At 39.3% G+C, this 288,358-nt stretch overlaps 5 protein-coding genes across 5 annotated transcripts; 3 read left to right on the forward strand and 2 right to left on the reverse strand.

Annotated features, from left to right (window-relative positions):
* Positions 1–50,740: 50,740 nt before the first annotated feature.
* Positions 50,741–161,522, forward strand: PHACTR3 (phosphatase and actin regulator 3; the record flags this gene model as incomplete). Its single annotated transcript, XM_082325695.1, has 13 exons — positions 50,741–50,849; positions 108,546–108,707; positions 109,598–109,675; positions 113,843–114,025; positions 119,270–119,473; positions 123,416–123,680; positions 124,668–124,915; positions 132,184–132,337; positions 152,826–152,881; positions 157,163–157,224; positions 158,096–158,236; positions 160,006–160,082; positions 161,486–161,522. 13 exons carry the CDS (start codon positions 50,741–50,743, stop codon positions 161,520–161,522), a joined length of 1,776 nt encoding a protein of 591 aa, XP_082181821.1.
* Positions 161,523–167,678: 6,156 nt separating this feature from the next.
* Positions 167,679–196,768, reverse strand: SYCP2 (synaptonemal complex protein 2; the record flags this gene model as incomplete). The annotated part of the gene is made up of 44 exons (XM_082325696.1): positions 167,679–167,753; positions 168,118–168,174; positions 168,627–168,705; positions 169,045–169,103; positions 169,880–169,979; positions 170,061–170,143; positions 171,117–171,256; positions 171,581–171,742; positions 172,277–172,367; positions 173,119–173,289; positions 173,412–173,662; positions 174,109–174,295; positions 175,113–175,292; positions 176,985–177,052; positions 177,446–177,620; positions 177,742–177,790; positions 178,322–178,377; positions 179,081–179,138; positions 179,246–179,310; positions 179,927–179,957; positions 180,752–180,870; positions 181,397–181,494; positions 181,841–181,962; positions 182,705–182,762; positions 182,867–182,939; positions 183,070–183,165; positions 183,587–183,705; positions 184,935–185,034; positions 186,130–186,285; positions 186,777–186,851; positions 187,731–187,879; positions 188,435–188,495; positions 188,980–189,075; positions 189,331–189,376; positions 190,395–190,447; positions 190,526–190,668; positions 191,291–191,325; positions 191,892–191,980; positions 192,838–192,923; positions 193,869–193,893; positions 194,486–194,607; positions 195,547–195,679; positions 195,922–196,062; positions 196,745–196,768. 44 exons carry the CDS (start codon positions 196,766–196,768, stop codon positions 167,679–167,681), a joined length of 4,356 nt encoding a protein of 1,451 aa, XP_082181822.1.
* A 4,873-nt stretch (positions 196,769–201,641) lies between these two features.
* PPP1R3D (protein phosphatase 1 regulatory subunit 3D) lies at positions 201,642–207,093 on the reverse strand. Its single transcript, XM_082326235.1, has one exon. The coding sequence runs from the start codon at positions 206,379–206,381 to the stop codon at positions 205,458–205,460; it is 924 nt and encodes a 307-aa protein (XP_082182361.1). The 5' UTR covers positions 206,382–207,093; the 3' UTR covers positions 201,642–205,457.
* A 1,746-nt stretch (positions 207,094–208,839) lies between these two features.
* FAM217B (family with sequence similarity 217 member B) lies at positions 208,840–212,336 on the forward strand (the record flags this gene model as incomplete). The annotated part of the gene is made up of 4 exons (XM_082326337.1): positions 208,840–208,934; positions 210,122–210,233; positions 210,335–210,420; positions 210,817–212,336. The coding sequence occupies 4 exons, from the start codon at positions 208,840–208,842 to the stop codon at positions 212,006–212,008; spliced, it is 1,485 nt and encodes a 494-aa protein (XP_082182463.1). The 3' UTR covers positions 212,009–212,336.
* Positions 212,337–217,498: 5,162 nt separating this feature from the next.
* Positions 217,499–236,074, forward strand: CDH26 (cadherin 26; the record flags this gene model as incomplete). The annotated part of the gene is made up of 17 exons (XM_082325697.1): positions 217,499–218,004; positions 218,284–218,380; positions 223,718–223,795; positions 223,880–224,002; positions 224,476–224,637; positions 225,897–226,044; positions 227,300–227,466; positions 227,637–227,765; positions 229,647–229,832; positions 230,023–230,291; positions 230,906–231,048; positions 231,294–231,527; positions 232,063–232,290; positions 233,456–233,583; positions 233,987–234,061; positions 235,113–235,196; positions 235,865–236,074. 17 exons carry the CDS (start codon positions 217,499–217,501, stop codon positions 236,072–236,074), a joined length of 2,967 nt encoding a protein of 988 aa, XP_082181823.1.
* Between the last annotated feature and the right edge of the window lie 52,284 nt (positions 236,075–288,358).

Below are 288,358 nucleotides of genomic sequence, written 5' to 3' on the forward strand. Positions count from 1 at the left end.
CAAGACATGCTGAACATGAGTCAGCAGTGAGCCCTTGCAGTGGCAAAGGCTAATCACGTAAGTAAATGCATAGCCAGCAAATCAAGGGAAACGATTGTTCCCCTCTACTTGGCACACGTGAGGCTGCATCTGGTTCTGGAATATTGCGTCTAGTCTTAGAACACTCATTACAAGACAGAAATGAACACACCAGACAGTCTAGCAGAGGCCGCTAACGCAGCTAGGGGACTGGAGCACATGATGAACAAAGGCTGATGGAAGTGGCTTTGGTCAGCCTGGTAAACAGAAGGCTAAGGAGCAATCTGCAGTCTTCACTGCCTAAAGCAGGTGGGATACAGAGAAGCTGGAGCTAAACTCTTTTTTAGATGTGCATGGTGAAAGGACAAAACACAATGATCATAGGTTGCAGTAAGGGAAATTTTGATCGAGTATATTCAAAAAAATTCAGAATGAAACTGATTAAGCACTGGAACAAGCTGCTCTGAGAGACTGGAATTTCCATCCTCAGAGATTTTCAAAACATGACTGGACACGGTCCTGAATAACCTGATTTAACTTGCAAAATGGCCCTGCTTTGAGCAGGAAGCTCAAGGCCTGGATAAGCTCCACAAATCCCTTCCAGCCTAAATGTTTTTAGGGTTCTGTGATTTTGAAAGAGGGATTAGATTTAGATAAAAATATATATACAAGAGATCCTTGAAATGCAATCATAACATTGCTGCTTTTACATTTCAGAGAACTAATAAGAGCCAATTAAAACATATGGCCCTTCACTGTATGTGAACTTAGAATGACCAAGCATACTTCTTTATAGGTAAACAATCACTGAAATTGTTTCAGAACACAGTGTATTCAACTATTTTAAGAATAAGAAATGATAGAGGCGCCTTTCTTCTGAGCCTTTATTCTGTCTCCTTCTGGTAGAACATCCCAGCAGACCCCGCTGATAGCCTAAAATTTTCAACAGAAAAAAAAAAAACCAAACTTATGAGGACTAAATAAAGTATAACTAGAACAGAACACACTCAATACACAGAACTACATTCAGGTAAGAACTTGCTTGGCAATCTGGCTGCCTAGCTCCCTAGAACCGATGGAGTTCAGTGGGTCACCTTCAGCAGTGTTACACCACGACCAAAAGTAAACCTCAGCTGGGTGGAATGCTGCCTGGGAATTCCCCTATCACGAAACAGGGAGGGAATGCATCCCACATATGATTCAAAGGGACAGGAACTACTGTCCTCTTAACCTTTCCTTTACATACCTGATGCTAACTATTCTTTAAAAGCATTGGCTTAATGTCTTTTTAGAGAAGGAGGATGTTCTCGCAGTTCCACATGCAGCTAAGAACATCGTTTCAGCACAACAGATTCTGCCAGGATGGACAAACACAGAGGTTCTTGGCCATCTGCAAGCTATTTTATAATCTGGGCATGGAAACAATAGTATATTCCATTTCTTATAACCAGGATGACAGAGCTATTGCATACACCAGGGATGCAGATAGTATTGTGGATTCACTCTCCCACTTTTCTTTTGCACTAGCGATGGAAAAAATTTTATTGAAATTACCTATAGAAAACCTGCAGAGCATTTATTTCTGTTCTTTATCCTTTCCTACGAGTTTTCAGGGCAAAAGGGCACAACCTATGAGTAAAGTGCTACATGAAAACAGAAACCATCCGTGTGTTAGGTTTCTTCATTATTAAAAATTACTCAAGTTCACTTTCTGATAGCAAGTTTAGAGGATTTTGTTTTATTAACGTGCTAACGTGTTGCTGTTTTCTACATAACTTCTTACTTTGTCTAAAAGCCAAACTCTCTATCATCGGTCCATTTAAAGTGTTTACATTCATCAGGTCAATGACTTGCTGAGACTGATCTACAGAAAACTCATTAGTTTAATAGGTTTATTTTTATTACACTTTGGTTCCTAAACTAACATTGTTTTCTCTGCATGAAGTAAGTAGCTGCAGTTAGGTAACGGGAACTCAAAGGGTTATTGCTGGTAGGTAACACAGGAAATTGGATGGTTACTGTGCCAAAAATCACTGCCAATACAAATGTTTCTTCATTCTGGGACAGGAAAGTAAGACAGTAGTTTAACAGTATGGTGTAGCGCATACATATTATTGGAAACTTGCTGTATCATTTGTGATAACCAAAAGACCAAAGCAGAACAAAAACATGCATAAAGATCTTTTAGCTCAGCCTTCTAGATAAACGATTCCAGATTACTGTTCTACAGGATATATAAACACTTAGAGCTAAGTGTCCCATGCTTTGACAGAGTTACTTATGCCAGAAGTTAGTTGTTGCACAGACAGAAACAATGAACAGAATGTAAAGTAACAGTGAAATGTATTTCACAAAGCCACGGTCATCTCTCAGATGACTCATCAGTTAGCATAAGCCTCCTGGCAGGCCAAACAACTTGGGGATATTCCATTATGTGTTTATCTCCTTCTCAACTCACGTAACAATAGAGAACATAGCAGGGAATGTCAGAGCCAGAAGATGGAGTACTGGGAAGTCAAATGATGAAACATCATATTGTTAACTCAAAAAACCCACACCACTGGTAAGATTCTTTATTAAAGGGAACTCATTGCCAGCCACTGTTGTAAAGTCCAAATATAAAAGAATGAAATAAACTTGTGCTACTCTTCAACAGGCTCAGTTGAGTAAGATTTAAAAAAAAAAAAACAAAAACAAAACCAAAAACAAACCCAAACTATTTGGGTTTTAACACTGCAGTACTAACATATGACGGAAATTTCTAGCATTTGAACTGCAGGAAGAATACACACACTTTTAAGACAAAACTCTTAATATTTATTATTCTAAAATCTTGTAATTTTAAAGAAAATACTTTTTTTTAAGTCTTAAGGAGGAAATTGTGTTTTGTAAGGTATCTTCACATTTTTATATTTCCAATCTAAAAATAAAAAAGGAAAAAATAAAAGGTGTACCTAATCATGCTGTCCATATATATCACCCACAACCAACCTTTGATTTTTCTGGCCAGCTTAACCAAAATTAATAAAGTGGTAGAGTTGGTTTTTTTTTTTTTTTATTTTTTTTATTTTTTTTTTTTTTTTTTTTATTTTAATTGTTTCTAGAGCTTTGTGGAAACCAGTTTCTGGTCATAGGTGCCAGAAATTAGTGCTGTCTTTGTGTGAAGGGGAATGCTTAAGTATCTGTAGGTCAGTCAGAACATAGGCAGTGTGGAATGAACCACAGCAGTAAGTGCTTATTGCCCATCTGCTAGTTGGGAACTCAAGCGGGAGTTGTGGATAGAGCGGGGATATTTTGTGGGCGAGCAAAGAAAACAGGAGGGGCTTTGGTCACTGAAGTGAAAAGGATTTGATAATGAGAGGCCAGAGAGCTGGGTAATGCCATTAATACAGTTAGTATGGAAATGAATGGAGTAAAATTCTACAAGAAATAAGACTGTAGCAATTCCATTGTTTTCAGAGCAATTTGCTGCTTGTGTCCACCCTGTTGTGATTTGCACTGCAAATTGGATAACTGTCAACAGACCAAGGAAAATTAATTCTACAGGCAGGAGGTCTACTACACAGAACTGGAGATCTGCTAGAGAAATTAAGATCACTGACTGGTAAGAAGGCCTTCCAGATCTCCTTAGAATGCAACTTTAGCAAATAATAATTGAGTTTTACAAAGCAAGCTTACTACCTTTAACTGTTCTCCCTTTAATACACAGTTTACCCTGTGCACAGCCCAGTAAACTAAACCTTACCCTTGCAAATTTATAGAAGATATTACTCTCTTCCTGCATTTCATTACACAGTTTTGTAATCTGTGGTTTGTTTGGAGGTTTTTTTTTGGATGTTGTGTTTGTTCTTTTTTTTGTTGGTTGGTTGGTTTTGTGTGTTTGTTTTTTTTTCTTTTTTTTTTTCCCCCGGGTCTTTTTTTCTCTTTTTTTTTTTAACCACACAGTACAACCTGGCCTAGGCATCTCGACAACAGAGATGCAGGCAGTCCTGCATTTCATCATGTCAGTAAACAAATTTAACAAAAAAAAAAAAAAAAAAAAAAAGGTGCTGGTTGGCCAATTTAGACAATAAAAAGCCCAACACTGAGAACTGAGCAGAGTGCAATTTATATGCTGTCATATCATTCATCACAGGAACATTAACCTTTAAACTGTGGCTAAAGCAATTCCAATTTCATTGCTCCCTAGAGGATTCACTTTGGTAATACTCTGCAACCCCTCTGGGCTTTTCTGTGTAGATGTAGGGGGTCTTCCTTTGATCTTTGTCCTCAGTTTTAGAGGGAGGGCAATAGCCAACTCACATTTTATGACTGACTCACAGCATTAAGCCCAAGATAATTCTAGCAATATATTCCTCCTTGCATTATTGTTTTTAATCCTGTTTCTCATCTCTACCTCCTCTGATTCACTTCTATCGTTCATCTTTGTCTCCCCAAAGGAAACTGAATTGCATTTTATCAGTGAAAAAAATGGGCTTACTTAGAAATTCTTACATTACATTGATGGTAATGAGAACAACGGAATAAGATTCAACATAGAATGAAGCTGGTTAGTGGCTTCATTTCTCAGTGCATATAGAAAAAAAAAAAAAAAAATCACCTCACAAAGGAGGTAGGAGACTACAGCTGGCACGAGGGAGCTTCCTCACTTCCTCATGTGCAGCCTAAGCCAGCTTACCAAAGCTGGCATTTCATGTTTAGAAATAGGCAGCTGTCATCAAAAACTGTTTTGATGGCATCAAATGACCATAGGGACTCCTAGCACTGCCTCAAGGGTGGGTAAATTGGTCCTACACGTAATCTATCAAAATATTTTTGAACTGTTCAAGATATTAGTAGTTCTGGGAAATGACAAAACTGTTACAAGTAACTATTTTAAGACTCCATCATATTGTAACACTGTTTTTTATGTGATTGCGTATGACTGACCTTGTTTCTTCATTCATTGCAGTGGAAATCTTGATGATACTGACTCACTTAATTTCATAAATAAAGTACTGAAGTGGCAGTTTGCAGGTAAGAAACATTATTTACTGCCTTTTAGCCATATACAATACACTGAGACCATTTCTTCTATATTCCAACAGCTTTTCTGTGTAAAGAAAGCCAAACTTACGGGATTCATAATGCAATCTCTAGGACAATACGTCACCTCTTTTCCTCAAATTTGGGAAATAAAGCATACGGAGCATGTTCTCAGATGCATATCTTTGATAGTTCACCCAAATGTCTGCCTTGAAAATTACTATGCATGTTCTTCAAATATTTAATACGTTGACCTTGTTCAAGGAATACAGCAATTTAAGAGGTATTACACAAACTATTTTTGAAACTTTTTCCTTTAAAAGTTTCAGACTCCCCATAAGAGTCACTCACATTTGTCTTTTATGTACGGGCCAACTTATTTTTCTACTGTAAATTGTAAATTTTCAAGTAGGTTTTTTTTTTTTTTTAAGAAGATTTTCTTTTAAGGAGAGGTTTTTCTTTTGAGAACGTAAGAATGGTCATATTGGTTCAGACTGGACTAATTTCCAGCAGCGACCAGATATAGACACATATGGAAGAATAAGAACACTGATACCTGCTCTCCCAAGTCCAGCTCTCAATCACTTGCAACTTCGGGACTGATCCAGATGCTATTTCTGCATGTCAAAATCCTCAATATTCTTTTTCCAAGTTCTTATCCAGCATACCCAGAACTGCATGCACCAATATCTTCCTTAGCAGTAAACACAAGCATTTTATAAGCCCATACCAGGGAAGAACGACCATATCTTCTGGATACATAATAGATATTCCAACTGTACATCCATAGTTCACTTCTGTCTGACAGCTACGTCCCAGCAAACACCATATTTCTTCAGCAAAATTCTGTTTAATCCAAATTACAGAATTCTCTGGAATTCTGTTGGAATAAATCTGTAAAACGCTTAAAAGTGTTACAGTTACTAACACTGGACCTCCTTCTGATTTCATACTGATTTACAGCAATAAAGACCCCTTCAGATACTTCCTTTTTCTGTTTATTACAGATAGAAGAGATAATTCTCTTTAGTCAGTGCTGCAAGACTGTAAATATTCCTATGAATCCTTAATGTTGTAATGTACTTATAAATGTAGGAAAATGTACCTAAGAAATCAAGGTTTGGCTCTCAGCTCAGTAGCATTCTAGAAAACTTTGAGCAGTAAGATTTAAACTGAAGAAAAGATTAAGGTTCTGACAGTGTTGCAACCTTAACACCAACTCTCTTATATTTTGCTCCTAGTATCCTCGCTCCCTTTGGGGCCATAACCTGCATACACTTGTACATGCAAGCATCAGCTCCCAGAAGAAGGAATGAATCGAAGTGTTCACAGGACTGTACCCTTTGAACTACAAAATGTCTGGCTTGATGTAGTTTCCTACTCTACTTCAGGAGATATTAGTGACAAGGATTGTTTGAATGAGATTTTCTCAAGAGAATTCAAGTGACATGACATTGATAAATCAGGGTTAAACACCATACCAACTGATTCAGCCTCATAACAAATGTGCAAATAAAGAATCAGTGCACTGAACCTAGTATAACTACTCTGGATTTATCTCTGTATTTGTTCCCCTTCATTAAAACCTTTTATTGGTGAGAAACTTTCAGTTTATTTTAGCATAATTTTAAATAAATTTAAATAAACACCCTGATGTTGAAGTTATAATGAAGGTAGAAGCTGTCATATGTAATCATTCTATCTTGCAGTGTAATAAATGTCTAGTGGCTCGTAAGTATATGACTTAAATTTACACTTAATCTACCTTGCATTGATTGTCCCATTAATAGCTCATGTACATAAACTCTTAGGTTATAAATGCAACATCACTTTTCTAATAAAAATGTATTCAAATAAAATCAATCTAAAAATATCAATTAAAAAATAAAAATCAAAACTATCTCAAGCACCTACCTCCTATAAAAGGGAGAAGTGTCAAGAATATCTCAAGTCCCAGAAGGATATTGCTGTTGCTATCAAGTTTGGAAAGTTTAGCAAATTAAGGTGACTCTCCAGAAATCTTCCAATGCCGAAGAGGAAGCAGTAAAAATAAGGACTGCTGGAAAGCAACTCCTTTAAACGGGTGAAAGACATAATCTTTTTTTTTAATGGATACATGGCAAGTACATCCTATACTTAATGGTGCTAATGAGTAGGTGCAATCCCCCTTAGCTTCCCAGGATATGTTTTTTCTCATACAGATACCTCTGTGGTCTTCGTAACTGTATTCTCTGAGCACCTCTCGTAGCTATCAAAATATTTAGCCTCTGACCAGCTTGGAAGAGATTCATCATTGCAGCTATTCTGCAGATCAGGGACTGAGACACAAAGACTGTCTTTACTGTAATAGAAAGTGTAAACTCAAGAGCAGATTGATGCAACCCAGTCTTCTTGATCTTATGTGCTTTCAGAATGCATTACTGTTTGTAAGCTTGGCATAGAAAACACCTACATCAGTCATAGCAAAAAGTGAGCTTAGGATATTTGCTTGGAGACGGAATTTTTTTCCATGCCTGCTCTGCAGTCCTGCTTTAGTCCATTTGCCAATATAGGGCCAAAACTTCTGTTAAGGAAATGTAGATTGCAGGGAAAACTACGCCTTGGAGCAGTTAAATAGCAATACATTCAGAGATGCTTGAGCTAGGTGAGGAAAAGTAGCTTCATACCTGGCGTAGACACATTAGCAACGTGAACTCCCATGGTGCTAGCACAGCACTGCCCTGTCCAAGGTAATGCAAATTCAAGGCAATTTGCTGAAGTCACAAAGAAAGCCACCAGGTTTTGATTTCAGGACCTTCGAAGAATGACTATAAGCTCTTTGTTACACACATCTTGCTGGATTTATATGCCGAGTGTAGCATGGTGCAACCCACTCTGATGCTAACTGGTGTTTGCAGAAGAAAAAAAAAAAAAAAAAAAAACCAAAAATGCACTGCTGCAGGGGTTGCTTATATTTCTCTTTTTTGGCCTAATAGATAAAACCTCATTTGTGAATTTTAGTTTATTTCCAAAGGAGTGAAACGTTACTTGTGCACACCTGAGTTCCCAAGATCAGGTCTGAAGTTTAAGTTTTATAGTAGCCATGATTTCAGTATAATTAATATGTCAGAGAGAAGTTCCATTATTTACTGAGACTAAACATGCCAGATGCCTTCACTTAACTTCCATTCATGGAAATATTAAAACCAGTGAAAGGTTAAACAGGATATTAAAACTTTTCCTCTTCTCAAACACACAAGGAGTTCAGCCGTTTGGTTATGGTAATTAAAGTGACAAAGAACAGCTGAGCTCAACTGAACAAGTCCGGAGTATCCCACTAATGAGCAGACACAGAAAAAGGAACATCTCTTAGAGACCTAGAAGCGAAGCAATGCTTGCTTTCAGAGACAGCTTGTTCACTTTCTTCAGAGTTTAATACAGCCTCTCTTACACTTTGACACTGAAAATACAATCCCAATTAACTTTGCATCTGAATCAAGATTAGACTAAATATTTGAAGATTTGAGAATCAGCCATACTGCAAGATGCTTCCCAAATGCCACAAGCAGTTCTCATGCTATATCAGACAACCAGAAACCAGAAACAGAAACAGTTTTGGTTGTGGAGCTGCAAACCGTGAAGGTGAACGTCACAATCAACAAGCATTTTTGAATGAACTTCAGTTACTATGCTTCATAAATACAGCATTCCATGTCCGATTAGACTGAAGTTAAATGCTGAAGTATTTGATCCCAGATCTTAAAACTTAGGGTTGTCTTCTTTATAGGACTGAAAAACACAACTCCCTTTAGCTTTATCAGATAGTTCTATCCCAGAGTAGAGAGAGAGAATATGAATTTACCCTGTAAAGGTATCTATTGTACGTCCAAGCGCGTAGATGCTATTAGACTATTTTCTCCGCTTCCTGAGTGTGAAGTATCAATGATGGGCAGAAAGGAACACAAAAGGGCACAAGGAAAACCTGACGATGACGTGCTGGCAGAAAGAAAGTAAAATTACTTTTCCAGCCAACATCAGTTACATCCAAACTCAAGTTTTTTGAAATGAAAAAAAAAAATATGGCCTGAAGACACTCTTTCTTCTTACGCCTAAGCACAAATACATCTTAAATCTTAGAAATGAAAGTACTTTTCCCACTCTTCAAAAAAAAAAAAAAGTTAAGTGGCATAGGTCACATCTTGTCCACATTGAAATCGCCAGCAAAATTTCTTTGACTTAAGTGAATTTAGGAACTAGCTTTTAAAAAAAACACGGGGAGGAGGAAGAAAAAATAATCAGAAGGTATCTCTGTAAATCACAGGACTACGAGACTAAAACTGGCAGCAATCACTCTGAAAGCATCCTGCAGCAACATACAACAAAATGAAGCTGCTGATATGATGAAAAAAACCCCAAACTACAGAAGATGAAAGGGAACAAACTATTGAGGGACTGAACAGTAACACTTCACTCTAAAATGAAGCTGCAAGAGCCACTCTACAAGTGACAGAGAACGTTACTACCACTTCAGGTCTTCCATTGAAATTAATTATTGCTTTCATATATGTATAACAGGATAGTGAGGTCTTTGAAGGACTCTAGCTCATAACCTATGGAAAGGGAAAATACCATCTCATTTACAAGAGTCATGTGTCACAATCGCTAAGTTACATGTCTCTGATTTATTCTAAGTCCTGTCAACTGGATGGAAAAGCTTTGTAACGTTTCTGTACTTACTAGGGCAGCTCTTGTGCAGCACAGTTCAGCAAGATTTATAAAATACAGAAATTAATCTGATTTAGTTGAACCATGAGAAACTTGGACCAAATTTCACTTTCAGTTGTACCATTATACATCTATAATTTAATTGTATGAATTACAAGTTATACAGCATCAACCTCGTGAATTGGCAAGATCTTCAATGTCTGACTATTTTTAAGGTTAGGTTACAAATGAAAGAAAATTGGTAGATTTGTCCACAAAGACAGCCTCAAACTCTCATGTAGTCTAAGTTGCCCTCTACGTCAGACGAGAGAACAAACAAGATCGTCATCATAGCAAAAGTCACAAGCTGTATTGTACCTATTAACACCAAAGTTACTAAATATTAGCAACGTTGTTGTTGTGAAAGGAAAAACCGAACACCTGAGTGGCTACATAGGTTGGAAGGTTACACAACTGGAGCAGAAAACAAGAATTCAAACCAAAGAGAAATACAGGGCAAGAAAATTTCAAAAATTATAAACCATTTCGTTACCAGATTTGTAACTCATTATGTTTGAGGAAGCAGCAGAACTAATGTTATTTACGGGAAACATGCACAACATTTATCTTAGTTAGTAAGCATCTTGAAAGAACCTAGCAGAAATATGACTGTATTTCAGGTTGGAAAGTTATGCATTATTCTGAAAACTGCAATAACCACTAGTATCTCGAACAAAAGAAAAGTTAGTGTCTTCCAGGAAAGAAGTATGTGATGCTGAGCAGAAAACCAATGTAGTGAGTTTTGCTCACCTGTCTGAAGAAAAAGAGGTACAAGTTGTGGAAGAAACTTAAGTGTTCTGGCTAGACTGACCATGAGGAATTCGTGGCAAGCAAAGACCATTTTATTAATTATACTGACACTGAACAGGCTTCTGAATACTTTAGAAAGGTTCCTGAAAAAGTAGAAAATTACATAATTTTTAAAAAACCCTGAGATTAAGCATTTAATGGAAGCAAAAGGCACAACAAAATCCTATTCCATGCTTATAGTAAGGAACTCCTAAAACTTGTAATGTGGTAAATATACTGCTATGACAACAGATATACATGGAACTGACAGATTTTATAACTTTTCCTCCTCCATAATCCATCTGACGAAAGAGCAGAGATATTCTTGTGTCATGTTTTAGTTAAGCATGTATTAAAGAAAGTGCCATTACACAGGAAAAAGCATTCTTTTTCAACACTGATATTTTACCCAAACAAGAGGAAGAATATTTCAAAAGGAAAAAAAAAAAAAATCACTTTAAGGGGATAAAAAGTTTGAAAATTTCTACTTGCCGAAGTTTCTATGACTGAAATGTTACAAGTTTTCAACTAAAACAAGAAATGCTTTCACGAAAAAAAGAATAATATAATTGAAAACTTAACTGAGAGGGTAATAAACAGAATTCCAAGAGGCTGCATTGAAAAAATACAAGAAACAAACCCAGGACCCTTCCCTTTGCATCCACAGCCCAGTGTGCTATTTGGCATTCCAGAAGGGATCGTGCAATTCTGCTGCAGCAAAGCAGCCGATAGATTTTTCTCTCCGTTGGATTGAGACAAATCAGAAGTAGCGCCACCATCGATGCATTTATGCAAAACCAAAACACTTAAATGTGTTCGAATTCAAATGTGTTCAGATAACTTGTACAAATCAGGCCTTCGGCTGCTACACCGAGTAGCTTGCTTTCATAGCTGTTATAATTAGATAACTACAATTAGTGTATTTGCCATCCTTCACTTCCAGTTTCTATGACAACTGTAAAAGCGCTAAAAGGCAAAGTGATATTAAGGTAGAATCAAGAAGAATTCCTTTGCCATGAGTGATAACAGCAGGAAACACACAGAGAAAACTTTGATTTACAGGGAACGGACAAGTGGCCCCGGCCAGCCTGAACTGTTGAACATGTGTTAGGGAAAAGATACCAGGCAATTTCAATCCACTCTCTCCAACTGTGCTGCAACTCATTTGACAGGATAGTTGTTTGGCTGCCTGCAATGATTTGTGATCCTAATTCGTATTCATTATCAGAGCCATCAAAACATTCATCTAATTGTCTAAGATACATATTTGCTTAGGAACAAGCTGTCTAAATATTTTGTCAACTTGTACTGCAACTAGCATGAGGACAATTTGGCTTTTTGATTTCCTCCTGTCTTAGTCTTAAAAGAGAAGAGATTGAAGGGGTCAGCAGATGTTTGCATTTTTTTTCCTAGCAGCATTTCTGTATCAAATCACAATTACTTTATTGCACAATTGTATTTTATCCTTAACAACTACCACAAATGAAGCTTGGACTGTGGGAGGATGCCATAGCACAAAAAACCTTAATAAATACTGAATTACATATTATTGTACAGGAAAGAAAGAGTGAACCAACCAAATATAAAGCCAGCAACCTAGCCCAAAGTATAACACAGACTAATGTTCATTTAAAGAACCAGGAAAAAAAACCCACAACACATTACACCTACATAATTACTTTTGCATAGCAATTCACAAGGCAAAATACTTTTGTACTGTGATTTTTCCAGAGGTCATTGAATCAACAACCTATAATTCAGTTGTATACAACAACATAAATGGCAAACGGTTGCTCAATTTCATGATCTAAAGTTTGCCTTCCTGTATTTCAGTTCTGTGGGACTTGAACCCAGAAAACTCGTCTGTTTGCATATTTAGATCCCGTGACTGTTGCATGAAATCAATTAAGCCAAAATTATTTACCAAGATATCATTGTCCCCAGTAAAACATGCACTTACATTTTAAAATAACAAATGGAAAGTTCAAAAGGACTCCTGTGGATATACAAAATAAGTATAGGATTTATGAGAAACTGATGGGAGGAAGAGATGTTTATTTAAGTATCATAGGATGAGATATTAGCATGTCAGCTATGCATATAACACAACTAAATTTAATCAAAAGAATAGCTCATAGTGTTTTGTTACTTTATAAAAAGGGGCAGTTGTTGCAGATGACTGAAGAGATATTTTAAACAAGTCAAAAGCAGCAGCTGGAAAACAACATAATTAATAACATAGGTAAGAGCACACACTGTTCTTGTGAAGCATTAGTAATCACAACAAACAGTGTACTAGGTTACTACCATAACATAAACCAAAGCAAGTTCTACTAGGCTATACTAGCAATATTTTTGCACTTGTCCTTACATTATTACAGAATATCGATGTTTTGTCTCTTCTACTTTGTCTCGAGACTAAGAAGCACTAGAAGGCTGCAATGCTGCTTTGGTGCCTTGAGGAAATCCTTTCAGCTTTAGATGCACAATGCTATCTTAGTAGCCAGGAACGCTGGTTAAATTTGTAACTTCCATTACGAAGGAAATCTGCATCAGCAGCATAATCTCTCTCTGAGACAGAATAGGACACCCCCTCCCCCATTTTCACGTAAAAAATATCCAGCATAAGAAATACAGTTTCAAAAAAATCCAAATATTTTAAATAGCTTTTTCAAAATAAAACTAGACAGCCAGTTGCCCTAACTGCAAGCAACTATGTGTGCCAGTCCTAATTCTGAGAATAGCCTCAGCTGCTCCAGAAAAGATAAGGACATTCTGCAAAGTCCTCTTAAAGTTAGGGCAAGCACTAGCAGGGAGCATAAAATCCCAACATCCCCACTTCAACCCAAAGGTGCCAGGCCTATCAAACTTATCAGCCCTTGAAATGCATGGCAGAGAACCAGCAGGTCCCATGAGCCTTCACTTAAGATGGGGTTATTTGCACTTCTGTTCCAGCTTTGAAAACAGAATTATGGAATATTTACAGTATTCTGGCCAAGAAGCCACAAATACAGAAAATCTATGATTTTTAGCACCCTGCAAGATAACCAGGGAAGTTTCTGACAGATACGTGACTGACCGTTAGGGGAAGTGTGTTGAAATAGGTACATTTTTGTGCCACCAAGGCGGTATCTTTCAAATAAAACCCCACTGATTTGATTTAAAAATTTCCAAGCTACCTACTCAGAATACCATAATCACAATTTTGCTGTATCACAAGTCATCTTTGTTTCCAACTCCTCCACAGAAATAATTTTGCAGTTTCCCATCAGCTCTCACTAAACTAAGTTTCCAGTGAGAACTTGATTGGCCCAGGTGTTTTCCAAACAAACAGCACTGATAGATTCACACATTACAAATCTAAATCCAGATGTTTCTTACATGCAGAAAGTATTTTCGCCCCGTGTCACAACACAGATGACGGCAGCTTCTCACAAAAGAAAACAGCAATTCAGCAGAGGCTTAGAGGAGGTTCCCAGGGGTCACCTTGAACCTGTCTTCTAGTTTTGCACATTTAGAGTGCTATGCTCTGCCAGATGCTTGCTACCCCCCTCATCAGAGAGTCTTCACTTACATTTTAGAGACAACACCTTCCACCTGGAACAGAAATCCTCTGAAATTCCCAGCTGCCTTACTCTCCATATTCCAGTCCGTCCTAAGGGCGCTCTCATCTTCTCCTCTCCTAATCTTAACTCATCTCATGACAAAAGATACAAATACCTGGCATAACATGTAAATTCCCTTGCCAATTTCGAAGCAATCATTTTTACAATTTATCATCCTCTACCCAGCAGCCACTTAATTTTGAGATATTTTTGTTTCGGGGGTGTTTGTTTTTATTTTCCCACTCTCTAGCCAAATTAATAATAATTGAAAACTTGATTTAAAGGGTCATTCTGGAAGACTGTGTACAATAAAAATAAAATTAGTCTCTTTAAAGAGTAGAGTTCGGTCCTTCATATCTAGGACTCATTGTTGAGAAATTCTTAAGGCGAGTCCCTGATATCCAGTATAAATTTGAATGGTTAAGTGTTCAAATATTACCTTTGCCTGTCTCCTGTATCAAAAGTCCACACTCATGGCCCAGCATTCACACACACCCTCTTCATACAGGTTTGTGTTGCCACTGATTTTAAGATACGACACATTCTGATAAAGCTGGTCTCCATCCTCTTTGGGTTTTTAATCTTTTGAGTGGGTTGCCTGGCCTTCTAGAATAACTGGGTTTGGATATTCACTACACGAGGGGAATGTGTGTCAAACTATTTCTTATAAAACCAACATTCTTGCATAAGAATCTTCTGTAACTCCCGTGACCTAGCTACTATTGTATAAACAGTCTCTTAAAACATGAGGAAGAAACCTCCCCAGTTGTGGTTGAAGTATGTTGGTCACAGTTCACATTTTTATCACCTTTATACACACTTGGTTGTCAACAGGAAAAGTATCACATGAGGACTAGTTCTTAAGGCGCAAGAAGCAGCATGTTGGGCACAAAGACTTTTCTCAGCTAGTTAAGATGCCGCTGACACTGGTCTTTTATCCCCAGTTGCCTACGGGCTCCCTAATCAGACTCTCTTCCCCATCATTCACAGCACTAACTAGTCACACCAGTAACAGCATGTTTAAACTACTTTGCTGAGGTTTAATTATTGCATTTGATGACACCTGCATGATACAACTGCACACTTAGGAAATGTTAATTGCTTTCTGTACTATAGAATACAACACATATTCAAGAGTGGAAAAAATACCATTATTACTGTCTTTATAATGTCTTTTTTTTTTTGATCAAAGATTTTAGATTCTTTTCCACGCTATCCCTAAGCTAGCAAAACAAATAGCATCAGTTCTTTGCCACATTTTCTATGCTTTTCTTAGGCTGAAATTTGCTAACATACGCTTCAGCCAGCTATATAACCAGCAGATATCTAGTGTTCAGACCTTTATCTCCTGCTGAAAGTTCTTGATTCAGTTGGAAGGACTGGATGGCGGATAAGTCTTGGTTTTCTGAGATCAAATGAACACATCACCTCAGTTAACAACCTGCACGTACCTTGGCTGTACCTGGCTTGGAAACTACACTAACATGATAAAATACAATAAAATAAGCTTTTTTCCAAATAGATGGAAGTTAATCTCCTCTTCAAAAACTCAGGTAAGTCTATGCACATACATTGCCAAGTCACATGTTAAATAGCGGCTTATTATGATCAGTAGAAATGCCAGTGCTTGGTTTCCTAAGGAGTTGCCTTACTGGGGTGTACCAATGGGCAGCTTTGAAATTTCACAGAGGACTTCCCACTGCATCAATGCCAGCTCCCCTACCTGGTCTTCTACAGCTCTTGTCCTACCGCAGTTGCTTCAGCTTCTCACCACACCTCAGCAAGCAGCGCCAGGTAAGTAAAGAATTGGCTATGCTTCTGAACCATGGTTCAAACAGCAAAGAGTACAGCCCAATGGTGCAAAAATTGACGGAGGCAAAAGATTTAACCAAATTTACACAAATGCAGTGGTACAGTCCAGAAGAGGACCCAAACCTCCTGGCTCCCAGTCCAGCGCACAAACCGAACATTACATACTGCATGTTTACTTTGGTAAGAGATAATAATCTCCTGAACTCTCACCATTTAAACAAGAATATAAACAAGTGAATATTAAAGAAGTGACGTAGCTCTGTTACTGCTATATGTGTATTATAGCTTGTTTCAATATGTTAATATTACACAGAAGATACTAAAGATTACTGTCACTACCAAAGAGAATAATTAGGAGAATGAGTTTAAATAAATTATAAATAATATTAAAATTGTTTGTGAGCAGTTCAACAAGAAATGTATTTCTTCCCCACATACCAGGGTTACAAGAGTAAAGTATGTCAACATGCATCAAGCAATATTTCTTGGATGGCAACTGAAGGAACAAGAGACTGAAACCACAGGGCTCACCACCAACTCGGGAAGACACTGCCTAAATATGGAATTTCCATTGTGTTCTTGGGCTGCCTTTATATTACCTAGTAAATGTCCTTATCTGAAAACCATTGCATTTCTTTTTCATCCCTATGAAAGTGAAATCCTTCATATTTACAGTTCATTCTCAAAGGACCAACACCTAAAACAATGACACTGAAATAAAATGGTAAATTATATAATTTCATCCAGAGATTAAACACAACTTTAACTTCTTTCCACTTGACATTTTCCTAGACTTTCTCTGGAATACATATGGTAATGAAGATAAGGAAGAAGACAGTTTTGTCTAAAAAATTCTATACGTTTCTCCTGAAAAAACAGGCATGTTACTCAAAGCCCTCCTTACCTCTCGGACTAAAAAGAAGATCCATTATTACTAGAACCATACTCCATTTTCACCATCACCTGTCCTTTTGCCTTGAGTAGCAGAAGAACTATTACTATTTATCATGTCCCTCCATGTCTCACAAAGAGAAAAGTAATTTTTCTCTTAAAATATAAGCAGCAGTTATTTTTCTTTATCCCACATGCTGGTCATTCTCTTTAGAGTGATTGCAATCTTATGTCACTCCCCTTGAGAGCCGATAATGAAATGACAAGAAAGAAAGGTTTACTTTATGGAAGAGTATGTACAATAGTTTCCATTTTGTCAAAAAATAATTTAAAAGAAGAAAGAAAAGAAAGTCCATGGTCTTAAGAGGAGAATGTAATCTTCAAAAAATTTCAGACAGCACCACTCTTGGCAGGTATTTAAATGCTTAAGTATTACAAGAGATTTAATTATATGTATACAGCATGCACATTCAAGGCTAACTTTTAAGCTCAGCTGCTTAAATTTCCTAGATTAATTAGGGACAGTCAACACATCCAGGCTCAGCTACAAAGAAAGAATATTGCAGAACACGTACCAATATGTAACATGCAAGGTGTTCCCTTAAGACACCGTAAAATCCTTGCCATACTGAAATCAGGATGAACTTTAGGTATTGACTCCAGCAGCGCCAGGATTTCAGTGGTTTATTTTCAGCAGCTCAGTGTCTGCTTCCTTCTCATTTGTGTAGAGGAGATAATGGAAGTTTGATTTACTCCAGCATCATAACAAATTATGGGAATCTCTATACAGTTACCATAGGGAAGAAAACCCAAGGACTTGTGCATATAATATTCCCTCTCCCCCTGACTTGCCTGTTCAGTGGAAGTAATAACAAAGCACAAACGGTCTGAACACTTCTGCTCTCTGTGCAGAGTCTGCTGGGCAAGTCTTTGCAAAAATCTAGACCTCAGTGATTCATGGGAATAATTTCAAAAAGTAATTAAGACCAATCAATACAAAGTTACTGCAAATAAAGAGATTTCTATCTCTACTTAAAGGTGAAGAGGGAACATTCTTTTGGAAAAATGAAGTACTGGCATTATGAAAAAGAAATACCTGTCAGGGCACTAATACATATGCGCATTTAAATAAGAAGAATATGCATCAATTGCCCCCAAATAAAGCGAGTTTAATATTCCAAGATTGAAAGGGAAAGGGCAGATTTGTATAACACATTTGGAAACAGATCATTAGCCAATGCAGACTACTGTAGTTTCACAACTCAAGAATTATTTTGACGCATTTTCTATCATCCAAGGCATTTATTTCTAAGATAAAGCAGATGAACCAGTGACAGGCATACCTAGGAGGAAGTATCTGGAATATTTCCCTTCAGGGTTAAGATCCAATCTATAAGGTTTTCATAGCCAGAAGGAAAAAAAAAAAAGTGTTTCTCAACCAAATAGAAAAAAAAAAGCTAGAAATTTTAGTTATACTGGAACACATATCAAAAATTGTATGCTTTGAAAAAGATGCAATAAAGTAGGCTTAGACTGCGTTGGAAGGAAGTAGAATAACATTGCAAGTATATAACTGGATAATAAATGTAAAAAAGGGGTTAGGTAACCAGACTGAGGTTAAATAATCCACATGGATTCATTCCTTAGTACTTGCTGTAATTTTTCTAAATTTCAAGTACTAGACAAAATGTTACTGACTTTTCTCATCTCTCTTTTTCAAGTGTGGAAAAAATAATCCTATTGCTAATTCCAATGCTACACAAAAAAATCTTGTTTCGTTCAAACATAATTAAGAATTTCACTGTTAATCTTGATATGGATTTTTATCTGTAATTTTTTCCTACAAGAGTGACAAACAAGAATATTTTCTTTCAAGAAAAGAATTTAAATTTGGAAGGGATGGACTCATTTTGTAATAAATCCATTGAAAAGACTTAAAACCTTTGTAAAACGGAATTTCCATTCTCTTCCAAAGTGGCTTAGTAGTATCCTTGTAGACGTGTAAGAACTCCAGCCAGAGGCAAGCTGTGTTGGGACAGCGAGAACAGACATTTAAAAGGAATGCTGCCATCCCACTTCAAATAGAAAATTTTTCAGTGAGAATTTTGTTTTAAAAAGAACAGATACAGACAGACAGATGAGAACTGTGGACAACGAGACCATCAGTCAAAAGTAAGGAAATCTTACGGAACAAGCCAGAAGATGTGACTCAAGCAAAATATACAGAGAAGGAAAAATTCCACATGTATCAGAGGATAGAATCAAACAGTTACAGATACCAAGGGAAAGAAGAACACTGATAAACGTTTCTTCTAAAAATATTTCCACTTAAGGTTGGTAAACACATAACCTTGCCAACAGCAATTTACAAAATGCCAGTTTTGGTTTATGGTAAAATCAAATTCAAAAATTATGAACAGAAGCCTCCCACAATCAGTAATCTAAAAAGTTCGTGAAATAAACTGAAATGCCATGGCTATGCTGACTAGAACAATAATCTCTTGCTGGCTTATATCTCGGTTATATTTGAAACATTTTCAAAAACTTAACAAATCAGCATATTTCTTTCAAGCCTAATAATTACTTCTGATGCCTATGAACAGCACAGGCTACAATTTAATTCTCTGATAGCATACCAAAAAAGTGCTCTCCTCTTCCCCACCCCGCAAGCAGTGAAGCTGTCCACAAAGGAATCAAATAAGAAATTATGTTACTATCTCAGGATTTCTTTGAACATTTCTGAGTGGAATCCCTGCCCTTTGTAGTCAGGTCTAATTCAAACCTCTTGACTGTAAAGCAGAAGGAAACAAAAAATGTGAAATTCTGGATACCATTAGCTTAAAATGCTGAGGATATACTGGCATCATTGAGCATGCCTAAAGCAGGAACGCCAAGTTCTGAAAAACAATCAGCACAAAATAAAAACAAAACACACACCCCCCCCCCCCCAAACAACGAACACATGGACGTCAAGTCTCTGTAAGATGCTATTCTCATTTGCAAAACAATTAATAGCATTTGCTTTATATTCTGCAGAAAGAAACAACTTCTAGAAGTTAGCCTATAGTGAACAGCATGTAACATTCCTTACGCCACTGGATCCCTAAGCAATATCCAATTTCCAGAGTATTATGGTAATCTTTTAAATCCCTTTTTGATCTCGGCAATTGCTATGTGCAGCTGCCTACAAAACAAGTACTCAGGAAGCTCACATGAGTGTCAAGATACGTCAAAATAAAACCAGTTTTGATAAGGCTATGTGACAGGACAAGGCCCTGAGGTACCTAAGCTAAATCTGAAGTAGAATTTAACTTCCAAACAGCTTTGAGCAGGGGCTCAGACCAGATGACCTCCAGAAGTCCCTTCCAACCTAAATTATTCTAAGATTCCCTGTAAACTCAAAAATTATTCCCAGAAATTATTTTTAAAAGATTACATTTCTGTATGGTGTCTACAGTGTTCAGAGTATTTGTAAACTGGGCCACTTATTTAGTTGCCTAAAGATGGTCTCGGAAACATAGCTCCACACATAATTATTTTGAAATACTGAGATATAACATGTATTTTTTCTATTCTGCTTCTGCCAGCCGTTTACTAAGAACTGTCCCTTCACCAAAATAAACTCAGGCCTTAGGGAGTTCTTCCAATACAAACTACAAGGCATTATTTGGTCATCTTCATATAAAAGCCTCCAAATAAAAAAAACTCTGCAGGAACTATCACTGGATTTCAGAAACCTTCCCTAGTCAACAAGCAGCTAAGTAGAACATGGGCAACTTGTTTAATGCAGTTGAAGTAAATTCAATTTTCACTGCCATCAAGTAAACATTCAAATTCACTATTTCAAGTTGCAGTCCCTCTCACAACAAACAGTTCAAGACACTATACAGTTAAAAAAGAAAAAAAGAGAAATAGCTTAACCTTAGACACTAACAGACCATATTTTAAAATATTTATAAATGGGAAGACTATGTAAGAGTAGCAAATTTATTCTTGTAAGACTCCCAATCTGAAAAATATAATAAGGAAGACTAATGGTCAGTAGTTACTCAACTGCACAATCTTACTAGGCAAGACAATACACGCAAATACATCTGAAGCATGAATTCTGCAATGTGATGCAGTCATGGGCTTATCTCATGTCTCTAGGTACACAAAATCACAACTTTTTCTGAAATTCAAAAGATTCATCCTCCAATTCCTAGGTTAAACTCTCAGTTTTTCCTTATTTTAGTCCTAAAACTCTAGTATCTACCCTGTTTTCTAGTACCACTGAATCATCATCTTGATCCCAGGTACTGCCCCTTTCATAAGATCAGGGAGCAGGTTCACCTTGTGGCATGCTTACAGAAAGCAAGCAATCTTGCTGTGCATGGACCATGCAAATGACAATTTTTTCAGTCTCCCAGAAAAACAATAATAGTTCCGAAACAGTCACTTCCATGAGACTTCTCTTCAGAGGTGCCAAATATTAAAAAAAAAAAAAACAAACACCAAAACCAACCAACCAAAAAAACGTCATTCCTGTTCTTTAATATTTAGTAGGTAATATTCAAAATATCCCTTGAAAAACAGAAACATAATCCTACGATTTTACATAGCCTTTCATCTTACTCATAAGAAAGTCCAGCTAAACAGAATGACCTCTATTTTTGTGAAGATGAATCCCTGAAGAATCAAAACCAGAAGAGATTGATTTGAATAATTTTAAACTGACAACAGAGTTCAGTTGCAACCAGTCACTTTGCAAACACCCAGAAGGTTTAATTATTAGTTACCCTAGAAAAACAATCTAATTTAGGCATGATTTCTGCTGTCTTTACTCTTTCAGTCATAGCAACGAAGACTTGAAAATGTAGACAGGAACAAATATAAGAAGACTGGATTAAAACAAACTACACAGCTCATCCCATTTTTCTCTTAAAGTTAACAGAAATTACCACAGTTTCGCACTTCTACAAAGATACACCAAAAGACTCATTCTGCCAAATTGTGCTTCTGCATAGGTAGGTTCATTTCTGGGAAGTCAACTTTACCATATTAAAGCTTCCAGATTACGAGAAAGTGCTGAGAATCTATAATATGAAAATAAGGTTTCTTACAGGGCATAAAACACATAGAAACAAAAATAAATACCCTCCTTTTTTGGTTTTAAATCTTAATCAAGTTAGTTACAAGCATATAATTATTAATTTTCATTTAGTCCAAATAGAAACCAAACCCAAACAAACATAAAATAAACTTAAAATGGAGCAAAACCCCCACAAAGACAGCAAGCATTCAGACATTTAATCATGCAGATAATCAAAAGATGAGAGCAAAAACATCAACCACAATGAAGTCAAAACATATTAAAAAAAATTACCATACCTCAAATTCTTTTCCAGGCTTTGTGTGCAGCTCAGCTGGCCCTCACGTAAACTCACCCTAAAGCTCAGCTGTAAGGAAGAATACTTGATAGCTTGCACCAGACCATCCCAGGAAGAGCCCAACTCTATGCAGGCTGTTCTGTCAGCAGAGCCCTTACCCTTCTCAGTTAGCATGCTCGTCTTACACTTTTCCCTAGCTCTTTCCACAGTTCCTTTTAAACATATTTTCAAGCTTTGCAGAACACACTTCATTTCCTCCTCCTGTTTTTTCTTTACACGTGTATCATCAGCCCATGGGCATGGTATGAAGACTTAATTGCTGTACCCAGGTGCCACTTGAACCAAATCAGAGAGCTGATTACAGGCAGAAATACAGCTGGTCACATTCACAATGGAGGTAAAAACCAGTGGGATCCTCATTTAAAATCACATTGATAAATAATCCCAACCCTATCTTAAATTTAAGATTTCAAAATTTTTAGCATTTGGTGAAGCATTTAGATCAAGCGATGGCATTCATACTTCTGTTTTCACAAAAATTGCCCCAAACCTTTTATATTGTGAAAACAGTTTTCAGCTTGGTGTGGAATCACTGCTGTAAGACTGTATTATTAAGCACCTGCTTGTTCTCCCCCTCTCTGCCTTGAGAATTAGAAGCAGCCTTGCCATGGCAGGCTCAAGGAAAACCTCTCCCTGCCAGCTCGTTTTTCTGCCATAGGTTTGCCATCTCCTCACCATTTACAACGTACATATAATCCTCTTGCCAGGAACGGCTGTCAGTATAGGAACAACATCTTCTGCCTAAGACAGCAGACTGCTGACAACAAAACAGGCCTTGGAAGGGACTGTGTCCCTCTTCACTTGTATTAGAGTCCTGCAGAACCTGGATGACACCTTTTGTCACCGAGGAAGGGATCAGATCTTACGGGGTGGCAGTGACTCGGGATGGCAGGGAGGAAGAAAGAAAAGTAGCCTTCCCCTCCCCCCCCCCCCCCATTTTCTTTCGGCAGCACACAATTTACCCAAGCAAGCCCCACCCTCCAGGGGTAATTAGTTACGCCCTCAGGCTTTGGACTGCAAAATTCCCTTTTGCCTCCACAGCTGAAATTGTTTTATTGCTACTACACTAGAATGAGCACAAACAAAGGCACTGTTTATCCATAACACTCTTAAAGGATTTTACTAAATCTACTTGGTAAGTAGGATGTGGATGAAAAAACTAGGAGAGAAAAGAAACTTCAGGAACTAGGACTTCTGTAAGATCCCTGGGTAAGCTGCATCAGTCTACACCAGTGAAAATTTACATTTCTTTAAAAGCAAGCCAGGCCATCAAGGAAGATTTATGCTTTTAGCACTGTCTTAGAAGTTTCCACTGCCTGAGTTTCTGCTTTGTGGCTTCTCTCTTTTGCAAAAAATAACCCATTAAGATCAGTGCAGAACACTGGCCAGGCTCTTCCACTGGTCTCCTCAGGAGCATAACCCTCTTCTCCCGGGAAAATGTAGGGAAGAGGGAGAAAGCTGAAAAGGCTAAGACACATGATGCATGCCCCTTTGGCCAAGCAATCAGTGGTCAGGTGTAACCTGAAATCTGAGCTGGTTAACAGCTCTACCCCACTGAAAACATCTTTTCCTCCCTTACTATGCAGACTCTGAAAGGGTTAAAAAATAACGAGCTAGAAGCTTAAACACATTATTTCACCCAGGGAGGAGAAGGTAACATGCTTCTGGTGGGACTATGCAGCCCATAAATTTCAGTGGTATCCAAACATTACCAAGTTATTTTACTTTGCATTTTATCTTACATTTACATATATGCAAAATATGTACTCAGTGCAGAAGGCTATTTTAATGTAGCAGCAAAATTTGAAAGTACCAGGCATGGAATTTGTGCTCAAAAGACATACTCATTTCCACGGCTCAGGCGTGCGACTGGTCCTACTCTTAGTGACACTCAGACACGAAGGCTGTAGAGCTATGCCATGTTCAGGGCTAGTGACACTGAAGGGCAAGGAATCCTAGCTGTTCTTTCCCCTTGTTGTAAATGAGCATAACTTCCAATATTGTTCATTAAAATTTTCTCTAGCAATTCAACCAAATGGCAGCACGAAACCAACAAAGGCTCTCTGAGAACATAAATAAAGCAAATATCAATAAAGACACAGAAAGAGCTACCTACTTGGATGTATGTGGCTATACTAATTGCCTGCACCATGGTGTTTTGCATATAGAGTTTTGCAAGCCAGCCTGGCATTTTAGGAGTTGGAGAACTAGGCATCAAATTATATACAGAGCCTTTGATATTCAGCTTTCATACAGAATTAGAACCCCAAATGCTTAGGTCATTGTTTACATCTGTACTCACTTATTTGTAAATAGTGTCTATGCTTGGGTTAGAATGTGCAAAAAGTAATTAGTCTACAAATATGCTTCATAAAAGGAATCTCAGATTTTAAATAATGCATTTTTTTCTCTCAAATGGAGAAACTGCAGGTGCGGTTCCATGACACGGCTATGTCAACTAAACACCTTGTTTCAGCCCAAAGAACTAATCTTCACCTTCATGCCAGCTGCACTCTGGCCATTTCTCTTGTATGAGATATGACTCTTACTTATACTACAGCAAGACAGTGTAGGGAGCTAAACCTGAAAAATAATCCTGCAAAACCCCCTGCTTTCAGTTGAATTCCCCGAAATAAGCATACAAACAACTTCACTTGTACAAGGAAAAGGGCAAGAGCAGAATCGGGATCCCTTCGGTGGTTGCTGGTTATTAAAATGGCTTAACTTTATCATAAAAGCTGAAGTGCAACCATTTTGGGGGTGGAGTTTTTCATCCAAAACATTTTTTCTCACGCAGGGCACACACTCGCAAATGATATGAAGTAGAATAGAATGAAATAAAATAAAGTTATGTTCACTGACTTATTGAAGAATCTGCATTCATTTGAGGAAATTATGTAAGGGAAAAAATACTTTTTAAAGTGGTATTGAAATTATTTTTTTTTTAAATCAGCTTCAGAAGTTAATTAGCGTAGCGATTTATGGGAAAAAATATAAAGGCCTTTAATTTGAGCAAACTGGAAACAAGGTACTTTTACTTTCTAATCTTTCCATTCAACTGTTGAACCAGAAAAAAAAAAAAGTTATTCCCACAGCTTTAGTTACAACAAAACGAGACTAGAAACAAGCCAACGTAGTGTGCTGTTCTGATTCCCAATCCACTGTCATATCATTTATATCTTATATGTAAAAAAGGAATTATTATACTTATTCCACTTGTATCTGGAGATCTTATATTACTCTTAACAGAACTAGTAAAAACATTATTTCTACTTTACGCACACAAAGAAAGACGCAGAGGATAGGAATACACAAAGTTTCTGCAGGGCAAGCAAGGGTATAAACTTGAAGAACTCCAGTTATTCCATGAGAAACAGATACATGCATATCCTTATCTTAAAAAGTAATTATTTCAAAAGGGGATAAATTCTTGTCTTACCTCAAAAGGTAAATGGGATTTGGATTATCTTCTTGTCCTGAGGTAAGAATGTCTGTTTGGCAATACTGCCGAGAAGCTGATGAAATATTTCAAGTTCACACAGCAGTTTGCCCTGAACTAACTTGTTTATGTGTCCCTCATCAGGGAGACTTGCCCAAGCTCAGTGACAAAGCCAAGACAGAACGGTGCATGTGCCCCGTGCCCTGCAGCTAGCTGAATGATTCTTCTCCGCACTGGGCCAAATATTACAGTTTTAAAAGCATTTTACACAGTTCATCAGTATTACCCGACAACTTATTTTTTAACAGCTTTCCCAGAAAATAATGTAACTAACACCAGTTATTTTCAATTTGCTTTTAAGAAATTTTATAAACTCCATTCAGGACACTTCAAGAATCCTCATCATCACACTGGAGACCACTTTGCTATGGCATTATCTAGGGGTGTTTTTACAGCTCCATTAACAGATGTAGCTCTTACTTTATGCACACTGAAATGTTGCTGAGAGGCTGTAAAACTTCCATCACTTTAGTCTCAGTCAATATAGTTCATACACATATGACTGAGAATTTTTTTACAGAGATCAGAAATAATTATTTTTAGAAGATGCCTGATTATCCTTAATTGAAATTCCTAATTAATACATAGATTTTAAAATTATATTTTGCATATAAACCTACAAACTGAAATGCCAAAGCTACTTCATGGAACAAACCAGCAGCACCGATGTGTAGTTAATGTAGCAACTGCCTTACTTAACATTTGTTATGGATAGAAAATTTTTGTAGGCCTTCAGTTCGGTTGCTATCAGATGCTTCCCATCTCTATTATTTCCTTCCTGCCAAAAAAGATTTTTAAGTAGGGTTCTTATAAAAAGGAAATAACATAGATGATATAAAAACTTCTGCTCTTGAGGTATTTGATCTCTTTTCCAATAGTTTCAACAGTTGGACGGAAAAAAAGAACAAGGAAATATGGAAAATGAGGGTGATGAGTATTAAAGTAAACAATTTAGCTTTGCAAAAAGTAGGTTTAAATGAAATTGCTTCATCATCAAGTCTTAAAAAAGGCCAAGTGAGTAATCGTCTATATTAATGAATCCACTTATCATACAGCTAAGTACTATAGACTCTTTTGGCCCAAAGTCATGGTAAGTTGTCTCAGGTCATGAGAAAAGTGTGAACTTTAATATATTTCGCCTCACAATGCAAAAACTTCTGCTGCAGAATTTAGGCCCTGGCTACCATACTGGAAACAAAACTCAGTTCTGAAGTCACAGCTACCTGTTTGCTTGTTACGTTTTCTCACAAGCTGTTTAAACCTCCACGTTTTACATCTGACTCCAGAGAGGACTGGAAAAGACCTGGTCATAAAGTTTGTCACCTTTTACTGCAGCAACCACATCATATACTAGTATTAAAAAAGAAATAAAGTTTATGCTCAGTTTTGTGTTTAAACTTGATTTTTTCAGTGTCATTATAACGTCTCTTCTGTATGTGTCCCTTGTGTTTCCACAGACACCATCATATCCTCTGACAGCTTCGGTTCAGTACACTAAGCACAAGACAAGGCCCTTTAAACCCTTCCTGCAAAAATGCTCTTTGATTCCTTCCTCATTGCAGTAAAATCACTGTAAAACCTTGCCAGCTACAAACGTCACACAGTCCACACACTCTGTGTGCTAAAAACTGAACAAACCAACTCTCAAGCAGTAACTATATTAAATGCTTACAAATTACTTTAGCACATCCAAAGGGAAATCCAAGCAAATGTGAACTAATCTAGCTTATTCAAGCTGGGTATCCGGACTTTTCCCTTCTAAGGAAAGAAGGTGTGAGCACAGGTAGCACCAGCAGTTCACCCACAACCATAGCAATAATAGCACAATTTACACTGGATTATCCAAATATTTTCAAATTAATCAATTTGTGAATTAAAAAAATAAATCTTGAAGACTGCATCTTTTAACTTGAATCAGATGTGTGCTAAATGATGAGAAAGAATAAGAAACTCAGTATTCACAGCACCAAGATGGACATAAACCAGCCTTTCTCAAAACTAAAAAGAGAAGGAGAGGATCACGTATTTTTAATCCATGATAAACCAAGTGTTTCCTTACATCAGTCAACTAAATATTTCTCTGACACAAAAGTCATAATCCACTTTCCAAATCACACATTTCATATTTTGGGACAAGTTTTGGCATACTTACAGGAATTCTAGAGTTCTTTTCTAGAAGATGTTCTGTTTGGCTGCTGTACAGAAGAAATAATTGAAGATTCTATCAACAAGGTTTTTCACTACCATGTTGCACAGCTTTAAAAACGTAATTTCCCTCCTTTTTAATGAAACTATTTAATGAAAACTATTTTACAGATACAAAATTTGATATCATTTGAATTCTTAACTGTGCATAACCTTTTCTCATTTCTGACTAAACATTTTACTTGGTGTCATGAAGTCAAAGACTGATAAATACTCTTTCATCACCGGCTCCAGGCAATAACAGGCCTTTAGTCCAATACCAGCAGGCCTACAAGAATGGCATTCTGCAGTTTTCAGAGGCATTTTGAAGGAGCATGATGCAGTCAGATGCAGGCAGATGATGAGAATACACTCAAAAATTCTCTCTTCAGTGACAGACAGAAGAAACTAGTAGGTAGTTCTCAAGAGACTGGCCACAGTGCAGCTATGAAACTACTGAGCCACAAAGTTCTAAGCACATTTTTTATTCCTTCTGTGTCCATGACCACCTCACGCAGTTTCCTCTGCCTGACAGCATACAGAAGTCCAACTCACAGCACAAGGCCCCCTTATTCCAGGTACTGGGCAAATGTAAATTTAGCCATTCGTCACTCATAAGCGACAAGCTCCGTCCCAAAGAATATTTTCCCAAGTGCATTATGAAAATCATCTGTGTTAGCTTTGAAGATGAAAAGTGTTCAACACTTACAGGGAAAGTGATGTTACAACAGATACTACAGAGCTGAGTATAACAGCTGGACTGATCAGCAGCCTGGTAATTGCAATATGAAATTCCCAGCACCATTAGCGTTCAGTTAAAAATTCCACATCAAAAAGAGTAGAGGACTATCCAATTTTAATATTTCCCCCCTTTATAATCTGTGGGCAGATATCTTTCTGTATCCTTTCTTGTAGAGGTTCTGCTTGGCCTTTTAGTTTAACTTGTTTATTTCAGGACATGTCCAAACAGCTCATATAAAGCAATGAATGAGAGTTCTAGAATCTTAATTTCCAGTTTTCTGCTAGATATTGCCTAATTGCAGCAAGTAAAAGAGAAAACATGAGATGATAAAACAGGAAAAAAGAACTATTTTTTTTTTTATACTGTAAATTTTAGATCTTAACCTACCTAAATAAGTTCCAAAAAATTCAGTGAGATGAAGCACCTGTTTGAAACATCTACTTCAGCAAACATGTGCTTTTCGGGGGGGGAGGAGGGCGGAATATTAAATAAGGTATCTGAGCTAAGGGAAATGGATTGCTTTCACATGTCTTGTCTGAAGGTTTTTTTTTTTTCTGACAGTAAAGATGCTATCTTAAGGTTATAATTGGAGTTGGCTTGAAAGAAGCTGTGAAAAGAAACATGTTGGTAATTTGACCAAATGAACTACAGTTTTTATGAAAGCCAGCCAGTTTGAGTAACATCATTTACAAGCATTACAAAGCCAGTATCTTTTAGTTCTTAATTTTAAATCCTTCATGTTTCTGATTGTAGTCATCCCCTTGACGTAACACCCATTCAATGTAACATTATAATAAGAGGCACAGAAGAGTGGCTTTCTCTAACTTGACATGCCAGTTTTGCAGCCCAAGCTCTTCTCAAATGCTGCTTGTTGGCTACTAATACTGGGCAATGATCATGAAAGAGGCATTTTGTAGTTTCTAAAGGGTATGCTACACAGCCAGTTGACTCCCTCATTCCCACAGTGCCTCAGCAATTGTTTCTCATCCTACAGGGCTTCTAATATGTAATTTTATTATCAGAATTAACCAAGAGGAATGACTCATGCTTAGTGGGAAGTAAGGTAAGTCAGTTCAACACAACACTATGAACCAAAGATGCATGAGTCTTAAGTTGAACCTACAACATTATGAAGCTTTAACAACTGGCTCACGTAGACTGTTTTCTCTCCTATCACTTTCAAAAATACAGTTCTATTCCAAGAGTCACAAAATAACAAATGGTTCCACACGTGCTTAGTTTGAGTGATGGTATAGCAATGGGTGCTTTGGCTAGTCTTAAACTTATGTGAAATATAAAGTGATGTGAAAAGGAAGGAAGGAAATAGAGAAACAATACCTTTCTAATTTTGTTACTGAGTTCTGTATGTTCAAGCTACAAACCTACTAAAGTATCTAATTCTTCCTTTGTTGAGTATTTTTTATAGCATTTTATCTTGCCGTTCCATTTTAACTCTTTGTAGCGATTAATGCTAGTTACTTTACTGGCGATTATACAGCATGACGCGTCTCAATGTCAGGAAATTTCTTCCCGAGACTGAGTTAAACTGTGGCTTTGGGCAGTATCAGGTGTGTTGATCACGGCCAGCTGCTGTTAAAGTAGCACAAGCTGAGTTGTTTGACTACCAGAGTGCCTAAGACAGGCGATGCCATTATTCTGCTCAGCATGGTGTCCCCGTGTGGATCACTTCTTTCCTTCAAAGACTGGAAGGTGACATAAGTCAGGGGTAGCCTTTGGTACGTTCTGTGCAATAGGAGAAAAGGTATCTTATCTCAACTGATGATCATCCACTGATAATTTTACTGTTAGTAGGTACAAAGTGCATTTATTGAATGTTAAGCTAAAAGCCAACAGTCTCATTCCATTAGGTGTACGAGGCATTTAAATGCTCTAACATTTCTCAAGCAGCAATGGTATGGATGTGGGAGCCTGTATGATTATGGTCCACATAGTTTCAAATCCCGGTTTGTATGTTACTTGGGAGGTAGAGTTTTCCAGTTTTCCACTGAGCTGTAGGAAGGACACGTACGTAGTAATCCTGACTGGAAGGCAATTGTAGATCAAGGAGCTAGAGATCCACGTAACGGTTAGCCTCAGTAGGGCCAGGCTGGTGCTGCGCCATGCTGCACGTACAGCGTGGCTTTCAGGCATGTGCTGTGCTGCACAAAGTCCCTGGCTACAGGATAAACTCAGCCAGCTGATGGTAACAGCAGAGCCTGCAGGCAGCTCCCACTTAGCACCGATGACCACACCACCTGCATGGCCTTGCCTTTATCTAAAAGTGCAGCAGGAAGTTCTTATGCAAACATCCTTTCAGTTTGACAGTAGAAATTGTGAATAGAATTGTTTTCTTGTAAGAAAATTCTGTAATAGCTTGAATGACCAAAATGGGAGAGCTTCTTCTATGGATCAGTTCTGCACAGCATGCAGGTGCTACACCACTTGGGGTTCCTAACATCTAAAGGAACATAAGATTGTCTGTACTACTCTTTCCTTATAGTGTTAGCCCTAATGAGTACCATTTTAAGTGATACCTAGCGCAGCTGCGTGCCTTTCTTACCGGGATCACGAAGGACCAACACCTCCTGGTGCAAAACACATGTATCTGTAGATTACATCTTGCTTAGTAAGAGACCTGCGCAAAAGTATGCGCATATTTATGCATTACATGGACAAACTCATTTTGTCTTTTTTTTTTTTTTTTTTGTGCTAAAAGAAAGCTAGTAAGATTAGAAATTTTCAGGTAGCTCTGACATATCCCATTGATCAGACAACACCGTGCTGTCCCTATGTCCCCTATGTCTTGAGCATTGTTCTCCTTCTCAGAAAAATATAATCACTTCTGCAACAGAACATTCTGGGAAGACTGGACTTACTCTCAACATGAACTTAGACCACAAAAGTTAACTCAGTATTGAGGAGAACAGCCATATACCTTACACCAGTTTAAAACTCCAGTGCCCTAAAGGGAAATACATAAATGTATTTTTTAAGTCCAATTAAGGTTTTGGCTCCAAGTGTTTGGCAGAAGGACAAGAGTAAACATTTTATAACTTGCCTTTGCATGTATTATGTGATGTGAAGGAGTTCATATATTAACTAATGAGGTCTGTAGGAGTCATTTTTCTAGTCCATGCTGATACTTTCCTAATCCTGACACTTGATCTCAAAGGATGTATTACATGCTGTATTGTTATGCATTAACACTTAACAGTGTTATATTCTTCTTCCTGTCAGTTAACTTGAAATATCTGCTCCTCTTTTCTCAGTGGCAAAACTTTCTGTCACTGGCAGAAGGAGGACAGACTCGCAAGGTCCTAAAGTCGTTGTCTGTCATGTCACTGTATACAGTCTGACTGCCTGTGCTCCTCCTCAGAGGTGACAGCATTGCAGTAAGCGGAGCATTTATATTAGTGCATACAGTGCTAGCATTCACTAAAGTCAGTGGAAACTTGCAGTCCCTTATGTGATGTCTTTTCAGGCAGCTTTGTATTTCCTTGCATCAGTGATATCTCTGGAAATCTCTGTGTATCTAGATCACTCTGGACAGATTCAAGACCTGGGGCAGCCTAAATGAGCAGCAATGTTCATTTCTCAGAACTTCTGTGGTTCTCTGAACAACAGGAATGGCATCCTGCAATTATCTCCTACCTTTCTCTCCTCCTCTGCTCATGCCCCTTTTGAGAAACTTCCAGCCCTTCAGACTCTGGCCCAGAGGAAAACCCTGCCCTGCTGTACCCAACGAATAGGCACAACACATTTTCTGATGTCTCATGTCCCTCACGGATGGAAGGTGCTCTGTATTTATAGACATCCTTTATGCAGGAACGGCTAGTCCTTCAGTGGAGCGGGTGGCTCTTTGGTGGAAGAAGGAGGTGCTGCAGCGTTTCCAGTTAGGTAAATTGATGGCTTTTCCTCATCTAGTTGCTCTTCTTTGTGGTTCGAGCAGGCAAGGAAGGTGCCAGGAGAATGAAATGTTTTTCAGAGAATAGATTGATGTGCTCGTTTATGGAGCAGAGGGGAATGCTAACAGCATGCAGGTTTAAAGGGGTACCAGCTACAATCAGATGCTTTCCAAATTCTACTAAAAATGCTGCACTGAAGAGGTTGTGGGGAAGGCAGCTTTGTGAGAGGGATGCAAGAGCCAGAGAAAGGAAGGACTGCAGATTGCACTCAGGAAGCTGTTTTATTGTCACTCCTGGGAGCAATGTATAATGTAGTGAATTTTAAGAGAGAAAATCAAGCACTCTGAGCAGAGCAGGATTTTTTGCAGAATGCTTACAGCTACTCGATTATGCATACAACAGATGCTTATCTCCGATAGAAAAAAAATGGTAAAATCTATTTCTAGGCCTTGAAGCAAAATCAGGGCATATGGGACATGAGGAACTACTGCAGTTCCTGTAAGAATTTTTGCAGGCAATTCCTAGAAAGAGTCCAGATCCAAGATTTCCTAGAAAACCTGGGAAAATTCCTAGGAAGGTTCTAAACCTAGGAAGGGAAATTCCTAGAACAGTGCAGGAAGTACCTCAGGTTCTAGATCCAGGAATCCCCATAAAGAGTGAGAAAATGGTAAGAAAGGTTGTAGGTCCAGTAAACCCTAGAGAAGGTCTCAGTCCAGGAATTCCTAGAAAGGTTGTACATTCAGGAATTCCTACAAAGGCCAGGGCAACTCCTAGAAAAGATCTAGATCAATTAATTCCAAGCAAATTGAAATCTTCGCAGACTTATTAACTTCTGTGAGAGGTCATGGATTTTAATAAACTGTTCGCACTTCTTCTTTAGACTGTAACTTGAATGCTGTTTATTCTAAGTTGCTTAAACTAATTGAGTAATTTTTACACTTCATCACTTTATTCAAAGCCAGTAACACTTTCCATATGGCCAAATGACTTCTCACCTAAGCATTCTGGTACTGTAAAAGTAAATAGAAATGTAGTCTCTCTCATGAAGTTTCTTCATAACTGGTGAAGAACAACTACAAAAAAGAACAAACAAATATACAGGGACACCTCTGTTTTTTTTTTTTTTTTTTAATAGTTAGGTTCAACTGTCATAGAAGCAATGTGGGCTTTGTCACCATATACTTCAAACCAAACCTGCTAGGTACATTTTCAAGTTTAACACTGACATAAACAGGCTGACAAACTAAGTTGGGGATCTGCAATTCCAGGTAGGTTTTTTTTTTTTAGTCTGATCTATTTAGGTTCTTATGTGATGAATACCATTGTCATGGGTAGGGTCTTTCACATCACCACGTGTTCCATTTACACAGCTGGCCCTAACATTTAAACTCTTCAGAATCCAGCTTACTGCCCTACAGCTGCTCTGACTCGATAACGCTGCCAGAAGTAGTAAAATTTCCCTTCACTATAGTAAGTGGCTCTGCCTCTCGGCACCAATTTATTAAGTAAGGAAACCCCATTCTGCAACAATGCCTTTGCTGATCACAGCTGCTGATCACAGTCTGGAACCTGCACATACCACGCTCCAGCCAAAAACAAGTCAAAAAGTAACTGTTAAAATTGCTTACTTGCATTTTAATTTTGTGTAGGGATTCTTTAAAAAAAATGAATTCAGGTACATTTTCAAAACTGAATGGGCACGTATTTGTCTCTAAGAATTTCACGGTATTTTTCTTGAGTACAACAGGTCAGAATACCCTAAGTGAAGGGCAAATTCTGGGAGCATTCAAGTCAGCTATACTCTTCCTTAGTGCTGAAATATGAAGCATCCCAGACAACAACTAACCCACATTCCATTACAGTACCAAGTCAGAGTGGGAGTTTAGGGAAATGTACTCTGAAAAAAAAAAATACCCTGAATTAGTTTTAGAGTAGCGCAACACTAGAACACAAATGCACAGGACTTCTGCTGCTACCAGTCAATGTTGAACTTAACCTGTGACCAAGAAGAAAATAAAATCAAGGAGCACTCCAGTATGATTTCTTTCTAATACATAGAACCTTATTTTCTTAACCTTTCAGAAAGCTTTTCTCTACAGCTTTTTAAAAATATGTTTTATTTCTACTTTTCTACCCACACTGTAGGATTTGTAACATAATTAAAAGATGTGAAAAATCCAATATGACTAGATATTCTTTAAATATTTTAAGATTTAACGGAAAATTAGTTCTGGTTGTTGACATACAAGTGTCTGTAAGAATAAAAAATTTATCCAACAATCAGCTCTTAGAATAATAGCCCCACATCATCAGCCAGATGAGAAAAAAAAAAAATCTGAAATGGATCAATCCAATTAAGATGAATGATGTATTTTAAAAAATATAAACAGGAAGAAAAAATATAAATGGAAGAAAACCATAAGAAACCACTTTAGTGATTAAAGTATTAGTAAATGCAGATAAGATACTTGATTTGATATTATTTTCATGTTGATACTATTTAGAAAAACGGCTTTAGAGTATGCTCTGTTGTAATCTTTACATATTATATATGTTCAAAACAACACTGAACATCTGATTTCTATAGGACTAAAAGTTGCGGTTCTTCCTGTGATCTATAAAATTCCAAGACTGAAAAGGATGTGGACAGCTACACAAATGTTTCAAAGTTGCTAAGCAAGACAGAGGTGGGGGGGGAGAATCCACCAAAACCTACCTTTAAGCGAAACTGCACGCCACAGAGTTGTCTGTAATACGTTGGCAAGAATTGCATCCTTGGCTGGAACTGCACCAAAGGATCAGTCCTAAAGAAAAAAACCCCACAAATTCCAATATAGAACACAAGCTGCAGCGGGAAGAACTGTTCACATTATGTTAAGCACCGTATTTCTGTGGGATCAAGGCCTAAAAACTTAGTCTGATAACTGCTAGTGATCCAGAATTAAAACAAAAAAAAAATTAAAATCAAAAGACCTGGGTTCTTTTGTACTCCCTTAAAGAGTAAAATAAGCAACACTGGTTAATCTCTACCTTCCTTTGTTTCCTTTGCAGTAATAAGACACATGAACCACTGATACAGGCATGAAGATACCCCTCCTTAAAGTATAAGTTTATGGCAGCTGTTATTTAGTTTTTAGGAAAAGTGGGCAGGAATGTAATTATCTGTCTCACTGAAGGTACACAAGTCAACATGGGGACAGTAATTTAAGAGTGTATGTTCATTAAATAAAAGCAATGAGGTCAGAGTGGCATGAGTTGACCCTAGTAAAGGAATTAGTTCTGAAGCTGAATCTACACATGAACAGCACAAATTCCTGAAAAACAGGACACCAAAGCTCTCATAAACACAGTAAGAAGTTCATCAGTACAGTATGGATTTCAGTACAGATGGCATTGCTATGTATGGAAAAATTTGAGATTGCAATGTGCAGGATACACATTTAGCTTAGTTTCTGTACTTTCTTACTACATCTCTATCCTATACCTGCTACTTAAGTAAATCTGCGTGAACCAGAGCTCTCCAGCCTCTTCCAGGCATAGCGTTAACAGTTATCACCCCTTTTTCATTTTAGTCCCTTTTCCTTTTTCTTGGAAATGTTCAGTTCACTGGCCTCCCAGAGCCAAACCACCTGTACTGCTTCCAGTGTTTCAGACAAGCTTTTCCAACCTCACAGCAGGAAGCCACAAGATAAAAACTGAATCTGTAGTGCTTGGAGTATCCAAAAATCTATGAAACTGGGAGTCTTTAATATCTCACAAGACTGAGCCTGTAGTACAACTCTGTGTCTGATCTGTTCAGTTGGATAAGGACCAACTATGACTTACAAGAGTAGTTTAAAGCAGAAAGCTCCTTTATAATACTTTCAGACCTAGGTTTTCTTTTTAAGGTACTGATCAATGAAAGGAAAACACTGTACGAGAGCTGCAGAGAACACTGAACTAATAAACACACAACAAAGAAAGCCTTTCAATATATCCACAAAGCACATCATATAATTGCAAAGATACCTGTTTTCCTGGTAGTACTACTTCCTTTCTTGCTGTCACCTTCAATGCCTTTCACTTACTACTAAGTACTACTGATTACTCTCTCTAGCTTTCAACATCCTCCGAAGAACCAGAGTATTTGATTAAATCATTATTTTGTCTAGTAACAGCTGTGCAGCTGCCAGGTATCAAAAGGTAATAGATCAATTGCTATCAGTGGAACGGTAAGCAGGTGTTTAAGCGTTTTTGTTGAACACGGGAAATAATACCTCTTTCACAAGGGGCAATGGGAAGATGGGTACATCTCTGAGAAGAATTTTCTAGATTGATCCCAAGGAAATAGTAGTCTTAAAAGAAAAAACAAAAATCGTCCAATATCATCCTACAATATTGAAAGAAAATGAAAGGTTGTCTACAATATTTTATTCTACCCCTCATTTCTTATCATGCCTTTCTAGTTGATTCCTACGGAATTCAACCTTAATTTAGCATGAACATAGCAATTCACATTTAAACCTCGTTCTCAAGAAGGCAGGCCAGTGGTTATGGTATTAGCCTGAAAAGAGGGCTCAATCCCTTGCTCACATATTCCCCAATTGGGCACACATTCCTACAGGAGGGTGTAAGTAACTTCAAAATGATGAAATGGGATCTGTGTTGTCCCCATATGCTCATAAATAACCTGGTAAAGGGAGTGAACAAAGATGTGAGAGAATTTACTAATGATATACTAAATGACTCAGGATAACAAAACCAAGGACCAGTTATGAAAGGTTTCAGAGAAACCATATGAAATAGGTGACTGCACAATAACATAGCAGATGAAGTTCCATGAAGATAAATGTCAAGTGACATAGCTAGGAAAAAACCAATTCTAACTGATGGCACTGAGCAATCATTGCCACTATAGAAACATGTCTTGTGACTGATATGTAAATAGGAAAATGACAGCTCAGTGGTGAATAGTGGTTAAAAAAAACAAATCAGGAATTACTAACAAAGGAACAGACAACATTATATTGCTACTCCATATATTCATGATTCACCATCGCCCCAAATATTGTGTGCGGCCGGACCTGCTCCTCTCAAAATGGAATGGAAAAAAGTAGAAAAAAAAAAGATGCAAAAGAGTAACAAAGATGATCAAGAACAAAATATCTTCAAACAAAAGAAGTGTTAGAAGATAGTAAACAAAGCTAGCAAAAGCCAGGTTCAAAACAAACACAAGGTGGTGGTCCTTCACCTAACAGGTGGCAAACCTACAGAACTTCTCAAAGCATATTGTGGATGCAGGGAATTTAAAAGGATGTAGGGAGAGGCCAGGCAAGAATTTGGGACAGACATACACCGAGATGTACGCATCCAGCAGAGGAAGATGAGAACAGCTGGAGAAGCACTAGGTAGAAATATCATACATGCACAACCTTGATATCTGCGTAATTTGCTAGTGGCAGGACACTTAGGCCAGGCAGGTCTTTGTTCTAACTCAGCAGGGCTGGTCTTATCATAAACAGCCCAGTGTAAAAACAGGGGCTTCCACTCACTATTACACTACAGAGCAAGAAAAACGTCTTTGGAAATTTCTGTTGCACTTCACCGCAGTGTTCTTGCATAACCTGGGACAGGAGTAGAAGGTTTCAAGACTCATTTGAATGCCTACAGATGAAGACAGATTGCTATCTGGCTTATAAAAATTACTATTCTAATCCAAAACATATCTATGTAATTTGGGATATTCTGGTGGAGAAAACATCTATGTCTTTAGAATCCTAGATAAAGTACCAATTTGGTTAAGTCTGCCGGTACTTCTCAAACTCCATCATCACAATAATATAACCCCATAATAGTTTGGGAAATTCCTGGATACTGACGCAATGGAGAATTGCTTCTGTCATAGATGACTTCCGCAAGACCTCTGAAGTCCTGGTTTATAACAGTCTGACAGGAGACTATTATCCTCTGCCCATACTAACTGACACGTTTTTGTAACCATTGGCATGTTAACACTGTCGTTGTAAAATGCCTTACTAAAAATAGATAATACTTTGATATTTGTTACTTCAGATGCATAAGTAAAGGCTAGATGGCAAAAATTACCCTTTAAAATAATTATGTAATTCCTATGGGTCCCTGGTAGGCACACCAATAATTTCCTCCGTACAATAATGTTTCATCATTGTATTCTCTCAGCTCCATCAGATATTTGTTCAGCCAAATAAAGCACAAATCGCTGAGCATAAAACCACTACCGAGTGCTTGCAGTATCATCCATTAGCTCCATGATTTCCTTGACAGCACAAAGGATTGCAGACTGCCAATTATAATTAAATAGAGCTCCCTATGGTCTTAAGCAGAGCTCCTCATTGCACTGGATAGGAAAATGCAGGTTAAAACCCAAGAGTAATAATAAAATGGACACAAACCTGGTCCTAGTAACTGTGTTTTACAGAATTGTAAATATCTCTGTAAACAATGTTTACATGACATTTGCGTTGGGCAGAATACACAAGCTGTGACATTCTTACGTTGTCAGCTGGTCTTCTATTCAGGAAATCCAGTAGGAGGCCCACATGAAAATTTAAGAAGTACATATTGTATCATTCAGATGCACATATATAACATCTTTACAAATGGAGAAAAAGATTCATTTTGACAGCTTCGGTTCATAATGCATTAATAAACAGAAGTTTTGTAACAGCCACAAAGCCAAGGGAGAAAGAAGACAAAATGTTAAAATAATTCATGATTTCTGAATGATTTTTGAAGAAGCACCTGAGTATGAGAATTGGACAGTGGCTATGACTGGCATCTTCCCTGACTGATCTAATTAGACTTATTTTCACTTTATTCTTTCTGGAAGGGAAAAAAAAAAAAAAACCAACACCAGCACAAAAACCCCCTGTTTGCTAATTCCTAAGCAAGGGTATAATTACCTAATTATAAATACCATCGGTCATACAATCCTTAGCTGCATGGACATCTACCTCCAATACACATGCCTACAAATGACTAGCAAAATTTCTAAGGAGCCATTCATGTACATAATTATTTGCATATTTAGCAAAAATTTGTGTTCCAGGTCTCTGTATTTCACATTGGGTTAGAATAAAATGTTCTTAGTCTACATGTTAATAATAAAAAATCTAGTTCTGCAACTGGACCTTAAAACTTGAAGGACATGGCCTTGCAGAAGTAATTTGTAGGAGAGAGGCCTAAAATATCTATATGGTTCACAGACGATATTAAATTGATCTTGGGAATTCCTTTCCAATGCAGTGCTTTGTATCTAGCCCTAGAAATGGACATTTGTATAACAATGAGAGGCACACATTAGGGACAACCTCTAAGTGAAAACAATGGGATTCTTTCTATTGACTTCAAAGGAGTTTGGATCAAGCTCTAAAGCCCTTTCCATATTCCAGCTTGCCCATGTCTCTGTTTTTAGTACCATTCCTGGTGTTGTTTCCAGTATAAATTGGCATGCTTTCCCATTTACCTAACACTGCTGTACACTTGCACAGTACTCAAATGACTAAAACCTTCCAATGTTTACAAATACATGACTGCCAGACAAGTGTCTGATAGTATGTGGGTTTTCCACATTGCTCCGGCTTCACATTAGATTATGCTAATGGCTTTGAAACACTGGAAGCAGTTGGGGCTGTTGACCTTGCAGCGTACGAGCTCAGAGCCACATCCAGCGTCCTTCAAACACGTGCATACTACTTCCTTAAATTCACTCCTCACTACAGCATTTCAGAGCGTTTCCCAAACTCGTTGGCGAGTGATGAGACTGCTTTGTTAGAATGTCACTTTCGGTGTAATTCCACGGTAAGAGGGCTTTGCCAACAAAATCCCCATGCATCATTCTTGCATGACACACCCTCCTGAGCTCATAATTTGCAACCCTGTCAGTTGTGCTGATGCAACTCTTCATTTGACCATCCAGAAAATCTGATCACTGACATAAGCCAGGTTAGAAGCAGCACTAAGGGAAGGGAATTGGTTTTTAACCTTCATCTTTTCATTGATTCCGTTTATACCACAATCCCACAACTGTACTGGCACAACTGAAGGAGAGAGCAAACTACAACGCACAGAACAAGCAGGTCGAAGGAGAACTTCTGAAGCCAAATTACTGTTGAAGTTACCATGTCATCTAACTGTACTCTCAGCCTTGCATTTTAACAGATGCAGTAATCCTAGTGAAGAAAGACTCCTGTCTTTTAAGTACTAATTAACGAACTCTTACACGCTCATAAATTCTGGTTCTGAATTTGGCTCTTCAGTAAGTTTATCAGAAACACTGTTTGTAAAATCCTACTTGCACTTTTATTCCAATGCGGCACTTGGCCTAGAAAGGGGCTTTGTAACAACCATCTGAATTTTGACCTCACTGAAAGAGTATGACAGGCAAGATCTGCATTTTACTTGTTGGATAAAGATGTTAAAGGATTTGTTTCCAAAATACATGAGATCAAAGCTGCATAGTCCGAAGGTGTTCACCTGATGACAGTCTACTGCTCTTTGGAAGCAAGGCTGGCAAAGAGTGTATTTTACACTAGAACTGCAGTACAGAAATTTCCACGATTAAATTGTTCTGACTTTGCTTATGATAATGTCATAGTCTCCGGCTTTGAAGTCACGGAACAGAAGATCCGCCTAATTCTGTCTTGCGTTAACTTTTCAGGTTAAAAGTTTACTATTAGAACTGATCCGAGAAAAACAACCACTAGCCCTGTCCATCAAATAAGTTGCGTTTATATTGCTAAGCAGCCTGCCCTTCCAAAGCTTGCAGCAAGATGGCATCTGCATCATTAAGAAACAGCGTACTGAACTGCGATACAGGCGATGAGCAGGTTGTTTTAAGATTGCTTGCTGTCATGGCAACATATACAACTGTCAAAAAAAAAAAAAGATACTTTAAAAAAAGTGAGCTCAGTTTTTGCTGAAGAATGATTTCTCAGAAGACTTACTACATCTGCAAAAGAGCAGAAGCACAACCTCCACAGCAATCATCTTACTGCATGTCCGTATTTTGCCTAAATGAGGATGCAAAACACTACATAAATCCTTACTTCATCTCTTAGAAAGCGGTAACTTTGCTATGTAGGAATGGCATTCAGTCCTAGTTTTCCTTAAAATTAAACTAAAAATTCCTGGAATTTATTTGTAGCTGTTCTGCTTCCCTTCTCAAGTCGTGCTTCAGGAATCGGTGAGCAGGAAGTTGAATGGATGGACCCATCCCAAGGTGCACTCCATCCCAGACACATATAAAACTAGGTAACACACAGAAGCACTCGGAGAAGTAAGAACACGTACCATAGAGTGACCACCGCGCTCCTCCCTGGGGAAGCTCAAACAGCAAACTTAGTTCTCTTAAATCAGTTCTGCACTCTGCAGCTCCACTGACTCTTCTGTTACACTATGTAGCACCTGAGTATGAGAATTGGAACTGGTGGCTACAACTTCTGGGAAGTCATCCAATACACAACTTCAATCTCAAAACAGATATCAGCCTGCTAACTTGGACCTTGCTTATTTTGAGTTCTAATCAATTTGATCTTTCATTCTATTGTCTTCAGCTGCTGATCAACTCTAGACTTCCTATATTTCCTCCCATGAAGACAAGCCCAAGTTAGCTCCCAATTATATGAGGTTGCGTCTTCTGTGAAATGCTCATAAATCCTGATTATTATGGTCTTCACTAGATTTCAGGTCCCCAAGAACTGCAAACTGTGATCTACTGAAGGAAGCTCTGTCACCAGTTTCACGTATCACTGGCCCCCAAAGTGTTTTAACTCTCCAACTGCCAAATTTCATGTGTATCGTGGTTAGTGTGTGAAATACCAGCCAAAGTCCTGTGTTACACAAGAAATGAAACGGATATACATACGACATCAAAATGCCATTGAAGTAAATGTTGAAACTTATACTAACATGAGTGGAATCAGAATTTTGTCCTGCAACTCTATGTCAAAGATTCCTCAGCTCTCATCCAATTAGCACAGAAAACCAATTTTCCCTTTCCGCTTCTACTGACAACTGAATGATCGTTGCTATTTGAATTAATTTGAAAAAGTTATACATCAAAATTATTCCAGATTTGGTAACAGCAAGATGAGATCTGAATCAGAATGTACTGTCTGAATACAATCCATAATAAAAAGAAAGGACGTCTCTGATAAGGGTACAAGTTATCCAAACTTATCCCTGAAAAAATGAGCTGTGTTGCGTCAAAAATACAAACACTTCCAACAGCAAAGCATAAGCAAAACAAAGGTTTTTCTTTTTCATATCTATTTTATTTCCTAATGGAATTTAAGTGCTTAAAATAGTTATTAAAAAAGTCGACTTATTTTCTAAGCAATTTACCACTTGCAAGGAGAAAGCAAACATCACTACAATAATTACAACGTATTTGTCTCCTTGCACTGCGATCCCGTATCACTTACCCTCTGAGAGATGGAACCCAAGATCCAATGATGCGAGTGAGATATATGGAAAGCACAGGGAGCTGCAGCAACCTGCATACTCTATGTATTCTAGTAATAGCGCATATGTTGGTCTTATTGAAACATGCTGATATAAAAAAAATTGCATAAAAAAAGGACTAGATTGCAACTGTGGATAAACCTAAGTGATGTGTTAATTTCTAGCACTGATGTAAACACAGTTTCATGCTTTCTCTAATAGTATAGAGGATCACATTGCAGCTTAGAAGGAAGCCTTCCACATTCTTCCTTCCAAACCACAATTCCTTCCCAGGCATGCGCCCTCCCGTTCTTGGGACAAACTGATCAGGATTACTTAAATCAGACTTTAATAAGCAAGTGGCATGCAGTCATTTTTTTAAAATCCAAAAATCAATTACTAGCAGATGCTAAGTTTTAGCCATCTGTGAACTTCCCCCACTTAGTATATTAAGTTAAAAAACTTCCATAATTTCTTCTCTTCTTCAATACATTCAAGTGATTTTGAAATACAGATAATGGAAAGAAAATAATATATATAAGAAAAGCTGACAGACACGATTTCTCAATGAAAGGGTTGTGTTAGCGAAGAGCTCAGGTACTTCAGGCATGGCATGCAAGACGACAACTGGGGAACGAAAAAAAGCTTCTGCACATACTGCAAACCAGGCGGAATGAGGAAAGGAGTTAAACAGAACAGCCAGAGGGCAGCAAATCTGCTTCAGCACCTATTAATGCCCATAACAGTTTCAGGATCACAGCCCCAGGAGCATAAAATGGAGCACAGCAGTTTTCCTAATGAAGTCTCAATTGGATGCAAATTATTCCTCCCATATCTCCTCTTTGCTGGACACAAAGTGAGGAAGGTGACCAGCATGCTGTCCACAACGCCTTCCTGACACTCATTTCACTAATACTGCCAAGCCTGGACTTAAGAGTACTCAGGCAAGTTAAGACTGTTACAAACACTTCACTAGCATGTGTTGGCTATTTTTAGTGTGAAGAAGAGTCCTAGATTTTTTAAAAAATTCAGTTAAGACAGAAATAAAATATTCATCTGTGGATTGTTACCAAGCAAAGGGCTAAACATAAAATAAAACACGCTTTCCAGCAGGGAAAAGAAGTCTTTAAACAGCTGATATGATCAAACTATTAACTAACAATATTTATACAGTGTTATATGGGCTTAAATGTTTTCATAAAATGAGGTTCCAGATTTTACGGAGCTAAAGTTAAACTCCAGGGTCAAGTACCTGCCAAGTTGAGATAAATCCTGGTTAAACCTGTCAGGGTTTAAACACGGGGCAGGACCGGGATTCTCCCGCAGAGTCTTTCCTCAGCCTCCACCCAACGGGATGCAAGTGGCAAACCCCACAGAAAGCACCGGCCCTTGAGCAGGTCGTGTTAAACCCTGGTAAAAGCTTAAAGGGAAAGCAGGGAAGAAATCCCATCTGCAGGGCGCGTACCTCTGAAGGAGCTTCCTCTCAAAGCCAAACATCCCAAGCTCTAGGAAGGGCGCGAGGGAATCTCGCGCACCAACAGACGTGACGGGCTGTGACGGAACGTGACGGGCTGTGACATCTCCGCAGGTGCGGCACCACCCGCCGCTCGCGCCTGGTGCCGCGGGGCAGCGGTGCGGTACAGGTGCCATGGCGGGCTCTGCGGGGAACTGGGGTCGTTCCCCAGGCGAAAAGCATTTTCAAGGGGGAAACTGCCCGTGTACGGAAAAGGACCCCACGGGAAAAGGGACGCTGAGGGTAAAATGAAGTCAGTGGAAAATTTCCCTCTCAGGTGAGCCAAGGCCTCACCTGTGAGGAAACCTCTAGGCCTAGAGATTCAGGCCAGATTACACTGATAAAATGCACATCAGGCATGATCAAGTATTTTCTCACCCTTAAATATGTCAAAGGACAATTTAATGATTCAAAGTGGAATTTCCTAACTCCAATGGCAAACTTTTTCTGGGATCTTACACTGCATTTTTTATATTTACAACAAACACCAATTTCTTTAAGCTATTTCTATTATCCTGAAGTCTAAAGCCTCCATCACTTATGTTACAAATGTAACGAGAAATACTTCAGTGGGTTTTCCTGTATTAGTTAGTAGAGCTTTCAGGGTCTCAATTACACTGGACATGGCTTTCAGACCTCCCACGTCTGCAGTTTTTAATAGTTTTGGATATCTGAGACCATGGAATACTTCGAGGATGAAAGTGAGAATGATAAGGAACTTCCAGCCACATGCCTTCTTAAGAACACTGTGCCTGTAAAAAAGAGAGAGATCTGTATACAAGAATATTCATTCCCCAAAAGGCAACGTGGAAAGGAGGAAGATTTGGACCTGCTATGGAAGTTGTATATACGCCCCTTTTCCTCAGACATATTGAAGTCTAAGGGGAACAAAAAATGGAGAGGAAAATCAGATTCATCCCTTCAGAGTTCAAAACGTCACAAACAACACTTACATGGCACATCACCTCCAGCCTCGCTGGCTCTGACAGCACTGCAGGAGTCCTCCGCCGTCTTCCACACACAGCTGCCTTTTCCTTGCTTCTTGCACGCAACTGATATGCGCAGTAATCACACCCTGTAACTCTGCTAGCCTTGGCATGTCACAGATATGAGTTCCCTCCCCATAAATTGATACATTGCTGTTACTATTATAAGCTGCATAATTTGTAATAACTAATGTAAGAGCACATGTTTGCCTTCTCATTGTCATTGCACTGCTACCTAGAAGGACTTATGTGAGTAGAGCTGTTTCTCAAGAAGGCAGGCAGCTGAGATGACTGCCTTCCTTTCCATTTCTCCCTGCCTCTTCCTTTCCTGTTCCTTCACTTACAAAATGACAGAGCGAGCACTAGAGCTGTGAGAGAAAGCAAATAGGAAAATCAGATGGGTGATTCCTAGAATAGCTCTTGAGTATCAGAGATGTTAAATATGAATGTGTACGTGAAGCCACGACCAAACAAGTCCCTGATGCTTATTCATTTTTTATTTGCCTTCCATAGTAGCGACTACATCATCATGCTTTGGAGAAGACATCTTTCAAGTCTTTGTACTTACAAAGTCGTGACTGCTGGAGGATACTTATATCTCTTCTCAGTGACATGCGCTTATCTTCTTGACAAATAAAGGCTCAAAATAGGCCCTATGTCCTCTTTACTAAGAAAGCATCTGAGGGGGGAAAAAAACCACAAACACAAAGTAAATAAAGACAAGAGCCTTTTGAGCACTGGAATGCTCATCTTTATGGCTATTGTAAGCATACTGAACTACAACAAGCTGGCATAAAATCTAAAAAACTAGGTTAAGACTCACAAGCAACAGAACAAATGCTTTCTGTTGCTGCATTTAAGAAAACTGCTCTGAGCAAGGCTATTTGTCCCTTGGTCATCAAAACAATTTTAACATGAAAGCTGATATTGTCAATACAAATGTATCCCGAATTCATTTTTCTAAATAAGAGCCCAGAAAGATCTGAGTTATGCTCAGAGATCACATGTAGGCTTCAGAATAATGAAAATGAGGTTGTTTAATATTCTGCTGATTCGAGAAAAAACAACACTGACAGGACTCACCTCTTTTCTTTCTCCCTGGAGAATTATTCCTTTCTAACAGAAGTTAGGATTTCTCTTTATATAACTAGATCATGAAACAGGAGTTCAGTTATCTATCAAAAAGAAAGCAAATTAATCAAATCATGCATACCATTTATATAATTGCATTTTAAAAAATTTTATCAAGGGAAGGCATATCAAATGGACATGCCTTGGTTTGGTTGTGGAATACGCATCAAGCTAAATAAATCTTATTTTCTCTTTTGTGTTCCTTGTGTGGATATTTCATTTTAAGAAGTATTTTTCTGCAACTCAGTGGATTCCAATTGTAGAAATATCCGCCACTAAGCTAGGAAAACCTGATCATAACTTTTCACCATAAATATCAAAGGCTAGAAATCCTCTGAGAGAGAAATAAACATATCAGATCATTGTACTTTCTGGGAAAATGTTGCAAACTTGTTTACCACGAGACTGCTATAGTGAGAAAATAAACCAAATAAAAGGAGAATCAAGTTTCTACTAATAGTTATTCTGATCCTGCAAATAGTTTTGTTTGTGACATTTATAGAATTATATCAAGTAGTAAAAGGGAACTTTAGGGCAATTTTTCAAGTCCTTAGTATCCATAGCTAGAACGAGGTTTAGTTTCATTCCAGTTTCAGAGGGATTTACTAATCAATATACTTAAAATATATTGGTTGGTGCATGCCTCCATTAGCTTCTACTTACTTCCGTGAAAATGCTCCGTTCCTTTTGGCATTGGTCCTTCAACATGAAGGAATCACTTTGCCTCACATTTATTTTTCCTGTCAAAAGCTTTGCCCCCAGAAGGAATGCAGAGCCTGCTTTAAGGTAAGGAAATGAAAAGTGCAAGTAGATACATCATCATCATTATATAAGAAGCATGAAAGTAAAAGCCATGCAGATAATCATACTTTTTACACGAGAGACATTATTTAGCAACACAGGTTTAAAAAATTTAACACAATTATTTTTTTTCTTGTACTCCCTCCCCCAAACACGCTGATGGTTCATTCAGAAATAGCAAGGTGGCCTAGGGGCAGCTCGTCAGCTGGCATGCACAGCACCTAGGATTTATTCCCAGACTGAGTCTCTTGATGCTTGGGTTGGCAGGAATGAGAGAAAATGAAGTGTTTTACCTAAGTTAAAACAGCAAGGCAGATTCCAGCCTTATTTGACTGATTTCTATCAGACAATATTTTAGGATCCAAAGGAACTCCATAAAGTGTCCTCTATAGAGGCAATCCATATGTGAGTAGGTTAAAAATACATCAGTCTCATCTTGTGTGCTTTTATAGGGTACTAAAGCTGTCTCGGAGATATTCTTTCTTGGGTTGAAAATATTTTAATATATCGAATCTTGCATGAATGCTTAAATCTGATACGGAACTTTTCAACTATATATTTTATACAAGAAATGAGTATCGTTCTTCATTGCAGAAGGCAGGTATATCAATTAGTACAAACAGACTTCCGCAGAATTCTCTAGAAACCATCAGCATTTTCTAGCATGACCTGAAAGCTATCTAGAGAAAAAACATTTTAAACTTGCTACTTCCTCTTTTTTTAGATTTGGCTTATTATTACACTGTAAAGGGGAGATTTCTTACTTGAAAATTGGGCCCAGTACCTATGTCGGACTGTGCTATCTGTTTACACAGAAAAAACAAACCTATCATAAGTAATTTTTAGAATTCATGACTCCCTTTCAAAGTTGAGTCATGGCAACTCAAAAGCTTGGCTTGAGGGGGAAAGGAGTACAAAATACATCCTGATCTCTTTAAAGCATCCCTTAAACAAGTGTTTTGGATTTATTTGTTTGTTTGTTTCCTTGGGAATGTTTTATAGCATGATAAAAATGGTTCATTTAGCTGTCTTTTTGGAATTATGATGAGCTGTTTGACTAGCAAGGCTTAGACAAAATTACAAAAATTGACACTGAAAATGTGTCAAGATGGCAATGTTAAGCTCTCAAAAAAAACCCCAACTTACAGAATGTCCTTGCTACCTTAATTTATTCCATTGCATTATGATACAGCTTAGATTACACTACCACATGCTACTTTTTCCTTAGGATCTACCTCATACACAGCATGAAGGGATAGTACTCATTGAATGAGAAACTCTCTGATATTTTGCTTTAAACCTTTTGTCCAATTTCTGTTCTCATGACAATATTCAAACTCACTGTTAGATGCAGCAGCTTACCCAGCCATGGGCAGACATTACGGGAACAGCCACACTCAGGTCTTGTTCAGATGGGGTCTTTGAAGAATTTTCTTACCAAGCTCTACTTCGAATGCAGGCCCACAGTTGTCTTTTTATCAAAAGGTCGCTAAGTTGGCCAAACTTCAGGGAATACATAGCCCAAAGGTGACTCCCAAATGAGATGTGTGCAGGTGGTTAACTCCGAAACTCCTGCTTAAACAAAAAAGGCAAATACACTTCTCAGTGTGACAGATGTGATGAATTTTCGGTTAAAACCCCCCAAAATACAACAAAGACACAGCCCCACAGAACTGCTTCGTTTGCCCCTGCTTTCAGAAATGGGTAAAACACACTTGCTTTATATAAGGTACGCAAAATGTTTTCCATATATTTCTGTAAAAACAAATATGTGCATGAAGGAATGACTGCATTAATGGAAAATTTTCTGACACAAAGTTTCATCCCTAAAATTCGGCAAACTTATACCTGTCTTACGATAGGAACTCAGCTTCACGTATAGCCACTGCTCCTGAGTCAGCCTAAGAAATCTACTTGTAGGTATGCGTGTTCCTTAATGCTAGCTCCATACAAAGACAAAGGCAATGTTCAATGCACGTTCCTCAACACCACCCCTCTGTAATAAATGAGGAGAGAACCCGCGTGATCCTAACGAGTGCTGACGGAGCATCTATAGGACTTTACTAGGAGAGCAATTAAAAAGTGTCTCTGGTTTTTACAGGTCAAAACTCCAAGAAGATACCACCCGGAGCACCGAGTACGCACAAGCAGCCCCTCTTCCGTCACCCACCGCAAGACGGGGGGAGTCACCTTTCATTTAAGGAAACACTCCATAAAAACAGTTATTCCCTTTAAACAAATTCCCAGCCCAAACTATTCGGTCTGAGTCGAAACACCCCGTTTCCCCGGGGTCACCCTGCGACACCTCCTTTGCCACGAAACAGCCCCCAGCCCAAGGGGCGACACCGGGCGCGTCCCGCCGCAGCCCCGCGGGGACCCGCCGGCTCCGCGGAAGCCCCCGCCGAGCTGCGCGGCCGGGCGGGGGCCCCAGCGGGGCGCGGAGCGGAGAGCCGCGACCCCCGCCCGGGGGGGACGGGCGCCTCCTGATGCGAGGGGAAACAAACGGCCCCAGGCCACCCCCCTGCGGCCCCGGGCGGAGACGGGCGCCGGACGCCGAGCCCCGCGGTGGGCGAAGCGCCCCGAGGGACGGAGCGGTGCGGGGGGGGGGGGGGGGGCACCGGCGGGGTCCCGGTCCCGCATCCCGAGGGCGGGGCGGCCCCTCCCCACGCCCCAGTCACGTGCTGCCGCTCGGGGCGGCCGCCCCCAGGCCGCGCGCACCTGCGCCGGCCCCCGCCTTTGTGCAGTGCAGGTGCGGCGCCCGCCCCCCCCGCCGTGACGTCACGCGGCCGCTCGCGGGGCACGATGGGAGAATCCCAATGTTTTCCAACGGATGCGCTCAGCAGCGCGGCGGCTTGAGGCGACTCCGGGAGCGACGCTCGGGGGGGCGTCCCGGGAGGGGGCGTCCCGGGAGGGGGCGGCGGGGGGCCGGGCCGGCGGCCCGCGCCCCGGCTCTTCCCCACCCCGCCCGGCAGCATGGCCCACCCCCCTGAGGCGCCCGAAGCTGCCCCCTGAGCGCCCGGTGCCGGCGGAGCGCCCCGCCGCAGCCTGCCGACGGCGCCGGGGAAGATGCTGCCGCGGCTGGTCCTGCCCGGCTGACGCCCCGCCGCCGCCGCCGCCGCACCCCCGTCCCCATTGTCCCCCGGCCGCCTCCGGCTCCATGCGCGCCTCCTCCTCCCCCCGCCTCTGAGCTTCCCGCCCTCCACCTCATGGCTGCATCGGAAGAAGGGACCGGCTGCTTTCTCCCGAGAGGCAGGTCGCAGAGTGACCCCAGCATCCTCACCGACCCCGCGGGCCCCGGCGCCGGGGAGCACCCAGGTAACAACGGCCCCGCTCTCCCCGGCAGCGGGCGGGCGGGCGGGCAGGGGCGCGCCGGGATCATCCGCCAATTTGCAGCACGCCTGTCCGCGCCGGCCGGGCCGGCAATTGGGAACATATTTTCTGCAGTAAGTGCTGAAATGATGCAGCGGCTTAGCTCCAAATAGGATTACGGCGGAGCTCTTCCCGCGGCTTTGCAACCGCAGCCTTCGTCCGCGCCGGGAGCGTGCGGGGCGCGGCGGGCGCTGGGCGGCGAGCGCGGCCCCGGGGCCGCCCGCGGGCTCCCCGCCCCTGGGCGCAGCGCTCCGGCGCGGCAGCGGTTAAGGCTGCAACCGAGGGTTCACACAGAGCTGATTTATTACTTCGGTGGGGCGGGGGGAAATAAGGTCTCATAAAGCAGGCTGTTTGCATGGGGTCTCCATGGAGACACGGGGAAGCAGAGTCATAATTAAACGCTTTCTCCCCACAAGAAGGTAATTTTCACTTCATACGGTGAAGCGTAATCTTCTTATGAAGTGTAAGCACAGAGGGTGGTGCTGGGGGGACACAGCCCAATCGCTAGTATATAAATAGAATATGGTGATTAGATTTTTTTTTTTTTCTTTAACAATGGCTAATGAGGTTTTCAGCTTAACTTCACTTAGAGGAATAATTCTAAATGTCTGTTGGTGGTGACTCAGTAATTTCAGATTGTCAGAATCTAAGCAATGATGACCCCTTTAGAAAAAAAAAAAAGAAACAAATAACGACATCACTTTGATGTGATGTGATTGCACGGAAAGGCACAACAACAAGCTGGAAGCAAAGGCTAAGAGCCAGTTTACTCAGTTTATCTGAATAGATGGTCACACAAGAACTGGGAGGTTTCTTGATGAGAAAAGGAGTAATCAAAACAGTGTAAGACAATGAATGGGGTGGTGATCATCACTGCCCATGACACTGAATTCCAAACTTAGAAATGGGTTTGGGTTTTGGGTCAGGCACTATCAGCCTGGAAGAGACGGTCCCTGAATGCAATTTGGGATTGAACTTTAGTTCCGGCCTTTTTCAGATTACTGAGTGAATAAAATATTCCAGGCTCTTTTCATACACCTGCTATACTGCTTCCTTCTGAGCCAATGAGGATATTAATATTTGTAACTATTTTAAGTTCTTCTATTTATTTGTCTTATCAAACAATTCTGAGCACCTTGCTCTGGAGTGGAATACAAATTAAATTAAGGCACACAGTAGATGATTTGTCTCTGATGCCCAACTGTTCCTATACCCTAAGTGAAGGGAACAAAGGACTCTTCTAACGTGAACTGCTCGACTCGCTCCCAAAGGGGCAATCTTGACTGAAGGAGGAATGTATGTTTCTGCCATTTGATTTCTGGAAGCAGAAGTGACTAATGAAAGGAAGGCATATGCAATCTCGGTTTTAATTCCTCTACAGTATTTTCTGCTAATTAATTATTTTGACCTTTGTCAAATACACAACAAAGAAAGTACACAACATGTCTGACGTATAGACAAAGATATAAACATTATTAGGCTTTTTGTAAGGAGAAAGAACTATCAATACTAAGTAGCATTTTTTTTCCCCTAATACAGACTTCATCAGATAAGACAGTGTCCCATTGCATGGCAGAAGCTATACTAATATGCAAGAAAAGATGTCTGTTATGGTATTGTGTTATACATGCAATATATGGAGAGAAACAAAAGGTGATAAATACGTATGGTTTTTGTCCAGGTAGGTATAAATAGTTAGTAGTAGAGTTAGCACGTTTGGTAAGCTTTTCAGGTTTTACATTTGTTTATCAAATAGTACTGAACACTTGTATGCTTCAAAATGATAGTAAAATGAACATAAATGACTTAATTTAAATAATATTTTACCCTACAGTGTTGTAGGTAATCACTTACTATGAGCAATTTCATACTATCGGCTACTCAAAAAACTGAAATACAATTTAGACTACTGTAAGAATTATGTATGCTAGATGACGTAATTGTAATTTATCTTATTTTATTATTCTGGAAAATAATTTTATCATAATACTAACATAACCATCTTTGGACTCTAAGTCAAAAGAAACTCTTGGGAGTGCTAAATGACACATTCGAAGTTTGTGTTACATCCCAACCCTGCTCGCAGACAAACCACGTAGAGAAGTAAGTTTGAACATGTTAAGTCTTTGTTAATTTAAAAACTAGATTAATTTTCATTTAAGTCATGCATTTAAATTATACAGACAAATAAGCCAGTAACAAAGTATGGGTATAACTGAAGGATCACTACAAAAACATTCCTACTTACATATGGCATTTGAATGATGCTATATTCTTACTGGAGATGGACTCTTGTTTTGCAACATCTTCTTGAATGGATAATGTGGTCAAGGATTATTCTGCACCAATTCATTTGGCTATGTCTACCGTAGGAAAGTATATTGAGGTAGAAAATATGGTAATAGATGAATCCAGCCTATATTGTAAAGATGTTTTCTGGTATTCATGTGGGTTTGTTTAAAGACATAATTTATATTCCTTTTCTTGACCTATACAATTACAGTGGGGTTTTTTTAGCCCAGCTTATAAAGGAAATTTCAGTGACATAGCTGAGAATGTAGAGGTGGCAGCATATCGCTTTTCATGCCTTTACTAAGAAAATTTTCTGATGCCATGCTTTATTTTCCTTTCTCTCTTGAAGCGCCAGCTTAACAGTAGTATTGACAGTACTCAGCATGGGTACAAGAATTGCTGGCTGTCTTGCACAAGTTCAGAATCTTTTATCACTGGACCATATACTCTCTTTTTAGCTGATACTGAGTAATGTGAACATCAGATTCAAGGAACTCGGGATGAACAGACTTGGCAGATGCCAAGTGTTGGTTCACTTCCTATTGCTTTCATTTGCAATTTTTTTGATGAACTATTGCTTGAGGTCAAATCTCAAAGGGAGTTTCCCGTGTAAGAACAAAGCTGAAGTTTGTTTTTTGTTTGTTTGTTTGTTTGTGGTTTTGTTTTGTTTTTAAAGAGGACTCCCTCTTCTTCCAGCAAGAGCATGGAATAACTAAGTAACTGGCTGGTTCAAATAGCCTTAGATGTTGATTTTTGAGAAGTTCTGGACACTCGCAATCCTGACTGATGCCAGCAGAAGCTGCAATTACTCCAAGCCTTGAACAATCAGGGCTTCACAATAAAGCTTCTTATCTAGTGAGCTTTTCTTCACAAAGCATTCACTGTAGAAATGAAAAGCTATTTTATAACCTTGATTTACTAGAACAGATGTAATCTTTAGACTACAGTGAATTTTATCACACATAAAAAGCTTAAAAAATTACCACATGCCACTATGATCTTATTAAATGTTCCTGCAGTAAATAAGATAACAAGGTGTTCAGTAAGCTAGACTAGAGGTGGTTAATAGCTATTTATTCTAAAATAGGGATACAAATTCACTGATTTAGATCCTTCACGTACAACTTTAATTAAACAGCAGCTCCTCACAATGATCGATTAAGATGTCACAGTTGTGGTCTGAGAAGAAAATACGGACTTCAGTTCCCTGTGCAGGCTCTACTGACAAATAGATAATTTCCTCCAGCATTTAAATGGTGCATACAGTTGCTAGTGGTAGTGTAGAGAATACAGGAAATAGTATAAGAAAGATAAGAAGGAATGAATGTTTCTTTGTTTTAATTGAGTCAGTTATTTTCTCCTTGAAGACAAAATAATGCATTTCAGCCTGTGATTTAAGTGAACTATTTTAGGGCCACTGAGCAATATTTTATGAGAATTAGTATAGTACAGTGAACACTGGACTTCATATTTCAGTCTTTATTTAAGCACGCTGGCACACTGAGTGAGCAAGCCTTGAAGAGGAATATGTCCTGAATTTGAGAAACACCCATCAAAATACTTATGTCTTGCTTAACTACAGACTGTCTCTAGACTGTGCTGTTGTTAAGAAAGTGAATTTCATTTTTCTTATTGTGCCGTGACTTAATGCCAGATTCACAGGAGAATCACAATTAACACAACTTTAATTTGGAAATCCTCATAGGAGAGAGTTCTAAAACCAGTAGTATCCTTCCCTGCTTCCATTATGATGGCTGTTCAAAGTCCCATTGTTTTCACTGAGTTTGGGAGACGGCCAGAATATCCAATTGTATCAGATTTTGTGTATAAAGACACAACTTAATTGATTGTAGATCTGGGGTTAGCGCTGAGCTGAAAAACTACTCTAGAAAATATCACATCCTGCCATAACATCAAAGGGAATTTTTTGAGGCAGTTAAGAAAGTTTTAAAATGTTAAAACTCTAGTTAAGTTCTAATATAAAAAATTGAAAGGTGATGGAAGATGATTTAGATGGCAAAAGACAGCAATCACTTAAGAAAACATAATGCAAAGAGGGATTTAATTAGTTCCAGAGATCATAGTTTTTTCCTTTCCCCTTTCTCTTTCCCCTCCTCCATCTTTCCAGGTAAGGATCAAGAGAGAAAGGAGAGTCTAAACATGGCAGGGATCTGAAATTCAGAACAGATTTCAATATCACCATCTATTTGAGAGACAGTTGCAGGAAGCCAAAATATTGCTCTCATTATATCCTTCCAGCAGTCACAGGGCATAGAAAAGATTGACAATCTCATTTGATTTGTAGTCATAAAAGATAGGGCTCCACAGACTGAAGAAGACCCCACCATGTCAAAACTCCCTATCACTTGAGGAGATACAGACAACCATGACAATGTGTGAAAATGTCACCCCCCCCTTAATTTTGGGATAATCCATTTTAATTTGCATAAGTATACATTGGTGCCATCATGTTTGGCTCTCTGTGCTGCTACTTTTCCTCCCTGGCATCATGCAATTAATGAATGCTTTTTCAGGACTGGCACTACTGAGTTCTTCAGCGGGCCTTGCCAGTGGTCCACCGTGTCTTCCTTCTCCTCCAGTGTAGGATCTGTACCAAGGCAAGGAGCTGTTGTGGTGCAAGCAGTAGTGTTAGATATTCTTAACAGCTATATTAGCATAATTTCTTAGCATTCTTGTTGGAGAAGACTGACGAAGGGGCCTTCTCAGCTTCTATGCTCTTTGCTGTGGTGTGCTTCAAGATCTGACGAGTTAAAGCTACTTCAGAATAGTTGTGCCAGAGATGTACAACTATGTTGCTGCCAGACACTAATTCCCTTTTTATTTCTATTGATACCATGTATAACCAGCAGCACTGTGCACTGAATTAACTCAAGGAGAGAACAACTGCATAAAACTTAGAGCTCCTTCATCACTGTTTCTAGTTATCATAATTCAGAAGTTTTGTAGCAGGAAGCATTCTTGTAAGTATTCTTCAAGGATCTATGAAGAGAATTGAAGTGTTAGCTTCCTTTTACATTGTCTCTTTGGGCTGAAGGATGACCTGTAACCCAGCAGAGCCTCACAGGCAATAGAAGGGCATTAGCCATGTAAGTAATGCCTAGGGAAAGCCATAATGCAATAAAATACCGATTATAGGAATACTCTATACTAGGGCTTTTTTTTCCTCCTCCTCCTCCTTTTTTAAAGCCTAGGCTAGCCTGAATAGACTGTGCCACTCCCTTCATATGCCTACCATTGATATCTCATAACTGTTTAGGGTTGATTTATGCTGCTAAAGATTTTAATTAACACTTGTTGCTGACATATTTGTTCCTTCAACAAGTTTGCTCAGTTCAAGTCTTGTGCATTGTGTTAGGGAGCTCGTTAGCAAGCAGAAAGTTACGCTTTTCCTCCTTAGCTAGCAGGACACTACACTGGTAAACTGCATGATGTTGGAAGCTACTGGCAGGGGAGATGTGAAAACTCAAAAGCATATTAAAAGTAAAGTATAGTAGGTTTGGGCTGCAGATGCCTGTAAGGAACAAAGGGAAGGCAAAGAGAAAGAGGGGTACAATTGGAGTGCAGATAGATTGGTGCCAGCTTTCTGAATCTGCTCTAGTCATTTTTGCTGCAAATCCATTCTTTCCAGGCCTGTAATTCAGAAAATCTTGTAACCGTGTGCTTAACTTAAAACATGTGCTTAAGACACAAGGAAATTGATAGCAGAGGGAGCGCCAGGACAGAAAAAGATGCTCTTGATGCCCTGCCTGTCAGCTGGCTTGTGCTGTTGTCCTTTTGCAGTCATTTAGATCACTGCAACTTAAATCAGGGACTTGTAAGCTTCTCTCTGATGTCTTTAGTTGTTGCATAAATTTTCAAATTTGATACTAACACTTGAGTCAGGCCACCTATTAAATGTGGTTTTGTTTTTTTTTTCACCACAAAGATTTTGGTTTCCATTTCATTTTCCTGTATCAACAAGTCTGTTCTGTTAACAGTTTGTTTGCCCTGCATCGTATTTCTTCTGAAACAAGAAGTGTACCAGGCCTCCTACATCCTTTCCCAACACTATTAATTTATGAACAAAATTAAATAAGCTAGTAAGTGCTTTTGCTCCAGTTTATGACGTAACCCTATTTTTCATATATATGCAGCTTTGTGATATTTTAAGTTCTCTCGCTCAAAGTCAGAATGTTTCTGTTCTAATCTAACCGAAGGGCTCCCAGCAGAAACTTTTTGTTCCACATGTATTTAGTTCCTTGTGTGGTACCATGGGGAGTACATGCAGGAATACTCAGCAGAGATGAGAAACGTGCAGGATATTAATTTACATTCCAACTTAATATCCCATTTCCTCTTACACTGAAATCCAAATTTCAACCCTATAAGGCTCCACAAAACGTGTGTTATTTGTGGGAAGGTACAGCTAGAGTTTTTCATCGCATAGCACCAGAAAAATCATCACCGTATTACCAAGTACTGCAATGCTAGTTATCCTTTAACAAATGGGCCATTGTGCTTTTGGGAAGGTCTTTTTCTTTCTATCAAATCCCCAGTCCCTTGCTGGTCTGATCTAACTGGACCCCAAGTCCCTGTGATGGAGAGAAACTTCACTGGAAGCACTCAACTCCCCTTTTTTCCTCTGTCCTGCAGTAGAGAACCTCGTCCTAGCCCAGCAGCCCTCCTCCCCGGTGCATGACTCACCCCATGTGCACGACAGCTCTCCTCCAGCATTTTCCAGGAGGTGAGAGTAATCTCTCCATTTCTGGAGAGGAGAATGGGCACAGTGCACTTGGGCAAGCTGCATAGGTGGGACTTAGTAGATGTAGATTCTGGTGCTGTGAATGTGCAATTTTGGTGCTGCACATATTTAGATTTGCGACAATGGTGTGGTATCATTATGTTGCATATTACTCAACAAGATGCACACTTAATGCAAACTGCTTTATGCCAGTTGCCTGGGTATTTTACTTACTGAAACTACTTAGTTTCTTTTTTGGGATTCAAGAGAGAGCTTGGTGAAGTTATTTTTTAATGTTACTTTTGCAGCAGTTAAATGAGATCAGTTAATAAGTATGCTATTCATGTTGAGGGTTGTTTTTAGGCTTTTCTAAGGTTTGACTGTTCCCAGTGTTTGGAGACTTGTATTTAGCCTAATATTAGAGTTCTGTAAATGAAACAGAGACCTTTAATGGGGGGAAAAAAAAGTGTTCTACAGTTCTATTTTCTCCTAAATCCCAAGTTGGCAGGTAGTTTGAACATTGCTGAAAAGATACTTAAACCAATTAAACCTCTTTATCGAAGAACTGGAAATACTGATTATACACCATCATACCTAGACTGGATTTATGAGAGGGAGGTCACCATATCGGAAATACCTGGTGGTGTTTTATGAACTTTTTTTGCATCTATAAGTACTTCTGCATCCTTGAGTAATTGCTGAGGGTCCTATTTTCCTCCTAGCTTTACAATCATTTTCTTCTGAGCAGAAAGATTGCACAGAATCTCACTTTGAAATGCAGAAGCCTAAGGGACCATCACACAGTGCAAATGTGCACTCTGCTCCCACATTACAGAGCCCCGACGCACTGCTATTTTGATAGTCCAGATGCTTGTTGGTTCTCTCATTCTCACTGCTACTAGCAAAGCCCTTGGGACATGTAAAGGATTGGGTCTAAACTTGAATATCAGAGTTAGAGCAGGTAGTCTATCACATGTCAGTGAACGGTTTCTATTATCCCTTGTTGAATCAGAGTTAATTTATTAGTTCTAGAATGTCTTAAATATTATATTTCCCCAAGTTCCTGGGATTCCTCCGTCATGCACCAGAAAGAACCTAGTTACGTGCACACACGTTCTTTCTTCACATTTATGTTGGCTGCAGCAACTATACTCTGGCATTAAAAGCAGTAGGGATAACATTGCACACTGTGCAAACCATGCAGGATTGATTTTTTTATTTTTATATTGATATCTAAATAATGCATTTGCATCTTATTTAAGAAACTTTTAGGTCTTAAGTATACACTCATCAAAGCAAGCTGTATGAGTGAAAAAGGGCTTTTTCAGAGTTGCAGTATCTCATACATCCCACAGAGAAGTATTACAGGTCTCTTGTATACTCTCTACAAAGGGCATTTCTGTTTCCGTCCTTAACTCTTCAGATGTTTTCATGCATCACAAAAGAACTGTCACAGATTACAAAAAAGGTTCAGGCTCAGATTCTCCAAACACAGATGCCTAGTCTGAGAAATACCTATAGGCTATATCTGAAATAATGCATGATTGTGCCAGTTGCTGTGCAGCATATAAAGAGAAACTGTTCCCACTTTAAGCAGATTGCAATCTAATTTGAAAAAGACAGAAAACAGTGAAAAATTCCGAGTGTTTCTTATATTTTACATATGAGGAATTGAGCTGTAATTAATTGCCTTCTCTGAGTTTCTGTAGGAAGCCAGTGGCACTACTGGAAGTTGACTCTGGATTTTGTAAGGCTCAGTCCCATATCTTAGCCACAGACAGAGAAAAGTTAAATCAGAAAACACGTATTTGTCCACACCTTCCTGCCCAGCTTTAGGCAGGCATATGTACACCAGTTTCAGTAAGGACAGAATGTAAAGAAAAAAAGAAAAAAAAAGAAAAAAGAGATCAGTAGTTAGGCAGAATGGGCACTTGAACAGGATGGAAATGGTTCAGTCAGTCAGCCAGTCTATGGAGTACTGAAACCCTGTCTCATCTTTCTCTCTTTTATGTTACAGGCTTTATTTTAAAACAAAAGTAAACGCCAAATTTGATTGCATACATTAAATACAAGCACTCAGACTTAATTTGCACACATAATAATTTGTGCACACAATTAGTTGCTTCCCTGTACAAATAAGATAAATGTCTATGTCTGTCAAATAATAAAAAAACTTCACACTTTAGCTATGAATGAAGATGGTTTAAGATTCGTCAGTGAATTAATGTTTGCACCACACTGAAAATGTAATGAGTTACATAATGCTTGGAGTCATGGTTATCTGGAAACTTAACTGTTTATTTTAGTGAGTAGTTAAGTAACAGTATTAATCTTTCACAATCTTTAGTTTTGGAACTCTGTTTCAAGACTGCCCAGTTAGTGCTGTAGTGAATGGGCCACCCCATTTATTTATTTATTTATTTATAACATTATGGCATTTTTTAACCAAATTTGTGGCTTTGTATTTTTAAAATTTAATACATAGAGTTAATTACCCTGGCTTCTCTAAGCAGGTCACATCTATAAATACCAAAGAGTAAGTAAAGATAAATATGATACCTTCATTTTACTTCTAAATGTAGCTAGAGTTTGTGTGCTAATACAACAGATTCTTTGTGCCCATTAAATCCCATGCTTTTGTTTGAAATTCAAGTTGATTTGTGGCCTAATGTATACACAATTTATACATGCCCTAGACAGCACATCATATAACTACTTGATGCAGGTCAATAGCTTCATGCTCGAGTCTGCATAAATATTTCAGTAAGATGATCTTAATCAAAGGGTATCTTATCTTGCTCTCTGTAGTCCAGCAAGATCCTGTAATCACACACGGTTCCTGCATGCGGACCTGTGATTATAACTAACGAAAGGCATGTCCTTATGCATAAAGCACTTCATGATTGTTGCATATAATGAAGAGACAGTTCGTGTGTTAACTTCCTTATTCTAAATTTTTTTTTAACATCCTCAAACTTTTCTGTTGCTGCATAACCAGCAACTGGACATAGATCACTGCATGACATCAAACCAGTGAAGCCTTCAGCCTTTTCTGAGGGCTGCTACATCCCTCAGGCCACGCAGTCTTCCCTTTGTGTTGCCCGTATTGATCTACTGTGAATGTCTGTCACATCTCATACAGTTGCTCACAGAAGTCTGCATCTTACCTCTTAACTAAACAGCCTGCACCAAGACTTGTTTTTTCAACCTTATAAGAACATAAGAAATGCTCTCCTGGGTCAGAACTGTGGTCCATCCAGTCTAGTACAGTGTTCTTGACAGTGGCAGTAGAAGACGCTATTTAGGGAGAGCATACTTGCCTAAGCCCTGAAGCTTGAGACAGGCTGGAAGCAGAGCAAAGGGTGGCTGAATGAATACACATGAACACCAAATGAAATATTCAGGGTCAATCTTCTGTGTCTGAGTTCAAATAACATACACAGGTGTTGATGCTTTGGGCAAGTTTGCTCAGCATGTAGAACCAGCCCTGCTTGCTTGAGGGAACTCAGACAAAACATTAGTAGAAATCAGTGTCCAAGAGAGTTTCTTGGCTCCTGCAAGTACTTTTTAATTCTTTCATAATGAATGATATGAATCTGTGTGAAATATTCAGATAGAGAAAATAGTCTCAACAGAAAGGTTAGCTACAATTCTGCAGAAGAATTATACACGCTTCTCTATTTCCAGGTCTTGTCGTGTAAGAGATGCGATGAGATTGCTTTGCAAGAAGTCACTGTCTAAGCCAGAATACCTCAGCCTCCAGAGTTAAAATGCTTTCAGTTATGTATGACGGGCAGAGCTGGGGAAGATGACAGCAAGTTTAGGACTGGAGCCTTGTTCCCTGCGAACAATCGTTCCAACAACTTGTTCCCTGCATTTTGAATGAGCGTGGCAGAGTGAGGCAGGTGGATTAAGAACCTTGAATCTTGACCATCCCAAATTGTTTCAGTAGCAGAGAGAAAATGACAGTACAAGTGAAAAACACGCTCAGTCAACAGTGTGCCAGTCACCTCTAATGATGGCTCAGAGCAAGGGGGGATTTCATGAACTACTGCAGAAGAGGGGAGAAAAGTTGTACAGCCTTTCACTGGCAGGCCTTGGAAATCGCAGTTGTTGAGGTGGTTTGACAAATTTGGTTCTGTACGCTTGCCTTCTTTCCAGCTACCTAAATCCCCAGCCCCTTTTGGGTTGCTCACACTGCATGGTAGCGTAGGTAACGCTGACTTAATTGGGTTTCTCTGAAGTTTATGCTTTGCAGATGGGACTTCTATAATTTTGTAAGCTCTGCATATATGATAGAAGAAAAAAATTGGTTTTGTTTTTTTTTTTTTTTTTTTATTATAGCAGCTATGCAGACTGGGTAGCAGCTTTCTGGGATTGCAGAAGTTTCAAGGAGAAAAGCATCCTATTTTCAGATACAGCAGTTCAGCTTAACTTCAGCTAAAATGTTAAATGTTTACTTCCGTAACACTTGCTCATTTGACTTTGCTCTATGTTGCGATGCCTAGAAGCAGAGATTAAGTACTCATATTAGAATATTAACTATGCAGAGAAAGCTCTAGAAAAAAGAAAATGGAGCCTAGTCTTTCATTCATACAAATTCTCCACTTGTTCACCATGAGTTTTAAATACCTAGTTCCTTGTTTAACTCAAGAAAATTAATAGAAAAATCAGAACTGAGATAAAGTATGTATATCACTTCAGATTTCACATATGAGATACTTAACTCTAGAGAACCTAGCAACCTGTAACACTTCTTCCTGCAATCGAGGAACATAAGTGAACTTGCTGTCATCTAGGAATCCCCTACATTTAGGAACGTAACAGAGGTCCTGAAGAACATACTATTTTACTGTAAACTCCTGATACTAATTCAGAATTGAACGGTGTGATACAAAAAAACTACATCCTCACTAAAATCATGACTCTGCTAGATCAGTAATAGGAGCAAATATCACCCATTGCCTGAGGGTAGTTTACTTGAACCCTTGCAATAGCGGTTAACTTAACAGATTTCATGATCAGATGCGTATTTTCTTAAGGCAAACATAGGGTATGTGAACAACAGCTGTCAAGACAGATAGCAAATACACTTCTTAATGTTATGGTGTACATTTTCTGCTGTAATTCAACCAGAAGAATAAACTGAAAGGAAGACAAGTAAAAGAGATCATTTTAACAAGCAAAAGTACAAAGAAGCATCCTTCAAAAATCCGGAATATTGTGAATGAAAACATTTTAAGAAGGGGCCCCTAACTCATAACAGAAATGTATCCTGTATCTCTCTTCTTTAGTCCAAGAAAGGATCTTTGAAGACAATAGGCTGATCGGGAAAACTGGAATTCCTCCTGTCTCACTGGGTTGGTGCTTTCCTACATTCTCTTGTTCTCTTGTGAAAGAGTAGAGCTTGTTGCAACTTTTTTTTTTTTACTTTTCAAGTCTGTTTTCTCTACAGTTTTTTCACTTCTCTGCCATCTAGTCTGAGTTCACTCTGTTAGCTAGCACTTTTCTTCTGCCTTAGCAAATGCACGAGCCCCCTGCTCCAGATGCCTTTCTCCCGAATTATTCTTCTGGAAATAGAATGGGTGTTACTACTGTAACAACAGAGAAGCCAGCAAAGCCTGCCTTCCCATATTTTCAGCATTTTCAGTCCTCAATTTGATCTTAAACTGTCAAAAATCTCATTTATGACTTATGCCTTAAGATTGGATCCTCTCTTGTCTAATGAAATGTCAGTCTGACTGAAAGCTATTCCCTTAGGGCACTTACAGTGTCTCTCCTGTGTGGATGCTTCGGTGCGTAAGCAAAACTGACCTCACGCTGAGGCTCTTCCTACAGGTAATACTCAATAGGGTCACTAGTGTCTTTTTTCATGAACTATAGCCTTTGTTGAAAGTTGCCAGTAAGCTCCAAAGTTATTGTGGGCAACATGAGATGAAAAGTGATTAAATAACCCTTGTTTCTGAAAGAAGAACCTGGGAGCAAAAAATAGAAGAAGCAGTTTTCAGTAACTTGCTGTTCCATTTATATTTTTCTCACTCTTGCTCTCATAACACTACTTCTAGGATGTGTTTAGGCTTTATTCCAACATATCAAAGGTCTCTAGTTCTACCAGCCTCTTCAAAAAACCCTGCACTGTGACCTGGGGCATTACTCATCTATCTTATGTGGGAGATGATGTTTTATATAATCAGCTCTCTTGTGTCCTGCACCTGCAGAAAATTCACTCCACTTCCCATCCTGGAATTTATCTATTCCTCTATTTCTTTGCCTGTTGAGCATTTTAGACGTATTTTGCAGTAACTTGTTAAAAAAACCAACACCACACCCCTCCAGCAACACCCCCCTCTCCCCCAACCCAAACAAAAGCCACACTGCCAAGAGCTTATGCATTTTGAGATCATGGTTTGTTCGGCTCCTCTAATGAAGTGATTTTAAAGGAGTTAAGTTACTGAATATGCTCTTCGCAGCTTAGACATCATGAAAATATCAGCAGAGAAATACCCCCTAAATTTTTTAATAGGTATGTATGGGATGATGTTTTCACTCTATCCAAAAGGACAGATCTCTCAGAAGGAGAATACACCTTTTTATATATTTTTTTTCTTTTTTTTTCTCATTCTATTAAAAGAAATGGAAGGCTACTTCTGGTGGGTTTAATTAATTAGTTTTTAATTCAAATTCCCCTCCCACCCTCCCTCAAGAAATTCCCCTGCAATTTGCCATCACAGCATTGCAGAAATCTTTTTTAGATCTTGGTAGCTGATGTAAAGTTGGCTGAGAACAAAAACTACTTTTGAACAGATTAATCTAAATATACATATCCAAGTAAAAAAAAAAAAAAGTGCAAGTAGATACCCTAGATCTTCAAAATTGACATTCTTTTCAAGTAGTTTCTTGAAGAAAGGGGAGAACCTCAGGTATTACATCATGTCTTTTCAGAAATACTAATTTTTAAACACCAGAAAACTTTTTTTTCCTGCTTTATGTTAATGATCTGATTTTTAGCCTGATAGTGCCTGTTAAAATGAAATCATACAGGCTTAGAAATATCTTTTCTGACAGAAAGAGACAAGTCTAAGCATATCAGAGCCAACACGAATGCCTGCAGTTTAGGGATTTTGTTGTTGTTATAGATCATAATATTCTCATAATACAAGAGACATTACGGAAATATGGCATAGTCTTATTTTGCCTGACATTGTAAAGAAAGAAAGACTTAAAGGATTAGTCTTGGTAACTTAGCTGTTCCTTTGCAACGCATTGTGATATAATAGAAAATAATGCGGTGCATATCCTGAACATAAAAGAGAGCCTCTGGTCAAAATCTCGTTAATGCCAGAAATGATTTAAAGCTAGCTAACAGTCCCAGTTTGCTGTCCCAGAAATGACAACACAAGATGTCACACCTCTTATTCTAATGCTACAGAAGAGCATATCATGCATATGATTAAGATATCATTCAACACAACTAATTCCACAAGATTCACTTCTCTTCATTGTTAGAAACCTGAGGACAGCACAAGAAAGCAGGATTAGGTTTTAGATGGAAGCTGCTACTTTGACAGAGAATGAAACTATCTAACTACTTTCTTTTCCAATGTCTGTTGAGAGGGATGGGCTAAGGAGGCAAAGTGAACTGTTTTTCACTCAAGTAAGCTAAGCACCTAATTTACACATTCATTGGACACAAAGCTTCACTCACTGTGCTAACAAATCACCATAATGAAGCATTTGCACACCCACACACATTTATACACATGCTGTTGCTCAGCTTGCACCTGCAATGATGGTGAATAGATGTGTAATTGCATATATAAGTTGTTGAAAGAACAGCTACTAGGCAAGGTCTATATAGCTATAGTAAGTGGCTGCTTTTTTTCTCCACATTGCTGTGGTTAGCAACTTTTTGGAAGCTATTTTACCACATAAATCCTGCTCTTCCATTATACAACTCTCAAAGATTTTTCCAAGGAGCCTGCATCGGCTCTACAAGTGTTGGTATTGAGTCATGAAAACGTTGGGTAACTGCTCCATGGGCTTGGGGCTCTCGCAGAGTCAGAGAGCTGTGAGTCTCCCAGCTCCTGACTCTGATAAGCTCAGAGCACGGGCAAGTGCTAGAGGGCCAAAGTTCAAGCATGCTCAGATCTTACAGCTAAAGGAAGATGTGTAGAAGAGGTCAAAAACTGGTACTAGAAGATTCCCCTGAGAACAACAAATCCTACTTGCTGAAACCTGCAAAATTTGTCTTGTATGTGTTGCTAATGGCAGTACTGTATTTCCTGGCTTACAGCTTCCAAGTCAAATCTTATGTTCACTTGATACCACATACCAGTAATCCCATCTTCAGAGGAGCCACTAAAATGCTGAAGTCATACCACTTCATTAAACATCCAAGTCATGTTCCAAACTTTAAAATCATGACTGTTATTGTGGAATTTTTAATCATACCTTCTCAAAAGCAATATTTTTGTTCCCTCATTTCCCCTGTAACATACATCTGTGCACAAAACAAAATAATTCGGATGTTTTGTATCCTCCAGAAATAGCACTGAGATTCCTTTGTAGGCATTTTACCATTGCAACAAGCCTGACTGACCCAGTGCTCCTGCTCTCATCTTGTCATTTGGATAGCTTTCAGAAGGTATGACTTCAAAGCAACTGTTCCAAAACAGTATGTCTGGAGTGGTTTTAAGTAGCTGCTTTATTTCATTGTTCTGCCCGTAACACACTCTGCCTTCTGAGGTGTGAAGAAGGCTTCATCTATTCCACTCCCATCTAAGTCTACTTGAGGTGACAACCTTGTTATTTAGGATATTTTCTCATGACAGATGGGTTATTTACAGCAATTGTTTCCCAAAGATGTATGTAGCATCATTTTCATAAATTGTCAGCAGCTTTGGGATCACAGGTATCACAGTGTATTTGTTTAGTCTTATCCATTAATCTGCAAATCAGCGAATTCAAAGTGGCTCCAACATCAGATTCTAATAACAGTGATGTTTGTTTGAATAGTAATTATATTCTTCTTTTTAGAGTTTTTCTGAAATTTAACAGTTCTAACTATACATTTTTAATGGGCATTTCACGTCTGTGTTTGATACCGCTGCCCATCAGTTTGTTTGACTGAAGATAATGGAAACTCACAGTTGCGCATCTAAACCGGTGCATCACTGCAAAACTATTTGCACTATTTAAATGCATGGACACTAAACTGTGATTCTCTCTCAGGTCTTGTGCTATCATATAAACTATATCCATTGAAAATTGATTTGATATGCATAATCACTGTTTAATTGTGGTATCTCCTAAGAAGGCTATTTTATATAAGTGAAAATAATAGCGTCGGACAAGGATATCTAATCTCTAATAAGCAAGCTATTCTGATTACCCTGTCGTAATAGCATAATTGCATTCTGTATGGTCTCTCCTCAGCAATAACTCTGATAATTACAGTCTACATGTGGTCCAGGTCCTGATGGGAAAGGAAGGGGTTTGGGTTTGGGGTTTTGTTGTTACTGATGTTGTTGCGTGCATCTGAATTTTAAAAGTGTGTAGCTAGATTTTTCTGCACTGCAGCTATGGTCAAGCTCTAGGATAAGCTCTAGGATAAGGCAGGGTAGCCATCAGGTTTTATTAATTTGTCAGGTTTTACCACTGTTGCTGAAAAAATAGTAGTTGCAGCCTTTATTGGTGGAGGGAGGTGGGAAAAGGAGAGGTAAGGAGGGAATGGGAGCCGTCATCTGTTTACCTTTATATTTTGGTATGTTTTTCTGTCAACATATTAGGTGAAAAACACAACCCAAAGGGTAGTCTGGATTTCCCGCATTTCCTTTCTTCATGGCTCCTGTCACTATAAATCCATCAAGCCTGCAGTCACATCCTCAATCTAGCTGTGAGTGAGCTTAGGAGACGCCAGCTTAGATCACCAGCGTTGGCCCTAGTATCCATATATAAGAGGTTGCTCAAACTTCAGATATATTTAGGACTGAATTTCAGCCAATGAAGTACTACTATAAGAGCTGTTTCTCTAAAACAATTTAGAATGCAGAGCCAAGCATGAAACCATTTGGCCATCATAAGAGATGAGAACAAAGCTTTTAGATTCAAGAGGATTTAACTGTGGAACAGCCTTGTAGAAGCGCTTGGGCCAATCTAGTCTGATAGCCCTTAAGAAATATTACATAACCATCCTAATTTTCCAATTTTTTCAATGAAAAATTACATTTAAAGTTGTAGCACCCATTCTATTTCCAAAATATTCTTATCCTCCCCTCCCTGAAAAAGACTCCAGAAAACCCAACCCCAAACAAAATTTGGCCCCTCAAAATAGAGAAGAGCCAGGCAATTATGTCTGTAAGTAACTAAGTTATTGCTAACGGTTTTATGCAGAATGTGCTCAAATACTCAGATCACAGAAAGCATAAAAAACAGTATATAACAACCCTAACAGAACACCCAAGGTTTGAAGGGGCCCAAATAACCCATCCTGATGATGTGACTAAGCCCTGATGGGAAGGACTGGAAGGACAATTTCACTGCTATTGCATGTGGAATTCTTGTTCTGTAAACAACAGAACCTCAGTTCTTCTGGGAATACTGCAGTCACTTCAAGAAAAAATATGGTTTTCAATTCGTTAGTTCATGATACGCACTTTGCTTACTATACAATAAGAGATTTAATGAAATGGCTTGGGGTCTGAGACAGAATTTTTCAGCTATTCATAATTTTGTAGTTGATTTAACCATTCACCTAGAATTGTGATGCAGAGCAAGTAATTGCACATGTTAATGGCAATTACAATAACTAACAGGCATAATTAAGTGGTTTGCATATGCACTCATGGGATTTTTGTGCATACAAATGATTTGTATATTTTGGCATCAGATTTTACAAATTTTCTTCATTGTATGTAAAAGAACTCTCTTTTATATGTTGTTGCCATGCCTATTTCATTTTGCACAATGTATTATACTAAACATTCAAAGCATTTAAGCACACAATTACCACTGATACATACTTCAACTAAATTACTGTAATTGACTGACGGCTTAACCCCATTGGATGAATAATGCTTTTTTTTAATCAAAGACTCATTCTTATGTGTTTGTCTAGTTCTCTGGTAGATCAAGGACTGTCTTATTTACTAGAAATACACAAATTTTAGAAACATGGTTTTGTAACTGAACTTTGAAAAATCCCTTTATGTGTCATTGTGGCCTTTCTTGAGCATCTACCTGTGGAAGAAGCTACTGACTAAAGAGTTGATAGCACAGAAGCCAGAATTTGCCAGACTACTTTTCTTCCTTTGGTTTTGTTTCATTACTTCATTGTTCCTTTTTTATGTTAATATTTTTAAGACTGAATAAGTCATGCTACTAAATATTACCCCATCCTTGCTCTTTAAGTTCTGTTTTCAGTTTCTCAACGGTCACTTTATTTAAGCTTGTCACAATGGTTTTAAATACGGCAAACACACTGATTCTGCATTGGTAAAGACAGGTTATTGTGCGTTGGTTAAGACAGGGAGTGCTAATTCTGGAGCTGCATACCTCTAGGGTGTGATCATCTCCGTGGAAGCAGAAGAGAACAAAGTTTTCTCATTCCCATTTACAAAGGGCCAAATTTTAGTTTGAGTGGCATGCAGATTATCTGAATGAACCAGAAACACAGGAGGTGCCATTAAGCTTATCCACTTTCACTTACTCCTGGTTTCTCCACACCTAAGATGCACCAGCTCCTTTCCAGAGTAAGCTAGGTAGAGTCCTCCAAGAGACCATAGTTGATGTGACTTTTGTTTGGTAGGGTAAAGGTTTTTCTCTGTATATCTTCACTTTTGGAAAATTCTACTGAGATTAGCCTTGAGGTATCTGCATAACCCATTTCACCATGAAATGGAAAAAACAAACAAAAAAAAAAGCAAAGAACCCCTAAATTCAGAGAACCAGCTTACATAGGAGGACAATCCAGAAAGTTTTAGCTGTATCAGTTGTACGGTTTGGCAGTTTTATAATGCAGCTAGACTTTTTTCAGGGATCAGAATGACTCACTGCAGAATAGACAGAGCTAATGATGGTTGAAGAGTTCTAATGATGCCTTTTGTGTACAAACAAAGTACAAATCCATTATATTCTGCTTTCATTTTATTAATTAGTCATTCATTACCCAATGCACTATCAATTAAGCTTCTCTGAAGAAATTCTTAGTATCCTCCTGTTCCTTTTATTCATAATAAATATATCAGTCTCTGATTAAATGCCTGTTCGTTAGAACAGGTTCAGAGGATACAACATAGTTTACCTCTTTACAGTATGACCCAAGGCTCTGATGACATAATTAAAGCATACTTTAGTGGACAGACCAGCTACCCACAGTGTGCATCCTCAGTGGTCTCGTCCAAAGTCATAATGGTTATGGTTCAACCTAAAATCAGCCTCCAGGAGTGTCTCAATATGCATATGCCTCAGAACACACTGAGTCAGCCTGTGCTGGAATGAAGCATGTAGGAAAACCCAATAACAATCTATGTTTATTAAAATCACAAATTCTTATTTCAGAGCATTTGCAAATAGATAAAATATTTAAATTCTAACAAGCAAGGTACCAAATGGCCACGTTAGTCTGGGAACACACTCAAATGGTTCAATCTATTCTAATTTGGCTAATTTCTCCTAAAAGTTATAGTGGTCTCTCCCATTTAACAAAATTAGGCAACATCTGTACAAAATAAGGTTTGAATAACCAAGCATATGTTTTGCACACATGCAAATAAACTTAATTAAGAGTTGCACTCAGTCATAGAGTGAACTGACATAAGGTATTGGACTAGAACTGAGCAATGCCACTTGTATTTGGCTGCTGAACTCATACGATGCACATTTTGAACACTGCAGAAATAATCTAGCAAGTACAAGTTGATGATAGTGTCAGGAAAACTGTACTACAATCAAAGGGAATATGCAGATAGAAAATAAGAAGGTGCAACTATATTACTCATCAGGATTTATTTGCTTAGCTATAATGGATATCATTGCATCTAACTAAAACAGTAAGGGCTGTAAAAACAAATTTGGGTCACTCTATAACCTTAATTAGTAACTACTAATCTTCCTAAACTTATTGCCTTCTCAACCAGTCAAAAACCCCCAGACTTTTGCCTCCAGTTCCCCAGATGACCTGTAATAACTTTGCATTTTATTTAACTGATGCTGACTTGAAACATGGACAAGTTCTATCCTTCTCAAAAAATACAGAAATAGCTAAAAATAAGAATTAGAAAGTCCTCCTTACTTCTTTTTATAGTCACAGTTTGAATTTCATGCATGGCAGTAGCTCTAAGGCATTGAAGCTATTAGATCATTTTTAGGTCTACCTATTATGTGAGCTGTTTTAGAAGAGAGAAAAACCTACTCAAATATATTTAAAGATAAAAGCAAAACATGAAACACAGCATTTTGAATGTATGCCAGCGTCTGCATCAATGACATTCATGAGCCAACTGCATTCTAAAACAATCGCACAGAGCCTGAATTCACAGCCTGAACCATTACAGCCAAAACTGCCAGATTTAATGTATGCAGTTATTTAATCTCCATTGTAGCGTTCAAAGATGGCAATCATACATCCCGGCCACAGTGCTTCATTTTGTCATTAGTTTACACCGGTTTTTACCAGTCACAACAGTCTAGTGCAAAGGGTGGCTTTATACTCAAATGGGGGGAAAGTTGTTGTAAGGGGAAGCCACTTAGTTACATGCAGTATGACTGGTACCAAAATTTGGCCACCTGCAATTTCTAATGGGCTAGATTTTCAGCTGGTGAAAAATGGCTGTCCTCAATGGAATCGGGATAGTTAACTCAAGCTGAGGAACTGGTGTGTTCTCTTTTCTTATCTTTCACTTTCTCCCACATACACCCCCATTATCTTTAAAATGTTTTAACTGCTTTTACTGGGCAGAGGAGGAGAAGAGAGGCAAGGTAGCTTCTTGTCAGAGTAATTGCGTTACCCTCTGTTTTAATTGAGATGATAGGCCTATGTACCCTCACATGTAGGAAAGCAATCTTGAATTGCTGTTGAAGAACCAGTCTGGAAAAGTCATCCAAATATGTATAGTGAAACATAAATTGAATGAGGTGCATAAAAACCTCTAGTCTATTGCCTTTGCAGAGGGTCATTAATTCTTAGAACGCCGTTATGAGTATTGTGGCCACACCTGAGTTTGCAAGCATGGCAATGCCTGCTGCACTTTCTGTGGAGGTCTGGGGTAATAGGACACCCTCCTGCAAATAATGCTTGTTAGTACTAGCTCCTGGGCAGTGGGGAATACCCACATCAAATGACAAACTTGTCTAGCTGCTTACTTTCTTCCCATATACTAGAGGCAAATGTTTACCTAACGAAGAGGTAAAGAGACAGCCTGCTTTTTTTTTCCCCCTGAAGTCTCTAACAGTATTTGAGCTAGTTGTGCACCTTTTTCTATAATATTTGTGTTTCCATTTATTTCAAAGGGATCTGGGGGTGTTTAGTGCTTCACAATGTTTCGAACACAGTGTATGAGAAGAATGTGGAATTCAGACTTTGGAAATCACTCCCGCACAAAGTCCTGTGAAACTCAACAGGAGATTGTCTTAGAAATAACCACTGCGTATTAACATTCTACTAGAAGGACTGCTTGTGATCCAATAGGGTAGTTAATTTTTTCTTATGCTTTCATAACCTGTGGGTATATGGGTTGTACATATTTTATATACACTAACTACTGTTTTTAGCCAAAGGTATTTTTGCTTCAAGAAGCTCCCATAGCATTCTGATTGGCCTTTTCCTCTGACCTGTTACAACCTCTGGGTTGACTTAGTGCACTAATGATGTCTTCCTGAGATACTTCGTTTACCTAAGTCACACATTTGTGAATCAAGAAATTGAAATGTACAGGGACTCTAGTGAAGACCAAAAGAATCCATGTCTTAAATTTCATCTTTCATTACTGCTATGCAAGTGAGAATAGAAAAATATTTTTGCCTGTCCTCTGCATCACGTGATTTTAGACACAAAGAACTGTAGATGTAGTAGAAAGATGCTAATAAGATTTCTTGTTAAAAACTACCATTCACTCTATTTTTCTAATACAGGAACATCTGTGTTTTCATCAACAGAAGTCACGTGTTTCTAAAGTAAAACCTGAAAAGATCTTTTAGTTTCCATTGAAGAAAACAGTTGAACTTCTATCTACTTCAGAGAATCTCTATATGTACTCCTGGCCATTTTAATGGTTGTCTCTAGTAAATCTGAAGGCTAGAAGATCAGTTGTCATGGGAACTGGCAACAGATGACTCAAGAAAACAAAATTAAATGTTGGCTTGATGTCAACAGCTAATCTAGTGCCCTGCCAGCTGAAATCACAGTTAACACGAACCATGCCTAACAAGCTGTGATTTGAACAGAGCTGCAGCCAAAGATAGAGTTTCTCACCCCATGAACAGGAGAACATTTTAAAAATTGAAACTAATGAGGGGACCCAACAAGTCTGGGAACAGGGAAACTTAAAAAAACATTGTTTATAATTGTTGAGTTAGAGCCTCAACAGCTAGAAATCAGAGCTTCTTCTTTGACATCAACATCATGATATCAAATTAATTACCATTTCAAGATCTGTCTTAGCATTTTCAGAATCCATAAGATTGATTTGTGCTGGGACACAGTCCAAAAATTGTTTCAGATTGTGGTTTTAGCGCATCTGTTATCTAGAAAATCCAATTCTTATGCTATAAGCTATTTTGCAAAGGAACATCTTTAAGCATATAATTTTTAGACTTGAAATTTAAATACTCTGTTTTCTAAAGAATCATATCTAGCTTCTTTTGTTCATCATCAGTAGACCTTAAGGCCTAAAGGGCTACATTAAGGACTGTAATTCAGAGAATATACAAAAAATTGTCTTTTATATGCAGTGATGGAAAATACAGTCTCAGTTAAGAACAATCCACTAATACTTGGCTCCTCCTAGTGACTGTTAAATTAGCCCATATGGAGTGTAATAGAAAACAGAACAGTCTTGAAATAACATTAAGAGTGTGTTTAGAGCTTGTTTACATAAACACGGACTATGAAAATCCATGCAGTTTAACTTATGAAAGTACAGTGGATTAATTAACTATTAAAATCTATGTGGACACTCATGTCGAGAATTAAAGTGAGCTCAATTTAATTTAGCTTTATTCTTTTACAAAGTAAATGAACCTAAATTGAATTAAGATTACTTTAATTCTAAGAGAGAGTGTTCATGCAAATTTAGTGTGGTTTAATTAAGCTACTCCAAGCAAACACAGTTAGATAATTTGGATTAGATTTTGTAAGCATTGCCATCTAAAAAAGCCCTTAGATTCACGTAAATGATAGATTTTAGGCTGAAATGTCTTTGTGTGCCATACTGTATCAGTCTGGTTAAAGTATATGTACAGTGATTGACTTTTCTCTTTGTTTTGGGATTTCCCATATGCATTATTGCCATGTTCCCTCTAGCGATACTACATATTCCAGGCTACTGCATTGGGAACATTTCTAACCTTACTGCAGTTTTGGTTTTTTGGATTATGTACCAGAATTGTCTACTACCACAACACAATAATCTGCACAACGACTTTGAAGTTTTAGAAGTTTTATACTGTCAGTGTAGCTTTGTTGTCACTGGTGGATTGCCTAAGTCTTGTTCAGAACCTATGACAATTCGTTCTTTAAAAATTAAAGCACTCTTTGGATTGATACATCATAAATCCAGTAGGACCTCATTTGCCTTTTTACATGTATAAAATATATAGCGGCCTTCTGAGTTAGCATTTCACATGCATCTAGATCAATTTAAGGTCAGGAATAGATTCATCTCAATCTACCCAATGCATCTCCATGTTTCAAGTCCACACTTAAAGGAAATATAAGTCAGCTAAACCTACACAAAAAGAGTCTCTAGGTTTGTGAAAGACTACATACATCTGTTTAAGGGAGTGAAAATGTATGTCTGTCTCAGTCTGCATCTGAGGGGGCATACATGCAATCTGTTACCTATGACATCTTTCTTCTCTGGAAGATGAGGTTGAGGAGTAGAAAAGGAGAAGTGGAAAGAGAAAGAGACTTTTGTTGTAACAAGACAATGCCCCGCTTAGTGAGTGCGTCTGAGACATTACAGACATGCTGTAGACTGCTTCTGAAAAAGTTAATTTGTGGCTGGCCTATCATGATGCAAAGAGGGAGTTGTGCTACAATATCACGTCTTCTGAGATTGTGCAATTTATGATCTTTGTTCAAGACTGTGCCTAAAGGCACGATTTAGCCCATATTTTGTACAGGCAATTCAAAGAAAAATAGATGCAAGTGCGGTGCACAGTTCATCTGGCTTTTCTTCCACCACACATACAGGTAGCTGCATTGTGCATTACTAAGAGTAAATACCGTTACAAACTGTACCTCACATCTAACCATTTGCATTATATTCCACATAGAATGTTCTACAAAAAATATAATTAATGGATAAAGTTTAAAGTTTAGATTTTTTTATAAAATCTTCTCTATCAGGATTGCTTATTTCCAACAAGTGTTTTATTAGTTCAAGATTGCTGTGTATTTTTCATGGGAGTTTTGACTTTTTAATGAATCCAGGTCCTTTTCTATGGGTTGTGTGTAGTCCTGAGCTGACCTTGGTGCTGAATATTGGAGTGGTCTTCCCTGGTACCCGTTACTTTATCACCGGTACTCCCAGTGCTAGAGGTAAATGTATGTTTATGAGGATATATATCATGTTGGTATATCTTATTCTTATTAACTGATTAATGTAGAGCCAGTCTCAAATTCCTATAGCAATTTCTGAGGGAGGCTGATGAAGAGAGGCCCAAAACAGCAGTCCATGAAAGCATTATTAGACAAAAATGCAACAATTCATGACAGGCTGATTTGGATCTATGTATATGCATAAAAATATTAGCCAGTTTTAGTCCTCAGAGCAATGAAAATAGGGTTTCAAGGCTATGGCCTGTGCAACATACAACATGCTTATATTCAGTTGTTTAATGACTTATCCAGTATAGGGAGGACAGAAGTCCATGTTTTCAGAACTGACTGCAAACAAAATACGTACTTTTACACAATGTGCAAATTACCTTCTCATTGATTATTCTCTTGAAAGATCACCATGATTTCAAATGAAAAGGCAAGAGAGATTGTGAGGTAAGGCTCATATAATCCGAGAAGAGATAGGAGAAAATCTTAAAGGGAATTAGAGTTCAGTATTACTGCTTTTTGACATTGCTCTTTTCCCTTTCTTTTATGTTGGCTGGTGAAAAAATAGTCATGTTTCAAGTGATATGCTCTGTGGTGATGACTGTTAGAAGTTAAAAGGATCTTATTTTAACAGGTGAGAAGAGAAATACATATTGTATGTGATATTAGGTAATATCTGTAAAGCTTCCCTCAAAAATGTATTTGGAACTCAAACGAGTTCAATTGCAAATACAAAAATTCATCCCAAGAAGTTAAACAATACCAGCTGTTGGTTATCAACAACTGTTCCACTTCTGCTGGTTCTATTTTTTTGTACTGAGCCAAAATGAACCTGACTTACTATTTCTTGTTTTACAGAAGTTACTCTAGCAGTCTGGAATAGTGGATAATTTGTAGGCTTCCAAGCTTTTCCTACTTTGGTCAAGTGGAATTTTCTGTAGTGCTTCAGTGTTTCTGCCTGAAGGTTAAAAAACATATATTTGGGACATCTGTAAAAATATAGGTAAATAATTGATGGATGTGGACATGGATTTTATTTGTAAGAGTTACATAAACAGATCATAGAGTGAGTCAGGTTGGAAGGGATTGCGTAAGATCAGCTAGTCCAGTACAAGGGTTCTGTGCAAGGAAGAGTTTCTGGTTTCTCAGAGGATGCTATGGTTAGAAAATAAACTGAATTGTGAAGTTATATCTTGTGATTGCAGAAACAAGTGTATAGCATGATTACATTTCTTTATTCTGTCATATACCTTAAGATGAGCTCTTATTCCTGTGGAAATCGGTGCCAGTGAAATAAAAAATGCAATGTTAGGTCTTTCACTTCTTTTGGAGTAGTACTTATGTATAATCAGTTTAGAGTCAAATTATCCAGCTTTCATTCATAGAGTAATGCTTTGCTGTGTAGATGATCACAACAATGGTCAACAGAAATATGTATGATTTAGTGACGTGAGTGAGTAACACTGGCAGAATCTGCCTTTTGCATTAATTGCACCCTGATCCTCACGCTCAGAATAGCTGTATATACTGGCACAGCAGCTAATAAGCTGTATCAGTGACAGCTTTACCAATTGATACTGTTTCCCATCCGCTGTATTCATTTACAAGATTATAATGAGTATTAATAGAAAGCCTAAATTTCAAGTACTTAGAAGCTTAGCAAACATGGTTTTAAAACTCAAAGAAGCATGTTTGCACATAAGGCATCTGACTGATGAATCCTATTAACCTTGTTAAAACTACGAATTTAAATTTAAGCACGTTTGGGAACTTGCTGGGTCAGAGTCTTTTAATTTTTAATAGAGATTTTGCTTAATACTTTTTATTTACACTTGAAAGTTCGGCCTTTGGTTGTCATAGCTTTTTTCAGAACTTCGGCAATTAGAAGGGATGAATTCTGTACACAGAATGATGAGATAGTCATTGTCTTTTTTTTTTTTTTTTTTTTTTTTTTAATTAACTAAGGACTTTAATGCAAGCAAGGAAGCATGCTTTTAGATACGAGGATGTTTGTCCTTTTCCTTGTTTGACTTTATCTTACACTTTTCCCTGCTTTACCCAGCTGTCCAGTATTCTGATCAGAGCCTTATTTACCTGCCCAATTTTAGCATTCCTCCATTCAGGAATCATTCAGAAAAGGCTAGTCTTGCCAGCAATGAGGTGGAGAGACTTACAAGATGACTCGACATCCTCCTTTCTCTTATGATACAACACAGGAAGATCATTAGACTGTGCAGCACATGCCTGAGAGATTGTAATAGGAAGAACTTACTGAATAATAGTCAGATTAATGGCCAGATACTAATTGATGGGCCAGGATAATGCTCACTAACAAACTTCTACTGAATAGTAAAAGAAAAAGTAGGAATTTTTTTTTTCTACTTGTCATTGCATTTAATTCTCTAAGATATTTAATCTCTTGTCACATTACAGATGTAATTACATAAAAACAAGCAGGAAACACAGATTTATCAAAAAGCAAAGTTCCCAAATTTCTGGGCTGTCTCCCTCTCTAGAGAGAATCAGATACTTCTGAAATGCAGAAATTATACTCAGAAAATGTAAGGAAGTCCTTAGCTAGAACACACACACACACACACACATATATATGTATAAAAAATATACATATGTCTACAAAATTTTTTGACCTAAGTTATGCCATTGACATTAATTAAAAGACTCCCAATGATGTTAATAGTCATTGAAACAGTACTTCATTCAACTTGTTCCTTAAAGTATCCCTCAGGGAACAAGTAACAGGCTGTCCATTGAAGTCTTGTTTATGACCGAAAGTCTATGTCTCTGGTTTACATATGTTCCTTGAATTCAGATAAATCAATCTTATATTATCCATATGATTAGTGCACTTGTTTCAGAACAAGCAATTTACCTGAGTTGCAATGGATCATTCAGTCACTGACTAAACTATTCTGGAAAATAAATGTGGGTGGTTGTAGAAGATGCATAAGAAGACTCAATAAGAGAAAAAACTGTTAATATGTATTTCGCAGGGCAAAAAAGACTGTGATTTAGTTTAAATTAATAAGATTTTTTTAAAAAATTGTTTAGATTTTCTCCCTGAATTTTGGAAGTCCACTAGCCATTTTAAGAGCAAGAGGTATGCTCAGTGCTCCGAAGTGGAATTGTTTGCCTGAACACTATTTCAAGAATTGCATGGCCTAATATCTACAGAAGCAGACACTGCTCAGTTTATTTTAAAAAATATTTTCCTTTAGAACTGAAAAATTATACCTTTGGAACATGGGCTTAATGTCCAACATTTCAATCTGCTAACAGATGTAAAATAATCCTGCTCGATAGTAGGGACAAGATATTTCTGAGCAGTCAACAAAGAGCTGAAGCAGCTGCACAATGAGATTTCAACAAAGAACTATGAAATAGTGATTATATTTGAAAGTATACAAGAATTCCTGTACCTGTGTTTTTGGCCAGTTCTGTACAGACACCTTGCAAGCAAAGATCTTCTCAGACAAGAACTGTTTTTCATTTTGATCTCACTTTCTGCATCATCGACATAGAATACTTGAACCGAACAGTCATTGTGGTTTTAAGTCTGCTTTTGCCTTCATGCAAGAAAGCCAGTGTTTTTAAATTTAGATGATAATAATATGTTTCCAGTGACAAAATAATGTACAAAAGCATTCTGAGATATGGCTCGCTTGAAGCTGAGAGCAATGCAGCTGTTCACTGAGAGTCCTCTCTTGTTTCTTTTAAATCTAGAGCATCTGCCTTTCCAAAACACTTCAATGTTAAGTCTCCCTAATGAAGGCATTTAGGATTGCAGGAAGGAAAGACTGTTTTCCTGCATTCTGGGGAGTATGGTTAAGACTGGGTGGGGAATAATATGAAATCTAAATATTCTAGAAAAAATAGTAAGGGAAAAGCCCCAAACAGGCTTTCACTACTGTAATTTAAGCTGGAATCTTTTCAAATAGTACCGAAGCCGTTTGCTGACAGTGCTGTAAGACAAAATTGCCTTGGGAGAAAGGAGTCACAGGTTTGATGTGGTAGCTGACCGAAAGTTACAGTGGGTTTAGAAGCACTTTAATGACCAAAACATCTCCAATGTGTTTGTGTCTGGTGTTAAACCAAGTCTAGAAGTCTCCTCCAGCATTTCCAATGAAAAATCCATACTGGTTAAACAGTGTCTTCCAGCTTCTACAGGAGAGAAAAAGAGAAACTTTTGCAACAGAGAGAAGTTGATTTGCAGATTTTCATCTGGTTCTTCATTTAGAAAACTGAGCTCAATTCTGAGCATTACGTGGGTTTTCACAGTTGCATACAGTATACTATTAATGATCCAGGCACCTGTCAGTGAAGACATGATTTTCATGGTTAAAATAGGAAATGCATTCATCTGTTTTACATAATATAAACAGACCTGGATAGAGCCCAAAGGGTCCATCCTTGTATTCCTGTGCAACTTGAAGAGAAAAAAGTGAAGGAGTTTCAAGGGAGAACAGTAACAGAGGGTGAAAGGAAATAACCATTTTCTTCCTCGGACTGAGCTGCTGCATTCTGTGTGCTCCAAGCAACAGCAGCACTCAGAGGTAAGTAGCAAGGAATAGAAGAAATGAAAAGAAAAATGGATAAATAACTTACTTCCTGCTAGTGATGCCTTATTTTGTTAAACTGATCTATCATATTTACTTGGAGTTTTAACTGAGGTGAGTGGATATTATGTACCCTAAAGCTTTGGGCATTTTTTTAATATTTCTGAGATTCTATATTGAGGGTAAGCAGCTAGCTTTTAACATTAAGTAATTAGGACTCCTATGATATTTTGCTTGTGATACAATGTGCAAGAATGTGTTATCTCTGTGATCATTAGGAATATAGAAAAAAAAATCCATTGGCTATCTTTTAGCTGAAAAAGTAGGACTGTTCTTTCATACTTCGTGCTCCGAAAATCATACATTTCATAACCATGAACGTAATCTTCCAAAACTAGGAATCAGTGATAGCGCTGGCAGATTAATTGCATAACTGTCTATTACACGTGCTTCATTTCAATATTTTGAAATGGGAGAGGGATTTATGTCTACAGTTATGTTGCAGAGAAGCTGGGGGGGGACAGGGAATGGGGAATTTTTCCCACTGCGAGTGTCACAATGCTTTTTAGTTTAGATGTGTATTGGATGATACTCCTGGCACTGATGAGAAAAAGAGTTTCTCCAAAAAAATCTGACAGTGTAAGGAAGTTCATTTCTATGAAACCTTTAAATCTGGTCAGGTAATCTAACAGTTGTCCAGCATGCCTATGATTGCATTTTGCTGTATAGTTTGAAGATGCAGAATGTTTTTATGCTACCTAGTACTTAAGACATTGATGTATATTCATTTTCAACCTACAACTGAAAAAAAGCAGTTGAAAAGAAATGTATTGTTTTGTAAAACATGAACTTTTTCAATAATGTGTAAAACAACATATTGAAGCATTCAGAAGGAGATCCTTTTTTATATAAATTTGGATGTGCATTATGCTTGAAATACAGTGCCTGGTGAAATTAAATTCACATACTTAAAAAAAAAGTCATCAATTCCCTTCCTTTCTCACTCTTCCTACACATTATTCATCTGGTATGTGAAAAGCTGTTCTGTGGGTTCCACACAAAAGCAATGCGAAAAGAAAGCCAAAGATGTTTTAGTTAAATAATGATTATTCTTCGGGATCCTTTTAAAGCACAAAACAAAATGTTCTCCAGATACTGAGAAAACATCACATACGTAGTTTCAGATAATTACATGTTACATACCGGAAAGCCAGTATATTAAGAGCACATTATTAAGATTTTAGAGGCAAGCACTAAAAACTTAGGAAATGGCAGAATTATGGTTGCCTATGCAACCTTCATTTGGTTCCTTGTGCATATGCATTATGATGCAGCCTTTAAGTGCATGATCACACACATTTTTCTCCAGTAATCTATGAAGGCAGAAGTACTCATATATTCAGAAGCTCTTTTGCAGTGCCTGTCACTACAGTACCTGCTCCACAAAAGCCTGAAGTAGTGTGGGCCTGGTGTGTCCACCTTACCTAGTTGAGGAGTGTGCAGAGCATCAGAGATTTAAAAATACTGATTTTGACTGCCTCACTTGAGATGTCTATACTATGATTTTCCAGAACCATTAGATAAGGCAGCATTTTATATGCTTAGAGAATATTGTCTACTAAATTCTCTTGTGGATTCTTACCTACCTGAAGATTGGCACGTCAACCGTAGTTTCAAGATGAGCACCCTGTTTAAATGACTTATTCCTTTCCCCCACAAGCAGTCTGGCAGGGGTAGGAGAGAGAACCCAGTTCTCCAAGGCCATCTACCTTTTCTCACAGTTCCCTGACCCATTGATAACTTTTGCAGCAAAGCCATCATACAATTTCTCAGTGAATGACTATGGAATAATGCATTAAGATATTGTTGCCAACAGTATGCATGTGCGAGTTCTAGTAAAGACTTCGGAATACAAATTAAAACAGCCCCAGACCTTCTGCCACGCAGATCAGCATCACTGTTTCATCAGCAGTATTTCAGCCAGTAGATCTACTGCAGAGAATAGCAGCGTAGCTGAACTGAGCCAGCAGACAGGAGTGAAGATGAAACCTTTACCAGCACCCATCAGGTATTTTCCAATAGAGAAACAGTGGTCCAAAATCTTGGATTCCATTTGAGGCTCTGGACAACAGTGTGCTTTGAGTTTAACTTTTTTCTTTCCATTTAAATCTCTCCAGCTGAGTTTTGTCTCTATTGAAATTTTGGCTCTAGATCTTTCTCGCTTTCATATTTCCAATCCTGCACTGCACTATTCTCAGGCACAATTTTTCTTCTCTTAAATCTAAGCCTGGGACAGAGTTTTAGGACATATGCTTTGAAGGCAAAGCCAATTAAGAAGTTGTTCTGCCTTTAGCTGTTTGCTTCCTTTCCCACATATAGTTCATCATCCTGCACTCAGCTGCTTGTCCTTCATTTTTTCCCACTGAATGGTTTCTGAGGCAATGTTGTGAAGTGTAGCACTGAAATAACCCAGGTTAAGAGCACCCTTTAAAAAAGAAGATAAATATACACATTAAAGGGTTAAGGAGACTTCCAATGGCTCTTGGGGGTAACATCTTTTTTAAGTAAACCTAGGTAAAATATTTTAATTTCCCTTTAAATGAACAATATGGTTTTTGTCATTGGATTTATAATGTTAGTCAATAGATTGAATCTATAAAGTGTAATTCCAAATCCAAACTGTAGCACCAGTCCTCATACCTGTAGTAATCTATAGTGGCTATGTTGTAAGCATTAAATGTTATACACAAGAGCATGCTATGAATGCTGTATTATTATTGATATTACGAGTTGATTAATTATACTTGATTAATTTATGGATCTCCAATGTGTGGAAATATTTTGTCCACCAGCAACCCCTTGTTTCTGCTGGAAATTTGGCACTATTTTGCAATTATAAAGCAACCCTGAGTTAATAGAATGTGATTTATGTAGTTTTTGGAGGGTTGAAAAGGAGTTGATTCATAGTAGACCTCATACGGGTAGCATCATGGTATTTACTTCAGCATGGTCTTGTCACAGTGACAGTTACCCAATACAACTTCAGACTTGTGTGACTGGAACAGTTTTCCTCACTGTCCTTGTGGTGTTAGAGCTGAACAAATCTCAACTGAGAGTAGGTAAGAATTTCCAATTTTGCTTTAGTATTTTCCTGTTCTGTGGTTTTGACCTACACACTTGACAGGCTCTTGTGGTAAAGAGAGAGCGTGGAGTACAAAGCTGTTTGGAGGAAGAAATCTACTAACCTGGGGAAATAGAAATGTTTTTCTTAATGAATGGACATCATCTGAAATCTGATTAAGCACATAAGGTATGAAAATCCCAAAGGCCCATGTGGTGAGCTGAATTAGATTGCGGTTTGATTTGTAGCCGTCGCTTCACCTTATTGCAGTTTGCTTTTTCTATTTCTAATCTCAGAAAGTAATGTCTACGAGAGGTAACTTGGCAATGGTATGACATTTTCCATCCTTTTTTGCACTTCAGAATAAATACTCACTTTTCACTAAGGCAGTTGGTAAGGAACCTAATAGTGAAAATGCTTTAACTGAATTAGGTGACTGACTGATCTGATTTAGACAACACTTCCTACTGTGACCTGGGAAAATTTTCTCATTGTTTCCAAGAACTAAAAAAAAGGTTCTGTTTTAACATAAAAATTTTGAAAATTATGGAATTTTGCATGGCACAGGAAATCCTGTTACTATCTATTTCTAATGTTTATGAAAGCATTTTCATTTGATGTATATTTTTTTACTTACTTATTTTTTACTGGAGAGTCCTGTGGCAGATCCTCAGTTGATATAATCAATAATAGATCAACTGATTTCATAAGAGCTGTAACAATTTATAACACTGATTGTGAATCTGCCCTTTAAAAATTATTTTTGAAAGTGCTTAGTTGTCTGTGGTATGAAAAAGTTTTGTGGTTAGAATATTGGACTAAGGAAAGGATCTGTTCTGTACGCAGTTCTTCAAAACTTTGGAAAAATCATTCAAATCTGTGCCTCAGTCTGTCTTGTAAAGTTTGACTAACCGTTTTTTTGAATATTTAAATTGCAATTTCTTCAGAAAGACACTCGTATTTATCAATTATTTTCTCGGTTGTTTTTACAGCTTATATCTTGGAGTTGTTATATGACTCCAAAAAAACCCCTGCCCTGTGACTTTTACAACAATCATTTTTGAATTCTAAGAGGCAAGTTGCAAAAAAAACCCCAAACCTCCTTATTTGGCATGACTGTAGAGCCCGTCTCTGTAGATAAGCAAATAGGGGCTGGTTTGCTGTGAGTAGTGGTCATACAATAATCATGTTATGACAGAGATCTAAAACGAGAATGAAGATGTCAGAGCTACCTAACAGCAAATGTAAATTTATTCTTAAGATAAAAGCATATCAAATATACCCAAGCGGCTTATTGCTAGAGATGCTAATTAGAAAAAACTGCATTATGCACACAGCCATTTGTTCCAAATGGCTCTTCAGGGACCAGGTTAAGGAGGCGTTTCTCCTGTGTGGTTTGTTCTTGTTTACAGAGAGGTTGTTAATACTTGCATAACCATCTCAGTGAAAAAATATGTCGAGCGAATAAAATAGACTTAAATGTGACTCTGGAAATTTCAGTTTTCAATGAAAAAAACTTGCAAGACTTCAGGAGCTGAAATTTTAAGGAAAAGCTGTAAATTACAGACAAGTATCAATAGCAGAAGATTTCAACTCTCCTCCTGCAGCCTGGATCACTGCCTCTTCAGGACAAGACGTAGGCATAAATAATTTTGGACACTGGAAATAACTGCTTCATCAAACAGCTAATCTTGGAAGCCACAACAAAAGATACCATTCTGAATTTCATCTTGAGTGCTGCCCAAGACTCAGATCAAAAGGGTTTAAGTGGGTAACAGCCTAAATACAATTGTGGAGGGCTAGGAGGCCCAGTGCATTCACCGTACAGGTACTTAATTTCTAGAAAAGGGACTACATAAAAATGAGGTGATTAGGTAAAAAAGGAAACCCTAAAATAGACAGTCCAAAAAGCAAGATGCCTACAAGATGCTTTTAAGTTGATAAAAAGTTACTATGTTTAAAATCCAGGTGAAATACATGCCCATAACTCAGGATAAAGCTGTCCTAAAATACCACAAATGGCAATAGGAAAGTTAAGGAGATACTGTAGCGAAAAGGTTGGCATTCAAAAATCAAAGTTTGCCCAAATGAGGAGAACAGGATCACCTTAGAAACTCTGTGCATCTTTCTCATTTTCTGCTCACTAGCACTACATGACTCTAAAGCCATCAGATTTCTCTTTGCCTACAATGGCGTGAATAGCTCCTGTCACAGGGAAGGCATCCTCCTGCCAAGCAACTGCCAGGAATGTCCTCTCTATTAAACAAACATCTATCCATTATATTAAGAATCCAATGGACATTGCAAATGATAGTCATACCTTTCACAGTAAATCAATTTACTTGTAGTCCTTTGACTCAAAGAGGATAAATGAAGCCCGGAGGGAGCAAACAGGTTGGTCAAGGCCACCAGACAAGTCAGTGGCAGGACTGCACTAAAAAATAAAATTAACAGGTTGGGGATATATTGGGCCATGCACACAGACAGGCTTTATGAAAAGTGAGGCAAGAAATGTAAATAGTGTCCAATTTATGGATAATTGTCTGAAAAAAACCCAGACTGAAGTGCAATACCATAAAACTTGGGGTACCATCCTGAGCTGGGAACACTGTGTGTGTTAGAAGAATAATTAATCTTTCCTGATAAGGATTTACTGAAAAACAAGTGAGCTGCCCCTTAGCAACATTTTTTCCTGATATATCCACCAAAGCTAGTTCTGTGATGGACCACTCTCGGTCATAGCAACGCCATAATTATTTTGCCAAGCATTTAGCAACTGTGTTGCCGTATGTCATTACAAATAAATAACGCATCTTCGAAGTGACAAGTAAGGAAAGTGTGAATGGGGAGTTGTTAGAATCATTTCACCTGGTCGGCAGATGACCTAGCCTGGGCGAGGGTGCGGCAAGCTGTCTTTGGGGACTGTCATAAACGGAGCAGCTTCCAGCCCAGAATGTGCTGGAAAGGAGAGAAACTTTGTCAGAGAGCTTTTGCTTATCAAAAGCCAAAGGAACAACACAAACCTGATAGTATAACAGCGTCCAGCAAAGAAAAAACTGTTAATTCCCTAATAAAATCATGAACCATGAATGTTAGTAGGCTGAAAGCCCAAGGGGAGGCTCTGCACATCAGCTGAGAACAACCCGACATTACCCAGCAGAACGAGTGGGCAGGGCGGTACAGTCTACGCAGGTCCCTGCTGCGCGCTTATGATTTCAGCTGTCTGCATTACAGATTTGTTGTCCCACAGGATCTCTCTGGCTTGCAACACCACCCATTGGATAGCCGTGCTGCTTGGGGAAGCACACTGCTTGTGAAGACTGCACCGTAGCCGCTCCCCACCCTAACCAGCTAGTCACCGCTAAGCCAGGCAGGTCAGGGGAGCTATACTGCTGGCAGCTCCTAGGATGAGAAGTTGCTGAAAGGTCAGGGGCAGTTTTACCACATCCTTTCTGCCTCTTACACAGTGCAAAAACCACTAAGCTCTGAGAAAGGGGATCCATGTACCTTCAGCCACAGCAGCTCCTAGAAGCACCTCTGCTTTTGCCCTGGGCTGTCACTCACGTTCTCCTACTCGGCATCGCTCAGCTCCTAATGGGGCCAGAGCAGAGGAATTCTTTCTCTCCATTCTGCAATGTAGGTGCACGTGATGCTTTATTATACCTATCAAGGCTGGCTGTAACATACTTGCTCTTACATATCCAGCTCCAGATTTACAGAGAAGCTGTGCAAGCAGATGCCTCAGTCCAGTTTATATATACAGCTGTGAATGTACCCCATGGGCACAGTTATGACAATTATGCATGCAAGCTGGATAATGAAAAAACAAAAATATCTAATTAAACATGAATTTGCTATTATACAGCAAGTAGAACTGCATGAGTTTATAAATAGTGTACATAGATCTCCCTTGTTGGATGACACAGGATTACTGCTGTGAAATTTTTGCAAACCTCTGAAACCTTTGCAAAATTAGGCATCATCAGGCAAAGAGAGGAGAGGCCTGAGTAGAGGCAGTTGCGATAGAAATATGAGACTGGCCTTATTAACAGCTGAATTTTAACCTGCAAATACAGAAGAACTGCAAACATGATCTGCCATTATTTAAATACATTGTATCACAATCCCTTCTTCAGCCACCTTACCTTCAAAGATGTTTCAGTTTTAACAGATTATCTGACATTTAAAAATACAAGTGTGCAGAGAGTTGCTAATGTATTTAGACTGAGGAGCTTCATTTTGGTCATCTCTGCCTCTAGCTTCCTCTTAAAACATTTAATAGCAGCTTCGTTCCTCTTGGCTTCTATGAAGCGGGGATTTTAATTTATTTATGCTGATGAGGAACTTTTCAATATCCTCCTTCCTTCTTGTCGCCATTATAGAGAAGAGGGCAATGATTTTTAAAGGAAACTGTTTTTTTATCTAAAACATGCAAAATTAAAAAGATACTGGAAAATGCAGTGTAATTCAGGCTCACAGAACTCCAGAGACCTAGTTAAAGGATACCTGTTAATGGAATTAATTTTTCGTGCTCCACATACACAGAGGAATGTATTTCAGGGAATATATAGGCCTACGATCTAAAATCAGAGTCAATTTCAAAAGTAATGTAATGAAATGGTAGAAACTTGACCCGATGATTTGTTTAAATACCCTGTGACTTGTTAATTGTACAAATGCTCAGCTTCACCTGTTGCACAGTGGTTGAAGAGGAAAATGCCGCATGTGACTAATCTGACAGTTACTTGTAATATTCAATGCAGCCAGCCCCCCCTCAACCTTCTGCTTCTGCTTCATCTATTTATTTATAACTTTGCTACCAAATATTACTTTAAAACAAAGGACAGAATTCAAATATGAAGCATGGGTCATTGCCATCCCATCTTCCCTTGAGACTGCTTATGCTGGCTTTCTCCAGATTTTGTGCACCAAAGTCCTTCAGATTCACTTCCCCAGTTCTTCCCTGTTCTTTAATTCTTTCTACAGAAAGTTCACCTCCCTCCCCAGAAAATCTTGAGATTTTCTTAGAAGTCATGTAACTTAAATTAAACCATGGGGTTTTGAGCCTTTATGACTCACTTTACCAAGCTCTTCTGAATAACTATGTGGGCCAGAAAATTAATTAATTTCTATTGTCTATTTCCAAAATGTATTAATATCAATGTTCTTCAAGAAGAAATAAGCTCTGTTGCTCACGGAAAACTGAACTACGAGACCCTAATGTTATTTTTGCAGCACTAAATTTTTTCTGTAAAAGTAGATCTCAGTCTGTTGCAAGATTATCCAGGCATGATCACCAAGCACCATACCACCTGGGCAGCACTTTGGAAGATGAACAAATATATTCAACTATTGGAAACTTGAAGAACACAAATTTCTGATTTTCACTTTTGGAGAACAAACCTTGAAAATGCGATCCACATGCACCCTAATGGTTCAAAACCCAGACAGCCAAGGAGATCCCAGGATTTCCTCCCTTTCCCGTGCCCCTCTCCCACTTAAAAAAAAAAGGGGGGGGGGGGCAAGGATGCAATTTTCAAGACAACGTTGCAATTCAGACACCTAGCAATAGTAATACAGGCAAAGGACTCTTTCTCTCCCTATGTCAGCAAGCCAAAAGTCTTCTCCCTCACTAAAAACTGCTAGAGAAATAGGACTGGGCCTATTTGTGCGGCACAGTGCCCTTTGTAGACCCTAACTGGCGTGTTACACCTGCGCTGCCGCTGGAAGTCGGTTATGAACAGCTGCACAAATTAGAGAAAAACAGCAGGATCCTCTCAGCTCTCCCACTACCCCAGATAACGACAACTTTTCCCAGTTTTTCTTCTTCCTCTCAGGAAGATGGAAGACAGGTGATAATTCCCTTTCAATACAGCATTTAACAATCATCTGGAAGGCAATAAATGCTATACTCCAGAGAGATTAGCACAGTGAAACCCAATTATAATGAACAAAATAAAAGAGCAACTGCAACAATCTGCAAATCCAGAGGTCCTTGGAGCTGTGTGAATAACTGATATTTTACTATGCTGGCAGTTCTGAAAAGCTATTTTAAAAAATTCTATTTGAAGGAAATGTTCGCATTTCATACTTTGATAAATTGAAGGAAGTTGAAACAAATTTTCATAACAAAAACATTAATCAGAGTTTTTTTGGTGGTGGAGGGTAAGGATACTCTTCATCTCAAAGGTGTCACTAAAAATTTTATCCAGCATATTTTCTCCAGCTGTCTCCAGTGAACTGATGGCATAGGTAAAAAGCCTTTAGATCTGCAGAGCTGTCAACTAGTATAATTTTATAGCGAGTATCACATTTGGAATTTGGGATTATAAAACTCTGGAATCAGGAAGTTGCAAAGATTCTTCAGTTTTCATGTAAAAAGCTTAATATTTTTTTAATCTTCCTGGCTGCAGACAAGAAATGAGGAGGCAGCCATTAGGCTAGAGAGTCCTTGAAGGCAAAATAAAATCCAAAGTCAATCCATCAGTCAATCAGTCTTGTGATTCTGGATCTCTGACTCATGATTTTAAACAGTTTGAGGTGAAGAAACTGGGTTTGGCTTTCCTCAGTGCAGATGTTTACTGTGGATATGCACTTCTGTGATTATTCAGAAGGCAATTTATGCCAAAAGACACACCATATTCTTCCAAGCATACAATAGCATGGCACTTCACCAAATGCCATTATGAATGCCAGTCGCTGTTATTTGCACATGTATGAAGACGCAAACACGTATCTGTCATTCCATAACTACTAAAACACAGTTTGATGCTTTTCCTACCGGGCTACTTTTTTTTGGAGTAGTTCATTATTCAGAATTCATAATAGAAGGCAACAAATCCTGGAATAACATTTAGATTTTAGGGACCATCTGTAAATGAGGGGCTACTATATAAATTACCCACAGTGTAACTGTATTCTAGTCTACCTAGCTCTCACTTTTCTCTCAATTGGGAATGGAGCCAGATTCATAAGCAAACCAAAAAACAGCCCTTCCCCCTGCCCTGAAAGACAGAGCCCTGTCTGAGGGGAGAAAATCCCAGGAAATTTGCATTGCCTATCAGTGCACAAACGAACATTGCTGAAGCTTCAAAATAGCATTTGGAAGATGCTTGGGAAGTTCTTTCAATGAAATATTGAACAGGGGTCCAAAAATGAACTTTGGTTATTCAAAGTAAACAGTGTAGAAAGAAAATTAGTATTATTGTAGAGGAGAAATGAACTGTTTACTTTTTATGTTTCTGCTCATTAAAAGTGTGATTAAATGGAAGCAGGCGAGATGAGATAGACCATGTGTCATGTATTTCCACTGAAGAGAGCCAGGCAGCATCATATTTGACTTCAAAATAAATTTCCCTGTAGCTGTGCATGCTAGTAGGGCTTGATTTTATTAAATGTCATGCTAGAAACTATTACTTTGCTGTGTTTGTATGAAGTAACTACTGGTGCCATCCCATCTGTGCCTCAACCCTCATTAGCCTCTGCTCTCATTTTCTACAAAGATTAATCTATTTTGAGAAAAATCATGGCAAGAAATTATGCTTGTATAACAAGGTCTCGTTCTGCAAATTGTGAGAACTGTGAAGTTGTCCTTCTGTTTGCACTGAATCTAAGGCCACGATGTCAAAGAAAGATGATTAAATGAGTCTGCAAAAAGGCATATATTGGCAATCCTTGGTTTTGCTTGTGTAACTGAGTGGTTACATGTACGTAGTCAGAACTGGCCAAGAATATAGCCATTATATGATTCATACATACAGCTGTGGCAACTATATATCAAATTAGGTCTAAATATGCACATACTTCATGTACAGCTGCTCACTACAATCATTGAAAATATTTTTCTGCAACTGTCAGTGCAGCCATTCTACACACCATTCAGGTCTGTTTAAAAAAACAGGTACAGTATCCGTTTGTGTACCTTCAGCTTGCACTCACTCCAGATAGTACTGACCTCACAGCTTCTGAATTCTTTCATGTTTGTAGCAAGCTAAGATATATCATGCCACTGGGCAACTCTGTGGAACTTCCTCCACCTGTGACTGCAGTCAGAATTTGCTGGGCTGCAGAATTTCACTAAAGAAGCTAAAAGGCAGAGTGCTGGACCAATATTCAGAGGTGAAGGTCCTAATTCCAGCGCTGGTTCAACCTGAGACATGTCACACTACACGTTGTGCTTTAGCTTTCCTCCTTTGTAAAGCACTTGGGTATATATTTACAAAAAAGTACTATGTAAGACTTGGCTGTTATATTAACATAACAGTTGGAAAACATGATACTAATGCATGATACTAAGCTATTTCATGTGGGTTTTTTATCACTTTTAATGACCATAGAGTATCCAGGTTAGTTTGCAGAACAGACCACTTTACTGAAGAGTTTGTATGTCTCAAGTGGCTTTACAGTTGCCATGGTAAAATTTATTTGCTGAGTGCCAAGGTGCATCGTGGAGGAAGAGAGCTGTTTTCCTTCTTAAACGGTCAAAACATAAGTTAAACCTGCCTTTAGGCAGGCTCAGCGTACCCTGCAGCCACCCTGGAACATTTTCAACAAATAAGAAAAGTTTGCAATTTGAAACAGGAACATTTGTTGGTTTTTTTCAGCTGGCTTTGCCAGTTTTGGCTTGGGAGATGCTTAACTGTCAAAGCTTTTAACTTTTAATGTTGACTAAATCCCAAGTAGCACTGCCATTCTCCCCTTGCCCTTCTGCCAACTCCAGGGGTGGGGGGGTGGGGGCGAGAGGAGGAGAAAACACAAAAATCAGAGGAAACAAATCAAGGAAAAAAATACCAGGAGAGGTGAGGAGAGCTAAAGAACCCTTTAATGGGAACTGCAGTTCAACTCTGTTCTCAATCCCTTCACTGTGCATTTAGGCACTCAAGTGTTATAAATATGAACATTCAAGACAGCACTGTAATAGATACCAAAATTTAACTTCTAACTTGTGCCTTATCTTGTTTTATTTGAAAGTCATCATACATGCTACTAGGATGAATTAGGTGCATTACTGAGAATGGGTTAGAAACAGTGTGGCTGAGCTAGTCAGACTTTGCACTGGGTTCTGCTAGGGCACATCTGCTAAGTAGCTTAGTTGCATTTAGATCTCTGATGCTGACTATGCCACCCTAAAATCAAGCTCCCAAACCCTCTCTCGCTCTGACCTACACGTGAAGTAGCTATTTTATAATCAAATCCATATTGCCAGCAAACTTCTTGATGTTTTTGGTAGATTTTTTATATGTAATTAAGTAATATAATGTATAACATTGCATGCATACATACATACTCTATAGACATACTGTGTAGATACAGACACACTATAGAATATCTACCAAATTTGGGGAGGGTGGAGCATGCATGCATTTGTAGTGCATAAGCAAAGAGCCCAAAGCCAAAACCAAAGAAAAGCAAACATGAGGAAAAGGGTGGTCTATTTTGCTCTGAAAATGGAGCTGTTCTGCATCACCCTGCTGCCTTGCTGGATGTGGCTGCACAGCATAGGCTCATGCCCTGCGAAAATGCTCTGCTTGCTGTTCGTGGAGCATGTAGGCTGCTGTTGAAAGTTGTGGTCGCTGAGCAGAAGTGATCTGTACAGGGGCTACAGCCACCATGTGATGTGTCATTTTGCTTCTTGCCACCCAGACCTCTGCGCTGGGGCGGCAGGCAGAGACGTTCCATTAGTTTCACATCACCTTCTGGCACCAAGAGGCTCTGCTGTCCTACGAGAGGCTGACGTTAACACCAGATCTGTGCACAATTGTTTTTAACAGCAGTAGAGGTTTCATCCACATCAGGCATGGGCAAATGATCATATTTCTGTCAAATCAGCCAGAGCTGTGATACAGAGTTTATGCCAGCTCTGTGCTTTTATGCCAGATTGATGCCAGCTGCGGGAAGACAGACAATGCTTGATACGGCATAAAGTGCAAGTGGCGTAGACAAATGATACCTGATCCAGCAGAAAGCTTGCAGGAACAAAGTTAACCGATCAACATTTTTTGAACACATTTGAGAGGGCAGAATTAATTTCTACTGGATCTGCACTTTGTATCATTGGGACCATGACAGTTTTGATCTCGTACTAAATGCCCTAAAACTAGATTTATTGGATACCAGCCCAAGACTTTGTAAACCAAGGCCTACTTGTTCGTGTCTGTATCTTCTAAGGGTTTATCTACCGTGTGGAAGGGAAGCTGTGTTACGGAATCTGAGCTGCTGTATCTAATTCAATGCCATGCATAGATCGTGGAAATATATAACTCCTTCCATCCAGCACCCTGCTAACACCCAGTGCTGCTTAGCTCTCCGTTTTAGAGCTCGTAGCTATACAAATGCTGCAGTGATATTTAAGCACCCTGGCTTGTTTTGGTTACTCAGATATCTCTAGCACAATGCTCCACTGTACATTTTACAAATATCTCATTTCCATTTCCTTATTAAACAAAAGAAGGAACAAAATCATAAGATGTGTTTTATTTTCAGCTTTAAGCATTCTGTTCTGGTTTTGATGGTTTTATTGTGAATCACATGTTTTGGGTAACATACCCATGTGTTTTTGCAAATATGGTCTCTGAGTGATCCCACCAGGAATGCTCAAGACATGTAATTCTCGTAACTTTGGGGTGAATCACTAGAATGGCACCTGGGCTGTGCGGTCAGCATGTGAACAAAATCACCGAGCGCCAGCGCGTGTCAAAGAAGTAAAGCCTAATGGATCAGGTGCCTGGAAGCAGGATATGAGCTATTCAGTATAAAATGTCCTCTTTAAACTCCTGGGGAGGTATTCTGTTTGCTGATTTATTGTGACAGGAATTCTTAGTCCTGTGCCCACACAAAATGTCATCACAGCTAGTATCAATTTCATACCTCTGCAGGAAGATCATGGGGACAGACTAACACCTGCTCTGCTAATCATGGGCCATTTAGGTCAGGGTCAGGCTTCGCTGATCAGCAGCATGAGGAAGTTATGCTGCTTTATGAGCTGAGCCTATTTCTGTGCATGAAGAAAAATCCATGTTTTTCAGTGCTGTCAATCCAATACCCTCAAATTTGCTTCCCTCAGCACTAAGTGACAAGCTGGGTGGGCTTCTAGCAAGTATGCAGCCACTGCATGCAACTGTGGGGAGAAAGGATGTCTTGTCGATCATTCTGCCTTACTTCCAAATAAACGTATTTATTTTAGAGCCACTATCTGAACTCATCATCCAAAGGCTATACCGATAGCCAGATGTCAGAATCATAATTTTTTGTTCTTTCAAGCTTTTCCCCAGTAGCTTTAAATAGAAGAATAAATTTTCCACAGAGAAAGAATCTTCTATTAATAGCATTAGATCATTTCAGCACTTGAAAGGAAGAAATTAGTTGAGTCTTTTATGGTTTTTTTTTAATACTTTTTAAAATATTGTAAGTTCTTTTATAATGCAGGCAAGAGTGTCTGCCTTCAGAGTTTTAACTACTGGAGAAAAAAAAATTTCTCTCTCTCTGAGTTCAAAAAAACAAAAATAGTGAATGAGACTATATAAAATGGCTTAAAATAAACATCTTCAAACAATCTGGTCCTATGTGTCAGTTCCTTCTCATGCTTTGGTAATCTCATCTCAGTTGTTGAAACAGACTTACACAGATTGCATAGGAGGCTTGAAGATGATTGAAAGGACTTCTGCTTATCCAGTGCGGTGATTGCCAATAAGAGGTGATGTTCTGAAGGGCAGTCTCAACAGATTTCCTCACTGTTTTTTCTCATAATGGAGAAAATTTGGCCAGTTACACTTCTGCGATCTCACATTCTAAGATCTCTCCTCATTCATTTAAGAAAATGAGAGGAAAACAAGCTGTAGGCTTCTCTGCATTTTCCAAATAAACTTTGTTATCCTCTTATGTAAAACACTAAGAGGATATTCCAAGTGGCAAAGAGCTTTATACACAGCTTCACTTAAAAGCAAAAACATAAAACGTGTTTTGTTCTGCAGTCACAGAAATTTCAGTCATTTATTGTAATGAATGGGCAATGTCAAAGGAACATATGGTATTTTTAGCTCTGCTTCATTACCCAATGTGGTAAACCAATCCTGAATACTTGTAATGTCTAAAAGCTTTCTCTGAGAAGAAAGGCTTTTCCTGCAGAGTCTTGATTAAAGTCAGACTGTTATTGTCCAGAGGATCAGTGAACTGTCCTGAGCAGGAAGAGAAGGCTGCCTGCAGGATAAGTAGTCAGGCCTGAACAAATGGTGAAATGATAGCAAAAAAGAGAGTTGGGTGTAAAAGCAGAATGCGTATAGAGAAGAGGAAGGGTAGCCTAGTGAGAAAGGGCATAGTCCCTGATGGGGAGATGTAATTTCAGTGTGACAAACTCCTTGTCTGACCTTATGTTCAGGAATTTAGGGATGAAGCTCTATGACAGAGGCAGATAAGCTCAAGTTAATGTGACTGAAACAGGGCAGTATAAGGCATAATAATACGTGCCTATAAATGCAATAGAGCTGACAGGCACATTCGATACCGATATCCTCTGTTAATGTGTTTCACAACATTTTTTTACTGTTACGTTTGCTGTATGAATCCATTTGACCTGCCAGTAAATTGAGCTTATGCTTGAGTACGTTGACCTTTCTTTCTTTCTTTTTCCTCTCTTACTGCACAAGATCCTTGCCCTGGTTTGATATGCTCTGCTCAGTCTAGACATGAGCCAAAGTATGAGGGATCTGGCTTATTCTAAACAAAGTTATGGGATTTCAGAATGAAGAATAGTTTTCTGCCACGAGCTTCCCCTATTGTTTCTAAATATAATATTATAGGTAGCTTCAAACAGAGATTTAGTTTGGATATACCTTACACTGTATAGGAAGGAGCATGCAATGATGAACATGTTAGCTTGGAATAGTATGGCTCAGCCTAGCAAGCACTGAACACCCGTCCAGTTCTTATAAAAGCCTGTGGATTTTAGAGTTTCTTGGAACATCACAGGATCAAATCCAAATTATGCCTAGACCAGTGAAATTCAATACCATCATTACACAAAACAATCACAAAGTCAACAGTAGTCTGAAATCTCTGCAAATGCTGAAGAACAATAGCATAAGTTTCAAGACAGAGTGATATGGAAATCTTTAAATATCTTAGTTTTCATTACACTCATAAGTAATCTGTTTTTGCAGCTAAGATACTTCTTCTATTATCTCCCATGTAGGTTTCTGGCACAAAGAAGCTTTCAGGAGATTTTTGTGGCTTTTTAGTGGTATACCCCAAAACACACATAGGCCCTCTCATGAGGAAGCAGTTATTATAATATTGTGGGGGGGTCTTGTTTCCAGCTCTCCATGACTCATGCAAGCAGCTGAGAATACAGTTAAAATATGAAAGCTGAAAAGAACCTGAGAAGAGGGAGTAGTTATTCCACTTCTCTTTCTCTTGGAAGAACTAAAAAATACATAAATTTAGGTCAGACAGGGTAAAAATATTCCATGCTGTTTTTCCTTCCATGTTATTTGGGCTTTGTGAGACTTATAAAAACAGGCCCAGGGTATGGTTGAAATGAACAAAACTATTGTTTAATAAAACCCTCATGCACTGAAACAGAAACTCAGTTCATATTCTATGGTGGTTTGAAAATGAAAGTTTTGTCACAGATCTGGTTATCCATTTTGCACAAAAAACAATAAAATAAAAATCTAAAAAAAAAAAAAAAGAGAGAAGGAAACGAGGAAAAAGTCCAAATATTCTTGCTGATGAAAGGCAAATGTTAGAAAAACATTCATTAGATGATTCCTTCTCAAAAACATTACCCAAGTGAAAATCAAAGCTGGAGACCAAAGAACTATCTGGGATTGACAGTCCATAAAATCCATGTGAACTTAAAACCTGTTCCAAGTAAAATTAACAAAACTTGTCTCTACAAAGACAGAGCCTCCTGACATGCTTTGAATTTTGCAAATGGTAGTTATTTTTTGTTCTTTTGTTCACTGACCCGCAGAATAGAAGTGTAATCATGTGCTCCCTAGACACTTCTCGATACTGTATAATCTCATAATTTTTTTTTTTTTTATACACCACTACATTATAAATTAAGTCTGTAAATGTAGAACTGGGGCAATCTTACCTGTTCAGACAAAATGTGCAGAACAGGACTTTGATCAGCAACTTCCGTATATATGTGAAACGGTACAGAGAGGGTTTGTTATACCAAGGCAGATTTAAGCTGCTCCACATCCACCATGATGGCCCCGACCACTAAGTTGGCTTGACAAAGCCATGGGAAAATTTGTTAGTAGGAAAATCTTGTGCAACTCAAGAGTTGCTACAGCTTCTCCTGTTTCATCTGCAGGCTGATCTAGGGTGGGCACGCTATGCCTGACGCATTAACCACATGGTGACACTTATGCAAACCTTCCAGGCACTTAAAGGCAGATGTGGGGAACGTTTACCAATGCTGCTATAGACTTTTAAATGCAAATGCTGCTAGTAGAATTTTAAAATATCAAAAAAGCCATTTCTCAGCAGTTATAATTTACGTTTTAGTTTAGCTCACAGCATTCTTTGTATCTGCTTTGAATATGTTTTATGCTAACTCCTTCCTCCTCTGTTTATTTCAGTTTAAGGTAGTTCTTTCCAAGATGGTGTAACCACTGTTGTCATTAAACATCATGCTTGTACATACTATTGCCTAATATTCCTAAGAGATAGTAACCATCTGCAAACGTATTGTTGAAATTTATTATGTGACCTTTGCAGTTGTTGTAAGCAGTACAACCTAATTAGCCCACAAAGTTTCTCCCTGAAAAGAATATGAATATTAGAATGGTGTTTAAGACATTTCTCTCCCCTTCTTTCAAATGTAACCATTTCAAGAAATTATTATGATGCATTTGCTGACTTGTTTTTAGCAACAATTGTCTAGTTTGTGTGGAAAGAATGTTTTATGAAGTAAAAAATTAATACAAAACTCAGTTCTTGCACTGAACTGCATAAAGACTCACTCCAATTAAAGAAATCAGTAGAACTCTGGTTAAATGCAAAGCCCTTTCTCCACTAAATTCAGTGCACTATAAACCTTAGAAAAGAACAAGCTAAAAGAAACTCATCCATCTGTGCATTAGAGTAAATTTGCTTTTTCTGTCACAACCATAGCATCATTCTAGCAAGTTTGAAAATGTCATTATATCTGTTTTGTTAATTTATGCATAGCAATTTCATTGATGCTAAAATGTCTTGCTGAAGGGCTATAGGGAGTTACATGCTCTTCTGGACGTAAGGATATGTAACAGATGAGTGTAGTAATGGACATTTCAGATAAGCTGTAATATGGGCTAAAGCCCAATACAAGGGAATTTTTACTTTACCAAAAATTTAAGAGCCAAAGTCTTGATGACAGTGAGTACTTTCACTACCAACAACTCATAGAATTTGCATGTGTGTTTAGGGGCTTTTGAATTTTGTAATTTAGTAAGAGAAATAATGATCTTTATCCTTCCTCTGGAAAGAAAATACAGGAATTCTTAGTTCATTTTTGGAAAGATGGTTGTTTAGTTTGGTTGGCGTTTTTGTTTTAAAGAAGAATCTTGTTTTCTTTGCACTTTGTATGGGAAGAGCTCATTCTCCGTCAAGTTAGAGTCACAAGATCACACTATCTAACAAATGCACCTCAGAAGATGTTGAGTCCTCAACACCAGCTGTTCACAGACCCACTTCTAATGGGCTGCATTACTTGCTAATGCAGACACAGCCAATATATCACATTAGCAAAAGGAATAGCATTTACTTTCATAGTTCTTCTTCCTGCTTGGCTGCTGGGTGACACAGAGTTAATGGACAGAGATTGCTGTTCTCCTGCCCAGTTCTCATTTTGTTGTTGACATGTGGGATATTGTCTCTCTATTCTATTTCTTACACAGAGCAAGGATTACAACTCAGCAGTTTATTTGTCCTAGCTCCCATAATACCAGAAGGAAACAACCTGGAATGGAGTCATTCCAAGAGCTGCAGAGGAGACAGCTTTATATATTTTAAGTAATTTCCATGCTCATTCCTTGCCCTGAAGATCCTGCCATTCCCATTAGGAATAGATTGCGGTCTTGTTTCAGACAAACAATGATAATCACTACAGTAAATGTGATAAGCAATTATTTCTCTTGGCCCTCAATCCGTAAAGAATTTAATTTTAGAAGGCATACGGCTCTATTAGCACTTTAAAGATTGTTACCCAGAGCCCGTCTATTTGGAAACAGAATCTCGATTTTTAGAGCATGGACCTCCCAGGAACTCATTAATTTTTAAAGATACTCAGATCTCTACAGTTAAGCTGTTGCAGTGCTTTAAAGCCCTTATCTGAGCCTTGAGATAAGATAATGCCATGGTAAGGAGCAGGTAATGTTAACTTTACCACAAGATTTAACAGGTGAGAAGTGCCATTGCCCACAGAGACTTTGTACTGCCTGACTTTCTACTCTGCATGTAGGCATATATGTGTCTGTCTTTTCAAGTATGCTGAGGACAACAGAAGGTTTGTGGTACCTTGCGGTCTTTTGAAGACTGCTGAGTATTTAGTATAATTGCCCCTTTGGAAAATACCAGCAGACAGTGGGACAAATAGATCTTTTAAAACAATGCCTCCCTCAAAGTATTTCCTACATGTGTCTCATATTTACAGAATGTTATGTGCAGCAAACCTAGCCTTCTCTAGAAAGTATTTAACCATTCATTCCGGTGATATAACCTCCTAAGAAGGGTTTAATCAGAATTTACATGCAAACCAAATGTAGAAATCACTGGCAGCTTTATAACAGTTTTACAAGAAGCCAAATTGGATGCATAACCTTTAGACAGAAGTTGAATTCAGTCACTGTGCCTGTTTTCTATCTACCTTTCTCTGTAGCTGTTCTGGTTTATGTCATATTTTTGTTATCTAAGTATTTTTTCTTCCAAATCTCTGTCCTATTCTGTATAGCAGGCCTGGAGTATGCACGAGAGACTGTCGACTAATGTGTATTTGTTGCCAACAGCTGTAAGGAAAGTGAAAGTGCAAAGCAGCAGGAGTAATAAAGGAAAAAAAAAAAGGCAGATGATCTTGCATTTCACAAAGGAGAAAGAACGTTTTCTATCTGCAGCAGTGGCCTTGAACAGTGACAGAGCACAAACAGAGAGTCGTGGTGCATTCAAGGGAAGAAGGAAATTATGCATTAAATTACAAGGGCATAAAAGTGCATAGGACATGAGGATTTGGTTATTTCTCTAATATATAAGTTTGGGATGGATACAAAGCGAGACCTGATTGTATCTGACAGACATAGACTAACATAAACAGAAGAGACTCTAAACAGGTCAATTCTGGGGCATGAATCCCAGACAAAAGCAATGCATAGTTCCCTGTTAGCAAGCACGGTGCTCTTACACCAACGACTTCCCTGGGTGTTACACGTCCCTCTAAATGTAACTGCTATTGGGGATAAGCTGCAGTGAAATGGATTTGAAGGTGCCTCTTGGAGACAGCACAGGGTGTGCTTCAGTCTGCAGACTCCCTGAGGAAGCTATAAAAAACATCCTTTCAACAGGTTTGCAGCAAGGCTACAGCTAATTAAACAACTGCAGGTGATGAAACGGTGGTCCTGCAGTGCAGACAACAGCTTTACTACTACGAGTGCATGGGCATGGAAAGCCTAATTCAAGCTATCCCTGTACCTCCTGGACTTGGCCTCCCTTTGTTCCACAGAGCAGCATCTCTCCAAGAGGCCTGGGGAAACTGCCCAGTCCTGGGAATTTGTAACACCTGTGTGGTACAAAACCCTTTGCAGATGCAGGATGGACAAGGCTTGCTGCACAGTCTGGCTCTTGGCCCTCTGCAGAGGCACTGCTCATTTGACTTCATTTGAATAGATTTTTTTGTGAATCTCAGGAGATGCTGCTCTGTCTGGTGCCTGAGCAAGCTCTCACTGGGTGAAAAGCATGCAAATGTCAAGATTCCCCTCTTGAAAGAAGATACTGTACAGGCTCGGGTAGCTGAATTGTGATTATACAGCAATCCTTCATTAGTCTCATTTTCTTACTGTTATTTAGTTCTTCCTTATCCAAGGCAAAGCTTGTTGTGGGTTCCTTTACACAAACACTGAAAAACTTATTTTGTTAATGAATTGCTAATGTCACACTGTGCATTGTAAATCAGAGGAAGTGCTATTGGGACTTGACACAATGATCCACAAGCATGAGAAGTTCCCGATTAATTTCTTTGCACCTTGGCTCATATAGTGGTAATGCCGTTAGGTGATATGTCAACTTCATGAAGGAACATTTTCTGGAAGAAATCACAAATCTCAAGCATATAAAGCGTATTTTTATCTAAGAGATTTAGCTGGAGTTACCACTTCCCTGCTCTCTTTCCTTTGATAAGTATAATCTGTTTCCCCGTTCACTTCAGCTAAAGCTTGTTTTAAAATCCAAATACTTTGAAGGGAAGCTCAGCATGACAGAATAGAAATAAACTTCCTTGGCAAGCACAGCCCCCTTCTACCACCCACAAATTATGTTTTGGGGTTTTTTTTTTTCCTCCTTCAATTAAAGAAAAATGTTAAATCATAATTTAACATGCTAAAAAGCAGTAGAAATTATAGAACAAGGATATATGGCAAACATTTGAGTATGAAGTGAAAATGGAAGCTCAGACTCTGGAGAACACACGAATGGTAGAAAGGAAAGCACAGTAACTTGCATTTTCATGCAGGGAAGTATAAAAACCTAATCAGGATTCATACCACCCAGCTAAAAGAAAGGTGATACAGCCCAAGAACAGCCTGTACTCAGTGGAAGCTGAATCCGGAGCTGTTTTGGATATGGGGCTCGTAAAGGACTCTATTCCCCTTCGTCATTCTGCCATTTATCTTAGTATTTTTACCCTGCCTTCATGTATCTCCATGAGTCTGAAGTCTGCACGAATTTACTGTGCCAGATTTTCTCCCCAAGGTAACTCAATGAACGACGTATTTATCACGTGGATGAGCCTGGTCCACTGTCCATCTGTTTCCTTATGGGATTAAGTATTGGATGAGATCAAATCCAAGGTGGGAAATAATGAACATAAAGGATTACAATTTTGAGAACAGACAGATAAGAATTCAAGCCATTTTTACCTATGCTGTTGACCATAGAAAACCTAAACATTTCGATAGCTAAATGCCTCAATTTGCACCTCAATCCTGTAATTTTCCCTACTTTGTTTCAATATTTTTCTGGTGTAGCAAATATTATGTGTCAGAGCAACTATCTTTGTCATGTCAGCAGCTGTGCATCCAAAATTAGCTTATGATTACATTCAGTAATGTACTACAGGTACCTTGCCTTTTCTAAATAACTAAACTGTTAGGAATTAGGTTTTCTGTTTTACAAAGGATTCTGTGTAAATTTTTCCAAACCAACCCAAAATAATACTGAAACATTCACAGCTTCAAATACAAAGTCCTTCAGAAAATAAATAAATCTCAGGTTTATCAAAAGCTTTTTTCTCATTTCTAATTTTAATTTCTGATTTCTAACAGTCATTCAAAATTGGAAAAATCAGAATACTATGTGTTCAAAAAACTGAAATGGAGACTTCAAACTGGAACATTCCACTGCAGTTTTCTTTCAAAGAGGGTCAAGAAAGAGAGCATGTCTGCAGAAATGCAGGTGACAAAACATTTTGAGAACAAGGAAGAGCTCCATTGCAGGAAACATCTAACTAGTGCAATAAAAAAGCTCTTCAGTATGAATTCTGCTTCTCAAAAACATAACAGAAGTGTTCAAAGGCTCCTAGAAACAATTAATTTGCCCCTATCCTGCAGATTGAATTATTGTGATCAGTTCTTCCTCTGTTGGGATGTTAAACTAAGGAAAAAGGCGTTTGTTCCTGCTGCTAATTCTCTTTCCCAAAGCTCAGAATAGTCCTTACTCTAAACCCAAGGCAACCTTTCTGCCCTCTTTCCCCTGCAGGTTTCTCTCACTAGATAAAAAATACCCTCTGTATAGAGAGAAGTGCTGTTTCTCAGCTAACCCCACAGATGTCTGGCTTGCATGATGCAGGACTGACCAGCAGTAGACATGAACCCTTTAAAAGCTCAGGTTTCCCTGTGATATCCTCCTTAACATCCTTTTTAGAGGTAGACACTAAGTCTAGGCAGCACTGAAAGTTAGTGATGGTAAAGGCACCTCTATCCTAAAAGCCAAAATGGTAATTTTGATTCCACTCGCTGTCTCTACCCTCTGGAATGGACCAAAGGGAACCTTTTTTTTTTTTTCCCCCTTTTTTAACTCTGAGTTGCAAAGACAGATGCAATGACAACAAACAGGAGAACATGCAGAGCTGCATTACAAACCAATTCATCAGGACACACAGCACTCCTGCCTTACAAATTTGCCTGCAGCTCTTGTCTGCTGTGTTATTTTTAAACTACCTGCAGGTTGCAGATTTTTCAGTGGTCCTCCTAACAGTATACGCAGAGAATTTAGCAAGGCACAACTTCAATTACCATGAATTCAAGTTACCAAAATTCCCAGCACGTTAAAATTCAGCATCCTTCATCTTCCCATAAACTTCTGCTGCAATTTACATATTCACAAGAGGGCATCCCAAGTCTCTTACAGCCTTTCTCCGTGGCAAGGTCACTATAACTTGGCTCTGCATCCCTGATGTTCCCAACCTCCATACATCAGCCTGCAGAGTGCAGCCTGCAGTTGCTATCATCAGCAACCTAGGCATCAAGACTTTTTGGCTCATGATGGAAAACCCAAGAAGATAGACCCAACTGACCGAACCCAGTGCTCAGTTTCACAACACTCATCACCAGACGTGATTATCTCAGCACCAAAACCATCTGCTGTACAAACGAAGGCTATGTGCAGGCATAGGGCACTCTTCCATCACACATCCAGGACTCAAACTTCACACTACTCCCAGCAAACCTGCCCCACTTCTGTGGGAGGCTGGATGGGATAGAGTCAGGGCTTGACATCTGTAAATGGGAGAGCTTCTATGTGCAGAAAAACTGCATGATCCATGCACAATTCCTACAGAGAAGGGACTAACAGGAAGAGTATTCTATCTATGCCACCACAATATTTTAAAGAAGAAAGCGATGGAGCATTTTTCAGAAACACAGATCACCACAACTGCTGCTGATGTAAACAGAAGCCGCAGATGCTCAGGCTTTCCGAGGGGTCAGACCCTGCAGCCAAATGTAATGAATATTATGGTTTGTTTCCTTCTTCTCTGTTGCCTGGTTTATTCTGCAGCCAAGAGCAATACTGCAGAGCAATACCCATCAGGTCAGAACCCCTCCTCTCATCTGATTTGGGATGTCTCGGACATCGTGCCATTCATGCTCTTGACCACTGTTAGGATCTCTAGAAATTACCCCAGCTAGCACTGCAAGAAGCACTTGCCCAGCCTCATCAGCAGGGGCACAGCCACGTTCGCTTCCACCCCTTTGACACACACAGAGCAGATTACAACTGGGTGATATATGAGGGGTTTCGTTTGGATCTGGAGCTCCAGCACAGAAGCCTTTGCCCTCAAGAGGGTACAGCACGGTCTAGAAAGTAATTTCTGTATAAACAGTCAACAAGCTTCAGTCAGAGCAAATGCTCTGGCCCCACAGGGCTGACAACTGTCTCCCTGGGGGACAGCGTGGGACCAATTGGTCTGTCTCAGCAGCGATGGCCAAGCAGAGCCTGGCCTCCCTGCGTTGGGTAGGGTTCGCTTGCTGTGGGTTAAGCTTGTGCTTGCTTGACCCTGTATAACGACTGTCCCTCAGCCTTCTATATTACACAGCTAGTTAAGCTGTTGCTCATTTCTCCCTGCTGACATGGGGAGTTTCAATTTGGCTCTCGGCTGTGTATATTCTGCAGACATCCTCTGTGTAATTGCATGGCCTGGCCCCAGGCTATCGGGCTCTGGGAGAAATAACTGCATTATTCCACAGAACAGTTAGCATAATTAAAATATTGACTGCAGATTAAAAAATGTGCTGAATATTTCCACAGAGTGGTTGGAGAGTTGGCAAGTCTTGGCAGCTTGTTGGCTGCAGGAACTGGCTGATATTTAGGTGCGCCTTCTCCTTCAGTATTCATTGCTGTACGTGGGAACTGCTTTTTGTGCTGTCAACTTCTTATCTCCCAAGCAGCCAACCCACAACCAAGAAAAAAAAAAATGAACTGACTGGAAATGAGGAGCTCCAAGGGCTTTCTTGTAATTCTTATTGCCAGTAAGACCACTTCCTTGTTATTTATGACTTCAGGACATCTGTCTTACTGTGTCTCTATCTATTTTTATTTGTGTCCATCTCTCCAAATGCAGAGTGTAGGAACTGCATGTGGTGAGAATGTACCAGGTGATAAAACCATTTGCTTAAGAACTGCCTGTACCATATGAGAGGCATTAATAAAGTTAAAAAGCCCACGAAAACTTCCACTGAAACTTTTGTTCATTCCTTCTTTGACATTGGATTTCTATCTGTATTTAATCTGTAACCGAAGTCTAAAATCCTTACACTTCCACAACCTAGAGGGCAGAAGGGAATGGAAGAAACCCAGCTGATAGGGCTGGTAGAAACTGCAGAAGCACTGATCACTACAGGGCACTTAAGGAATCCTTAGTGCCTTTGCAATATCTCCCCGTTCTCTTTCTTAGGGGAATATCTGGGATAATAAACATTGCTAGAGACACACAGGCTGGGGTTTGAATGACTTCCTGGTTCTGTCCACACCCCCTGCTATCTGGCAAGAAAGGTAAAATGATCTCATGCTACCAGCGTTAAACAAACATGTGGATGATGCCTAAACCACTTTGCAGACACCTACATCCTGAATGAAATGCAGTAGGATCAGTAACTTGCCAAGGTACTGCTTTAAATCAGCTTCTTATTTAATCTTCACTTACATGCTTGAGAAATTCCTGGGATGGTAGGAAGTGTTTGAGCACCAGTGCAGTCTCCACTGGTCTCCAGGGATGGCTAACCTGAAGCTGTCCTACTCCACTGTAGCTTCCAGGGACAAGGGTCTGATTTACAGTCTGATCTACAGCTCTTTTGAGATGAACTAGTGTTGTGAACATTTCCATTCCCACCCAAGGGATGTCACAAGAAATGGCTAAATGCTATTTCCTGAGGCTTCTATTACAGCTTTAAAGTAATCATAACAGCAAATTAATAGCAGATCTACTCTGCCATTTTCCATTCTCATTGCCATCTCTGTAATCAAGAGCAGCTCTACTTCTTCAAAGCTTATTTCTGCGATACTTCTTAGTTTTGAATACACAGTTAGGAAAGGAGCATGATATCTTGGCACTCCAGCTGTGGTCTGTAGGCTACTGCCCTCCTTCTGTGCTAGGTTCATTGCTAGTTTCTGCTCTCAACTTAATATTGACCTCCAAACTGTAAATCATAAATACCACCTTGGGTAGACACCATTCTTTCAAAGGCAAAAATATATTTTTATTTACATTTTAAATATCTTCTAAATTAAACCCCAAGATAAACTCTGTGGAATGAGACAAAAGATGCTCTAAATTCAGTACACAGAAAGAGAAATTCACTGCGCACGCACGGTGTGGGGGGCAAGAATTGTTACAGCCTTTTCTCTGCTCTGATAGTTCCCGTGGCCAAGTTTTTAGTTTGTCTCCACTGAATGATTCATCTCTATTACCAGTATTTTCAAAATTAAATGGAAGAGGAGGAATGTGTTGATTCCCCTGCTGTGTTTAATAATCTTCCAAAAATTGTTTCCTGTTTACTTGGAAATCCACACCTCCATGCTGTGATTTAAGCATTTTCACCCTGTTAACTTAAAAACAAAGCCTAGAAGATGCTGTATAGTTTTTATCTTGCAGTCATAAAGCAATTTATGATAAATGTTGTTGTTCCAGAGAGAAATTACTTGGAAATGTGCATATGTTCATAGCTCCACATTGCTCATTTAAATCATAACTGATTGTTGAAAAAAACCCACAAACTGTCATTCAGTTTTTATTCATGTAACATGTCTGAGGACTGATGGCAGCTTCTCTTTTAACAATCACTGTATTGGTGCTCAAATACAAAGCTCAGTAAAGCCATCAATAACCCCATTTATGGAACTGTGCTACTTTCTTTCATGGTACTGGCTGGCACACAACTCTGAATAGTCAGTATGCATTGTTTCGTGCAAGAGTTGTCTATGAGCAAAACTTACGGTGTATTTTCAAGACAAAATACTAAAAATACCTAAATTGCTTTTCCAGCTGAAGCATTATCTCTGAACTCCTGTGGCTTGGCTGGACAAAAGGGAAAGAATTTTCCCTTTAGCTTCCTCAAGGAATAAACTTCCACAACAGTTCTGGGATTTTACTTACGTAGCACATATCAAACAAACTATTCTTACATAAAAGATTTGCATTAGCTCACACAAGTCAGTGTGTTCTGTGTTAGCTTATGTGAAAAGAGTTCATTTAAAAGGCATCAGTATCCTGCGGCCTGAGAACAGAACTGGAAGCTGGGAATTCAGAAGGGACCTGAGCTTTCTCACACTTCCTCTCAGCTTTTCATACAGGTCTAAATTTCTCTAAATGAACATTACATTTATGTGATTAACTGAAGGCCGCATGGGCCTGGTTTACAGATGTGTTAAATTTCTACTGCTCCTATTAAAGCCATTGGGAGCTCTCCATTCTCCACGTTTCAGAAGGCTGTAATGCAGTTACACGCAGCCCTTGGGAGGGAGAGTAACACCATTACCTTGGTGAGTACCAGACATGGTCAAAGGTAGGAAAGTGATGGAATAAAGCATAGGGTGTACAAATTCAGCATGTCCCTCTCTCTATGGGCCTAATATCCCTGATTAATCCATGAGGGATGGCAGCAGTGGAGATATTGAAATATTTGGCATCCAGACAGGTACTGTGTAAGACCATAGGCAAGAGAGCAGCTGGTAGGAAGCACCGGGCTGGCACAGTGAGGTTGAACGCCTCTCTGGCTGGCGTCCCTCAGCCTGGCTGCCAGCTCCAGCAGTGCAGAGACTTTCTTTCAAAGTCCTGCACTACTTATCTCGGCGACTAGACTGAATGCTTGTTAGCTGGTGAGCCTCATTTGCCTCCCCTTTTTAAGTCTATGCAGCAGCTTTTTGTCTAACAGCTGGCTTTCCTCTCTTCTCCTCTCAGATGAGATGGAGCAGTCCCCTGCAATGCATTCTGACTACTTGGTCTCAGGGATTCGAACTCCGCCAGTGAGGAGGAACAGCAAACTGGCAACACTGGGCAGGATCTTCAAACCATGGAAGTGGCGGAAAAAGAAAAACGAGAAGCTAAAGCAGACATCTGCAGGTAGGATGAGAACAAGAGAGTGATGCTGCACAGAGCAAAGCTTAGTTTGGGCAAAATTTGCTGACATAGGAAATGTTAATAGTGACCTGATCTAAAGCTAATTCAGAGATTTCAGCATGTTACAGGTTAATAATATTTAAGGCTAGATAGAGCCCATATAGACTGACTTCCTATATAATACAATACAGTACGTTTAGAAGAAAAGGTCAAAATATGAGAGTGAAGCACAAGCCTCAACACAGACTGCTTTTCATGGGCTGTCCCTTCTCCAAAATAGGCTACATTTATGGCCCCAAGTATCATCACCCCTTTTATTTGGGGTGAAGATTATATAGGTCACAGTAACATTATGAAAAGTGACAGGAGGGAGCTACAGCATGTAAAATGCCTTCCCTCAAGCAGCTGTCTCTGCGGTGAAGGAGCCCAGCACACAGCACTGCCTCCTCTCGCTAGTCTCCAAGGATGCCCCAGGAGATCAGTAAGGAGACAGACTCACTTTCCTAAGATAGGATGGTGCAATTCCCTGCACTTGCCCTGATATCCTGTGGAGCATCACAGTAAAGGATGCCGCTTCCTGAGGCAGCTCCAACATGCAGTATTAAACAGCATGAAGGCTCTAATATCCCAGTTACTCTGCGCTCAGTGTGATCAGACAGTAGGTTAGATCATAAATCTCAGCTCTACATGAGGGTGATTTTACAGATATTTTAACAAAGGAAAAGGTACAAGCAGGCTGACCAGTCCATGCTCCCCAAAACAAAATCCTTGTGGTTCTTTCCAAGCACATAGTAGTTGAGACTAGAGGGAATTTCCACATTGCATCTTTCTCACTCCATTATATGAATACTCTGTTGTTAACTGGTGCTGTGTTATGCTACTACTTCATGCAGTGCTGGAGAAGAAGATGACAGCACGACAAGGTCGGGATGAACTCATTAAGAAAGGCCTTCTGGAGATGATGGAACAAGGTAAGTAAAAATTCTTCATCTTTTTTATCAAAGTCTTTTTCAGGACAACAGGAAACACATAATTGCAAAAGAAGAAACCTAACAAACAAATGAATAAAAAGGAAAACCTTCAATCCAAACAGAGAAGAAAATTCAGTATCTGAATTAAGCACATCTTTCTTCAAATTCCTCCCTGCTGCAATCAATCCATGCAGTTTAATTTTTGATGTTTTACCATCTTGAATGCAACTCCATCTTCGCTTGATTTATACATGGTGCAGATCTGAGCTGGTATGTACGTTTTATGCAATTGCTCTAAACCTAGCTAAATCCTACTGCCAAGAAAGTCAGCTAAAGCTGGTATAAATATAAACTTAAACATACAGATGCATTCAGCCAACACGTACAATCCATGAATTCAAATCTCATAAAACGATACTAATCTGATGTTTTCAGCTGTCTTTCTGGTAAACCAAGTTTGTGACAAAACGTATTACCGTTCTGCCTGGTTTTCATTCACACGGAAAAGTGAAGCATTTGGTAGTGTCATTTTAAAGCTTTCCTGACTACAAACCAGGTTCAGCAGAAGTCATTGCATGAAAGATGATAAAATGTCAGAAACATGCACAAAGGACTGTGGTTCTGTATATCCCTGCTCCAAAGCCCTGATAGGTCCTCAAGGGAGACAGAGATCTGGGTGACTATTCTGCGAGATCAAGCGAGCTCCCAAGGTTAGGACAACATCCCAATTGCCTTTTCCACCTAAACAGAGATAAAAAAATAAATCCATCTTTACTTTGAAAACTTTATAGCAGAAAGGACTGTCATGAAGAAAGATTGGCCTTTTGAGTTTGACCAATCTGATAGACAGAAATTATGTTCTTTGAAACTAATAATTGAGTTTCTTTGTATAAAACAAATGCCATGCCTATAAATAGCCTGTGGGACAATACTCAGTGATGCTATTCTGGAGTGTAACCGAGCAACTGAAGAGTCAGAAAAAGAGCATTTTAAACAGATTTTTTTTTTTTCATTGCAATAAAGCAATTTTCATATTATTTTATCGGATATATTTTAATATAAATTTCATGTTCAAATTAAAAAAAAAATCTATCAAACCATTAGTTTATTCTAAAATGGAAGGTTTTAGAAAGCTCATTTTTAATTCTGTCCATTGAACTATGTATGTCTCTCATAATTCTAGATAATTAGTTGCCCTATTAGCATATTAGCCCTATGGGATAGAAAAATACACCCTGTTTCTGCTAGGATTATGGAAGTTCCCCATAATCCATGAATTTGAAGACATGGCTATTCTAGAGCTTTGTCAAAGCATAGTAAAATAAAATGTCTGTAGAGCACATTAAAAGGTAATAATAATAATAATGAATCAATAAACCTCTTGCATGCATAAAGAACTGGCTGGGAGGAAAACAGATGATGCTAAGTTGCAAGGTCATTTTAACAAAATTAAAATAGTTTAGATAAATACATATAGTGCAGTGAGAAGTGATGACAAGCTGTGCTTTCAAAAAGGCATCTGCAAACAGACTGCTTACCTGTCTGCAATAAAGTTGAATAGAGCTCCTATAAACATCAAACACATTTTCAGTACCACCCTGCTGCCCAGAAAGGAAAGAATGGCTAACAGTCAGTTGAAGGACATTGCAGCCGCCTGCAAGTTATTTTTCTTTACAGAGTGTTGTGAATCTCCAGGGTTATTTTATTATATTATTAGTAGAAGCAGCTTATTAACTGGAATCAAAAATTGACCCAAATAATTCTCAGTGAATTGTTAGTGCCCTACTTGGACTGAGCTGAAGCGGCAGCAGTTTCAAGGCTAAGTCCTCGTTTATGCAGTAAGTTGCAATTGTCAAAGCAGCAATACTATGCTAAAAGACTACAGTAAATCCTAAAATCCCTCTGTTTCATCAGGCTCTACTCCACTTCCAGAGACCTGATTCCTGCGCACTTTCATAAACAGCCCAAACAGGGATGAAGCTGTGGTCTGAGAAATCTCCAGATCTGCTTCATGCATTTACAATAGCTGTGTCACACTCCAGTTTCGTAGCACAAGGTCTGTCAAGCAGCATTTTGAACTGGACTGTTTGGCTCAGAGCAAAGCTAGCGCGGAAGCTGCATCAATCTGTGAGCAGCCCAGGGTGAAAATGCACCGTCCTTGCTTTGGTGATGAGTCATCCTCACAGGTTATGTCACCCTTTCTCCTCACACAACCCCAAAGCCCAGCTGCCCAGACACACTGCGCAGATGAAGGTGCACGGCCTGGGCCCCTTCTGTCTTCTCCTCTCTAGCTCTGCTCACGCAGGGCAAATACAGCTTTGCTGTAGGGAACCAACTTATCCGGCATACAGCGGGATTCCTTCCCAACTAAATTACAGCCCTACTTCTTCTGATTACTTTGCAAAACTCAAGACTCTCTGCTGCTTTCCTTACCAGTGGATCTAAGGTCTGTGATTTCTCCTGTCCCCAGACTATCTCTAAAATATCATGTTGGGACCCACTGCCGGTCAAAGCAGCACATCCACTTTGATCGAAGCACGAGCTGATCATTTCTGACCAGGAACATCACTGTTGTGAGTCTCAGATGCTCCTCAACAGAAATTCTTCAACAGGGCTGTCTTCTGCTTGTCATTACTTCATTAGTCATTACACTTCCCATCGGCTGGGATCTGAAGGAACTCATGTCTGTGACTGCAGTTTCATTGTGGCACAGCTGTCAGCAGCTTGCCTTTCCAAAGGATGTGAGGAACAAGCAAAGCAGAGTTACCTTGAAAACATTTAGGGAGCTTCCCCCGATATTTCTCCCCATTGTGAGCACAAAACTCATCAGATGTAGATGTACTTAAAGCACTGAGAGATAAGGGCTCCCTATCAAATAATGCAGCTGTTAATACACCGATGATTATGTATAGGCTGCCTTCACAATGAGCTGAAATGTAGGCAATGAACTTTTTCCTCCCTCCCCTTCCTTGTATCATAGCAACTGTGCTACTGCAGGGGCTATTTTAAGAACAGTAACTTTTCACCAAACGTGATTATGAGGCAGACTGAGTGAGCTCAGCATACAAAAATACTGCATCGCTTCCGCAGCATCTCTGAGCCAAAATCTGACACCCTTACCCAAAAGGGCAATAAATTACTGTGCAGATTGTCCAAATAGTATTAAAAAGGAGTAGCTGTGAATGTTCGCTATTTTAAATGAATGTTCAAGAAACTTGTCATGATATCGTTGCAAGAAAACATAGCCCTGTCAGGAGCTTCCAGAAAGGAGTGTCTAGGGCTGAGAAATACAAGTTAGGAGGTCAGGGGTGGGGAGCAGACATGTCCATCAGCATGGAGCTCTGGCTAGAGCGGGAAGTAATTGCTTTGGTTTGCAACAGTGATGTAGATCTTGTAAATTCTGAGAGAGTCATGAAGTACAAGGATAGTTTGTATTCTGAGGACTCTTGCCTGAATAGGAGAATACTAGAAAAGCTTCAGTCATCAAGATGCGTACAGCTGCAGGGATCACTGGCACAAAAATCTTTCAGGGTAAGCAAAGGGAGCAGTTTCTAGGTCTGCATGAAGAGGGATTTGAATTTCTGATCACCTCAATCACACAGGACACGCTTTTCAGAGCTGAGTAACTAAAACTATGCTCAAAACCTAGAGTTTGGTAGGGAATATTAGCAGCCTTGCCTTCAGTAAGGCTCCAGCGTTATTGCTGGGGCAGCTGGATGGCAGCGTGTCGTGCACAGAGCCTGACACAACTCCGACGCGTCAGACCAACCCGTGCAGGTGCTGCAGCACGAGCTCTGCTCGTGCAATGAAGTGCCTTCTCCCAGAGACCTCTGATTTCCCATGCCCGTACTCACCTCCCACACAGCAGGTGCTTACAGAGTATCGTGGCCTTCCTGTACATGCACAACGGCCATTTGCCCAGGCTGTTAGATGCCCACAGAAAAAGGTGCCCTGCTGAGAAAACTGGGTGGATATTAGTGGTGTCCAGATGGGCTGGTGTCCACAAGCTTTGCGTTACAGATGCTCAGCACTGTTAGAAATCAGGTGCTGTTCTAAAACAAATCTCAGTCCCCTGAGCGCTAGCAGCACTCTTCTCAAGAGGGTAGCGGGGAGTTTCAGCTTTCACTGCTCATGGTTTAGTTAAGATTAAATGATTTGGTGTTTTAGATACCGAAGGCAAAGCCTGCACTGGTGACGATGCCGCGAGAGCAACGCAGAGTGACCCTCCAGCTCCTGTGTCCCAGGCACTTGCCTCAGAAGAGGTGCAGCAAGAGAGTACAATAGCAGCCACACCGAATGTGACCTCGCTTGGTGAGGAGCTGCATTTGGATGAGCTGAAAGAAGATGCAGGTATTGGATATAAAATGTTTTCAAAAACCTATAAAACGTTACAAAAATATTTCTGCTGACCTGCTTTATGAAAAGTGAAATATGTCAGTGCATTAAAGGGTCAGAGCACCTTGTTCAGCTCAGCTCATACTCGGTTAGCAATCAGTACGTAAAAACAGTGATTTTTGAGACTGCTGGGACCACGCAAAGCTTGGCATAATGGGATTAGTTGGATTATGAGACGATCCAGTCTTGGCATGGTGCCCCTTTGGTATTAGCAGTGACTGCTGTGAAGATGAAACACGCTTCTCTTAAAAACATTTCTTAAACTTCTGTGCCAACCCTGAAATTGCTTGTCCTGGCTCGGGAGAACAATGCCAATACACAGCCCACACCGCCCATATCATCACCCTGTCTACAACATGCTGCAAATACAAGTGAAGTTCAATACTGGGAGCACAGATAAGCTATGCCAAGCTCCTTTCATGCAACTGTGCTCCGGCACAGCTCATCCATGACAGCAGTTCCTTGGGACCAGAGCAGCCAGGCACAACCCAGCAGCTGGAGGGTTTCCATTCACTTCCTGACAACCAAGAAATGCAAAGCTGCAGAGATAATGCTTTATCCTAGTTTGTGAGGAGTGCTGTGTAGTGATTACTGATCTTCCTGCCCATTCCCTCTGGTCAATCTTTACACCTTCCCCATCTGTTCTGGTTGCCTTTTGTTCTCCATCCCACCCCCTCATGCCCTGCTTTCCCTGGGGTCCCAGCCCCCAGCCACTTTCACCAAGCCCACCCCTACCTGCTGGGGTTTGCTGAACAATGCTGCCTGCTTATGCCCTCACCCTGCTTCAGCAGCTCAGAATGGAAATCATTCTCTGAAGTTTTCCATTTCTTTGCTTTATCCTTTCCCACTCCCTTTTCCTCCTGTCCTTTCCATCCCTGTGACTCATGCAGTTTTGTTCCTTTTTTGTTTTGCCTTTATATAATATTGCTCTCCTGGCCCATTTCTAGCTCCACTCCACTCTTAATTGACAACAGAAACTCTTCTGTATCCCAAAAAGTCTCTCTCCTCATGTTTGCTCATCACAAGGAGTTTTTGGTAAGCTTAACAACACCTTTCCATCACCCATCACCTTCTTCATTTCAACTACATGTGTTATTTCATCAAGAAATATCCCAAAGCACTGTATGTGGGCTTCTAAAGATTTATCCTCTCTCTTTTTTGTCTCTTAAAATAGAGACAAAATAGAGAATTGGACATAGACAGCTTCTATTAATACATGCCCTTAATTCTGTTTTCCTTTGTCTTCAAACTCTATCCTTATGGCTGTGTTTAGTTTTGTATCAACCTAGAAATTAATTGAGGCAAAACCCATTCATCTCCCTCTTGTTACAAGAGCCAGATCAAGACCTTGACCAGAATCCTTGAGGCACTACTATTATTAGCAACAGTACTCTTTTCTAGAGCGTTTCATTCCATATCACTGAGGATATTTCTCTCTGAACTTCTAATTCTTATCATTGGGACAGGCTATCCTGGAAAAATGGTGCTAGTAACGTATCATGTATTTAACCTTATGGTTCTGCAAAACCTAGTACTATGATTTAAAATTTGCCTTTCACTGCATTCAAAATTGTGTATTGAGGCTTTCAAAAGCATCCCGATTTCTTACGTCTCTTTCTCTAATCCTAGTTCCTTTTTTTGTCTCCCTGGCACAACCTTTCCTCTCTTCTGTATTTCTTTTCCTCCATTTTTTGAGGTGTCATTTTTCCAGGTTCCAAAAAATAACAGTGGGATTACCTTCTCCTGTCTCCCTGGTCTGCAAGACTCCACTCATATTTGTTGGAAATCTTCCTACCTCTTTCATTGGTGGCCTCTGGCTTTTAAAATAATTATTGTCGATCTAATTTTTTATGTGCTAATTTATCCCTGTCTGTGCATTCTAGCATTCCTGTCTCTAGTGAGTCCACCTTAAGGAATTCATTGGGTGGGAAAGCTCTTCAAAATTGTCAGTGTATTGCTAAGTTTATTATAATGTTGAGTTTATTGTAACGTTTGTCCTTGGGCTCAACCCAGGCCCAGTGCAGTAGGTGTCACACAAATTCATATGAATATTTGACCACCTAGAAAGAAACAGCATATATTTGCTTTATACCCAATATGTTGTATTTCATCCTGAGGATGTGAGGTGAAGGCCAGGGAGGGGAAGAGGAGGGAAGAAAACGAAATATTTGTAGACTTCGTGTTTGGTTAATACACAGAAAAAGAACAGCCTAGGCAGAAAGAAGGCTGTTTTTCCCACCTAACCTAGCCAATGGGCTTGGGGGCAGTCCCAAGGGGAGGATTTCTACCTAGTAGTGAGATGGCATTTTGACAAGTGGCACTCCATGAATAATTAGCTATTCTGGCAGAGTCTAGTGCTGAGCACTTGGAGTATTTTCAGCAGGATAACATTCACTCTGCAGTATGAAATCTGTTAATAGGTTTGTGTACTCAAGACTCAGGTCTGCCTTCAGACTGAGTCAAACGTGTACTGTTGTTACCAGAAACAACCACAGAAAAAAACAGACGCAAACCATTCTTTGCAGGGAATGTAAAATGGACATTCTTTAGACAACAGTGCACAATGCCAGCTTGTTTTCAGGATACCACTCTCAGAACAGGATGGAGTTCAGAAACAAAAAGATGTTTGACTGAGGCTGAGTGTGTTTCGGACCCACCTTCTCTGTAGGAAAGGTCCCACTATGGCTGCTCCTCTGCATCTGTGCCAAACAGCACTTAATGTCACAGGGAGGTCTACTAATTTCGGTGAAGTTACTGCCAGAAGAAAGTATCACTCCACTCAGGGGAATGCACTCAAATCTGACTAATTTTCCTGTCAAGGTACTAACAATCTACTGGAGCGCTTGATCTTTCTGTAATGTAACCCAGTAGTGACTTAATTTTTCTCTTCCTCTATTCCATATTTTGTCTTCTATGCAGTAGACACAAAACTACAAAGTGACGTCTGCCTGGAACAAAGCATTTCCCTACAAGTAGATTTAAAAGAAAATTATTTCCTTCTATAATTCAGGCAACTATCACATACCACAGCTTTCAAGCCGAATTTCACAAGAATTCCTGTTAATGACACATATTTTTTCTATTTTCCTGTCTTTTTTGAATGATAAATACTCATTCCTCCTCTTCTAGGAATGCTCATTAATCTGTTTGTCAACAAATGAAATGCTATTATCTTGCCAATGCTATTGTTTCCAACTGCCTAAGTGCTGTGGTGCCTCCCCATGCACTCTGAACACAAGGATGCTGAATGCTCATTAATACAGAGAGTTTGTATTCCAAACAAGACATAAAACTGAGCCAAGAAAAGATTTGTGACGTGGCAGCTGTGGGTGCCCACTGCTGTGAGTTTTTAGGAGATGCCCTAGAATGGTTTGGAGGGAAAGGCACTTTGTTTAGACAATCCAGAATGCTAAAAGGAGTGGGATTTGCCAGTTATCCAGCCCAAGCAGTCTGGACCTCTCTCATGCTCTGCTCTGGTGAGACCCCACCTGGAGTACTGTGTCCAGCTCTGGAGTCCTCAGCACAGGAAAGACATGGACCTGTTGGAGTGGGTCCAGAGGAGGGCCACAAAAATGATCAGAGGGCTGGAGCACCTCTCCTATGAAGAAAGGCAGAGAGTGTTGGGTTTTTTCAGCATGGAGAAGAGAAGGCTCCGAGGAGACCTTATTGCGGCCTTTCAGTACTTAAAGGAGGCTTATAAGAAAGATGGGGACAGACTTTTTAATAAGGCCTGTTGCAATAGGACAAGGGGTAATGGTTTTAAACTAAAAGAGGGTAGATTTAGACTCAGTATAAGGAAGACTTTTTTGTGGTAAGTGTGAAGCACTGGCACAGGTTGCCCAGAGAGGTGGTAGATGCCCCATCCCTGGAAACATTCAAGGTCAGGTTGGACGGGGCTCTGAGCAACCTGATCTAGTTGGAGATGTCCCTGCTCATTGAAGGGGAGGTTGGGCTAGATGACCTTTAAAGGTCCCTTCCAACCCAAACTATTCCATGATTCTATGCTGAGGAGAGACTTAAACACTGATCTCCCCATTTGGATGAGTGCTTCACCTGCTAGGGTAGGAAAAATAACCCTCATGGCTACTACTGAGCCCACAATGGCTGGAAATGGAGAGAGCCTGGCCGTGGCTGGAGTCCTGGATCAGAGTCAGCCTCAAGCCTCTCTGTGGGTCCCCAGGTATGCCAAGGCAGAGGTCAGGACACATAACAGAGCGTGAAAGCCAAACAGTGAAGCATTGTGCAAGTTTAAGCACTGCCAGAGTCTGCTGGTATCTGAGCAGGATTCAAGGATGTTAATTTTGGACTTCATTACTGAAATTCCACCTGTGTCCTGCTTGAGCTTCATGCCTTTCTGGATCTAACCCCCTGTGCCCTCATCACAGCCAGGTCAACTTGATGAACTGCTCACTGATTCAACCTGCACTAACTTTAAGAGCTAAGTGCTTTTGCCACCTTTCAGGAGACAATCCTGAAATGAGCACTGCTTCAACACCTCAAATTAAGGCTCTGGGGATTGAAGTTTTCTTAAGTACTTCACCGATTCTCTGTTCCACACTAGCTGCTGAGATCCAATGGCAAATCATTTTTATGGCAGGCTTTTCTTGGTTATCAGCTTTAACCTCAGGAAAGACTCAACAGTTCCAGAGTCAGGTACAGTAAGAGAAGACTTGGGATGCAAGTTGAAGTCATGTATTAAATAAGATAAAAATTAAATTGTGCAAATAAAGGCATACAACAAGCAATTGGAAAGTCAGCTTTCGTGTAATATTACCAGTTTGATGCTTTTTGCCCTTTAGCTGTGTGTTCCTAGCTCAGAAGAGTACTCAATCAGTAACTGTGCCACTGCAGCTACATGCTGTAAAAAAATTCATTGCAGTTCTCAAAAGTTGCTTTGCCTTGCTGTCTTCATTATTAAAAAAAAAAGGAAAGGGAAAAAGGCCTTAGGGAAGTAAGGGAAGGTCAGCAGTTTTCTCAGGAACATCAAAACTAACATTTCTTCAATATCCTCAAACATTTTATTCTTTACCTGCCTTGGCTGGTTGGCTATTTCACGCAATAATTATTTTCACTATGGAAAAGAAGTGCTTCTAGCTGTGTGCCATGTGTTCTGTTTTTCTGAATGTTCCTGGCATTGTCCCCTGGCCTATCATTATTATTAACTTCATGTTCCATTAATTTTACTCATCTTCCTACTAGCCAAGAAACCTTCAGCACCCACGGAAGAATTAGAAGATGTCAGCCTGCCAGCAACTGAAGACAGTCCACAAGCCTTACTTGTAGCTGAATCCACAGATTCCCCCCAGAAACAGACAGAAAGAAACCCAGCACAGCTTCCCAGCCCTCCGTTGCTCCCAGCTCCACCACCTAAGGCAATCTCCAAAATCACAAAGAGCGTAACAGGTCAGTCATTACTGGTCACTAAAGTCTTTCCCATCCCTTATGTGTTGTTCACCTACACAGCACAATTTTTTTCTTACATCCTTTTTTAAGCCTATTGCTGCAAATTGCTGTGAATCAGGCTAGTTATATTGAGTGAACAGAATGCTAATCACTTCCATGAACTGAGTGGTCTGGTTGCCCAATAACAACGCACTGATCTTTGTACTTCGCATATTTGTCTGAATCTCTCAGGGGATTATTTGTTGCAAGTCTATCACACTAAACACATGCAAAACAAATCAAACCAACTGCAAACATCTGCTGAATCAGATGCTCATATTGATATGCCGTAAAACACAAGGAAGATTTAAATGTTTTCATTACCTAGACTCCTGCTGGATAACAGTACAACAGCCAAAACCAAGTTCAAGTCAATAGGTTCAGCAGAGGTTTCTGTCTAAAGGTTTGCTCTCTAGGGTAGGTCTAAACTAGAGCTATGAAATCTGGTCTAGTTACACAGAACACACATTAAGTGATACACCTGGCTCCCACAAAGCAATCCCCCGTGCCAGACTTCAGTGAATGTTTCAAGAGCAATTCCTCTGGGCCTGATTTTCTAATGTATTGCCAATGTTGTTACATTTTCCAACATGCTGGCACTGCAGAAAGGGTGTTAAAATGAATATGATTTTAGTTTGGTCCAATTTTAGGGCCCCTACATATGGTAAAAGCAGTTAAAAGGGCCTTATTGCAAATTAGAATCGAGTCCTGACATCTAAATGTCAGACCTGTTGGATATTTAGACTTTTAAATGACAGCCATTACCTCAGCCGTGATTTGCATCCACACTTATCTACTGGCACAAACAACAGGGCTTGCAAAGTCACCAGGAAAAAAAATATCAGAGGGGCATTGAGATCTGACCAATGGGATTCATAGAAAATATTGAGTTTTCAGTCTTTTTGCAGAAAATGACAAGTATTTGTTTCCCATGGAAAATATCCATATTTTGTCCATGCTTAAAAGCTGTAAGAATTTAAGTGGGAGTTGGATTCAAAATGGTATCATAATGCTCCTTGGGAGCTGCTGTTCAGATGCGTTCAACATTCTGTGCTATCTGTCAGGCTCTAGCCTGCCCCTTCCAGCTTGCAACATGAACTGGCACAACCCGGACACCCTTTTGACTTCGCTTAACTGATGAGAAGTCCATGCTCTGCATGAGATGTAGGCTATTTGGAAAACCTGACCCATAGCAGGTAACGAGATTACAGCTCCACCAGGCACTTCACAGCATTTTGAGTCTAGATATTTTGCTGCTTAACCAAAGTATTTCCTGTAACATCTAAGATACACTGAGTTTTGGTATTTCATTCTCACCTAAATTTTCCACAAAGAACAACTCTTAGTTTTCGTAGTGACTCCAGTAACTATAGACCCTTTTTCAATAGTGATTGTACATTTGTTTATTTTTGCGTGGATGTGGAGGCAGTGGTAAGTTAAGACTAAACAAATACTGCCAATGAGTGAAAGGGAATACAAATGTATGGGGAGAGAGAAAGAGTGATTATGAAAGACAAGGAAGATGGAGATGTTGAAAAGCTCTTTTGTATTTAGTTTTTTCCACCCTTAACAATGTGAGAGATGCTGTTAGCAGAGGAGTGAGGAATAAGCCAAGCACCAATTAATCACAGAGAGAGGGGGAACAGGGCAAGGTGCCAAGATATCACTTTGCAAGATTATTCACTGAACAGCTGTCATTAGGACAAATAAGGTGTGATCTAAGGAAAATCTCAACTCTCAATATTGGCCCAAGCTGCAATGAGGACAAAATTGTCCCTTGACCTGTTCCAGGAACAAGCAGGTATAAAGATAAAGTCTCCTCCTTCCTGCTTTAGGGTTGAGCTGAACCTGGGGTTCTTGCTCTGAGAAAACACGGACACCCTCTCTCACTATGCAGCAGTATGAAGTGACTTAAGAGGTGGTTTTTTCATCCCCTCAGGCCATGATTCAATGGTCAGTGATTGATCATATATGTCCTCTGTCCATCTCCACAGTAGCACATAATCAAAATCCCCTCGAGTGCTGAAAAAACATCCTTGCTTAGCAGAGGCTGGCTGTCTCCTGGCTGCAGCAACCATCCTGATCAGTACAGGAGGAGCTCCAGGGTGGGAAGGTGTCTCATTGCGAAGACATTGCACATTGGGCATCTAGACACTTGAAGAAATGCCCTTGTGCTTTCAGACATTTCAGATTTTAAATAGGATAACTTTTGGACTAGCTTGACCCCATCTTCTGGATGCATAGAGAGATGAATGAAGCTCTGGCCATTGGTTAGGGTTCTGGGCTGGAGGGAGAGAAATGTGCAAAAATGCCTTCCAAAAATGAAAAAAATAACGTTAGACCTTTCGTAGAATGAGAGAGAAGATTTTATTGTGGATGCAGCTCTCCTCATTGAAGGATGCTCTCCTCCTCATAGCACAAATGTGAAAAAGAGACCAGGCATAGTGTTGTCGCTCTCAAATTTTTGATGTTTGATTTTGCTTATGGCTACAAGAGCCCTTCTTCCTACTTGTGCTTTTGCTGTTGTCCTCAGTAATTCTGCTCTCCAGTCTCCAGATGCCCAGCTCTGTTCACAGCATTACCCTTATGGAGCTGTACCAGATTTCCAGCAGTGAACTTAAGAAAAGGCATGTAGCTGGTAACCATTATGCAGGATGCTGGGTCTGAGAGAAAATATTTAATAACTGAAGTTAACATTCAAACCTACTTTTGTCCTCTCCAATTTTCTAGCAAGTTACCCTGCTAATAGCAACCAAGTCTTTTTTACATGGGTATTTCAGGATAATCCTGGTCTGAGCAGAAGTTTTTCTCTGCTATGAACTGCAGGATTTATCTCAAAAGCAAGTGAAAGAAGTAAAAATGATCTGTGAAAACAAGTTTGTACAAAAGCTGCACAAGCTGTGTCGGTTTAAATTCCTGTTTAAAACACTAGGTGGCAACAAGAGAAAAGAAATACTCTCTTGTATGAAGAACTTGCATTGCCTTTCTACACCCAGACTGAGCTATTGGTGTAAACAACGCCATATGCCAGAGGCTTGGGATTAAGATATAAGGGAAAGTGGAAGAGAACTGCAGAACAGAAAAACTAATCAGCATCTTTTTCAGGCCAATGTTCAGTTATCTTAAGAGTGTGAAACTACCAAATTTACAACCAGAGACACGTCTACTGCGTTACAGACTCGGGTGCTAGAGAAATGTATATATCAAAGTCTAATTTCCAACAAAGTGCTTACATTGCATAAAAAATATCTGAACCTGGGGGTAAAAAAAAGATCAGATTGCCCCACCCTTCTTTTTTCTTCTTAGTGCTCAATACCACATCTCTCATTTGGATTTCATTTGGCAAGTTTCGTTATGCGAACATTATCCTTATATTACAGTGATTTTGGCATTTCCTCAACTGGCATATGAAAGACAGAGGTCTAAGCTCTGCAGCAATCACAGAGGAGCAGATAATAGACATTGGTACATTTTGTCCTGACTGAGAACCACAGTGCATAAATTTTAACATAGTCTGCCAGAGTCCAACAGAGAAAGTGCTAGATTGGAAAGCCTGCACAGTACAAGCCATTGGTGGTTAGGAGGAACAATCAAGAATGCATTGGTGGGCTGGGGAAAAGGAGAATCTAATCCTGTGGGAAAGAGAGGAAATTGGGGAGGCATCTATTTTGCTAGATCAAAGATCTGGATCTGTGTAGTACAAGCCTTTTGAATTCAGATAGTTACTGAGCTTAACCAGTTACCTCCTAGCAAGAACAAAACATCACCATTTTCCTCTGTTCAACACAACAAAGTAATTTCAGTGCAGACTCTGTGTGAGAAAGAAGAAAGAAAGGAGAAAAAAAAAAACAAAAAAAAACCAACCAGCATTGCACAACCTCTTACCCACTTGTGTTTTGACAGCAGGAAGTGAAATAGATGACCCAGCCATGAAATCTCCTCCTTCCACCATCCTGAAGAATTATGTCATTGTTGGTTCCTCCCAAATCTCAGGACAAGCTGCCCTCTTCCATCCCTCTGGCCAGAAAAGTTCAGAACCCCATGTCAGAGGACAGGTAACAACGCCAACCGGTTCCCCTCACCTGGCTGCCGTCCACCTGCCTTTACCTCCTAGCAGAGTCATTGAAGAACTCCACAGGGCTCTGGCCACCAAACACCGGCAGGACAGGTACCTACAGCCTCTTGGCTATATGGGTGCATGAGGAGAGTCATTCCACTAAATCATTTTTCTTGGTAAATGTTCCTGCCCTGTTATTAGCATTTTATTTACCCCTACAGCTTGGGTTTGCCTTCCTCTTGATGTCACAACTTTGAACATCCATCCCTGGTTAAAGTACTTAATTTGGCAGTTACTTCAAAGTATATTCTTCCTTTACAAGGAGGCTACTGTGACATGGAAGTAGGTTTTCAAACGCGTAGAATAATTTGATAATCCTTGCAAAATCCTATTGCAAAAGAAAATCTCACCACAAAATACCAAGTTAGAGTAGCTAAGGCATATCCTGTTCTAAATATCAGTACTCTACATACAAGAAATGCTACTATTTCCGTATACGTCTCTTGGCTTATACATGAGCATATACGGTATCCATTTTTAATACAGATGCTTGTGTGGGAGTACATTGGGTACTTTGTCTGGTTTTCATTATGAGCCCTCCTGTGTATTAGAGGAGGACAGAGATAACCTTTTCCATCAAAGAGCTTTGGAGTTAAGTTAGTAACATTTCTCAATTCCATAACAGCTATTGTCATGGGGAATAGATTCATACAATATTATTTCCAGGCCCTGTTAAACCTTTGTCATGATCATAAAATATCAGAATGGTAATATTTCATGCCATGTATGTTTTACATTAGAAGGACGTGCTGTGTGTTTTATTTTAATCAGTACAGTGTAGCATGTGTCTATATAAGAAATACATTAGTCACTACCCTTCTGTATCTTATTTTTATGACAGAGATAGGAAAGTAGATCTGCATTAGCCATTCTCAACACAGTCCTGAGAATGCCATCCCATGTTGTCCCATGTTGAACTCTCTGCCCTGGCCTTTACAAGCTACAAGACATTCTGCTCATTCTCATATAACGATAATTCCTACTGTGGCAATAAAACAGTCTTTTGTAAAAACTGAGCTGTGCACCTTCCACCCACAGCTTCCATGGAAGAGAAAGCAAAGGCTCTCCAAAAAAAAGAGTGGATGTCCGTCCATCCAGAACATCCAGCATTGAGCGCAACAAAGAAAAGGAGAACTCACTGAGTTACAGCAGTGATTCAGAAAATAAGCGGAACTCAGTTAAAGAGTCGGATGAGAACAAAGAAAACATGATCATGAACTCGGAGCTCAAGGAAGACTCTGTTTTTTATCAGGATGAGGAAGTTTTGAATGACTCCGTTATTTCTGGTAAGGAAAGTCACTTATTATATTATAAAGATATACTATCGTAGCCTAATGGAATACTCCAAACAAGGCAGCATGCAACAGAAAATATTGAGCAGTATAAATTCCTCTATTGTCACATCGACTTTTTCAAGGAATCCTGGTGAAAGCTAAAGTTAAATTTGAGTCATAGTGATTGTGATCATGTTTGGTAGGTGCTGCATACTAAGATGATGTTTAGAGTTACGCTGATAAGTCCATGTATCAGCATGCTTTACCCTTTCAGTTACTTACGTACCCTGTGTACTACTACATATGAATGGCAGCACTTGCAGACACATCTCACCGTCTGCAGGCAAAGCTTTCGGTACACCCAGTGCCAATGCTGTGGTTGTTTTTTGAAGCATCCCATTTCAGGACTATTATCCAGTGCAGTGATGGTACAGTGAAAAGTGGAAGAGACCAATGAATCCAGGAAAGAAAAACATCCAGAGAAAATATCTTAAAGAAGAAAGTTTCTCTTCATTTGGTCCATTTTACCCTTTCTTGAGACATATGGGGAATGAATTGTATAATCCTGAGCAATTATTTAAGTGGGCTTTGGCAAAATAATCAGCTCTCATTAGAAAATTTAATTTTCATTCAGGCTTTTAATGTCTTCCATGTTAGCAAGACAAAGATTCAGTCTGAAATGAATCCTTCAATCTCTTCATCAATGCATTAAAAGAAGGCAGGCAGAGAAAAACTCATCAAAAAATAATTGTTATAACAGATCAAGGATGAATTTTAAAAGGTGCCTGTTAGAAACTATGAGCCAGCAGACAGGACACATGGGTTCTGCTCCTGTGTCTTAAGACACCTAGTAACAGAATAGACTACTGAGATAAGGCAAAAGAAAACAGAATCCCTTGTATAATTGCTGTGCATTTAAGGATAACTTAAAAAATAAATATCACCTTTTAAGTTTTTTTTTTTTTTTCTGTGTGTTGCTCCTGATTATAAAAGTGGTCTCCTTTAGTATAAATTCTAAGAGGTAGAGACAGCCAGGCAAAAAAATATGTTATCGCCTGCTGGTAAAAACAAATCTGAATTTTTTTTACTGTTGAAGATGAATACTCTAACAAATAATGATTCAGTCTCTGTGAAGACAGAAATTATGATGATAGAAGGGCATTGGATATTGTACAAATTTCCATGATATCTAGAAGCAGCTCTTGGCTTTCCACAATAAGTGTTATAGTTCTGAAAAATTTCTGCTTACTACAGAGTTGAACAACAGTGATAGTGTATTAGCGATGGCTTAAGAATGGTTTAAATGCAGCCAGTTTTATAGGGCAAGATTAGACCAACGGAGATGGTGAGAAAAACAGACCTCTTTCAAAGATACTTTGGCTTTATTGTAGCTGCAACAATACCGCTGCTCAGCATAGAAGGTATTGAAATCTGCCATTTGAAACATTGGCTACACAACATGAAATGAAAAGAAATCAGACTGAACAGAAAACTTTTTCCCCTTAACTATATAATTTAATTTAAGAAAATATTATGTGTACGTATAAATCCTACTCCATACAACGGCTTATGTTTCGGGCATGATTGGTCATGTATTATGACTGAGTAGCGCATGCCTGCTAGAAATTTAGAAAAATAATCTTTGATAGTAAAAAAATTATTAAATAAATTTTTGAATAATATGTGAGTACTACAAAGATGTAAAAGCTGGATGGAAAAGCTGATAGGACTAATTGGTGAATATAACGAAGTAGGGTTAATACATTCTTGAATGTTTTAGTGAATAAGATTAACAGCCCAAATTTAAAATGTGAAGGGCCGGAACCACATACAGACTTGCTTCCCCAGTTCTCATGATGGTGTGCTAGTAATAAAAGTGCATACGTAGACAGCCAGTTAGATGCCTTCTCTGAAAGGCTGAAAATGCAAAGGTTTGTTATGAAATTAGGTGGTGCGGTGATTATATAGAGATTAGTATTTACCTGCAGATGTACACCGAGGGCAGAGAGAGCAAACACAGACAGTTTATCATTTGATAAAGAGGCCACAGATATGAACGCAACACCTTTTTCCATGCAAAACACTTTCCAACTTCAACAAAAATAATTTTTAGGAAGAATTGTCTCTCATTTTTTTTGTTTGTAGTTACACAGCCTTCTTCCTCGTAATTAATTTATCTCACCCTTTGGCATTTGAGTCTCTTCACACCTAAACTTCAGTCTCTGCACCAAGAAGCCCATTCCATACACTGCTAAAACCTACCCAAGTCATCCTAAGATCATTTTATTTAAAATGGCTGAAGATCATTGTGGACTGCCCTTGTACTTTCAGGTTGTAAATGTGCATTTACAAAAGACCTAATTTCTGGTACAAGCCTGGTGCTTGCTCTGCCAGTGTTTAAGTTCAGGCACATTTTAGGGGCACAACAAAAATCCAGGCCAGGCAGTTTCAGCTGTATGATGTCTAAGGAGGCTGCCACGGATGGGTACCAAGCAAGGTGGGCAACACAGCTGCTTAAACCACAGCAGTCCTGGTGTGGAGTGGTATAACCTCAGCCGCGAGAAGACAACAGCTTTGGGGATGTGACTGCTGCTCATTTACTCAGCGCAAGCTGGGACATAAGCAAGGCATTTCTGCTCTTGACACTGGGTGGCACTGCTTGTGCCAGCATTCATTCAAATGCACCCGTTTGCATTTCAGAGAGGAACGAGAGACACAGTAGTGACAGGGATAGCACCAGAATAATTCCCTGAAAAGCTCCAGATTCTTTCTAGTTTAAAAAATCTGGGCTGGTTTGCAAGTCAGGAGGTAAAACTATCGATTAATCTAAAGTTGCTTTACGATTAGCATACTGCCTTAGTACGTCACCAACTTTGCCGTTGCCACTGCGACGCAGAACAGCGCATCAGTGCGACAGCCCCATGGTTACAAGGAGATTGGTACAGGTCACAGATAACTCTGCAAAACGTGAGGAATTGTACCTTGGCTTTCAATTAGCAGCCTACTCAATAAATCATTCTTTGAAACCTCTAAAAGTAGTCTGTGCATAAGCTTAAAAAATAATGTAACTAGCATGTATCCCACAACTGATAACTAGTGCAAGCAAGGTCTTTCCATTAGCATGCAGTATTAGGATTTGCCTGTTGCTTGATAGAAAGAACAGCAAACATACAGGAAATTAAATGTCATGATTCAATGGAATTAAAACAGGAACTTTTGTCAGGAACCTGCAGACCAAGCATGAAAAGGGCGTGAATTTTCAAAGCATTTGTTGTTGACCTAGCTGAGCTGCCATAAATCATGAAAGGAGCCACAGCCAAGATCCTCTCTGAGATAGCTTGGTCATGGGGCAGACCGGCATTGAACATGCCTTATTGACCAGGAAAAATAACCCTTAAGAAGAAAATACTTAAATAAGGGTATTTGCAGGTTCACTTTCTACAGAGATAGTGATCAGGAAGGAATTTGCCTCGGGGTGCTGAAAATGGATGTGGGGAAAAAATAGTTTGGGGCTTTATTTCCTCTTTGTTCTCTGGTTTTGTTTTATTTATCTGTTTATTAATTCTGAAACATCAGATATGGGTTTCTGCAGCAGGTGGAATAACAGAACCGGCCATCAGTGGGCCGGTCAAGATGAAAACAGATTAATTACACAGTGTTTCCCGGCATGTCTTCCTGAAGGGGGTAACATCATCTCCCTCTTTTCACTTTGCCAGGCAGGTATTATTTTTCAGGAATTAACCCAATTGGTCAGGCATGGGGAATGGCTCCTTAGACTAGCAGATCAGCTTAATCCAGATCTCTTGCATTTTTATTTGGTGAAATACCCTAAAGATTAATCAGTGCCCAGTGCATATGGACCATGGGAGTGGCTATAGCATAAGCCTTTTAGAAATCCAGACATCTGGACGAAGTGAGCACAGCTTATCCTGAGTGGGTTATATGCTCTCCACTCCTCTAATACAACAGCAGGATTTGGGTTAAAGTTGAGATTTTTCAGATATGATTTGTGTTTTTAATTTCACACAGTAGTAGACTCTTTCTAAGTGTGCAGCAGAGCAGCCTAGGAGCAGTCAAGGGCCTGAAGAACAGCTTCATTTTACTTTGTTTCATGCAAAATATTGCATTGTTCTGTCTCCCTTTGAAATACAAGCCTCTGGGGCATACACAGAGCTAGCTTAAGCCAATGTCTCCACATCAGCTTCAAAACTTGACTTCTTGCAAACAAGTCCAGCCTTTTAACTGCAGAGCATCGGTTTCAGCTGGCCTTCGGGGGGGGTGGGCTATGTGACCTTTAAATGTCCCTTCCATCCCAAAGCATTCTATGATTCCATGAGATCAGGGACAGCAGAAAATAAGCCCTGACCTCATCTGAGCTAATAATCACTGTGATTCTAGCCCTTGTCCTCCCACATTTCAAAGATCAGGTATAGTATGGTACGGCAAGTAGTTTTATAACAGCCTGAAGGAAGTAGGGATGGTCCTGCATGCTCATACCTTAGCTGTCACCAATGAATGGGAGAATAACCGTTTAGGGTGCATCTCCAACAAAAAAGTGTTTACTACACATGTAGAGCTCCCTTGTTTCCTTCTAAGCAGTTCTGGACAGAGACGTATGCATGTGCTGCATAGTGTGTACATGTAATGCTTTCAGTGCACCCAAGATGCACTGAACTGCCTGCAAAACCACTACGCAGATGGCCAGCACATAGGCGGTATGTCTGTCGTGTTCTGGAGACCTTGGGCTTAACGTGCATGTGCAGTCTCTCCGCAGCAATCTCCTGACACGACCAAATTCCTCTTACCGCCTGTTTAAAATTTCCAGGTGAAAATGAGAACATGTTCAGGGATACCCAGGAGTTTGCTAGCCCCAAATGTGCTTCAGATTGTTTCCAGAAGGAATTCCGTTGGTTCCTGTGCTGTACAGATCAAGCACTGCAAACGCCCACTCTGCACCCACTCCCAGTGTGGTGGAGGCTTGAAAAACCTTGACAGAGTCCCAAGTCTGTGGCTTCGTAGGCCAAATGTTTCTGATGGAGTCATATATTCAGTTAGCAGAAGGCTCTGTGTGGCATCAGCCAAATCATTTAACTTCTTTACCCATCTGTTAAATATATAGCTACTACTTCAGAGGGCTGTGTCGTTTAATTTAATTAATGTTTGCAACAGACTTTGAAAGCATTAGGAGGAAAGTGCTGAACAAGGGCACAGCTTTTAGACTCTAAGCGGGGTTTTGAGCTGATTATGGTTTCTAAAAAGTTTAATTTTAGACCACTGCAACTACCAAGAGACTTGTTCCTGCTCACACAGGGAGACCATAACTACTCTCTGCCCCAATCTTCCCAATATGTATATGTGGATGTGGTATAGACTCCTCCCCTCTGCATAAAGAAATTCGAGATCAATAGTGATAATAAGAATGTAGGTCCACAGATCCCTAGCAAATAAAACCCCAATATTTGGGAATGAGAATCTATTTAGGATTTAGAATCTTGCCAACCTCCAGAGCATCCTTTAAAAAACAGACTTTAATCCTATCTCAAATGCCAAACAAAAATACCAATTAAATGTCATTTTCTTTAAAAATTAGGTGACCTTTTCTAGAAAAGGTGAAACATTAAATTAAAAAAAAAACAACAAAACCTTTAAAGTAAAAAGGAACCTAACCAAAATAACCTCCTATTACAAACCACCCTCCCAAGACGAAGCAAATACAAAGTTTTAACTGTAGCTCCTGCATACCCTGACAATACTCTAAACCCCATCTGACTGGTGCTACTCTGCAATGATAATTTTCAGGCTCTGCTGAAGCCCTGGACTGGACACCAGAAAAGCCAATACAGCACAGCAGAGGCATGCAGGGATCTGGTGTAAATTTTCTTGCTTACAACCTACCTGTGACGTGCTTGCTGGAAGACGGCAGTCCTAACAGTACGGCTCAGCAGCTCACTGGTTTTAATAGCACTTCCCTCTTCCCCCCATCATAAGCAAGCTACCCCTCATCAAATATGGGCATCGCCTCAGACTTTCAGTCTGCATTTGAAAATAAAGATGGCCTTCTACTTTACAGCCATTTCATTGAATACCTTTCCAAACACATGGCAAAATGGTTTTATAAGCTCAGGAGTCCAATTTTCATTTGTTTAGCCTGCTGAAGTCTAAAGAGTTACACCGGAGGTACAGAAATACCCAAGCTCAAACACAGTTCCCTCTAGTAAGAGTGAAAGGACGTTTCTAATGTCATCAGAAGGGCAGCATCAAGGACTCAGCATCCAGGACACTGAAGAAAAGTAGACTCCTACACAAAACAGTTGCAGCATGTTCTCCTATGAATGGTTCTTCTGTAATGGCAATGTTTTAGGTTGCCTGGTTTGATGGAAAACACATGTTATCATATTTTTACAATAAGCACAACAGGTCATGCAGTCACAGTAAGTATGTGTCTCTTATTGCCCGAACGCCCAATTAAGTTGCCAACATTCTGCAAATTGTTATAAAACCTGGCCTTTTCTTTCATTCCTTGGAATATTTGCCCCTGCTGTCTTCAGAGGGAAAGGCCTAATGTCAACAGTATAGTATCGATTGCTAAATGAAATTCTGTTATGACACACTGTCACAGTGGACAGGATGCAGACATACATAGTGGCTTACATTTAGTGTTAGTTATACACCGTGTCTGATCACAATTCTGATTTTCTAATTTCTAATGCCAGAAAACCAAAATGACATTATATATATGTGTGTGTGTGTGTGCACATGCATATATACACACATACCAAGCAACAACTTCAATTGTTTCAGTTACAGTATCTATTCCTGGTTATACCTGGTGACCCAGAGAGGAAGGTGTACATGTCCCAGCCACTCCTGCCACGGAGCAATCCAGTCCTTCTGCAAAGGAACCACTAAATGGTTCAGGAAATAGGAATTGCTCTGGGCTATAGGGACGCTCAGAGGACTGAGGCAAGATGCACAGCCTTTGACTTCTAAACTAGTGACATGAATCATGTCTCAGCTGCAAATAATTTTCACCTGAGAGCACTGCTTGTTTATAATGGATAACAAAGATAGCAAAGGAATATGATCCTTCTGCATTTGTAAGCGGTTTTGTGTCTGAGCCCTGCACAACTGTAGTGCTACTTACTTATATTAATGTGTACAACTGTTCATTGCACGCTAACATAGAGATCACTGTCTGCAGGTTTCCCACTCTTCATATGTTCGTGTTTCATCTCCAGGAGCTGTCTTTCTAATAACTTTCTTTTCAATGCATGTCCCAGGTACTTTGCCAAGAAAATGCAAGAAAGAACTGCTGGCAGTAAAACTACGAAACAGACCAAGCAAGCAGGAGCTGGAAGACAGGAATATTTTCCCAAGGAGGACAGATGAGGAAAGACAGGAAATCAGGCAGCAAATTGAAATGAAACTCTCAAAGTAAGTCTGTCTAAGAACAGGGAGGAACCTCCCTTTACAATGGAGTGTCCTCTGAGCACTGTCAGATGAGACACTCATCTGGGTCACCCACCCCCAAGTCCATTTCCTGCAGTGAATCATACACAAACTAATGTAGCATGTTTTCAGCTGTCACATGAAAAAAAAAAAAATCTTAACCCTCTCTTCAGTCAGGATTCCCTTGATTTCAGTAGAAAACAAGACAGAAGTCAATGTGGGAGACAAAATTCTGCCACATCTACCTGCAGCTCCACTGACGTAATCAAGATTTTGAGGTCCTCCAAGAAGGCTAGTGCTTTAACAAAAAAATAATATAATTATTTATTAACCTGATTTTGCTTTGTCAGCACTAGTTGAATTTGAGGAGAAAGGCAGTTGTTATAGCTCCATATTTACTTGAACAAGGGAAAGCTGCTGTATGCGTTGGTGGCTGTATTTATGCTTCAAGCAAGAAGCAACTTCAGCAGCATTGCCCTCACATGGGTAAGGTGTTTGTGTAAGCCCAGCTGCAGGGACGGCAGGGGTGCTCTGGTTTTGATCAGTAACCAGAGCAACAGGGTAAAGCTATGACAGAAATAGCATTACTGTGGTGTGTAGCCTAAAGCAAAGATTTAAGGTAACTGTGAGGCTCAGACTGCAACATTTGGGTTTTGTGTGTGTTTTTTTAAGAGCTACATTTGGATATCTGCACACATGAATATTTCAGATGAGACAAAGTGGACTGTTAAATAATCTGTGCTGTGCCTGCCCACATTGGGACAGTGAACACTGCTCACCGCCAAAATGCTTGGAATCAAATTGAGAAACATGAACAGAAGTTGATTTTCAAGGCTTATTAAATATTAAATATCTCAAGCCTCTTCTGAAAGAAACATTTATTGATATTTAGGCTAGCTCATTCATGCGTGTGCATTTGATTAAACTCTACCTCAGGGGACAGGGAATGAGAAGCACGCATATGGATCAGAGCACAAGTCCTAATGGACCAGCATTTACAGAAGAAAACATCACTACCATAACCACACTCGCCCTCAGCTAAGAAAGAAGCTGCGGAATGAACATAGATGAGACTTTGGGTGCACTCCATGATGCCCCTGCAATGTTGGAGATGCAATAAGCACCTTCCTCCAGTCTCAGTGATTGCTGTTCATGCTTTGTAGCATAGTAGCACCTTACACCCAAAGGGGTCGAGTGCATCGTTCCAGTGACTGCACAAGACAGAGTAGATGACAGTCCCTGTCACAAAAACCATGTACATCCCATACAAGTAGAAGATATCACATTACAATTTACATTAAGTTCCAAGAGTTACAGGCAGAGCAAGTCACAGATGTGCCATATTAACACCCATCATCTTAGGAAGGAAAGCGTCATGGACCTTGACCATAGACTTGATCATCTTGACCTTGCAAGCCTTGTGTATTCATTTCAGGGAAATATTTCAAGCTGCACTCCAATATTGTTAATTCCAGTATTTTGGTCAGTCAGTTGCTTGTGAAATGTCTTCATAGGTCAGGAGCCTAATTTTACAGCTCTAAAATACACAAAAAATGGTTTCCACCCCGCTCCATCCCTAAAACCAAGTTGGACTATCACAGAGTATTCACTGAATGAGATTAACTCATATCCAAAATACAGCCTGACTTCTCTTAGTATCAAAGGTCTAATGGAATTGCAGCTTCAGGTGGTATAACTACAGGCTTTATCCCTGTCTTTTCATTTACCATTTAGCTTGTTTAATAATGAGCCTAAAGAATTATTTTAAAGGAGGCATACCTGAAGTCAAGTGTCAGTACAAGGACTTAAAAAGGAAACTGCTCTACTGGTGAAGAAAAGGGCTGGTCATTGCTAGAAGCTAGGAAATGTACTGTCTATAGGTAAATGCACAGAAGGAAGCATCCACACTGTCTGCTGTGGTCTTACAGAGCAATCTGTGGTGCAGGCTATTAGTCTCATCGGTAATGTCTAAAGGATGGCAAAAAGCCATCTTTGTTCCAAGTGCTGGAAGACAGGCTTTCATTTAGCTCCTTCCTCCTGGAACGTGGAAGATTCAGTGCATCTTGGGGAACAGACGGTGCAGAGATTGCTAGAATAGCCAGGAATCGCAAAACAGATTGGAAGCAATCTCCCACACAACTTCCAGCACATATGTGCGCTGGCAGGGCTCAGCTCAGCTCTTAACTCATCCACCAGAATAGAACATGACCGTGCAAACAAGCTCAGGTGGTGGATGCATGCAGGAAAATATTTACACCAGGAAAAGCAAGTATGTGTCAAAAAAAAAAAAAGTAAAAATGTATACAGGTAAAGGCTAAAGAGTCAAAGCCCTACAGGTATCACTCTGGAGTTTCTGACTAGGACTGACTAGGTTTCACCCTACCAAACCCAGACTACCCAAGTCCTCACTCAGAGCACAACCTGACAGTAGCATGGAAATGTAACCACACTGGGCAGAGTGAAAATCTTACATGAAATTTTGAGGTCTTTAAATCCACTCATTTTACCCGCAGTTGTGCAGCATAGTCTCTTTGTGACAACTTGGAAGTTTATAGCTAAGGAACGTACTGCTAAGCATTCAGGTGTGAAGCACTGACCGGGAAATGGGATCCAAATGTCTGCTCTCTGTATGATTTTGCCACTACCTATGCAGATAAGAGCATGTTGCTGCTGCTGTACTGGTAACACTGATAACAGCAATGGGACTTGCTGGCTCAGTTACAAATCCACATGTACCATCATGCTAGAGACCTGTACTTTAGCACAAAAGAATAATGTATGGGCAGATTAGTGAGTAGTTATTTGATGGTGGTCTGCATAAGAATGGCAAGTAAACAGGCAGTTGTTTTCAAGATCAATATTTCTCAGCACATTTGTAAGTCTATAGCTATCTAGCAAATTGCCTTAGTCCCACGGCTAACACAGCCTAGCTCTGTACTCTGGAGGGAAAGCTGTGCTGGCGTATATGACGTGCAAAATATACCAAATAATAGTGTCTACGTAACTTCAAAAATGGGGAGACAAAAGAATAACATTTTCTCAAAAACACTGTATTTTTTAAATGGTTCTGGTTGTAATACATTTCAAGGGTAGTTGTGAACCTGCTGAGAAAACCAGCTCTCTGCTATCATGCTGATGAGTGTTTATGCAGTCAAAGCTAAAATCCCTATTTTTTCTTCACTTTCCCACCCATTCCATCTCAAAAGAGAGATTGGGGAATTCTGTTACATCTTTTGGGCCAGATTCTACTTTTACAGCAGTGCAAGTCCACTGACTTCAGATTTATTATTGACTGACAGCAGCGTGAGTATAGATTCAAGTATTCATTTATGTGCGTTGCTGCTTTTGAAAAGTGTATTTCCCGTATTTTGTGCTCCCAGCCAATTCAGTCTACCACTTGTTGCCGTGGAAACATTCACATCTCCCTCCTCCTCCATCCAAAGTGGCAGTATTCCATTTTCCCCAGATTTCCCTTTCCAGTAGTGTTTCTCTGACTAATTCATGCCTCCCCAGTGCCCCAGGCCATGGTTTGCACTTGCAATATTCTAGCGTGCATTAGGCAATAGGGCTCCCAACAGGTCTCGGTTCCCATTGTTATGTGTTCGGAGTGCAGATAATAAGCCCTCAATGGAATTCAATGAATTGAGAGCTCTTTGTGTCAAGAGGCAGAAAAGACATTTGCAAGTACGATTATTTGCCATAACTGCTTTCTGCCTTACAGACTCACTTTGTTCTAGAAGGGGTTTACGCTGAAACCTGGGGGAGTGAAATAGTTGCTAGACTGAAGAGTGACGCAGGAAAAGGTTGTTTAATTAATCTGATATCTGACTATTTAGAAAGTTAATGTTTGAACTGCCTGGGTGGTTGGTACTTCTCAAGCATGCCTTGTATAACCACAGTTAAAGACTCTCCACTGTTACTTAATGTTTCAATGAAAACATGAATTCCTGGAAAAGATTATACTTGCAATTTTCACTTCATGTTCTGTTTCACCTCCTTGGATATTTGCATAAGTAGACACAATGCATTAAGCAGCCCTTAAAAGATTATGGAGACAGAATTGAGATACAGAAATGTGGGCATCAAAGGAGGCAGGCAGGAAGAACGATGGTTTTGTGGACACAGAGCGGAACCAAAACTCGAGCACTCAAAATTGATCTTTACCACACTGAAAATCTTGGCATGGGTAACTGGATCATGCTGGGGCAAGGTTTCTTGGCAACGTAAAGTGAAAAAAGAGGTATCTTTACTCAGTACTTTACCACATCTGGAAATCTGTAGTTCTAGTGTTGCCCTGAGGTTCTTGGAAAGGCATTTATTTTCAAGTTGACTTACCCAGAAACTGCAGACATAGCTAAATGCACACTCAGATTAGACCCTGGTTTGTACCTCAGCCTCATGTAACAGAGCGTGAAGTTCACAGTGCTGCTGGAGACAGAACAATACCAAGCAAACAGCACTTCAGATGTGCAGCCTAAAAGCATAGAGCGTGACAGTTCAACACAGAGCAATCATGAAGGAAAATTTTACCTATTGATGAAACAAAAGCTGTCCCCCGTTTCACAAGAACAACATGTCCAGGGCCACCTCCTCACAGAAACCTCTCAGTGCAGCTTTGCTCACTGGAAAGACATTGGCCCTCCAGACTGAGAGATTCAGTGGGAAACTGGGCTGAATCCACAGAACTTTGGGGAATATTTTATTTGATTTTGACCAAAAAGGGGGGCAGGGAGGGGCAGCATGTACAAACTACTAGTAGCCCTAATGCAGCAATTAAGTAGATACTGAACTAAGCCCAGTTTAGAGACTAGCCTAAATTCACCTGGAGATTATCAAGGTTTTTCGTTGAAGCTAAGACTGTGCTCCAACTCCCATTTGCTGAACTAGAAATCAGGGAACTGCCCGGAGTTCAGAAGGCTGGGAAGACTTGACACAGATTTATTTGAGAGACAGAAAGGCAGGGGCAGGCACAAAGAAAAGATCAGCTGTCACCGCTAATTAGCTGTGTACAATTTAATGCATTTTGCTCTTATTTGGCAGGAATCATCCAGGTAACCTTGTCATGATGCTAAAAATAACCCCAGCGAGCACAGTGTGGGCGTCTGTGAAAGCCTCAGCTCCTCGCATGAGACGGGAGCTATATATAGAGCTACAATTTAATTCTGTGGGCGTGTGTGTAAGCCGAGGGAGTCTCCCGTTCTCCTTGCTCTGCACTAGACAGCAAGACGAGATGCTGGCAGCAGGGATTGGCTGGGGGGTTGCTGTTGGAGATTTGCACGTGGCTCCAGTATTTTATTAACAGCTTGCACAGTGCCCGAGTGCTTTTTAAACCTGGTGCTGTGTGAGGATTTGTGATTTTTTTTTTTCATGTTTTGTCCCTTTTCCATTATGGGCTCAGCTTTTCAGGCTACAGAAAAGAAAAATAATGCAGGGGCTGGGGGGGAAGGACTGGAAGAATGGGGGAGGTGCAAATGATAGCTGAGATTTTTTGGAGCTGCCTCCAGGATTCAGACATCTGATTCCCATAGGCATTAATATTCCCCATGCCCGCCCTCGGTGTCAGGCAGTGACCCATAGCTGGAAACCCTGTTACGTACCCAGTGACAGACAGCCCTGGCCTTAGAGTCAAGGGGGCTGAGGTTTAGTGTCTGCTGCCAGTGTTACTCTGAGACAGTCTTCAAGGATAAAAATCAGGAGGAAAGGGAGAAAGCTCAAGTTTTGTTAATGTCTCCACGTAATGAGTCAGTTTAGCCTCCTGTTAACAGGGCTTTTCAGATCCAAGGGAGCTGCAGCGCAGCTCAAACACATGTATTAGAAGAGGTTCAAGTACATCTGTACATGCCATACCTTGACTACCCTGTTCCTTTCTCTTAAGGACTGAAGAGCTCTTGAGAAAAGTAGCCTTTGTTCCCTTTCAGGTATTACGCTTGCAAAAATAGAATGAACTTCACTAATGTTAATCCCTGGTCAGCAAGTAGCAAATCTAACCGCCCCGACTGTGTGTTCATAACGGACCCTCTGGACAGAAGCTCTTTGACCAGAGGCGCTTGCTTCCTTGCTTCCTTCCGTAATGAAGCACAGTACATGCACAATTAATTATGGAGCACCCTATCAGCTCTGGGCAAGAGCCATGATCTGCCGCTGAACCAGAAAGAGCAATTTGCTGTCTCAGGCCAGCAGACAGCATGTTTGGCAAGAATTTTTGAACACACTAATTCATTTATAAAGGGTTGCAACAGAGAGGACTTAGTCCTGTGTGTAAGTTTTTAATTTGAACAACATGCACATGACTCAAAGCTGCTCCCAGTGCAGGTTTGTATTGCTAAGGATTCAGCATGCACCTCCTGTTGAAAATGTTGGGTATTTACTTTGTGCAAACACGGGGAAGTGTCATTGCAGAGGACAGTTACTTCTGCCCAGGGACAAGAAAAAGTTTCACGTGTCTGGGGCACAGCTGATGAGAGATTGTCTTCTGGGAAGACACTAACTCCTTGCACTGCTCTGTTCTACTTCCCTGGCTCCAGTGCCGGGAATTCATAATCAAACATGTTTTCTACTGCACAGCGAAGGCAAGGGCAGCAGGTCAGTGCACAGCAGGGAAGGAAAGAGCAGAGCAGCAGGTGTAAATAGAGAGAGGAATATCCAGGGCCTTTTCTGGGACACAGAGTCAATTCCTCGAATAGGTCTTTGAGCATTAAGTGGCACATGTGAAACTAGAAATAAAAAAATCAGGGTTCAGAAAGCTGTAATGTATCACAAGGGAACATAATTACGTAAATAAACTTGCAGGAAAACTGCTAAAACAAGTGTAATTAAATAACGAAAAAACATTTTAGGGAAGAAAATAGCACACTTGTTTTGTCCTGCCAAACTGCCTACAAATAGCAGCATGTGTTCAAGCTCAGATCCTGTCTCAGAAATTGGGCATCTACACATGGCTGAAGATCTGGGCCCTGGCCCTGTAAAGTGACAAGCAGTCATAAACCAAAATGGAAATCCGAAGAAAGCCAATAATGCTCTGTAATGCTTCACCTTACACTGGATTATGATTCAGGTCCTTAAGCTAGTTTGGATCTGCAGCACAAGTAATTACAGAAAGAAATTAATTTAATTTGCAGAGCTTAATCGATAGGAACCAAAGTAAGCTGCTCTACTTGTCACAGCCATTTGTGCTGTTTTATGACAAAAACCTGACCAGAACAAGGTGCTATAGCAGTTGTGAGCTACTGATAATGCAAGGGCTGAGCAGGGATTCAGGCATTCACAGTGGCAGCCCTCACCATCAGTGGGGATGAGTGTTGCTGAGATTACTTCGGATTAGTTTTTTTGTTTTAAACCTGTTCATGAAATTCAGGAACAATGTTTTATGCACTTAATGCCAAGCACTTACTTCACTGTAGTTGAAATAGAAGAAAGATGGGATGGACAGTGTGTATCTAAAAGACTATGAGCTGGTATAAGCAAAATCTCATCCAGAAAGGGGTTTGGCTGTATGTTTTCCAGTTTTCACGTACCCAATTTCAGACTTGCTGCTTGAAAGCGTGTAAGAACAAAAGAGAGAAGTAGTTTTGGTTCTCCCGCCAGCCACCCTCTTAAACCTAGTCAACTTTATATGCAGCCTGGATATAAATGAGTTTCACCATAACTGTTACTGCGAATTGCCTGCAGAATACCGCAGCAGACAGAATTCACTTCCACAAAAACTGTAGTGTGGCTTTTAGATTGGGGAAGGGAAGAAGACAAAGCTTTCTTACTGTGCAGTGTCACATTTGCACACACCATACTTGGAAGGCACGTGGCTAGTACCACAGCAGTATGTTATCACTGATTTATGGGGCAGTGTTGTCAGATGAGTCATCTGCACCTTCGCGTGAAGAACTCAAGCATGTTTTTGGACTCTCTTCCAAGAACTGGCTCACCACATGTGATCCAAGGAAACTGCAATGAATACAGTGCAGTTGCTGGCCCTCCAAATACTATTAGTTACTACAGTTTCCTCCTCCTGCAGCTGTGAGCACAACTTCTGTAGCCTGGTTCATTCAGGATCTTAATTCTTCCCAGGAATCAGAGGCTTGAACTTGCTGCTTTTCATATAGAAAAACTGGGTCAGTCTAGCACAGTTTCTACCTTTTTGAAATAACCTTAGAGAAGGCAAGAGGGGTGAAAATTGAAAGAAATAAATATTCAGAAAATAGGGGGCGGGGGGAGGAGAGAAAACAGGTCAGAACAGAAGGTCATTGTTTTTAATCGAACACTACTTAATAAATATTGTACAGTTGTATCAATTATTAAAATGTAGTTCTAGCTAAATCTTTTTGATTCCATTGCCTGTGCCCACTTGGCAAGCTGCAGCTGTATAATCAGGTCTTGTGGGGGTTTTCCTGTTTATTTGTGTGGCTTGCGAGCTACTTGGGTCAAACAGGGCATGGCAAGTTCCTTCAGTGTCTGTTTTTCTGGATAATTAACTCATCCAAGTGGCCAGCACACTCCCTTGACCTCTCCGGACTCTGGAGAGTGGTTTTTTTCCCTAGAAAGCACTCTCATTTTCTATCTTTTTCTTTAGCTGTCGCATGTAACACACCAAAAGACAAAAAAGGACTCCCAGATTTATCAATCCATGCTCAAGTATTTATCCAGTGTAACGAAAAAGAAACAAACACCTTTGGAGGTTGAGGACCTCCTTCTGTTGAAGGTCCACTTATGCAGAGGAGTCGTACCAAGGCAACTAGGAAACACATCTGCTTGAAGAACCAGCATGTTGGTAAAATCTGAGTCTTAAATCAAATTGGAAACAGGTTACTTCCATCTAGTTAGCCCGTTGTTGTACAAAGATGCGACAGTTATTTTCCATTGTTAAAACTATACAAAATACTACTCAGCCAAGAGACAAACACCAGAATAAAAACATGAGTGCCACGCTGTTGAAAAAAAGCCCTCAAAATCAAGACTACATGGGCTTACAGATGAACAGCCGTTGTCATTTGCTTGAGATGATCATATTCATTAAGCAAATTAAATTCTGAATGAATTAATACTTCATTAGTTTTTCAGAAATCATGTTAAAAAAAAAAAAAAAGAAGCCAGGATCTCACAATAGTCTCTCCAGATAGCAGCTGGTCTATTGCAAAGAGATCAGGCTAATTTGAGGGTGCCTGCAAAAGCCATGTTCTGGCCAGGCTACACTGCAGCCTTATTACGATAATTATCACAGGGAGTGGCTATAGTACTTACGAATACCACCCAACAGGGGAAAAATCCTTCTTCTCAAGAAAAGGTTAAACGAACCAGTACTAATGTGGTAAGGAAAGTTATATTTATAGGCATCATGCAATTAAGTTTAAAGAAATCTTTTTGCAGCCTGTTTACAACATAAAGGAGAAAAATAACAGAGAATGATAGGCATGTGGAAATACCAAGCTTAGATCCACAAGGATGATCGCAGCAGGAAGCTCAGGGTTAGCAGGGACTTTCTGGTGGAGTAGGGGCCCAGCACTCAAGTGCTGTGCATCAGCTGCAATGAAAAAAAACCCCAAAACAAACATGCTACAAAAGCCTAGCAAACCAGTGTATGATGGAGGTCATTTGCAGAGAAAGGCCTGTTGTAGCTTTGATGAAGTCACTGCCACCTTACATTGCTCTGCTTAGCATCTCCCTATCCTAGCAGACAGAAAGCAACTCTAAGGAGACATGGGTGTGGTAAAATTGAATCCTTTCCCAAGAACATAGAGACCTCACAGAGGTTTTCTGTTGCAGCCTTGCACTTTGACGGTAAAAGACAGTGTATGCTGTACCACAAGAAATCATAGCGGTAATGTCAAAACTAAATGCTCAGGTCAATAGGAAATGTTACATAATTAAATTATTACATTTTATTCAATTGAAGAACCCAGATTTCAAAAGCTCAGAATTTTCTGTCCTGACTGAAATTTGCCAGAAACCTCTGTTCGGATTTACACTACCATACCTAAACACAGGATCCTAAATGGAACCAAGGAGGGTCCCAAAAAACTTTGGGGAAGAGCAGACAAAATATGAGGATGACATTCCTAAATTCAAATCCTCTCTGCATTTTCATGTAAGTTAGCCTGTCTGTAATGCTCAGTGTCACACTTTGTGGCATCAAGTGACAAGTCATGTTCCTCACACAGCCCAATTTAAAAACAAACAGAATCACTAAAATACTGGTTGCGGTGGGAAGTGAATAAATCCCTGGAGGGTCTGCAAGTCTGGTTTTCCAGACAAGACTATTTGCCACATTTTCCTATTCTGTACAATAGAGATAACCATATAGACCAGCTTTGCAGAGCACTATGAGATCTGCTGGTGAAATAACTACACAACAGATGATTATTCCTGTTGTTGAGACCAGGGGACTCGCATTCCTACAGAGTGCTTGGGCCACATCTTTGAGTTGTCAATGGAATTTCTCATTTCATTCTGCATGCTGATAGCAGGAACACACTTTGCACTGAAAATCAAGAGATGAACTCGAGAAATTTTGAAAAAAGCAAAAGATTAAAATAAAATAAGTGGGAATGCAGTAAAGAAGCAGGATTCAGAGCATGCTGTGGGCAAAGGCTGTGTGGCCCTGGCCAGCCTTGGTAAATGATAGTACAAGGGCAAGCTGTTGGTCTAGCTCTGTGCTGAAAAATGCTGGGCTAACAATAGCGCACACAGCAGAAACAGAAAATAGTACAACAGATGGTGATATGCTATCTGAAGGCAGGGATATCCCATCCTTTTGGAGATGCTGTGTGGGTGAGTGACAGGATAGAACTAGAAAGTACTTGCGTTGCCAGGGAGAGCGTTCCCAGAGAGATTCCTGCAATTGGATAGCAGGTCTGTAGTCATACATATGGTCCCAGCGGGGACTGTCTATCCCAGAAGCATTTGCAACTTTAGGAATGACTGTCATTTAGTTTTCTCTTTAGGGATTACACAAAGCCAAGAGAGCACTGTATTTTCCTTGATTTACTTCAGTGATTAAGAAAGCTGTCCCTTGGTGTAAAGCCTGACATTACAACCAGTTTGGAAAGTGCAGTGGCATGCCCTCTCCTGTTCGGGTTTGAAGCTGCTGGGTTAGTAGGCTTACACAGCTTGAGACCACCAGCTCTGGGGTAAATCCTTGCTGTTGCTTTATGCAACACCTTGCAACGGTGAATGTGCCTGCAGATGTTTACTTGTCACTTCGCAGACTTTGCAGATTGCCAAAGGGTCCGTTACATACAAATACGTGTTACAGGGAACAGAGAAGTATATTCTCCAGAGTCCACACTGCATAGGGAAATTCTCAGCAGCTTGTATCCATGGCAAGAATGGCCGTTCTCAAATCATTTTGCATTAAATGAGGGGGTGGAGGAGAATTTATATATAGTCAGCAGAGGCAGGCTGACAAGCTATGCATACCAATATTTCATTGTTTGCTCTCTGCAAATCCAGCTGTGGTTTCTTCCAGTGACCCAAATCCCACAGTTGTACATTGCAGTGGCATCTGTTGGTAGGTTAAGTGGACAGTGTTGCAGGATCTTAATGCTAGCTGTGCAACAGTGAGCATCCTAGCTCAATTCAGGACATGGGTGACACTTCCATCCATGTACAGCATCTCCACTTGAGGGACTCTGAAACATAGCTAATGCTACAGTACAAACTGACATGTCTTTCTGTCCTCCTGTCCCTGTTCCCTCTGTGGTGGCTGAAATTGCATTCCTGGCTGCCCAGAAAGTAGAGTCATGAGCCTACAGACACTTCATTTCTTACAGGGCTCAAGGGAGGCTGGCAACCCAGCCTCAGTCTCCCCAGAAGAGATCAAGAACAAGCATCGCATTAGGCATCATTTATACAGTGAAGTTAAAACCTAACTTTTGTTTTTTTCTTTTTTAATCCTTTGTGTACATATCATTCTGCAGTGAGCACCCAGGAGTACGCAGCTGTTCCCCTGGGAGTTTTGGAAAGCCTCAGTGAAGTGGCAGTCCCCACCACTGGGCTAAGGTTTGCTTCTGGTCTACTAGTGACTGACTTGCAGACTCCCTACTGTTGCTCAAGCAGTTGCTATCAGAGTTGATCTTAATGTGACTTCAGCAGTGGCAGATGTCTTTACGTAAAATAATATAATGGTAATACATACATAATGGGATAGAACTAAACCCCTGGGATTTATAGAATTCCTTTTGTTTGCTTGTCCTAAAGCATCAAACCCATAATGTTCTCAATTTGCCTAAATCTGTGATATGTAACATCACTTTTTGTTGTTTTCTGTGGGAACACAGGGCTCCAGAGTTTTACTCCTGCTTCAGGGGGAAAAAAAAAAAAAAAAAAAAAAGAAAAAAAAAAGAAAAAAACCTATTGCTTTGCAATGAAACATTATTCACCATTTTCACTGACCTGCACAGTGTGACCTAGATCATAACCAGCATGCGGTTTCAGTTGGAAGACCCTTCAACATACATTTTAATACACAGCCTTGAGCCCTCATCAGCCTTCAGCAGCGGAGTTGCACTGGGAGTCTGCACCACTTGCGCCGTTATTTGGAGAGCGTGTTCTTTCAGCAGTTTTTCTTGCTGAGCTATTTTTAGCTTGAATGTATTCCCCAAACCAGTTCCTTGCCCAGCTGCAAGGCAAAGCAGAAACAAGAGCAAGCGGCAGTGCTGCTCACGCTGACATTGCTACCAAAAAACGCACTCAAACTACAAACTCTGAGCATGTCTTTGGCTGAATAATCAGTTGTACTTTTGTCACCCTAATGACTAAATCCTGTAATTCAATCACAAACAGGCCAGATCCACTGTCTAGCAGCTCTGTTAAACCACAGAGTGGGGGAGCAGGTGGAAGGGAGAGGAGAAAGCTCCTGTTCTGAAATAAGCAGCTATTACATTTACACCCTAATGTAGGCGTGTTAGTTCTTGTATATTAACTAATAGCTCAACTGAAAACAAAAACCATTATGTTACATCAGTCCTGGAATGTGCCACAGCATCATCCAAGAGTCCTTAACTGCATGTTGAGAGAGGTATGAAAGCAGAAGCCTCCTGAAGGTGATGGAAGGAAGCTCGGCATCTTCACTGATCTTTGCAGCAGGCCTTTGAACTGAGAGACTGGCTCTGCTCTCCAGCTGTGGCTGGCCTTTCTTCCCCACACATTGAGGAAACTACGAAACCAAAGGTCAAATGCAGTGGGGCTTTCACAGGTGGTGAAAACAGTGATTACCATAAAGCCTTCTCCATCTGAATCCTCTCGCATAACTAGACACTGGCTCTGTTGGTGTATTTCACACCACACAGTGCTTATCACTAAGTAACACTATGCAATAGTAAATCTGTCACAAGGATGTAGGTCGTTCAGGGACAGTGGGTTATGATACAAGGGTCACGCCGGGCAAGTATGTAGTTTTTATTCCAACTGAAATCTGAACTCCTCATTCCAGGGCTTCTATCATAGAAATTGTAATTGCCTGGGAGATGAGTGACAAGATAATTAACTGAACTCTTGCTGATCTGCAGCCTTGAAAATCCAGACAGAACTAAAGGCCAAACAAATGAGTAAGATACATAATTAAGGCAACACATACAGCCTCTACACTTATCCAGTACCTTCTACTGGACACCCAAAGACAGCTTTCTTATTTAGATGCAAAAAACAGTTTATGAAGGAACACAGACACAAATATTGAGCAAGTTTTTGCATGCAACTCTACCATACCAACTACCATATCTACCATCTACCCAATCTACTATACCAACTCACCCTTTTCATACTGCTCTTTAGCCTCCTACTATCAGAGAACTGCAGCAACTATCCTTATCCTGCTACGGGAAATGCTAGCACATCACTCGGCTACCACTTTTTACATGCTCCAGAATTACCTTGGAGTAAAAACAAGATTGTGTCTCAGTGTCTGCCTTCTAATTCTGTACAGACTGTAAAAGGCAAGTCCCTGCTACCAAGGATTTACTACTACCCATAATTGTACATTGCAAGCAGTACTGCACTGCCACAGTGCAGCGTGCGGGTGACTCAAAGCCCTGGCACACATCCTCTTCACAGCTACTTATAGGAAGGATGAAAATAAACTTCTTGTTGAATTGAACATGATGTTCTGGTAACAGAGATACCAATTTCAGAGGCAGAGCCTTTGCCTCCTGATGGGCAGCAGGCACAAGCTGCTTTATGAGAAGCCAGCATGGGGCACTCCCATTTCTCCTCCCTTCGCCTGGTCCGGAGCTCTCCTGTAAGAGGGATCCTCCCCACCACGCCTCTTCCCAACTCCATCTGCAAAACTTCCACTCACAAGAGACAATCAATGCAATTGCTGCTGGCTACAGCTCACTTACTGAAGGCTGCATTGATTGCTCGCTTGTCAGTCCAGAGTCCATGGGCACATGCACGTGTCCAAGTCTACTCAGTCTACCCCTCCCTTTATAGAAGATTATCAGAATCACGTGGGTCTAACTAAGGAAGAGCAGAAAAAAGATTCCAAAGTACGTCTTTTGGCTTCAGCTACAGATCCGAAAGAAATCCAGTTTTATGACAATCATACACGCAGATACTGTGCAACGGACACTGTGCAACGGACTCTATGCAAAAATATATTTAGGAAAAAAGGAATACATTTGGGGGACAGATAAGAAACCCCACAAACCAAGAAGATGAGCTTTTTTGCACTGGATTCTGCTGAACACTTGCTAGGGTCTGCCAAGCAGCCGAGACTGCAGACTAGTAAGAGGAGCTAGAAAGGAAGGACTGAGGTGTGGGAAGTCAGCATAGCCCCATAGGCATACAGGTGGGCTGTACCCATTCCAAATTTGTCTCTCATCAGCTATTTGGTGCCCATACCTGTAAGCCCACAGCTCACTGTGGCTTTGATGAAATGCTGTTCCCACAACGGACAAAGCAGACACTGCTGAGGTTAACTATGAGGACAGAGAACCTGGCAACGTCTCCTGCTTGTAGGACATATTGATGCATTGCCCATCTGATAGCAGACCCTGGGATCCTAGTGACATGCAAATGCTCAGACTGCTGAGGATTTAGAGTCACCTGTAACAGTCCAATACCATCAACCTTGGCGTAATGCTCGTCCCAAGACATTAATACACTTGAATGTGAAGGAGTCAATCTGACTGTGCGAAGTAAATATTGATCTCTTGATCAGCAGTCACAGGCACGTGTGCGAGTCGCTGGGCTCATGAACATGTGACCTTGCTCCAGAGGGGACAAGCAATTAGTGGTTTTCCCCTTGAAGCCAACTCTAGCGTCTGCACTTGTGCATGTCGAACATGTTAGTTAGCAGGACCTCAAACCGGACTCTTGTGGCGAAGAGCTGCAGCCCACTCCACCAGAGCAGCCAACAGAGACTTCCCCACGCATCGGGCTGGTAGGGGCAGTTCTCGTTATCTCTCTGGGCAGCCTGTTTTGCTACAATCACACACTGCACGTGTACCGTCAAGGGAAACAGCCAGACACTCATAGACTTACTGCCCCTCGCAGAGCCAGCATGGAGCACTCATGAACGTCACAGGATTCCCATGTGCACGTTGCAGGGAGAAAACAAGTATCTTGAGGCCATGTGCAGACTCTCAGCACCCACGGTACGTTGAGACCAAGAGCGCACGTGGCTGTACCTGCAGGGTGTTCTCGGGGTGAACCACAGGCGACTGAGCTAACCTGCAACAACCTGCTCCTCTCCCCCTCAGGAGTAACACTGCAGAGGACATGGGAGCAGGCAAAGTCTTTGCCTTCTGAGAGATGGAAATATATAAATTTATAAACATAAATATTTATAAATATCTTTCCAAGGCCAAACTACGAGAGAAAACATTCTAAAGGTAATCTGAAAATACCCCCAAAACACTCCCCAAACTTCAAACAGCTGAAGAACACCTGGTGATTGAACGTTTATGCTCACTTTGCACAGAACAACAATAACACATAAACTTTGTTATTTTTCTGAACCTAAGAAGCAGCTGTCCATGTAGTGTTGTGTGTCATCCTCCCCCTGCAACTTATGGTGACTGCTTTAGCATTATGATAAACGATTCAGCTTTTGGTCTCTATCCAAACTTGGAGCATCACTGACACATGTACAGCAAACTGTCTGAGCTGTATCCAAACATCATTTACAGGGAAGTGACATTGGTGCCTCCAGTTCTGCTCAGGTTTCCTGAGGCAGCTGCAATCACCTCAACTGAGGCACTGCAGGTTCAGCTCCGCTTACTTCTGCTCCTGGCATCCCTTAGTTTAAGCTAATAGGAACGCAAATTCCTGGAGTGCATACTCTTACATGAGCCCGTAGCAATACTTATAACAGTGCATGCATTTACACCATGGAGGATCTGGACAGAGACAGGGCTTGCCTGTGAGTTACTTGACAGTTTTCAAGAAAGTTTCAAGACCCATCCAAAAATGGCTGACCCTGCAGAGGTGCTCAGGAGCACTCCTGCCTCAGCAGACAGTGCAAAAATACACAAACCTAGATTTTAACATCACCTAAGAATACAGCGGCATTAACTGAATGCTTTTCCCAAAAGCAAGAAATAGATATCTAAATTTAAATCCACTGAAAAGAAACCATTACTGCGACACAACAGAAGCAGCGCACTACATTAGTGCTCCCAGCGGAGCTCACAGTCACCTCACTGAGGTGAGTCCTGTGTGGGGCTACGAGTCCCCGGGTGAAAAAACAACAGAAACAAAAAGCCCAGGACTTACACTTAGACGTCCACATCCATATTGCGGCGGTGCTGGAGTCTCGTGCCCACCTCAGACCTTCAAATGGCTCCTACGACCAGAGCCGCAGAGCAGCACGGCACCCCGGCTGGATGCAGGCTGGGCCCAGGGTGGAGCCCTGCAACCGCCCACACTCAGGTGCAGGCACTTTGCTGAACCCACAGGAAACAAGGCAGGACTCTGCTCTCCTTCAAAATGGCCTGTGGCCCTGTAATACAGAATTCTCTTTGTGCAAAGCTTGTGGAGATCATCCACAGCCCACCGAGAGTTCGGTTTTTAGCCTTCACAAAGGCTTCTTCATGGCAGGTGACTGCTTCATTCTCGGGGTCACACACCAGCTCCCCTGCTGTGATCCAGCCTGCTGATAATCGATATTCAGCTGGAGTTTGTTCCCTTTAAACACAGGAGACTTGAGCATCCCCTCTGTAGAGCTTTACTCTCTCAGTCCTTGCTTCCTGGCCTGCACTCCCCAACGGTGGTGTGAGGAGAGCCGGCCGCCATTTCCCCAGGCCAGGTTTCCCTGAGGCGTGGTGGCCTTTCTGAGGCCATGGCGCTGCCTCTCCGCAGGGCCAGATGGCCGCCTTCTGAGGAAACGCACCGCGCTCAGCGCGGAGGGGTTGTTCTCTGGTTCTGTCAGAGGCAGAATTTCATATTTTAACAGCTTCAGAGGAAAACATGAAATAAATATCCAATATAGAGCACTAGTTGCTCAGGAGAGCACGTGGAACCCCGTGGTGCCCAGAGAACAGCTCACCCAAGCAGACGCACGAACTCATCTGAAACAGTTTCTTACTTAAAAGCTCCCTTCGAGAGGGACGTGCGTTTTTGACAGGGGGAACCTGCAGCTCCCCCTGCGCTACGCTGAGCTGACAGAAGCCCTCAGAAATGTGCTTGTCCTTGTCTCGCTCCGAGCCCGGCTGCAGGCGAGTGTTGAGGGAAGTCGGCAGTATCAAGGGGGACCGCAAGTCCCCCTCTGAGGAAACAAAGTGCAGCTGGGGCTGCTTAGACCCCCGGGGGGGATGAAGCACCCTCCTCCATCCTCCAAAAGCAGCTGAGCAGCTCAGGCAGGACGAGCTCTGCTCGCACAGTAAATACCCGCAGCAGCACCTAGTTTCTTGCCATGCCAGACGATGGGGCAAGGCAGTGCACCCTGCGAGCAGGCACAGTCCTCTCCGGGTGCAGAAGAGACCCTCCTGCAGCAAGACCCTCCTGATTTACGCTCAGCAGCGAGGCGTGGCCCCCCCGCCCTCGCTCGCCCGCGCTCACAGCTGCTTCCCCTCGCTGCAGTCAGCAGCCCTTGGGGGAGGCAGCTGGAGTCCTTCACCCTCACCCGCTCCCGCCGTTTCCCCCTCGCCCGGAGCCCGGCCACCATGCAGCACAGCTCTGGCAGCGGAGAAAGCAAACGAAAGGGGTTTCTGGGCAGAGAAAGGCTTCTCCTGAACAGCAAAAATAATAGCTAGAAACAAAATGTCCCTGCACCTTGGTAGCAATGGTGTCAGCAGCGTTGCCACTGCCCGTTGTTTGATCGTGACTCAAGCTGTATTTGGTGTTTTCACTCTATCCCCAGCCTCCCGAAATCCTGTTAGAATTTTATTTTGAAGAAAAGTCCACATCTGGTTTTGTGACTGACAAAAAGCTTGAAAGTGTGGCCCATATCTCTGAAAAACTCAGGAAAAAAAAATGCAATGCCATCTTGTGCATATATATGCCCGTGTATATCTATCTGCACCTTTTCCTTCTGTTGTGGGTAAAGCTGAGGGTGTGTACAGAAATACGTTGTTGTCTCTGGGCACCTACCATGTATTTATCAAAGCCAAAAGGGAAACAGGGTTTTAAATAATTAACCATCATACATATTGTAACTATATATATAAAAAAATACAGAGCATTCATATACATACGCATTCTCATACTGCTTTAATCATTTGTGTTAGGCTTTTAATCCCCCAGTGTAAAAGGGGCCTCTGAAATCTAATGTACAGATTCTGGGAGAATCTATAAATCTCGCATGGAAGGGCTGTAATTAAGAATGGCTTGAGAGAGAGGCATGTGAGCAGCAGGTCGGGTGGACCTTTCATTTGCAGATAAGCTCTCCGAGTAAGTTGTTCTTCCCTGATTTTATTATAAAATGCACATTAATCTTTTTCAAACAAAAAATAGCCAGACTTGTATCATTTCTGAGACATACAGGGAGATGAGTGAGGAGGGAAGAGTCCAAGGGTAACGGGAATTAAAAATACATGTTTAAAGCCTTTACTAGGGCATTTCAGCATCATTCTTGTTTCAGTTTTCATTATTGCAACTTCCACTGCTGGAGTATCCGACTCATTACTCCAAAGAGAAATCCAGAGACCAGGAGAAAAACCTTAGGTGATACAAAATATAAGCTAGGAAGAACGAGAGTTAGGCTGTAGGTGTTCTAAGCACAGGAGCTCATCATCTAAGCTTTTGTTGCTGTGAATCTGGTACAGTAGTCGTGATGCTTTCCTGTTGCCAAAGATGAGAGCCTTCCCAGTGATCTCAGGGAAATTAATTAAAAAAAGGATAAGGAGTTGGATTCATATTTTGGGCTCTTAGTCTGATAACATGAATAGAGAGTTGATTTTGAAGATACAAACCAAGGAGAAATTAGATTCAGGTACTTATACCAGTTCTTTTACAGTCTGTTAACAGTTACTTCATTTTTTCATCTCTTGTATATTTGATAAAATGTAGATCTTGTTATAGCATCACTTTATAATCATTCCTTTATTTCCTATACACAGTAGAGGGATAACTACTGCAGCAGTGGTTTGCAGCGTGGCCCCTGCTCTGAGTATTTCTTTGTCTTTGTAACTTTATCTCTGGCCTGGGAACATCTACTGGAGAGGAGACGATGAGAATCCTTAACGTTGCCAGAACGCAGGCCAGAAAGCATCATAAACTCTTTCCGATCTGCTTGCTGGATTATTACTTGCAAGCCAGCAAATGCAGCATGTGTGTGTGTGTCTGCCTAGGGGAGCGGTTCAATTACCTGAGATTCTCTGCAGATATTAGCAGTGTCTCGTGGGGAAGTCTCATTTAGTATGCAGAACAAAATCACTATGGCACTGATCATATGATTTGAAGACTCAATCCTGAAGCAGCACTACTGAAAAGGGGAGGTGAAACTGCATAAGACACTCCGTTCAGACAGCGCGAGGCTGTGAGCAGCACACGAATTTTATTCAGCAGGCAGGAGGAGAGCTGCTGGATTGGTCTGTTAGATGTGTAGTCGGGAAACCACAGGAAAGCTTTATTTCTGGCAAGTCTGCATTTTGTCAGGATGCACCACTGGTGTTACTAGAAAAAAGGAAGCCTGCTGCTATGTGAGATTAAAAGGTAGAGGCAGTGATAGCTACAGAAGATCACCGTGAAACGCATTTGATAACCACCTTAAATACCCCCTCAAGAGTGAATTTAACTGTTGGAGAGCACTGGTTCCAAGTGACTGTCTGGAAAGTATGGTGAAAGGATGCACGTTCTGAGGCAGCGTTTCACTGACAGCAGAGCAAACTAGAGGAGAACTTCGACCTGCATTGCTGACACTTGGGAAAAAGAACATAAGAAAGAATTTTGGTGCCAGGATTCCTGTATTTTTTTTTCTTCCCGAGAACTGGAGAGGGGTTCTGTAGTCCCCTCCCTGAGGAAAACACCAACCAGAACTCAGACTACTGCAGACTTTCCAAAGAACAGGCATGGTACAAAATGTGATTTTGGTGTTTTTCCGCAGGCGACTCAGCCAAAGACCTGCTGTTGAGGAGCTAGAAAGAAGAAATATACTTAAACGTGAGTATTTTTTTCCTGACGTATTTTATGTGTGTTTGTTGAAATCAGTGATTGCATTTCTAGAACATATTACTTTTAAATAGACAAATTCTTTCACTGGGATTATTTTCTGTACCTAAAAGTTTCAATTTTTCACATGTCCTGGGTTTCGAATACTGCAGGAATCAGAATTTACAACTTGATACAGGCATGCAATTTAGTAGAGAAAAGAATGACTTGTTCAGATTCAGGCTTTCAAATCATTTTCATTCTGATTACACTGTTACGGGTGTCCAAGAGGCGAATACAATCTTAGTGTCACAGGCTGCAGTGAGAATTGGACTGACATGTTTCAAGGCGTGGACTCTCATGGCAAACCGTACACTGAATACCACCAAGGCTAAAGTGGAATGGAGAAAGCATCCTTGCAGAGGTGTGATTCCCCTCGCAAGTACATTTGTTCGTATCATTAGAGATCTTCGCAAGGACAAGTCAGAGAAACATCATTCTGAGATATTAGAGTTATCAGAGGGACAGTTCCAGGCCTGTTACAGGTGCTGCCACAGGGGAATGTTCTCAACATCTCTCAAATAAACACAAGGCAGAAACTTGCAACTCTTTTCCTAAAGATTGGTGTTCTGACCTGGGGATCAAACAAGTGATGAACACAATCCCTTTCCTTACAAGTGCTGGGACTCCTCTAAGTTAGGGGAAGGTGAGAGAGAGCTTTGAAACTGTCTCCATTATGGGTCTCAGACAGGAGAAGGGGGGAGGCCATCTGTTTGAAGGAAAAGTGTATTGCTTCTGTTCCCTTCATGGTCTGTTTAGTGTTGAAAGACAAAAAACAGAATGATATGAACAATAGTTTGTTTCTCATTAAACAAGCATAAAACATAAAGCCACGCAAGTTTATGTCATACAAGCGATGCTGGCTGTGCTATTTAATTTATATTTAATTATTAATGTGATTGTAATTTGCTAGGAAAAAAGTTACCTGCATTTTGTTACCTAAAATTTAATGTCTCAGAACTTTCTTAGTAGTTCATAGAAAAAAAACCCTTATGCTCTTGCCATTGAAGTTATTGGGAATTGCATTTCAGTTTTAACACAAAGGAATTCCACAGTCAACATTTATCGGTGTTTTCAGTACTGTTCCAATGCGTACATCGCACATGGGAAAGTTAGATGTATCTAACACGTGCATAGCTAAGTGAGAAAAAGGATACATTCTTTGCAAATGTGAAGGGATGAACTTGGCCTAACTTCACCTGTCATCTGCCACAAGAGACAAGAAAAAGCAGTAACCCAAGATCCTGAAATATGTGGGGCCAGATTTTCAAGAGTCAGTACCTAAGATCTCTGAAAATCTGTTTCTTTGGGTTTTTTCCTGGCTAAGGAAGAGCTGATCTCTATTGAAAAAAATCTGTTCCTTTATGTTTACTTTTTGAAGTGTGCTGGTTACATCCTTAATCTGGGTTAAACTGACCAGCTTTAATAATACAAAAGTTTGAATACATTCATATAATGAGCTTAGAGAGAGATAAAGCAGAAAGAAGATAAAGCAGAATTAAAGATATTTCCTGAATGCCAGCTAAACATACTGGTCTAGATTTGTATCTCATTTAAAGAGCTCCCAGCATGGAACAAATCTATTGACTTCAGTTCAGTTGCTCAGGCTTTATACAGGTTCAGCTGAGATCAGAACCACTTCTATTTTATTTACCTCTGCCATTATATAAAAAGCTTGGTATCTTGTAAAGAGCCAAGGTCATCACGTAGCTGTGTCAGTTGTAATCTTAAAAGGCTGGACAGATGCAACAGCTCTAGTCTCAGTTTGGAGTGAATTTGGAAATTAGTAAAGTCTCCCTTTATTAACAGGGATATTGCCATCCTTGTCATGGACTTTAAACACCCGGATTGGGTCTGACATGCAAAGCTGTAGCAGTATAAATGCCCTTCGGTGCAATCACTACAACCTCCCCCGGTTGTGAGGGTTTGTACAGTTGCGTCCTAAGTGTCCTAACACCTTTGAAGTTCCTAATACATACTGCTAACAGAAGCCATGCTAACCCCAGAGCTGTTTTAAGGACTAATAATTCACATTTGTACAACTGTCAAAATGAGAAGCATATTGCAAGTGCCTAAGTGCAACTACTATATTATTTTAAAACAAATCTCAGTAAGATTAAAAAAAGTGACTTCTTATCTCCCTAAGGGAGATGTTTCTGAGATAAAAGTAACACTTAAAAAGCAAAGTTAAAGCCATCACTTTCTCTACAATTTTGTTGATCTTCTAAGTCCTTTAACTATAGAAACACTGCTGGTTTACCACAAAGCATGAAACGCCTATGAACTAAAATCACGACCCAGGTCTTCACGTGTTCTTCCTGTATTCACCAGAAAGCTGACATTCCCATTCAAGAAGGCAGCACCTCTTAAATCACACCGTACAATCCCCGGTTCATTCTTCACACCAGGAATTGCTTCAGTGTCATGCACAGCTAAGAGTTCCCTGAATAACTCTCAGAGCAGCAAAATGAATTTCAGTACCGCACATGCCACTTCGTAATTGGGAGCGTCTCTCTACTGAGATTTATAAAACCAGCCCTCACTAATGAATGGATCGAAGTGTAGGCAGAGTGACGCTGATGGGAAAAACCTCTCTGGTTTGTCTCTGTAATAACGCCTGAGTTTTATAATGCCCTTGCTAGCATGTCCTATCAACTCGCGTTTCATTTTTTCTAGAAGAACTATTTATTTTATTTCTCGAAGCTAGGAAAAAGCACTGAACCTGAGTGAATGTCTCATAGGAATGGGTCACTATACATGTTTAGTATATTTGGAAAAACATTTTTTGATCAGAAATGCGTATTTGTGATTTTTCTTCGGGAATTCTCTCAGTGCATATGACAGTCATATCTTGAAAAGGCACTATGCCACAGAAAATTCTCTTCTTTTAATAAAAATATATATATAGGAATATCTACTCTAAAAGGGGTGAGTGAAAACTGAATGAAGCATATTAGTAACTTCTTGCAGGTATCTCTACATCTTAGAATAAATACACTCTACTTTTTAAAGCCTGTTCTCTTTTTAAACACTCCAGACTTAAATAGCTGCCCATCCCTGACAGAGCACTAATTTTAGCTGTCCTATTCTCTTTTAAATTTGTGTGCTTTGCCACCGAATTGTAAGATAGCACATGATAGCATTTTAGATTAATTTGATTTACATTTCTACTATAGCCAGTTGTAGCTCTGCACTACTACGTTATTTTAAATAGATACTTATGATTGCATTTCAGTGTAATCTAATGAGCATAAAAATAAGAGAGAAAAATACTTCATTACTAAAAATATCATTTTGGAAACTCATCTGCAGTGCTAGTGTTTTTTCGAGGCATATTAAAGATCACGTGTGTGCTTTAACACTGGAAATACCTAATGCAAGTGGTATAATAAACTTCACAGTAGTATCTAGAGAATCCCCAAATGGTCAAACATTTTTCTCTAGGTCTCCAGTTTTGTTCAGGTCATCGGCTCACGCTTTAATTTAGTAACAGATAGTACTAGAAATAGAAACGCCATTAACTCGTTTCCTAAGGCAAAGGATATATTTCACAGTGTTACAGCACTCTAGTCTATTTTTAGACTCCGTGTGTAGGAGTTATCACGGCTTGAATGTTAATAGGCACAACACACAAAAGCAAGCTGGCTTAGGTTAGAATGGAACGGTACAAAAGAAAACCCCGTGAGGATAAAGAGGCTCTAATGTCAGTGGCATATCCTGAACAGCAGAGTAAAAAAGCATGCAAGTCAAAGACAGCTATTGTGGCAGCGTGGCCATCTAAAGATGTAGCCTGAGAATAAGGTTACACGGGACAGAACATAGTTACCCTGGAGCCGCTGCAGTCTTTTCAGCATCTACTGCGATGAATGGCTCCAGCAACGTGGAGAATGAAAAAAAATTATTAACTATGGAATATTTTTATTTTCCTTCTAAAGTTTATACAATTGGAGAGTTGGTGTGGCTGCTGTTGTTTTATTAAATCTCCTTGGAACTGGAGTTTAGAGCACAGGAAAAGCTGACATTGGCACCAGTACGTTGTCCTTACAGAGAAGTAACTGTATATTTTAACGGAGAACCAGAGCGATGTACTGAACTAACAAAACATGCGACTAAGAACCAGCTACTCATTCTTCTACGCTCTAATTTTTGTTGCCGGGAACTTTGGAAACTATGGATCCTCCTCATGAGGAAAGTAATCTTTTTTTTTTTTTTTTTTTTTAATATTCTCCACAGAACGAAATGATCAAACCGAACAGGAGGAAAGAAGGGAAATCAAACAGAGACTGACAAGAAAGGTAAAATCTTGCAATACCTTCTATTAGTTTTTAGAAATTCAGCAAAGCTAGGATTAACCAGTCACAGAGGTCATTATTACACGAAACCTCCCTTACTATACATCCTCCTCAGCAGTATCTGAGACAGCGGTATCTAGTAACATGAATTATAAAAATACCTACCTTACCTCAGCTACATGAGACTTAGTAGAATATTTACATATAAACTTTAAATCACAAATGGGTATTTGCTTGCACACTGCATATTTTCCAACTATATTGCTAGAAAAGGACTATCTCATTCTTTGCAGCAATCAGTAGCAGAGCTGGCTCCCTGCTGAGCACCAGGTGTGCTCCCACAATAAATTTCTCTTTGCATTTAAGGTATTCTCAGAATCAGAACTAGATCTTCTTGTTCTGTTCCTAGGAATCCCTACTGGAATTATAAGCCAAATATGCCAATAACTTGTTAAAGCCAAATTGAAATTCTTACAATGGGTCCAGTCCTGAAAACCTTACCGAGGCAATCTGCCGCTGAGCGTACTAGCAAACCCCTACAGCATATGACGTTGTACATAGACCATAATAAATTAATTCTGATTCCTTTATGTACCGTAAATGCATTTTATCAATATCCAGGTTAAAATATTTTCCTCTTTTGTCCATTATAAAGCCACTGTGCTGTAGCCCACATCTCCACTTAAACCATTATTGCTCTCCTAACGATCCTCTGAAGGACTGAATATTCCCCTGGAATTCCCAAGGGTTCCGTTTTTTTTCCCCATATACATAAGTGCATACTAAGCTAAGATGGGAAGCAGAAAACATTGCACATTTTATTGATATATTTGTTATTAACACTGGTTTTATTTTACAAAACTATTTAATACAGCTTAACCAGAGACCTACAGTTGATGAACTAAGAGACAGAAAAATCCTGATTCGATTCAGCGATTACGTGGAAGTGGCAAAAGCACAGGACTACGACAGGCGAGCAGATAAACCGTGGACCAGACTATCAGCAGCAGATAAGGTACTGACATAATTAAAATGATGTATTACTGCTTTCTACTTGCTTTGTCTATAATGACACACCAGATTCTGCAAAGACATTTAACTTCTGGGACTTTTAATCTCTGTAAACGTGACCGTTATTTTTTATGCTGAAACCACACTGACCAATGCATACTGTCACAAAACCCGCCATTTATAAAAATGCCTCCTAAGTACTATAAAGACTACAAAGGCTTCTACCCAGCCCATCAACTGACCAAAAAAACCCAAACCAAAACCTAAAAGTGGATACAATCTTAATGCTTTAGGGCTGCAACTCAAAAACATTTCCAGCCAGTGCAGTATTAACAGTCATCCTCAGACTGGAAGTTTTGTCCCAAAGATGCAAATAGCCTCCGCTATGTTTCTAAACATGCAAATATTTCCTTTCCTGTTTCCTATGAATGCTCAAGGAGTCACTTGATCCCACATTTTCACAAGCATAAACAAACACTCGTTTTTGTTCCATCATAGACCTGCCACCCAGCTGATTTACACCCTAATTTAGCTTCACATTTAGGTGCTTGAGTAGTAAGGAAAATAGTTCAGCGTGATTCCAGATAGAACAGTTGCTACATAAGTTTTGAAGTTTCAGGGCCGCAGCAAGCAGAACGAGTAGGGATGCCGAGACAGTTACTGGGTAAACTTACCGCTTTGCTCTGAGATGTGGAGATCAAACACTTCGTTCTCCATTCCAGTGCCTGCCCAGTAAAAAGTGTAACAACTGGTTGTAGAGGACTCATATAGAAAAGGAACAATGTCCTTCTACAGTAGCTGTTCTCCTGAGCCCACTAAAATGGTGAATACATTATTATACATTAATCAATTGTTTTTTCCTTGTATGTACTGGGTACGTATTAAAATTAGGCTTTTCTTAGTTTTACTGTCTTTATATTGTTAACTTGGCAGGTTTATAAGCTAAAAAGAAAGTAAGAGAGTTCAATTGCGTATACTGGTGGCATACGTCAGGAATTTAGGGTCAGGAGTTTGACCGTTCCATTTGTGACTGAAAAACTTCTATTTCAGAGTAGACAAATACATTATTTTTCCTCATTTTTCTTTTAATAAGCCAAATCTCTGATATAAAACATGAACATGGGTACAAGCCTCATAATTTTAGGCAGCTAAACTACAAAGTACCAAATATGTAAGAATCTATGAAAGCACCAGTATGTTCCAGTTCACTCACAGCTGCCATTTAAACAAAAGAATTCTCTCATTTTCATAGTCTGGAATTTCATTATATTAAGCACCAGAATAGAACATTTTTCTTCACTTATGACTGTGCAATCCTATGGATACAGGTGATAACACAGTCTGGACTGGTATTTGCAAGTTGTGATAAGGCAAACAGTCTGATTTTTATTAAAAAAATGACACACATTGAAATTCCATAAAAGTCAGTTGACCAGCTGATCGATTTCTCGGCAACTTCTCTTAATCTTTAATAAATTTTAACTGGAATCTTATTCAATGTGAGACTATAAGCACTCTGGTTTTATTCTCCTGTAAGAATTGCTTCTAGACAGAAGTGACCCTCTCAGCAATCAGGAATGAATGATAAGTATCATATCACCAATCCGTATCACCTAAATACTCAGCATCTCTGCTGGCACAGTGTGCTTTGCTATGCCCCATACCTATTATTTCTACTTTAGAAACCTCCTGTGCTGCTCTGCAAGTCCGGTATTTTACAATGCTTATAAATACAAAATTATTTGTTAACCTTCTTCTATTTTCAACTCCTAGGCAGCAATTCGGAAAGAGCTAAATGAATATAAAAGTAACGAAATGGAGGTACATGCATCAAGCAAACATTTGACAAGGTCAGTTTTCCAGCTATTCATTTCCATTGCCTGCTAAAACCAGCATGCTTGAGTCCTGAAGCTGTAGATTTTGCTCTTACATCCTGGATGTGGGAGAAGAATATGCAAAGGAAGCTTTATTTTAAAAGAAAATGGAAGTATTTGTCTTCCTGTTCAGAACCTGGCTTTTCTGAATTTTTTTTTTACTTTTTGATCAGCATGTACTGAGAAGCCCCCAGACCTTCTCCAGAACATCACTCAGCTTGTATTCTTTGAATCGAAGATCCAAAAGCTATGACAAACTTAAATGTAGGGTATAACATAGAAAAAATATATTTTTTTGAAGTAGACGAACAACTTAATACAGCATATAAAGGTTTTTGAATTAAATGTACTTGAGTGTGCAACCTTATTATCACAAACGTTGCAACTTCCCTGCTAAGAAATATAAAATTCTACACACCATAACAGGACATATATAATGCCTGTAAGTAGCGCATTTGTTCCAATTGGATTTGTTCGAATGGATTCAGCCTGTAGATTTCAGTATCACTTGAATGCCGGTCCAGCTGCCCTTGGAAGGCGCGCAGCCCCCCAAAGCACGCTTAACGGCCGCCCAGCCGAGAGGTCAGGAGGAATAACTGGTTTGGGCTCCTGTCACTGAGCGGTTGGGCCAGCATGAACCTGGTTGCTCTAGTGCTTGCTTCATGTGCCAGCACTAATGACAGGTACTGTGTTTAAACATGCATGAAAACATTCATTTCCCTTCTCTAAGTGGGAAAAAATATGAGAGAGGCTGATTCCACAGCCATTGTTACTTGTAAAAAGACCTTGTTAGTTAGAGAAAAATCGAACTAGCAATCAGTTATTTCCTACAATTTCTATTAGGCCTCTTGAGCAAGTCCAGTTGCTCTTAAAACACAATTTTAGGAGTTGCTGGGAACATAGTGTACTCTCACCATGTCTGTAAGCATCCTCAGGTGTACTCGCTGCTAAAATAAGTTGCCTGACACTGTAACTTGGTGTGCAGTCTCGCATTCTGCCAGGCTCCCTTCAGCAGTGCCTGGGCCCACATTGCCATGCTTATTTCTGAACTTGGAATGAATTCCAGCTTAACTGAGCTTTGGATGTTCAATGAAAAGATGGTCTAGGCAAATACACCCGAGTCGTAAATGCAATGTACATTGATCTAAATGCTATATTTACATAATTCTAGACTGTTCATGCAATTGTTAGGGCCCTTTCAACATTATAGGACTCAGACTCAAAGTTTATGGCGAGACATCACTGCATTGATAGAATGAAATATAGGGAAAAAATGGGATGGCTGTAGTTTAGGACTGAAAGTGAAATATACCTTCTCTAATTGAAGCTACCTGGGGAGTTTAAGTAGATTATAATGATATATTTTGAAATTTGTTCAGGATATTAGGAGTAAACAGGCTTACAATTTACAATTAGTGCTAAGGCATTACAAATGATTTGGACTTTAATTACATCTCTCAGCCAAAAGAGCAAGCCTACAGAGCAAGAGTACATTTATTCCAGACAGACTCTTAAGACTATTGTACATTAAACCAACAGTATGTCCTCCTATTTTCTGAAGCATCAGCTCAACAGTGCTTAACCCTTACAAAATAACAAGATCACTGCACAATAAAGAATATTTCTGCCAATGCCAAACTGTGGCTTAATTCCTAAAAGAAAAAAACCAAAATCAACCCCACACCTACATTTGCACTTGCACTCCCAAATAACTGTAAACTGGTTAGACTGGGCCCTGAGGACTGGAACTGCACTACAGTCATGGCATACGTGTGGAAATGTGTTGGTGAAAATTAAGATTTAAAGTCGCTAATATTCTTCAATACTGTCACTGTACCTTTAAACAGAATGAATAGGTTTTTTAATAAAAAACCCCCTTTTTTTGTTAATCTAACACAGAATTTTTTAAAATTCTATATATATTTTGTATTTCAAAGTGGTTTGAAAACGTCTCTTATTTCTCCTAGATTTCACAGGCCATAGAAATTTTCTTCTGAGAAGAATCTGTCTTTACTTTTTGATATTGCTGCTGAACACACATCAGGGAATACATAAGTCTTTCCCTAAAGTTCAGTCCAGGATACCTTGATGTTTATGTGAAAGAAGGACTCTGCAGATGAAGTCTCTGCAGCACTTAAACACAGAAGGAAACACCAGAGATGTACTTCACTCTGAAGTCAGAAGAGCGATGGCCTGTGGAGTGGGACGATCTGCTGAAAAAGACTGAAGTAAAGCTACTTGAAAGAACCTACTACTCTCCTTTAACACTTGTTTTAAACTGTTTTGCGGTCTATCTTGGAAAAGGAGATGTTGTGCATGTACAGGCTTTACCATTCCAAGGCCTCCGACATAAATGGACATGACACACTGTCATTCAGTATTACGTTGACAAGACATTTTGAACTTACCACAATTAGTTTGTAAAACGCTTAAGTTCATGTTCTAAAAACTAATTTAATGTATTATAATTTCATTCTTTTTTATATAATGTCTAACAGAATCACAGCTGCAAGCATTTTTGATTCCTGTTACTTAAGTTCTTTAATTAAATGACTACTTATTGCAGGAAATGAACACGTTTCCTAAAGCTCTTTTTTTCCCAGGGACAGTTGGGAAGGTAAGAGATTACAATTATTAGGCACCAGATCATATCGCTTCTTTATCTACACAGAATCTTCAAAAGGATGATCTTAACTAAGGTTTTCCATCTTGTGGAATATCGATGTTTTGGACCAGATCCTAACCAGCATAACATGATTGTCATTCTACACTAGTTGAGGTTCTTGCCCTCTAAAGAATCACGATTAAGTTCACTGTTATTCTCATTGAAAATTACTAAATTGGACAACCATAAATAGAAATGTAACAATGTACTTTGATACTTACCAAACAAATGATTTTAATGCTTTCTTGGCAGTGAGAAGAAAAAAGTTACTAAATGGTAATGACAAAGCAAATAGAACTGGTTGAGAAGAATTGTAAAGCCAGACATTCTATAAAGCTTGGCATCTAGAAGCATCTGAGAATTCTACTCAAAATACTACTAAAAGGAAAAACTTAGGAAAAAAACTTAATACACTGATAGCTGGAAAGCATGCCTGACGAGACGGCAACAAACTGGCACATACGCTCACAAGACAAAAGTTTCTCTGCAAGAGTCTTAAATGCTGTCCTTTTAGGAAGTCACTCAATGTTAAAAACTTGAAAAAGGCACTCCTGACCTTGTAGCTTCATTGAGATGATCTCCATGAAGCGTGAAAATAATAAAGAAAATACGGTATGTAAAATTGTTTGTATAGACTACTACTAAATTGCTGCAAGATGGTGAATAGAATCAATGCCAAGAGTGGATGGACTAACTTTCAATTCTCTTCTGCTGCTCAGTGTGGGGATGAAATAACATAAATACAGTGCTAGTCTGTGGATAAACGAACATTTAAGAATGGAAGGTAAGAACATACAGTGCAACGCTTAAAATATATGTCAGTAAGGGCAATGCTAGAAGAAATTGAGGAATCATGTCAGATGTGGTGCCCAGGACCAACGAAGCTTGCTAGCTTCATTGCAGCTAGCTGTAGTTTTGTACAACTTTTTAATATTTGACTTACGTGATTATCAGTTGAAGACCTGAATTACCCAAGTACTTGATCCAAAGATTTGGGTTTTTTTTCCTATTTATTGCAATTTTATAACTTGCTGGCTTTTCACAGAAATATGTAACATTATAAGTAGCCTTTTAACATACCGCTAATTATATTTATCAATCATTTTAATTTTATTATTAATAAAATATTATTAATTCTAAACAACAATATAATGATAGTCCAGGTGTAATATACAGAAAGGGTAAACAGAAAGGAGAGAAAAGTTTCTTCAGCGGAACCACCATTTTTAGTTTGAGAACAGTGGATGACCCACTGTTAGCTACAAACTTGGCTAATAATCCATGAAAGTAACACTCCTATTTAGCAGTGATGCATACTTTCACTGGTAATAAAAATATTGTATAAAACACATTAAATGATGTTGAAAAATATAATAAACAAAGATATTTTATGGGTAACTTAGGGCAGCTTTTTTAAATTTCAAACAATGCTTATGAGCTGTATTACTAATGCGACTTAACCATCCTGTAGTTAGGCAGCAATATGCTTCACTTCTTCCCCGTGTTCTCAGCCGTCCCCCCGTCACAAGCACCCCAGCCTTTTGCTGCTTCGGGCTGGTGAGAGACAGAAGGCTGTGACTCCTTCAGAGCCCCACAGGATCCCTGTCAGCTAACTGGTGGGCAAGTCCATCAAGTGGTCTGGAGCCTGCATGCATTCACCGGGCCACGTATTGCGCTCGGTTACTGCTGGAACTTAGGATGGCATCTACTGAAGGCACAGTTTAGCTTAGGGAGGCTATGCTCCTTGTGCTGCTTCTTCCCATTGGGAAAAAGAAACAGGCCTGCAGTGCACAATTCCTATCACTTCATTTAGGTGCCTGCTTTGAATGACCCCTGGGCTTTCCCATCCACAAACTAAAAAAACAAACAAACAAAAAACCAAACAAAAAAAAGCAATCTCCCTATGCTGAACTTTACCTTTGTGAATACTCCCTTGTGATACGCTTCACATTTTTACATCTGTTAAATTTGATTATACCTGCTCAAAGTTTTTAGAAGTTAATAGGGTGGGGTAAAGACTGATAGGTAGACAGTAAAATTTCATAGTTCTGTTTTATCATGGGTCCTCACTAAAAATAGCAGTTGTATTATTTTTCCAATACGCACGCACTGTAAGAAATGAATTTGGGCCTTGCAGTGCACTTTTTAAAACCTTGTACAGTTAAGAGAAAAATACTGTTTCATATACAAATAAAATTCAATTAGACCAATAAACAAAAAAAGTTTAACATCTCAAGAGGTCCATCTAGTGGACATGACAGTGATCATAGGCTCAAAAAAATTAGAAGAGCATTAAGTACACTTACGTAGATGGGATGAGTAGACCAAATTATTTACTGGCAATTTCCATATAATAATTTCCAGAGACAATACAGCCTTGGGTTTTTAAAATTAATTCATAAGAAATATATATTTAATTTACAACTCTTTCTGTTTCCAATAAACTATTTCCCATCAATGAAGTCTAACACCAATTATTGTGCATTTTACTCTCAGTGCACATGGGTTAGAAATCTATCACATCCACTTCTGATCTAAGAAGTTGGTTTTTAAAGATGGTAGTTTCAATAAGGATAAAAAGCAATCTTTTTCATAAAGTCACAGGTTAATTTCAGGTGGTAAGAACCCAGGTCCTCTCCCAAGGTCATTGGGTCCCATCCCCTGCTCTGAATGAGGCAAACTTTGAAGTTACAGGAAGTTGCTCAGTGAATGCTGCGTTCAGGCTACAATCTATGAGTATGGACTTTTCTTTTTTCTTTCATTTAAAGACAATATTAATATAAAGATACAGAAGTAATTTACAGATCAACGGTTTTTCCCATTTTCTTTGAGGACCTCTGTCAAAGAGTTTTCTACCTTAACTTTACCTTAAAATTCAATTTTAAATCATGCCATTTTTCTCTCTGAAAATAAGCTTTAGGAAATGGTTACTTTCAGAAATAATGAAGGATAAACCAAAAGATATATGAAGTACCTGTAGGAGAGACAGATTGCATGAGCAAGCCAACAAAGAGTTAATAAAAGGAAACTGGTTAAGTTGCACCAAAGATGCAGATAGTGGTGAGGTTCAGCAGGGAACTTCTACTGGATAAATATTTGGAAAAAATGACAGGTGGGTTTGAAGGAAGTCAAATCAACATGAGACCTAAGCAACAGACAACAACTTAAAATGATGAAAGCCAGTCTATTAGACTTTTTAAAAAAATACTAGATTATAATAATAGCAATATAGCGTAATAGCTGCATTCAGAACTAGTCAGAACGAAAATAAATAAGAGTTTGAGAGATACAGACTGAGTGGTTTCAGTAACGTGAGAAAAAAATTAGATTAAAGAACACTACCGTAAGTAAAGGTCTCTGTGTTGATAATAAAAGCAGTATTAGGAATGTAAAAAGGAAACTGAGGAAAAACAGAAGAGTTCAGAGGGTAGAGAGATAATGGAAGAAATGACAGAGAGGTTGGACTCGATGATCTCAGAGGTCCTTTCCAACCCTAACGATTCTATGATTCTATGTTAAAGACAGCCAAAGGACAAAATAAGAGGTATAATGGAATGTAAAATAAGGGCTATAAAGCAGTTGAGTTGTGAAGAGCTGTTACCCCAAAATTGGCTAATATATTCTCTTGAGACTTCTGTGGTCATAACATCAGCTACAGGCAAGCACGTGCCCTCTTCAGCCTTGCTCCAGAAGCTGGGAAGTTGTGTTAGTGCAGCGCTGAGTGAGCTCAGGCTCCTGAGATGCTGGGAGTGTTAATCTGGAGTCAGCTCCATGGTAGAGAGGCAGTTCTGCATGTGGTAATGTAGACAAGCTCCAAGACATGCACACTCTATGAGTTAATTCTCTGTATCTGTTACTTCTTGATCAGCTGTAAGTTTTTAATCCCTATTTTTTAAGAGAACTTAAATGAAAAATATTAAAGGTATTGTTCTGAGCCTGAAAAGTTTGCAGTATATACACGCAGGATTGCAAGTTAAAAAAAAGATTAAAAGGTTCTTAAGGAACTATAAAATGCAAGGTAGTTTTTTGTTTAATTTAAAAGCAAATTAAGAGAAACAGTAGCTTAGAAGTTGCACATCATAAGTATGCAGAAGAAACCTTCTAGTTGGTACATGGCAACAAAGGAGAAGTGTAAATTATGACTCACTGGTCGTTTTCTTAGGAAATCTTCTGATATCTAAGTATATGAAATAGATTATATTAGTATGTAGGACATATTTTTGAGCTACAGATAGCAGACCCTCTTGCTATCTGTTGTCTTACATGAAATATTTGCACAGCAGTAAGTTTTATTTGACTGACATGCAAATACGTATTAGTGATTTAAAGCAAAATAGTAATAACATCATTTTGTTAAAAAAAGACAGACAATATGCATTTTTCTTGAAATATTTAATACAACTATTTGCAACGTAGTTCAACCACAAGTGTTTAGAGTTTTGTTTTCTCTTAGAAACTCCTATTGACGTCTAACAACACAGACAAATAGGACAGATCAAAACAGGTGATTTCATCCCTAAATAATTTCTGACTGTATTCTGGATCAGACAAAAGGGGTATTCTGTACACACAGACCCAAAACATAGATTCAAAGTGAAACTTGAAGCAATTTCTCTGAAAGTCAGTTAAATAGCCTATAAAAATTGTTAAAGGCTTCTTAAAAAATAGCATGTGCTAAAAATCCAAAAATTTACATATCACATTTTAGCAGATTCAGTAAAATAATTCCAAATCTCACATATAAAAGGAGGAGGCTTATCCACAAATATTTTAATACTATGAAGGAAAATATGCTTTCATTACAATCGTTTCCTTGAGTGTAAAAAAAAAAAAAAAAAGTTGTCAAATTTTACATTATAAAAGAGTGTTTATATTCACCTTGAATTTCAGGAAGGTATCTGAAAATACTACTTCAGAATTCTGTCTTCTGACTGAAACAATGTCTGCAATCCTCTGCGAACGTTCCACAGTTCCTCTTCTTGCTGTGCAAAAAGCATTACATTTATCACATACTTTAAATAAAATCTTCCTTTTTTTTTTTTTTTCTAAAGTATTGTAATTCCGGTGCATAGTATATACTGCTTTTAACATATCAAATACGATACTTTTCTTTTCCACGTCAACATTCAACATATTAAGATTCAGAACTAAAACAGTATATCCATATCTACCTGTTGCTTTTATCACCCAGATAAGGTGTGAAGTATAACATGTCAGTGATACTTGGATTCTGACTCATTTTTATTTTTGATAGGGGACTAGAAATTACATTTTTTTAGTAATTTAGTGTTCAAACAGCTATACTTCAACAATAAATAAAAATGAGGACAAGATAACTTCATTTACCATTTCTTTAAGAAGTTTCTCTTGGAGTCCTTTTATGTCTTCTTTCATCAGATGCATCTATAAAAAGATACTGAATGCATCTTCTCTGCTCACAATTGGTAACCCATTTTCAAGAAGACAATTACACCCCTAAATGGTTTATAACCGAGAGATACAGATGCACATGCATCCACCTGCCTAAGGAAAGGGATGTGTGTTTTAAATTTGTTCTTTCTTGCATGATTAACACTGGTAAACAAAGCCACAGAACACAGAATAAATCTCGCGGCAGCTTTCCAGATAATTGCACACACCTACTAATGGCTGAAATCTAGCCCTAAAACACTGAATAGTGTTAAATTAAAGGATATTTTATGACAATGAAAAACTGCAAGAATACTTATGCAGCATTAATACAATGCTGAGGATTAAGACTTTCTTTGGGAAAAAAAATCAATACTGATACATGTCAGTAAAATTAGAGAATTAAAAATTATTAAAAACAAGAAAGAAACAGAAGTTCATCATACCTCTGAAGTAAAAATATGTTCTTCATAGTCAACAGTACGGTAGATGTTCTTTTCAAATGAAGTTTTAAGAATTTGAATTCTAAAGAAATAAAAGGCAGTTCGAATAGCTTTACTACATGTGAACATTCCACAGACATCACGAATACATCCCATTATTTGTAGTCTCTTTGTACTTAAAAGCATAGATAAATATTACCATCGTTGTTACTATCGGAATAGTCCAGCAGGTAGGAGAAATTTAGAAGGAGAATAATTACATTTTTCCTGTAATGTAACATTTTAATCTCATTTTCTCACCTCATCTACTACCTTTATTTTATGGAAGAGAGAAATTGCACAGAGAATAGTAGTTGGCCTAACTTATACCTCAAATGAACAGAACACAAATCTCTACCCAGGATTAATGAAGCCTACTAACCTCTGTTGCTCATTTTTCATGTATGTACTAAAAGTATGCGTATGTTTTTTCCAAAAGGTCTGGAAAGAAAAATATTAAGAGATGATAATCAGCAGGAACCAATATTTTTCTGAACTAAAACCGGCTGCTATCTAATATGAATAAAATAACCTACAACGACAGACTCAGCACAGAATGGGTAGGAGTTACACAGTCACCACAGAAGCTTGGAAAAAAAAAAAAAATAAGGTTAGCTGGCAGCATGAGGCACTTCAGGAATTCTATTTTCATGGAACCACTTTCACCAAAAATCTGTTCTGCATAACAGTTTCAAAACGATGAAAAAGAATATGCATAGCATTTTAATCAGGCTTTCCATATAATTTAAGCCACGCCTTCAGAATAAAAAAATAAAAAGCAAGTATAGTCTTGTGTTTATATGAATATTTGTATATTGATTTCTACATTACAGCAAGTAGCAGACCCATAATGTCAATAGCTCATCGCAGAACACACAAATCGCAAATCAGGTTCAAATGCCTACATGCTGTTCCTGAAATACAGGCCAGTCGAAAAAAAAAGGCTCACGAAGTGGGGTAAAGAGCCCATTAAACGTAGTAGTAGTAGTTTATTCTAGGAAGAAAAACATATAGTGGTGATTTAGAAATTCTAAGAGCATAGCATTAGCCAATCCTAACATCTCAAATTCATTATTTGAAATTTGACTGAACTTTAAGCAAAATGATAAAGGCATTTTAAATCAGAATTAATGATCCAAAGTTAAAGATGATATGAATAATCTGTGGATTCCGTAAGAATTCACTTTTCTCCATGATCAAGCAATTAAAATACAAACCAAGAATTCTTTTTCCATGTTTTTCAGGGACTGAGAATCTTTTTCAAAATTCTCAAGTTCCTCAAGGAGAGCAAAATGAAATTTGTCCAGCTGCCTGATCCTACCAAAACAAAATGAGTTACTTTTAGAAGGCATTCATTGCATTTTAAGGGTGTTTTAAAATAAATCTTTTGTTACAGACCTGCATTCGTGAAGCTGGTAACTCATTGTTGTCAAATGCTCATGGGCAGCTCTTAATGATTGCTTAGTAAAATGATCCATTTTCTGTGAGCGGCTCTATGAGGATGTTTTAACATTAAATTCAGATTATTTTCACTTTAGGAAAAAAAAACTGTAGTATGTTTAGTACTGTAATTGCTTAGTATCACAGATCATACTGAGCAAAACAACTTTTTTTTTTTTTTAGTTATCTCCCTATCCTTTAAGGAAAAAGCTCTCTGTTAATGAAATGTAAATAAACATGGGTTTATGTTTTTGACAAAATTCTACCTAATTTAATTAGAAGTACATTATTTGAAAAATATATTTCCTCAAAATAGAGAAAGTACATATGGAATGAATGATGTGTGCTTACAGCTGTCTTAGATGAACAAACACATTATTCAGGCTCATGTCTGGAGAGGGACTTTTTACAAGGGGAAATAGTGATAGGACAAGGGGTAATGGCTTTAAACTGAGAGAGGGTAGATTTAGATTAGGCATAAGGAAGAAATTCTTTACTGTGAGGGTGGTGAGGCACTGGCACAGGTTGCCCAGAGAAGCTGTGGATGCCCCCTCCCTGGAAGTGCCCAAGCCCCGGCTGGATGGGGCTTTGAGCAACCCGGTCTGGTGGAAGGTGTCCCTGCCATGGCAGGGGGCTGGAACCAGGAGATCTTTAAGGTCCCTTCCAACCCAAACCATTCTATGATTCTATGTTTTCCTTTTTTGCAAATAAATTTCATTCATGGGTTTGATAATTTGAAAAAAATCAAATGCAGTACGCTCATATACTTTAGATACATAAGCATGTTTTGAAACAACAAACAGGATAAAAAAATAAAACAGACCTCAGAAATAAAGTCATTGGAGAGTTAGGTACATGAAGGAATTGAAAAAGGCATAAAAGGAAACTTGAATTCTGTAATTTTTTGAAGTTCTATGCACATAGCTATTTTCATGTCCTTTTAAGCATTCTGTGGTGTAAGACAAGCTATCATTCATGTGCACTGTGCCCACGCAGGCAACTAATACTGTATACAAAATGTCTTGCCTCAATTTTCTTAGTAAATTCTTTTTGGAGCTTCTGACATATACTGATAGTTGAACAACCAGGTTCCCAGATTTCCCCATCCAAAACAGACAGATCATTTACAGATACAGTAGATATGCTTTCAGACACTAAAGAGAAGTAAAAAAAGACAATGTCACAATTCAGTACGAAAAAGTATCCTATCTGAAGTTACAACAGGGCCTAGAACAGCTTTTGTTAGATATAGATTAATTTCACCAATTAGATGGCTGAGACCAGTTTCTATTTTCATACCAATTTTCTGACTTTTTAAATGGATATAGTCTCTAAATATTTAGCATTTCTTTCTATTTCCTTTTTTAAACATGTAAAATGCTTTTTTATGGATATTATCTTTTCTTGTTAAAACTTTAATTTGTTATGTTATTTTAAACTTTTGCACAACTATAGTCAACTTTCACTCCATAACTCACCTCTGTAAGTAACAGCATCATCTGTTTTAAATAATTTTCTAGGCTGTAACTTTGTTGTTCTGTTTCCTTTCTTTTCCTCCTCTTTGCTTGTTTCTGCTTCATCAGAGTTGCTTTCTGTATCACTGTGGTACCTTCGTTTGAGAAACGTCTGTAGAGTCGGTCCTTTAATAAACATGAAAATAATGCTTTATTTTAGGATTATTTAGAGCAATGACATGGGAGGGTAAAGAAGAGTTTATTGACCCTTTGGATCCAAACTCTAGGAGTATGTGTCTTGGCTTTAAAGCTTGTGAACTACATAAAAATTAATAAGCATTACATTTATGGAGGGCATGTTCAGTAGATATGAGAACTTGATGTAAATGAACAACGGGATTTCCTAAGCCCTCTTTTCTTGGTAATGCCATTATCCCCACTTTTTTTCCAGTATCAGTGGGAATGCTTCTAACTCTTTCTAAAGAGTGCAACTAACTCTTTACAGTAACTGCATTTTGGAGGCAAATTTTTGGGGTTTTTTGGGGGTAGTTAAAACAGCAGAGAAAATGAAAAAAAGAGTAAAAATGGAATAATACTGAAAATATATAAAAGAAAACAAGATTAAAAGACTTGGGCCATATTTTTATGCCAAATAAACATTTTTCTTAACCTTTACAGAAACACATAGAAAGTCTTTTTCTTTAATTTAAACATTTGTACCTGACTTATGTACGGGGCCATAAGGTTCTTCACTCCAAGACTGTACTTTACTTCCACTGGAAGCAGACAATGGAGATGGTGGTACACAATCCTAAAAGAAAAGTCACTGATTTATTAGCTTCCAAATTAAAGCACTTTTAAAAGTCTTCATCAGAAATCCACATTTATATTGCTTTTCATTAAACTAGGGACATGAAGACAACTACAGGTGGGGGGGGGGGGGGAAATCACTGCGTGAATTACTACTAGGTCTCACTACATGGAAGAATAAACAAATTCTTCGCCAAGTTAATAATTAATGATAGCAATAAGTCAAACGACCAATAAGGTCTAACTGTTTCTTGCAATAGGGCACAAACAAAATTATTTCTTAAAGGACTCATTAGTGCTTTTTTCACCAGAAAAAGTACTTAAAGAAGTGGTTTGAAGGTATACAGCAGGTTTTTTTTTATTTACCAATGCTACAATAGTTTTTTTATTGAGTAGTACATTAATGCTAAAACTATGAGAGCACTTTCTCACCTCAAGAATTTTTCCATGCAGATGTCACAATTCTTTAATTTGTGAAAAATAGTTTATTTTTTATTGAAAGTCAAGAAGAAAATATTTACTCCTTATTATTTTTTAATATATTAATTATAACTATATTTAATTATAATTGATCTTGTTCGGATACAATTCTTTCCTTGTATCCATATAATAAACAATTCCCTAATTTATTTCAAACGCTTAAAAATTAACTAAGAAAGATGCATTTCCCTTAAACCTCACCATCTGTAAAGTAAATAAACAGATGAAAAGCTGCAGCTCTCTCCTGAAGAGCAAAGGATTTAGTAACATACCTCTTCTTTACTTTTGGTGATAGGTTTAGTGATATCTTGTAGTTTTCCTTTAATAGAAAGTGTGTCTGAAAAGCAATGTCTGAAACTTGAATCTTCATTATTATCACGTGTTTCAGATACAGGTCCTTTTGCACGTTTTCCACTCACAGTTTTATATGTCGTTACGCTAAGCTACACAAACAAACAAACAAAAAATCATTATTGAAAGGAGACATACAAAAGCATAAAACAGTTGGCAGCTGAACGGAACAATTTCAGTTAAAATAATTGCAGAGTAACTTTAATATTCTTACCAAAGATGCTTCAGTTAAAACTGGTGAGAAACTTTTATTTCCAAATGTTAACTTTTTAACAGTTGTCTCAGGGGACTGATTTAGACATATACTTTGAATATTCTTTTTTTGTGGACAGAAGTTATTGGGAGAGATTCCTTTCTCAAAGTTTAACATTTCCCTTTTTTCTAGTGTGGGCTCCTGAAGACCAGGTGATCTTTCGCTATAAGTGTGCTCTTGAGTAACATCATCTCCTGATATTCTTTCAGCACCTAGAAAACAGTTACTTAACTGTCAGCATGAGGAATGAAAGGAAGAAAATGTAAGTTAAAGCCCCATATTGCTAACTGTCCCAACTCTAGGTATTTGCAAGTCTCAGACGTGTGGAATTTTACTTTAAGTGTCAGCATACGACTTGCCACACCTGCACTTTTTGCACTCTCTGCACTATTTTAGCAGTTACCAGATTCATTTTAACATTTACGTATTGCACTTCTATATTATGCTGATGTCAAGTAACTGTACCAACCTATAAAAGCGTTAGTGACATATTAATACACTTCCTTAAATTATGTGGTACACATAATTCCCCTGAATTAGGGGATATCTCTTATTTTAAAAGCATGAAATAAATGTAAAATCGTACTACTGTGATAATCCTCATTTACCTCCAACTTTTGATACAGTATTGCTACAAACTAAAAGTCAAAATACCTACGTCTCATTGTCTCAAGAGATGCAGGACTCTCAGATGAAGCCTTTTCAATTTCCTTTTGTTCTGCAGAATTCTTTGATTTATTAAATGCTTTATGTACATAGCTAGCTACTCTCTTTGGCTCCATAGATACAATATCCTGGAGTTCCTTTTGCTGATTATCATCCTTGTTTTCCCTGTTCGTATGTTTCTATTAAAATACAAAGTTTATATAAACATTATTTGTAAACATACAGAAGTGTCTATATATGCAGGTGAAGAGCATGTTATGTATTTGTACCGTTGAACAAGCAGAAGGTTCCAAAAGAAACATCATTAGAAGTACTTAAATTCATAGGGATATCAAGTGTTCTAATATCAATAAGCACTGCATTTGTTTAATTCAGCACCCAAATTTCTGTTCTTCTGAACTTCTTAACTATTGGAAGCAATTACCAATGCTTCAGGATTTAATCAATGAAGTTTACAGACCTATCCATATACACTGAAATGTTACGCTAAAAGAGTGAAAATGTTTTAGCACCCAATGTCATTGCTTAATTTACTAAAAATCCTATCTGGATATTCAGCGAATGTATTGACATTCCCTCTGTCAAGTCAGCATTTTCTATTGCACACACAATAGGCATAGCATTATCAAAATCACATTATCTAAAAGAACAAAATTTGGCTCACTAAAACCTCCCATTTAACAGACATTTTCAAAATATCGTTCAGTTTTTAAAATAAAGGACACAGTAGTTTTTGTAGTCTTTGCAGCAGAATAAATTTCATAAATAGAGACTGAAATACTACTACAACTGATAAGATTATTTAGGACTGATTTTCTTAGCAGCTAAATACTCATAATTAAAAAAGGGCACTACCAGAAATAATAAATAAAATTCAGTTCAACTTGCTCATGTTGGGCACTTAAAATTCAGGAGTACTAAGTACAAAGGAGACCAGAGTTTATTTTGAAAAATGTGGCAGTAGTGGATTTTTAAGAATAAAGTGCAACTGCATACCTGTATTTTTGATTTCTCCTCCTTAGAGGTGCACGCTGGAGATTTCCTTTCACTCTCTGACTCTGAACTGGAAGGCTCTTTGTAATTTTTTGCTAAAGCTGCTCTTCGAGGTCGTTTTTGTCTGGTGGTTTGTTCTATTGTTTCCTCCATTCTTGAATTCTGTTTTTTACATTCATTTATCTTTGGAAGAATAAAAACATCTTCAGTTTATATCAGAATGATTAATAAATATATATATAAGAATAAATGGCAGATAACTTGGTTTAATTTACTTGAAATCCATTATTTCAAAACAACTACAAAGTTTAACTTTACCAAAGCTCAAAGTCCAACCATCAGTCGACTACGCATTTTGGGAAGATAATTTTCACTGTAGATAGGGCACAGCGCAGTCAGGAATGTGAGTCAAAGAAGTGAAGAGGCAAAATAAATGCCATTTTTGAACTACAGCAAAGCTGAAGTGGGTTTCCAAAGCTTGCTCTCTGAAATATGTGCACATTTAAACTACAGTGGAACTGGTTTGAAATAGAACAAAACCAAAAGCCTGCATAGTGAGGAGGAACCAGGATCCTTGATCATCACCCCTGAACCGATTACCTTAACCGCTAGACTAGAATCAGTCTTCCTTTCTATCTGTCCCCCTGCTACATCACAACTAGTGCCACTCTCTCTACACAGCAGCCAATGTTCAGAAATAGAGCAAAGTGTGTTCTCACTGAACGTACCCCAGGGACCTGACATTAGAAGGGATGTAAAATGTAAGTGCAACGCTTCTCAGACTACGAGAGATTAGAATTCTTGCCTCCTACTCTCTTGAAAAGTGCTCTATGCAAAACGTGTGCTTTCCTAGCCTCCTCATCTCCAGGGCCAAGTCTATTAGGGACTTCCTGGGCTTCAGATGCTCTCCATCTAAGTCTACGCAGTAGTGGAACCCTACCTCCTCAAAGTAGGCACTTTGAACTTGCTTGGGTAGATCTGGGGAATTTCGCTACTAAGAAAAGACACATTTTAGTAAGTCAGTCTACCGATTCAACATTGGGCAATTGAAATCCTCCTCAGTTTTGAAGCCCTCTTCAGAACTGAAGCCCTCTTCAGTTTTGATTTACACGGACTAGACATCACCATCAATTCCTACATGTAGTGATCATATTTTCATACGCATGATTTACCTTGAGTGCCTGTATGTAGCTTTAAGCTACTAACATTAAACAGATTTGAATAATTATTGTACAATCTGAGAGACCAAAGAGTAGTCTGGAGGGGACAGGGGAAGGTTTTGTGGGTTTTTGGTGGGTTTTTTTGGTTTTGTTTTTTTAAACTCTGTCTTACAAACATCTATGAAAACCTTCCATTAACATTTTCATAATCACTTATAATTTATTATACTCCCACCTTTAATATGCTTACAATATTTTGCAATTATTATTCTTTCTTAACATCTATAACATTTTAGTTTTGCAGTTTCATTGTGTTACATATATTCATTTAAAGAAATCAATCTCAAAGGTATTAAAATTCAATTAAGCACATTAGACAAAACCCTCGCTGAAAAGCTAATGGCATATTCAATGGAGTGGATGGCTATTAAGCAGTAAATAGACATAATCAATAATTTTAAGTAATAAAACTTAGAAAAGCATCAATGTATAATAATCATTCTAACTCATAGCTAGTACTATGCCTGAAATACTAGCTAAATACTACACAAAAAGAATACAGTACCTGAAAAGAACCAGCCGTATTTAACAAATGATCTTGAAATAAGCACGGAGAAATGCACGTATTTATGAAAAATTATTTAAAAACAGTTTCTGTAGTGAGGTAAGACATTTTGAATATGCATTACAAGTCTAGTTGCAAATTTACATTTACCTTTTTCTTATTTGCATTTTTGCCTTTAGGTTTATCCATGCGGCAAGCAGGTTCAGAGAATTTATCTGCTGTTACAATACATAAAATTAGAAAAATCAGCAAAATATTCAAGTGTTTGACATTTAGAGTTTTAGCTGTAAAATCACAGAATCACTTTTATGCCTGCAAACTTACTGATTCAGTAAACTGCTTTGAGCACATTATTTTAAAAAGCCAAAGGTTTTTTGTTGACAACAACCTCTGCCTGTCCCATCCTCCAATAATTTTCCACATTAATATACAGACCTTTTGGAAATTAACCTTTATAAATGATTAGAACTAATTTGAAAATTCCTTATGCTCGGAAATAAGACAACAAAAACATATTGTATCTGCAACACAGCACATTACGTGCTGTGCAGTTAATATCTATGGACAAACATATTGCAGCATTCTTAAGAAATATGAAAAAAGTTTCTTACTTTTGTCTGTTCTTACTGGTTTCCCTAGGTTTTTATTTCTACTGTAATCAATTAACTGGGCTTTAGATTTCCTATTTGATTCTTGTAGCCAACTAACGTCTGTCTTGCTGTCATCACCTCTGTATTCTGTGTCTGTGTCACTAAAGAGATGCTTCTTGTTTTGATTGTTTCTAGTCTACAAAAAACAAGTAAGTTCTTAAGTTATTGATTTACTTTTAATATACCTTTCACTTACATAATTGGTATTTAAAGGCAGAAAGACAAGGTATACTGATCCACAAAAATCTGAGCCTTACTTTTTTTCTTCCTTTCACTTCAGTGCTAGTTTTACTGTCATCTGCGTTCCTTAATTAGAAGAAGAAAAAATGCCTTTAAACGATACATTTAAAAATACTTGTTCTAAATCTTTCTACTATTCATGTGATAGGTGGATTACGGATTCAAACAAAGGTACCTACTTTTGTTTTCACATCTATTTTGGAAATAGCTCTTCACCTTAAACCCTAGAGGATATGCTTATTTGCTCATGATCACTAAGAACACATAGTAACAATATGTCCCTTTGCAGGCTGATCATTAACAAAAAACTGCCCCCCTCTAATCAGGCGTTTATATCCCCGTAGTATTCCATGAAGAGAACTAAAGCTGTATTCTTTATGAAACACATTCCTTCCTTTTTATCAGCTTCCCAAAGGAAAACCATGAAACAGTCTAGGAGACCACAGCAGCTATTTTCATTGCTTGAAAAAACAACACTGTCAAGATATTGTTGTCATGCACACATTCCCTGGATTTTCATAATGGAATGCTGGAGAATGCAGACAATACTATTCTTGACGATAATCAGCAGACTAGGACACAATATAACATCCCTACCCTTTTTTGTTTGGATCTGTACAAATACTCAGTTCAGTAACATGCAATTCTTGGATCTAAAAAGGTAAACAAATAAGAAACAAATGAAGCTTTTTCATTTGTGATACAATTTAAACAAAATTAAACAGGCCACCAGACTGTAACAGCTAAGGGCTTTTATGCTCAGTTTTTATACTCAGCAAATAACTTACAATGATTAATTTCTATCTTAGAAATTATTTAAGAACAAAGCTGATTGATAGTTAAAACCAGCTGGAACTGACTGAAGCTTTCAATATCTCAAACTAATACATTAGTTTCCCATCCACTTGCTTCACTACCTTCACCAATTCAGCAGGCTCCTCTGAGCCATAAGAAGCAAAAAACTATCTTTTGTTGTCTCTTGCTTTTATCTTAGCTAGCTTTTCTTTCTACTCAAACATCTGGGCAAAGATGTCTTTACAGTGGGGACTGGAAGGATGGCAATAACGCTTTCAGGATAATAGGATAATTTAAAAATAATGATACTCCTAACAAACTGTTTTATTCTTAATTCAGGAAAACATCATAATAGCTTTATGTGGTCAGAACCTTAGGGTAGCGTATACCATTACACATTTGAAAGCGATGGAGGTATTTACATGGCAAACTTTTTTCCCCCACTTAATTCAGTGATATAATTTGCATTTTTAGACGTTAACTATACTTTCAGTAGACATAATTTAAGCTGAGCTCCTTTATATTCTATTCATAACGTATCAGCTTCAGTTATATTCTTACTCCAAGCTTTATTGTAGGCTCATCAAACCCACTGATGTTAAAGTTGTAGACATCATCCCTGTCAAACAGACACACAGATCAATTTTGTGACTGAATTAATGAATTTTTCACAAAGTTAGGTATGGGTAATTAGGAATTCTGTTTGAAAATATTTTAACTACTTACATAATATGACCAGCAGTTACATTAAGAAAAGTAGTGGTTTTCACGTTTTTATCCTGAACTGCTTCCTATACATAAATAATAAAAGTTAACTCATATGTCAGATTTGGACTATGCATTCATACACACTGTCATCTCAAAAAGCAAGTTCTGCATCATGAACATATGAGAAAACCCAGCGACTGCTCAGACTTCTACTTGATCAGCAACAGTACAATATGGCAAAAGGGGACAAGAGCTAGTAGAAACTAAATCTTTTAGAATTTATCCTTTAAGGATATCAACCAAACCTCAGAATTTTTCTCCCCAGACATTAAGACTAATTTCTGTGTCCTGGCTATATCCCATTTAAGGATTCTATAATGTCATTTACTATAACATTTTTATTCTAAATATTCAGTATTGCCATGTTCAAAAGGAACAGATTCAATTATATAATAAGTAAACAGAAATTAATTTGGGTTCACTGGCTGATAGTCACCTGTAAAAATATTATTCCACATAAGTAAATATATAAAAGGTATTTTAAGTATATACAGTCAATGCATAATTAACATTAACTTCTACAGATATTTAACATTCAGCAATATTTGTGAACTTTCACTTTACATCTACTAGCTACCACCATATACGTAAATATACCTGATATGAAAAAAATTTCCAACAAAAGCAATAATATGTTACCTTAGAGACACAGGATTTAATTAAATGTGGCCTAAAAAAAAAAGGATACATTTTGTTAAATGCTAATTAGAATAAATGCATTAGAATATTGCTTATATAAATAAAAGCCTTATCAAACACAACAAATTTATTCAGGCATTTAAAAACAAAACCAAGTGGATTAAGAGATCAGCCCCTTTCACTTTTGTGCTCTAGAAAAATTCATTCCACATCACACAGTTATACTGCAGGTTCTGCATGTTTTCCAAGTCCCTATCCAAAAGGTTTAAAAGGTGACGTAGCCTAACTATTCCAGTCCTTCGTCATTCAGTTAAAATCAAACATGGAGAGCATGTAATTATATGTAAAGTACATCTCCAAGCATCAGTTCCAGCAAGGTAAGACTATTTTTCTTAATTAAGTATTAGTTAAACACTCGAACAGTCAACTCTTTCAGGAAGAGAGAACTAGGAGCTTCAGATAATCAGAAAATTGATGACTGAATTCAAGTTTGACCCCCAAACTATGACGATAGGATGGAGACACCCAACACGTGCAGTGCCCATGAACCATCCCAGTTAAATTCTCTCCACGGAATGTGTTGTGAGTGAGCGAATGAGCCAAAGACCACTGAATGGAGTTTCTAAGAGCCTTTGGAGTTATTTCAACTACTGGAACTATTCAACTACTAGTCTCCTACTCTTTGGTACAATGGGGCTTATCAGAACTGAACAAACAATTCAGATGAAAGCAGGATGTGAAATAGCTCTAGACAGAGGAGCAGATCACAGACAAAGCCACATGCACAAAAAGAATAAGCACAAAAGTAAATAGTTCACATCATACCTGCTAAAACCCAAGGAGTCTCTTGCTTTGCATTTCTCATCAGTCTTCACTTTATATCTGTCACTGATTTTGCTAATTAGTGATTTTGCTGCATCTGTCAGTTCTTTAGACTTTGTTTTCTATAAAAATAAAGATTAAGACTCAACTTTGAACCCATTCAACAGAAGGGCAAAGCTGCAAACAGAACTACAGGTTCCCAACAATCACCTAAACTTCATTAAATGTCTTCTAGATGTACTAAATCACATTCCTCTGAAAACCATTTTCCCTTGCATTGCCCAAACAGTGAGCAAGAAAACCGAATCAGTTTAGCAGATACTTTCTTTTAAATGCTGTGGTTTTGTGTACTGTAACATTCAAAAGTGAATGAAGAAGGGCATGAGAAGCACAAGCTGGTGCTTAGTTAAGAATTATTTTTTAAAAAGATGATTTTAAAAAAGAAATTCAGAGTAAATAATCTTAAACAGGTCACACTGGAAAAGTAAACAGTGAAGCTGACATTATTTAATTCACCCTGTATTAGAGGAAAATCAATTAAAAATATGTTTGTGACTAAATGAAAGTAAAATACAAATTTTGAAACACTGAAAATTTGACAATTATCTTAATTGCAAGTCAAAGAAATGAAGGTAAAGAAACTCTCACCGTCTTTGATTGCTTTGGATTTGCAGCCTCTTTTCTAAAGAGAACATTAGGTTCCTCTTTTTTAAAATCAGAATGCGAAGATGTTTTGGACACTCTAGCTGAAAGAAATGTTTTAAATGATGTTTCAGTAGTAGTTTAAATATTTTTCCCTAACAGTTTCTGTTCTAGTTGATTAACACTCTAACTGTCCACTAAGGATTTTGCAGTTTTCTTCCCCCATGGTATCAATTTAATTTTCTTAGTTTTCTTCTCTTTTTTAATTTCTTTGTTTATCTGGAGAGATACTTCAAAAAATTGAATAAAAAGCTTTTTGTTTCACAATTCTTTCATTAACAATAGAAATGAATACAGGAAAAAAAAGCGCAGAGCTGTACGTTAAAAATTCATCTGAAACATTTTTAACACTAACAGTTAAAGTGTGAACATAACCTGTATGGGACTTACGTGCCAGCGACGGATTTAGCTTTTGCTTGTCACCAGTTGTTATATTCTTCTCAGGAACAGAGCATGCTCTTTTTTTCCATGTTTTGGTTTTATCAAAAGAACTCTCCAAAAGACCAGGCAGCCTAACAAAGATAATACCATCTTATTATTGGTGAATTGCAGAAAGTGATTCTTAATTATAATAAACATGCATCACAAAATAGGAAAATAGTGATATCTTGTAGATATCAATGCATTTTTACATTGGTACCTAAGCCTGCTACCATTGTTCAATTAACCAACGCACTGTAAAATGGCAAACCTTCAGAAACAACCTATATTTTTAAGTCAGCTTCAAAAAGGCAACAGTATCCTATGGCCATCATTAAACCTTGAACCTGGATAACTCTGTGGTGTGTCAAATCTACTACTTTTTATGGCACAGTTCACTTACGTAAACCCATATGCCATTTTACCTTCTGATGTCATCTGAAAGAATTACTCTCCGTGTTACTACTAAAGCTTACTTAAACTCCTACTCTGATCTTGTTAACGAGTACTGTTTTCATAAACAGATTCACCAACTGAAATTCTTTGATTAAGACAATGGAATAGTACTGTTCATGAAGTAGTCTTAGCAAATACATATAAGAGTGCTGGTTTGGTGCCATGAATTTCAGAATAAAAAAATAAGACTACATAATAAAAGTGACCTGACTTACACAGCAAACAGTTCTTAATGCAACTCTCTGGGAAGACAAGACAATTAAATTCTGGCATTTTCTGAAACTATGTAACAAAATCTCAATTCTGGCAATAGTTGAAAATACTCCCTTCAAAGTGAGTGACAACAACAGTGACTTGGTATTCTTTCCCAATACTTACAAAGGTTTGTTGCTTCTCCCTACTGGCTGAGAATCAGGAACGATATCTAATGCTTCATCTAAATGAGACATTAATTTGGTATCATTTATTATTACAAAAGAAATGGATGAAATTGAAATAATTTTAAAAGTAAGGACTATCAACACTTGTAAAATTACTTGCCTAAAGTTTGCTTTTGTGTGGCCTCAATTTCTGCCTCCTGTATCATTTCTAAAACTTCTTCAGCACACACTCGCTACAGTGGGATAACATCCGAAAGAAAATATTAGCATAGGACCATAAACAGTATAACCTCATAAACTTGTATTTTCCCTAACAAAATATGAAACTACTTTTTCATTTCATAGAAGTGCTGATTCCAGTACCTTTTCAGGTAGCTTTGCCTCATTTCTGATATTGGACTTCCTGGTCTTCTGTTCTGTTTCACAAAATTCATTCTCTAGTGTACATCTTTGACCACTCTAAAAAGCACAATAAATAACACTGGCAATTACAATCCATAAAAGCAAAAGAAGTAAAATTCTCCTAGAAAGTAACACTTCAAATATTCTAAACTGCACATTCTATATGTTAAAGCCTTTTTCTAAAGCATGGCTATATCAAAAAATGCTTCAGAATCCCATAGTCCTGGATTTGACCTGAATCTGACTAAGACAGACATTTAGAACCAGAAATAAAATAAAAACGTTACTTTGAAGTCTTTGTTCAACTGGAACAGAAGCAAAAAACCACATACTCAAACTGCAGTTCAGTGACATCTACGTAGTTTTGTTTGATTTCAGTGAATGCCTAATCAAAAATGCACTAAAGCCAATGCTGTAAATTAGAATAGAAATTAATGTTATTCTAAGTAAAACACTTAGCTACAGATGACATGCATACTCCAGTAGGTTCTTGATAGAAATTCTTCGTTCTGGTCTCATTTATTGCATTATTGTTAAACCTTTCAGCAGAGCTTATCATTTCCAAAGGCAATTTAAATCGTCCTTTACAAGGAGTGGCTGAAAACAAACCAGAAACATATTAGAATTCCACCGTTTCTTCTGTTATGATTACTGTGCTGTCTGTGACATCAACATGAGGAATTTTGCCCATGATCACATCTATTCCACAAACTTCAAAAAAAAGTTGGCTAGTATTTATATCAACTCATTATGTACCTTTCATAATTCTATTGATTCCAGTTAAGTCACATGGAGGTTAATGAGCCCATAGACTGTGGAGGTCTGGAGGCAAGCAATGCTTTTTTACAGCTTGGGTCTGGCAGAAAACAGTTGGTCACCCATTTAAAGATTTCACTGTAATATATTTTTGTTGGAATGGACTCTGTGGTTATGCTCCAAATAAAGAAGTTACAGAATTCGTCTGTCTTGTTCCATCCTAATCTGAAAAGGCTTTCTTTTCCAGCCTCTGTTACTCCTAATTTTTATGCGATACATGGACATACATAACTAAGGATACTGATGCACTTCGGACAGTTAAAGGCAAGAAAATTAAGTTTGTTAGTCATGCTGTTCTGCCATTAGTTGCGTCACCAGCCTCTACTGGTCTTTGTCTTACAAATCTCTCCCTTGTAGAAAGTATTAAATATCTGTTACAGTAGGAAAGTGATGACTCCCTATTTGTGATAAAGTCTCTTCCTTATCCTTTTCTCTGTAAGAAGCGCTTTTGATGTAAGCATCAGTAGCACTGGACCTGTGACTCAGTCTTGCAGTGGATCCCACCTTGCTCACTAGCCATATAATCACCTGCCCCTTGAAGAAACACACGCAGTTTCTAGAGAAGAGTAAAATGCAAGAGAGAGATGTACACATTGGAGAAAGCCGATTTTCCACTGCAACTGCTACAAAAGCACTAACTGCTGTGAATTCTTTAAACGAAGAGCATATGAGGAGAGAGATGAAAAATCACCTATGTTTTAGGTCTTCTAATCAATTGCTGACTTCTCAGCTTGCTCCAGCACAAACAGCTGACTGACAGCAGCAGTAAGAACGATAAGTGGCCTTCAGCTGTTTGGAATGCACCTGCAGCTACCATCCTGCATCATGTCTATCGACCAGTAGCAAGTGGCCCAGTTTAAAAATTTCAAGTTTAAAGCACCTGCTAGGGAGATTTTATAAGGTCTACTTTTCATTTCCAGGTCTGCAAAGGATCACAGTTCACCCTTGAAATACAAGGATTTATTAGTATTTACAGCATATTTTTACCCTGAAATTACTTGTAAACTTACGTGTGCTAACAAATACCAGCGGACTCCCTGTGGAAAACCTTGTAGTTCCAGGAATAAGCACGGATGCTTCAGATACTTTCCTTTTACAAGATGCAGTTACCTTGAGGAACAGAAAAAAACTTGACCGTAATACACAGATCTAAGGATGGCAACACAAGATTTTAGAAAATCTATTTCCAAGAGCCTTTTGACACTTTCTATTATTGGAATGTCAATTGTTGTTGCTGCACCCATCAATGTAATGTGATTTTTATGCAGTTCCCTTTTTAGTTCACCAAAATACTTGAATTATGTAATACTTAAAACTAATGGTTTTAAACTGAGATCAGTGATTGTTGTTTTCTAAATTAATTCCATAAAGTATGGACAAATCCTGTCCCTTGTTAACAATCAAAGTAACCAAGATGATTCCCAGGAGTTCCTGCAAAGCCATCACATAAGCTGTAAACCAGCAGAACCTCAGGAACAGGTTTACTGGAGTACTGCTAGCAAGACATGCACTGCATTGTCTATTACATGATGAAGACATGGTGACACTGCTTCATCTTTTCCCCCATCCCTAGCAGATCTGTAGTTAGTCCTAGCATAACCATAATACGTTTATAACTTTAGAATGACCGTGGGGCAAAAGAAACACCAGGCTTAACGAACTGGGCTCCTCTCAGTTTAAACCAGAGAATCAGCTATGCATAGCAGGAGCCCCTGAAATTGTGATTTCAATAACCAGGATACAGGATTCATCTTGACAACCACATGCGTTATTGTAATCATCAGTCTTTGTGAATGCCAAGCCTATAGGACTTGTCTCTAATTACAGCTATTAACTATTGCTGATCTCGCCAGGGTAAGTCTCCAGAGGCTATACTAGACTTTCGCATACCTAAGAGATCTAAGCATGTCTTGAAAACGTTTCTCTTTAAAGATAATTCTCAGAGCATAATGGTCTGAAGGCCCTTAACAATGGCTTTTTATTTTTGTCAGATTGTCACAGTTTCAAAATACATAATAATGAGAAATTTTTTTTACAAAGGGATTTATATAGCTTAGTGTCAAGTCATAAGAAAAACAATCAAACCCTGTATTAATTATATTCCAACTGTTAAATAACAGAGGTTTTATATTATAGAATATGATAAATATTTAAATTGACTTGTATTTTTGATGTACCCTTTTCGGTTTTGATAATCCCACTTACCTTGGAGGAACCACCTCTGCATTTTTCTTGACTGTTACTTTTATTCAGAGTCCTCAAAGTTCCAGGAAGTTGCTGGGTTTTGTACTTACTGGGTCTCTCCTCTTCTTCAGATTTTTCGTCCAAACATGGTGACAACTGACTTTCTGGTACCAGAACCTATACGATATTTTTGATTTTTTATATTTTTTTATATAATATTTGGATTTTATTATGTTTTATATTTTCTATTTATACAAACACACACAGAGCAACTTCTTTACCCCAAGTAACACATTCCTCACTGTAGATTTTGATTAACTTCAGACCTTAGATACTTTTACTTTGAAAAGCATCCAACTTAATTGTTGTTTTCACTAACAAGGATGGGTTACCAAATCACAAGTCACATAAAAGAACTTCCCCTGTGTATATTTGTCTGAAGTATTCTGATATTAATTATTAATATTATTTGGATACAAATATTATCATCTCCCCAAATATACAATACATACTTACCAGAAATCACTTAACTGGTTTTGCAGTTATCTTTACTTATTGGCATTTTTAAAAGTCCTTGTTTTTATGGTGAATGGTCATAAATTAGCTAATAATCAGACTAAATATAGTAACCAAGAAAACAACCATCTTAGCAAATTGAAGTAAAATACCTGTGATCCGCTTTCATCAAAGACGACATGTACAGTTGTTTTGGCAACTGATGCAGACTGCTTCTTACTAAAGCCCTACAAAGTGAGTAACCATCTACATAAAATATATACTTTGCTCACTTTTTTTAAAACAAGAAACAGAAAGAAAATATTTAAGTCAGAGATCATAAGTGCCTGAAATCAGGGGAAAATAGACTCTACAAGCTTATAGCAGTACCACGCCTCACGAGTTTCTCAGTCAGTCAGAGTTCAGGGCAAAGTAGTTTGTTACAACCAGTAAGGAGTAAGCTATGGATTGCTAAAAACTTTTTACTAAATGAGTAAATTCATAAGAGTGTAAAGCACAGTGCAAGATGAGATAGTTTCTGATTCATTTCTGAAAGACTTCCATATTTGTAAGCATCCAGTTCTTGCGTTTCTGGAAAATTTTATGTGCAAAACTTGACATTAAGCTATGGTGATCCCCTTCCAGCCAGTTAATTTTTGTTGCAATTAATTTTAAATCTTAGAATCATAGAATGATTCAGGTTGGAAAAGACCTTTAAGATCATCGAGTCCAACCGTTAACCCAGCACTGCCAAGTCCACCACTAAACCATGCTCCTGAGCACCACGTCTACACATCTTTTAAATACCTCCAGGGATGGGGACTCAGCCCCTTCCCTGGGCAGCCTGGGCCAGGGCCTGACTGCCCTTTCGGGGAAGAAGTCTTTCCTAATAGCCAATCTAAACCTCCTCTGGCGCAACTTAAGGCCGTTTCCTCTCATCCTCATTAGGCATCTTTACCGAAGCTTAACATATTATGGGAGAAATGCTGTTCTGTAGCAGCAATATTAATCAGAAACTCTCAGTATAAATAGATACCAATAATCACAGCTATAACGACATTTATATGGTAATGAGACATTTATTTTGAATCAATTAAAAACTATTCAAAAAGGTGTTTAAATCTTACCTTACATTTACTAAATCCATAGATCTTTCTGGTTACATCTTTGATTTCCAAGATAGAATCAAAACATAAAAAAAATTTCTCTCCTTCTTGATTACCCACATTCATTGGGCTTTTTAGCTCTATTGTTAATAATTTCTTTGAATCTTTTTCTGGACAAAAACAAAATTTGAAAAGTAGTTTCATTACAATTTAACAACATCTCATTTAATGTTTGTAAATACATGAAATTTACTTGTTTTCTTCAGCTCAGCTATTAAGATATTTTATTTAATTCACTCTCACCTACAATAAATTTTATTAGTGAAACAATTCAAGATTCAATCTTTTAGAAATACTTATGCTGTATATTTTGCTGTAGAATTTTCTTTGGAGGATATTTACTATAGCTGAAGACAAATCAATAGTTTTTACAAAACTATTCTAACTAGTTTAAAAGCGACATTATTAAATGTCATTGTCTTATGCCTTGTTTTGCATTGAAATAACTATAAGATATTATTTTAAAATTATTTTAATAAAATCACACCTGCATGCCTAAAATGCAAACGTGACTGCAGTGCAATTTTATCCCTGATATAAACAGTACCCATAATACTATAAGTGGAATTTTGCTTTACTGAGAATTGAGTCAGTACTTTAGGGTGAATCAATTTGAAAATCCAAGTTAGTGTGTAACAAAAGGTCACATTTTTGCATGCCAATACCTTCAAGGCTGTACAGGTCTACCTCTTCTTCTGGTATAATGACTGTTTCCCACTGATGATCCTTATATGAAAAATACATATTTTTAAAGCTAGAAAAGCATTATATTACAATGAAATGAAGTGCAGTGATCAAAGTTATTCAACGAGGACAAATTTTCAACTTTTTAAATCCTCTGTTACAAGGAGTGACAATGAACATATGCTTCATTGATAACAGTGAACAATATTTCAGAAGAGCTTTGGTGGAGTCATTAATCTAAACTGTTGAGTCTCATCTACAGAAATTATAAGTGCAGTTTTGTAAATGGCTTCTTTTTCATGTGTGCATACATTAAACTGTGGGCAAACAGTTTTAGAAAGTCATTACTTTGAAATTGTTTGATCTAAATATGTACACCAAGTCTAGATTTTTTTTGTCCCCTTCACACTATGGATGCACACATAACTTCCACATGTTGATGTGGGGAAACAAATCTGATACGCTTGAAAGAATGTCTATCTGCTGCCTCAGAACAATCCAGTACGACAGACAAAAATTAGCTTACTGCATCATCTGCTGCCACATAGAAAGATATACTTCTGCTACCAACATTGAAATCAATCCAAAATTCTTCAAGATTTTCATCCAATGGTATCTGTAGCTAAAACAAAAGAATTAAGATAAAAGAGTAAGAGCAGTGGTTTATACCAGCTAACGGGCTTTGTGTTACAGTCTGACAAACTTTAAATACATGCACATCTGTATACTCCGGGGGGGGGGGGGGGGGGGGAGAAAAAAAAAAAAAAAAAAATCATTCTTCTTCCTTGATCCTTATTTTTTCTTAACTAGAAGGCAAAGAAATTCTTCAGCTGCACAAATTAAAATCTGTGGATATATGATTAAGCCTGTAACTTACCTCATATTTATCAAGAGCTGCTGATAAACACGGATATGTAAAAACCCTGTAAGAAAAGGACATTTTGTCAAGTATCCTAAAATGCTGTAAATAAATTTTGCATATCTGAACACAGCAACTGGATTTTGTTTTCACCATAAAACTTCTGTGCTTTAGAGACTAAGAGATCACAGCAATCAAAAGAGCAGTCACTGGACTGCACTTCTTCCGCAAAGGAGATAAATAACATGAAATTTTATATATCCTCACAGTTAAGGCAGTGGTCTCAGACCTTGTCACTACGTTCATACTTCTAGCTTATCTGCCGACATTTTAAGAATGGTATTCAAACTGAATTTACACCTGATATAAAGACATACCAGACAACCTCTGGTGTCATGACATATAAAAGTAACGTGCAGAGCATGTGATCATACAGATTAAGAAAAAAAGCTCCTATTTTCCCTTCCTTTTTGTGTCCTATTTCTCTAGCAGATATTCTCATTGATCATTATCTTAATGTAAATATCCTAAATCAATAAAGGAATTTATACCAACAGAGTAGTAGCTATTGTTAGATGATATGCTTATTGAATTAACTAGCATCTCAGGATTTTGCAACAGAACTAAATAGAATACAAAAACTATTTCCTTATAAACATTTATTAAAGGAAGTGTAGCATACACCTTATATTGTTTAAGAATGTTTTCAAATGAATGTTCTTTATTTAGTGAACAGTTTCTTCAAGCTGTTATCTAATAATCTGAAACTTACATTACGTTTGACTTTTTTCCAGATATGGGAATTACATAAAATTAACATCGTGATAGTGAAGATAGTATCAGTGACAATGTGCCAAAAGATGGTATTACTCCGTTTCTTTACTATTTAATATTTTAAAAATATCTTAGCTCTGTGTGGTTCCTTGACTTTATACCACAGCAATATTAGTCTTATTTGCTTGTATTATTTTAATTCAGAGTTTCCCCAAAACAGTTTTTGTGATACAAAGGTTAGTCCCAATGAATGGCCATAAAATCCAAAGCGGAAAATAGATAAGCTTTAAAAAAAAATTCTGTTTTACCTTCTTTTGTCTCCAAGCATGCCGTTCACTTGGTTAAGAAATTTTCTGCAATCCTATCAAAACACAGACAGTTCTTAAAAAATTGTAAAACGGAAGTTTACCTGCCTGGAAATATTTTTCATAGGACTTACTGTTTCAAACTCAGAATCTTTAATTCCTTTAAATGCATTGGACACAAACTCCATGGAAAAACACTGGCATGCCAGTTCTCCTCTTTGTTTCTCTGACATCATTCTGCATAAAGCTTCCGTAATGGCTACTTGCAGGTCGTAGTCTACAGCGTAATACATTTTATAGGAATATGAGTTTTAAAGATACTACTGATGTGAAAAAAATATTATTACGTAGGAAACTGGTATAAGCAGTGCTGAATGTTTCATATTACGTATCACATAATATCCAAGTACGTAACCCATACATAGATAAAGAACTAAGGGAATAAGACTAAAAAACTTATGTTTCAATATGAAATTTCAACCAAACTTTCAAGGAATGTCAGAGCAACACTAGGACAACAAGAGATAAGTTTTCAACTTTCACCTGTCTGAACTGGGAAATTGTTGGATACCAAAGTGATCACCGAGAGAAGTTACAGTACTACTAAACATGGCTAGCAGTTCACTGTCCTCAGTGAGTGACTTCCTTATGAGCTGTTGTTATTTTAAAACTTATATTCTAGAGAAGAAAGGACTGAAAACTTCAAAGAGTTAGCCATACACTGCATACATATGAAACATTCCAGTTTGCAAATTGTTTTCATGCAGTATTTGTATTTTTCAGAGGACTGTAACTGCAACATTCTGCAGCTTCTAAATGTCTTCTCTGGATTTTTAATTGTTCTGCATGTAATGTTTAAGAAGCTCAATACTAAATTGTTTATTGAGTCCCATGCTCACCTCCAGCATCCAAAATTCTCCTCCCCATGTCACTCCTGCCAAACAAAGTAACGTTTCATCAAAATACAACAGCAACACAAAGCAGAGAAGAAAAGTTTACTTAATTACAAGCTTTTAATGTATGAGATGAAACCCTGATTCCACTAAGCTGTTAGACTTCAAAGGGGTAAGTCTGTTACGCTAAGGATATACATCTGAAAGTACTGCTGTGGAAGTGAATCACCTAATATATATAATTTTTATTCTATTTATTTTTTGAAATGCTGTAAAAAAATTGCTGCCATGAATAGCTTGATCTTCCAGGGACTGATTCACTGTGTTTTACATACATTCTTATAAATAAGAGTTTAATTATTTTTAAGACAACTGGGATGAGAAGAAGCCCAACCCAGATCGGGAAAGAGGTAAATTTAGGCTTGTAATGGAGAAGAACCCATGAGAATACCTGCCCACAGCCACTACCCCTGGCAACGCAATAGCAAATGCAAAAGTGAGTTAAAGAGGGACCAATCTGCATGCATTATAAACAGCCTTAGTAAAAACTGCCTTCCCAGTATGCAAATGATGTAATGATATAAAAATTGTACTGAAGATTATTTACATGACAAGAAACATTTCTTTTGTAGAAAATATCTTTTTCCTGGCATCTCGAGGCACGTTGTCAAGCATTAAGTTAAGCTTTCTTACTACCTAAGAAGAGTGGAAAAAAGGGAGTAAGATTAACTATAAAATAAGCTGTTAAAGTTTAAGTTATTCTTATTTTGGGCCCTTGTAATATATTTCATACCACTGAAGAAAATAACATGCTCAAATAATAGCAAAACAAGAAAAGACAATGAGTTATATCTGACCTTAACTGTTATTTATCTTAATACAACTACCTCAATTTCAATGAATTACATTAGCTTTAATGTGATCATCAGCTGTTAAAAGTTATGTTTCTTATCTGCAGGTTTAAATACAGAAAAAGAACTTTCAAAGCTAGAGTTCTGTCTGCAGTTGATTGCTGAGCTAAAGTGTACCTTAAATTTGCATTAAAAAGCCTTTCCTTTGAGGATGTGGCCTTTACAGAAGACTTTTTTGTAACTTTTCCTTTCTTTAGCGAGGAAAAAAACCCTGACAACCTGAGGTTACTAAAACAAATGGGAGAAATTTGCAGTATAATAGAAGGTATACAAACTTCCTGCAAGTATCTAAAGAATTTACAACCAACAATCTTAATTCTATTTATGGCGGTTGTAATAGAGCATATTATTTCCTACACTTTTGTACAGCTTTCTCACCAGAATCTTAATACCACTGTTTTGTAATTTACTGTCCAAAATAAAAACTACAGGTCAGTAATCTGAACAAAACAAAACAAAAAACCAAACCCCAACATATAAATGACAACAAACATTCCCAGAGAAACATTAAATCATCCTTCTGATACTAGAGCACTACAATATTCTCTTTTTTTACAGCATCTGTACAGTTAAATTACTAACTTCACAAAGTCTATTAAAACACTAATCAGAAAACTGTTGCTTAAAAAGAAGAACATTTACCTCCTGCTGAACATAAATACTAATTCTTACATCAGCAATGAGGGTACAAGTTCTCAGAACAAAGTTTTCTAGTATTTGCATTTTACCTAACGAACAGGAAAAAAATAAAGTTATTGAGAGTGCATTAGGGTGCTCCCTCATCAGCATTTGGAAAAAGATTCATTTTCATTTAGAAACAAAATATAGTGTGCCTTCCTTTCTATATAGGATTACTGATATTTAGAAATAAACATCTTAAGCTTCATGGTTGAATGCAAGACAGAATAGTTACTTCAATTTATAGTAACTATGGCTCTTTATGACGTTTCTATTCCTGTGCATCACTGCATAAGTCCCCTGGGCATGAGATCACTATTTTTAAAATATAATCAGATCAATTCTATAACTTAGCTCTCTGAGATACAATTCAGACCCTGGAATTTATCTTCCCAGGGACAAAGAAATGAATCTTTCATTTTGATCGTGACAGCTTAATGGTCTGTAGCGACTTTCTACATAGTGCTATACTGAAAGGTAGGAGCAGCGTGATATTCATAACAAGGTCAATAAAGAAGGACTCCTGTGCTATGCTGAGCTGTAACAGTAGCTGAGAAACAACATTCTTTTTAGGAAAAACTCAGTTCAGTTGCCATCTCTGAGGACACTAGGCTACCCTGCTTTTTTATTACCGACATCAACAAATTACAAGGAAATCTGTCAGCAGAGCAACCTCAAATTAAACAAAGTTACAGCTGACATTCAAGCTTTTTTCACATGAATGAGAAATTTAGTCCTTTGTCTGCAGAACAGCCCTCTTGAGGACAAGCTCTTTTCTATTACAGTTTATTATCTGAAGCATGTAGATCTGGTGGTATATTTACATTACATCAAGAAACTTTGCACCACCCTCATTATACACATTCTTCTCAGAATTACCTTGCCTCAAGATGGCTCCACAAGTAGCGAGAGTTATTTTAACACTGATAACTTTAAAATGTCTCTTTCAGCACACTTTAATTATCATATCTAGTGTACACTTTTTTTAAGCTCACCTTGAGGTCTGCTATCACATATAGCCTACAATAAAAACCAAAACAAAACACATCATTTTGATACCGTAAATATTACAGCATAAAAATCAGGTAACATGTACCTAAAGCAAGTAATCAAAAAGCATTTAAGATTTTAAAATTATTTCATCCTTAATGAAGAACATAAGAGACTTCTTCTAATACCACATGTGGTTTCACAAAATTATATTTCAGTTAAATTTATGGAAATTATTTCCCCAATTACAAAAATTTTTATGAATGGAAGAAAACTCACACATCTTATAAACTTGGCATCCTGGGATTAGCATACCAATAATTTATGTAATCAAAATTAGACCAAGACGAAATTTTTTTGTTCATTGAACACTTACGTTGTTGGGTTTTTTAAATTTTATTTCATGATGCTAATCATGAACAGAAAACAAGTACAAATAAAGGCAAACTATTTATTCCCAAAGACTTATAAACTATTTCAGAAACCATTGTAACATTAACTTTAGAAGGACATTAAATAGAAGGACATTAAATAGAAGGACATTTGAAAGTCTTTTTGTTGCTAAACCAGTAATTATTTTGACAAATACACACTATGTAGTTTATTATGAATATATTTTTACCAGCAATATGTTGAAGAAATCTTCAGCCAGACTTGTAAGCATTTCACTCTTTTCATTTCCTCCGAGGATCAAAATTCCTTTTAACTTTTCAAACCAATTAACCATGTAAAGAGAAAATAAATCTATTTTAATAGCATGAAAAAGGACAATAGTTTGTATTATACTTAAGTAAAATCATACAAATTATACAAAGATTAAAACAGCAGCAACATTACCAGTCTGCCGAGTGTACTTTAGCCCCAGACTGAAATTTTTCACTCACACTAAGCAAATGTAGGTGATTTCAAACTAATATAAGTAATTTCTGTAGCTGACTTTCTAACACAAAAACTAGAGATCTAATTTTACAACTGCCATCACAGAGAAAAGAGCTGAAAATGGATAACGGCTGAAAGAAAAAGTGTGTTTGTAGGTGTGAATATAAGCATGAAGTTATCATCACACTTTTTTTCTTTTTTATTAAAGCAGTTGAGAAGGCAATTGAGTAACACTCATCTGATATTGTCATTAATTTTCTTCAGTGAAATCTCTGCTGAAAGCAATGCGGGATTGGTGCCTATTTTTCAGTATATTTATTATGTTGAGTTACAAATGATTAATGTATTTAACATGCAGGTTGAAATAACACAAAATAATCAGAATAGCACTATAATCTGTTGAAAGAACAGGTACAATATTGCTGTTGTGAGTATTAACAAAAAAATTACTAAATGGCACCAGGAAATTCCAATTCCTGACTCAAAAGCAGTACAGCAAGTTCATATAAAAAGACATCATCCTGTTGCAATTGCTGTAAGCATGTCTAAATTATATATGGCATAATTTGCAAACCCTTCACTGTGGTAGAGCAGCATCACTTCATAAGGAGCCACTTGTCAAAGAACATTTAAATCTGAATTATGTTTGTTGCATAGTTATGGGAAATTCTTAATTCAGAAACAAGCAAGGACCAAATCGAATACCAAGCTGTTCAGCACTGAAGTGTTACTTATGCACGCTTTATTAATTTTTTATTCTTATTATTTTTTTTTTAGAAGTTCATGTATGCTTTATGGTTTTACTTATCCTTCCAATAAGACCGTATTTTATCATTGCTGGAAGCCCATCTTCTCCTGCTATGCTGATTTTTTCCCCACATTTCTGAATAGAATTTAGTAAAGTGGAAATGCTTTTGACTTCTTGTTTGTCCAGTTCCTGAAATTGAAATTATAACATAAGCTTTAGTGTACAGTTCTAGAAGAACCTGTATTTAATTAAACAGATGCCTTTTTGTTCTCAAGAGCCACCTTAATTGCAGCTTGAAGTAGAAATTTCATTCTTAAATTTTATTTCAGTTTCTCAAATCAACTGCTGGTATAAACCAAGCCAAATTAAAAAATGTTTTTCAGACTATTACAATGACAGTATAGATGATTCTGATGTAATGATTACACTACCCGACACAGAAGCTTGTCTAATTTGTTGACAAACTGTTTGCTGCATTTGTGAGAGACATTTTCACAGTCTTCTGTTGCCAGAAATTGTTCTAATAATTGGAAATCTTTTTTTCTTGTAGCTTCATCAATTAACTTTTCAAACTGTCAACAATAAAACAGAGCAACTGTATTACTGTGTGCTTAACACCAATATTGAATCAACAAGATTTAACGTAGGTTTTATGCAATCATCTGTTGCATTCTAAGCAAATATTTTGAATCACAAAATCATTAAATGCAAAACCTGAAGTATAGAACACCATATCTAATACATTAATCATGCAAATACTTACTCAATGAGTTTTGAATTATTTGCCAGTTTTCCTTAACTGAATGGTTTTTCTTTCCTCATATTACAAATAAACGCTTACATAAGTGCTCATTGTGTTAATATCCCTTCCTTAGTACATTTAGTATTTTGCATTTCTAAGTTATCTATTAGTGATTTTAAAAGATATTAATATATTTGAGGACTACTGCCTTCCTCAATTATTTTGCCACTCTATTCTTTCTAAATCAATTATAACCAGATTTCACCACTTTGATCTTAAGTATCATCCCAACTGATACATATATGTCAAATGCACATAATTTATTTTCATCAATAACAATTTCCAATTCGTCTTGCTTTCTAGCCAGCTACTTAGCATTAACCTACGTCAAAGGAAAATTTCTTTCTACCACATTCTTTGCCACACTGCAAATTTTACTTGTAAATATCAGGACTGCTTTAAGCTAGTAATTAAAACAATCTATACTCATATTCTGGTCCATAAGCACATACCTGTATCTCATTCCTGGCTGCCATTTCTGCAATTCATCTACTCAGCTGCATAAGAAGGGAAGAATCATCACTTGACCAACACACAATTCACTGACATAGACTTCAATAGGTTTTGCAAAGATGTCAGTAATCGGTCAAAATACATTACAAATTTCAAAGTTTGTCACTAGTATAAATACCATTTTAGAAATTAAACTAACTGGGGATATAAGGAAACATCCCTACATGGATAAACAACTGCTTAAAATAAAAAGAGTGGGTGGAACAATCAACTTTGGCAATGGAGGAACAGAGGGTCCTGCAGCAGACTCTCGGTATTTCCTCAGTGAGAAAGAGCATGAAGATGGCCAATTACACCATCAACACCAGGTTATTCAGAATACGTAGAATCAAGAGCAGAATTCCAGAAGGGCCTCATTATAAAATGGTAGATTAAATAATTTAAGAAAAATGCGATAAAATCATGCAGGGAAAAAACCTTAATTATACATACAGTGATGGGCTCTGAGATGACTATTACCACTAAAACCCAAGATCTCAAAATTATAGTTTTCTGAAAATTTGTCTTAATACTCAAAAGCAGATAAAAGTATTTTGTTTTCAGAGTTAACATGTAAAAAAACAAGCTTTTTCATGCTTTGTATAAATTAATCTACATCAACCAACCTACCATGTGCAGTTTTGGTCTCCCCATCCCAGAAATTACATAGAATTAGACAAAGCAAAGGGAAATAATGATTAAAAACAGGGAACAACTTCAGCAGAACAAGAGACTGGGAACACACACTAGTCATTTCTGCACTCCTAAGGAATACAGAAATAACAAATACAGGTTGGGTCTTTTATTATTTTTTCCAATACAAGAGCGCAACAGCCTATGGGGAAGCCTTTGCTATCACCTCACAGGTCTCCCTCCTCACCTGCCTAGTAAGACAAGCCAGAGAAGAAAAAATAAACCCTTCCAGGTGCCTCCTTCTCGATGAGGGAGTGAGACCTCTGCCCTCGAAACACACGTAGTCACTAGCATCTCCCCCAAGAGCTTTGTTACTGAGAAGAAAACGCCCCGTAGTGCCCCCAGGCTCCTCAGCAGCGGGGCGCGCCCCGCCGGGAGAGCAGCAGGCCGCGGGGCGGCACAGAAGCCCCCCGCAGCATGGCGGCCCTCACCTCACCGCCGGAGCAGAAAAAGGCGCCACTTCCCGCCGGCCAATCACCCCCAGCGCCCGCAGCCTCCAGCCAATCGCTGCCCGCGAGCACGGCATGCGGACCAATCGCCGCCGGAGGTGCGGGGCGGGAGGAGGGTTTTCCTTACCGTGAGGCAGCTCCGCCCACCGGTTTCTCGTCCCTCCGCACCTGGCAGGGTCTCGCCCAGCCGCGCAGCTGCCGCGGAGGAGGCGGCGCCGTGCCCAGGCCGCCTGCCTCAGGCCGCCTGCCTCCGGCCGGCCGCCGGGGCTGCCGGGAGCTGCCGCCGGCTCCGCTGCCGCCTCCCGCTACGTGATTCTGACCCCGTTCGGGAGTGGGGGTGTGGATGGGGCCGCAGCCGCCCTAACGGCTATAAAAAACCCCGCCGCCCCCCGCCGTGGGGCGCCTGCCCTCCCCGCCGAGCGGGGCTGGCGGCCTGCTGGCCCGGCGCCCTCGGCTGCCGCCCCGGCTCGCCCGTCCCGCTGGAGCGCACGAAGCGTACGAAGCGTTGCTGGGTGTTTCCTGCAGCAGGAACGGCTGCAGCCGCGGCCCTAGGGCGGCCTGAGGGCAGGAGGAAAGGGAAGCCACCGCCTGCAAGGGGCAAGGAGAGGCCCGTGGGGTGGGTTTACTAACGTGCAACACCTAGTCGTGTTGTGAAGGGGCTGCGCCTGCTTACACGGGACCTCCGCTGTTCTACTTGTTTTATATTTCAAATTGTCATCATTACCCGGTATTTAGAACACTAAGTTCAGTGCATAGTGTAGACGAGTTACTGGGCGTGAGTTTGCTAAGCCAATGTAATTCATTTGTATGCTCTATTCAGAAACATTTTCACTACCATCAAGTGCCTGAGTAGGTAGAACAGATACAGAAACTCAGCTACAGGCCTGTTGATAAAGGGCTTCTACTGACATTTGTGGTCTCTATTATACAGAGGGAACTGGGTGAGGTGTTTAATGAGATCCAGCCGTTCCTAAGTGGGGGTTACCTGTACGGGTGTGATACTGGTATATCTATCACCTGTATCACAAATACAGGTGATAATATCTAGCGTGAATCTCTCATACTCCGGCGCAGTATCAGGAAGCCTCTCCATGCGCACCTAGAATAAGCAGCGATAGCGGAGCATCTGGGAGAAGAATCGCCTTTCACAGCAGATAAACCTGCAGCAATTGTAAATAAAATAACACCACTGACTTTCTAAAATAAGAAAGAAAATAAATCAATACTATAAAAGGCAAAAAAACTGTACAGAAAGTACTTTAAATACCACCAGATGTCAGTGTAATTCAAGAAAATGCCAAGTATGAGAACTGGAGTATGTCCACTGAGGAGTTGATCCCATAGGACTGAGCAGTGCTGAGCATTTTGCAGGAGGCATGTTTGGCTAAAGGGATTAACTGCTGTCACGTTCGCTGTCGGGATACTTTATTAGAAGGCAGTGGGTGATCTGAAGCAGATCTGTAGAAGTACAGCTTTACTGAGAAGCCTACTAGGGACAAAACTTTGCATGAGGTACTTGAAGCATCAGAAGTTTTGTATAAAAACTGAATTCTATTATTTTCATCATACGAAGCAGAAGTAATAAAAGCTAATTTGCATTTGATGCTTTCCCTTACCAGTCACATTAACATACACACAGGCTTAGACTATCCACAGATTTTCAGATTTTGTAAAGAAAACAGCCTTACTCATTCTACGGCAAAAGAAAAGCGAGCCATAAAGTACGGGAGAAGCGGATCATACACTTTCCCGCCGGCACTAAGTGTACTGGCGTGACTGGGAGACTACTGTATGTTCATTTCTCATTCTCTAATGTCTATTTTGCTTGGTTTAGCAGAAGGGAGGTCAACAGAAAACAGAATTTTCATCAAGTTATGCATTAAACAGTCTGGAACAAGCAGTGAAACTATTTGGGCCACAGATATGGCAACTACACTTAACAATGTCAGAGGAAATGGAAGCAAAACTGTCTTTAGGGTAGGGTAGCACTATATGCAGGGACCCTTTCTTCACTACAGTAGCAGAAATATTTACCTTCGTTACAGGTACTGGAAAACATTGTACTGGTCGATATAATCAATCTTCGGCACAGCTGCCGTTGTATGTAGAACTGAGATGGGTCAGAAGCATCGATGCCAACAGTTTTAATATCAAATGTCAGCTGAAATAGTTGCAGATCTGAGATCATAAGGAGAAAGCCAAATCAGGAAAGAAGTCAGTACTAACATTAGACTCATGTTGACAAATGACTAATCATTTTGACTTGCCGTTCTGTGTCTTTACCAGGCAATGCTGTAAAGTACATATAACATTATATTGAGCACTGACAATACACTAAATTAAGTACTGTAGTTACGATTGACTGTTAGCATATTACTATTACTACAAGTTGGAATTTATTTTTATTTTAAGATAAATACAAAGAAACTATGGTTTTGAAACTAAATGTAAAAATAACACCTATATTGGAAATAACACCTATATTGGAAATAACACTAACCACCTGTAAGATAAACCTGATGGTTGGATGCTCACAGCAAAAGCCAGTCCTTCTCTTAAATACTCTTACACGCATCCCCACACACCCCCACCCCCGAGGCTAAAACAAATTCACCTTGTTTTCAAATGATTTGTTAAAATCAAAGACCACTATCTTTGTTCTTTGCTGGTCTCCTGGTTAGTCTACACTGTGGTTACCATATTTATTTCCAGGTGATGCTTAATACTCTACTTTAGTGAGTAAAGTTATGACAATTAAGGTGTTACTGCTAGTTCTGAATCAGATCAGTAGTATAGGAAAATGGAAAAACAAGAGTCATAAAGACAAGATATTATAATACCATGCTTTCTAAAAGCACCACCCTTTATGCATCTACGTGCATATATCTATAACACATAATCTCTATACTCTCTAATAAAAAGTGACATTGACATTCTTAAACAACTTAGCATAATATAGACATTCCTATGTATTTAAACTGTGATTTGCAATAATCATCCTTCCCCCAAGCAACTTTGACAATGCAGTGCTGAAGTTACTAACACTGATTAAAAAGGGGTAATGTATGTCTTTATGAATTATGTCTTCTAGTTAAATGTCTCCATTTTGCTTCAGAAGAAACCTGGCAACAGATTATTCAACTCTTGAACTGTATCAAGTAAATGCTTGCCACTGACGGAGATGCATTCCAGACGGAGTTGCTGTAGAGATGGACACTCATTTAACATACCCTATGTAGGGGTATTTTCACGAAACCTGTGGGTGAAAAGAACATGGTTTGAGAGGAGAGACTGCAGCAATGAAAACGGAAAGAGCAAATGGAAGAAAATAACACAACTGTGAGGCTCTGAAATGAATGAGTTAAGTACAGCCTAGCACAGCTTTGGGAAGCGCTATTAAAAGACAACCCCTTTCTCTTCTTTTCCACGAAACCGTATTAGAATCAGCTGGCAGTGTGCCTTTTCCCAACATTAGATCTGCAGATGCTGCATGCACAGATCTCTGAGGTGAAATGACAGCGAATTCCATATAAGAAGTGACAGCCTGGTCATTTTTGCAGCTGTACAGACTAATCACTGTATTTTTATCACGTGCTGTTTGTTTTTCAGCAACTCAAACCCACCTTACTTTCCCGAGTGTGCTGCTGTGTAAGTGGCAACTCAGCACTAAGTTGCCTCATGAGTTTTCTTAACTGTTAACAGGACAAAACCAACATAAAATTGTGAAAAGCTTTTATTACAATCTTTTGTATTACAATAGCCATAGTTTTTTTTATTGTTTTTTAAAATGAATCAAGCACTTTGCAACTGTACAGCTCTCCACTAAAAGAAAACGACCTTTTGTCTAGCATATGTGCTTTATTGATAGACTGTGTAATGTACTTTGTTCTGGACAAGACGTTTAATCAGGAAAGACGATCCCTTTTCATTTACATGGATTCCATATGTTTCTTTAAAAAACATGCTTGGAAGAACCTTGAAACTGTGGACTGCTAGACATTAATTTATTGTATGACTATAATAAATACAGGTTTTAAAAAGTGCATTATATGGCAATAACCCTTGTGAAGAATTCACTTTTAGAAAATCCTCATTAAAAGGGAAGTGCTCAATTTGAACACAGTGCAAGCAGTCGTCCTGAGAATTTACAAAGGTGGGTGTAAGTTTACCTTCACGACAGGTGCGTGTCACCACTACTTAATGGCTTAATCCCTTTTTTGTCAACTAGAATCCTTTGTTTGTTTGATGTTCACTACTGAATGTGACAGGAAAACATACCTGCAAGTTTCATCTTTCCCGTGACAGGCGCCAGTAGTCGTGTGTGACCATTTGACAGCTTAATCCCCAGATACTCTCAGTTCTGCTACAAGGTAGCCCTGCTCAACCGCAGTCAGCAATGCCAGACAACTGGTTTAGTAACAGCTACTGTCAATTCTTCTCCAGCAGTGCAAGACAAGCAAAGAGAGAAAAGGCAAACTTGGAACAGTGCTTTAGCATTGAAGATTTTGCACACGCAAATACCCTGAGAGGCTGCGGAAGGAAGACAATACAAGCCAAACTCACACTGCTGAGACATTCATTTCTCACCTCTCTGACACCGCAGTATACACGGCATTAACCTTTACGCTGACAGCCTCAGCTTTACATAATCTGTCCCTGCCTGCGATAACACTCAGATTTGACATTTGCTAGCACATGAGTCTCTCCCAGAAGATGGCCAGTAAGCCAAGTGTTGCATTGGGCTCCAGCAACGTCCACTGTAAACTGGTGTCAAATACCAGTCTCATAAGAGAGTGATTTTTAATGGTGTGCTAAGAGGCGATTCAGTGGGTTTGCTGATGGAAGAAATACAGTAATTTGGGAGGGGGAAGGAGGGGGGAACAATACTTTAAAACAGTGCCTTTTATTCAGCACAAGTGCTTCTGTGCATGCGTGTGTTCATTTTCTTCTTACTTCACTGACAAGTACATAAAATGCCACTTCTATGGACTTTAACAATAGCGGATAAACTTTAATGGAATTCCTTAAGTGAGCAAGTTTCACCAAAGTAAGGGTATGCAATTTCAATTCATGCCAAGAAAGATTCTTCTGCAGTCACTGAAGGCGTGTTTCAGCTCGTCTAACTCGACAGCTAGACTCTGGCATAATTTGGCACAATCTGCACTAATGCTGAGAATTTCAGTATGGCAGAACCAGTCCCGCAGCGTTCTCTCTGCACTCAGCAGAGTGACACAGTTTGTCACACCACAGGTAGTCTGCTAACTATAGCGAAAACATCTCCATTGACTATGAAGAGCACAGGTTGACCAGTTCAAATATGTTATGTCCTATATCATCATACGTTATTTAGTCATATGAAGCCCACCATAGGAGGCAAAAAAACCTTACGATTAGATAGCGCCCCTTCTTACAGAGCTCTCATTTTTTGTGCCATACGAGGAAGCCTACGCTTCCAGTTCCCTGCACTGATTTTTCTAGGAGACAAGAGTTGCTGCCAGACTGGCAATCGTCACTCCTCTAACCCAGATACAGAAAACAACACAGGTGGATTGAAAGCAGGCAGCGCTCTTTCCTCTCCGTAGCTGGCGACTGCACCTCAGCCTCACCTACTCCTTCAAAACAATTTCAACTTAAATGTTCAACCTCACAGTGCTCCAGTACAACGTTAAAGCAGATAACACAGTCAACTCTCAATGGTTTCAAATAGGACTGAGTTTTCTCAGTACTCTGCAAGAGGTGCTCAGCCGCTCATAGAATCATCATTCGTGACTTCGGTTCCTTTGAAAGCCAAAGACTAATGGAACCAGGCAGCTTCTTCACTTGAAATCCTGGCTTTGCTGAGTGGGTATCACAACCAAGTAGTAACATTGAGTTGCCAGACACATTAATTTTCTTGGGGTTTCCACGCTTCCAGAATTACTCAGCACTTTCTGGACTAATATATACTTGGCTGTGGGTTGCTTACAACTGTGATTTTAAAAACAACTTGTGATTTTGATGAATAAGCAGCAATCCAAAATAAGATGCCTGAATAAGTGGCCCGATTTTCATAGTATAATCCTTCTAAAAAGCAGCTCTTGAATATATCCAGGCAGCCAGTTTTGAAAATTTATGCTGCACGTATAAAGCTAAACCTTGCATGCAGTGATGAATATGTATAAAAAAAATCATGGACAATCTTTTACTTACTAGATTTAAGCCTGTTGCTAATCTTAAACCACACTAAAACCACAGAATGAAAGCAGCAGAGCAAGAGGCATGGGAAGACTCTGTGTAACTGTTACTGTGCTCTCCCTGCTGCAGAAGTGATTCTGTTTATGGGTCCATGTACGTATCAGTTTACCGGTAAAACCATCGTTTTGCTTTGAAGTTCCCGCTTTCTGTTGCAAAGGACGCAGTCTTGGAGTTCAACTGGTTTATAATGAGAAGTAGTTGATTAAAGAATTCACAGGTACTACTGCAGTAGTACCGGGATGCTGGGGAACACATAGCCAGGATTCAGGATTCTAGTGTACTACTCCATGGCTCTGTAACCAGCTCCCTGTATTGTCTTTTTTAAAATATATCTATATCTATGTCTATATCTATATCTATATCTTGCTCATATCCATTTCTTGACTTATAAATTTACCTGTTTCAGGTAACAGTGTAAGATCATTAGCATTCATATAGTGCTTTGAGATCTCCAACTGTAATCGCAACACAAGTGCAAAATTGCTCTACTTGCCCTTAGTAAAAACAGGTGCACAAGGAAAGGACAATTCCTGTACCACCACCTAGAGAAAAAGCTTACTTGTGCATCACCTGACAAAGATGAGAACTTCCCAGGATCGGCCTTACACAAACTTTGGTAACAATCATTCCTGCTGCCTACAGCAAACACTAGCGATTTAAAAAAAAAAAATAAATGGTGCCTTTTCTTAAGGGAAACAGAGGGGCTGATGGGATGTTTTCATGTATGTTTTGCTCATAATAATGACTTTCCAACCCAAATATTAATGGAAATATTTAACATGGTTAGAGTCTTAATAATATATATATAAAAACACAAGCACTTCCCTAGAGTGTCTGCCATCCAAATTATGCATAAATGGAACAGTGCCCAGACTTGGTGAGACAGTTAGAAACAAAACCAGTAAAGCCACACTGCCCGTTTAGAAAATAGACAGTACAAAATGGTAAAATAGATCAGTTACAAATATTCTATGTAACCCAGAATATTACTAGCAACATGAAGTGTCTTGTTTTGCTCTCTGATAGTCTGACATCATCCCTTGGAACCATTCTGCACCGATTCATACACCACAAGAAATCATTCGGGCTTTCAACGGCTGTAACTCAATACACATTTTGGCCCTTTTTTCTGAGAGGTTTAGAACAGTTTGTACAGATCATTGGCTACTTCCCTGCCCTGGAACACTTCGCCAGGTTTGGCGGGTTTCAAAAAGGAGACTGTTGCCATAGGAGCCATGCCAAGGAAGAGAGTGCCACCGAGACTACTGACAAGCTGCTCTGCATCCACTTTCTTCATTCAGATGAAGTGGATCCAGCTCTCCTCACATTCTCTAGGCATCTTAAGGGGGTGAGTCCGGCAGGTAAGACTGTAGTTTTCACCTCTGTTGTTATCCCAATACTCCTGGCCATTGACTTGGTACCTTGCTGCAAACTGGACTACAGAGCACAGCTGAAGGAGGAAAGGAGGCACAGGGAGAAAGAAAGTGAAAACATCAACCTGATCCTGGCCGTTTTTCTCAGGGATGCTACGGTGCCAATGAGCACACACTTCATGGAGGCTTTTCCACTGGTTGAAGGTGTATCGCACAGATACCTGCTTCTCAAAAGCAACATTGCGAACCTGGATGGTGCCACTGAGCCCCAGATCTGAGCTGGTCACTCGCTCAAGACACACCTGCTGCTCCTGAAGTCGGGAGGAGAAATCCATACAGTCTGCAGGCTGCTGGAAGTCAGGGACCAAGCACTGCATGGTAAACTCCAAGTCCGAGCTGCTGTACCAGAGGTCTGAGTTTATGGAGAGCCTGGAAAGGACATGCAAGGGGATCGATGGATCCTCCCCAGTCTGGAAGACTTTCACTTCAGTGAGCTCCAAGCCCAAAGCATCAGCAAATCTCACCCGGTTCGTACGACTCTGGCATCCAGGAACTTGACACTGCACTGCTGCCCGCTTCCTTCTTTCAGGCGATGTAGGCAAAGACCTCGCTCGGCGGCGTATGATAGGCCGTAACGCCGGGTCACAGCTGGAGGAAGTGCTGCTCTGAAGCGTATTTGGCTGGGGGCCCCTCTTGGCTGGGGTACTGCTCCGAAGAGTCATGCTGCTATTTGTACAGACTGCTGGGGGCTGCTGCTGCCCTCGTCCCAGTGCTTCTTCAGCCCGTAACATGTTCTGATAGAGATCGGAGAGGTAGCTGGGATTCCTCCGAGGACCACGTACCTCCATTCTTAACCGGTGACAAAAAATAAGCGTTAGCACTGCAGGTAATAATGAGCACTGCCTCTCTGAAGCACGTAACTTGGGAACGGCAGCCACAGACAGTATTTGACGTTATTGCACCAGATGCAGTAAAAATCAGCTGGAACAACGTAGCCTGCTGAGCAAAGGGCAGGAACCGTGAAGCTCTCGCAGTAGCTGGAAGTGAACCAGAGGCTAGTGCAGTGTATGGGGAGATGAAGGCAGTCTCACTGGCTGGTAAACTCGAGGCCGCTGTGCTGGCCGCTGGACCCGTTGCTCAGGCTGGAAAGGGATTCGAGGCTATCGCCCTTGATGCTGGCAGACATGAAGCTCTCACACAGGCTGGAGAGTGACTGGAGGCTGTCGTGCTGGAAGGACTCCAGGCTGTCCGAGAGGTCCCTGGATGCCCGGGGGTTGCCGCGGTGCGCCCCGAAGCCCCCTCGGCCGCCACAGGCGGTGCGAGGGGCCTGCAGGCTGTCCTCGCAGGCGCCGGCCGACCCCGCGCTCCCGCAGCAGCAGCAGCAGCAGGGACACTCCAGGCTGTCACACTGGACGCTGGGCGACTCGCGAGGGCTGCCGAGGCTGGGGAAGGCTTGCAGGCTGTCGGGCGGGAGGGAGCCGGAGCCGAGCCCGGGGCTGCTGCAGAGGCTGGAGGGAGCGCGGGGGCTGTCGCGGCGGAGGCTGTCGGGCGGGGCTGCGCAGGCAGGCTCGGTACCGTGGCCGGAGGGGGAGGGACCCGCGTCTGGGGGCTCCGCGGCCCACATCGGCTGCGCGGCCCGTCCCCCCTCCGCCCCGCGGCAAGGCAGGGCGAGGCCGGGCCCGTCCCCCCTCCGCCCCGCGGCAGCGGCAGCCGCCGCGCGCCCTCCCTCACCGAGCGCGCACGCGCCGAGCCGCGCCCTCCCGCGCCTGCGCAGCGCCCGCCCGAGGCCGCCCGCCCCCCCCCGCTGCCGGCGGCCGAGCCGAGGCAGGTACGAGGGGCGGGGGCGGCGGGGCCGGCGGGCGGCGGCGAGGGGCCGGGGGAGGAAAGGCAGAAAATGCGGTGGTTACCGGGCGGCCCTCCGGCCGCCGTCGTTACGGAGCGCGGTGGCCGTTACCAGCGGGAATCGCTGGTGCATCCCGGGAGGGAGCGGAGCGGGGCCGGCCATCGCGGGCTCGGAGTCGCGACACCGGCCCGCAGCCGCTATCGCATGACACTGGCTCTCTGGAGGAGGCCAGCTGCCCCGCCGGCGGGCGCCAGTGTGGTGGTCTGGAACCCGAGGGTCCCGATCCGGCATCCTGCCCTGCGCGCCCGCCCGGCCAGGGAGGTGGGGGGGGCGTTCAAGAAATAGGACAGGATGAAAGGAAAATAGATACAGATACAGAGATACAGCTATGAATACGAACAGAAATAGATAAATGGCACTGCAACAAAAGTAAAGGTGAGTGAAGAGAGGTGGTGCTAGTCATCTGTCACTTTTTGCCAATCGTATCTCTGCACCCTGGTATGGGAACGCAGTTTCTGGAAAATAAAGGAATGCAACAAATTCTGCTCTGAGTATTTTTAGCAGGAACTTATGAATACCGAGAGATTTGTTTTGGAAGAAGAAAAAAATGAAGTAGTTGATACAAAATTTGCATATATGAATATAGGAAGAGTGCATTTTCTGACACAAAAAGGACAACTCAACACGCACAGAACGCAGGTGGTTGATCATCTGTTCTTGTTAAATTAAGAGCAGAAACGCCCACCACCATTTGACTGTGATACTTGGCTCCAGTCAATACATGCAATCCTGCGCAGGAGGAACAAAATGACGATGAGCACGTTACACAATGAAAAGTAGCTCTTCTGACGCTGCTGTACCCTCAGGTGTTCTCCTGTATTTTACCACCAACCTTGCAGGGACGGGGTTGTAAACCACATGGCACGGGCCTGGTGGTTTGCAGGGCGGCTGGGCCAGCCTCCCGCGGTACTGATGTGGTAGCCGGGGCTGGCTGACAGGCTGTGCCGGCTGCCTGCAGCAGCAGCAGGGCTTCCCACAGCAAAGCCTGCGGCTCTCTGCCCTGGCAGCTTTGGCCCGCTGTGCTCGGCAGCTTTAGTGGCCAACCTGTGCCCCCGGGACGGGGCAGCACGGCTGCCCTCGCTGCTCGGCTCTCCTCTCCGTACCCGGGGCGATGACAGCTCGGCATGGATCGGCAATAGTAAGGCGAATGATGCTGGTTCCCATTAAGCGAGTGCTGGGGGAGGGGACGGTGTTTGCCAGTACTGTTTGGTAGCTGATTATGTTTATCTTACTGCTTTAAAAATAAATCACGCTGGGAGGAATCGCATGGTGTTTGTTTACTGCATCTCTAGGAGGTGGTGATGTTTGCATTTGATACGCTGTGTCTTACGAACCCAAAAGACTGGAGTCGTTTGAAGATTATGTAAAAATAAAGGTGCAGATACCCTTTAAAAAGAGTAATAATGGGACCAGGCATTCAAGAATATCCCTTATTACTGCACAGAGAGACACAGAAAAGGGAAAGCCAAATCAATGAACACCACAAAGGAATGGTAAAGTAAGGAAATTATTTTCTCTCTTTCTAGTTACAGAAATCTCTAAATACTGTAGATTAGTTAATAAGTGCATGGCTGTACTGTGCAGATTGTCATCCTCTCCTCTGATCCACAGCAAGAGAAACGACTGTGCAGTGTGATCATGCAGGTCACAAAGTGGCAGAGGTGACTGCATCAATGCTGGAGGCACAAGACTTATTTGCATTCTTTTATAAGCTCTTGAATTGGTGAAATCATGTTGTTTGAAACAAAATCTGACTATACTGACATAAAAACTGTGAACAAGATGTACAGCTTGACAAATTAACTGAACTGCAGTCAAACTAGATTAGACCGGGAGGGCACAGTTTGCTTATTCCTGTTCTAAAAATGACATTTTAAAGCTTTCCTTTGTAAAATTAGTAACATTTCTTGTTTGTAGAACAAGCACTGTTTTCTGATTCTTACAGGATACACTGATGTAATGATTCTGTGTGCCTACACAGAAATGTATCTGATTCAATTGAGGAAATACATATTTTAGTTTTAAGCTGTCCAGATCAGTAATGCCATTCCTATTGCTTGCATATGAGTTTTTCTCCTACTAATATTTCCATGACCCCAGTATAACATGAAATGGTGAATTTCGTTTGTGCTTTGCAATGAAATAGTTTGTGTTAATATCAAAATAGATTGTATGCTCCCTGCCCACTTCCACTCCTTAACTTTACAGGAGTAATCCTTAAAATTTTGTTGAGAGTATGCAAATGAGAAAGGCAAGCAAGATTTGCCTTGCAGTGGCCTTCATATTGTACTTCATAATTAATTTTGTTAAATTGCAGTAGGACTATGTACCAGGTACTATAGAAATTAGTAGTTAAAGCTGTAGTCTCTAATATTTACTATTTATTATCCCCAAAGTAACTTTGGGATCCTCTGACAGAGAATTCTATATAAGGGCTAAGTTCTATTATTATATCATCTGATTGATTGGATTATTCCCTTTTGCATTAGTAGTATTAAAAATATAGTAGTGCATTAATAGTATAAAAAATAAAAAGTGACCACGGCATAGTTCTGATGAACTTTAAGAATAGTTGCAATCAACTCTCTCTCTTTTTTAAACTGAATTGCACTCTAAACTTTTATTGTATTTCTGTTCTGATGATCGTTGCTATTTACATGTGCTATTCTGTTTAATCCTTGCTAGTTACAGTAATGGAAAAAGCCATCAAAGCACCAAAGGACTAAATAAACCAATTCCTCATGTGAAATCTTCTTCTGGAAGATTAGGCAAAAATGTATCAAGCACCATTGAAAAGGTAAATAATTCCTTTCTTGTTTGTTTGTTTGTTTACAGAAAAAGGGTACTTAGTTTATGTCAGCTTTCTTAATAACATCACATACTTTCATATCTATTCAGATTTCCTATGACACTCAAGATGGTGACCAACCAAGTATTTTTAAGAAAGGAAGAAACCAGGTGGATGACAATACTCAGTCTAAAAGGTAATTTTATGTTAAGATTGTCTATTTAATTTGTAGACATTTCAGACTGGTATATAAAATGCTTGTGATGAAATCATGGTTTCTCTGTTTTGTCTTTGGCTTAACTGGTCCCAGAATTCAGCATTTATGAGGGCAACAAATTTAAGTTATCAATATGGACACTTACTTAGTGAGTTCTCAGGCAAGATCAGAATAAAATAAACCAAAAAATATCGGTAGTAGGCAGCGTTATCTCTGCCAGCAGGTATTAATTTTACCTCATTACTAAGTTTCCATGCCAATTTTAGCTTCATTTGTGTAGATCCGTGTCCTTGAAGGAGGTAGCAAGACCCTTGTAAATTGTTGTTCCAAAGACATGAATCATTCTAACAGGATGTGATCTTTCTTTTTATTTAGGATCACGAGTGTTTGCACATCACTGCACAGAGTACAAGGACCAAAGATGAGTCTCCCAGAAAGAAGGCAAAATGAATCTTTTCTGCATGGGATCCCTCCTAGCAGAAAGGGCAGCACACAAGGTAGCTTCTGTAGGGTTAAAGATGTCCCGATGCAACATTTTTATGGCAGTAAAAAAGAACAGCTGGAAAAGAATCATGAAGAACATGTTGCTGAAGCTGGTCCATGTTCTTCTAAATGGCAAGAAGCATCTGTAGATGAAATGTTTCTTGATTTTGAATCAGTACAAATTATTAAAGAAGATGCTGAAGACGATAGTGCCAGTGATCTCTCTGATTCAGAAAGGATTCCCATTCCCCCATCTCCCTGCACACCACCAGAACTCATTCTCAGAGCTGAAGAAATTGATCCAGTTTGTTTGGAACATGTCCCTGATGCGGGTTTTAAAGAAGCAGAATATTACTACCCAGACTTCCTCCCACCCCCTTTCAACTCATGGGACTTGAAGCAACTGGCCATCTTTGTTAATGTAGAGGGTAAAACTGAATTTCGACCAAAGCCAACAGGATTTCTTGAGAAATACATTGATCGCCTTGTGCAGCTGGAATGGCTGCAAATGCAGACTGTACAGAATGAGAAAGGAAAGGCAGCCAAAGCCAGACCACAGACTGCTCCCGGCTCCATCCGTACCCTAAAAAGCCCTGGCAAAGGCAAAGCGTTGCTCAGCCCTTTGCCTAACAAGCAAGCAGTTCCCCAGGAAAGTGTTACAAAGCTGCCCAGAAGCTGTTCGGGTCACAGGGGAGACTCATACTGTGAAGAAAGTCGCCAGCTACATTCTCACCCAGGTCACTTGAAATTTTCTGAGAGAATGGGATGTGCAGTGTCTTCTCAGAGGCAAGCTGGTGAAGTAAGGAGTGAACTGAAAAAAAAACCAACTGCAAAGCAACAGCTCCTCAATATGCAGCCCTCTGAGAACAGTTCTAAAATTCAAAGTGTTGGTAATATCAGACCACCTAAGCAAACCCCAGTATTCCATGGTTCAGCTGCTCCCATCAAAGGCTTAAAAACATACGCATGTACAAATGCAAAGAAAAATGGCAATGCTAACAATTATGTTCCTTCTAAAAAACCAGCAGGGGACAGGAAAATAAAAACAAATGGCACGAAGCAAACACCACGCAAATTTAAATGAAGAAAAATTCGTTAGTAAATGTTGATGCTTCTTGACTGCTAGAAAGCATTTGGCCAATGCAGAAGGGTCATGTTTTCCTCAGAGGAAAATCCTGAGAAAATATGTTCTTGATGCATGGTTCTAAGTCAGCACTGTTCATTTCAATACATTTGATCTTAAGCCAGCAAGGCCAGCAGGAAATCTTTTCCCTGAAGGCAAGTGTCTTCCATTGGTCTTTCCTCAAAAATATTTACAATTGCTCAATGAAGATAACAATAGCAGAGTATGAAAGTTCAGAGAAATATATGATTACAACATGCCCTCCTATTGCACCAGTTGAAGTCCATTGAAGTCTGCGGTGTTGATGCTTACCTTGGTGTATTTGAGAGAACAGGATCCACGCTCTTTTTCTTGAGCAGGTGTGCTGTTTTGTGAGACAGGTTGGATGGTGGTGTTTTCAGATGGAAAAGGGCTCAACTGTTCTTGTTAAATAATGGAGCATGCTTATCTATGCAAAGTCAAACTAATTCTTCACAGAAGATGATGAATTGGATTTTTTTAATGAATTAGGTATTTTTTTTGATAAGAAGAAGAATGGAGATAATGTTCTGAAATATTTTAATGCAGAAAGGATTCTTTTTAAGGCAAAACATCGTTAGGGAGCAGACAGGTTCAATGGTGACAGATTAAGAAAATGGAATGCATATTTTTATACCCAGAAATCTTCACTGTGTTTACAGACAGCTTTCCTTGAAGTTCATTTTGTAATCCTTGATGCTTTTTGTCATTTAGAGGAAATGACCAAATTTCAAATTGCACATGGATATATATGACTAATGCAAAATGAGGGTATTACCAGAGACTCTGTGGCCTAATTTGCAGAACTGGTAGCCTCTCAAAACATAAAAAATAGACTCTTAGGGGATGAAATTAAAAGCTATTTTAAGTTCAAGTAAAGATATATTTTGATACAAAAGATACCTATTTTCAGTCACCCGAGATTATTATTATTTATCCCATGGTCCAGTCTACTTCAGTTAGCTTGACTTCTTGTTTTAAGGTTTAGTGAAGTGACGTGGGGAAATACCCTACAGAAAGGAATTGTACAACCAGGATCGGGTCTTGTCCTCAGACCCTCTGTTTTCTCTTGTGTCGGCGAGATAGAAGAGAATATGAAGGATAGTTCAGGGAGTATTCAAGTGTCAGTTCATCTGTTACAATTTCAAATCAATCACAGCAGCTGGGGACACGATCTTGTTAAAGATGAAATTCTAGAGGATGCTTTGTACTTTCATTTTAAGATGAAATACTGAGCAGCCTTAACTTCATCCTCAGCCACCAGTCACAGGGAACTCTTTATAAGAAGTGAGCCGAGGTCTGATGGACCAGATTTTACAAGTGGATCCTTTACATTGTGATAGAAAACGAATAAGTAGCAAATACTAAGGAGTACATTATGTATATAGTTAAATTGCACTTCTCTTGTTGGTCTCATCTTGGTTTTAAGATGCTTAGCTGTTTCTATTCTTTCATTGTGCCTACGAGATCTTCAGCTTTGTAAAATTTCAAAGCATGGATTTATATGTAGTTTAAAATGTGAGAATATTAATAAATGTAGTAATAAACTAGGGTATTTTACAGTACATGAAAACATTGCTCAGGAATAGTCTAAGAAATATTTTTAGTGTTTTTTTCCTAGTCTACTGGAGACCAAATGTGAAATTTTAGATTGATAAAGGAAACAAATATAATATACAGTATTACATTTCCATATTCAGTATCTGTGAAGTTACAGTTAAAATGAATTGTAGTTGCATGTACATTCAGCTCTATGCAATTAAAGTGAAACTTAATCTGACATGCTCAAAGATCAAATAAATTGGCTGTGTCAGAGGTGTGGTGAAACTTAAGAGGATGGCATTCAACACCAGCAATTGCAGAGGACCAGCACATTCTATTGTTGCTATTTCATCCTTTTGTTTTGTTCCAGACTCATCATGCATTTCAGCTTTGTTTAGGTGAAAGGTTCTTGCATCCAGTGCTAGAATTTCAAGCTCTGGCCAAATTCTGGAAGCCCTCATTAGTCAAGTTTTCCTGATTCACATTTACAGTAGTGAAAGGTAGTAGGACTGCTCTTGCCAATAAGCACTACTTTAGTGCACGATTTTAGTACACTGTTTTAGCACACTATTATAAGCACCAAAAAGCAAGGTGAGCAGGATCAAGTCAATAATCAGAATAGCAGGTTTTTTAAACAAATTCTGTTAGATGCAGTAATTAATTTAGCATGTTATTATAGCACTGAATATTAGTGTACGCTAAATTTTCCTCTGAAATGTTACTCTATATTGATGCTTTCCTAGGCTATAAGGAGGGCATGTAGCTACAGGCACATTTTGCATGATCACTTCTTAAAGAATAAATAAATAGTGTTTCTGTCAGCTTTGACCAGAGCAAAGGTGATTGGCACTGAGAAAAGTTTTTTCTCACAGACCTAGGAAAGTTTTGTTTTAATGTAGTGCATGAGATCTGATGGACGTCAGTCTGTTGTTGGAGATTAAAAAGTTGAGCAGGTGGAGATGGTGATGCCACTTAAACTAAGTCTGAGTACTTGTTCATCATTAAGTCCTGGCTGTGATCTGGCCAAGTAAGTTTGTCTCACATGATAATCACACAAGTTTAATTTTTGTTCATTGATTTGATACTTCTCATACAGTCTTCTTTGTTCACGTACAGAGCTAGAAATTCTGTGTTTGCCTCGACAAACAGCTTTTAGCGTGAGCAGACCTGCAAGGGCTGGATTTTATCCTGCAGCACTTTCGCTTCCATTTTAACTTGACTATGCTCTGGGCCTATAGATAAAAAGAGCTCCTTTTACGAAGAGGACTATGGTTTATGTTACCTTCATTTTGTCTTGATGGATATTGTCTTTAGAAGCACTTCTGAATATAACAGAAAAGTTTATTCCATCAAATATATTCAGTTTGGAATTAAAATACTTCCACAGCACAGTGTTTGTGTAGCTATTTATATTTTTTTCACTATGTTTAGCAATATGATCATATGTGTGTCTAAGCCTCGCATTGACGATGCTTCTTGAAGAACAAGCTTACTGTGATGTGAGATTTTTAAACAGAGGGATTTATTTTTTTTCTAGATAATTTAAAGGTTTAATGTTCTGCAGTACTACCTGCAGAACAAATATGCTCAGGTTGCATTTTAAATAAATAGCCAGATTCTGCTTCAGTTATACTAGTATAAACTTTGAAGAACTCTGTTGTTTTCCATGAAATTACCCTGTCACAAAGATGTGAAGAAACAGAATCTTACTCCAATATATATAAACTGTTTTCCTTAGCAATGCTAAATGGTATTTTTAATGCGTAACATGAAGAATTTTAACACAATACTGTTTTTCTCTTGACATGTTTCTTTTTTCTCCATTACTTGCATCTCTGCAGTGAAATACTGTGGTCAGTTAAGGTTTTACCTCCCCACACCCCCTCACACCTTGTGGTAGCTTTCAGTTGTATACAGCAGTTCCGAAGTTTCTGCACAATCCAGGTTCTCGGTCTCTTAGCAGTACGGGTGTCGAGCTTCTGCAGTTACTCAGAATTTATGCTCCAAAGAGGGGTTTTCATTGTGTGAGCAATGCATACCGTTCCGGGAAGAGGGGCTTCGCCTCTTCCTCAAGTGGAAGAGCTTTGCAAGGAAGACTCAAATCAAGCCCTACCTCCTAAATCATGGGGTGGCCACTTGTTAAGGCTGATAAGGTGAACTGTATTTTTTTTTTTTCCAACTGAGAGATTACATTTGCTGGTACAAATCTGGGGTCGTGGGGTGATTGACAGTGCTTCTCACAGAGGCAAAAAGGCTCAGCAGTATTCGTTCAGAGAAAGTTGAGTTTAGAGCAAATGGGTTGCCAGAAGTAGGGAGCTCTCGTCTCCCACTGATGCCCCTCTCCCGGGATGCGGAGCGGAGCGCCCAGCCCTGCCGCCTGGGTGCTGCCAGCGCCCCTCTGCTTTCTGCTGCTGGCCCGTGCCCGAGATGACGGCAGAGGGGTATAGTGCTGCAGGGGACGGTTTTGCTTATTTCTTTGGTCTAAACTGTCTTGTTTGACTCCAGACTGCTTAATTACGCCGCAATCCCATTATTGCTCGTGTCCTTTCTGTGTTTCATTTATTGTTTGAGGTAACTTCTATCTTGTATTTGCTATTTAAAGGATCTTGTTAAAAGTTTGAGAGTATTTTGACAGTTTTTCGAGTCAGTATGTGATACCTTTTTTGGAGCTCATATTATAGTTGAAATTTCTACAGTGTGAAATTGCCTATAATGTACTATTTTTTGCCCTATTTTAAAGGTATTGAGCCTTTGTTGCTCCCATTGGCATTAGTCGGCGTTAAACAGACCACTCTTATCTGGAAAGACTGGAACTTGATTAACTGAGAATTTGCAGCCCAGCTTTTGATGTTGGTAATCATGTGTTCTTATTTATTTGGACTTTTCGTGGATATTTTTGCTAGTAATTTCATTGGAAAGTGATCTTGTAATTCAAAGTTACTGTATATTTACTATATTAAAAGTGAGATACTGCCTATTTGTTACTTAGTTGTATTTTTTTCATCATCCACAAGATGGCACCTCTTAATTTTTCTTTTAGAAAATTTCTTTACTGCAGGGTAGGCTAGAGCTTGTAGCTCAGCGTATCTCAGCTCTATTGCTGCTGATGGCCAAGCTAGGGAGTTAAAGCTGTATGATTATTTCTACTCCGCATGGCAGTCACTTCAGTAGTGGCTGTGTTAAGGCATCGTAACAGGTGAAAATAACAGGAAAACCATCATATTCATAACTTTTTTTTTAAAGAGCACTAATCAACGAGTTTCACATTCTCTGTTATAATCTCCAGGACACTTAGAACATGATCCAAAGAACAGCAAAGACATGTGGGTAGATGCTTGCAGAGAACCACATTCTCGTGTTGCTAGTATACACGGATAAGTATGTTTAACTTAATTTCACACACTGCGTGTTCATATGTTTAGCTGAGACTAATCAAGAGGAAAACGAAGGGAGAGAGATTCAAAGGGGGGAAAATGGCATTTCCTGTTGCTGAAAATCCCTTTGCTTTGCTATTTCTGTAATCTTTATATTAAGCACTACAAAACTCCTCTGAGAGATATCACACAGGAATTTTACATTCAGAACATTCTTGCTATTTGAGGTTTTCCTGATGTCTAAACCAGCCTATCCTGTGCTGTTATTTAAGGCTGTTACTTTTTGTCCAGTTAATAGTGAACCTCAGAAGAGAGGCCGCAGCGCAGACCTCAGACCGCAGGAAGCGCCCAGGCCTTTCTCCCGGGGCAGGGACAGGCGGCGGAGCTGCCTGCAGAAGGTGTGCCCAGGTGGAGGACCTCCTGCAGCAGGGGGCTGAGCTGTCGGAAGGCTGCGTAACACCAGGGAGGCCGAGAAGGAGTTAGATAGCTGGTTCCAAGCGCAGTCTGCAGTGGACCCATGGTGAAACAGCCCAAAACTCCCCCACTGGCACACAGAGAAGGGAGGGGGACCAATAATGCAGAAGAATGGAAGCTTGCAACAGCAAGGACCAGCGGGAGGAAGAGACTTCCCCCGAAGGCTGAGGTGCTCTTGCAGAACCACTTCACCACTCTGCAGACTGAAGAGGAAGGACCTGACACATCAGGAGAGCCGCTGGAGCTGAGTAAGGCAGCCCGATCTGCTCCCTGTGTAACAACCAGCGCAACTAAGAAAAGGCGATGGGTGACAGTAGCAGGCAACTCTCTTCTGAGAGATACGGAGACGCCCATTTGCCAACCTGATGCACTCTCTAGAGTGGTGTGCTGCCTACCGGGGGCTCGTATCAGGCATGTCACCGAGAGGCTACCAAGCCTCATACAGTCCACTGACTATTATCCACTGCTGTTGTTTCACGTGGGCACCAGAGGAGTATCAAGAATGCTTACAGAGCCCTGGGAGTGGCAGGAAGGGACTCTGGAGCGCAGGTAGGTTTTTCATCTATCCTCCCAGTCAAAGGGAAGGGGCTTGAAAGGGCCAGTCAAATCTGGCAAATCAACAAATGCTTACAGGACTGATGCCACAGCCAGAGGTTCGGCTACTTAGACCATAGGACTCGCTTTGAGAAATGTGGTCTACTGCGGGCTGATGGGGTCTATCTGTCAGAGAAGGGGAAGAGCATCTTTGGTCATAGGCTTGCCAAGCTGGTGAAGAGGGCTTTAAAGTTGCTAGGGGAGAGGAACCTCAATCCATCCTTCTCCTACCAGTTGGATGCCAGTGCCAGGAATAGATGCCCAGAGCCTGGAGAAGGATCACAGGTCAACAAGAGTGTACCTGAAGAGCAGCACAAAGGAATTCCAGCCAGTAAGTTGGCTTCATTAGGGGCCCAACTTAACTGATCTGAATTCTCTCAGTGCCAGGAGGCACACAAGGCGCGAACATCGTTCTTCCACTTCGATCGGTCTGCGGCTGCGTGCTCTGGAGTCCCAAGGGCCACAGTGCAGTCTTCTGTTGCTTTTTTCCTCAAGACATGACCAATCCAGTTCCATCTCCTCCTCCTCACTTCATTACTGATTTTCTCCATCTCCGCCATTTCGGTTTTTTTGAAAGTTGATGCTCGTTGTTTCTGCAACTTTTTTTTTTTTTTTTTTTTTCCTCCGGGAGGAGGTAGTTGGCCTCCTGCCCAACCCCCATGACTTGGAGGGCCAGCGGTTTTTCTGTCAGGGTGGCCTTCCCTTAGGCTGCGTTGGTTCGCGGCACCTTCTTCAATTTTATCCGGTGCACCCTCCAGAGAGGGATCCCCTATCCACCACCCAGGGGACGCGCCTTCTAGCCGTGCAGCCCCAGCCGAAGGGCCCAACTTAACTACCTCTACGCAAATGCACGAAGCATGGGGAATAAACAAGAGGAGTTAGAGATATGCACACGCCTACAAGGCTATGATCTTATCGGCATCGGGGACACGTGAAAGGTACAGGCTCTTTAGGAAGGACAGGCAGGGGATACGAGGAGGGTGCACAGCAAGCTCGCTACCCTGGACTTCAGGAGAGCAGACTTTGGCCTCTTCAGGGATCTGCTCAGTAGAGTAACATGGGATAAAGCCCTGGAGGGAAGAAGGGCCCAAGAACGCTGGTTAATATTCAAGGATCACCTCCTCCAAGCTCAGAAGCAATGCACCCCAACAAAGAGGAAGTCAGGCAAAAGTGCTAGGCCTGTGTGGATGAACAAGGAGCTCCTGGACAAACACAAAAACAAAAAGGAAGCCTACAGAGGGTGGAAGCAAGGACAGGTAGCCCGGGAGGAATACAAAGAAATTGTCTGAGCAGCCAGGGATCAGGTTAGGAAAGTTAAAGCCCCAATAGGATTAAATCTGGCCAGGGATGCCAAGGGCAACAAGAAAAGCTTCTCTAAATATGTCAGTGATAAAAGGAAGACTAGGGAAAATGTGGGTCCTCTCTGGAAGGAAATGGGAGACCTGATTACCTGGGATATGGAGAAGGCTGAGGTACTCAATGACTTCTTTGCCTCAGTCTTGGCTGGCAAGTGCTCTAGCCACACCACCCAAGTCGCAGAATATAAAGGCAGGGACTGGGAGAATGAAGAACCGCCCACTGTAGAAGATCAGATTTGAGATCATCTAAGGAACCTGAAGGTGCACAAGTCCAAGGGACCTGATGAGATGCAACCATGGGTCCTAAGGGAACTGGCGGATGAAGTTGCCAAGCCACTACCGGTGCATCATATTTGAGAAGTCATGGCAGTCTGGTGAAGTTCCTGCTGACTGGAAAAGGGGGACCCCCATTTTTAAAAAAGGAAAAAAGGAAGACCCGGGGAACTACAGACCAGTCAGACTCACCTCTGTGCCTGGCAAGATCATGGAGCAGATTCTCCTGGAAACTATGCTAAGGCACGAGGAAAATAAGGAGGTGATTGGTGAGAGCCAACATGGCTTTGCTAAGAGCAAATCGTGCCTGAGAAATTTGGTGGCCTTCTACAATGGGGTTACAGCGTTGGTGGATAAGGGAACAGCAAGAGATATCATCTACCTGGACTTGTGCAAAGCATTTGACACTGTCTCACACAACATCCTTGTCTCTAAATCAGAGAGATGGATTTGATGGATGGACCACTCAGTGGATAAGGAATTGGCTGGATGGTTGCACTCAAAGAGTTGCGGTCAATGGCTCGGTGTCCAAGTGGAGATCAGTGACGAGTGGCGTTCCCCAGGGCTTGGTATGCGGACCGGCACTGTTTATATCATCTTTGTCGGCGACATGGACAGTGGGATTGAGTGCACCCTCAGCAAGTTTGCCGATGACACCGAGCTGTGTGGTGCGGTCAACACGCTGGAGGGCAGGGATGCCATCCAGAGGGACCTGGACAGGCCGGAGAGATGGGCCCGTGCAAACCTCCTGAAGTTCAACAAGGCCAAGTGCAAGGTCCTGCACATGGGTTGGGGCCAGCCCAAGCACAAATACAGGCTGGGTGGAGAATGGATAGAGAGCAGCTCTGAGGAGAAGGACGTCGGGGTGTTGGTTGATGAGAAGCTCAGCACGACCTGGCAACGTGCACTTGCGGCCCAGAAAGCCAACCGTATCCTGGGCTGCATCAAAAGAAGCGTGACCAGCAGGGCGAGGGAGGGGATTCTCCCCCGCTACTCTGCTCTTGTGAGGCCCCACCTGGAGCACTGCCTCCAGCTCTGGGGCCCCCAACATAAGAAGGACATGGACCTGTTGGAGCGAGTCCGGAGGAGGGCCACAAAGATGCTCAGAGGGCTGGAGCACCTCTCCTGTGCGGACAGGCTGAGAGAGTTGGGGTGGTTCAGCCTGGAGAAGAGAAGGCTCCGGGGAGACCTTATAGCAGCCTTCCAGTGCCTGAAGGGGGCCTACAGGAAAGCTGGAGAGGGACTTTTTATAAGGGCCTGTAGTGATAGGACAAGGGGTAATGGCTTTAAACTGAAAGAGGGTAGATTTAGATTAGGCATAAGGAAGAAATTCTTTACTGTGAGGGTGGTGAGGCACTGGCACAGGTTGCCCAGAGAAGCTGTGGATGCCCCATCCCTGGAAGTGCCCAAGGCCAGGCTGGATGGGGCTTTGAGCAACCTGGTCTGGTGGAAGGCATCCCTGCCCATGGCAGGGGGCTGGAACCAGGAGATCTTTAAGGTCCCTTCCAACCCAAACCATTCTACGATTCTATGATCATCTGCCTTCCTTCTTCCCCACCCCCACTTTTATTTAAAACATTGTGGCCTATTTGACATGATCTATTGCTTTTCTTCTGCCCTGAACAGAAGATCAGTTCTTCCCTAAGTCTTCCTTTTCACAACTTCCATTACACTAAATTAATTATTTTCCAGTTCTAAAAACAAATAAACCTCCTTGTGCCCAGTAAAAGCAATACAGGAGAATGGAAAATGCTGTAAAACTTGTTCTCATAGAAGCCAGGACCTTCCCCATACTCTGCCACTCAGTCTTCCTTTTACATGGTTTTACAAGACTTAATTTTTCATTTCCCACTTCTTTATGTAGTTTTATTTAGAATGTTTTTTTTACAAGCTGGGTGGGAAGTTCAGCTTCAGGTATACAAGTTCATACTTGCTTGATGGCTTTTGGGTTGAACAGGACAGTCTCATGTTGTTTATATCAGCTTTCAAATAAGCTTTTACAGAACTTGTTCTTGGTTCAAAGTCTGAAGTAGCATAGAAATAGCACTCCTGGGCACAGCAGATAAAAGTAGCTCCCATTAAATATAAAGTTAAACGTTTGCGTTATTGCAAACGATGACATTATTAGGAAAAGGCCTTTCCAAGTAACTGTCAAGGAAAGTCACATGCTTTATCCTAGCTGTGTAATGATCATAAAACTGCAGTAATGGCATGTTTGTATTGTGTAATAATGGCAGGTGGGAGTTGCAAACTGACTGAAAAAAACAAGACAGGAGGACCGAGCTTTGCTTTGAGTCATTTCAGTTTTACAGAATCAACAGTTCATTTTTCTGACTACCTCGGTCGCAGGCTGCCCGGGGCGCAGCGGCGGGGGGCTGCTGCCGCTGGACGCGCCCCGGCCCCGGCCCTGCCTCCCTCCCTCCCTCCCCCGGAGCTCCCCGGGCTGCTCCGCACCGCTGCGCACCGCTGCGCTCCGCTGCCCGCCTCCCATGGAGCTGCTCGCCGCGCTGCTTCTCCTGCAGGTAGGTGCGCAGCCCTGCCCGCGGGGACGAGGGCTCGGGCCGCAGCGCGGTGCCTCCGGGGAAGGGGGGCTCCTCTGTCCCCAGGAACCGGGCTCAGGTCTCCTGCAAGGGGGTTTCCAGGAGCCTCTGCTCCTCCTGCCAGGGACGCCGGCGTACTCATGCCTGGCAGAGCGCACAGGTGCCTAGCGTTGGGTCTGCTGGATTAACGATCCCCTGCAGTAATTCAGTGGCATTTCCACGAGTGTTTCTGTGGGGTTCGTGGGCTCGAACTGGGTTGTTCCTTCCTAGCAGTGACGATGTCTGGGACTGATACGGCAATGGCCTGAGCCATTGCTGTGCAACTGGAGCACATAGAGGAGTGTGGAAGCCATAAAATTAATTAAAGCTTCCAGTACAACCAAAAGCGGCTACGTGTATATAAAGGGGAAAGCGGCTTGTCTGGGGGGTCCAGCACAGACAAAGTTGAACCAAGCTGTCAGAGCTGAACCTGGAACAAAGCTTATAAATACTACATGCAAGTACCAAGTTAAAGCCTTCCTTGCTGTTTTTACATCGTAGAGGTTTTCCCCAGGTCATACAACAGCGTTACAGAAAAGCTCCAAGGCGTTACTGATGAGCCCCCATTGCTTGGCAAGTTTATAACCATGACAATTTTATCAGTATTTCATTTCTTCAGAAAAAGGTCACGGGGTAAAGGCCAAACCTTTGCCCAACTCTAGGCAGGAAGAACTCTGTTTCATTTTTGAATGCTACTGGATACATTTGATGGAATGAGTCATAAAACCTCAAGCTTTCCAATGAAATCAGTGAAAAGTAGGAGGAAGGCATGCAAGTTACCTGTGAGCTAATGGCAATAGTGTAATTTAAGTACTGTCATACTCCTTTGTGGTGAAAGATTTCAAGTAAAATGTAGTGTCTGAAGCCGGTGCAGGAAGCTTGTGCTTAGAAAAGGGCAAATCCTGCCAAGTGGGGTGCAGTCACCATTCTCCACAATTTATTTCACTTCTCTGGATTAGAGACTTTGGTCTGGTGTTCATCTTCTGGTAAATCAGCTATGTTTGGAACACTTAGAGGCACATGACAGAGTCTCTGAGAACCTGAAACACTCCCCACACGTAACTTTTTTCCAGTAGTAGGTTTATGTCCTGCCAATACCAGACAACTTCTAAAGCAGCACTAGACACAGAGAGACAGAAGTGAATATTTTAAAAACTGGAGATACTTGGTTTGAGAAAAGCCATAGAGATAATACTATGGACTGTTAGATGCAGCATTTGCATGTTCCTGGGACTGGCATCACCTGACCAGAGAAATTAGTATCCAAGCTCTCATGCCAGTTCACTTGGAATGAGATGGATGATATTTGTGGAGTCTCCAGGGCTAGATACGATTTAATACAATGCTGTCAAAGCTAGGTCAATATGTTTCTGTGAAGCCAGCTTCTTCCTACATAACATATCAATGGTTTCTATTTAACCACACTTCTCACAATCATCTTTCTTTTTTTTTCACAAGGTTACTGCTGCCAACAGTTTTTCTCATGAAATAGAAAATTTCAGTTTAAGACAAGCCATCCGAAAGAAGAGTATTCAGGTTTGTAGTCAATATTATATAGCAACAGATACACAACTGTTAATATGTAAACTATGATACTAAATACACTGCTTTATCCAATAGTGGATAGATTCTTCCCAGTTAGACAGTCTACGTCCTCTACGGCGTACAAAAAGGACCTGGGTTGTCACCACCATTGATGTTCAAGAGGAGGACAAAGGACCATTCCCAATATATGCTGGGCAGGTACAAACAACCTTTTAGTAAAAGTTCTTCTTGAACCTCAGTAAGGTATTAATCACCGCAGATTGTACACTAAAATACCAAAGGTAGGAGAGGGCAAGAATTGTGCATCAAACAGCAACTTTTTAAAAAACTTATTTATACAAAGTTGTCTTATTTACATTGAGCTGGGTAGCCTTGTGTGGTGTGGGGGCTATACTGCTCCTTTCTACGGGAAGCTGCAGGTATACTCAGGGGAAAGAAGACTACAGCCTGGGAGAAGTAAGAGAGCCATTGCACAGAGCTGCGTACCTGCACACTGTGCAGAGTAGTGATGCTGCAACCCAGAAAGCTGTGGAGCTGGCTGAGACCAAGCCTGCAAGCAAGGCCCCATCTGCACAGAGGAGGTGGGCAGGAGCGGAATTGGTCTAAAGTGGTTTTATTTCTTTTCCATCTTACCTACTCACACTGCATTGTGCTATGTCTCTTTTCAAAAGGTGTTCAACAACAAAGCATTTAATGCATCAGTAAAATATTTAATCAGTGGACCTGGGGTAGATCAACCTCCAGAGATTGGATTATTTTCTGTAGGAGAAGATGCAAATGGATATGTGTATGTACATCGTACCATTGACAGAGAAAAGACCTCAACTTTTCAGGTAACACACTTTAAAAAGTACTTAAAACTGTTTGAAAATATTAATTGCTTTCTCATAGCTAAATGCTTCACAACAATGAGACACACCTAAAAGAATTTTAAGTGTATTTTTATGACCTCCTTTTCTTATTGTGAACCTCTAAATAAATGCTAAGATGATTGTTTCAGCAGAGACCAGTAGGTAACTTCCACATCGCTATCCATTATAAAGCTTTGTGGCATGTTTGGACTTCCACAAATATCTGTACAGTTCTTTTCTATTTTCTTTTTGATATGACTCTTGATTGTAATCTAAAAAATAAAAAGGTTGTCCTGAAATTCAAAGTATGTTACAGCTATAGGGGCCAGAACACTGAGTTGAAAACCCAAAAGCTCCTAATCAAGAGAATGGAAGCAAATAGTTATGCATTACAAAAAAGTAGGTAATACTGGAGGAGCTGCAAAGCTGTATTACTGCAACTTTACATAAGAGTAAGCATATGTTTCTCCTTAAAAAGCAGAAAAGTGTTCATAAGCAGTAACTGTAATGAAAGAAATGTGATAACAAGTGTACGAATGAAATATGTGAGTGTGGGTTTGTTTTCCTCTCGCAAAAAATCTTCAGTTGTGGTCTCCTTATGTTTATTCTGTGATGACTTCTATTTGTGTCTCTGTGGATTAACTGTACACAACTGATAGTTACCGTTCCATGTGGCTTTCTGTGCAAGGTCTTGCCTTCCATAATGAAAAGATAAATTTTGGAGAGCCTTCTATTCCCCCTCACCGGACACACGGCTGTTCCAGGGCAGACACTCCGGGCTTGGTTTTAAAGCAGAAATAAGTGTAGCAAAGAAGAATTCAGCATTCAGAATTGAATCCCCTGCACATTCATGGATATAGTGCCAAAATATCATAGAAATGCAGCTAGAGAAAACTGAATGTACTACTTCAATAAATACTTCAGAATTGGGAAGCACACGTGAAAGCATTCTTTTGTCTGGCCCCAGGGATATTTATGTATTTTATATTAGGAAGTCATTTCAAATAACCCAGATCCAGCTCCAGGTACTGATTTTTTTTTAAAGTATTGTTTAATGCACAGGATGACCATTATGAATCTACTACTTTGGAAAGGTGAAATAATGACTTAGTGATGCAACTTAAAGGCAAATGCTAGCCCAATATGATTGAAGCAGCTTCAAAATTAAGTTTTTTGTTCCATTCTGATATCTAAATGATACCATTCATTCCATTCTGATATCTGTGTCGCTACTCATTTAGATACGTTTCGATATTGTGCACAGAAAAACTGGTGAACTATTGGACCACCCTTTATTTTTCAAGATAAATGTGAAAGATATTAATGACAATGCACCTGAGTTTCCCAAGGAAGAATATAGCATTACAATAAGAGAGAACCACAGTAAAGGTAAGTGCCATCCAAACAAGGGATACTACTGGTTTGTGTATGACTGCTCTCTTTAATTCCTTTGTCTTTCCTTTTCCTTTCTTACTAAATCTGTTCTTCTCCCTATGTTTTACTTAAACACTTGTGTTTAGGGACGATTTCCTGTGAAGGACTATTTCCTCCCTCTTGACTTCTTGTCTGATTAACCTCAATGCACATTAGCATAACGTTGGAGACATTCTGGAAAACTCCTAAGATATTTCTTCTTAACTGCAAGCCAAGACTTTAGCAGACTGTCATGGTTTAACCCCAGGCGGCAGCTCAGCCCCACCCAGCCGCTCACTCACTCCCCACAGGGGGATGGGGGAGAGAATCAGAAGAGTAAAAGTGAGGAAACTCGTGGGCTGAGATAAAGACAGTTTAATAGGTAAAGCAAAAGCCACGCACGCAAGCAAAGCAAACCAAGGAATTCACTCACCGCTTCCCATCGGCAGGCAGGTGCTCAGCCATCGCCAGGAAAGCAGGGCTCCATCACGCGTGACGGTGACTTGGGAAGACAAACGCCATCACTCCGAACGTCCCCCCTTCCCCCTTCTTCCCCAGCTTTATACGCTGGGCACGACGCCCTGTGGTGTGGGACAGCCCTTTGGGCAGCTGGGGTCAGCTGTCCCGGCCGTGTCCCCTCCCAGCTCCCTGTGCACCCCCAGCCTGCTCGCTGCTGGGGTGGGGGGAGGAGCAGAAAGGGCCTTGACTCTGTGTAAGCGCTGCTCAGCAACAACAAAAACATCCCTATGTGATCAACACTGTTTCCAGCACACATCCAAAACATAGCCCCATACTAGCTACTATGAAGAAAATGAACTATCCCAGCCAAAACGAGCATACAGACTAATCTGAACAGTAGATCTGGAACCTGCACATGGACACTGCTTCACAGAAGACGGTCGGACACACTGTTTTAGAAATACAAAGACTTAATCTGGATGTGTAGACATGTGGGCATGGTGCCAACTCCTCAGGAGCTGGCATAAATAACTACTGAATGTTTTTGATAAAGTAGATTCATGAGTGTGATAACTCTCTCTATTGTCCAACAGTACCTTAGGCAGATTTACTGCTCAAATGAGCTGGAAGCCAAAGTTGTTGCAGGGATAACCATAGCCACAGAAGTTATAGGTTTTCTTAGGACTTGTGTGTTCAAGAGCCTGCAGACAGGCCTGAGAAACTCCATGTCAAGACTAAACACTTCTATTAATGTCTCAATTCTTCATCCTAGATGACCCAGTTTTCCAAGTTACTGCCTTGGACAAAGATGAAGATGGCACTGCCAATTCTCAGGTGTCCTATTCTCTAAGTATGCAAATGCCCCTTTCAGATGGATTCACATTTAATGTTGATCCTACCACAGGATCAATACGTCTGTCAAGATGCCTGGAATATAAGGTGAGGTACATACGGCAGCTTTGTATCATTTAATGCATGATACATGTTCACTACACATTAACCAGGTATAAGCGAGGGAGAGTCTCACACCCAGCTTTGTAGCTGTGACTGGCAAAATGCGGGAACTGCTTCTGAACTAAGTTTGGAACTTCCTTTCTTCTGTTTTTCAGACTACCAACTCTTTCAAACTTCTAATTAAAGCCAGTGACCATGGAACTCCCCAGCTGTCATCTACTGCAACAGTGAATGTAGCTGTTGAAGATGCAAACAACCACCTCCCTGTATTTACTCGTGATAATGTAAGGAAAAACATTATTACTTTACTGAGCCTTCCTAAATACAGGTCAGTCCTTCAAACTGCTAAATACACTCAGTGGTGGAAATAGGAACCCTCAGACACTTGCAGAATCAGGCCAAAACAAGTGCAAATAAACTTTATGTGAAGAAATATCTCTTAAAAATGTGGACAGTAAGAGAACACTTGACTATTGAGAGTGATAAACTTTGTTAGTTTTCTGTGTACAGCACTAGAAGGTTTTTGTCTCACTATTAGCGTAAGGATGCTGACAGACTAGCTTATTCTAACATCTGAGAAGCTAAGGTGCTGATTACAATCTACTCTTGAAAGATCCTAGTTTTGATCCATGAAGACCTCAACGGCCCTAAACCTGCCTGCCTGCAAACTCAGTACATCTTAATGGGGCAGTTAGGTGTGGTAGCGATGCTTCTGCTGGCATAGGCTGTGAGGGTGCTTCTGCAGCATCCGCTGTGTGAATGGGAGCGACTGAGCTTGCTGGCAGGAAGAGGGCTCTGAGGAGTTAAAAAAGCTGTGAACGGGTAGACAGCTACACTTGAATTCAGATAAGAGCTATCCATTTTCAGGCTCTGGTCCCCTTAATACCTCAGGTCCCGGAAAGACTGTAATTTGCATGTTGACACAGTGCTGTGGTTTAACCCCAGGCCCAGCAGCCTGCTCGCTGCTGGGGTGGGGGGAGGAGCAGAAAGGGCCTTGACTCTGTGTAAGCGCTGCTCAGCAGTAACGAAAACATCCCTATGTGATCAACACTGTTTTCAGCACACATCCAAAACATAGCCCCATACTAGCTACTACGAAGAAAATGATCTATCCCAGCCAGAACCAGTACACATATGCGGAGTGTAGAGTCATGTCAAGCACTGGTATGTGTAAATATTTGAAGTTGTGAACAGTAAGAATAGATATGGGTTACAACGGTAGGTATGAAGTCACCTACAAAAGCAAACACACTTACAAGTGTGTTACTGTGGTAGGTCTCCTACTTGCAGAATAGTGTTTGGAAGACCTGAGGGAATAAGGTTAGATAATCTGCCAAAACAGGTTTGTACAAGAAATCTGTGCTTCATCATCATTAACTCCAGTCTAGTAAAATTCTGAGCCTTCTCTCAGCTGTGATTTGTTCCCTCTATCTGAGTACATGTGTGATTCTTTACAGCATTTTTTAAAGTTGTGATGCAAGGAGAGTATTGTTTACATATTAGAAGGCAAGAGTCTGAATTTTCAGATCTCAACCAGTGACCAACTTATATGAAGAAAATAAACACAAATAAATTACATTTTACTACCATCTCATCTTTTAAGACATATTTCTGCTTTAGGTGATTTAATTGGCATTTCTTAGCCTGTCTTTGGAGTGCTAGTTAGGCAAGCTGGTGGCTACATTGCACCATCAAACTGTTCACCGTTGTGAAGAAATTACCTAAAATCTCACACATACTTGCTTTCTACAAGCTCAGATATGGAACATCTGCAGACTAGTTCTGGCCTAAGCCTGTATGCACCAATCTCTTCCACATGGCAGAAGGCAATCCTGGGTGAAAAGCCCTAGTGGCATTTATGGGCCTACTGCTATAGTTAGTATTAGGAGAGATGAGTAGTCTCCTGGTTTTAGATGAAGATCAGGTTTAGTAATAAGCTCTTTATGAAGTCAGTGGGAATGTGTTGGAGGAAAGTTAGTTCTGTAACTCCCATAGGGGTTCTCTGTCACTGAGCAGGGAGACATGAACCACCGCAGACAACGACAGTGTGTGCAGAAAGTAGCTCCACATGGTCTGGTGGTGGAACTCTGGCTCAGAACTGGCTAACAAGCTTCTTTCTCTTGGAGAATAGAAATAGTCCTTAGTTCTTTCCTTTCCCCTCCCAGTACCAGCTACAGATTTCAGCAGGTCAAGAACATCCAGCTGTATTACGGCTCCAAGTGCAAGATGAAGACTCTCCCAACACTCCAGCTTGGAGAGCAAAATACAGAGTAACAAAAGGCAATGAGAAGGAACAGTTCACCATTGAGACGGATCCAGACACAAATGAAGGCATTTTGAGTATTATCAAGGTAAGGAGCAGTAACAGATGAGCTACAGCATGGCAATGTTGTAGTGTGGCCAGTCTGATTACAAGACCAATAGCTTAGCATCTTAGTTGAGTTTGGTGAGCTCAGTTCACCTCTGAGTTCCAGGTATATAGAGGAGACTGCCAAACCAAGGGTCATAACTGCTAATCAGACTTTTGTCTGGGGTTTTCAGCCTCTCAACTACGAAGAAGACTCTGAGATGACACTTGTCATTTCTGCAGCAAATGAAGAACCTTTCTTCTTGTGTAAAAACAGCATTCTGATGATCTCAACCCTAGAATCCACGAATACAACTGTTACCATCAAGGTCTTAGAGTCACAGCGTGCTCCTAGGTTTCATCCTCCTATACTTATTGTCCAAAAAGAAGATTCAATGAAGCCTGGGAGAGTATTTAGAAGGTATCCTGCCACATCTCCAGATGTTATGCCAAATAAGATAAAGTAAGTGGAGATGCTTCTAACTCTCAGAATAAGAAATAGCTTAGGAATATAGAGAGTTTTTCAAGTTTAATTTGGTATATGTACATATATGAATATACATCCACATATATTTACAGTTATATGAACATATACATTAGAGGTGCAGGTTTACTATTGTTGATTCTGCAGATCCAGATAGCTGGTTGTGTAAGATACAATTTAAAGGTGCAGTCAGTCCTTGGTTGCTCAATGTTTCTGTTGTCTTCAAAACAGTTTTGCCTAAAACCAGGTTGCATTATTTATATTTTACTTTTGACAACAAATTTTTGATGCCATAGAAAGGACTAAGGTATGCTTGGCTGTAAGAATAGTAATCTGATGTGGAAATTAGAAACTTTCTTAGCCCCTAGGAACAGTTTTGATGTGCCTGTACAAGGTATGGGGACTTGTATGGGGAACTGTTTGTTGGCTGTGTTGAAACACACAGCTTGTCATAGCATTAACAAAAGTAAGCATCACTAACAAGTAAAAATACCTACAGAGCTCAAAAGGACAAAGAAAGATGCAGTAGAAATTTTCTATTCTTCAAAATCCTTCTAAGATTGTAACTTGTAACTTTTTCCTTTCTTTTTAAGATATGAACTAGCCCGTGACCCAGGTGGTTGGCTGAGCATAGATGAGAATTCTGGAGTTCTTACTGTGGCAAAAGAATTTGATCAAGAATCCCCTTACGTGAACAACAGCCTGTACACCATTATTGTTCGTGCTATTGATCATGGTAAGTAGCCAGTCAGATAATATTCAAGCAGTATTTGGACTGTTTGAGATGAGGTGCATGTTAGATAAAAAATGATAGCAAGACTAAGGACCTAAGTAGAGAATGGTAATGCAGAACACCCTAATATTTAAAACTTGTGTTATGTGTGACTTAGTAGGATAAACCAGACAGAGATCCTGCCAATGGACTGGCTTTTGTTGATACCCAGTTGTGAGTGTTTTTCTGTTTCTTTTGCTCCTATCTAGGTATTCCACCGCGGACTGGTACTGGCACCATCTGGCTTTACTTGTCTGACATTCGTGATCATATGCCAACGTTAGTGGCTCCTTCTTTAGATGTATGTCACAAAAAAGAACGGACGCCTCTCATTATAAAAGCTAAGTCTGCTCTGGCCCGTTCACATTCTGGGCCATTTACATTTGAGCTGGCTGAGGACTCTGAAGATGTGAAGCATAACTGGAAATTAGGAGAGAACTTTGGTGAGTTCTTCCTTTCATGTCCTTCATGAGCAGTTCATTGTCAGCTATGTGCCCTCTAGTTATTTCACTGTCTCTTACCTTTATGGCTTGTTACTGATTAGTCTCGATGAGACTGAAAGGACATGGAAGAACAGCTTTCAAAATATAAAGTTACTGCAATTTGAAAAAAAGTTACATTGTTCTTTATGTCTGCTGAGGACAGGACCAGAAGCAATGTGCTCAAATTGCAGAAAGGGGATAGGACAGCTGAGGAACCACTTCTGCATTTGATTAGCTACCTGATGAATGCTAGAGGTTATCAGTGCAGCTATGCCAGAATGCAGCTAGACTGGGAGAGATGTCTTTGCCCAGAAGACTCAGCAAGGTGATAAGGTGGGGTGTCATTTTGTCCTATTTACTATGGTGCATTAAGGCTGGAAAAAGTATTTGAAATTGGGGTGCAAATGAGTTTCCCTTTGATTATCAACAGAAGGGACTGTAGAATATCAGGCTTCTTCCTATGAGTCTTGAAATAATTCACTTGTCTTCTTTTTAGGGGAGTCAGTTGAACTTTTAATGTTAAGAAGCCTCCCACAAGGTAGCTACTTGGTGCCCATCATTATTCAGGACACACAAGGATTTTCTACAAGGCAGAACCAGCATGTTAGGCTCTGCTTTTGCCCAGATGGACATACATGTAAAGAGTCACCATTTCCACAAGCAGCAGTGAGACTTGGAGGTGGTGCCATTGCAATAATACTGACAGTTCTGTTGTTACTACTGGGTAAGTAACCTCCTAACTTATGTGTGCAATTTATCTGTCGTCTGCCCAATGGATCTCATTGCAATCACAGCTCATGAACATGTGCTAAAATCTACCAGCGTTAATAGGAAAGGCCATTTGCCTTAATGTGTTAGAGTGTAGTCAAGGTGCAAGCAGTTAATACTTGCACTCTTCATGGCACTTCCATCCATGTGCCCTGGTCCATGACCCGTTCTCTGTTCAAATTTTAGGAAGACCTTAGTTTTCCAACACAAGACATTGCCATTTCCATCTAGTAACTGAAAAGATCTTTTCTGATAGCCAAGAAAACTTTCAAATTACTAGGCACTGTAATACAATGTGTAATGCAGAGGAAGGTGGTCTCCAAGGCTGACAACACAGGGTAAAAGACACTAGAAAGATTAGTGAAACTTATCTGCCCTCATGGCTGGGATGTGAAAAGGTGAGGACTGTGTATTGCAGAGAAGTGAAAAAGGGAAGATAACATCGATGCATGGAATGCTATTGTATGAACAACAATAAATACAAGTATGTAACCTAGGAAAAAAGAAAATATCTAAACTGAAAAAACAGAAACGTAATGTTAACGGGTGGAATTTTTCAGCTTGTTACTTGTGAAAATCACGATTATATTGTGCCTAAAAGAGACTGGCAAATGTAAATGTGTCCTTAAGCTGAACTCTGGTACAACAAAGTAAATACTTTTGTTTGCATTGAATAAAATTGAATACTTGACTTTTTTGACATGAACCATGTACTGGCTAACTGGAAGTAATGAATTTCTCTCATGGGGTTACGCTACTCAGTAATTGCTTGTTATAGAACTGCTTCCTCTGTAACAGCTCATGTTGGTTACTGCTGAAGAGAACTACTGATTCTTTACCTGAAGCAAAAATTAACAGATTATCTGACCACTATTCCTCTGGTTATCTGTGAGTGATCTAGTATGCCTGCCTGCTCAGTGCAGTGCTGTGTGGAGGTAACAGCTTGGCTTTCTAAAGCTGGCTGACCACTCCAGGCCAAGCATTGCATCCGCACAGCTGCACTGCTGGAGGTTTCCGAGTTAGCTCATTTGGAACTGGGCTGGGTACTTCACCAACCCGCTGTATTGAGCCATACAGATCTATTCACAATGCCCATTTCACCATTCCCTTTCTTGTTTCAGCAGTTTCCAGTATTCTACTTTGCCGGTTTTATGTGGTGGGATCTAAAAGCAAAGCCACTGTTCTACTTCAAGAAGGTGAACAGACTTTAATCAGCTATAATGAAGAGAGCAGAATGTCTTCATTTCAAGTAGGTGCAAAAGCATATATTCACATTACCCCACCAGTGCTGTGTGGTTGAATCTGGTACTAGTCATCTCTTTTATTATGTTTCCTCTGGTTTTTGTATTGAGCAAAATAAAGCTTTTTTGCCACTAAGCATATCTGGGGAGTGGTGTTCTGCATGGACTGGATAACGCTACTCTGGTGACAGACTTCAATCGCTCCTACCAATTTTTAGTATCAGCAGGACCTTCCCAGGTGCCTCATCCTACCGATGAACCCAGCAGATGAGGAGGCACATCATCTCTTGTCACCCTGCACATCCTAGTGTTTTTGACAAGGGAGCAGACGAAAGTGAAAGGCTGCAAAAGTGTGATCCTTCACAGCCTAGTTCAGTTTCTTATTCATACCACCCCTCTCCTTGTACGCAGGCTAAGCTGGACACTACAGATCGTGCTGCTCTACCACCTGTGTCTGTGGAGGCTAGAAAAGAAGTGATTGCTGAGGTAACTGCCTGTTTCCTTATGTAAATGCCCTTTTTTATACCACAGAAATTGGCAATCCCAAGAATGAGGTTTGGTATTAATAATAGTGGGAAGAATAATGTGATATAATTCAATTAGAAAACAAGTGTCACTTGTTGGAGATTCCACTGGTATTTAAAATACTGTTGACAACATTTTTTTCTAACAGCTTTCAGTTTGAGACTGGCACTTCTTTTCATTAGTTATTGTTCTAAATATTTGGAAGTGTAATTTCTTCCAGAATTCTTATCACAGTACCTGAATTGATATGCATAAGATTTTATTCAGTTCTTGGCATAAGTGAAATGAGACCGTCATTCTTCAGATATCTATCAAAAACATGCTGGTCAACACCTTCTCCTTAACATACTGTAAAAGTGTGGATAGGATTTATGAGTATTTTTATGACTATAAGATGCACTTCGAGGGGTTTGAAGGCTTTTGATTTTGTTCTGTGGATTCTTGTACTGTATTCTCTAACAGATGTCTATTTTTATTGTAAAGAATACCTGAAGGAAATTCTGGTCTACATCAGTAGATGACTGTCATGTGTTTGGTTCATAAATACATAGTGATCACCAAGAGACTTTAAGAACAATCTCTGTCTTACAGCACGCAAAGAAAATATAAACCAGTCTTTTTTATGTATGTGAGAACCCAATTCCACAATCCTTAAGACCATAGTTAGGAGGCAGGATTACTTGTGTGAGAACACATTATAAAGTTCTGAGGTCATGTTTGGTGCCATTAATGAAAAGGAATCCAATACATTTAGAGGAAGAAACATATTTAATTACTGGAGATTATGAAGAATGCCTGCAGTTGGTAATTCCGTGTACACATGGATTACGTACTCATAAGAAGAAACAGTCCCTGAACAGAAAAAGCTGCAATGTAACCGGAGAAGACAGGACCAGAGAAATGGATGTAACAGAGAGAGAGAGATAGATAATTGGATTTATTTGTATCTGAAATAAAAGTTAGTAGGTGACTTTATGCCGGTCAAACCTGAGATACAATGTCTGTCTTCCAGGATGCCCTGTACGCTAGTTACAAGACATCCCAAGTAAGACACCTTGATTACATCATGCAGACACTGGACAAAATACTGAGTCAGGTAAGAAATGAATGTTGAATCCCTCCTTTGTCAAGCTGGCTTGTAAGAATAGGAAAAAAAGGCTTGCAAAACTGGAAAGCTGATATGGCTTCAGCTACTCTCTTAGCCCACATCTAAGAAGCATTACAATCAAAAGCAAGGGAAATATTTGATAGGGAAACATTCAAGACTGTTGTTGAAAATGCCTTGTCTCCTAGACTTCTTGCTGCCTCTGGCTGGTCACCCAGCAGTTACTGCAAGGCTGGAGTCTGCCACCTGTAACAAATTCTTCAAGACGAGGAAGTGGGGCTAAAATGCTTTCTGTTGCTGCACAAGGTTAAAGTTCGGTTGCCTGCTCTTTCACTTCCGTGCTATCAGGGAAATCCGTCCTCCATGCCTCCTTGGGCCAGACTGCATGCCTCCACGCAGTCATGTTTACTTGATAGCTGCCTGGTCCAGGGCAGATCAAATGCTCTTTTCTTCCTCATTTGTACTCCAGGGGAGGTTCAGGCTCTGGTGCTTATGCAGCTGAGAGTTTCAGTAAAACTTTTCTTATTAGAGAAAGACTCATACTCTTCACTGTAACCTCCTGGCTTACCTGCCTAATTTGCATACCATGAGTGCCTTTAATTTCCAAAAGGCCAGTAGGAGCTTCAATGATGATTTGCATTATTTCTTTCCTTCTTTAGAAACTGTATTACCAAAACACACTGGAAGATTACGGGGCCATCTACGAACCTTGCAGATATGCTGAGGAGGGAGAACTAGAGCGAAGTAAGTCCTCCTGCTCTGTCTGCATTGGCCGTGAGGACTTGCCTGTTGATTTTTTGAACACCCTGGGACCAAAGTTTTCTGCTCTGGAAGAAATCTGTCAGAAGCGATTTCCATCATTCAATTAATTTCAAAAGGCTGTGACTACTTTATGGTGTTGCGGAGGCTTCTGGCAGAAGCACTGCCAAATTCGGAAAGAAAGAACCATTTGCACTTGAAAGTGTTGCAGTATGTTTGCATCATGAGTACCTGGCCTTTTATTCTTCATTCCTACACTGTTTGCCTGCCTGCAGCCAAGAACTTGACGTGTCTGGAAGGTCCACTCTACTCTGCAGAGATCTGATCTGAATTCTCTCAGTGCCAGGAGGCACACAAGGCGCGAACATCGTTCTTCCACTTTGATCGGTCTGTGGCTGCGTGCCGTGCAGCTTCCCAAGAGTCCAGCCTGCACCATTCCTCTCAACCTCCACCATCCGACACCAGGTCGTTTTTGGGTGACCGCGCTTTCTTCTTCCCTCTGGAGTCCCAAGGGCCACAGCGCAGTCTTCTGTTGGTTTTTTCCTCAAGACATGACCGATCCAGTTCCATCTCCTCCTCCTCACTTCATTACTGATTTTCTCCATCCCCGCCATTTCGGTTTTTTTGAAAGTTGATGCTCGTTGTTTCTGCAACTTTTTATTTTTTTTTTTTCCGGGAGGAGGTAGTTGGCCTCCTGCCCAACCCCCATGACTTGGAGGGCCAGTGGTTTTTCTGTCAGGGTGGCCTTCCATTAGGCTGCGTTGGTTCGCGGCACCTTCTTCAATTTTATCCGGTGCACCCTCCAGAGAGGGATCCCCTATCCACCACCCAGGGGACGCGCCTTCTAGCCGTGCAGCCCCAGCCGAAGGACTCTGCAGAGATGATGGAGGGATTTTGGCATATTCTGTGCAGACTTACACAAATAGAAGATCTGATATTAAGGATCTTCAATTTAGTATGCAAAGGATAAAACCTGATGTACTAGGCTAGAAATTCCAGTCAAAGTTCCGTGTGGAAATAAGGCAGTTTTGAACAGAGAAGGCAATTACCAGCTAGGCCAGCGATACATCCTTTCTCCAGTAAGCAGTCTCTTTAAATCCAAGATTAACTTTAGTACAGTGCCGTGCGGATCTGACTTGATGATCAGATCTTCTATTTCTATATGACGCTGAAACATCGAAGAGAAAATGCACTTCTACTCTTAGTGTGACTGTAACTGCGTTAATGACCTGAGAGGTCTGCACCATCCTTGCCTTTTAGCATAAAACAGGCACTTATTTAGTGCTTGCATACTCATGGTGGCATCTGGTGGCTGTTAGTTTTATTACACTATTGTAAATAACACTTGAAATGTTGAGAAATTGTTGACAGAGGACAAGGTATGGTTATTCCTTTCATTCAAATAACTACCTTCTCTAAATTAGCTACATGTGACTGTGATGAAGAAATTCTTGGGTTTCCTCGAGCACCATTGATAAAACAGATGGCATGATAAAGAAAGGATGGTATCAAGTTTCCCTATATAGAAACCACAGATGTGTTACTTTTTGTGATTTGTGGATGTCTGAATGTGTGCAATTGACCTGTGCTCAGTTACAGCATGATGGCTCTCGGTGTTACAATACATGAAAGAATAGCTCAGAAGATAGTATTCTGCCATTAGGTAAGTTATACAGGCAGTAAGAGATGGAATTAGTCACAAATCTTACTTCTGTTCTATACAGTTCTGTGCTAAAAGAAAAATGCTTTGCCTAAGGCAAGCACTAAGTCTGGTATCTAAGGCACTGTTCTTCTGTTTTAAAGTTTATTTAAACAATAAATTATGCTTTTGCTCAGATGTTATTAACGAATAATTCAAGGCTGGAAACTTCAGTCAAGTGCGATAAAAGAATTTGGCTGAGTGGCAGGCAGCTAAGTGTTCCTAAATGCCAGCATCAGGATCTGTTTACACAATAAATCACTCCTCTGATAAACCGTCCTTAACTTGTCATTCCGAATGGAAGACTTCAGATCACACCAGTGATTTAGCAGCACTGCTAATAACGAAGATGACTTTTTTATTGTAAATTATAACTGTATTGGTAAGATTAGAATTGTGCTGTTTTGCGATTTCTTCTGAAAATGATGCAAAATTAAAAATAACAATGGAAGTATTCTGTGTGTTTATTGTTTGTGTAAACTTGGGCTGGGTCTACAACACCCGGTGCTTACAAACGCCAAAACATTAGATGTGATCAGACCCACAGTTGCTAATACTGGAAAAAGTTGTCTCTCTCTTGCATGGAAAAAAAAGAACTGTTATAATGAAAAGCTGCTGTATAGCAAATGAGAATGTTCACTGGAGGTTCTTACAATTGTACACTACGTGCCCATACAGGTAGTAACATTCATTATTTCAGTGTCTTCAAGGATTTAGAAGACTTATACACACTAAGCTAATGCAGCTTCCCAGCATTATTGTGAGGTAAAGATGTAGTGTTTAAAGAGCAGAAACTAAGGCTGAAAGAGCTCCTCGGTTGACCACAGTCACAGAGAGCTTGCAGCAAGCTAAGGAATGGCACTTATCCATTGTGCTCCATGTATATCTTGCCTTTCACTAATAGTGTTGACCTTTGCAGCAGCTTTTTACACCATTCCTTTTGACCAGACCTGCGGAATATCCACTCTGCTATGGTCCTATCAAAACAGTACAGAATCTTTAGTATATACAGTCCTGGAGCAAACAGTGATGGAAGTAACAAATAATGAAAGCCTTCATTTTACAGATAAGAACTGATGCACAGAAATCATAAGTCAGCTCCCATAGTCAAAAAGAGACTTGCAGAATGGATCCAGATTTTCAGAATCCCCTTCTGTCACTGTAATCATTGAGGTATCATTATATTCATAATTCCTGTCAAGCCCCGTCATTTACGCAATTACCTGGACAAAAAAATATTCCTCCTTTTTCTCACTATGGATCTGCAATCACAAATTTGGTGATGTGACACTTGCACTCCCGTTAATGATCACATTGTTTGTTGATCTTTTTATCTAACTATGGTAGTTGTATAAAGCAGGTAAGTGCATAATGAGGTGTTCAGTTCATTTAGAATGATTGTTCTAATAATTTAAGTGTCACTATGTGCCTTTCAATAGGAATGAGTACTTTCATGTAGGAATGACAAAGCATGCTACAAACACCTAAATAACCAAACTGCTGAAAACTATTATGATCCCTGCTGCCAAAATATGGACAGGTAATCGGTCATGCATCAACTGGGGCTGTCTGGACAACAGCAAAAGTCAACAGAGGATGCAGAAAGTCTAGCGTTGTAGGTCCGTGTCTCAGCTCTATATGACAATTACTTCCTGCACCATCTGTGCATAAGGTTTGAGTTGACATTTCTCAAATGGGAGTGAAGGAAACCTGAATTAGTTTATTAATCTCTCATTGTCTTAAAAACTAGAAACATCTGCTTGAGACACAAGCAACTTTTTAGTGGAGTTTGGCAGTAGGGAAGCCCAGGCTGATACGGTGTACCTTCACTATGACACTACTATAATCAAAAAGGTTTAGTTAGAGGCTGTCATGAGACACAATGATTAATAAGTAGTGAAAATGAGGCATAAATCAGCATTTCTCCCCTACACCACACATTTGCATCGATCACACTTTTAAAGACACTATTGCAGGAAGCTAGTCAGTAAACGGCTCTTAATCGTGTGAGGCTGAGGTCTATCTCAGGAGACAGACAAAGAGGTCAGCGTCTGGAGGCAGCACGTTTATTTGTGCCACGCAACACACTGAATATTATGACGATATCCCAGTCCAGCTCTGGGCCTCAAAAGTGCTGTTACCCTGTCTCTGCTGAGGGTGACAGCGAACCATCAGACTCCCAGTCACTGAGGGAGCTTTGAAAGGTTCACGTGAAGGTTGATGCGAGCTCCCTGCCTGATACATACCCCTTCTCCGCCAGTGCCTCGCAGCAAACCTGGACCGAGGGACTGGACATGTAGTCCAGGCAACTTGCCATATTTCTTCCCAAGACCCCTCTGCCTGTGCCTCGTGCCCCCCAAGCCAGGCAGACAGCTCGTGCATCGCCCACAGAACCGCACAGAAGGGGCCACTGCTCAGGGGACAACGCCACGGCTGGTGTCAGAGCAGTGCTGTCTGTGCAAACACAAGTACGTATTATCGATGGCCTCAGCTGGTGCTTTGCTCGTACGTAACGGCAAAGGGAGTGTGTGAAGCCTCTGGTTTGTTCAGGATCTGCTTTAAACTAAGTACCTTCATGGCTTGCTGTTTTGTAAATGCTGGTGATGGGCTATAGTGTTTCAATTACCTGTTCACAGTGAGAGGTCTAATCACGAGGCCTGTGAATCCCCATTACTTCTGGCCCCTGCTGTGCCCGAGTCAGCGGGAGTCCCAGCAGCACAAATGTTTATCTCCGCACAATCTTCATCTCTGTCTTTGTTTTGCCTCATTTATAAAAATCTTACTTAAAAGTAAATGACACACAATCAGTAAAGGGGAAATTAATCACACTGGAACCAAACTTCTGACACTGAGTTTTAAAGGAAACAAGAGAGACTGATCATAGGATGGTCCTACAGAGAGTGGATGTCAGTGTGTTAGCAATAAAATCTTTTTGTCTCAGACAGAAAGCGTTTTCCCTGTCTGCCATTTCGTCTACTCTGCTGAGCAATGGCAGATCCCCTGGGATCTTTAGGCTGCCACAGAAGGAGTGTAAGTTTTAATCAAATCTTTCTGTGCCAGTTTTCTCCCTTCTGAAGGATCCATTTGTCCTGATTAAGACATTACAAGAAGTCATTTAAAGGACAAATAAATGACAAGAGATTTTATAAGTGAAGGGTAAACCACGTGCTGAGTGGGCTATAATTAGTTCCTTCTATTAATGCCTTAGGTGTTGTATTTCACAGTCCTAATAATTAAACACTTAGTAACAGAGTGTTGGATTAGTGTTTTAAAAAAACCCATAGGCCAAGCTGGGGACTTCTCTCAAGGTTTTCTGTGAGCAAGCAGGGAACGGATGTTGTAGCACTTCTGGTAGCTGCAAAGTTTCTCAACTCAGTTCAAAAGCCACTATTACCTTCAAAGAAACTGAAAATGGGCTTTTTCTTTCTTAACATGTGCTGATGCTGAAGGCTGAGAATAATGAGAGAATGATGCCATTCCAATGTGGTTTTCCATTTTAGCCAGTAATTGCACTCGGATGGGAAAGCTGGTGGCTGGGGGAAAGTGAGGGAAGACACATGCAAAGCACAGGCAAGCAGATGCCGTACATCACTTCCCTGTGCCGTTTCTGCTCTTCACACTCCCATTATGTCACACTTCTCAGAAGTGATGAGAAGTCTTCAAAATGGAAACGTCTACTCTCCTGTGCTAACCCTGTTAGTGAAACATGGCACACGGACCAAGATACTTTCCTGATGTCTAGAACAACATAATTCACAATGTCTACTGAAATTACTTAATTCTATCCTGAATGCACATTTCTTAGGGACTGGTACATTTCTCAAGAAACAGAAGGCACTTGATAAACTTGAATATTTAATATTTCAGATGCCCGCTTTGTTTCGCTTAACAGTTGTGGTAGGAGTCTACTATTTCCAGTTAGTTACCCTATGGGGTGCAAACTGAAACTCAAACTCACAAAACATGTTTTATTCTGAAGGATAAATCTCTACATTTCTTCTGCTCTGCTTCTGCCACCTCTCTCCTGCTGAGGACACTGCAGTAACCCCCAGTTTGCAAGATAACTGTTCTATACTGTGGAAAATGAAGCAAACTGAGGCTACAGAAGACAGTGGAGGCCCTTCAGCCTTTTTCCCTGTCCCCTAGGCAGATGTAATCCCCCAATGTGAGATTTGGCAAGAGTGATTAAATGAATAAATAGGATAGCAAAGGTAAAATTTCCAGAAGCTCATGCAACATCATCTGCCCTTTGCAGGTTCTTCTACCACTTGCATCAGAATAGTAACGGAGCATCACACAGCACAGTTATCTCCAGTAACATATTATGCAACATGACTAACATCTATTCCTTCTTGCTGTGTATCCCCAAGAGATGAAAGCCCAGTCTTTTGAAAAAGGGGGCTCTCATTAGTAAAATACCAGTATAAGAAAGTATTTTTTCTTAAAACATAACTTCACTAAATATATCAATATTGTTGGGACCACACTTAACAAAGATCTTTTTTGTACGATCTACTGATTATTCATAATAGCTGAATATAATACGTTATTAATAATTCAGCTGGTTTTGGTTTGTTCTAAATTCTACAAAATAAGAAAGAAAATTACTTCAGGAATTCAATTAACAAATTATTTCAAGGCACTGCTAATTATTAATACTCGATACAGGTTTTTCCTGTGTGAGGACAGTTCTGTAATTATCCAGAAGATGGCATAAGTAGGCCAGTTATCGACCTTCCAGTACCAAGAAGTAAAACGAAGGAAGGCTTACTAAGACCCTTTTTCAAAACAAATCTACTTATAAAAATGTGTATTTTCATATGGTCAGTGGAAAGGAGTTTCTTTTCTTAAAACATAGCCCTTTCCTCATCAGCATCATGCCAGAAAAGTACCGCTTAATAGCTATACAACAGTACTGAGAAAAAGGAATCTGAGGAGGCTAATATGAAAATCTTAGGCAGATATTTATGATTGCTTTTGGCATTAAGCTATGTCCATTATATAGAAATCTTTCTATTTGTGCAGTCCGCTGTTTCTTTCAATGAAGAGTCAGCAACAATGACTGATAAGAACGATATCTCTGTATTTTTGTATCTGTATTGTACTCTGTTTAGCTCATTTCGTTCTGTTTCCTTTTCCAAAGGGTTTTATTAAAATAATTTCCAAAAGTATAAGGCATACGGGAGAATCCATTTACACCAGCAAACGAACACTTCAAGCACAAAAAGGGGATTTATGCTTGCAACTGGCCTTCAATATGCAACTTTCCACATGAGCATTTTACATATTGCAATGTATATATTTTCAGTATTCAAACCTATAAATCCCATAAACAGAAAAGATGCTCTGCACAATGCGGTAATTGATACTTCAAAGAAGAAACAAAAATTAGGGGAGATCAGTTTCCTTCCCTTCCTTCAGTGTTTTAAAATGCCTAAATCATGGCTCAGGGAGACATCTGATAGTGTCAAACTGTAGTTCTTGATGATATAAGTGTACTTGGGATTAGTATTAAATTTGCTACGTTGAAATCTGCTGTCTGTCATACTAAGGTTATTGTCCAGAAGTGAAACCATGGAGAAATGCAATTAAACAAGCAACCCTTCTTGGATCTTGGGTCAAATCCCCATTACGCAGATGCTGAAAGTGATCTTGATAGACTCTGCATTCACATCTTTTTTCCTAGGCGTTTGCAAAGTGCCACAGAATGTCATAGTTGACGCCTCCCCTTATGAAAGGCCAAGAGCTGAGTTAGTAGAGTTGTTGCAAATCAGCTCCGAGATGCGATAGTTCGGTTATGTAGGGAGATTTGTAAACAGCTGGCAAGGCAAGCATCACATTTCTAAGTTCTGAATTAATTCCAGGGAAGTGATACAGGTAGAATGGCTAGGATTAGAAGAGATGAGCATATTAATATAAAAGAGAAGAAAAAATATTAAACTTACCTATTGCTTCCAGAACTGTAGATCATCACATCACCATCCGTCCTGATCTCCATCAAACATCGATGAATCTTAGTCTACATATTGTATAGGCAGGTGTCATCTTTTATTCCTTGGTAGAGCCTGAAACAAGAGATTTTCGTCCCTAATTAGGGCTCCAAGATGCTTCCACAATAAAAGCACTAACAGTCGGACACAGAACTACCATTTGTGCTTTTGAATACTTTCCCAACATATTTTGCAGGATATCTGCGAAAGGGTATTTTTTATCCTGCAATATTTGCCTCCTGCCCAGAATAGCTTCTACATAACCAGAGATAGGAATCTCACATTTAAAAAAAAACAAACATGTTTTTGTTTTAAAACATTTAGTTTAAGAAACATCAGCTATGGCCAGGACTATCATAAAACCACAAAAACTCAGTCCAGTTCAGCTTGTCTTGTCGCCAAGAATGCTGCTTAGATTAACACAAACACCATTAACCTCTTGAATTGAACTGGATTTAGAAGAGATATAGAAAAGAACAGAAAGTGATTGTGGAAGCTGTACCAACAAATCTTCCATGAACATGTTAAGATTTTTCTATGAAAAAAAGAATAACAAGACTATTGCAAGGCACTAGCATTCACAGTTGTTCCTAGCAAAAAGTCAACATAAAGAAATGGCTTTTAGTGTAGAAACTGGAGTGTATTCTGGATCCTGAAAAGCTGATGACACAGGCTGTAACTGATGGAAAACCAACAGAACCTGTCATCTCTGTGTTATAGTACTGACAGCATAAAAGGTATTTTCATTTAGAAATTCATTTGAAAGCAGTAGTGACAAGTGAGTTCCTATTTCCATCTATGGTGGAAAGAACTTCTCACTTCAGTGCCTGATCCTTCCTTCCGTTACGCTAGGGCAAATCAGGAATGATTCTAGTAAAGTCAGTGTGATCAAATGAAGCAAATAGAGAGGATGGGGCCCCATACATTTCTTGGTCAGAGCATCCATGACTGTGACCAGGACATTCTACTTACAGATGCCGGCATTACACAGGCAGAACCACGTCTTGTTGGAGAGAGGACATTTTGGAAAGTATATATTGAAAAGGAGATAAATTTACGGAATTTGGAAAAACAAGTTAAACTTTCCCAATTATGTCAGAAGTTGAGAAAGCTTGGACTGTAGAATCTGGGCAACTTCTTATTCAGACATTCCTAGAGAACACAGTATAAAATGGTGCCTCAAATCCAAACTGGAAATGAACAAGAATAAAGAGCTCTGGAGTGACTCAACACTAAAGCTAAAAAGGCTTAATATTGCCTGTTGGCAGGGCACCGTACTGGGAAGGGCATAATGCAAACCTAGACGTAATGGTACTAGAGAGGTGCTGTATCTCCAGAGCAACTCCATACATGAAGAGCACTGAAACTGCAGAATCCCTCTCCAGACAGAGCAGTGTCTCTCCCCAAGAAAATCAGGACCTCATGTGGAGGAGACAGTTTGTGTTTGCATCTTGTTCCAACAGAACAGCAAAAGGTAACTGGACCATGCACCCATCATAGGAGCTGGGAGGCACTGCCAAGGCCAATAATTAAGACATATCTAAGTTTTCTTGCTTGAAGATCCATGTGGCTTACTCAAAACAGAGCCAGAGAGCAAGCTGCCACTATGGAAGGGTAATGGCGAAGTTTACACTCAAGTTTGAGTTGAAAACCTAAGCTAATACTGCTGTATACACCAGGTACTCAAAATAAAGTACCCTGAGCATGAGAGGGAAATCAGGAAGCTAGGTGTCCCAACAGGTTGATTACTGATCTGCAACTCTGAAAACCATGCTGCATGAGATTCCTCTGTGACCCTGGGTCAGTTACGTGCAGCCAGATTTTAACAAAGTAGTCAGCATCTACCTCCACTGGAATTAGTGGAAATTAAACGTCATAAATCTGTCTACTACATCTCTCCAGCTGTGAAATGGGAACAGTCCTTCCTGTCTCAAAGAAATACTTCCAAAGATTATGAAGTGTTTTAACAGGACAGTAATAGGAAGTGTGTAAGTATCCTGAACAGGAATAAGAAGTTTTCCTTAACTGATGCTATGCTGATGTGCTGAATAAATATTGTCTTTAGGATTTTCGCAATATTCAGGTTTATGAGCCAAATGAAAGCAAGGCATGGGTGATATTTTTAATGTGCTGAATAAATATTCATCACGATATGCATTTTTTAAGCTAAAGATCCAATATTATTTATAGTCTGTGCTTTCATGTAGAGAAGCTAGTTAGATCAGAAATGAGGAGGAAAACCGACACCCTGCTATGAAGTTGCTGGATATTTGCTAACAAGACCATGATGAGGGTGAAACAATCATGTGCTTGACTCAAATGGAGAGTGGGGGAGTTCAACACCTCTGAAAAACTGAGATTTATTTCAGTATCTTGAACTTCAATAGTTAACTTTAGGCATTTAAATAGTTCATGTAAGATACTTGGCAAACATCAGAGTGAGACATTGACAGAAACAGGCAAAAAACCCAAACAAACACATCTAATGATTTAAAATCCCAAGATCTTTCAATGTAGGTAGTTTTAACATGGCAGAGAAACATCATTATTGGGAATTTTGTCTAACACTCAAAATGCAGACTACATTCTTTGCACTTTCCAGATTACTGTGGGGTGGGAAGGTGTGTTTGAACAGGAGTTTACGTGTTTTCTCTGTTTTACTAGATGAAGGCAATCCCTACAATCAACAACTGACAATTCACAACAAAAGGAACAGCATAGTTTCCAGTTTTCCTTTTCAGCTGTCATTTGGTTCATGGAGAATTTTTAGAACCCTGTTCCAGGAATTAAGTATCTAGTCCCTTACTTAGATCGGAATACTTAGAAAGTCCTCAGAAAATGTACTTCCAGGTTTTGATTTCAGGTTATCAGGAAGGCTTATGTAAAGCCAATAGCAACAGTGTCTCTGCTTCCCCCATGACTACTCAGAGGCTGCTCTCACAGTCTAAGCTATTGTATACATTCCATCATTATGTGCCTCTAAAAATGAAAAATAGGTCAAGAAATTGCAAGGTGAATGAGTTAATACATAAACTATTATCATATTCAAGTGCTACACAACTGAATATCTTCTATTTAATTATGAGGCAGTAGAGTCAGTACAGTGTGGTGACATTAATCATTACAATACTGAAATTTTGTTACCATGGTGTGTTTTTTAAGAGGAAACTCTTTTAAGATGTAAATTAACTTTGTCTTAGAATTTCCCTCCTCACACCCTCAGTCAAGCAGTAATCACTGTTTATAGGCATTGTGTCAAAAGGATATGTCGAGCTGCTAGAGCAACTCAGAGACCTTATTAAGTATTCCCATAATAGCTACCACCATCCTTATTTCGGCCCTATTGCAAAGGCATTCAATTTCCTCTCTGTCTCTTTGCACTTCTTAGCAGATATTTTAGTAGTCAAGGAATGTTATGCAATGACAGCTATAAAGTTTAATATCCTTTATCTAACATGAAGAGTTGTAAAACAGTCATTTGTCCCTGCCTTTGGCCAGCCCAATTATCAGGACAGCAGAATGTCTCTAAGCCCTGTTTGCTCCGTTCTCCAGCCCTCACACCGAGTATAGCTCAGCTGCAGAGGGAGAGTCCCCTCTGCGCACTTGCAGACATTTGTTAGAATTTGCGTCTGCAAAATCTACCTATAAAGACCACAAGACAAACTGGAGCTTTACCTAACACTCCAGATCCACCTCCATCATGCCTAACTCTTGGTTTTATGTCCTAACATGTAATTTAGATTCTCAGAGCCAGACAGCAGCAGTGAAATGATGGACTGGGGTGTTTTCTGGAATCAGATCAATTCCGGGGGAAAGGGAGCTGGGAATGAAGTCCGTGAGGCCTTGGATCAGGCCCAGGTTAGAGATGCTGAGAAAGCATTTCTGGGCTGGGCTGAAGGTCTGCTGAATAGACGTGGTCAGGGAGCAGACAAGAGGGAAAAGTTTTTTGGATGTGAGAAGCTGGAGCAGGCAATAATATCTTTTAGGCAGGAACTTGTGATTGTAAATCTATAGTAAAGTCAGAGTTCCCACATACACAAAGCTGAATTTTCAGTTGAGGTAAATTGTGTCAATTATTCTGATTTTGACCACAATATAGTCCCTGGAAGGCAGACTAGATTATTGTTATGACTACAAAACACATATTCTGTTATTGTAAAGGGTAACCATTTTATTGTCAATAAGTTATGGTTAGAATTCATAATAGAGCCTGAGGGAGTCAGACACTCAAATGCCATTGAACTTCATAAAGAGCTGAGTGCTTACATCCTTTAGGCTCCTCTTGTAAATCCTTCCCTTAAATTACAAATCTGGCCTATAAACACAAAAATCTATTAGATTGAAAGAAAGTTTTGCAATAAAGTATGGATCCACCCTAAATCCTTTGTTCATGAGATGCTGATCAATATGTATTAAATATACATAGCTCTATTGTGTTAGCTCATCACTTGTAAAATCTTTTGACTTTGAATTGTTTTTACTTCTTAATTTAACTTTTTTCTTTTTTATTGCCAACTACCTGAACCAAAGCTCTCTGAAATAAGAAAATTAATATTATTAATTCTATGGTCATTGGCTCAGGCTCTAAGGAAGGTATGTAAACCTGTATCTTTTTGCATCCAGGCAAATCCCTCTTGTGGAACAGTTGCAAAGTTTTCTATGTAGCCATTTGAAGTACATTATCGCTTCTAATCTCCCGCTGGAGTGGAATTCAAAGGACAATGGACTGACTACAATTCCTCTCTTGAATTCATTTTGATTTTAGTCAAACTTCAGCATTTCTGTCTTTTGATTGGAATCGCTTTATCCTGTCCCATCCATCAGAGAAGTCATGCCTATCTCCTTTTGGCATGGAGATGCCATTTTGCTGTGAAAAATGAACTGCATGCAAAACACTGCGCATTTGCAGAACCTCTTTGGTAACTGTTTGTCAAGAAACCCTCTCAGTACTATTTCCTGAGACAACAGTGCTATTTCTAAGGATGCAAAATGATAACTCTGTCTGGCACACTGCAGAATCTTAAATACATTATTAAATCCAGCTTCTCCTAACAGTATTCTTCTAGTACTTGTCTGCACAGAGTCACTTAAGGCCTTGTTGAACCCCCACAAAACACATTTTCTGAGAATTACCCATGAAGTTTCTCTTGGTAAGGAATTTTTGACAGGTGCCTTATAATCTCTTTTTCCTGCTTTAGTTCACTGAGATGATTATCAGAAATATAACCATGTTTTATTTTTCTAAATATCAACACTGTCAACTGCTTCAGCAGTTTTATTTTCTGATCTTAATCCAGGTTTGACCACAGCATATCTTTTTGCCTTTAGCAAAAAAAAGAGTGCCTTGGCACTGGGAGGTGTCATGGTCACAGCTTTTAGATTCCCTGAAGCTCTTCACCTCTATTTATTAAAACATTTGCATGACCATGCAGGACAGCTGATGGAAGAACCTTTACTTACCAAATATCCATAGACTTGCATAGAAATTTCAGTCTATTTGCTATCTATTCTATGAGATGATTTACATATTGTAGGTCAGAACTAAGACATTGGCTCTGATGAAGAAGGACTTTTTTGTATTACTGCAGAGTATCCTCTTTGTTCAGGTGTACTCATGTTAAGTTATGAATTCTTGGCAGTTCCGAGGCAGTGAGTGTACAGTAGGTGGCACTCACTGTCTTGAGGAGATAGACAGTATCAGAGCCTCTTTAATTAGAAAAAAGAAGGCAGCCTATCTTATCACTTGCAAAATTAACAGCTCAGAATAGGTAATCACTAACTGTGGATCAATTTAATTAGTGTCCTGTCAACGTGTGCAGCCACCCTTTTGATCTATATCCATATGCATATATCTGATGTATCTATCTCATGGTTTACAAACTGGGCATTAAGAAAAGGGGAATCAGATTATCTGACTGAAACCTCGACTGAAACCTCGATTAGGGGTCATTATTCACATAAAACTTATTAAACATATATGTTATCGATGTTGTATTAGTGCTCAAACATTAGAGTCATTCTCTGTTATATGTCTCCCCTATCAGAGATACTTGCAATAAATTTAGACAACACCAGAATATAAAAGCATAAAAGCCCTTTGTTCAATATAAAGTGGGTGCCATTAAACAATCATTATTTAACAACACTCTGTTGGAAACCTGTACAGACAACAGTTAGCAGAGTAAGTCAGTCACTTCCCAGTTTGAATCACTTTTGATTTAAGATACAAATACCTCTGTATCTTAGTATTGCCTGACAACTCATAGAATTGTTGGAAAAATTTATCAGAGACCAGTAACAAACTCCAGTTGCTCACACTTAGCTTGACTTCCCAGGAGCCTAACGGAAAAACTAAACTGTATTTTGTTTGATAGAGTAACTGATAAGCCTGGTATGAAAGTGGGTGCACACAGCTGTTTCGTACAAAGTCATGACAGAAACTGATTTTATAAATGTTGCATACAGGGTTGGTCAGAATGAGAGTTGATACTGATATTGAAAAGTTAGCATCAATAAAAATAAAGATTAAATCAGTAGGCATAGTTTGATTTAAGAGCAATGTACATGAAGATAATATGATTTTTTTTCCCAGAATGTCTTAATGAAAATGTAGATTTTCAAACGGATTCAGTTGCTCTGTGTATCAAAATTAGTAGGAGCTGAATTCTACCAGCTTAACTGTGTTTAAGAGTGCCACTAGAGCAGCTGGACATGCACCATACTTGGTGATGAGAATGTTTTTCATGCACTGTAATACAAAGCCTAATGACAGTGCAACAAGCATTCTTTAAAATCCATACTAAAACTAGGAAAAAATTACTTGCCATATTATTTGTCCACAGAAATTATTTTAACTTCCATTTTATGTTGAGGAGTAAACCAGCGGTGCAAACAAATGAGTTCTCAACAAACTCTTAAGTAATTTCCCCACTGGCTAGTAGCCTTGTGCTTCTGGCTACTCACATGCAACCTATGACAGCTGAAGAAGAAGGGACATGGATTCTCTAAGCTCTCTCCTTTCCTAAAGGAAAGCTTCTGTGGTACTGGAAGACCTATTCCTCTCATTATTTATGACATTGTTTTTGAAATGGAAAGGTGGACCAAAGGTATCGTATGGAGAATGGGATGAGATGAAGGAGCTGCAACCTGGCTATCACGCAGCACTTATCTTCCCCCCAGGCATTTGGGAGCATCTTTTTCTGACTAAAAAAACCCAACAGTTGCATTGTTAGGTGGGGAAAGAAATCCCCTTTGGAGAATATCCAAGTTCTGATGTTTCATACAAACCCGATTATACTGCCTGACATTATTGATGTTGACAGCAATTGCAAAGTGAATTTGGAGAGATTAAGTGTATAGGGGTATTGTCTGTAATTTTTAATAATCCTCTTCTGTTAGATTCTGAAGAAAAGGAACACAGTTGTTGTGGATGTATTAATGGAATCTGCCTGTCAAAATAATGAAATTGAAAAAGCTTTTATTGGGTATGTATATTGTACAAATGTTAGCATTATATATGTCCCTTGTGCCAAATGTATTACCACAGCAATAACTGGAGAAGCATCAATAGGAATACAGTATATAATGATGCTTAAAAATCCCACATATATTGACACTGATATAAAACTAACCAGGTCGTGAGCCACATTCCACCAAGTAAGTTGTAACACTTTCTATTAGCATTTAATATTTAATTTTTTTCTTTGTTTTAAGTATTATTCTAATAGGAAATTATTAAGAGGTCTGGAATGTAAATGCAAAGTCTTTGATGTCAGGTGCAGCATTACAGTACCCATTTTCTCCCCTTAGCAAACTTGATCATGTGAGGTATTCCATATCATACAGCTTTTCAGCTTGAGGCTGAGATTTTCCATGTATGATTGGCCAGTCAGATACAAGTCCAATATAAGAGGAAATCCAATCAAATAATTGCTAAGTATTGTAGTCAGAAAAGTATATAAGGTTTGTTGGAGTTACAGCAGACCATAAACTATGTGGCAGTCAATAAGGCCATGTTATTACAGAAAAATATAAAATAAATACGACTTTTGTTAAAATACAGGTAGTAATTATTTATTTCCAACCAGCACTAATGCTTCAGCTGAAGTATATTGTCTCTGGATCTAAAATTCACGCCTTGGAAAAGCTGTTGATAAAATGAAAAGAAGCCAGAGGAGAGGGTCAAAAAAGGCAGTAGATGTACACAAAGCACCTGGGCTGGTTTGCTGAAGAAAAGAGAAGACTGAAGGAGAGATGAGGATGGCAATTCTTTTCAGATATGTTCCCACTGAATTGTTGTCCCTGTCTAGGGAGACTAGGACAAGTATATCATTTCACTTTCATTAAGGGAAAATAAAAAGGGTCCGTTTTCTAATGTTTGTATGGGCACAGATTGCTTAAGGATACAGTGGAATCATCGTCTTTGAATAATTTAAAACACATCTGGTAAGAATGGTCAAAATATACCTAATGAGAAGAGAAGAATGGACTAGATGACAGGTTCCCACAGTTAGTTGCCTGTAACCTGCAAGGCCACTGCAAGTGGCTTAAAGGAAATATGGAATCCCAGAGCAAAGATGACTTTTTGATGTCCTTCAGTGCAAAGATTTCTTTTCATTGGTAGTGCACTTCATACCGCTAGTACTACAACACAGGTTAAATAAATGTTAAGAATCGGAAATTGTTGTTAGGACAGGAAACTGGCAGAGGGGATTTTTTTCTTTAACCTTTTGAATGGATTTTTGCGAACAGCGACTCAACTATTTTTGGTGTGCACATGCACAAACTAGACATGTATCTGCAGGAAATTTGCATGCCTGAAGATGAAGGATTTCATGTCAGTGTTAAACAGCATGTAATATATGACACCACCACCCTATCTTCAGAATTATTGTTCTCGTTAGGGAGTCTATGATCAGGAAATTCTAAACAATGCAGGAAGAAATGAATGTGTCAGCCCTTAAATATCAGGCTAGTGAGTCAAAGTCAGTCTTGGTAAGGTAGGAGATATTTTTTCTCATCAGACACTTCTAAGAAAATGAAATAAAAAGTTTGTGCTGCAGCTGTAAATTGACAAGGTAAATAGTGCAGTAGAGCTGCAGAAATGCAGGAATGGAGTGTTAACATCTCTTTCATGGCATATCACGCAGCCCAGAGGCTGCTTGGAACAAGAACCTGTCTGAAGCACTTAGTAGTGTTTGCAGGTGGGTTTGTTCAGAGACTCATTTATTTTTCTTTCCTTCCAAGAATGATTAATTTCTGTCTCTTCAATGTAAACCAGCTGTTGCTCCTCTTTTTTAATGACGTGATGGCAGGTATCAGGGCCTGCCGTCTCTGTGGGCCGGACTGGCAGCATGACTCCTCCTGGTATGCAGCACTCTTCCTGCTGAACCTGAGGAGCTGTGAAAGTCAGTGCGATGGAAGCGTTGTGTTTGACTGACTCTGGCTTCCAAGGAGGAGAGGATGCACAGGCAAATCCTGAAGCTTTCCGTTCAATTAGTGAACATCCCTGCCACTGGCAACAGGAATGAACTACAGCTGGTACCAAAGAGCTAAACTCAGATGTCACTTTGCCATTCGTATACAAGTATAGCAATTTGTTCTTGTGTATCTGAATATTTCAGAAATGCCTAAAACACTTGAAACAGTTATTATGCCTCAGCCTCACTTCAGCTGCTGGCAACCATTAGGCTGTTCGTCTCTTCTTTGTTGAACTGGCATTGCTGGGAGCAACACCACTGGCATGACAATGATTGGCAGGAGATGCTGCATTGAGAGGCACTAATTGGGTGAAACAGGAGCAGCAGACCACAGCTCGCCGGGCAGTCTTCAGGAAAGGTGAAGGGACTTGTAAAGTGACCTGGACTCCCTGCTGATGGGGAAATGGCAAGACACGAGGGCTGAACAAGAGAGGAAGGAAATGTCTGCCTGAATTTGTAACCCTGAGCAGTAGCACAAGCTCGTGTTACCAAATCAGCTCTTTGCCACGGAAGGAAATTATGTGAGTGACTATTCTTTTTGGAATAAAAAATGAGAATTACTGTGGTGCCTAAAAGCATGAGAGACTTACTTGCATGCCCTGTCATCTGGAACATGTTACCTTCCTTTCCACCATTGGTGCTGTCACATTTTTCATACCATGGCTCAGTTCTTACTAGAAAACCTTCTGATGGACCACTTATTCCTTTATTTATCCCTGCATGGACTACATCTTTTTTTCCTCTTGGGAAGATACTATTCAGATCCCTCTGGCAATTACAGCAGCTGCTTAAAAGCAGCCAAGATGGTACCTCTTAATCCAGCTGTTTCAATAAAAAGATGGACTCTTCATTGCCATGATGAATATGAATGCACAGAAACAAAGTAAAATAATACCATCATCAAGAACACGGCTTTGAGGACCTCTGTACCACCTCATTTTAAACATAAACCTAAATACTAGGCTTGATCCCTGACCTGGCTCTATCTACCTGTTATTCTCAGTCTTCATTAAAGAAACATGGGCAGGCAGTTCACCCCTGCGGTGGGAAGAAAGGGATGGATGACAGAGGAGAAACATTGTCATTCTCCAGTACTCACAACCTGATTTTCCTTCTGTGTGGACAAGCTTTCCTTCCACATTACCACCATCATTTCTTTATTCACTTCAGATGGTAAATGTTTTGCAGCAGATATTGCATCTTTGTATTTGCTAACAAGGTAGCAGGACAGATGGCACACCTAAAGCGTACCATGAGACATATGTTTTTATGTAAGTACTTGAAGATTTTCGGTACGTAGGAATGTATATTTATTTTTGTCAGTAATAATTTTATGTGAATATTGGTCAGCTGATAATCTGGCACACTGTAACAATTCATGAGACAAAATTTCTAAATTCCAAATGGCTACCTAATTTTCTAAGGCTTAAATTAAAATTAGCTATGCTACTCAGTAACAGGAGGTTGACGAGGTGTTTGTGGTCTTATGTTAATATTCAGAGCCATGCGATATGACTTGAAGAATGAAAGATTCCTGTAAATAATTGGCGTACAGACAATGAAATAAGATATTTAGCCTTGCCAGTCAGATTTCAAATACCTCATCATAGCTGAAAAACATGAAGGGCAGAAATTCTGTAAAATGCGTTTGTGGCTGAGGATGAGGTAGTAAGAGAGGAAATAAAACAAAAACACAACATGCTTTTGGTTGGGGAAAAGATCAAAGGTAAAGGCAGTGCAATTGCTTTTGGAAATCTCTTCAGGAGCAGCACTTCATGCAGACACCTGCTGGGTGCCGTCTGCTGCTCTCTGCATTTGTATGGTCTATGCCAAGGAGACTTTTGGGGAATGTTTACAAAAACGTGCGAGTTGCTGATATCACATACCACAAAGTGAAAAGTTTTATTATTTTATTTACACCAACCTTTTCTTTGCATGGATCACATTTTCCTATGCACTCACAGCACACCTAGCATATTGGAGCCTGAGCAGCAGCAGAACCTCGGAGTGCTACTGCAGCACAAGTAATGACCGAGTACAGGGTTTTCTTCACTGGTTCTTAAAATGAAACTAATGCCGTGCAAAACAGCCTCAATGATCTCTAGGCTCTTGATGGTTTACAAGTGGGAGATACTACAAATGCTAGCTAGAGTCACTGGGTTTTCACAGAGCATGAATCTAGACCGGCTTTAGGTATCCATCTTCCAAGCAGAAAACAGAAGCATCTGTGGAAAATTTTACTAACTTCTGACATCATGTGAAATATTTGACCTGGATGGCTTGCAATCAAAGTGGCAAAACTAATTTGTCTTATATTTTCCATATGCCCAGTTTATCCTACTATTGAAATACATAATTTTAAACTACAAATGGTTAATAAGAAATACCTTTTTAATTGTTCTTTATCAGTGTCCTGATTGTGATGATTACACAGTATTTTAAAGACAATGTGAGATCTGGGAGCTATAAATTTTTTCAGCTCCTGGATGAAATAGAGACACTCTGCAACAGGGATGCAATGCATAAATACAAAGGCGCTTTTAAATTATAAAACAAAAGCTGGCCAAGCAACCAAGCCTCCTTTTCATCTTCTTGTCAGTCCAACTCAAGATGTAAATACCCTGAGTGAGTAATACATCCTAGAGTGACAGCACTGGGCCATCACTCACTTGTGAAAGCCACACAAACTGTAGCTCTGATCAGCTGCAAGAGGAGACCGAAGCACTGCAGTTCTGCTGAAGGCAATGCAGCAAAATGTCATTTGAAGTACAGGGGAACAGATTCTCAAAGCAGCGTTAAGAGTTTCAAGTCTTCATGTACACTGCCAGTAGAAGGTGTGGGAGATGTCTAAATCCACCAAAAGGACATGAGATGCTGGTGGCCTCTTTGGCCACTAGGCCTACAAACAGGAAGACCATGCTACTGAAAGGTGGCATACAAAGAAGAAAAAAGGGACCTTAATTAAATATGAATGGTCTTTAGTGTAATGTATTCAGAAGGAGACATGAAATTTTATTTTTTTTAATACAATTGATTGTAAAAACGCACTGGAAGACTCAATGAACCTATCTATAGCCATAGGCTGCCATTAGGACCTATTTGATCACAGAATGTAACATTGAGCACTCTGCCTGTTGCTGAAGGAACCTCTTATAACAGTGATCAAAGTTTCTTCAAGCTGGTCTTTGTTAGAAAGATGTGACACAGAATTTGTTTATCTACCTCGTCAAGGATAGGGCTTGCCTGGAGATACTCAAGTATCTCACCATCACAGGAATTTCAGGGTCCGATGTGTAGTTTATGCCAGCCCTTTCAAAGCAGCAGAACAGACCCATAATGCTGAGGAAGATTCCCCTTTAATGACTTAGATCAACAAAAGTTAGTCAGGACCTAAAGGAACCCTTCAAAATAGATGAGCTTGCTCTGCAGGATTTGGCTTTAGTTGCACAACTGTCGTTAAGCAAACACCTATCTAGATTCAGATTAACCAGCTGATGCAGACCTCAGAAGGTTGAACGGCATTTACATGCTAGATAGATTTCTTGCACACAGTTTTGGCATCTTAGATATTTTGCTATTTTTTTCGCTCTGAAAGGAGCTTTTTAACTCCTCCAACAATCACAGGAGAATTATCTAAACAGCCACCTACAAATCTGGGAGGCCCCTAATATCTTTCATTCCTTTTGCACAGATCCAGCATAGCCTCTCTGTCTCTCGCATTTTTAGGGTTTATAACACCTCCTTCCTGCTTCACTGAATGCTCTCACCATGCTCCTTTGCCAGCCTTGTGCTCCCATTCGTCTTACACATTTTGGACTTCTTACCAGAGCAGACTAAGCAGAACAGCTGCCTCTACAGAAATCAGATTGATGCACATGATTACATGGACTGTTAACTTTGGTTTAAAAAAATTATTTACCTGCCAACACTCACAGACACCTTCACAAACCACTTGCTGATGACACTTCTGTTCACCTTGGAAAGGACACGAAATGAAGAACACAGTGTGACATTCTTAATAGATTGCCTAGAATTTACCGCAGCGCTCGTACTGTATGACTCATGTCATGTCCAAGAAATACAACTTTTCTAAGAAACTCAGAAGATTTACTAAGGAAATAAAGTCTGTATGTCTGTATTATTAGAGAACTTACATATCTTAATTTTATAGTGCTTCTCTCAATTCCACGTACAAAATACAGAAATTTTAAAGAAGGTAGCAAAATATCTACTTTGCAGTGCAACACTGCTCATGACTCAAGTTTTCCACACTTTGTACAATAGTTTAAAAAGTACAATTTTGGCAAATAATGGGAAACTTTATATTATTATTTTGTTATGATCTGTCAGTGCACACTTGTATAAGAGGCCAAAAACTCTCAGAAAATTCAGCAGAGAAAACAGCCTAGCTGAAAGAAGAAATTATCTAAGACTAGGGGTTTTCTGTGGAATCATTACTATTGCCTGTCCCAAGTGTTGCAAATTCCATGAGGAAGCAAAAAATAATAAGCTTTAAAAAATGAACCTAAGCTTCTCATTTTTTGACCGTATGGACCATATTCTCAAGACTCTGAAACTGTGAAGACTAAAATCTTTTTTTTTTTCAGTGAAAGCTGGTAAACACCCATTCACTTGACTCATGGGACTAGGGATTAAAAAAAAACCAGAACCAAAATGATGAGTCTCAGTCATACTGAGAGTTGGTAACCCTGGCTGTTCTTTAGAAGAGGAAGTGTAATTACTCACATGGAACTAATTTTGCATAAACAAATAAATACATGTAAATTAATAGATGTTCTCTAAGCCCATGGAGGGGAACGCGTCAATGATGACCTCACGAACTTTGTTCTAGTAAGTTACTTAATAGAAACTCAAAGATACTGCACCGAAAATGGGAGCTTCTGCAAAGAACAGTTTCTACATAGCTGGAGTCAAACATCCCCAAAAGGTCAAATTGATGCTTTCCAAATGCACTCCATTTGTAGCACTATTTTGTTTTGATCTTGTAAGGAACAGTTCTATTTATGGAAACTTAGTGATCTTCTAAAAATGGGATGCATTCATTCTCTATCTCAGATAAAACGTGCCATGTTTGAAGATAAATGTCTAGGATGTCTCTAAGAGAAAACAAACAACTGTTTTGCCTTTTGAGAACACTGTTTCTTTGTCACAGAGAGATTGAGCTCTGTGGATCTTTTTAATCCCCATGAAGAATTTTGCGAATATTTGCAAGACGTCAAAAATAATTAGACAAAAGCAGTTTCACCCTCTCTGGTATAAATAGTACATACATTGTAGAGATCAAAGGACTTCAGTTTCTCTCTTGTAAATCTTAAAAAAAAAGTTCCTTTGAAGAAAAAATAGGAAACAATAGTAAAGAAAAAAGAATGCAATACATTCATCTATTAGAGTAACTGATTCTATTAAAACTGTGTCAGAAATAGGTCTGGATTAAAGGCAGTTGATCTTCAACATAATGAAGTGCTGAGCTCCTGCAGCGTTACTGTGTGCAGTGAGAGTTGCTGATTCTTAGCAAATATTTAGAATCACTCAAGATTTGTCCATTGATTCATTTGTTCAGAGTTAATATCACACGATGTTCTTTGAAATGATGCTTGCCCCCGTGAAATATTTCAACAGAAACAGAAATGATTAAAATTGCACTTCTTTCAAAAATATTTCTGTTATGGTTACAAACAATATCTACCATAAATGAAATTGAAAAAGGGGAAACTATCTATTGTGCCTGTCAGCTGACTTTGTACCTTTGACAGCACTTTTTTTGTCTAGCCTGTCACATGTTTATACTGTACAGTCAACCAGATTCCCTCTGTTTATTTGGGTGCACTGCATAGCATCACACAATATAACCCCATTTTAAACAAATAGCATCACATTGTTTATTATTGTTCAGCTAGGTACGTACCATTAAAAAAGACAAGAGTAGATAAAGTATCTGAAACCCCTTTTATACTCTTGCTTTTACCTCTTCAGCTCACTGTCTCCTCCCTGGTCTATCAGTTTGCCATTGGATTCCATTTAAATTTACCAAAACATGGTTTCTCCTCACCAAGACATAGCTGCTACAAAACCTGACAATACATTTGCAGTCCTGTTTTCATAAATCAAGAAACTGAGTGAGACCACACAAAGAAACGATTAAAAAATACACACTTTTCCAAAAAAATACAGAGAAAATTAATGTGAAAGGAAAAAATATTAACATACTACCTTTCTCTGTTAGGGCATATTGGCTACTTACGTGTGTTCCATTCAGTGCACATATCCAGGAAAAAGAAAACCCACATTTCTTTTACTCGCTGATCCATGTTCATATTTGTGGAAATCAAATGGAAGTAGTCCTCTGCTTAAAGTTAAGCTAGGTACATACCTACATGTTTGCAGGAACTAGTCCTCAAACTAGAAAGATAAGCAGCTCTTCTTACAGTACATTCAACTTCTCAGCCAGACAACCCTTGTGTAACAATATTCACTATCAAAACTATCTTACAAAATATTGAACTGCAGTGTCTTTCTAGCATCTCTGCTACTAACGCTTCGATGCTCATGGTCAGCATTGTGTATTTTCTTTGTCTCCCATGTATGGACAATCTATCGCTGTTTTTAATGGAGCATAATCTCTCATGTTCTGAGTACTTTGATGATGTAAAGTGCAATTTAATTGCTAAGTATTACTACAAAATATAGAAGCTTCCAAGGACCTACAGCACAATATGCTAATTCAGACACCACCCATTTAAGCAACATTAATCATACACACATCTCTCAACTCACCTTCAGTACGTGGGTGGAGATATGTCAAATCTGTCGGGATAGTAATTTATTACTACATCTGCTCTACCTATTTTCTACTAACTCACCTATCACAGTAACCTTAGCAAGACAGAACAGAGTCAAAATATCCACTATTTCACTTTTTATTATCAATAGCAAGTGAAGGACCCTTCAAAAGCTGTAGTTATTTGAGTAGCACGTGTGTAATGTTTCTGCTTTTAAAATACAAGAAAATATAACAAAAGTGAAGGGCAGAAGAGCAATAGCAAATAAAAATTGCATAGCTCTCTAAAGCCTTAATAAAAGATGACAAGAAAGATACTTCATTTTACAGGGAAGGTAACTGAGGCACAAGATGGTCTGTTGGTGGAGCTACATGACAAACCACTAGGACCTCAAGGCTCTAACTCATCTTCTCTTCCTAAATGTTCACTTACCTGAAGCCTTCAAACACATTTTATTGCACTTCGATCATCATGCTTGCATGCACAACTGGGATATGAGGCTGTGTTTTAACTCTAGCTAGAAAATACCCAATTCACAATGAAGAGATGAGCAAAAATGGATGAGTAAAAGAATGGACGGTAAAAATTTCTGAAAGTACTCCAAAGCTCTACAAACAACTGCTCCACAGTCTGAGAAGTGCAATAGCAAATGGTTCTTCAGTACAAACTCTACCTGTCCAGTCCAAAGCTCAGTTAGCTCTGTATTTTGTTTCTCACAGTGAACAATAATAGGCAGCTGAGGAACAGGGTAAGAACAAGTAAAGACAAAGATGCTTCCCCAGTATATTATCTTAGCTTCCAACAAGTGATATTGTCAAACTCTGCTGAAATTGGACAATGGACTTAAAAGCTAGTAGTGGTCATGAATTAATATTACACAGATACAATATAGTTGCACTAGCTGCGTTTCCTTAGGAATGCCTCACTAAACATGCAACTTGAGTAATGTGGCGAAATAATCACTTCTTTGTGCTTACTCTGTGAGAAGGGGGAAAAAAGTGGCAGTAACTGTGACAAAGTATCTGCTCAGATCTAGTATAATCATACAAGCTATGTTCTACCTGTAATTCAAAGAAAAGAAATGTCAATTTAATGACATAACAGTATCTTAAGAACACAACAGGATTAAACAAAAGCAGGTGTATTTTGCAACTACATGCAACTACTTAGCAACATTTACAAACACTCATGGTAAACTCTCTCTAGGTGCACGTATGCTCATTTCAAGTCTATTTACTTATCCACACCAGGTTATGCCTCATGCTGCTCTACTGAATACAAGTTAGGCTCAGGCATGACTGAGTAGTAGTGCAATAATAGTAATAATCTTGACTCTCACCACTGCCCTTAGCTCTGGTATCTTAATTTATCTCTACTTGGTGAATTTTTAAATAGTCATGTAGATATCGATTTCCTACCTTGGCACACTATTAAAGCCATAATAGTTGCTATTGCCTGTCCTCCGTTTTCCTCTTGTTTTTACTACCACTTCCCTCTTCCTCACATCCTACTACCATTTAAGCGAAATCCCCTTTCCATTTATGAATGACATTTAAATTTGAACTGAGGCTGCGACCCTGCACCTATGAAGTCATTGGCTAGCTCCTGTGGCATAAATACTAAAAAGTTTGAAGTGCAGGCCAGCAGGTAGCTGGTACTACCCAGAAGAAAAGGGAGAATACTGTGATTGTGTCACAATTTGTTCCACTTTCCTTTCTCCTGGGGAAAAAGTAAACACTGTCAGTTCTTCAGCTCATAAAGACTCCTGGGGTGTTCTACCCTTTGGATATAAAGCAAGATCAGAGAAGGTTTATTTTAGAGGCAGTCTTGCACTGATGATGAGAAAAACTTCTGGAATTTCTTTCCTCTGTAATTTTCTTTTAAACAATCATGATTTTGTTTCATTTGAAACTTTACATTACTTTTTTGAAATTATATTAAAATTGCCGATTCCAAAAGCTTGCTTACCCACTTTCTCAGTGGAAAGTAGGTAAAAAAGGCAAGTGACTGAGGGTTTTTTCTAAGCATTATTTTGCTAATTTCAACATCTGACAAAAAATGTTTCTGCAAAATATGTTTTTGTTACAAGCAACCTTTTTCCCCCCAAAATAAATTGACCAACTCTAATTATACTTTTTATATTCATGAGATACTTTTCTAGGTGTTCATCCTGCTGGCACTATTTTGCGTATTAGGCAGAGGCAGCCTGGGACCTGTCTCACAGTGGAAGATCTAGATCCATTATTCTTTGTGCTTAGTCACAGTACCCCAGGCCTATAATGATGGATCAATTATTAAAATAATCCAGCTGAAAACTATGAACATTTGCCCATTATAGTTTCTGTGCAGTCAGGCATTACTGTATAGAAACATATGGCAGGACATTTAAAAAACTAAGCTGTTGTTTTTAAATAATTGCAGTGAATTTCTTTCAGTTAAAAACGTGAGAAACTGAGTTGATGAGCCGATGCTTTATTAAGCACTTACCAACCACCTGTAGCCTGGGTAGGTATCAGAAAAAATCGCCACAGGTTTAGCAAGTGCTTTTTGAAGTCACTTTAAATTAATAACTAACAGCTTGTTTTTTTTCTTTTTTTTTTTGCTTCACTGATTTCTAATCACTTGTCACCAAGTTGTGTATGTGTCTTTCTTTTTTCTGAATAGCTGAATGCCCTATTTCAACCAAAACGTTTACAGGTACTTGTTTGAGAATTTGGGGCAACAACATAACCTCATCTGCTCTGAGTAGTGGTGATGCAGAGTTGCATGCCCCAGGAGCACATGAGATAAAAAAACCTGCTTGGAAGAGATGCAGTTACGCCACAAAGAAAACTGCTTGCTGTTCATGTAGGTCAGTCTCAAGTGACTTTCCTGTCTAAGTGAGTTTACTGCTGCTGGGCTTTATATACAGGTGTCCTCTCTAGAGTTTGTCTCCAGTGCTAAGTTAACTGAAATTATAACTCAGCTATAGCTCCTCATTTGGTTCCCATCTAAACTCAACATGCCTAAGCCTAAGTGTTTTCGACTTGCCCTGACCGACCTCAGATAGGTTATGAACTAAAGCCTCGTTAAGCACAACTTCCCAGCTGCTTACGTAAGCGCCAAGCAGACTGGACCTGGCCTACTTGCATTGAAACGCAGCTGGTCTTCACTACCTTTGCCCAAGTCCCATGTGAGGAAGAAGAGGCACACTGCATCACGCAAACAGCCTAAACAGGGATGTAAAAGACCATAGCAGAAGAAACAGCCTTACCCATCCCTAACGTGTGTGAATAGGAGTAGAATCTCCAAGCTTTATATTCCAGATCATATAATATTTTATGATACATTACATGGAAGGCATTGTTTTGTAAATTCGAAGACAATACTTTTAAAAAGTGGCTACAAAATTCTAACGTCTTTCCATAGCGACATAAAATATCTAGGGTCTTTATTTGTACTAATTAAAAAAAAAACGTAGTTCAGAAAGTACTTCTCAAGAGCTACAAAAACCTTTCCAAATACAGTATTTCTACAGAAGTATGACAGAAACATGTATCTACTTAATATGATAAATACTATTAACAGAACAAACATGGGACAACACAAAGATGCATTGGAAGTGGATGCTGGAGTTTTGGCCCCTGGCAGCAACAGTATGACTACCTGCGGAGTGAAGGGCATAAATCTTTTAGGTGGCAACTGCGGTAGGCTCTTTATCCTCTGTGCTGACCATCTGCCTGAGGGATTACACCCCTCTTCCTCAGCATAAGTGCTGAAGATATTCTTCCCACACCATTCATTAACTTGTAAATTTGTTTTTCTTTTGCCCTTTGAACTTGTTGTTTTGTAGCAAACCCTCATACAATTAGCAACCTACTTTATTTTTTTTTTTTTTTAACCAATTTGGTAAGTCAGCTAGTAACAGCATTCTTTAGTACTCATTCTTTAGTACTCTTTTTTTTAGTACTCTCTTAGTACTCTTTTTCACTGATGTCCTATTTCTGGAGCTTGTCCTGCTCTGTATGGTTATGACAGTTCTGAATCCTATATTTTCACTGGCACTGCAGGGAATTTCCAGCCAGGACTTGTAAATTCTGACTGGGTGAGAGAAGATGGTGCTCTGTTAAAGTAGCGGTCTCTAAAAGATTATGTTTCCATAGTGACATTACTGGTGTACTCTGTTAAACCTTTTAAAGGTGTCCTTTGGCTACTTGGGTAAGCAAAGAAAAAACTCAAAGTGTGTCGTGGTCACAATCTGTTCAGACTGGGGATATTCATCTCTGCTCAATGTATCTATGATATAATTTGAGCGCTTTAATCAGAACTCCTAAAGAGGTGGCTGTGTAAACATTATGCAGCATCAAGCTAATCACAGAGTCAGATATGAACTCACACCATGGTGTTTGATCCTCCAGGGCACACTGCCCTTCCAGTATGATTTCATATCCTATAAAGGATCTTTAGTGTGAAAACAAGCTCCCTGGATTCTTTCCAGTCCTCTCTTACATATTACACTTGCTGTAGAACAACTGTAATTTAGCCAAGTCTTTATAGACTTTAAATGTCTTCAGAAACCATCTTGATTTTTGGCAATGAACAAAAAAACCTGAAATTGCTTAACCATCTACTGATTGCGGCATTTGGAGCTGGCTTTAGTTCTCACTCTTTATTCAGTCAATATCTTAGCTGAGGCGAACACAAAATATAATTGTCTATGCTTTGTTAGAATTGCTAGCACAGGACTTGTCTGTGTGCAATGGTCTCTAGCAGCATGTGATTAACTTGGAACAGCTTTAAAGTTAACCTGTCACCATGGCACATTTAAACTGTACATCAAGGCAAAGTGGGATGGTACAGAACTCATCAGCATGAGAACAAGATGGAATAAAGTTTGCACTGTAATTAATACAGTTCATTTAATTGTTAGGGCTTATCGCTAAAATTTCTAAAGATAGGGACAGTAATGACACAAATAATTAAACTATGCTATCTGCAATATCTTCTACCTACAAGTATCATTCACTGTAGAATTAATTAATTAATTAAACCTCACATGAACCTCCGTGAAAGAAGGGAAATGTGTTCAAGACTTTTACTGAAACTCAGGGAGCTTATATGGTTGACATGATTATCTGAGAGCTTGGTGGCAAAAGTGAGAGCAGAAGCGAAAAGCCATGGCTCCCAGTCTGACTTACCGCTCCAATGAGCAAAGGCCATTTTATTCTAAATAAAGTATTCGGTTTTCAAGCATCATCAGTGTAACATTGCTGAATATCGACTAAGAGATGAAATGCCAAAGCAGGTATATCTATTTGTTTGCACCGTAGTTTATTACTGAGGTTGAAAGATCATTGTGTTAAGTAAGCTTTGCAGCAGTTCAGGGAAACAGCTCTTTTCCCATTTCCATCACAGATCATAGGAAAATATTCTAAATAACCCAGTGCCTCAGCAGGAATAATCAAATTCCTATCACAGTTTTATATAAGCAATGTCCTTTGAATACTTCTAATACCAGGTAAAGTCTCGCTAGCATTTAATACATTAGAAGTTGCTATTTAAAAAAATAAACCAGCTTCCTAATTTGATCATTTTAAAGTAACATTTAGTGATATCTCTATTTGCTGTCCTCCCATGAATAGTTACCATATGTTGGAGTTAACAGAAACATTGCATCATCTTTTATGAGTGCATCAACTTATCTGCAATTAAGTTTAGATTGTCTAATAAAATTCTGTGACATTTTAGCCTGCAGTTTATTTCTCAGTAAAAGACTCCTCTGAATGTTATTGCCGTAAGAATTCATGTAATGACTAAAGATAAACCATTTTACTTCGGGCTGGACAGATGAATATGTCAACAGAAAACAAAACAGGAAATAGATGACTATACAGTCAGTGAGGCAACTGAGACAAGGAACTGGCTGAATGAGGTTCAGCCCAAACTGCACGATCTGAGAAGCTCCAGAATTGTTTAACAATAGAGGAGAGAAATCTATGGAGTTAGCAGTTCTAGCTTTGTGTTATTCCCAGTCTCTGTAGAAAGTGCTTACTGTATATGAGAGGGAAAGACAATGAAGGACAAAGAATTTGCTGAAGGAAGACGCAAATTTTCCTGGCAATTTAGTAACTGTTGTGTCTACACCTTTAGTTGCAAGAATTGACAGACTAAGACACTTAACTTAGAGCTTGATCTGAATTCCTATGCATTTGGAAGTTTGTTGTTACCCAGAATCTAGTTTCTTGGAAAGTCTTACCACAACCTACCAGATCCAACCTACTTTGAGTTCAAGGTCCACTGAAGACTATAATTTTTTTTGGCTCCTGCCCAACTCAGTAAAAAGTATGCATATAGTGTTTTCTTTCTCCACACAGAGCACTTAATGGGAATGGATAAATTCAGTGTTCCAGTCGATCCCTGGCCTTGTTGAAAGCATTCCCAAAATTGCTAATTAAAGCTTGTGCAGACTAAATTGTATTTCTGGATATGGATATCAAACATGGCAAGACCCCCAATTTCCCTAAGGATATTTAGACTCTGAAAGCAACAGACTGCTGTAACAGACCATTCCTCAGCACTGTTCACTCTCCAATTTAAAAATTCTCCCCCTTTGCTGTAAAATTTACATTAGTCTACCTTTTCCTAAATGTCACACGTTATTTATTTAATTTAAAATCCTTGTCTTCAAAAAGACAAGGATAAGAGAGGAGGAAACTGGAGTTCTGGAAAGGTTGATAGACAAGGATGGATTGCAGCCAAAACCTGATTGAAGACAATCTGTCAATTCTCCATTTAAAACTAAAAGCAACTTTCCAGCTGAGGATTCGTCTTCAAACATGAGCCTAGTTCTTTAATGAAAAAGAGAGCAAAACACACTTTAAAGAACTGTCCTGAGAGACTTTCAAACACTTTGAATTTGTCACACCAACCTAGACTAACAAATGTTATGGATGAACCTTTTGTTATAAGACAGACATGCAAAATCCTCCACGATCTGGAGTTTTTGAAAATGTCTCTGAAACTGTTTGTGAAGTAGGTTCATACATAAAATATCCTGGTCCTCACCGAGTGGCATTTTCATTTTTACTTTCGACACCAATGTCTAACTTGGGGGGAAGAAAAAAAAGGACAACCCACTACAAACACTTCAGGATCAGTTTTGTTGTGGCATGTTCATCTATATCTCAATTACAGTGAAAACAACATTTCAACATCATGCTGGAAGTCTGCATGCAAAAAGAAAAAGCAGATATGTGTGTGAACCTTCAAGTCATGTCACTGTGTGTTCATTACTGCTTTGGCTCTAGAAATTGAAATGCCCATGATACAGGTTATCTTTCAGCAGAATGGACTTGAATGACCCTCTCAGGTCATTTCACGTTGTATGTTTCGCAGAATCCTATCCATTTCCCTGTTTTCAAGCAGAGCTATAGCAAAATGCACATTGTTTTGTATGTAGACCTTGAGCTTCCGTATTTGAAATACATCATTTGAGAGTAACAATATTTCCACCTAATATAGACTTGTATACTAACTGTAGCTGGCGTGTTGAGAGCGCCAATCAAAGACTAAGGTTTCCTTAGCTCTAGTAGAAAGTGGTGATTTAATCTTAGTAAATGATTTAGAACATAAATGCTGAATATATAGTTGTGTGAATTATGAACACATTTTAAAGATAGAAACTGTACTGGTATTAATCTAGTCACTTTATATGATTCCACTATAATGTCATGACATATACGGCAATTCCTAGAAGCCAGTCATGTCAGTGCCACCACTGTTTGACTTCTTTTACAAATACACGCATATAAATACTACTCCATGGAAGACAGTAAAGCGACTCCAAGCTTATTAGAATAAGAGTAATTAGAGGAAACAAAACAACAGCACAATAAAGCCAAACCACCTTCCAGTGTTTCGTGAGAAAGTATTTCTACCGTATCATTTCTGATAGTTTTATGCTTGGAAGTATACACTCCTCTTGAGACACTTTTCCACAAATGATCTTAAACTTCAAAAAGATGGACAAAAATGGCTGGCATTAAACTTTCCCAATTGTCTCTCTCTGCTTTTCCATAGCGTGGCATGAAGAAAACTTCACTGGAGACTGCTCATTGATGCCCTCATGTGTCTTCAAGTATGAAATCACCACGAAAAATTTGGAGGAAAGTTACATTCCCAAGTAGTCTTTAAATGGAAAGTGGATGTAATTTTAAAATATCTCTTACTTGAATGAAATGATGTATTATTATGTATTCTTGTAGGTAATTTGCTTCAATAAGGCATAATAGGTGTTTGAATCAGATACGCACTTTAATAATATTTGTTAACAAAAATATTTACAAGGTGTAACCATTTAGAGGGAAGATATATTAGCCATAAAATTAATAGACAGTCCCTTTCCTTTGCTTTATTCAATACAAGATGACAAAGAGAGCCTTCGTTTAGTTCTTTATCTGAAATACTCTGTTATTCAACCTGGAATAATGTACCCAAATGATTTTTACACAACAATGAGCTGCATAAGCCTATCACTAATATTTAAAAGTGATGGATGTAAATGACTCGCCCATATTTCATCCTCTTGCAATATTTGTTCAGCAGAAAAGAGGCGCAGGGTGGGAAATGAACTTTACAAAGTAATTACTTTTGATCTTGACAAAATCTATTCAAAGGCCTTCAGGTAAACATCAGCTTGATGGGTGCACTGTGGTTTGCAACAGTTACGTGTCATGCTTAATGGAATTGTGATGTACATTAAAACTAACAGCTGGTCCAGGGAATTACAGAAAATATTTAGAAAAAACAATGTGAACTACTCGTAATCTATCCACTGGAAAATCAGCAGGAGTTGCTTTCTATTTGGTTTTATTTCTGTGAAAGTAAAGAGAATGACTTAAAACAATAGGAAAAAATGCATCAATTCTGCTTCTAAATGCAACTAGTGATAGGTGAGGAATATATGAGTTGAAAAGACAATCAATGTTAGGGCTAGATTCCACAACAAAGCAGTTACCACATGTAACACATGCATGTATTTAGCCCCATTGTCTTAAAAAGAACTATTTATATGGTTGTATATAACATACGTTCAAATATTTTGAAAGACTGCTTGGAGAAGTCCTCTAGCATTCTAGATGTAATAGTTTTATGAACAGTAAGAAAACAATATTGCTTTTAATATCTCTCGAGCCTCTTCCCAAAACAAAAAAAACCCTGCTTTTGATGTTCAGAATATGAGCAGTTCTCAGCCTTTTTGGGCTGAGAAAAGTCCTTTTTTACCACTAGTCTTATTAATATTTCCATTAATTTCCATAGCTCTGCCTGCTCATGTGAATATCTGATCTTGTCTCAGGAAAGTTTGCAAAACTTGTCAGCTAGATACGGCTATTAGAAAATAACGAATTTTACATAATAGCTTCAGCAGAACTCAATTTTTACAAAGGTAAATGATGCATCTACATCAGAGAGACAGTTTGCTCCCTCAGAAAACTAACTTCATTTTAAAAGAGAAACCAAAATACCATAAATATTACTTTTTCATAAGGCCACAAAGTGTATTCCTTCCACTCCCTAGCCACTCTGGTACTGGAATTCTGCACTGGCATTGCTTGGAGTGGGATATCCAGATCATTGTGGTTATGAGTAGCGGACTTTAATTCCAAAAACACATACTGTGTGGTTCCATTGCAGCTGTGTCTCAGCATTCACTGTGCATTTACAGAAGATCTTGCAGCCAAAGAAGAGCAAAATCGATCTGTCTACAGGAGCTCATGAGAAAAAGATAAGTGAGCTGTAGGAACCAGTTCTGATGATTTTCAGATAGCAATGTGACTGTCCAATTTCTGAAGCAGGTGCTAAAAAGGAGACTTTGCTGCAGGTACTCTTCCAGGCAGACTGACAATAAAACCAGGCCAATCCAGCAGTTCTCTGCTCCTGACATGTAGAGTGTGCTGCTTCCCCTCCCCTGGCTCCCAGCCACACAATCGGGCTCCTCTTGTCCTGGCTGCAGTCCTTAAGTGACCTTAGGTGAGTTAACTCAGTTCACCTAACCAACCGAAAATTATACTTCATTTTTTTCCTTTTGGATTGATTTTCTGGATTAACTCAGTGAACTTGGTTGGCTCACCAAAGGGGTAAATAGGCATCACAGCCAATATAAAGGTAGCACTGGTGAAGTATGTGATTAGGAGCAAAAATCTGTGATTAGTGAGGTTTCTGCTTTTCTTGGCAGTGAGTTGTGGGAGTTCAGTCCTTGCTATGAAGTCACACCCTCAGTGCCATCACGACTAAAGACTTATTAATACTTCTATTAGAAAGGCATTATCTTGGAAATGATGAGGTGCTATATCCATCCTACAAACATCGAATGACATTGCTCCTGGATACTCACTTTCAGTTTGAAACCACATGTGTAATATTGCTGGATTCTATCACATAGTACAACAATCCACGTGAAGTTGGCTGCATTCTGCATTTCTTTATATAAAAGTCTGAAAAGCACATTTGGATCATCCAGAATGAAAGGCATTCTGTAAATGTAAGTGATTATAAATTGCTGCTGCTGAATTTGAATAAAATTTACGGTGAACAACAACAGACTTTACATCTCTCGCACATGCAAGCACATATACATGCAAAGAAAACTGAGCGTAATGGAGCATTCTAATGGGAATAATTAGTGTCAAACAGGACCACAAGAAATTGAAAGCTCCATATTACAGTAAGTAACACTGGAGAAGTTAGTAGGAAATGTTTTATATGCATATTTTCCTTATTATACTTTAAGCACACAAAAAAGTAAAGTAAATTTTGTTGCAGCAGTATGCTTGGTATGGTACTTGTTTTATGACTCTAATGATTTTATCTTCTCATTTCTTCATAGATAAGCAGCAATAAAGAAAAATTGGTCAATAAAACATTACTCCTTCATTTTTTGCATATGTTGCCTACTCTAGGTTACATTCGCAGTGTTCCTAAATAAAAATCTTCTAATTTAATTATCTCTGTTATTGGTTGTTATGTGAGGAAACAGAGCTGAGAATTCGAGAATGAAGAGTCTTCCAGATGGAGCTTACACATTAACATTTAATATTTATGACATGGAAAGGCCACCATACAAAACTTTATACCAACTGAATGAAAAGTAAATTTAGAAATTAGGACTAGCTGATGCTCAGTTCCTGCTGTGGATGTTGCAGTCTGGGAAGTGAAAAGTAAAATCTGGGTTCCAAGGAAACTGAAAGAGATTCACACCTGGGGTAAAAAAATTGATGAAAATATTGTTTAACAATCTGTGCTGTGCTGGGGTAGGCACCCTTTCATGAATTACAACATTATCACACTAGCTGTTGTACAAGTGTAAAAACCCACCTATGTCCAAGGAGTCTGCAAGCTAAATAGGGGACAGGAGAAACAAGTTGAGACAGACAGATGGCAAAGTTCAAGGAAAGAGTAAAACTGCTGTTCAATAAGAAAAGTAGACGACTATGCGTGCTAGCTACCTACATGTTATCTCTTATTTTGAATTCTTATTATACCTACAGATGAGATCTAAAGCATTCCAATGTAATGCTACTGAGTTCCAAGCAAGGCAGACTTGTCCTGGGCCAACACATTATGACTTGCAAGAGGTGACAGATGGGAGTATAGGCCTCAAATGCAACGTCACTGACATACTCTTATACAGAGCCGAGAACTGGAGTTTGAAGAGGATATCTGTGGAGGAAAGGCACGAACTTTGGAGAGAAGGAGAATGTTCAAAAAATCCTGAAGGCACTGCAGACTCATTTTTTTCTAAAAGTTTGTTGTTTTAAAATAATATATATTATAAATCAATTCTACCCCCCCACCCCCCCACCCCCCAAACTATTAGAAGAATCTCTCTGCAGGTTACTGTGGAAATGGAAGTACATTAAAAAATAGTAATTCCCAAACAGGGGCTCTCAAACTATGGGAACGAATCCTCTTTGGCAGTATGAATGTATCCTGGGAGAGGATCCTGTGGCGGCAGTCCCTGAAAGGCTCTTTTTGCCTTTGTCTCTCCTTTCCCTCCGCTCTCTCTTGCCATTTGCTTTTCTGTGGTGGCCATGTGAATACTGTAACATTTACTTCAAGCTAGCTGGAAAAAAAGGATGGTGGTTTACAAACTTTAGACTCTGGCCTAAACTTTCAGCTTCTATTTCCATTTTCAGATACATCTTTTTCTCCAGTTTATTGCTTTTCTATGTCACATTTAGTTCTAGTTTTGCTCAAGTGAAGCCTTGTAAAAGAAGAAAAAGTGATGGCTTTATATATAACTTCTAATACAAGTCCTTTCCTTTGTGTAAGGGATCTGGAATAAGCCAACAAAGTACAATGATTTGTCGCAGTCTCACCTAAGTGCAATGTTTTTCCTTATTTACTTGTTTCTCTACACAAAAGAGAAAGGTGGAAGTGAATGGGGAAGTGAGGAAGAACATCATGTTGGGAAATAGCAGTGTTTTGTTTAGGAGATAATCTTTAAGTATTACTCAGGGTTAATTAAAAGCAACATCATGCAATATTGATGTAAGTGATCAGTGTGACTTACTGCTTGGACAAGTGAAGATTCCCCTTTAACACACCAGATGAGCCCTTGGGAAAGTCTTATCTACTATGTAAAATACTAGATTGCAGATGACCCTAAAAGGAATTTTATAGTGTTGATATTGACATATCTGTAATGAGACAATTGCCAATCTCTTGGTCTGTTTTGCTCTTACAGCTTGAGAAGTCTTCCCTCTCTGCCAAAATAAGTAGCAGTAGGATTTTTGTCAGCTTCTCTGTATCAAAACCACAAATATGCGGTACTGGACATGAAACTTCTCGCCTTCATGCCTTCTTCCCACCACAGCAACACAAAAGGGGCAGTGCCTGCAAATCACCGCAGGTGAAGCAGTGACAAGCCCCACAGGACGCACTGTGCAGAAAGGTGTGAGAATGAATGTCACAGCATGAAAAGAGCCTTTTGGTAGTGGTGAGAGCATTCTGGCTTAACATGTTTTTGAGATGCTGTTAAAAGGTGAAAAACAGTGTGGTAGTGTTTCCCAGCAAGCAGTAAATGTGCATGTTATCAAGTGCATAGGAACACGCAGATGATGTCTATAAACTTCTGCTACAAATCATCTACGCGCACAACAGGATGTGCCCTGTGAGGTTTGGGAACAATATTGGGAATCCTCTTTTGATCTAGAGGGAGAAGGAGTGTCTTGGAAGCTATCGGGATTGTAAGAGAGTCAGCAGTGGGAGGTAAGGAAGGAGGGAGGGAGGAAGAAAGGGAGGTAGAAAGGAAGGACCATACTGTAAAATTACGTAATAGGCTTGATATTAATTCATAATTCAAAAAATATGCAAATATTATTAGGTAAACACTGCAAGGCAATGAAACAGCAAGTCACGCTCAACTGCCATTTTTATGACTCAGATCAAACCAGACCAGCTCGATAATCTGGTTTTCTCTATTTGCTGGCTCAGAAATTTGCTTTTTTCCATTGAGTATTCTCTTAAACCTGGTATTAAAAAGGAAGGACATATATGTTTCACCTTTCAGCTAGATTCAGAACTCCTCAAACAAGAAGTAGAGTTTTCCCTACAGAGTCACTTTTTCAGAAGGGTAACACTTTGAAGGATAAAGAGGTTTTCTCTCTACTGGGGACGTAAGAGCCTTGCGGGTAGAAGCTGCAATGTGTATGTGATCAATCAAAGCATCCCCATGCTGGCCCCAAAACCAATGCTACTTTAACCTCCCTCTGGTGGACTTTCTGTCTTGAATGCTGCTTTTTTCCAATATCATCAAAATGAGAATATGGCCTTGTGGACATGTAATCCTCTGATAGAGGTGATTATGGTTATTGCCATTTTCACGATCTGCACCAAAGACGACAAATTTCTGATCATCTGATTGAAAGAAAATGTCTGGGAGCAAATTTTCTATCATGAAGCAATTGCAGTAAATGGAGTTATCCTACTAATGCCATCCTTTCTGCTATTTAGACACCCTTAGAAAACAGTTTGCCATTGTAATGGGTTACCTGGTATGATTATAGAGGAGTTTTAGGAAATCAATGACATCTGAACCTACTTGGTACTCTTATCATAGCTCGTACCTAACATAATGAACTGAGTAAACTGTTCAGAATTGGCTTCAAAATTGTATAGCAAATCAATCGATAACTTGATTGCAGTCCTCTTTTCCACACCAACGTTGCATTGACATCTCGAGGTTATACTGAAGTGCGTATAGCTCTGAGTACACAAAGAACATCACTTTTGGCAACTACAATAGCGTAGTGGCTGGCATGTTAGAGCACAGGATCAGCTCAGGTCCAGGATCAATACAGCAGCATTAGTAAGTTAATATAGATAACAAACTGCTATGATGTCCAAATAAAAAGCAGCCTCATTTTAAGGTAACTTGCACTTTTCAAAAGATAAAAATAATAACAAAATACAGAAAATAATAGCAAAATAGTAAGCTGCAGTGCTGCTCCTCTGTGCAGCTCACTCTAAATCTATATGTAGTCTCACAGATCACCTCCGCCCACTCTCCTGCATAGGCTCAGATGTCTTACCATTTCAACATCCTATTGACACGGTGCTTAACCCCCTGCTTGTCCACTTGTCAGTATCTTGCCGCATGGTCAGCTCTGGGGTCAGAGTAGAGACTTAAGCATTGAAAATCTGGACCCAAGTAGAGTTGAACAAACATTCATGGGTGGAAATAAAACTTTTTTTTTTTTTCCCAATATTCCATGTTAATAAAAAAAGTTTTATTTAGGGTCATTCCAAGCAGAATTTATTTTTCCATCAGTTTGGCAGCTGAACCAAAAAAAAAAAAAAAATCAATTATTCACAGAGCCCTAAGAGCCTTGCTGTAGCCACCAGGGAACAGCGCTTCACTAACGATTTTTTTGAGTTATTTTGGTTTAAGAGTAAAAAGGCTGCATCTGAGTTGAGCCAAGAGCCTTTTGTCAGGTTTGTGTGTCAGCATTACACTGCCTTTATTTTCTCTTCTCTAAAGTCAGATTGTTTGAAGACTAATACTGTGATCATTTATTTACACATAGCCCAGAAGGAGGCAGTTCTGGTTGTTTAATATGCAATACAGATTTCTGCAAATGATTGTCTGTGGGCTGCATTTTCCACATTAGACATATGCTGTAAGTTTATTGTGCAGAAAAGGATGTTGTTTTCACTATGACATTATAATTTTGTAATGAACTAATTTTCATCTTAACCTACTCATGGATGATCTATTGGTAGTGAATATAACTGTCAGGCCAAGAGCATTTACAAGTACTGAGACTGTTGTTTTCATGCAAACCATGCCAGCAGAAGAATGAATACTGGAAGAGGAATAATTCACGCTACTTCCCAAGGAAAAAAAAGTCTTACTAAGAAACAGAATCATTTGAAGATAAGAAACCGTAATGAAACACTCTTCAAAGGTATATGACCAATGTTTTATCCAGTATATGCTGAAACCACTGGAGCTGTCTCAATTAACTTTATATGCAGAACCCCAAAGTTACTACTCAGTTTGGATGAATAACACAGATCATGAGATGCCACTGACAAATACCAGCATTGTACAAACTAGTGAATGCAATTAAGTTTAGCTGCAGAATATATCCCATTGATAACGCACAAGAACTCTTTGCAAGGACACTTTTACCTACATTTGATGATTACATTAATTCAGAGAAAAAAGTCAGTGAAAACTTCAGTAGTTCTTTAGCCACTAAGTAACTGAGTATTATGGAGTTGCATGCTTTCTCTGAATTTTGTGGTTGATGAGTTTTGTATTTTATCTTTTTTTTGCAAATGCAAAAATTAAGTTTCTAGCTCTGATGAGGGTCACAGTTCAAGAGCAAGGGCAGAGGGATGGGTTACCAGGCAAGAAATAAAAAGCACAGTTCTGAACATGACCTCTTTGCCTGTGGACTGTTCTGGGCAGGACAGCAAGAATTGGGTGATGCATGGATTAAGTGTCTCTAAGGATGCACCCTCATCTCTTCCCCTCCAATTTGCCAGGATAACAAAAAGAATCTGCAGCAAAGTGAGAACTCAAACTATGTTACTTTGACAGTTACCAAATAATTTTTATTTCTTCCTCTTCTTCATTCTTTCTGTACGCAAGTTCAGTAGGTTCTCTTTCAAAACACTGCCTTTTGAATTTCTCCTTTCATGACTCTACAGGCATGTTTGGAGAGGCCAGTATATTTTAAGAGAGATTCCAGTCAAAGACTGCAGAATATCTTTCTCTGCAGCAAGGACTCTATGAAGGCAGCTGTGATAATTAAAATTATAAAGATTGTAAAGTAGGTCTATGCCAGTTTTGTGCATTGAAATCTGGTAGTCAATCAGTTACCCAGTCTGATTCTGCTTCTTTGCATTATATATATAAACTCTAGGAAAAAAGAATTTGGCCAGTAAGTTAAGACTCTATCTATCTTGAGAGTAGCTGAAAAAATGGCTTTAAATTTTTGTACCGTATGTAGGTTAGTGACATAATGCATGTTTTATTGCTGTATCATTGGTAAGATGTACTAATTTATCTTGAATCTTTTTTTCAGTGTACTTGTCTTGTGGTATTTCCAAATGTAAAAATTGTCATAGCTGATGCTTGCTAAATGCAAATTACATGCAAGCTGTTAAAACAGAGCCTTAAGGCACGCATCAGGGTGTTGAGGGTTGTACATGTTTCGTTTGGTTTGAAAGAAGGGAGCAATTATGTGTGGGATTGATTCAATTTATATACTACACTTAATACAGCATAACTGACATTTTATCAGCTATTTCAAGAGTGCGCCTCACTAGTGAAAATAATGTGAATTCTAATCCCAAATCTTATCTGTTTTCACTGGAGTGCTGGGTAAATCCTCTGAAGAAGATTGTAAACTGCCTTTTTTCTTGGTGGTGTTCAGCAGCCTCGTGAAAACTGGCACTCAGATAATTTGTCTAAATAGCCTCCTACCATTGAGGTTACAGAAACACCGGAATATTATATGTTAAAAAAAAAAAAGCTTTGTTGTTTGCAGGAAGAAAGTGGAATTAATTAGCTGTTACAGGACTGCTGTGAAAAAGAACTCTTTGCAGTTCTTTATTATCTTCATCTTGTGTCTATAAGCACTCTGGTCTTGGACATGTAAGCGTATATAAGCATGCACATGCATTTATTTTACATAATTATGTTATTTCTTGGTAAAATTATAACCTTCATAAACCATGAAAATTATGGTTTAATTCAGGAATAAGTCAACTCCTTGCTAGATATAACCAACTAATATGTTTCCTAGAACTGCAATGCTGGATGAATTCAATACACACAGTGTTACCGGTGATTTAACAAGAATAGGATCAAGGTCACAAACCAGAAATCAACTATCAGGACCAGGCTTTAAAATCGGCAAGCATTTTTGGAAAATGTTATGATTCTGAGGTGAACATTTAGGTTAGTCTACATCCATTCAGATGTTATGAATGGCCATCTCTTCAGTAATCTTTTGCTAGCTCTGGTGCAACCTCCTTATTCAGTTTCTGTTTAACCTTTGTAATCCCATTTTAATTTTATTAAAAATACTGTTTTCCCCACTTTATAACCCAAGAAATGTAATTGCCTCCATCTCTTTTCCACTCATGCCAAACAATTATTTTGACATAGATCTGTTGAGGATCTGGTTCATTATCTCCTGAAGAACATCTTTTTCTCAAATGTCAAAACAAAAGTTAGTATGCTCAGCTGTTCTGCAGAAATTTGCAAACTAATGGACCTTTCACTCTAGAAATAAAGGACTGTAATTGACTATTTTAATGTAGTTAGGAGGATGTGGAAGATGGATGAATGAAAGCGATATGTCTTTTACCAACAAAGAGTAATGTTGAAAGAATGTAGGGGGAAGTGCATAATTAGTTTCCATTTTCATCAGAGAAGATACTTAAGTTCCAGAAGGTCTGAACTAAAACAATTTGGGTATGTGAGATTTTTCAAAAGAAATTTTTAATGCTCATCTACTGCACAAGTGTGGTGAAAGATGGTTTCCACAACACAAAAGTACAAGTTGGTAGTATTTTTGCCAGATTTTTCTTTTACCTAAAATGTTTGTATTTTCTTCTAAGGGTAAATTATTTTAAATTATATTTAGGTGCATTCTTATGCTAATGGCTTTCAGGAACAGCATCTTTCTAATTTCCCGCTCTGATAAGTCTTTGTCATGGGATCTCCTGCCCATGAAATGAATCATGTTGTATGCTGCTACCAGCGGGCTTGATGTATCATAGCAACGACCATTAATGTGGAAAATTCAAACAGAAAAAAGACACTTGACAAGCACTGAAGTGATATTCTAGATGACCTCACAGGAAGTTCCTCAACTGTTTAAGTTTAAAAAAGAAAAGATTTAAAAAACAATTTCAGCTCCAACTTTCATAGAAATCTTGTGTCTAAAATTTAAGCCAAACATCACTCTAGGTAGCAAGAACCTGAACACCGGGAACTTCACCTCAGTGCAGAATAGCGATGTGAGAGAAAGAGGCTTCCCATAGTTGGAGAGCAGGCTGCGTGTTTGATCCCATATGTGCATGAGCCAAACATCTCAATGATCAAATTAATTTTGGGGAATAGATAGGAGATAGCTAGTTAAAATTTTCCCTGTCCTTTTCACTGTTCTGAAAACAATGCCCAAACTCTATGAAGTTCAAATAGTTCCTGAGTTTTAAAAACTTAATCCATGTTTCTCCCCTTATTCTTTGCATATCTTTAAACCTCGTCCTGAAATAAATTTGAGCACAGGTGTGCTGATATACAGCCAAAAGAAGGATTTTTCTATGTTACTTCTCATCTATGAGGCTAAAAGAACTTTCTTTAAAATTAAAATGTGATTTCTGCTACGTATTTCTTAAAAAATACCCCGTAACTGAATGATGGGTTCAAGTGAATCCACTAGCACTCAAATGACTTATCTTAACTAGTGGTAGGAAACTGGCAGAGGCAGAAACGGGAATCTTGTCTCCTGTAGTGCAAAATTCTAACTATTAAACCTAATGCCTATCCATTTGTTTTTCTGACTCATTTTGTAGACTTTATATTCCTGATAATTTTGCAGCGATTCAGAATCTATCCAGCCATAAGAATGGAAGAAATGAAGGGAATTTGTGACTGATGTGGTCAACTAAGACAGCAAATACAGAGAGAAACACAGTCTTTCTCCAAAAATATTGCAGCCATGTCCCATGTCATCAATGTTTCCATCACTGATTCACAGCAGTCCAGCAGTAACTAGACAGACTATAGACCACTGCTGCAAAATCCAAGAAAATGTAATGAGAGACCCTTCTCACCAGTGCACCATCTGTTCTTTCTGTGCAAGGATATAAAATTGTTTTGTTATTTACATTAAAAAAAATCCAGCAAAGATCCAAATGATGGTGATTTGTGTTTATTAAGATCTGATGCATCATCAGGGGGATTTTCACCATAACTAGAATGCAGATGCTCAAAATGTACTTTAGAAAAAGAGAGCCATATATGGGTCAGGAACATACTGCACAGAGTAGAAAGAGTCATTAATACATTTGGCTGGTTTTTCATCACAACATGCTGGTTAAATAAGCTTGTTTATGCTTCATTCCTTTTTAATTTAGCGGGGCTTCTTTCCCAATCATACAAATGCCTTTCAGCTGATCTACCATAGGTCAATACTGTCAAGAGGCCAAAAGTATGAGATGGGCATACTGGGGCACCTGTATTTCTTGGACTATTTTATCTAATTTTTACTCTCTCTAAGATCTTATGATCCTAAGTCCTGAAAATGCCCTGTATACTAATGAAAAGAGCTTCAGCTCTATTTCTTGGCTTAAGAATTCTGCATTAAAGAGCAGGATGAGTTTGTCCCTCATCCCATAGCAAAGTTTAATTTCTCATGCTACTGTCATTTTGATAAAGCAAAACAAATGCAGAATTTTGCTGTTTAAATCTTAAGTCTCAGGAAAGTTATGGCAAATTGAAAGTGAATACAATTTGTTCATTAACACCTAATGTTTCGAAATAATTTATCATATAAACATTTCCTGGAAAACAAAAGCCACTTATGCACAGGCAACTTATAAAATGTTACTTGTTTATCTAATAAACCACCCTGGGGCCAACAAGTACATTAGCATTGCACAAACTTTCTGACTTATTCATCATCACTATTTATTATTAAAACTTTATCTGTTTCAACTTAGTGAATAGCTGCCTTGGGATACATTGCTCAGAGCAGAAGCAACAAAATAAAGTTTACGCAATTTGCATAATATTGTACAACGGATATTAGCTTAGAACAATATGAATCCCCTGGATCATTTGCACAGCCCCTTTGGTGTTTAATGTTGGTAAATATTTAAATAACAGCAAGCCTATATAATTATGCAGATTCCTCTTCCTAATCCGCACAGATTGTACAAAATGTTGTAAGTCATGTCTATTACACAGTCTTAGCTAGACTAAGAATAGAGAGATGATTTAGATATGCTCGTTACCTTTTCTGGGAATTTTATGACCCATCATTCAACAACATGTTGGCTTATAAGCAAAGCATACACACAACTGAGCACTGCATAGTATGGACACTGCATATGACTTAAGATGAATGATTACAGCATGCTTTAAAAGCTGAGGACCATTTTCTTCATTGTTCTGTTGTGGTTTTTTTCATTACTACAAATCATATGTAAATCAACGCTATTCGGGTGTACGAGAGTTTTACACTCACTCTGTATTAATTTTGTACTGATGTACAAAGTGCTGGATAAAATGGAATAGGATGAGTTTTTTTCACAGATTTGGGATCACTCTTGGGAGGTGATGTCACCATGCAGTGTAGATTAAACTGTTTAGTACTGGGAAACTACTGTTAGCTTGTAGATCCGCATTTAAGGGCCTGATTCTCAAAACTGCAGAACACCTTGGGATTTATGATGTTCTGCGGAACGGCAGAGCTCTTGTAAACCTTAAGATCCTTCCTGAGACTCTGATTTTGAAATTCATGGCCTTCATAAATCACTTGTTTGTACATTCACATCTTTTTTTTTTTTTAACATTTCTTTCTGTTATGTTCAGTTAAAGATCGGTTCCATCCACTACTGAGCAAAGACGACTTCCACTAACATCAACAAAGCTGGGACGTTTTCTACATTACGTAAAATGCTTAGCACCTGCAAGGATCAAGTTCAGTTTTAAGGTCCTCTGAAAGTGTGGTCTGGCGGGTGATGTACCAGACAAAGACACATGAGACCTGGGATCTATTTCTGACTCTCACACCAGTCCACCTATCAATCAAGTGTTCTTTACTTTCCTCATCTGTACAATGAGATTAAAAATTATACTTTGAAATCTTCAGTGTAGTCAGGTATATGCATGTTTTGGGGTCTACAGATAGCTGAACACACCGCTATTATTGTAACAAACAGAATTACAATAAAATCAAGATAAACCCAAAACAATTCTTAGTGCATCAGTCATTCTAAATTTATCTAGACCAACATAGCTAATTTCTAATCCAGCTCAGAAAGTAGCCCAACATCACGATCATATTTTTGTGACTGGCACAAGATATAGTTAACTATTTTTAAAACACAGCTCCTTTTTTTTCATGTCAGTCAGTGGTCCATCTCAACAGGCTTATGTTAGTTCAGTAGACAAACCTGGTTAATCCACTGCTTCCATCATGGTGTTCAGGAAAGCAAAAATAAAAGGGAAAAAGAGATGTTTTGATGAATCTAACATATTTGTCACCCTTTCCCCTTAAAGACACACACTGGAATTTAAACAGATATTCCTTTTTCTTGTTGCTTTAAATAGACTAAAATGAATACCTGTGGAGTAAATAGAATATCTCACCCTTGAAGAGTGATTATGTTTCTTTCACTCATGAGAAAGGCCCTCATAATTCATTCATACCTGAGGGTCTTGTGAGTTATGGGTCCTTCACACTTTTGAAAGAAACATAATACTCACCCTTCATGGATGACATCTTCTATATGTATTTAAATTGTAAAATTAAAGTGTAGAGGTTTTGAAGGCATATTCTACAGGTAAAACATAAATGCAAGCACAGAACTTTTCCCTCTTCTGTTTGAAGGGTCTGTGGGACCTTAGGAGAACATGACACCATGAAATATTATAGTGGAAACGAACACAGGATGTGCTGCATGCAAGACAAGAGAAGAAATAAGAAATTAAGTTTTGCATTCACCTATGTCAGCAGGATGCACTGTTATAGCTTTCTTTGCAATGATTTAGATGTATTTCTTTTACACATTCAAATTACTAATAGAATATGAGAATTTTACCTAAAAGTACCAGCATTATGTCAGCAAAACATCATGATACTGAAGAAACATTTTAAGCACTAAAAAAGCTAGAAATTCATGTGTAGAGGAGAATGAGGGGACATAACAGAGTAATAAGCACTACATAGACTTTGCAAATATTATACTGAAAATATCACATAGGTGCCTCATTTTATTGAGATTTGAACACAGTTCACCAAATTTCCTCTGTGTTCTACTTAACATTTACAGCTAACTTTTAGTTAACTATGACATGACACTATTTAGATGCTTACATTGGTACACTGTCCTTCAAACTAATTCCTGAAAGCCCTCAAAGAAGAGGAAGATAATGAAAATAGGCATTTTAAAAAGATCATCCCACAGATGCTATACAGACATGTCACCATCACCATCTGCTTTTCCTAAGGGTTCAAGATTATATGGATGTCAAAAGTATTTAAAAGTCATTGTTCATTGGTCCAGCCATTGCAACGGTTCCAGGAAAAACATACACCATCCTGTCCACCAAATACTTGTAAAGACAGGTATGTGCAGTGAAGGTAGGGAATTCATTCTGCTGTGGTCCGAGTCTACGGTTTCACGCAGATTGTCACATGGGCGAACTTGATACTTCAGGGGGCTCCAGGCAAGGAGAAGGGGCGGACTGTGCTCAGCTCGCTGCCTGAATCCCTCTGCATAGCCACAGACCCTGTTATTTCATTAGCTCCTAACCTGTAATCTCATGTGACTTCATTACCCTGAACAGCTCCACTGATGTCAACTGACAGAAAAAACAAAATTCGCATGGCAATTAAGCACGCATGTAAGTATTTGGAGAGCTGTCCAAATAACATTTTACTGTCAGTAACACATACAAATGTCTTCTTCAGATACAACTTGACTGCTCATGCCCCTGTATGCATCACTAATCATTGTGATGCATATGAAAATATAGTACATAACCAAGTGACAAATGAGCACTTAGACAGTTTGGAGTAAAAGATGAAGGAAAAATCAGGGGACAGATGTTGTGCAGAAACATTTTGAATAAATGGACAAAGTGTCACAGTAGAAACAGAACTGTCAGCTTAGAAAGATATTAGATTATAGACAGAGATCAACTGTGAGACTACCAAAGGCACACATCGGTCAGCATCACATGGCTGGAAACATACAGAAAGTCATAAAAGAATGGTGAAATCTGGAAGGAATTCCAGTTCAGAAATAAAACAATTAGAAGGGACAATTAACTCATCCATTTTGTGGAGAAGTCTTGTCAGCACATAGCCCGAGTAACATTAAAATGGTAGTTAGCAGTGATTCTAATATATTAAGGCAGCATAGAATAATTCTGTTTTATTGAGCTCATTACTGCACTTCTGTGTTCCCAACACTTTAATCTGTTACTGGCAGAAAATATTAATGCAATCCTTCAGACAGAGGAAATCAGCATTGTCCTTTTCTAATGCCCTTAAGTCTTCCAAGTTCTCTATATCCGTGATAAACTACAGGATTTATATTAAGGTTTGGCTAAAGGCACAAGACAGAATGTGTCTGGGTAGTCTCAAGCTGTCACACATAGTTGTGGTCATAAGTCTGCAGACCAGAAACCAGTACTCTGTACAACAAAATTATACTAAATTAAAGGCGGGGGGGCAGGCGGAAGGGAAGAGAAGATGAGAACCCTGATTGGATTCTGCTGGTGTTATTCAGAAAGGGAAGATGGCAGCATAAGCTCTTTCCCCACCTCCTTAAGATCAGGCAAAAGACAAAAGATTAAATACTGTATTTTCCTGCCTTTTCTTTCATTTATGGTGTTTTTAAACAAGAGATGAGTCAATGAGGGTCATCTCTTGGTGGTGAGATAGGGGCAGAACTTGATGGAACATGAGTGGTGTCACAGAGATGAATTAACTCTCTGATCCAATAACCTGTTATTGGTATTGACCAGGAACAAATTGTATTCCCTTTGTGTTGTAGGGCAAAAAAAAAACAAAAGAAAAGAGAAGGGACTGTGACCCCAAGGCTAAACATGAAAGATAGTAAATGAAGACTAAAGCAGTCTTCTTTGGTCCACCTAATAGGAGAAAATAAAAAGTCTTTTCAGTGAAGAGAATGCTGATAAAAGGAAGGAGGAGAAATGGAAGCTTTTGAGGAGAGAACAGTATGTTTTAGTTTTCTTAGGGCAGAGAGAGTAAGATGAAGCAGAAACAAATCCTTCTTTTCTTATTTCCAAGGAAAGAAAGGCTACAAGAATATTCCATAGTCCTTGTAGAGTGCCCTGTTTAACTGGGGAATGAGTATGATGGACTGATGAGCTCAGATGATCAAGATCTTTTGAAAAATAGAAAGTGTTTAAAAGGAAGACAGATAGACTATGGTGGTACTTGCTTTTAAATAGGAAGGCTTTTGGCTCTCAAATTTTCCAAATTCTGTAGAAAAGCTTAAAACACCATGTATTATATAGGAAATGTATTTAATTTTTTGAAATATTTACTCCTCAAACAAATTAGCAGAGTTTTCTGTAAACAGGAGAAGCAGCAAATGTTGCTTTGGCAAGATTTGAAAGGAAAATGGTAGTGATCCAGAAGCATCTTTTTGTATATAGTAAGACTATAGCAAGGTGTCTCATACAACACTTACAGTTTACAGTTTCTTAAGACATTCTGAATCTTAAGAGAACCTATGAAAGAGTTGTTTGGTCTCACTTTTTGACTCTTACTCTATTGTCTTACTATTTACTCTCTCTATATGGTCACTGAGACAACACTCCCTTCATTAATCTTTCTCTCATGCCCTTGCTTGAAATAAAAACAACGACATGATATACTGTAAGGAATACATATTATTCTTGGATGCAGATTAGAGCAGGTAAAAAAAAGAGGAATTCCAGAAGAGGAGTTCATTTGGCACGATATTCTGTCTGCAAAGCTGCCAGGAGCAACTTCTTCAGACACAGAGGCAAGTAAGAAATTATCTTCCTCAAATATAATTCGCTCAAAGTTTCTTTCTTCCCAAGTACATTAAGCGAGAGGTTAATTGTATCATCTACGTTCTCTGTGGGAAAAGTCTCCTAGATACAAATTCTTCTCTTTTTGGCCCGTATGCAGCACTTGTATTTTCAAGCAAGTGAGCCTTTTTAATCTGCAATGCAGGTGATACTGTAACCGTCCTACATTCTTGTAGCTTCCACAGCAAATGTGCTCTTTAGTACCATGGCAATTGAATTTAAAGAGAGTGGCTGCCTAGAATCAGAAATCTACACCATTTCTAAATGAAGCATATGGCGGGGCATTTCAAGAGTATACTTGAGGACATCCATAGATAATTAGCATCAGAATTTTTATAAATCTGTGTCAGAAGTTCTGAAATAATGTACACACTGTAGAAAACAGAAAATTTGAACCTAACAGAATTAGTGCAGCTATTTCCACCCACTGAATGATAAAGAAATGTAGAGTTATGGGGTTTTTTTTCTGTAATAAATTTTGTTTCATATATCAATTTTCAAATTATAGTTCTTTGCAGACATATACTTAATAAAAATTATCCTAATATAACTCTGAATTTTATTTTTAAAAATTAGATTTATTTTTGATGACACAGTCTATCAAATAGCAAGGGAAATTAAAAATATACTAGAAGAAAATTAACTGAAATATTTCAAACAGAATTGATCGAATACTTTGGTGTTGTAATCCAGACGTTTGGCTTTTCTAATGGAACAAACAAAAACACTGGTGTGGAAAATCTAATGAAACCATTAAAGAACAGAGTTGGGCTGGGAAGGATATATAATCATATCAGTCCAACAATATTTGTGGTGGTTTAGCTGTATCTGAATGGGAAAAATAAGCCTGGGCTTCCCTTTCACTGTCATCCATGGCTGCATTCTGAAACACTTGGAAGGGTTTGCTCTGAAAACTGCAGGTCTGTTCTTACTGATTGAAAACACCAAGGGAATGTAAAGGGCTCACAAAGACTAAGAGGTCTGGGAAGCTAAGCTCAGATGAAACTTTGAACACTTTCATCAGACTTCAGAACAAGCGGGGGAAAAAAAAAGAAAATCACATGAGCCTTTTTTTTGCAATCATCTTACTTTTCTGTAAAAGTCTAAGGGTGAATTCACATGCGTCCTCTATCATCTTTTACTGCACTTCCTTGACATACAATGAAGGGGATGTTGAGTCTGTCCTAGAGATGGCACTGTTGCATTTCTGTGATTACTGGTAGTTTGGTAATGGAAAAGTCCTAACTGGGGTGAAAAAAGGAAATTAAACTATGCATCAACTGTCATGTTACAGTATTTTTAATGTTAAGTCGCTCCTAAAGATCAAAATCCCCTCACCTTTTTTCCTGTCAAACTCAGATAACTTTGTTGGTCTACCTGAACTAAGAAAATGGAAAGATTATATTTGACTGTGTAAAAAATTATGGCATTTTGCTCTTTGAAAAATGAATTTCTTCAAATAATTATCTTAAGTTTAATTTTTATATGAAAAAACTAACTTAGAAAGATGAATTTAAATATCAAGACTCTAGTTACATTTGTTCTACTGCTTTAGACATTACATTTTATTTTTATGCATGTGTGGGAGTGGGCATGTAAGTGTTACATTCTGGGAGCAATACCGACTGAGCACACTAAATCTGAGACACTGAGGAACACCAGGAGCTTAAGCTTCCCACCTTGGTGGTGTCATTTAGTGGCTGACAGAACAAGATGTGAACCAATGCAGAATCAAAATTTGAAACTTCAGCTCTTAAAACCCAGAAATCCCAAACTTAACAGTTTAGATTCTTGTTCTGTGAGCTGCCCAGTTTTCCAAAGTGGGAAACTCTCCTTTTGGAAGGAGGCTTCTACGTAGCTGATTACAAAGCAAAGTCCTTGCCCTAACTGAGGTGATATCGAGGTATTCCCGTAGAGTGCCTTGCTCTTACAACCAGCTCGTATTTGCAAGTCCTTCGTAGGCAGGAACAGGCTGACTGATAAATGAGGCTAAGGAAACATGCCAGGGTTAGAAACTAGTGGGTAACAGAAACGGTGGGGCAAGTCCCCAAACCCAAGCTGATTTCTCAGAAAGAGAAAGGATCAAAACCAGACCTCTGCCTCTTGGCTTGCATGAATAAAAGTGACATAGCAAACAACCAGAGCCGATCATGTGAAATCTTGCTTTTGCCTGCTTGTCTGGAAAGCAAACCAAGACCTTGTGGCTTGTCTGTTAGTTACCTTGATAAAACTGAGTTCATTTGCTGAGTAGAAGAGATGTATTGTGGGCATGAATTGATCAGTTCAGCTGTCTCAACTCAGCCAAGCTGTCTGCACAGGTAGAGTTATTTCAACAACTTTCTTTAAATAAAATGTACCATTGTAGGCTTATATTTAAAAAGGAATTCAGTGATGAGGTGACCTTGTACAGCCAAGTCAAGCATATAAATCAGTTAAGAGTATTGAAATCCTTGGAGGACACACTTCTTCTTGCTCACATATGCTTACTTTTTTCCTAAATATGATTTAATGGGGCATTTACAGGCTGATAGCAGCTCTTTGTTGCAACTCAGTGTACAGAAATTAAATACCCGATTAACTGCTCTGCGGGACCAGATCATCTGTTTCATACTATTTAAAAGAAATAGCTCCTGTGGAGTAGAGAGGTTAATTCAAAGTTTTATCAAATTAAAGTTATTAAAAATTTTCTTACAAAATCACTATGCTAGAATTATACCTGGTTGGTTTGTATAATTTTTAGCGTATACCTAACACATTAAACACATATAGTGTTTTAAAAACGATGGCTTTGCCAACCAAGCAATAATTTTTTGCCCAAAGAACTTAGAAAAATGATTGTATAAAAAACTACACATTTTTATATGACAGCAGGCTACTGTTGTTAAAGCTGAAATGTATCATGGAGTAGGCAGGTGTAGGAAAGCAATCTGTGTTTTTTGGCAGACAGAAGTAACAGGTGATTCTTCTGTGCCCCTTATTTTGTGTTCACGTTGGAAAGCAACTGCACTGCAGCATCAAACGTGGACTCCTGAAGTCTCTGAAATAGACTGTTGGGCTCTAAAATGTAACCCTAACATATTATTAAATGTTCTGAATATGAAG

The sequence above is a fragment of the Platalea leucorodia genome (genome assembly GCF_965183815.1).
Source record: "Platalea leucorodia genome assembly, chromosome: 13".
Lineage (NCBI taxonomy): Eukaryota > Metazoa > Chordata > Aves > Pelecaniformes > Threskiornithidae > Platalea > Platalea leucorodia.

Bases quoted from the DNA above. Each gene is read 5' to 3' on its own strand.
- PPP1R3D (XM_082326235.1), bottom strand. From the start codon at position 206,381: ATGGAGGTACGTGGTCCTCGGAGGAATCCCAGCTACCTCTCCGATCTC.